Here is a 285,007-nt window from a genome sequence, read left to right on the forward strand (position 1 = left end):
AAGGAGGAAAGCACTTCAGCAAATTATTTCAACTTATATATCATAATAATGATGGAAAAACAACTTTGATTCTATAATTAAAAAAAATATGATAATTTAGTAGATTTAATTTTCCTTTTTCTTTTTTTGCTAATCTTTCCTCCAGGCCCCGTTGGCGCTCCTCGGTGTCCCGCGCTTTGAAAACCACCGCTACCAGAAAACCAACGTTTCAGTCCAAACTCCAGGGTTCTGGTCGGGTTGGACGGATCAGTAACTTCAACAGAATCTAATGATAATCTCCCTGGACCCTAACGGCTAGTCGCTGCTCTCTCTCTCTCTCTCCAACTCTTTTTTCTGGATGTTAGCGGTTAGCCTACAAGAACCAAGCGCTCCGTTTCCACTGTTGGACGGGGTTCTGCTGACTGGAGAATGAGAGGTCGCGACCTCGTTCACAAAACACCAGAAGATCACACAACAGCAGAAAACAGAAAAGAATACAGCCACATTTATACTACCTAAACATGTAATGGACGGGATAAGTCGACAGTTTTGGTGCGTTGATCATAAAGTTTGGTTTTTACCGAGTGGATAAAGGCTGGTGTTGAAGTTATTGCAGTTGGCTTTCGTGTCTTTTGCCAACGGTTCCAATCATCGGCTGCAGCATCAGGAAATGAGGATCGATCTAATGAAGAACAAACTTTGCATGTTCATCCCATGCATGTGTGGGTTCTCTCTGGGTATTGCTGCTTCCTCCCACAGAATATGCATGTTAGCTTCATCAGTCACTCTTTATAGTGACAACGTGTGTGTGTGTGTGTGTGTGTGTTTCTATGTTCTCCTGTAAGACTGGCATCCTGTCCAGGATGTACTCTGCCTCTTGTCCATTGAAAAGATGGATTTGGATCGAAAAAACAGAGTTGGAATTAAAGGTACTTAAAGGGAAATGAGGATGAACGTTCAGATTAAAGGTCCAGTCAAGAGTTCGATCAATGTCTCTCTCCAGCGTTTCTCAGTCTGGACAGATTCTTCCCTGACTTCTCCTAGCAAGTGCAACTTTGTGACATCATCAGACACCCACCTGAATATAAATTAAGGATTGCATTTCCACTCGACATAAAAAAAATACAAGAAAATAACTTCCTTTTTCACCTTTTTGTTAAGGTTTATAGGAGGAGACAGTTTCAAAACCAGACTAGATGAGATACATTTCTGGCTGCAAGCTGTCTTTGCGATCAAGCTTACCGATATGTAATAGTCTAAGGAGAGTTCATTTCAAGTATGTGATCCATGTTATGAAGGAAAAGCCACTCATAAATTAGCTGAGTTGTTTAGAAAGCTAACCGAGTTCTGAACAAGGAGAATCAAATCATTCAACTTAAGAAGCAAATAAAAGGTTTTATATATATATATATATATATATATATATATATATATATATATATATATATATATATATATATATATAAATCTTCTGCAAAAGGATTGCTGGGGGAAAAGTCTGACTTCCACAGTTTACAGCCGGTGCAAGTATAGAAATTTAATACTAAGTGCTGACTAAGAGATTACACATTAATGAATTCCATTCATCTCAAGATTAAAGTATACATTTTTAGATCTGAAAAAAAAAAAAAAGATAAAATAAATAAATAAAATCCTTCTCGATTTCAAACTTCCCTACGTGACAAACGTGGTTTATTCCTCTCCAAGTAAAGCGTCCCGTTTGTTTTTCCCCTAAATCGCGTCGCAGCAGCGCGTTTCTACATGCGACACACGAAGAAGCTGTGTTGATTTTAAAAGAAAGAAAGAAAAAAAAACCCATGCTGCTTCAGGGAGACAGCTCTGTGTGTCCCTTGGACAGACGCAGCATCAAGCTGTGCCTACAGTTTACGAGTAAACACACACACACACACACACACACATATATATAAACAGAAACAAGTGAAACAGAGCAGAAACGGCACTGAAAGGCTGTGGTTGAAACTATTACCCTGACCTGAATGAATTTTTACAGAGATGATTTTCGTATTCTGCACACAGGTATCACAAAAACTCCAAGATGAGACCGCTGGAGAAAACTGCTGCCCGATAACCAACATTTTTATATGTAGGTTCCAGAGACGCTTTAGCTCCTTTTAAGAAAAAAACAAAACACAATACATTTTGTGCTGCTTGATGGGCTTTTTAATCCAGTTTGAATGCCTCAACGTGTCCAGAATCTGATGAAATGAGTCAAACCCACGTCAGACGCTGTTTGTAAAAAGGACGTAAACGCTACATTTTGTCGTGTCACATTTAAAACTATATTTTTTGTGGGTCAAATAAGAGGCGTGGTGTGCATCTGTATTCAGGACCTCGAGTCGATGCTCTGCAGAACCACTTTCTGCTGCAATTACAGCTGCAAGTCTTATGGGTTTTATTTTTCCTTTTTCACCAGCCTTGCACGTCCAGAGACTGAAATGTTTGTACATTTTTCTCTTTCCAGTGATCAGTATCAACCTTGTGCTGATGTTGCTGTATGAGGGAGGGAAATGCAACGGCTCTGATAAGGACAAACACTTGGAGGAACTGCGACTAAGGAACTTTAATACCAAACGTTTTAGCTTGTCCAATTTGTGTAAAATTCAGCGACAGCTGTTTATTTGCTCACCTGGACGATGCCGCCACGTCTATAACAGTTTGTTTGTGGGAGTTTCATCTAACAGTTTGTATCTCCAAACTTTTCCTGCAAAGAACGATGCAGGTCGTCCAGTAGGTGGTTTTGCTCCTGCAGAACTTCCCTTTCAGTGGAGCTAATCCAACTACTGTGACTGTACTAAATGTAAAAAAAACAATAATAATTGTTTTTTTTCTCAACTTTTCAGAAAAGTTTGCAACAGTGTTGAACAAAACACATTTCCAATCTTCAGACGGCGAAGGAACTCAAAGGCACACAGACGGAGCGACTGGCCAGGAGTCAACCGGAGCTGTCAAAGAAGCTGGAAAGACACGAAAAGGAATAAAAAGAACGATACTGTTACAAATAACATGCTTTTTTTTTTTTTTTTTGGAAATCAATTTAGCATGAAGCTGTAAGCACGTTGCATTATGCAGGCCCACTTCCACAGAGGAGTTCCTGAGCATCTAGTTAAAGCTGGCAGCTACAACGCCGCTCTGTTTGCATGAGCGAACATCAGTACAAGTGTTCATTGCTCCTGAGGTTTCCTGGCAGAGTTATCTCCCTTACCTCACAATCTGACAGGAGGGGTACAGGCCATTAAAAATCCTGATTAGCCAGACCCAAGCCCCAACACACACACACACACAGAGAAACACACTCAAACACACACACACACAGAGAGAGAGAAACACACACAAACACACGCACACACAAACACGCGCACATCCTCCATAAACATCTCATAAGCCCCTCCCCCAGTCGATAACAAACCCCGTGTGAATCACCGTGAGCTACAGCGGCATCATTTACCTTCATCTGACCCGTGGTATTTGAGAAGCATAAATCACCTGGGTTTTTGTTGGATGTGTTGAAACCGAATGTGTAATTTGTCACGCTATCAGCATCCAAACCACTATCGGAGGACCCACAGAGAATAACCTGTGATTACACAACTGCACTTAAGCAACGGAGAGAAAACACTTTTCAAACAAAAGGAGACATGCTAAGCTTGTTTTATTTATTTTTTAAAATCTTTATTTTATTTCAGTCAACATCTTGTTCATTATAAAAATATCACTATATGTCTGTAGAATTACTGTTTATAAACATTTCTGCCTTTTAAAGAAATCTGCACTATACAATGACATTAATCCCTTGTAAAACATCGGTCTAAAAATAGAAAAATAATAGCAATGACATAATTATCAGTTCAATTTGATCTGTATCAAAACAGCATGCTCTCACAGATTCAGCACCCCGGAGGCACATCATTTGCTTTGCTTATTTAAAAATAATAATAACAATAATAAAAAAAAGATTTACAGTGTTCGGTAAAATGACTTTGCTTCCAACATAATGTAAACACCCGCTGTGCAAATCTCTGAGAAGATTTTTTTTTATCTTTTTTTTTTTTTTTTTATGAACAGAAACAACACCTGAATTTTCAAGCTAAAGTGACCTCCAGAGACGTTTTGCATTTATGGCTCCGTTAAAGTCCCAGCCAAAGCACATTTGGAAACTTTGCTCATTTACTTTCCTGACAAGAAACTTTTACGCCCCTGCAATAAATATTTACCGGGAGCCTGAAGCAGACATGCTCAGCACGGCGACAGAGGACCCAAACCCTCATAAACGTGCTCATTAACAAGATCTAATTTGGGTTTTATATCATTTTTTAAGGCCGCGCTTCTCAAGCTGTGCCATCTTGGTTGTTAGGAAAGTTTGGTATCAATTACTGTATTTGCACTGGGCTTGTGAACACACCAAGCAATGTAGAGGTAAGAGGCGATGAGAGGAGATGAGAGACTTAAGAAGTTCATTTTTGTTCTACATAAAAAGGAGCGGAGAAGAGTACCAGAGCTCCCTGAAGCAGATTACATTGAAGCAGGAAGTAGCTCTGGTAGCTAGCATGTTATTTACCTCTTGCGTTGTACTTTGGCTTTAACCCAACTGCTCTCCTTTGCTGAGTTGGAACACCAGTAAGAGTTGCAGTAAAGTTAAGAAGAAAAATTAAACAATAAAGGAATTGCTAACCATGTTAGCAAGGGATGCTAACAGCAAAGCATTTCATTTGGACTTTCAAATACTTAAGCAGTATGTTCATCACATAATGTTCGTGCAAACAGTTTAACAAGATACAAACTATCAATCATGTATGCGAAGCGGCCATATTTTATTCTAGAACCTCTGATTTTTTCTCCCCACTCAGAATTTCAGCATCTGGAAATCTACTATGGGACTATATTCCTGCTTCTGAGGAGAAAATTAAATGATTCATTAATATCCATCAAATAAATCAGAACTAAGAAGGTTTTAAAAATACATTTTCTTATTTTGAGGGTCACACGGGCTGCGATAAAATGAGAGAGAGCAAGACTTTCTGAAGATAACAAGAGGGTTTAACAGAAAACACCAAAGCTTCTATGCTTGATTCTTTAAAGCAATCAACCTGTCCGTCAAGGGAAAGGGTGGATTTGAAAATTTCGGCAGCTTTTTTGAAATTAGAGACCTACATAATCTAAGTGCAGATTTTTTGATGCTAACCATGCTAACTGCTCTAACTGCAAATAGAAGTAGCAAAGTCGATTTAAAATGTTAAATTGTAATCATTGTGTCTGTTTGAAAATCCTAAAAAGAATGAGAATGATGCTTTCGCTTCAAATGTAAATAATGATTGCTAACTTGGTCACTTTGCTCCTCTTTCTTGCGCCCACTTACCCACAAACAGACAATTTCAAAACGTTGCATGTGTTGCGTTATCCACTTGCCTACATTTTTTATATATGCCATGTTTTGCACATGGACAAATAAATATTTTTCTATTTATTTGGGTTGGCCAGAGTGGTGAGTTATTGGGATAAAGATTAATCAGAATAAAAAAAATTAAAGTACAAACTTGGAAACCACCTTTGTGTACTTTTCCTGAATAAACAAGGTCCATATATAGATGACATTGAGTTAAAATGACCAAGACCCAGAAAGGCTAGAAATGTATATATATTTTTTGTTTGGTACAATGCAGCATTGTTTAAGAGAAATCAAAAATAGCTAAAATCTGAATAGAAAAAAAAATGGACCCAGAAAACTTTCTTTTTCCACAATAAACGGAAAAGAAAATCCAAATCCTGTTAAGAGACCATCAACATGTTTGTCAAGATGACGGTCTGAGGCAGCCAGGGATTTAGCAAGATGGTGGATGTTATAAAAAGTTAAGGGAAAAATTGTTTAAAGGCGAATTCAGGGAGCTTCAACACAAACCTTGGAAAAAAGTCCGTCAGGTTCTCAACTTCAGGTTCTGCACAAAGCAGACTAACAGCATTAGACGCGAACGAACTGCGTTTCGTTTCGTTTGCGTTTTGGCTCCGGCTCTACGTCTAAGCAGGTTCGACAGTGGTATCAAACGTTTCTTTTTTTCTTTCTTTTTTCGGTTAACACTTCCCAATGAGCACCACCACCTTACCGCAGCGTAGTGTATCAACAGGTACGGCGTTTGGGTTCGTCGTAAGCAACAAGCGCAGAATCTGCTGCACATTCAATAATGCCATCCAGTGTCTCGGAAACCTTGGCGGGTCGGAACGAAAGGCTGTGCTTCCACAAATAAAACAGGGACACAATCCAAAGACGCAGACTAACGCCGTTCCAGACCAACAGTTGCCTTCTGTACATGGTAATCCCTGCCTATTAGTCAAGTTTGACATTTATCTAATGCAGCTCTTTGTATAGGGAATGCTGTTAAACAGCTAGAGGGAGAGTGAGTCATCCAGTGTCGCTCCATACACAAACATAAAAATAAAAACATGACGCTGTACCATTATTCATTCCATTTGTTGCCACTGATTAAACAGAAAATGCACCGCTGTGACCCATCTTGAGGGAATGAGTCTTTCATTACCTTAATAAGCCCACAGAGCCTAAGACGGTACCTTAAATCACAACCCAAATCATTGCATCCGGTTCTGCTGTCTTGACGACGGATCCTTCCCATCAGCTCGACGCTACGATAGTTACTCAAAATTTAAGAGCGGAGGACAGCTTGGAAATGAAAGTGAACTGAAAAGAAGCAAATTACTCAAAACCAAACCAAACAAAAAAGAAAGCAAGCCAGCCCTGCTTCTCCCCTCAATGTTCCGGTTCTCTCCTGTACCCCCACTGTGGCGCCTCCATGACGTCTAAAACGAGACTGCGCTTTCATCGCAGCCAAATCAGGGAATTAATGAAACTCCCAAGGTCGGTGCGGTGGTGTTGCCTTACTGGGGTGTTGCTCTTACGAGGGGAACATTGACTTTCGAATCTTCGGAGGAGGCGGAGGAGGCTTGTTCTCAATTTTCACGGGCAGCGGAGGGACGAACTGCGGGGGAAAAAAAAAAAAAACAAACCAAAAAAAACACAGAAGAAGGTTCGTGTTAAGACTTTAAATATAAATAAAATACAATTTTAAAAGAAAAAAAACAATGGAGCATATTCACGTTTACTAGCCATTAAATATGCATTAGGGAGGGGCTGTTGTTTCCTCTAAGCAAATGTACCTCTGAAGAGATGGCGAGGTTGTCAATCTGGTGCGGAGGTTTCTTCGGAGGCATGGGTGGGGGAGTCCCTGGGGTGTCGATAGTATTGGCATCGTTGTCGTTGAGGAGTGATGAATAACCTAGCGAGGGGGAGGGGGGAATAAAAACTCTTCAGACCACATCCGTCTGTGAATGTGTGTGTGACCTGATTAGCTCCGCAGACCAGAATGTGCTTACACCCCAGAAAGAAAGGGGGAAAAAAAAATAAGTCTGTCAGGTTTCCCCTCTTTATCGTGCGGAAAAGCAGAACTTTAAGATGGGGAGAAGTGCAGTGTGGCGCTTCTCAGAAGAGGAAGGAGCTCTTTGCTACGTACTGGAGCTGCGCAGCGTGTTTGGAGTGTGCGGGGAGGCGGCGAGCGGGCTGAGTTGGTTAGACAGGCTGAGCTGGGATGAAACGCCCTGGAAAAGGGAGAGGGTGAGCCGTCTGTCACCGAGCTGCAAACTTTTGGGTCTCTGCTGCTTGTCTGGTGAAACCTGGGTGGTAATGGGGGGGAGGAGGGACAAAAAAGAAGAAAAAAAAAAGACATGGAAAAATAAAATCTCCAAGAAAAGCACAGAAAACCATAAAGAAGTGCTCTGTTTTTCACTATTACACTTAAAATAAGTTCAAATGAGCAAAAGAGCTCACACTTCTCCAACCGCGTTGGTATTTCATTGGGATTCTATGAGACAAATCAAGACCAAGTGCCACACGGTTGTGAGATGAAAAGAAAAGGGATTCATGGTTCTGAGAATGCACAGCACAAAAGTGCAGCGTTGATCTGTACTGAGCCCCGTTTCCTTCTGGACCCCTAAATAAAATCCACTGAGACCAGCTGCCATCAGAAGTTAGTTAAACTGTGAATACGGTCGTGTGCAGCTTCATCTCATATTAAAAGACCCAGATTCAGCTAGAGGGACTATTTGGGCGCTCCAGAACGAAATGGAGAGTTGAAGAGATATTTCTAGCAGGGCAAAGTTCGAACAGGGTTTCTGCAACTCAAATTTTACACTTTAAAGAACATTAAAGTCTTAAATTTCACTTTAATATAGGTATAAAATGCAAAAAGGCAATAAGAAGCTAGCTAGTTAGCTTTTTGAAATTTTTAGCAAGTGAGTCACCGCTAGCATAAACTGTCTCAAATCACAGAACACAATGAATAAGTCTGAGTGTGACTCAAACTTTTGCCTGAAACATATATATGTGTATATATAATGTGAAATATCAAAATATTTCAGACCTGTGATTAACTTCTTAAAGGCCAACTTACATTTTAACAGAATTCAAGACATTTTCAGGCCTTAAAAACTACGACTTTTTAAGGATGCATGGAAACCCTGGCTCTATAAACCCTCCACATAACCCTGAACACAACATTCCCTTGGTGAAACCTGATGGAGCGAGGCGTTACTACACCTAATGAGGGTTTTTTTGTTTGTTTTTTTTGTCAAAACTTACCATAAACTAAACACATAATTCCCATAAGCATTGTGGGACATTACGTATTACAATAAATAAAAATAAATAAAAAGAAAACGCATACTCAAGTGGATGTACAAATCACCATCTCAATCAGGTCAAAGAGTGTGAATACAGACGTTTGAACACATCACCGGTCTCAGTCTCTTCTCCGTCCTCATGGTTGTATTGTCTGAGTTGCTGAATTTTAAAGCCCAACTTTCTAATTAATCTCGTCGTGTTCTGCTCCTCAGTATAATATGATAGTTTACTGCCTGGCACCAGTTCAAATCCAAATAACATTAATGTGTTAGGAAGGCCCGCTCAGACTGCAGATCCAAATCCAGCTGGAAAGTCTGTGGCAAAAATCGAAGGTGGATCTGATGAGGCACTCCTCGTTTAATCTGACAGAGATTGAGCAGGCAGATTACAGGATGAGGAGACGGTATTTCAGTCTCTAGACATGCCAGCTGACAGACGCCCACACCAAAATGACTTACAGCTGTAATCTAGGCAAAATGTTGAAAGCCAAGTGACATCTCTTCTTTTCAGCTATCCACTACTTTCTGTTGGTCTGTCACATAACATGCAGTTATCACACAAAGTGAAGAATATCCAGATGGATAATTTTGTGGGGAACCAGAGCTTAACATACAGCAGCTATAAAAATGTATTCATCCCCTTGGATCTTTTGCCCTTTTATTGCTTTAACAAATCAATCATGATCAAAACAATTTGGCATTTTTGACAAGACAAAAAAAAACAAACAAAAAAAAAAAAACAATGTACCAAAAGCAAAAATGAAAACTGATTTCTACAAAGTAATGACAAGCAAAAATATTTCACATTAAATAAGTGACTGTGTAAATATTCACCCCTTCAAGTCAGGATTTAGTAAACCTGCTGTCCAAGCTCTGTCATGCTGCGTGGGGGTTGGTTGCGAAGTCCTGCCACAAATTCTCTTCATGATTGAAATCTGGGCTTTGACTAGACCAGAGCATCCGCCTTGCTGTCTTCAAGGCATTCCTGTGCTTTGGGTTTTTGTCTCACTGGAAAACAAACGTTCTCTGAAGCTGTGGTTCTCTTCTCCAGCATTTCCCTATTATTATTTTTTATTTTTTAATCTCTGCATTCATTTTACCTTCTACGTTTACGAACCTTCCAGGGATCGCTGCCGGGACGCATCCCCACAGCATGATGCTGACACCGCCGTGCTTCACAGAGGAGATGATGCGTTTGTGGTGATGTGCGTAGTGTTTAGCATCTGTCAGACATGGCGTCTTGTCTGATGGCCAAAAATGTTCAGAGCCTTGGAGAGTTTTTTTTGTTTGTGTCCAGCCCCTGACTTTTACGTTTCAGGAAGCTTTTCTCTGATTTGTGTTCCTTTGACTTCCTGCTGGGGATTCTGATTAACCAGTGAACGGACCTTCCAGACACAGTGGCTGCTCTCAGGTGATTTCCATCCACACATTGTGAGAATATTTTTACCAGTTGGCTCATCCTTTGGTCAATTAGGTGAGTCACTTTAAAAGGGGTTGAATATTTATGCACTTGCCTCATGTTAAATCTTTTCATTTAATTGCTACTTTGTAGATGTGTTTTGCCAGAGTTTTGCCAATCGCAGTAGATATGCAAAAGCAATACGAAGGGTAAAACATCCAAGAGGGCGAGGACTATTTATAGGCACCGTGTAACTGTATGTAGCACAGCTGCGCAGACATAAGGCCTCACCTCATCTGCAGCCGACTGCTTCTCCAGCAGCACTTGAGATTTGCTCATGCTCCACTCCTTTCTGTTCTTCCGAGCGATCCTGTTGTCTTCCTCGGAGCGGGACAGAACAGAGACCCTGCGATCACTGGGACAAGCAGACGAGGAGCGGTTAGCGAAACCACCCGAGGCACAGAAACAGACGCAGGGAAATGTAGAACAAAGGGGACAAATGACTCAGTTTTATGCGAGAATAGTAATTTTTTTTTTTTAAAAAAGGAAAAAGAACATGTCTGATTATCGGTCAGGGTGATGTGAGGATGTGGCGGCACTGACTCCTGGGAGGAGGGCCCGTCTGAAGAGCCGCTGGAGAGGCCCGAGGATGTGCTGGACAAGGTGGACGCAGTGGACATGCGGCGCAGGGTGGAAGACATGATGTAGGGCACGACGACCGAGCCCACGCGGCTCTTCTTCTTCTCAGTCAGAGAGCAGGGCTGGGACACACAAATGGGATTAAGCGTCACCGGGGTGAGGGTGGAGGGAGACGGAGAGGAGAGAAAGAGAGAGGGGGGGAGGATCTTGGCAGGAAGATTCAGAGTGACAGGCGAGGCACAGGTTGCAACAGCCTGGCTAAAGGAAGATTTATGGGCCTGTGCTAATATGATGTACACTATCCTTTGAATGAGAAGGGTTTGATAGGAAGGCAAGAGGGCCAATAGCGAAAGTTGGCACCCCGCTGCACGAAATCGAGTTTTCAGCTGGCAACGCACCAAGGTTATGACGCCGCACAGCTTCTCCACTTTCTCCCGGAGATCTCGGAAGCAAGTGACTAAACGACTGTGTAAGGGCTTCAGCTGCTCCGTCGCCTTCTCCCCGTGGAGGCGAATCCCATCCTCCAGGAGCGGGATCTGTCGGGAGCGAGGGAGGACATAAGTGGAGCACAGGGGTCTGGTGAAAAAGAGAGGGGGGGAAGAAAGGGTTCTTTATAAAGACGACGGGAAACGTTACCTGCAGGGCGATGAGCTGCTTGAGGACCCCGATGCGTTCGCGGTCTCCCGGGTGCTCTTGGATGTAGGTGTCAGTGAAGAACGCCTGGAGAAGATGGAAACTGGGTGACGACAGGACGGCATGTTGACCGCGCTCATTAGAAAATGTGGCTGCTAAGAGGCTCCTGCGTGAACAGGACTCCGTAACTCAGAACAGAACGGAAACCAGGAATCGCGTCGAACAGAAGTGGGCATCCATTGTTAAATGACAGCTGGACGACTTTATTAGTCCAGCCTGGTGATGTTTGACCACATCATCCTCAGCAATATCCCACCATTTCTATGGTCTAAAAATATACTGTTAAAACAAACCAGATATTTACATATAGAAAAAAATACCGTAGCACTTTATTTGACAGAGTTTTTAAAGTGTCAATATTTACAAAATAATGCAAAGTTGGCACCTTTAATGGACTTTCAATGCAACTTTGCATTAAAAGTGTCATTATTTATCAAATGACATTTCATACACGTTCATAAAAACTCCTTCAATGTCACGTTATACCACGTTCATGACAGTGTCATGTCAGCCTTATGCACACCCCGTCAAATAAAGTGTTACCAAAAATATAGATATTTTTTTATTTCCCTGTCTGAGATGGAAAACAAAACTTTTCCTGTTTTAGGTCAGTTGGAATTACCAGAATTATTTCCATTCGCTTAAAGTCCAAATAATGATGGAACAGGGCTGAGCAACTTGGCTTAAAAATTTAATCTCTGGGTTGTTGTTTTTTTACCCCATTCGAGATCTAATTTTAATAAATGTTTTTTCCTACAAAAAAAAAGAAAAGAAAAAAAAGAATGATATTACAGATGACAAGAAACATTCTCAAAATGTGGCTTTTATATTAATCCTCCCTTCTGCGAGTTGTACGACCGAGTATTAGAGCCAGGTTATTTAATTACAACACAGTCGTAATATCAGCAACGAAAGATGCGCCGTTACCAGGAGAAAGTCTTAAAACTATGAGGGGGAAAAAAAGCGAGAAATGAAGAAAGATCTTAGATAATTTGGTTTGTGTTAGTGTTGGAGTTCTCATAAAGTTATTGCGTCATCCTCCAAATATCCCAGCTGTACTCTTTTAATATTGTAACCGTATTCTCACAATTAAGAAAGAAAAAATTTATCGATCCTAAAAGTTTGTCGTAGAGTTGGCCTGAATTCAACTGAAACGGTTAAACAAGATGGCCGCCGTGGCCATCTGAACTATGGAAACCCCAGGAGAGAATCAGTAGGAAAAAAAAAATTTGATCTTTGAAAACCAAAAAATTCTTAATTAATAAAATATAATCAAAGCTGATAGAATTATTTTTGAAAGACATTTATTTAAATGTTCCTCTTTTAGCACGGTCCGGATATCCTTCCGTTTGCTGGAACACTGACCCATTCCTCCCGACCGAACCCGAGTCACACACACCTTCACACCTGCCACCACATTTTGCTGCACAGGATTGACAGCAGGATTTTGTGACGGCCACTACAAAACACCGACGGATTTTATGGCAAACATACGGTCGCTGTTCATTGGGAAGCTCCATTTATGCCGGATCTTTAACTTCCTGGCTGAAGTCTTCAATATTTCCACTTAATGTTTTTTTTTTCCTTCATGGCGCCATCGAGTTTCCTTGCCTCCAGCAGGAAAACATCCAGCGTCATCAGGGCGGGAAGGTTCCTCTTTTTCCCTCCAAACAAAATGCTAGTCGTTATGGACAAAGAGCTCAACTTCAGTTTCATCACAGCAGATATTAATGTCTTTGTCTCAGAGTTCATTTGCAAACTGCAGCTTGTCTTTCTATGTTGCTTTTTGAACTAATGACTTCTTCCTCTCTGATTGGCTCTCCAGGCACTTCTCTTATTTTTCTTCATCTTTAGAAGGTCTGCTGCTTCTGTTCTGGAGTTGATGCTCACTTGTCACGTCTTGATACTTTCACCTCTGGGGAACAAAACTCGTTTCCTTCCTAAACCGTGTGAAGGCTGGTTTTTCATATGTGGTCTAGAGCTGCATATTATTATTATTACTAGAGCCGTTTAAGCAGATGCAGCATCTTTGGGCAAGAGGAAGTGGTAGCCAAGGATGAGATAGAGCTGTACAGGTGCACCACTGTCGTCTCGATATCTTGGCTTACACTTCTTTAGATTTTCTTTCATGTCACTTAAAAAGTTTTTATATTTAAAGTGTTTTAAAGTACATAAATTGTTTCACGTTCGGGAACTTGCAGAGTCATCATATCGCTATTTGGGCTTCCGTAGAAAATTTCCAGTCATAAATAATAGTCTTACTGTACGCATACTTCAGGATTAAAAAGAAATCTCTGAAAATATGATCTTTACTCCAAGATTTAGCAAATAAAAATAAAACTGTGAATCCTAACAAACCTAAAACCAGAAAAGTTTGGGCTGATTTATTGTCAGATAGTGACAAAAAAAAAAAGTTATATCTTTTTATACATTAAAAATAAATACCTGGTTTCAACTGTACGCTTGGTCGAAAAAACACAAACAAAACCCACAAGAAATCTAGGTTTCAGTCTTCTTGTTCTTCATCCAGAAATCTCCTCCTTCACTTATTATTCAACAGAGTAAGAAGGAGAAAGTGTTCGCTGGAGTAAAAGCTTTTGGCATCGAGCGGTGGTTCGATATTGTTGTGGACATAAAAACATTTATTATAAAGGGAAGCGGAGGCTGTGAAGCTGGAGGAGTTGGAGGAGTTGGAGAGGACGTTACTGTAGCGGCAGAGCGGCGCGGCGTTCGCTATGAGATCAGTTAAGAGAAATAGTTTTGTCTCGGTCGGTAAAATTTCCAACAGGAAACAAAAGATAAAAATTTAATTCTGTTAAAGGAGATCTTAAGAGACTCAGTAAGCCTCTCCAGTTATTCATTACTGAGTACCTTTACTTTACTCTCTTAGCAGAAAAATATTCATCTGAAAGCACAAAAGGATTTTACAACAGAATCAGCTGAAGGGAAAGTTCAAATATTGGACAGTGGGAGAAAAGACTGAGACCAGATTAAACAGCCGAGTGATCAATTCGTGTGTTTGCTTATGTCTGAGCAAATGTGAAATAAAATTGGATCGAGTCTAGATTTAGAATGAGCAATTTACGTTTTTTTTAATGGTTTGTTTTCTTCACCAGGATAAAAAAATTAAAAGAGTAGAGGAGTTACCCAGAGTTTGTTTTTGTTTTTTTTCCCCACCAGGAGGTATTTTATGGGCTCTAGTGTCCCTTATATGACAGTAGGCTGACAGGAAGGGGGAAGGAGAGGAGGGAAGACATGCAGCAAACGTTGGCTGGGTCCGGGAATCGAACCCACGACCACCGCGTCGAGGACTGAAGGCCTCCATATGTGGGTTGCGCTATCCACTACGCCACCGCAGCACGCCTCAGAGTTAAAGTAAAAGCCCAAATTATCTAGAGGATACACACACAGCTGCTATTTGTAGGCAGTAATGCTAATCATGCTAACTGATAAAATAATAGGCAAAAGACGGTTTGAAGTGAACCGGTAATTGTTTTAAAAAGAAACGACATCTGGCAAAATGTTTTTTTTTATTATTACATAACTGAGTAGCAGCAGCTCTGCTAATATAAAGCATTGAGGATCCATCACTGCAGGCACACTCCTGTTTAGGTACGAATAAATGAATCCTTACACCGTGTTACGCATTTGAGTAAATTTTAGTCTCGTGAAAAATTAGTTCTAATTGTATTTACTTAGATAAAGCACCTGGAAGAGTTTCTTGTGTTTGCAAAACTGTTAACTGTTTTTGAGAAGAAAAAGTAAAAAAAAAAGATTTTTAATTTGCACATCGCAATGCAAAGAAAAGTATTTTTTTTTGATTGACATATAAATGGAGTCAGTTAAAATTTGAGCAGTTCACAAAGCCAGAGATCAGAAAATGGACACCACATCTCTAATCTAATCATATCCAATTTGGTAGAAAAATTGACAAAATTTGAAGAAATTGAGAATTAGTAGAATTTTATTTTGATCATCTTGCATTGGTTTAGTTCTTAAAAGTTGGTTGGTTATACAACAGCTGCAATATTTATTTTGTAAAATATTGAAAATCGTGCAACTTTTGTATTAAAATCTGAATATTTCATAGCTAATTTAAACTTGATCTGACCTGAGAACATTAAAATTGTATCGAGTTTTCAAATGTGAGGCCTATTTTGATTAACTTTGCTGTCATTAGTAGGTTCACGCGTCATAACGTACATCCAATTATTGTTCATTAATGACACAGAAAGGCTCTTAATAGAAACATACAATGGGAGCAGATTTCACAACTCGAAATGCTTAAGGCCTTTCTGCTTGTTGGGTAAACACTGAGAAATTACTCATTTTGTTACATGGCACTTATTATTTTTGTAAAAAAAAAAAAAAAAAAAAAAAAAAAGCAAACAAAGGTGATTAAAAAAAAAAATCTCTGTTTCTATGTGGTGAGTCTAAACCGGGTTACAGGATGACTCAAATTACGCATTTGACTCGATGCAGTCCAAATTAAAATTAGCACCTTGCGGCGGCATGCCTCTCCAGTTCACACTCGGTGCCACTCAGTCTGACCTTTTGATTGCTAAATGTCAGCGCATTATGATTCTACCCAAGCAGACGTCCGCGTGAGATCGTGTTATTACTACCTTACGACTATTTAAGACTCAACCGGAAAGAGGTTCGGAAAGGTCAAAGTGGCAGTGCCCTTTGACCCCCAAAGTCAAGTGTGTGGAGTCTGAAGACAAGGGAAAAAAAATTATTATTTAATAAAAAGTCACTTGTGTTTGTTCAGTAGATATTGAATAAAAGAAAGGATCTGTGCATAGATGACATGAAATATTTAAGAATCCAGTCACTGGAGGCAGAAAAAGTGCACTCTGCAGCAAATCTGTCAAACTAAATCACAAAGCCAGACCTTCTCGTAGTTGGAGAAGCCGCCCATGACGGCGGGATCGACGATGCCGCTGAGCATCATGGACAGCGGGTTGATGGACAGTGACCGGTCGCAGGCCTGCTGCTGCACCAGGTTGCTCAGCTTCTCGTTGGCCATCTCCATCGTTTCAATGGCGTTCATCAACGGACTGATCTCCTCCTGACACGCAGACGAGCGTTCGTCATTAATAAGTTAAGAAACGACAATACAACAAAACAACATGATTTAGGAATGAGGGCTGCTTCTCACCACCGAGACGGATTTGACTTCAAACCATTTGAGGATCCCAGGGAAGCGGTAGGCGGTGATGTAAGTGGTTCTCTCAATCCACATGGTCTGTGGGGCGGAATATTAATACAATGCTCAAGGGGTAAAACGTTCATTGCTTTATTCATTTAAGAACTTTTATTTCTTTGCTGCTCCACATTTGTGCTTTCCCATCGTCTTAGGGTGTTTTCACACTAAGACGATGAGTCCGGTTGACTCAGTTCGATTGGGCAGCAAAATTGCAACATTTGTTACATTTTCAGCTGCGCTGTGTCAAACGAGCCAAACGAATTGACAAAATTGCTCTCCTCCCCGCCTGTGGTGGCGCTGCACCAAAAACTAATGAAGGAAACGACATGAAAACCTCTGAAGACGACATGAATGCATCTTCACGAAATGTAAACAGAAATAGAGCAGCGTCAGATCATGTGGTGGCTCAGTTATATAGGGAAAGAAAAAGCATTTGATTTGGACTCATTGAGGGAATTTGAGGAAAGAAAAGGTAGAATAACCAAAAAGATGGCAGTAGTGAGACAGTGATGGACGCAAGCTGCCATTAAAAACTAAAAGAAGAAGAAGTAGAGTCAGATTTTAGCGGTGGTTGGATTTCTTTTTGTCTTTGGTAAAGACACAAGCACTTTCTCCCGCTAGCCTTAGACCCTCACGTTTTTTTAGGTTGTATTTACCCAGAATGCCCTGCAATTTAGTTCACTTCCTGCTTTTGGAGCGGTCTCCACTCCTGTGGCATCCACATATGCATACAAACCGGGACCGATGTTTTTAGGCAGACCACAGTTCGCTTTTTTTGGTCCGCGCGAGAGTTGAGTCTGATTGCGCGTTCATGCCAAGCAAAGTCTAGTAAAAACAAACTGCAGTCCAACTGAAGGGGACCAGCCAGGGCTGGTGTGAACAAGAATAAAAATAAATGTAAAAAGTGCTCACAGCAAACTCGTTGTCCGGGTCCTTTTCACCTTTCCTGAAGGGCCTTGAGTACTGGAACTGGTCCACTTCATTGTGTCTATAATAGCTGCAGGGGAACAAGAGAGGACAGCGATGAGTTAGCACTTTGTCCACAGATCTACACCCCCACCCTGGGATTGAATAGGAAATAAATCAGCCTTTAAACGTGTCACAGACTTTAATATCTGCTCTGGAACCCCCTTGTCTTTGAACCGTTGTGGCACGGTGAGAACAGGCTTCACGGTGAAGCACTGGATGTCTGTCCAGTTCAGTTAAGGATAAACACCAGAAACAACGAGCGAGACGAGACGAGACAAATTGCTCTGAATCATTCTGTGTTTTTTTTTTCCCCCCTTTCTTTTTCGTTGGAAGTTGCGAGGCTGCAATTAGATAGAGTGGTACTTGAAGCTGAATGCTTGCGAGGGAAACTTAACACACGTCGTACAGAGCTGGTCCCGTTTATTCTGAGCACAATACCTGGTCGGGATTCATCCCTGTTGAGCTTTTCCGTATTTCGTCACGTTAAAACCACAAACTGCAGCTAACTTTATTAGGATTTCATGGTTTTTGGGGGCGCCGGTTGTCTTTCAGTGTTTCGCTGGAACTGCTTTGTACATTTAGATGAGAATTTTTCTTCTTCGCGAAGCGGCTCAAACTCAGATCGGATCAAGAGAACTATGAGGTTTCACCACAAATTCTCATTCCCATTTGGGTCTGGGCTTTGACTGGGCCATTCTATCACATGAACATGTTTTGATCTAAGGAATTCCATAGTAGCTGTAGGTGTTTTTTATTGTGAAATCAGAGAATGTTGTGATTTTTAGGGAGAAAAAGACTGGATAACTTTTCAAAGTGCTTGGCTTCTGAAGGATACGCTGCCCAGGTGAGTTGCAGATGTCGTCCCCAGGGGGCGCTGTGCTCGTCATCCGGACTGCATTTGGGAACTGAGAGAGCATCTTTAAGCTGAAATCTTCCAGCCACTCATACTCTTTGCCTCGGTAGATGAACATTTTGTTCTGCAGGATATATGAAAAAAAAAAAAAAAAAAAAAGAAACATTGTGTAACCCTTCAAATCAAAGCCTATAAATAAAAAGAATTGTCATCAAGGTTAATTTACATACGTAATGAGGTTGTGTATGCGTGTGTGTGCGTGTGTGTGTGTGTGTGGAGGGGCGGGGGGAAATGATTAAACCTTCAACGAGACTGCATTCATTCTGACATTCTCTTGTGGCATCAAAAAGCCAATAACCTTTATTGGAATTATTGCACATTGCCCCAAGAAATATTTCAAAATGCCAACCCGTTGCATAAGCCCAGCAATATGAGGTTGTCTCTAAGTCTCCATTTATTGAAACAGGTAATCATTTTCTTACCCTGAGGAAAGAAGGGAATCCAAGGCCATAATATCCGACAGCAAAGTACTCCGGCTGCGGCCGCATGGCGTGCATTATTTGCTCGTAGAACTTGGCTTGTTTTTTCTGCGAAAACGAAAGGCGTTGAGGCAGCGTGCTGTAATTAAGCGTGTTGCAAATATGTCAGCGGTTACAAAGTGAAAAAGAAGAAGAAACAATTAAAATACAGCTGAAAAGAAGAACGCTCTTTGTCCTCTAAGGTGGTTTTAGGTATACGTCTTTAATGGTTCTTTGCAAAAGAATCACTTTTACATCAGAATTTAAATTCTTTTTCAACTTTAAATCTCAGACGCTTTAGCTGCCGAGCGCGCCCGCCCGCTCTTACCAGCAGCTCGCTCAGCTCCATGAAGTCAAACATGTGGATCTCGTGCATCTTGGCCAGCTGCTTGCCCAGCTCGATGGCCTTCTCCCACATCTGACAGGACAGGACAGGGGATGCGCTCAATTAACGGGGGAGAGGGGAACCATAAAACACCAGTTTAGAAAGCCGGAGCACGACCCAGACCGCCACCTGCCTCCAACTGCACGGTTAATAAATGGTCGGCCCGTTACGACACGGCGTCTTGCGGCGGGAGTCTGCGCTGACGCAAGCTTCCTGGTGGGTTTCGCCATGCGACCACAGACTAAGCTAAAGGTGAGGTTATTTTGTCATGCTAGGTCGTTACCTTCCCCTTGTCCAAGTAGCATATGATCTCCTGGAAGAGCCTCTCCTTGAGCTCCTGTTGGGTCCAAACCTGCTCCCCGTGCCGAGGGATCAGATGAGGGGCGCAAGGTTTGTCTGACCACTGCAGGAGCCAAAACAACAACAACAACAAAAAAGCACAGAAAAACTGGTTGAGCTTAGACGCTGACAGGAAAATAAATGTTAAAAAATAATCTCTAGGAGTCTGGAGAGTGACAGACCTCCAGTAGTTCAGCATGTAGCAGCAGCGTGTATGCGGCCTCCGTGTAGTTTTCGCAATCCAGATGCAAATCTCGCAGCTTGTACAGATAGCTGGTTGAGAGAACAGAGAAGTTAGAGGCAGACGGGGGGTAAAGACGAACGTCCTCACTGATTCCTTCCCACTCACCGGATGTAAATGTCCTCTCGCTTCTTTTCTTTGTAGAAATTCTACAGGCAAAAGAACAATTTCATCAGAAACACTCTCTTAACCTCTTGGAAATAATTACATGAGTAATGTCAAAAGGGATTGTGATGGAATATTGCACTGTGCATTATTTCACAACGGAAGCCATTGGCTATTAATATTAAATATGTTTTTTTAAGCATCAATAAAAAGAAAAGCGTTTAAGAAGTTTTAAATTTGCTTGTTTTATTTTTTAAGTCAGAAGAAAGGATTGGAATTTGCAGTAAAATTAAAATGTTTCCATTAACTTTTTTTAAAAACTTTAATGTTATATGACTTTAGGAAAAGATGCTACTGCTAATAAATTCCTTATTTATTAGTGCACTCCCAGTCTGGGTGTCTTTATTCAAGGCAGATCCAGATTAGTTGGTGGCCAAAGCTGAAGTTAAGAGCTGGTTCATTGAAAAATCAGATTTCCTCTGTTGTCGTCGTGCAACGAAATACAATGAAATAATAATTAAAAAAAAAATAGCAACTCTCAAAGAGCGACCAAGAACAAAAGTTAACTTTTGCGTCTTAGGAGAAACTAATTCTCAAAGCCGCCATAGCGGGTTTAGCGCATGCTACTTTATGATCCACTGAAAGCTCGTCACATTTCCACTGGGAGGTTATTTCTACACAAACGTATTATTAACTAACCTGGGAAATCAATCTCTTTCCAAACATGGTTACCCCGCTAATGTATACATTCAGTGTGAAACAGGAAAATGCCTAATATCTCCTTCCTTCCTCCAAACCAACGTTTATGACAATCTGTGGAAATGGCGTATAATACAAACATGGGGGACGGTTTAAAAATCCACTAAATTCTGTTTCCGCTTTTAGACAAGAGTTGTTTTTAAGCGGCAGCCTCCTCCTGAACCAGCCGTTAGCATCAGACAGCGGGTAAGACAGTTTCTAACAGAGCCTCACAGTAACCAGCCCTTCACCCCCTTCCAGTGGGAGCAGGCTGCAGGCTCACCAGCACGTTGACGGTGCAGCTCATGCGGTGCTCGGGACTCTCGTCGTGCGTGATGGTGCGGTACGCCAGCAGGTTCTCCAGCAGGCTGCTCAGCAGCAGAGCCAGCTCCTCTCCGGACTGGGACAGGTATCTGTGGCGTCTGCAGTGCTCCAGCAATCTTAACAAGCAAACAGCGGTCCACCGTGAAACTCAGGAAGCTGCGTGGCGACCGACTCAAAATCACATTTGCTGTGTGGTTCGCCGTAAATTTAATAAAGTTGCTTTAGCTCTGCATTGACACGGTGCACTTCAAAGACACCAGCGTCTAGCTGAGAGAGAAGCACTCTCTGTTTTGCTCTGATCCTGTGCCTTACATTTTCTCCAAGAGGACTTTGTACTGCTCATCTCCTCGACCTCCTTCGACTTCCTGATCCAATTTTGTTATGAGTTCATTCTCAAACTGCAAAGAAAAGAGGGGAATCAGAGGGAAGCGTTCGCACAAGTAAAATTATGCATTTTTTCCTTGCACTTGGATCCCCGGTAGTTGCAATTCCCTGCATCTCCTCCTCCTGCGGTTCAACATAAACTAGAAACGCATTAAAAAAAATTCTAAAAAAAACTACGAAAGTAAACAAATGCAGAAGTATAAATCTACCTTCGATCGCATGTCTAGTTTGATAATCATAAACATTAGAACTAAGGCTGGGCAATAAACCAATAACATATATTGTGTCTATAGACACATGATCAATATCAACAGGTAATATCGATATTGACCAATATCAATATTATTGATGGAATATTCAATATTCAAAATATAGAATATTCACTGAACTTTGACTCAGAACCGCACAGCATTCTGGGAGATGTAGGCAGAGGAAAGGATTTAGCAGCACAACCTCTCACAGTGAGCTAAGCTAGGTTAGTGGCATCGACTAACTCACTCTCTCTTTGGTTACCTAGCAACCATCCGCTGAGTAACTTGCGCAGCAGCAGTTTCAGGTTACGCCACTGTGCCTCGTAACTGTTTAAAAATGTTTTAAAAACCAATGACGTGGCAAAAAACTATGAACACAACAGTTTTCACTCCAAAACAACAACAAAACACCTAGTGAGCTGAAATGCTTGTATCGTGTTTTTCCGCCACATCATCCAACCCCAATTAGTACTAAAAAACGATTTAGAGTATATAATCTCTGGTTGTTTTGAACTTGTGTTTCTTCTAGGTTTATATTTTAAATATAAACCTGAATTCAACCCTGAACAAGGGCAATTTAATATGCATCATATGTGTTGCATTTACCTCCCCCCAACTCCCCCCCAAAAAAGTCAGATTCATGCACAGAGCTCCACTCCCGAGGCGGAGTTTTACCGTTTGAAAAGTGCGCGCCGAGCTGAAGTTGTGCTCGCACTGCATCATATCGAAGAAGATGGGAATGGTATCCTTCCTGAGCTCCGGCTCTGGCACCAGCGTGACCTCCAGGATGGGGCCGACCATGGAGGGGATAAACTTCATTTTGTGCGGGCCTGAGGGACGGCAAATATTATCGCGCAGAAATATTACAGCATGACTTGAGAAGGCAATATGCTGCCTCTTCACGTCTCGACAAACAGAGGAGGAATCTAATAACCACCACCACCGACAACAGCAGCGGCGGCACACTTTCTGAAACTGGACAATAAAAAATATTGTCTTGTTATTCCCCCAGCGTCGCAGGCGGCCCCCTGATAAACAGAGTCGATGGCAACGGCGACGTTTCCAGAAGGACAAAAAGGCTCACCGATGTTGTACCACATGTCTCTGATTCTGAATCCCATGGTCTTCCTCATGTCTCCATATCTGAAACACATCCAGATCAAGCAGTTCGATAAACCTCCTGTCTTCTAGGTACAAATTAAGACACATTTACTGGTAGTAAAGATAAATATGTACATAAAAAGCCTTAAAAATCTGTCTAATGAACCACTTCTGTGCAGATATGGCCATTGGTTTTGCAGCATCATCTTGTTGAAACGTCCAGCGATGCCCCATGTGGCATTTGCTTGTAGAGATAACCAGATTTTTATTTAACATTTTTCTATTTCTCCCAATAAAGAAAAGGGCCCACAGCATCACAGATCCTCCACCGTGCTTCAGAGCAGCATAGGGTGATCATTATCCACAATGTGGAAAAAAAAAAAAAGATTCAAACCACTGTCAGACACACACACACACACACGCACACACACACATCCATGACAGTATGCTAAAATCTCATGGGCAATGTTTTTTCTGAAGTATAATTTCCGAAGCATCAAGAGCAATTATTATTATTATTGAGTGAAAAATGAAATAGTGTACTTTTGTTCTGTACTCTTTATTCTTTTTATTTATTTTTTTGCTGCTCTTATCTTGTACTGTTTACTTCCTTCTATAAGAACGGAAATTTCCCACTTGGTATTAAGGATGTTTAGCCCAAAAAACAAATCAAAATAAAAATGGATGTTGAATTTAGTGCAAAGTTTTGAGACAACAATTAGCAATAAATTAAATTACACCAGAGATTTATCTCCATAATCCATTAGAAAAAAAAAAACAACACCACCTATGGATTATTAAAACACTGAGCTACAGTGAAAACCTTTCTCTTCTGCCACGGCTCGAGCGCAGAGCCTTGTTTACAGGTAGGAGGAGAAGTAAGAGGAGATCAAATGGAGAGACGCTATTATAAAATAGGGGGTACAAATTGGCGAAGAAGCAAACTAACCCGCAGCTGTTGGTAGCCTCTCACTGTTGCCATGGAGACTTGCAAGAAGCCACTTTTTGCTGCGGTCCCCAGAGAGTGAACTTTTCTCAGATTTTTCTATCATTCTGCACATGGTGGCAAGATAAATACGGGCCCTCATCCAGCTCTGTTTGCCACAGTTCCAGGTTTGTTTTATTTATAGTTCCGACTTTAGACAACTATAAGGTTTAAACTTTAAGCTTAAACTTGCTTAAATTTGCTTTAAGCTCAAACAAGCTTACAAACAAGTGGCTAAGAGAAAAGATCCTGTGGTTTTTACTCGGGGAATGAGGGACTAATGGATTACTGATTAACACTCTAATAAACTTAATGTAAAAATGCTTCAGCTACATTTACTTTGAAGGTGAAGTTAGTTAAAAAGAAATGTATTTTCCTGTTTAGTTTTATACCCAAATTAAAGGTCCGACTCGTCTGTATTTTTATACGCAACATTACATTTTAAAAAAAGTATTAATTTTTAAGGCTTTTTTTCATATTTTTATCAGCGGTACCAAGAATTATGATCAGCACTGAAGCCATTACGTGTAAAAAAATCTCACTTGTTCAGGATCTTGGTTCGTTTTTCCAGGGAGAAAGATTCCAGCTGTAGCGTCTTGTGAGTGAGGAAGGCCACGGTCAAATGAAAGTAATTATTCCAGAGCTACAATAAATAAAAAAAAAAAAAAAAAGAAGAAAAAGACACAAGCTTTTAAAAAATATTGATACTACCGAGCACCAAACCCTGACCTGTGTTTAATAAGCGATCCGCTCTGCTAACGGGAAACGGCGCGGACCTGTAGCTCAAAGTGCACCGGGTCCAGGAAAAGCCTGTTGAGCACGTCCGAGTACTGGTTGATGGCCCTCAGGAAGACCTGCATCTGCACCAGGTTCATCACCATCCAGTCGGCGGGGAACACGTTCCCCATGAGGTCCTTAAACATGATGAACGTCTCCATCAGGAAGTCCTGCAAAGAAACAAAACAAAACAAAAAAACACGAGAGCTCTGGGTGGGAGGGATAAAATCTGCAAACGCATCAGTTCTGTCTCTAAAAAGAAACACACTGAGTAACAGTGGAGAGATCAAAAACCAAACACACACGAGGTAAATCAGCTGCACCGCTCTTGAACGTCACTCACACACACTCCACCCCACCTCCACTTTTTAGTTTAATAGAGGTCCAGCAACATCCTGATTCTGTCAGTTTAATCAAGTGCATGAAATGTCTGTAATCAATATTCCCTTAAGGAGCAGTAAGTGGCCGGGTTGCTTTATTGCCCGTTATTGATGGGATGCTCCGGGACACGATGTAGCCAACGGCGGAGGAGCCGAGACACTTACAATGATATCCTGTCTCGTTTTGAAGGTGCTGATGTAGTGGGTGTAATGCATGTCATCCATTTGCTTCAGGATGGCCGTCATGCAGGCGAGATAGTGGCCCTGCCAAAACAAGTGACAGCTATTACTCATCGGATCTCTGCAGAAAATCCCCTCCTCAAAAGGCAGCGTTTGCACAACAAAAGGCCGGCGTCGCACTAGTTCGCCGCATTGCTCGTTTTTTTTTTGTTGCTTTTATTCGGAGGAGCGTGGCGCGCCTTACGATGAGCGGCGAGGCTCGGTCCATGCTGATGACGGTCCGGTTGACCCTGCGAAGGAGACGCTCCATTATCTGCTGGATGTGGACTCGGGTCGGACCCTGCACAGAGAGAGAGAGAGAGAGAGAGAGAGAGAGAGAAGAAACGGTTATCAGCTGAAACATATCGGTGTTAAAAGGGCCTCTGCAAACCAAACATCAGTGCATTTTATTGGGATTGTTGTGTGATAAGCCAATCTAAATTAGATCAGAACTGTGAGGCAAAGGGACAGCGGCGGCGTTTGTTACAAATTAAAATCTGCAAACCTCGGTGGGAGTTAAGAGTCCGGCCTCCCTGGTCAACATTTGCAGAGGCACAATTTGCTTAAATTACAGCTTTAAGACCTTTTGGGATTTGTCTCTGCCAGCGACACACAAGTAGAGACGGACATCTTTGCCCGGTCTTTGCTAAAAAGGTCAAGCTCAGTTCAACTCTACGGAGGAGGCCTGTGAACAGCATTTTTATACCTCACTTGGATTCACGTCTGAACTTTGACTCGTTTGTTCGAACATTAAAATATCAGCTCTCAATAATTTTGTTGCATTTTCTGCATTTTTCAATCAGGGCTGAAGCTAGCGATTATTTTAGCAATCGATTATTCTATCCATCATACTGATGATTGTCCATTTTTCATCGCTTAAGCCTTTCTTATGCAATATTAGAAATACATTAATAGATTCAAACAAATACCTAATTACATTTAGTTTAGTTTTATTGCCTAAACTGCAATGCTATATTCGTCTAGTGTATGCTTAATCATTTGTAGCAAAGGATGTAGCTGCAGCTAAAAAACACTTCTAGTGTCACTACAATGTGGAGTTAATCTGTTGACTCTGTTTGACTCCCCCCACCCCCACCCCTTTTTTTTTTCCTTTAAGCGCGTTTTCGCTTCTCATGCTCAGACAATATTTCAATCAGGTCTCAGTCTGGATTTTGACTGAGGTTATGGCGACACTGTGACTCGTTTTTTTTCCCCAGCCATTCTTTTGTAGATTCCCTGCTGTACTTTTGGGATCACTGTCCCGTCGCCTGACCCAGTTTCAGAAAAGCCTCCGCTGTCGCACAGATGGCCTCGCATTTCGCTCCAGAAAACTTTGTTCCACCGGACTGTGTCTTTGTCTGCAAGGTGCCCGGATCCTGCGGCGGGAAATTAGGTCCAAATCATTAGCTCTGCGTCACCTTCACAGCCGAGGCGCTTACTGCCGATACGCTGTTTGATTTTAGACAGACGCGGCCCTCGTTTCGGTCCTATTTATGTGCAGAAGGTTGTTTTTTTCCAGAAGTGTTGTCGACTGGTTCAGATTCAACTTCAGCAGCCACTATACACTCTCCATCTTCTTTTTTACACCTTTAATATGTCGAGTCTTGAAGGAGTTCCTTTGCAGCTCTTGGGTTTTTTTCCTGGGAGTTTTCACTGAGTATTGCACGATCTGACCATGGGGTAAAATTTGCCTGTATTAGTAGGATGGATCGTCGCACTGATTCAAAATGGATCAAGTATTTCTCAGATAGACCAGCGGCAGACAATTTTATTTTTTATTTTTCAACTGTCTTTCCTCGTTAACCTTGGGTTCTCACCAACGTAAATGTTGTGAGACGGGGAAGTACCAGTCTCATTAAAAGTGTGTTTGATCAGCATCCTCTGCTTTGAATGCAGAAATAAGCCAAATCCTCCAGGGCATTTTAAGTAGTATTTTATATTTTACTTTGCTTTAAAGGGCCGGTACTATGTATTTTTGTGGCCCATTGTGTCATTTTATAGCACAATCAAGTAACTACGTTACCTTCAGTAGTTATGAACATGCTGTATAAAACAAAACTTATCTTTAATTTTACTTTGCATCATAGCTGTCTCTGATGCCTTGAAATTGGCCTCTGTCTCTTTAAGAACCTCCTGCCCATTCTGACACTAGTCATCACAACAACGCTTCTCCATGTTGTCCACTGACGTCGCAAGCAAACGCTCTTTGGAGCTTAGCAGACGTGCAGTTCCACCAGGTTTTAGCTAACTGCTGCTGCCGCTAGTCTAGAGGAGCAGAGTGAGGAGGGCTGAGGGGAGGCTGTGAGGCTCTGTGAGGCTGGGGGCTCGGCTAGGAACCCAAGCTCCAAGGCGAAGCTTTGGGTAAACGGGTGACGGATTGGTTGCCACAGGAGATTCAAGGATTCTCCTGAATCAGTCCAGGCAAGTTCTTGATGAGGAAATGACATTTCCAATGAAAACCGGTAATTCCTCGATTTCATTTCTGATCTCATGATTTCATGTTTGAACTTGGTCAGGTTGCTTGTAATGACCCGTGTGTTGTCTTGTGCCCAATAGTATTATAATTATCTCTCTTTTTTTTTATCTTAACTGCTACTGTGAACCAGAATGGAACAGAACAGAATATATTATTTACACACAGAAACAATACAGAAACCATAAGACCGATAAAACAGCAGCATCTCCAATGTCGCATTATAAACTTAATGGCAAGCCAGTGTAAAAAAAAAAAGAGTCAAAAACAACACAAATTTCTAAGAACCAATCGAAATCACAAGTCATTTGAAATTAGAATTATTTTTAAGCGTTTTGTAAAAGAATGAATATTACTAGTGGGTTGAAGAGCAGGTTATTCCAAAGAGAGGACCCTCTATAATTAAGTGTCCTTTGCTTAATTACTGTTCAGATGCAACAGTGTATTTTTGAATAATCAGAATAATAAGAGGGGAAAAGGAATAATTAAGAAAAACATTTTGGTAAACTACTTAGAAATCAGTAGCTAAATGTACATACTTCTACACAGAGACATATTCAAAGGTCACAAAAGTATAGTCAAGACCTTATGTTTTATAAAAATAAGAGCAGATGAAGGCAGTTTATTTGAAAAGTTCATAAAAAAAATCATTTTGAATTATTTCAATCTTATAGAGATATGATTGAGATGTAGCTCCCCAAACACTACTGAAATACATTAGACTTGGATATATCAAGCTATGATATAATGTCAACATACACGACAGTCAATAAAATAAACTCTACACAAAATAGCTATCGATTTTACCGTTTTTATTTTTACAAATTCATTATGTTGTCTCCGAGTTAGTTCCTCGTCATCGACAATAACTCGTCAGAATTTGGTTGGAGGCTCTTGGCTGGTGAAGAGGATCGGCAGATGCTTCACTTCTCTAAACGTTTCAAAGTTGGACTTAGTTTTTCTCAAAAAAAAAAAAATAAAATCTACTTTTTTTCAAATAGATAACTACATATATTTTCAATTTAAATAAATAAAACGGCATAATATGTTGTGCTTTTATAAAAACGTGTTTATTTGATATTCTCTGAAGGCTTCCTGCTTTGATTGCTCACCCCCTTGTTCAAATATATCTCAAATCCCCTTGAAGACAAACCTCTCTTATGTGTAACGTTCAAATTGTTGCAAACCGCAGCCTAAATGAATAGTGGCTCTGCATCATCAGCTTTTCCCTTCAATAAAGCATGCTTCAACTCATGCTATGTACAGATAAGCAAGACCCAAATAAATGTTCCTTTGCATTTAGACGATTCGAGAGCCTCTTATCGCGTTTGTCTCTTTGATACTTCTGGTTCATTTCACTCTGCGGCAAAAAATTTTAAAATTACTATTCAGCTGCGACTCTGCATTCTTGCTGGGCAGCTGGGATATCTAATCCCTTCCAGCATGCCCGGGGTTTGCCTACAGGCCTCCTTCCCAGCGGAACTTTTCCTGGATAACCTCTGAAGAGAAGATGAATCAACTCCGCGGGATCCGCACAACAGCGGTTCTTCCTCTCGGGTCCCCGTGGATGTCTGAGTGCCTTGGCCGCGGCTCGCGCGGCGCAGGCGGTCGCCATGAGGATTAAACCCACTTTGGCCACTGATATCCAGCACAACAATCCCTCTGCGTGCCAGGCCGGGCAAATTTATCTGCACCCAGATGTGTAAGGAGCCTTAAAAATGAATTAGGTTTTTATTGCCGTAACATAAGCTGGTAGTTAATGAATGTTTAATCTGAGTCCAATTATTTTTGTATTTATTTTTAACTAAAATCACAGGTGGCATAATTATTAACACCATTTTATCTCTCTCTTTTTCTCTCTCTTCAGCTTAAAAAAAACAGGTGCTTTTATCTGAGGACTGAGACCTAAATCTGACAAGAATTTGTTGATTTGGCCTGACGTTTTGATGGGTAATTTTTTTTAAAGTTTTCTGTCAGATTTCTATTCAAAATGTTGGTGTTTGCGACGCCAAGCAGGTTTCCAAGTCTTTTCGAGCCCACAGCATCACAGATCCTCCACTGTACTGAACTCTGGACAGGAACTGTCCGAAGTTCATCCTTTGTTTCATTTGAGTTCATTTGTTCTGGTCTGCTTTGCATTCCCAGAAACAGAACCAGACATGGGAAGGGAAAAACAAAAGCAGCATTCAGCTTCTATGCACCACAAATCTGGAACAGATTTCCAGAAAACTGCAAAACAGCCGAAACACTGAGCTCCTTTAAATCAAGACTGAAAACCCTCCTGTTTAAAGTTGCTTCTCAACCATAATAAATGGCACATTGACAGAAATATCTGATGATGTATCGACGTTTTCAATAAAGGTGCATGACCTCATGAGGCTGCAGGTCATCCTACTCACCATGGTTGGTGAGGAGACAAGCAACAAGAAGCTAATAGAAAAGGCCTTGTCCCTCTCTGCTCTGCTGTGAAATAGGGCTGAATGACACAAATGCGGCTAGCAGTAGTAATCCCGCTGCTGCCAACTTTGCCATTATTATTAGTGACGTTTCAGAAAAACTTCTTTTTTTAAAATTAGCGATTGACCAGAACACTGCAATGTTCTTTTCAATTATCCACACCAGGGGAACTAAAAAAAAAGAAAAGGAAGAAAAAAAAAAGTAGCTTCTCTCCAATTCATACACTTAATTTATACTTCTGTACGTGGCTTTTTAAACTCCTTACCACATCTTTGCGGTCCAGGGTGTCCAGCACGGTGCTGAGCAGCTGGACGCAGGCCTCATAGTCGGGTTTACTCGAGTGGTCATCCAGCTGCCCGCTTAGCTGGTCGTTCACAAGCGGCAGTAGTATATCACGACAATCTGGAGCCAAAAACAAAAGACAACAACGGCATTTTTAAAATCAAACCATCAACTTATACTTGAGCTCTTCTTCCCCCCCATCCCTCTCATTCATTCTGTTTGAAATGCCCATATGTGTTTTTGAAAAAAAAAAAAAAACCTTACCTGGTTGCTTGAAAAGGTCGCTCTCGATGATTTTACACATGCAGCCCAGTTTCTGACGTACAAACTGCGAGTCGGGGATGCTCTCAATGAACTTTGAAAGGAGAACGCTGGAAAGAAGAAGAAAACGGAGGAACGAGGCTGCTGTGACAATCACAATGCAAATCCACTTCACAACTTGCGATTATAGCCGCTGAGAGCTAATGAGGAGCACACACAGGACTGATTTTATAGTGCCGAGAATTAGAGAAACACCTTTACTCTGAAGTAAGCATAATCAATTGCGCTGAGACAGGCAATTACCATTTCCTGTCGCGCAAAACCCTCTGGAGAGTTACCTGAGCTCCACGGGATCAAACACAGTCTGGATGTCATTAATGATGCTGGGGAGGTATTTCAATATTGCCCCCTGCAACAACAACAACAACAAAAAAAAGCATCAGACTGGAGCTTGGGGAGGTTTTTACTCTTTTTTTTTTTTTGTTCTCTAGTAAAACAAACAGCGCTTTCCCTCGATTTACTGAAAGCGCCAACAGGGAGTTCTCTTCATATTGCTGTCAGTTGCACAGCTTTTCAATAACAGCCATAACAGCACGAGGTGCTTTCAGCTGCATTACTGAATTCTTCATGCAGCAGTCAAAAACAGACAGAAAATAAGCATAAACTGCACACTTTACCTTTATCTTCACTCCCTCGTCCAGAGGTCTGTCCATAAGCGTGTTGAAAGACAAGAAAAGCAATCGTATGGAGTTGGAGAAAGCGCCCGGGTCTTCACTGTTCTCGGGAAATCTTTAAAAAAAAAAAATCCAGACTTTTCTTTCAGAAAGCCCTCCTTCATAAAATATTTCAATGCAAAGAGAATTCATGCCCCACATACCTGAAGGAGAGGACTCTGGACTGTACAATAAACCTGAACAGATACTTGAGGGCTTTGAGGGCCGTGTAGAGCCGCTCTGTCAGCGAAGGCTCCTCGGGATGGCCCACATAGTAGTTTAGCACTTTGGTTAGCTTCCTGATAAAATAAAAGGAGCCTGCTGTAAGGGGGAGGGTGGAGTTTCTGCTAGTTTGAAGGAGTGAAGCAAAAAAGAAAACCTTGTGCAGGTGAACTCACCTATAAGCCAAAGTGGCACTGAAGTGTTTGCTGATGTACGTTTCCAGGACGGGATTAAAATGCTGGAATTTGATGTCCCCAATAAGTGTGATTATGAATACCTGGTGATAAACAGAAGGACGATAAAAAAAAAATACATAAAAATCTGTCTTTTATGTACACCATCCTCCGCAGTCAAGGCCAACTTGTGTAAAAATGTCTGAAGGGTCTTAAATTTATCTTGAATCTCTTTTGCTCAACTTTACGCAGAAAATATACTCCAGTTTCTCTACCAGAGTTGGGGTTAACCACGAAAAGCTAAATTGATGACTCATTTTCAGTTTTCTGGGAAGATGCTCACTGTTTTTGTTTAACAGACCCGCAGCATCACAGATCCTCCACCACAAAAAAAAAAAAAAGTAGACCGCTTTGCACATTATTTCAGTTTTCTTGGTGAATATGTCCAAGTAGAATTATGCAAACTTTCAAGCGTTCAAATCCCAAGTAGCAACTAATAATGTAATAACAAGCAAAAATGGAATACCTGCCAATAATGTAAACTGAACCATTTTATGCAATAAAATCAATAACAGTGACTTTGGAAAATTTGCTATGTTTTTTGAGCCGATGACATAAAATTTTGTCATCTTGCAAATAACTGTATAATACATTTAGGTCACATTTATATATATACACATATATAAATAGTGTGTTTTCAAGGGGCACAGCTCTAGTTATCAAATATTACTATTGACTGAGGTTAATACATTTTTAAATAATTTTTTCGGTTAACATATCATAATATTGGCAAAATGTAATTGCCTGAAAAACATACATTTAACTAGGTTAAGGGATATTTATTAGTAGTACTTAAGTTACTGCCTATATTACATTTAAAATTACCAATGCTATTATAATGTTGGCATTACGGACTCATGTTATCGGTTGCTACCTCCCAAAAACTGTTAGCATAGCAACGATTGTTTCTTTTGCTGCCCAAACTGTTTGACCACTGCTGGTTCCAAGAGAAGATCAATAAAATCAGCATTCACCACCATTAACGACGTGTGGCTGTGTTTCAGAGGTTTGTTTTGAAGTAAGAAAGTAAGTAGGTGTTTAGTTGCTTAGTTCTTTAGTTGGCTAATGCAGACTGCTACTTGGGCTAGCTGAAAACACTTTGTTACAGAAGCAACAATGGGGCCTCCACAACCGTTACATTTTTTGGGTAGCTCCATTTTGAGAAAAATAATAAACAATGAGAGAGTGACAAGCAAGATAAAAATGATTTGTAAGAATTGTGAGAATACCGGAACTGGCTAACTGTTAGCCGCTACTGATGCTAAAGTTAGCATCCGCTTCGAAGCCTCAAATCAAGCACTAAACTAAAGGTGTGTCTCAAGATTTTCTATCAAACGCATTCTTAAAGAGGCATTTATCATCTCTGAGTCTAAAAGACCAAACACGACCTGAACAATTCTCTTCAAAAACAGATACAAGTTAGTGTTAGTAAGATTGATTTTGTTAAAATTTTAACAAAACAAATTTTAATAACTGTGTGTACTTTAAAGCTTGTGTTTTCAACCATTTCTAGTTTAAAATCATGCTACATTTATTAAAATATTATTCTTTTAAAGCCTAGGGGGGCCAATATCTCTGGAGATTGACTTTAGGTTCTACTGTTCACTCCTCTTCTGATATGAAAGAGGGGAATTAATTCAAAGAGGGTCTTACTTCTGTTCTACATTAAGGGTTACGGTTTGCTAGAGAAGTGGCGGGTAATGTGATGAAGCAAATGCGCTCTCTGCTTTTCTTTGAATTGCCAAATTTGCAGCTGCAGCCAAAAGGCAGAGGGGGGAGGACATGATATCATTTAAATATGGAGCTGACAACAACCATTTTCTGGCTTTTTCTTCTTGAAGGCATTCAGCTGTTTACATGAAAAATGCAGGAAAATTGCTATGCAAGATTTAGGGTGGAAAAAAGGCTGAAAGAGAAGTTTAAATCCACATCGCTTTGTAGAAACAAGACGGCTGCTTTCTGAGGTCATAGGAAGACTCTGTTTTTGATGGCTTACACTTCAGCCTTAAATCTTCGTAATGGGCAGAAGGAAAACATCTCAGAGCAAATCTGCACACATCATCTAACAGCTAGAACTTTTCCCTCCTCCTGACTTATCCTGCATCTTCAATAAGGACTAACCAGGGCATCAAACACCAAAGTGTCGTAGGTGTCTTTTTCTGAAGTCTCCATCATGATGTTGAACAGAGCGTCAAGAGTGTCCTGGAGAAACTGTGGACAAAACAGGAATATGTTTCACAAATGCCATTCGACAGGGCAGGAAACCGTTTTTATTTAAGCACATGAAAAGAAATTACTTTAACAATCTCCCCTCCTTCCACTTCCATGAGCCTTTGCAAGATTTGGACCAGATCCTGGGAATTAGACCTCCAGTTCAACAGACCCAGTAGATCCACTATAGAAAAAAAAAAAAAAACACACACAAAAAAAAGAACTAAATCAAAACACATCAACACTCAAGCAGAGGCATTGATAGGATCTTGAAATAGTTGAGTTTTTATAATACAGGAACATAATTTCAAACTAATTTAATATAAAACAAAACAAGAGATATGCTGCATGTTCTAAGGTTTTATGAACTAATGTGAACTAAATATAAAATGTGTTCAAGTTAAGTTTCCATTGATTGTAGTTGGAATGACATTCTAAGAAAAACTTTGGGGTAGGAATAATGAAAAAAAGTCACTGTTTAAATAGCAAATGCCTTAGGATGTACATGAATTATGAATTCATAAGGATCATGTATTATGGATCCTTACAATCCATAATTGTAAGGATTCAAAGTTGGGCTGTTGCTTGTAAACAAAAGCGCATGCCCATAAAATAATACCAAATAGACGCACTGTACAGTATAGCTAATTAAATGTTTGTTGTTGCTCATTTTGCATGATTTACAGCATCAATATTACCCTTTTCAAAGTCATGTTTTCCTTCCACTCAACCTTCCATTATTATGCCTAAATGTAAGACTCTTTAGTGGCTTACTTACCCTAATTATGAAAAGAGACACTGTCTGCTGAACAAGTGTTACGACTGCAGACTTTCATGAATGCACAGGCTTTAACATTTCTGTATTAATAATCACTTTCATTGATCTTATATTATACTGTTGTTGTTTTTTGGGGTGGAAAGTGTGTTTTCATTGGCTGTAAGCAAAATTAACAGAAATAATCACCAGAAAAAATTCACATAGTTTCACTTACTGAATTTGATTATAAAAAAATGATCTAATTTACTGAGATGCACCTGCATGCTCACACACCGTCACAGAAATGTTACCTCCTCCTCATTTTCACAAATGAACATTTCAGATCTGGAAGCGTTGGAACCTTCTGCCTCCATGTTTCTCTCTTCTTCATTTGAAAAAGGAGCTGCAGATACAAAGCTTTGGTTTTCGTGGATGTCGTTTGAATTACTGAATCGCAGAAACACACCATTTTCATTTTTCATTAATCTGTGCTGAGATTTTATATAAATCACTGCAACCGAACCTCTTGATGAGTTTCTTCACTGATAAATGCAGTTCTGATGTCTCAACTTCTGCTGCTGCACCTTGTGAAGTTCAGAATATAAACTGCCATGCAGGAGTTTTCCTGTAATGTTTATTTTACTAAGGAATCCTGCTTTATTGTGATCATTGAAGTAAAAGTTTGGTTGGATATAATATTCAATAATTTATCCAATTATTAATTTTTTATTCAGATATATATATATATATTTGTTTTGCTCCCTCAGCCACCTGGTACTAATTTATTTATTATTCAGGCACAAAGATTTTAAGTACGATGATTTTCTCACACCTTCTGTCAGGATTTTTGGAGGATATTTTTTCTCCCTTAGTTTTTTTTTTTTTTTTTTTTTAAGACTTGTCACTCCTTCTGTGCTCCAGTTGTCAGCTCTGCGAATTTTTAAAGCCTATAGCTACTGCACAATATGACCTGGTATAAAAGGTCATGACAGAACAAAATCTAAAGGAAAACTTTGAGAGATTATCATAATGAAGAACCGCAGCGGGAAAGTCTCCTTATTTACGTTTTTTCTCATCTGCTCTGATAGAAAAAAATGTATTTATTTTTCATAAGTTATTTCAAAAGCATGAAAAATATCTGCTATTACAGCAGCAGCAGGATTAAGCTTTCTCTCCTCACACTTCTCTGGAAACCTTCTAGGAATGGTGAGTTACCTTCTGCTAAATCTTGTAATACCTGATCTAAGTCACTTTGAGGAAACAAAATCCCCTGCTGTGCATGTTCACGGTGTGAAACTGGCAACGTGCGTCTTTAGCACAGAATCGTTAGTGGCGGCTTTTCTAAAGAATGACTATAAAATACAGGAGAAATGCAACAAATGTGTTTTTTAAACAAATTTCAAGACCTTTAATGGGATTTTCAGAGACCAAATGCAGGTTTTGAAAGATATGCTGAACATTTAGACTCTTTCCTTTAATAAATTAAATGATCCTTTGTCGACTGCTTTAATTAACTGCTTTTCTATAATTGTGACGAAACATCCAAAACAGAAGAAATCTGTAGGAGGGCACACACTATTTCCCAGTACCGTATATTTAAAATTTTTCTCTTCCTGAGATTCACGGCTGCTTGAAAATAAAAGCATTTTGAGCTTCAACCTTTTACGTCCAGGTCTAACTTCTCCTGTCCTCCTTCAATCCTGCGCAGCTGAAGGTCGCCTGTTACAAATTCAATTAAGCTAATTCTGTTAAACGTCGGAAATTTGAATACAAACTTAATTAAACCTGCGGCTGGTAACATCGTCGCGTCAGCATGTTATTAGCAACTCACATCGTTTTGCCGGCATTTTAAAGGGATCTGTATGGCGGTCGCAGCTTCTCTTGCTGTCCTTCACAGAATGTCTGAAGGTCATATGGGCTGGTTACTGGTTGCTGGTTACTGGTTTTGTGAAGTAAGATGAGGTTTAAAGAAGAAAAAAAAAAAAGAGTCTAAAGCGCTCGAGCTTTCCACTATACTGTTGCCATGGCTTTTAGTAAAATGCCTGAGAAAGTGCATTGGTGTTTTCTCTAACTACATAGAGCACAGAGTCATAAAAAAAGTGTCCCTCCTCCACCTGTTGCTGCACTAACCAGTCTAAAGAAAGGCTATGAAGATTTTCCTCTGCTTGCAAAATCAAAAAAGTTGTTTTTTTTAATGCATCTCCTACTTTGTCATAACTCCATAATTTTTCAGTGAGGACATGAAAAATTCAAGCAAAGTATTGCACAACTATCAAAAGTCAATGGAAAAATTAATAAACGCAAATCTAAGACCTTACTAAATATTGACACGATTGAAAGGTTAAGACCTTGCAGAAACCTTGTCCAAGTTATCCCACCACAAATAAATAATTTTAAAAAAATCCTAAGCCCACACTTATTTCTGACAGGACGCCTGTCAATCACCACCGAGCCATTTCAACACAGGTAAAATTAGACATAAGCCCGGCCCTACCATTCTGGGTGAGTTTAGTGGAGCAGGTGAGCGTTGCGATCTGGAAGCTGTCTTTAGTCACTGGAATAACCCCTGAATGGTGGAACGTCTTCCCGGTTTGCCTCTGAATCTGCTCCACTTCGGCCCAGGTGGCCGGCAGGCTGAGATAAACCTTTGCATCGTCTGCCTTTTTCACATCAACCTAAAAAAATAAATAAATTCCCGACAGAGGGGGGATGAATAATGAAGCATATTGATCGATGGAGATGTAATCTCATATTTATTGACTAATAGAGAGGCCCGCGCATAATCCACCTGCCAACGGGCAGCTATTCATGACACCCCGTTGCATAATTAGGATAACCATGCTTATCTTTTACGCTCTGTGAATTTATGATGCGAACACTCAAGCGCCATCCTGGAACACTACCTTGTAGACGAGAAGCTCATGCCTGCCATCTTTCAGCGTGGTCCCGTCTCTTCTCATTAGCTTGACGTACGCCATGCCAAAGGGCTTCTCTGATTTGTCCCTGGCTGAAGGATACACAGCAGCGTGAGACAGGAGGGAGCGGATTCACCTCCAGCTATGCTTAACATGGTGGCAGGATCTGCCGAAGGGAAAAAAAACAAAAAAAAAAAACAAAAACAAAACACAAGAGTAACTCACAGTCCTGGGAGGATCTGTGTCGGAACATCACCCTCAGGTGGCAGCGGCACACGTCTTCAATGGGAATTGTCACCTTGCAACAACGTGGGGAGAAAACAATAGACGGAAAGGTGTCAGATTGGTATGACGGGTACATTAAACACATGTTTTTCTCTCAAGAGTTATTTGGCTACACGGAGGTATCAAAAGAATTAATAAAAGCAAGCAAAAGCAAACGGGATAACGGAGCATGAAGTGCAGTACCAGCTGTAATTTTCATATAACATCTGTAATATTTGAGTTATTCGCAAGGCGAAAAGAAAATCCTGTCGAGGAATCACAATTTTTTGGCGCAATCATCAGTAGTCTGAAAAACTCCCATCAAATATCAAATTTAGATATATTCTTCAAATTCATACTTGAATTTACACTTTAACATGATCAGAGTTCCTGAGAAGTACCAAAGAGTAATCCATTTGTTTCTGTTCCCATTGCGTATAAATATCACATCACACTGAGGCCAATTTCTTTTGCCCCTGGCTACTCCGCTGACCCATATTTATGCTGCAACCATGGATCATAGCAAGGATGGCAAGAGAGATAGGAAAAATCTCCAAAGCTCACTAAAACCTACTGCTAAGCAGGAAGGAATGGCATCTGAATTTAATTTTTAATTATTTATTTTTTTCGCTTCATACATGTATAATAAGAATTTGTCTTGGTGGTTATTATTCCAATGCAATTGAAAATTATTTTATTCATCCCAAAAGGAAAATTAAATGTTTCCACAACTCCTATCATCAGAGAATCTTCAAAGAGACACCGAGGGCAGGAAGGATCTCAGGTAGCAGTCAGTGTTCCAACAAATCTGAAAAGGCCTCTGATTGCAGACACTGAGGCTGTATGAAGAGTCATCAGACTGTCGTGACAGGCCAGCAGCTCAATATCCACGAGACGGAGGCGATATTTAACATATCCTGGATGAAGCCATCAGTTTTTGACCAGCACTGCTAATTCACCTCGTTTGCTTTTGCCGCTCCCGTTCAGATCCAGGTTTGGCTGGACAAAGGGATACTGGAAACCACTTGGTTTCCCAGCAACACTGCAAGTGGGTTTGCTGTGACACGACGACGGGTTTGTGGAAAAAGCTCTTCAAGTGAGGATATGTGATTCTGGGTCTGTTTTTAGAGTGCAAAACATCAGGAACTCCTTGAAATATTAGGACATTTTTTAACAGAAATCTAGATAACTACCAGCAGTTATGATTCAATAATGACTCAAAACATATTTCAGCAAGAGAGAGGATCCATCATGCTAAAGAGGAAGGATCAGATCCCTCTCTCTGTTTGCTTCTGTCTCGTGTTTTTTCTTAATATTTGATAAAACATGCTTAAATTTAAGGTTTTGCCCCAAAGTTTTAAACGTGGGGCTCATACGATAAAAAATTAATTTGATTTCGAGGCTTATTAAATCTCTCTAATAAGAGTGCTGATAAATCTGATCTGCATTTATTAGCAGTTACCCTGTGTGACGGGTGCAGAGCCAGTCCTGACAGATGAGCTTACCTTCACCGTTTCATTCCAACATGGCTGCTTCACCTGGTAGTAAATGACAGACTTGTACTCCGTTATGCCGTCATAGCCGGCCCCGGGAAATATCGCTTTCTGCCAAAAATTGAAAAGAGGAGAGCAGTTTTTACATGACGGGAACACTATCAGAGCTTTCTCTGGTGCTGCGTTTCATATCCACCTGCTTTGACCAAAAAAATAAATAAAAAAATATATATTTATGACAGAAATATATGCACATAATAAATATAAAAAATCTGAATCATAGCCAGGGACATAAACCTGCTCGGTGGGGGGGATATTAGCACAGAAATGTGCATATACTAGCAGTTCATTCAGACTGAAATATTGGGTCATTCATTCCCCGTTTCCATCGTCTGGTGAAATACAAGCTTACCATCACTGAAGTAAGTAATGCTCAACACACTTTTCAGGCTTTGAAAAACTGTCTTGTATGTCCCTACTAATGGACTACTTCGGTCTACTAGAAAAACGCACACAGCGATTTCTTGTCACAGGAGCTGAACAAAGGCACACAGAAAAAGGCCTCACTTCAAATAAAAACGGAAGAGCACGCGCTGCGGCGACACCGACGTTTTACCTCCATGGGATTGCCTTCATCGTCATGCACGCTGAGAATGACCTCCACGTTTTTCGGGGTCTTCTTTTTGCCTCGGTCAAACTCTCCCTGAAGCAAGGTTACGTAAATATCATTCCTAACATTTCCTGGAGAAGGAACAAGAGGAGAGCATTAGGTGGACGGGCCAGGCATTCGCAGCACGCCCACACCTCTGCGAGAGACTCAAATGACTGCGATCAGAGCGAGCGTAGAGTAATGCCCAGCAACAAAGAGGCTTTAAATCCCACCTGGGAGGATGATCTCTGGGAAGCCCATTTTCCTGACGATCGCCGCGCTGCGGTCTACTAAGTGGGGGAAGTCCTTCCTGACTTGAGCGAGGTCTCCCAGGAGGAGCTTCAGGGTCACAAACAGCCCTGGCGGATGGCATGTAAGGAAATTCAATGAGGCAGACATCCAAAGGGTACGTTTCGCAGAACCCGCACACTGATTTCAACTTTACTCCAAAACAAAAGGGTTCATTTAGAGAGACCCTCGAGAAAGAAAAGGGAAAAAAAACAAAAAACACAGCGGAGTCTGTGATCATTCCGCCTCACCCTGGCCTTTATGATTGACCTCCCGCGTGGCAATGACTTTGTTGAAGACAGCCGTGAGCGGCTCATTCTCTCCTATGACTCTGGAAGGGATGAGCGGAGATATGATGATCTGCCTCTGGCGGATGTAGGTCTCCATGGCTATCCTGGGGGAGACATTTCGGAATGAGGAAAACAACTAAATCAGCCGCCGCCGACTCCGACAGGTGACAAAGAAATGGACGGCAGAGACTCGCAGACGACGAGAGGCTCTCTCTTTCTGCTGACAAGGTGTGCCGTTATGTTTCCAAACATGCCATTTACCGCGGCTGAATGCAAGAGAGAAATGCTAAACATCTCAAAGCCGCTGAAGAGATGTGAAATTGCTTATGACTAAAATAAACAATTTGAAAATGGCTGCATCTCATTAAAAATGATTCAATTGCATTCGTTTTAATTAGAAAAGCTGCAAAATTCATTATTTAAATGCTAAATGTATTCTCCATCGTCCAATCTTACTTATTTATTTGGATTTAACTATTTGTCTAATTAGCAAGGTACTTCAGTGAACTTTGAGTGAGAACCTTAGTTCAGGTTTCCAAAAGTGAGGTCAATGTTTAAAAACAATACCTTCTTTGCAAAAGATAATTCTGTTGAAATTTTTTCATTTTTCTTTAATTCGGATTAATCATCTGGGGAAACTGAAGCTAACGGCCAATCCACACTTCCTAAATCAATTCCAGTCAGAAAAACGTCCCAGCGGTTTATGCCAACGCTGTTTTATGAATTGTTTTTTTCTCACATTCGCAGTGACCAGGTATTTACAATACAGAAATAGGTAACTATTTACACAAGAAATTGAGTTTGCTGTCGGTGTCCCACCAAAAACCTTCCTGAGAGAAACACGCTCTGACAACCCATAATGTATCAATGTACCGAGTTCAGTCAGAGTGACTGCAAGATTGGAAGCAAAGGCTGTCTAAAAAACAGCATTTGCATAAGGTTACTATAGCATTTATGCTTTTTAAAATGCTTTATTTTTCTAACGTGTAGTTACTCCGAGCGAAAAATTGTCCCGTTCTCAATATATTCTTGGCTCAGGAAGATCATTGGTACGTACCACCTCCAGCCTCCATGTCCTCAATCGTTGTTCAAGAATTAGCGTTGGCAAAAACGACTTTGTTGTTTTTGAGATCGGCGTTATTAGAGTAATGATAATAACTCTAATAACTTTGCTTTTGGCACATTTATTCCTACAGCACAAACAAACATATATGCTAAATGAATAGAGAGGGAGATATGAATAATGACAAGTTATTAATTATGGCTGCTGTTAATCTAATTTTACTACCTAAAATCATCAGATGGTATTTATGTTTATTAAAACTGCAGTGATTCCCTATAAACTGTAGTCAAGCTCGAACTCTGAGCACAAACATCCTGTACCGTACCAGCTAATCTTGGTTTTCAGCTTGGATTTGGCCATTTGTCTAATTAGCTATGTACTCAATGTCATTTTGATCGAGCAGCTTAGGGGTAAGTCATCGAATGGTGGATATTTGGCTTGCTCCAATTATCAAAATGAAATGTTTTATGAACTGTGAAATGAAGAGGCCACACATTCGCTGGTCGTCATCACCGTCTGCGAACAAGATCAAAGAACCGTCCAACGATATACTCACTGCTCACTTTATCATGGTTCTCTGGTTAATGTGTCTGTTGTGTCAATTAATGTGTCCCTGTTACATTTTAGATTGGATGTAAAATAAATTAAGGTAATCCAACTAATGTTAAGCAATGCTTACTGTGTTCCTGTTTATGACTCAGACAAATAAAAGAAAGAAAAGAAAAAAAAACAAGCAATTATCCATGCGCAGGGGAAAAGGCGAAAAGCATTGTACTGAATTAACAAAATGAAAACAGGAAAGCAAAAACATGCAGGGCGGGCGTTTACACGCTAAGAGGTTTTTATGTACTGCAAGAACTGTCAGATTCGGGTTGGATAAAATCCTGTGTGTTTACAGATCTTTCCTCATTACTGTACAATCTCTCATTGTGTGTGTGGGGTTTTTTTTACACCGTGTGCATAAATATTTAGCAGGCGAGTAATTCAGCACTTTATTATGTCTGAGGATATTTTACAAGCTACACTGATTTTACAAGCTACACTGAATCCAATTCTCGTGGGATTCTTGTTCAGGTGATGTGTGTTTGTGCAATGAGCGACGCAGAATAATCAACACCTAAAAATCTTCCGGCAAGGAGAAACGGACCAAAATTTGGGATTCAACAAGCACAGAAAACTTAAAAAGAAAAACATATTTTTAGAAGGTTGAAGCATTCTTAAAATGACTAAGCTCTTAAGCCGTGATTATCAAAAAAACAACAAAAACAACAAAAAAAACAAAAGGTTTGGTTGTAAATCCTCAACAAGGTCGTACAAATATGTTTGGAGAAGAAAAAGAACTAAGAAGAAGTCGACATAAAACTACAATGAACACCTTATTCTAAGTAGTTGTTTAGAAATGCAATCGACTTGTATTGTCTAGAATAAAAAGTCGACTGCAGACGAGACGGACCAGACGGATGGACTCTTGTTTGGACAGAGTTAGACTGCATCAAGTTCGACGATTAACTAGTTGGACCAGGTTAGAAATCAAGGCTTCAAGCGCAGACTCACACAGAAGTCTGCAGCACGTCTTTTTAAAAAGCAAAAAGGCACAACACTGTTTCTACGAAGGTACTTGATCAATCAGCCAGCTGGGTAAAAGCCTCAAAAAACAAAAGAACTATCGATGGCGTTTGTGAACTTCTTCAGAAGCACCAGATTAAAAATAAAAACAAGGGAAAAGTTCACCTCTTGGAGCAGGACAGCTGAACAAAAATACGACTCCATGGAGGAAATCCAGTTAGTGGAGAAAAGAGAGAGCATTGGGTACTTAACATTTTTTAGAAGTCTAAAGTGTTCATTAGTTAACCCTGAGGAGTTCATTTGTTCGATTTTCTCTAATTAAATTAGTAAGAAGGAATTTCTTTAGTCTTGTATTTATTTGAGAGAAACGATGCATCCTGAAAGTTTCCAAAGAATTGTGCACTCACATATCCTCCCACTGAGAATGTTAATGCTCACATTTCCTTTGCTAAACATTTCATCTTCAAGCGTATTAACGCTTAGCACTGAAATAAAACTTCTCTAATGGTTGTGCACACGGCGTATTGGCTACGCTGCAGATATAACGCTTTGCTGGAATATTCATGCCCATCGAACCTCATAGTTTGTCACGTTGCAACCACAAATTTAACATTATTTTAAAGTGATTTTACGCTACAGACCAGGGGTAGGGAACTCCAGGCCTCAAGAGCCGGTCTGCAACTTTTAGATGTATCTCAGCTTCAACACACCTGAGTAAAATAATGAGGTCATTAGCAGGACTCTGGAGAACCTGGCTGCACTTAGGAGGTCATTCAGCTTTTGGATTCAGGTGTGTTGAAGCTGAGATACACCTAAAGGGCGTGTTGTGGTGGTGTTTTAAGTCAATAATTCCTTAATTTTTTTTATTTTATTTTTTTTTAAAGTACTTGTTTCATTTGCAGATTATTGCAGACTATCTGCTACACAAAAGTGTAGCAGATAGGGAGACCCAGATTTGAAGGCCTTCAGTCCTCGACGCGGCCGTCGCGGGTTCGATTCCCAGACCCGGCCGACATTTACCACATGTCTTCCCCTCTTTCCTTCCCGCTTTCCTGTCAGCCTACTGTCATATAAGGGACACTAGAGCCCACAAAAAAGACCTCCTGGTGGGAAACTAAAAAACACGCTCTTTAATCTTGCTAAAAGGTCTCTTGCAGGTTAGCTTCGTCTTACTTCAAGTGTACTGTGACATTTGCATTAGAAACTAGACCAAAAACACTTGGTAAGATTTTGTGGTTTTGCAGAGTACTGTTCTCAACCTAACCTCTGAGGTTTCTGCAGTACATCTAAATTTATACTTTGATTAAATGAGACGCAGGTGGACTCTAAGACCGATTAGGTAAATACTGAAGACAGTTGGTTGCACTGGATTTTCTTTAAGGGATGCAGAGCAGAACACAATGTATTTCCTCAGATTTTAATTTCTAAATTTATTTCTGTTGTCTTTTCAGTTTATTAATGTGTATAAAGAAGGTCAAAATTGTATGTGCTGAGCAGGTGTAGGATAATAATCCAAACTCTAAATAATAATTTTTAAAAAGTTCCTTCTACAATACGATAATGCACCACTGTGTACTGGTCTCATTTGTTGTTTAATGTTAGAAAAGTTATCAAATGTGAAACTAGGTTTAATTTTAAAGCTTATCTTCTGTGGGACAAGTCATGATGACGACACACGATAACCAGACGGAGCTTCATGCGGTTAAAATCAGGAAGTGAGTGCGCACATGAAACATACAGGAGGTGGCATAAACACAAAACAGAGCTCAGCATTGTAGCTCATTTGTGACACGTTTTCTCACAAAAACTGGCAGCACAGCTGAACCGGCGGACGATGACGACTTCGATGGTTTTGCCAATGATTTCAGAAGCACGGCAGCGTTTCAGAACCACCCAACCAAGCAGATATTCTCCCCGTTATCGCACTCTTTAGCTTTTCTAAAATTTCATTTAGCGTGACCTTTTGGTGGAATCATTTTCGAACCATCCAATTTGCTGTTAGGACAGCAAACTAAGTCGCCGGGTGTTAATGAAAGAGAAATTCATTTGTCACGGCAGGAGAAGACCAACAAAGGATCCGGCGGGTTTAATTCATCCTCTGCGCAAGAGATAAAATATACCAAACGGTCTTTGTTTGCACACAACCCTCTGAGGACCGCTTCAGTTCGGCGGCGGAGAAAAATTACGCACATGTAATATTTAAAACAATTACCCAAGCATTTGATAGATCCTGAGTTATATTCTAGGCTAATAAGACACGTTTGTTTATCTGCAGGTTCTCGAGGGGGGAAAGCAGCCCGTTGACGAAGCAGTGAAGAGAAACAAACCGCGGTTCAATGCAGTCGAAATTTGGTTTACATAACAAGAATCAACCAGGCTGTGTTTATGACTCTTCCATCTAAGATCTCTGTGAAAACACCATCCTGATCCCTCCTGCTGTGCACGAGCCATGAAAGCCCGGTCGGCCTATGATGAGCCGCAACACTCAGGAAGTTCTTCTTTTTCTTTAAAAACAGCATGATTGGAAAAGAAAGAGATGGACACAAAGGGAGAACACTAGTCTAACTACTATGTACAAGTTCCTCTCACTGAGGTGGCATCACATAAATGAAGCATGACAACATGAGAAGACTCACTGCTGAAACGGGACGAAATGCTGCTTGTCCTCATCGTCTATTTTGCCGCGGGCGACGTCTGTTATGTCCATCACTGCAACGATAAACACGTCGGAAGGATAACAGCAGGGTTTGGACACTTTAAGTAGAAACACACACCAAAAAACAAAAAAAAAAACAAACAAACTCTAGAAACACTTTTCTGCATTTTTAGCATTTTTACAAGAGCCAGCTGCATTTATTGGCATCTATTATTCCGATGTGTACAAAGCCTTAAAAATAATTTGTCTTTAATTGCGCTGGTGGAAACTCACAATGAAAATAGTTAGAAGTAATCCACTTTTATTTTACCATAATTAATTTTTTTTTAAATCCTGTGTTAAAAAAAAGAAGAAATTTTCAAACAAAATCAGCAGTGATACAACATCCATCTAACAACTCATTTGAACTAAATGAATAATTAATAACTAATGCATGACTTTTATAAGATTATAAGTGTATTGTTTGTATTTCCCTGGAATATAAATATAATGTGCCTTGGTAACTGAAAACAAACATGTCATTGAAGTAAAGCAGATCTTCATATATTAAAAAATGTCAAAAAAAAAAAAAAAAAGAAAAGTTCACCCCATGTTTCCAGAGTTATTAAGTTAAAATGTTGTATAATGCTAACTTTGATTAAGCTAATAATTTTGCTTTAAGTTGCCAAGTTTAACAAATTAAAAGAGGATTTAGGTGCATCAAAGCCACATTTTTCAGTAGAAATCAGTAAATTGACATGGTCCCATTTAATATTAAAGCTTGGTTATAAAATAGGTTCATATTTTGTGTTGGACTTAACATTTTTCATTATGAGAAGACTTTAATTAGTTGTTAATAATTTTGCTCTCATAAAAAAATTAAAAGTTTCCATGCACATGAATCACCTAAACTGAGAGGTAAAATTACATCCTTCTTGGATTAAAGAAAAATAAATACATTTTTTAAAAATAACTTTGGGGGCCACAAATAGCCACCAGATTGAACTTTGGACACCTCTGTTTACAGAAGTCATTTAAAGAAGAATGGCTGAAGATGCCTCTCTCTAAATGCCCCAGTTTTGTGAAATGCTGCATAAGAAGACTAAGTTCTTCTCCCCTTCCAGCAAAAACAGAGGCTGGAGAACCTGTTGACAGCAGGAGGGAGTCTACTGCATCACTGGCGACTTTGCTAAGAACATGAAGCACTCATTTCTCCAAATTAAAGATGAGACTTTTCAGCATGAGATTTTGCTGCTGTAGGAGAAAAAAGGTGAACGTTGCTGAGTTACTTGGCACATGCAGCTAACAGATTGAGGAGTTCTCGATCTCCTGAGCTGATAAATTCCTCTAAATTCCTCCCGGTTCTGCTGCCAGTGTGGCTGCGTTTTAATTCTCCCCCCCCCTTTTTTTCTGGCTACGATTAACACTCAGATTTTTATTCCATTTGCTTAAGAGCTGGAGGAAACCATTTCTCATTTAACTCACTAACCATCTGGCCGGAGCCTAAAAGCCAGTTTCCACCAACTCTCTCGCCAGGGCAGAGCAAAAGCATTTTCTGGGTCAAGAAACAGGTGTTCCCCTTTCTTTTTGGTTTCATCTTTCACTCCTGCATCTTAAAAGAACAACCCTCTGCAGCTGGGACTTTTATTACCGGTTATTATGAAGAAATATTAGCAGCTCACCGGCGACGCCGAACGGCCTCCGTAAGCCACCTGTTTGCTTTTTGCCCTCTTTGAGCTCCATGCTGCCCACTCTGATGATCTGGCACACCAGGAAGAGCCGCTGCCTCATCAGATCGCTGCTGCTCAGGTCCTGGACGCGAGGAAGGCAAACAAAGCTGATTGGCGGTGACACACGAGATACACTAGATACAAAGGCAGTGACCTTCTCCTGTCGTCGATAGTTTATTATGAACGATCACACGGTCAGAGATGCAGACATGACAGTAAAGGTTACAGGACAAAAGCGCGGTGTAAACGTTGGGAGAAAGTATGCTGATACAAGTATGTCTGTATCTCAGCCTTTGTTTTTATGGATGCATATAATTAATATATATTAGAAATCTATACTTTAGTAATTTGGTCCAAAAAGTAAAACATACACTGCATCCAGAAAGCATTCACAGCGCTACACTTTTTCCACATTTTATGTTATATCCTTGTGCCAAATTGAATTAAATTAATCTCTTTCCTCAAAGTTCTACACACAATTTGATAATATGGAAAATATTTCTTGAATATATGCGATTTATTGAATTTATTTTATTTTTATTATTAATAAATGTGTAAAAACACATCGTTTAAAAAAAAAAATGTTTTCAACATTAGAGTACTTGTACAGATTTCACACTGTTCAGTCAACAATTGTCCGGTTCAGGTTTGGCGGATGCTAACTTTAGCATCATTAGCGGCTAACAGTTAGCTAGTTGTGATGGCCAGCTACTCCAGAAATAGTGCTTATTCACCGACTGTCACATAAGCTAACAAATCCAGAACTATTTCCTTTCTTACTGTAAATGAAGACCTGAGGGAAGACATTCATTTAATTCAGTTTGGCAAAAGGCTGCAATATCACAAAATGTGGAAAAAGTGAAGCGCAGAGAATACTTTCTGGATCAGATTTATTACATACAGGATGACATATCTTAAGCATTTGTTTCTAATTTAGACATTTACAGCTAACCGCTAATTGAAATTTGAAATTTTGTCTCAGAGAAAGGAGACTAGAGTCCTCAGGTTTGTCAGTTTGGTGGTGAAATCTCCACGTGTTAGCAGAAAGTGACACAGGCCAACAGCAGACGCCATCTTGGAAAATAAACTTTGTCCATTCAACAGACATTCTCCACAAGAAAGGCAAATCGCTGATGAGGAATGATAAAACACTGGCTGTTCACAAAGTATTGAATCTGACGGAAAGTCGAATGGAATAAAAAATTATGGCTGAAAACAATGGTACACATGCAAGTCTTGAGAAGATAGTCCATTCAACTGTTAGGGAGAAATCCACTATGGACTGAACCTGGAATCAGGGCTTCAACAGGAACTGTACACACAGATGCATCAGGAAATGAGCTGCAGCCGCTGAGTTTCTTGTGTTCATAAAAAAAGACGGTTAGAAGTGTCTCAACTGGACCAAGGAGAAAAATGACAACTTTTTCTCTGTGCTTCAAAGCCCTCTTTTTAGATTAAACTGCATTTCTTTTGGAAATCATGGTCCCAGCATCTGGAGGAAGAGTGGAGATTAATCTAAGCTGCTTGATGTCCAACGTGACGTTTTCTACAAACAGTGATGCTTTGAGAAGCCGTGTCATCTGTGGATGTTGGTCCACTGGGCTTTATGGAGTCCAACATCTCAGCAGTCGTGCACAAAGAAATTTGACAGCCCCTCTTCATGCTTCCTCGTGCTGACAAGCCGTAAGGAGGTGCTGGTTTCATTCTAGATTGGGAACTAGCTCTAAAATGACTGCCACACTGAATTTGTTTCACTGTCGAGAGGAAGATGACGGCAATAAACCTCAGCAGAACCCCTGGTTGATCACCTCCATGCCACTCCGCACTGATGCTTAATTCTTGCAAAAGGAACCCCAACCAAGTATTGAGTGTAAATCCTGTGGAGTGAATCGACATACTTTTCAGTAGGCAGACATTTCATCGCTAATCTTTATTTTATTGTCCTCGTGCAATATCCAAATTATTTCAGAAACTGAATGTTGCGGTTTTCATTGGCTGCAAGTTGAAGTAAATACTGAAAACATTCCACTTTCCATCTGAAGAATCTGTAAGTGGCTCACTTTTTAATTCGAAGGACACAAATAATTAACTTTCATATGCCTTTGATGGTAAGGGTTTGATTCTGCTCCAAAACTCCACTTCCTGGTAGCTCCGCTGCTTGTTTTCCCGGAACTGCCGACTCTCTGAGTACAACAAACGGCAGCAGCACAACTCATTGACCCAGCCACCCGTGAAAGTGAGTAATTTACAAAAACTGTCATTACATTTCGAGCGGTCCAGAAACAAATAGTCTTTCAGGTAAGGTTAAGACTATTTACATCTTCAAAATCAAGTGAATACAGTCAGCAGATTGAGACTCAGTTACCGTGAATAAGGCCGGCAGGTTGTTGAGTTTTTCAATTTCCTTAGGCATTCCCATACTGTCCCAGCGCACCAGGAAGTTCTCGCTGCATGAATTCAAACAGGAATCACAGTTAGACAGCGCATTATCTGAGCCATCGGAGGAGGTGGAAAAATGGAAGCAAGGCCATGCAGCAATTCTTCATAATTTCCTTCCCGTCACCTGATAAACAGAAAATATGCATCACATAAATCTTAAACTACTTGCACTGTTTGATTAGTAACCATGTCATCTCGTAGATCCCAACAGAGCTTTCCGAAAATCTTGACTCTTAAAAATGAATGAGTCGAGCTTATTGTCTTAATTGCCGCCTAATGCTCCCGCAGTCGAGCCATGTTCAGACTCTTGCTTTTATTTTTAGTTTTACGATATTAAAATTCATAAAAATCCATGCTGTTTATAATCAGTGCTGTCACTTCCCAAGAGCAGACACGGCAGCGGCTTAGCTGCAAAACAAAGCTGCACTCCATTTTTTTAAAAAAGCACACCATATCTTGCTGGGGGTCCCAGTGGCATATCTGTGACATGCAGGGCCGCAATTACCAGAATGTGGGCCCCTGGGCTGGAGCCAGTTTTGGTGCCCAAATTACCATATTTTAATAGCTACATACATAAAGTTAAAAACAGATTTTTGCATACTCTGTATATAAAGTAAAAATTATTTTTCATCATTTTAATCTGATTAAATGCTTCCTGTCAAATGTTTCCCAACTAGGCGCTACATCACCTCTAAAAGTTGGCCGCTTTGCTTTACACCTTTGTTGTGCATTTACATCAACGGAGGAAAATCTGATTAAAAATATTCCTCTTAAAGAGACACTTTCGCTCTGTTAGCTGAAACAAAAACCCATTTCACCCTGCAAGTCTGAACTGCTCCCTGAATAATACATCTTCAAATTCAAGGCCCCCCCAAAAAAAGAGACAATGGTGGTTTTTTTTTGTTCTTTTTCCTTTTTCTCCAAGAATTTATGTTGCAACTTCAGAAAGTCCAAAACATGCTTTTAAGCTCCTAAACAATGCATTTTATTATATTATTCCACCCTCCGCATATTTATTTAATGTACTGCTGGAGCTACAACATCAAGCACAGAGTTACAGGACAGTAATGAACAACCTTTATAGGTTTTTATTATTCATAGCTGAAAGAAATTCTTCATTTATCGTGTTGTAACTTTTGCCGAGAAGCGACAGACCAGGGGAAGTGGTCACATAGTGTGGCTTTAAAATCAAAAGACCATTTTATAGAGGCTTTACAACAAATTAGAGGTAAATTATTGACTCTGGGTAACACAAATTAATATCACACAAGCGACATTTACGCCTACTGACCTGATAAATTCTGACTGGTCGGGATCGTAGAGAGACATGAGCAGCTCGGCGTCCTCCCCGATGTTGCACACAAAGTTCTTCAGGTTCATGAGGAGGCTGTAGGTGTGCACGGAGCTGAACAGCGTCTGCCGCCTCATCTCCAGGTTTTGCAGTCTCGTCTGCGTGAAAACGAGTCGGCGTGAGCGAGTGCGAGAGCTTAACCGGAGCCGGCAGCCGCGGCAGGACTGAGGCGACGGCGAGCGTCGAGAGCAGACGGGAGTCGTGCCTTCTCTTCCTGTATTCTGTCGTCCACGCTGCGGGACGCCGTCTCGTGGGCCTGAAACAGGCTGAGGGTGCTGGTCCGGTCGGGATCCAGCATGTTGCCCGCCTCGTCTCGGACCACCAGGTCCAACCCGAGGATCCTGCGCGGCAGAGGGTCAGTCAGGTGTGGCTCAGGCACACACGGTGTTGAAAACATTTATTTAAACAGCTGGTACAGATGTGCAAAACAAAACAAAAAAACAACTTAAATTCATCTTTTATTGCAGCATCATAATCTCACCATGAAAAAAAAACCCTGAGGATAATCTGAATTAACACAAAGTTAGAGTAAACAAGTGAGAGGGACTTTAGACTATTCTTTTAGGTACGATGCTTAGAAAATTCCTCCTCTGTGTTCAGCATCAAGGTCATTATCCTGTTGGAAGACCCAGTGGCAAATACATCTCAACTTTGACTAGGCCGTTCAAACATATAAATCACAGTGTTTGATGCAAGTCATTTCATTGTTTTCTTCCGGGGATGCCGTGTTCAAAGCTCCATCAACTCTGACCAGCTTCCACTTCACTGCATCCCCCACAGCATTATGCTGCCACTACTTTGTCCTGTAATGGATTTTTTTTTTTAGGTTAACATAGTGGCATTTTCACACCTTCTTTTGAGATCATTTTGAAAAAAACGTTGCACACATTTGTAATGAAAATGCGTGCAACGAACACACATGATTAGGTTGAGATTAGAATAGTCTGTATTCAGTAATTACTAAAGGAATTAGTGGCACTGAATTGTGTTTAGGGGCGTCAGAGTAAAGAAGTGTAGATAGAAATGCATGCCACACTTTTCAGATTCCTATTTGGAAAAAAAAAATGTTATTAAATGTTAAATATTATTTTTCTTCCATTTTATTTACTACTACTCTTACTAAATTATGTACTGATTTGTGTCCGTCTGTCACATAAAATACCATTTCAATACATTAAAGTCTGTGGCTATTATGATGAAACTGTAAATGTACTCAACTCAGATTTGTAAGACTTTTCAGGGCAGGATCATGTTGCAGCATAAAAAGATGCGTTTATTTTAAGATTTTTTTACACAACTTTACCAAGAGCACCCAAAAAAAAAAAACAAACAAAAAAAAAACTGTGTCCAGTTCTGTAAACTTTGCAATTCTTCCAGCAGGATATGTTTCTTTTAGGTCCGTTGAAAAGAGCGGGAGCCGTACCGGTTTCCATAATCAATCTTTGCTGTGACTTTCTTCTTGAGCTCCACAAGGTCATCCTTGGGCAGCGTTCCTGACACAATCTGAGATCGATACTCGATGAGGCTGTAGGCCATCTGCTGCACACTCCTGAACAGGATTATCTTGTTCGCCTGTCAGAAAAACATGTGCACGCTTTGTTATATACACGCCGCAGTTCACAGGAAGAAACAGCAGTGAACTTTTCTTTTTTTCTCAGCAAAAAAAAGAAATGAAATAAAATATTTGAAAGATGAAAATGTATCCCAGCAGTGAGAGAACTGTGTGTACTGGAAACGGAGTGATCCACACGTACCACGAAGAGCTTTTGCCATATCTGCACCCATTCCCTGAGGGTAGCCCCTATCTCTTGCACCAAGGGTAAATCTGCAGGAATAATTATTTCCTGTTGGCTATAAGCCACAAGGAAAGAAAAAAAAAATTTAGATATCAGAAGAGCAGCTCATTGCTCACAGATCATGTCTTATAATCTGGAATAACTCGAGTGCATTATTGTTATTTACATCGAAAACAGTCGGGACGGCTGGTCTGCACGGCCAAGAGAAGCATTACTTAATTCTTACTTATGATAATTACAAGTCTAGTGCTTATGCTACGGGCAAACAGAAACGCAACACGGCAAACTCAGAGCAAAGTGGATTATCGTCAAAATGAAGTGCTTGCTGATTTGAGATCTCACCCTGTTCCCTCGACTGTGGCCTCTTTTAAGTGGATGTAGGAAGCCGGGAAAATGCCCTGAGGAAACAATCAGGAAGTAATAGTGAATACATCCGCATCACAGAATGAGCTACAGCGCAGTGCAGCTCTTGTGATGTCCATACCTTCTGTGCCTTCTTTCTGAGTTTGTAACCTCTATACCAGCCTGGGGATCAGAAATGGACAAAAACAAATTGGACAAAACAGAAGTGACACGGTGTAGAGTCACATACACATGGCTCTAAGATCCTGTTTTTAGAGCGGTGAACAGGGAGACGTCATGGCTGCCACTCACCTTCCAGCTTCTCAAGAATGTGCACCGTGTCCCCCACCTGTAGACGCAGCTCCTGTTCGCCACGGGGGTCATAATTGTAGATTGCTAAGGGGGGGAAAAAACAACTGTTTCATTATTGTGGCAAAAAGAAAAAAGGAAGTGCTGCTTACAAAAAAAAAAAAGAAAAAAAAAAGTGGTTTCAGCTGACTTTTTTTTCTGGGATTAAAGAAAAATCCTTGCCCTCAATCAATTACGACACAGTGAGTGAAGCAAAGAGAAAAAATAAAAATAAAGTTCTGCCTGAGTGGCCTGGAGTTTCTCACCAACAAATCAAGCCGGTTCACCCTCTACAGAGGATCTAAAGCTAAGATTTATTCCTAATCGGGCTGCCATTAGAAACGGCAGCCTGAGTTTTAGAGCAGCAAGCAAGCTTGAGTGACTCAGGCGTCCGAGGCCTTTTGACTATTTTCAATTGAATCTCACGCCTCGAGGCGGGTTTTGGCGTTTCATTGGGCTGCTACACTGTGAGGCTGCAAACAGGTATAAGACTGGTAAGTGACTTTGAATAAAACTGTCAGCTTTATGCCATTTAGACATTGTGTAGCTACCTACTTGTTTGTTTTTTCAAAGAAAAGAAAATCAACATAAATAGCAACCACTGCTAAAACAATGTAACATATCGAGAATTGCAGTTAGAGCTTTATAATATTTGTTTCTACTGTCAGACACAGGCCAAAGCAAAACTTAGAAATTATTGCAAAATACAAAGAGGACACCAGATTTTATGTCAGGTTGAAGCTTTCTTTGTAAGCGCACAGCGCATCCGGAAAGTATTCACAGTGATTCACTTTTTCCACATTTTGTTGCGTTACGGCCTTTTTTCCAAACTGTTAAATAAAGCTCTTTCCTCAAGACCTAGTTTTGAAGTAAGAAAGGAAATAGTTCTCCAGTTGTTTGCTTGCACGACGGAGTCAACACACACCACTTCTGGAGTGGCTTACCATAGTAAACGGCTACCTGTTAGCCGCTAATGACGCTAAAGTTAGCGCCAAACCTTAGCTGGATTGTTGCAGTGAACAGAGTGAGACCAGTAAAAGTATTGTAATATTAAAAACATTTATAAAGAAACCTTTTAATTTTTTAGGTGGAAAAATATTGGGACCACCTTACAATGAGAAAAACGTAAAACAAAACAAAAAAACAAAAAAAACACAAATAATAGGCAAGTCAAACTTGGATACAAATTATAGAAATGATAGAAAAAAGTCTTCTCATCTCTAAACCCTGTAACTTCTTTGTGAAAAAAAACAAAAAAAAAACAAAACTTATTTTTACATTGTCACAACATACATACATACCAATTATTTTAAAGTGTACTTTTGTTCTAATGAGCCCAATATCATGTATCTGGTCTCCTAACCTGAGTGTATTGTTACACCACTATTAAATAGTACATGTGCAAACTTACTTATTTTAAAACCATTATAGGCTTTAGACCTCAGCAAAAATGATAACTAGAAGATAATTAGTCAGAATCTATAAATCCTTTGTTTGGGCAGAATTAGGTTTGAATTGTGGTTTTACTATCAGAGTTCCTAATTTCACTCTAGCTCTTTATTTTGTTTGTTTGTTTTTTTCAAAGCAGCTTTTTAAACCACCTTCAAGTTTGTCAACTATCGTTAAAAACTTCACCATCATGAAAGTCATTGGTGGCCCATCTTTAGTTTTCAAAATATATCTACTTTTTCCCAGCAAAAGTGGAAATATTACCAGAGTAATATTTCCAAATCTGTTTTTTTTTTCTGTCAGAGGACAAGGGTAGAAGCCAACTTTCAGCCAGCAGGTCAGCAGTGTGCAGCCACAAGTGGATAAGATTTGAGCAGTTCTACTCTAAAATCCAGAAAAAATACTCTAATTACTCTCTGATGTCCTTTAGGAACAGTATGAGGGAAAAGTTTGCACACTTTGAAAATGTAACTTTTGTTACCAATAACTGGTCTACTGGTGGTGCACAGCAACAGGTGGGGGCACTACTTCCATATCCCTCCTAGATCTGGGGAGGGTTTCAGGCGGTGTGTCAATTTCTCTGGCCTTCACAAGAGCAGAAGTTTAAACAGTAAGACAAACAAAATTACGTCAGTTTTAAAACTGCACGCCGTTTTAACCTCGGTGTTCTCTGACGCAGCCAATGAGCTGATAAGAGTTTGATCACCGGTTTAGTTTGCGCCAAATGGCACCACCTGCAGACGCCGTCCTCCCTGCACGTTCCCGCGTCCACCTACCGGTGCTGCTGAAGGCAACACCTTTCCTTCTCGCCTCCAGCCTGCACATTTATGGCAGGGATCGCTCACCCAGACGTGTGCTTGCAAACCAACCAAAGTGGCATTGCGAAAGAGAAGCCCTTTTAAAACATTGCTGCAGTTTGAGGTCTTTGTCTTAACTTGAGGGAGTCGCGGCCGCGCGCACAGCTGCTTAATCTCGCAAGGAGGCGCAGGAACTATGAGCAGAGCCGTGCCCCGACTTGCACGGCGATAATGCTCGTTACTGGAGGCCAGATTTCTCGGCACGCTTCGACTGGCTCAGCTCATCGCACCTCACCCTGAATGCGAACATTTGACAGATCAGGGAATGTGTGTATACAGGTCCTCACTCTGACTTCCTTCACAGAGAAAGATTTTCCACCGGCTTGTCTTGAAACGGACATTCATCCCAAACCGTCCCAATTACACAAAGTCAGCTTTCAGACTCGTTTTTAAGCATAAGTTTGGATCACTTTCCCCCCCATAAACTATAACATCTTAGGTTTTGGCCTGTTCCCATTTATGCTGTTTTGATGGATATTGTATTGCTCTGACCTAATTACATTAATCCACGATGCCGGCAGTCTTCTGCATGCATGTCCGCAAGTGAGAATAATCAGGCTGTAATTGTGAGATGCCTTTTTGAGTCATCAAGAAATGGAGTGAAGAAAAAAAAACCAACAACCACCAAAATCATGCAAATCAAATTAAACTAATAACCTTTTTTTCTTCCCCCATTTATAATTTAAAGAGATAACTGTCAGAAGTGATTCCTTCACAATGCAGACAATCGCATGAATCACCGGGAAATTACAGTGAAGAAATGACATCTGCCTCCAACCATGCCAGGAGAGACAATGGTCCATTCACCGACTTGACACGGCGTCTGGGACCTGGCAACGGCGTGGCAGCGCGCCCAGGGTGGGAGTCCAAGCAGAGCAAGATGGGACGCCACGCTGTTTAAAGCGGAAGCATCTCTGCTCGTCTGTGCAGCTCTGGCCCGCTCAGACTTCAAATGCGGAGCCCCACCGCCCCTCCTGTGCGCTCTAATAAAGCCTCGCTGGCACAAGTTCAGCTTTATGTGCATACTGATGTTGCATCAAAGTCAGCCTGATTCGCTCTAAATCATTTAGCATTGAAGTAGATTAGACAACAATTAAGGAGCACGGCGCGGCTGAAACAGTCTGAGCAGCAGCTGGCAGCCAATCAGCGTTAACGCAACATGACCAGAATCCGTTGTTCTCGTTGCCAACTCGGGGAGAAAGAGAAATATATAAATCGGCGTTCCATGATAGGGACTTTATCAAATTTGATGTGAAATGCTGCGCGCTGACGCAGACTTGCATGTAATCCTTGAAAATACAAGTCGGAATACAAGTACAGCTTTCGGCACACAACTTGGAGGCGAATACTAAAGGCACTAATGAGGAAGGCACGCACTGCTGTAACAAAAATAACAACCACCCGTTTCCTCTCGACGGAGGCAAATTAAGTTTCTTAATTAAGACAAATTTTTAAGATTTATCTAGAAAACAGCTACATTTATCCCGGGGTTTTGAAAATAGGCAGTATACTGCTTCAAACTAAGAGAAGTATCAGCTAAAAGAAAATGATCCAGTAAAGTACCAAGCACAGAACACAATATGTGTAAATATGCAAGGGTCCGAAGCGATTCAGTTCTATTTCTAAAGGATATATATTGGTGCCTTAACTTTTGCAAAAGGCCGCCAACATTTCAAAATTATTCTTTTAAATACGACTCAGAATGAAATTGGCAAACTTTGCTTGTTTTTCCTGGAAGGCCATCAAAAATTGTCAAATGGCAACCAAGCTAAATAATAAAAAAAAAAAAATCACCTGAATCCAGTCAACAGTGAGAGTTTCAATAAACTCAAAATGCATGAAAAGCATCTTTGTTGGTATACTTCCAAAACAGAAGCAACTGTCTGCCACAAAAAAAATAAATAAAAATACATACGGACTTTTCAGCATTCAGCCTGCCAATCGCCTTCCAGAGCCAATCATGGGGAAAATGGCTGATATAGATCAATTCCAACAAATTGTTGCAATCAAACACTTACACTTTCAACGGACCTCTTCTCTACGGCACTATTTGATGACTCCTTGCTAGAGCACTTTTCATACAGGAAACTATTCAGCCAAGGAAGAGACAGTTTACGGTAACAGATGGTGGTGGGAGAAAAAGAAAATATGATTATAATATAACTAGATTGGCCCAATCACATTTATGGCCAGTCTAAACTTTTCATTACACGGCAGGGGATCTAAACAATCCAGATTTAAGCTTCACCGGAAGTTGAAGAACCAAGCAGAAAAGAAAATGATAATGTGCCAAAGCAACGGTGCTAATCTGAACTGCATGTATTCACAGTTTCACCTGAGGTAGCAAGCCTCGGTTTTAGCTTTTTAAAAACGATGTTATGATCCACAAGAGGCTTACCATCCTACTTTAGGAGATACAAAAACATTCCTACAAAGATATGCCTTCTGCTCATGATACTGCACAGTAACATTTATGCTTTACCACTTAAACGAGCAATATAACAGCGGCTTACTTTAGATGAAATACACCAAGAGCTTATTCATCCCATTCCAGTGCTTTAAAGTCTTTCTCTCCGGTTGTAAATAATTTGCTGTCCCTCCCACTAACTTCTGCTATCCACTGTTGGTTAGCTAGCTAAAAGAAGGATGCTAACTGCACCTCTCTCTTGCAAAATGCAACTTTATGCAAGTGTTTCTGGATCGTCTGGGTACGAAAACATTTGAAAAAGATACTATTTGCACAAATGCTTCATTCCAGTGACATAAAATTATGTAGTTTTAGATTTTTCTCAAATGAGAAAGAGGAAAAACTTGTAAACAATGCTATTTAGAATTTCTTTTTTTTTTTTTAAAGCATTTTTGTAAAATACAAGCATCCAAATATCACAATTTTGCAAAGATAACAAAATATGCTCAGCCAGGGAAGGTTAAAACGTGATTATTATCCAAGCTTTTAAGGGTACAGTGTCTCCATATTTGACTATTTTTACAGGTATTCTGTTATTGCATCCTCCAGAAAAAGAGTAGTGATATTAGCAGCCACTAAAGCATTCAGAGGTACAATTTCCCTCCAGGTAAACACCAGTTTGTACTCGAGCCAATTCTGCTCAGGCAGGATGTCTCTTGGAAAAAAAAAAGTAAAGGCCTCAAATGAAAAGCCTTGTGCCTCACACTTACTGTCTAGACAGCCAAAGATGATCTGTGGCTCCTAAAACTGTTCTCTAGCTAATCAGACTGTATTGGGCTACCCATAAATCAGAGAGTTAAGTCTAAAGTTCAGAGCTAATAGTGCAAAAAGGAACAAAATTAGATCACTGTGAAGCTTCATCTCTTAATTCAGCTTTTTTAAAAAATCCTGCCTCAACATTTAGCCCAGAGTAGATTATGTAAGGCTTATCTAAATTAGGGGGAGGAAGAGGAAAGAGAGTATAGTGCAGTTTGCTGAATATTAAAATACTTCACAATTTTATTTTAGGCTTTAAACATCACAACTGGCTCTCCATCTTTGTTAGCCTTTTAAAGCTGGGAACAAGGTCAGCAGTTATCTCCGAATCGCAACCTGCAATCAGATCTGACACTGCAAGGTGAGCCTTCAGATTTAATCACCGTGATTCATGGGCGAGTTGGAAATCCGGATCGCTAAAGAGAAAGAAAATAATTCGTTGTCTTATGCTGAAGAAGGAGGGAACGTCTGAAAGAAAACACATATTACGTACTTGACACGGTTTCAATACGTTCAAGTCAAAGTGCTGCTTAAAATATTTCTCAGCGGACCAAAGCGAGTGTCCCCGTGATTCAGCCGCTTTGTGACATTAATGGCTGCTCCCTGCAGAAATCTCAGCATAGTAACAGACCACAGTGGACCTGCAAATATGGAGGTGTGAGGCATCATTATCACGGTATGTTCACCAAACAGAAATATAATGCACACGCCGCAGGAGTCGCCGATATAAGTTTTGATCACAACTTGCCTACCAATTATTTTTACTTGAAGAGGCCATTTGCCTGGGGGGGGTCTAGTAATACATCCAGGGAGCATTATTGCTCAGGTGGGTACAAACACTACCTGTTAACCTGAACGGCGTAAAGACGGCTGCTGTGAAGAAATTCACTGAAAGAAACGTTTGACACTTTCCTGCTACCTGCATTTTGTAGGACAATGACATTCTCAAGAGTTATTTAGTGCAAACCTTGGACTTGAGTTTGAGCATAATTTTTTATTTTTTTTACCTTGAAAAACCATACTGGATTTTTCAAGAATTCAATTCATAAGTACTTTATTAATCCCAAAGAGCAATTAAATTCAATTCAATTAAGATTTCTTCTCAGAAATCATTGTTTACCCCTGACTGCCATGCAGACATGAAAATGTTTTGAGGGTGACAATTAAGGGATTAAAGTAAAACTCTTGCAAGTCGCACATAATTCTATTTAAAAAATAAAAACAATAAATCTCTAACAGTCCTTAAGAAAATCTTTGCTTAACCATTGTTGATAGTTACAGATCTACCAGCTGATACTCAACACCAGGAGAATTTGCTCATCCAAAAGGAAGTGGGGCTGGTGGATCCCTGACTCAAACGGTCAAGCTTCGTAGTAAAAAGTTTGTTTATTCATGCAATGATATCTTGGCACAGTTTAAACCTCGTATTGACACACCAAAGACACAGATTAACTGCTTTACCTGTTTTTGGCTGGTTAGGAATAACAAATTCAATTTCCTGACTTCAGTAATAGAGAAAGAAAAAGTATTTTTCCACTTTTGATTTCTTGAGTCAGAAGAATCTTACATGCGCTAAGCTTACGATGTATTTAAACAATAGAGAAAAGCCCACATGATGAATGAGTTTGGGCTCTTCCAAACAGACAACGACCCCAAACTTAACACCACATTAGTTACAAAGTGGCTGAAGGACAACAAAGCTAATGTTTTAAAAATACAATCCAAATGCTCTGATCTCAGTCCAATAAGACAATTCTACCAGATACTAAGAAACTTTTGAAATTCAAAGAAGCTTTTAAAAATTGTAAAAGCAGGAAAAGGTCGGGATGGATTTAATGTCAGACAGTGTTATTCTCATCTCGTTTTTGCACGGTGTGCGTAAACTTATGGTTTCAACCGTATGTATGCGCTTATCAAAGACAGGCAGAGCTACTTTATATTGGGAGCGGCGATCGCTTTTTTTGACCGGTGACCAGAATCATTCAATTTTCAGCTTGACCTGCTTTTACGGATGACCAGCAGATCATTAGGCTAAAAGAAATCTAATTTAGTGATCAGCACAGAAGACACGTCCTCACAGTGACACAATAAACCACACTTGCATGTAAGCATGTTTATGGCGAGTAAGATTTCTGCAGAATCAGGAAGGAATTGAACAAACCCCGTCAAACAGGCCAAAAAAATAAAAAGGTGCAAAGTGAGAAGGGAAACTGCAACTTCATATTTATTGCTAATAATATCCATTATTAATCTGTAGTACCTTTACTATTTTAGCACTATACAATAGTGGGACATTTGAAGTACTGGCCTTAAATTCTTCAGTTTTTTTTCCAAAGGAAATATAAAATACAGAGAAGTTTGAACGTGAACATTTTCAGTTCTAAATTTATATGTCCTTATTTCACGCCACACTTGGAACCAGTTGCAAGCTTGCGGAAAAGCTGCACCAAGAGTCACGGTTTCCAGTTTTTTCACTCTTGAGCTGGACAGTAATTTTACCCACATCCGGTCACCTGGAGACAGCTCCATTTTTCGATTCCAAGATAGGAGAGCCGTGTAAGTCGGCGAGTTTGAAGCAAATCTAGAAAAGCTACAGTGAAAATTATTCTGATCAAACTTTGGAAAAGTAAAGGATAATTCTCACATAAAAAAAAAAAAAAAGAATTGTAGTTTTGGCCAAATTTGTACACCTTGGCATTTCCAACCATCTGGAACAAACAGTTCTCAAACTGTGGAACAAGTATCAATTGTGGTACTCAGGCTGAGCTTTACTGGTGCCCAGAAGACATTTTGACACATTATCTGCATGGTAAACACAGAGAAACTAGCTCGGATGTCAAACTAATGAGCGCAGCCAAAAAGAGGAGTTGCTGAAGCACATGAAAAACTTCTCAAAAGATTAAGAGCAGTGGAAAAAATGTTAATAACTCCCAGTATAAACTAAAGTAGATCATGATGAACCAGGAACAAGTGATACTTATTTCTGAGAACGGTATCATACACAATGGGATAGTTTAAGTTTTTCTACTTTTTTTTTTTTTTAAGTGAAGTTTTGTGGAGTCATTATCACTACTTGCCCCCAGCCTGTAGCAAATAAATGTCATTTCACACCAAGTCAAGAAATCATCAAAGAAGTTGATTTCACTTCGGTTCATTTTGTCAAATTCAAACGACACAAACTGAAAATTCTTACATCCCTGGAATAGAAAGTCATATTATTGTCACACAGCAGGGAAATTCATGTGTCACAACAGGAAGATAAGGTAATTGAGAGCATGCAGAGTTGCAGACTATACGTTAAGGGCAAAGTTACAAAACAAGAGAAAATAATACAGTACAGTTCTTAAAAATAGCACACTCAGATTAAAAAAATGTGCAGCTGGAATGTAAAGAAAGAAATGTATACATGTGCAAAAAAAAAAAGCAAAAAACAAAAACTGGCTATTTACAAAAAGTGTGCAAATAAAAGGAATCTTATATGAAATGAGGAAACTGCAAATGACAGCAGAATTGTAAAGACTGATGGGAAGAAGGATCTGTAGTAATAGTACTTTGTGCATCAAGGATGCAGAAATCTGTCTTAAAGTCAGCTAAAAAAAAAAAAAAAGTCAAGCTGTTGATCTTCTTCCGCTCTGAAGATTTCTTCACTTTTCTAAAACACTCAGTGATATAACATCCGGCTTCTGCAGGTAGGAGAACTATAATAATCTCACACAGCTTCTCTTCATGAAACTTTAATTATCCCCTCAACTGTGTTCTAGTTCCAAGTTTGAAAACCAGTCTGATTGCTGTTCAGTGACCAGGCTGATCTACTATTAGCAACTCAATGTATTTCTCTGCAAATAGAAAGAGCGTTTTATACAAGTAGTGTTTCACTTTAGCTCTACATTGGTAATGACATTGGTGTCGGCTGATGATGGTGATTTATTTAACATATTGGTGCAATAAGTAAAACCGGGCTGGTGATAAGAACCAAAGTTTATTTCCATCTTGTTTCTGTAGGACAAAGAAGCATAAAAGCAGCGTCAGTGGTGTGGCCATTTTATTTTTATTTTTATTAATAGTATTAAAGCTTGGTGTTGGCTTTTACATGCAACCACATTGGATTTTGCGGCAGGTTTGGTATGAAACGTCTGACTTTCACCTTGTGAATTCACACATCAGAGATGGGGAGGGTTCTCTTAGTTGATTGCTTTAAGACTTTAAGACTCAAATTCTGAGTAAAAGTACAACATATAAATGAAATACATCTTTCAGAAACATCGTGTAGCGTGAATGAGACTTTTTTTTTCTTTTAAGTTCAAGTTCTTCATCATTACTGCTTGAAAATGTTAACCACCAGTAGAGTGATCCTTGGAAAAGCTTTAATGAAGTAGACTTCAAAATGCAAAACTGTGTCACATAACAGGGTGTGCTGTAATTATGAAGTCTGGAAAACATTTGCAACGTGTTTCACAGGGATGTATGCAACTGGCTATACAGTTACGAGATGTGTGGATAACTGGGTGTGCCGTGCTTGTGATAGTTAAAGCAGTCACAAACGCCAACAGCAATAATAGAGGCCTGCTAAAATCACATCATCCCCCTCCATCGTCAACTATATCGTCAACAGATTTATTTGTTTTTCAGGCAAAGTCAACTGAAGTGGCATCAACTGAGGTGATTCATCCAAAGCCCCTTCTGGAGGCATCATCTCGTTCCAAGACCTGCCGGTTTCAGCACTTCATCTGAGCCTCAATAGGGTTTTGCTCCTCCTCCGGATGTAAAATTAGGAGGCTCTCCCATTGTGACTTTGTCACAGATTCACCATAAAAGATAAGCCGTCTATTATCAACATTTTCCTGTTAGCAATCATGATCTAACTGATAGTGTTGAAAAACTTTTATTTATTTATTTTTTTGTTTTTTAAAAAGCCTCTTCTTCTCTTCTTCCACCCAAAGATGCTGCCGTCTGTGTTCGAGCGCAGTCGAGGTTCACTAATAGGATTAAAAATGTAAGCCTTTGTACAGGGTCCGATGGCATTTTGAAGATTAAGAACAATGTCAGTGACTTCTGCCCCGCTTCTGGGGAGAATGGCTGCACACTCAGGCACGCCGCCCGTTTCAGAACACCTACGGTTGATCGTAAAAGATTTTCCTGAACATCACCTGCTTACACAAGGTCATATATAACCAGGAGGTAGGACTGTTATGGGTTGAAATATTTTCAGTGACAACAGCAGCGGCGGCTCAAGCTCAAAAGACTTTGCTCAGGCCTTTTATATCGTCAAGAGGAGAGATTAGTCAGGTCAGAGTACACATTTATACCTGCTGCAAAGACTATCTGAACTGGATGTTTTCACTGCTGTCACATTCTGGCTTTTTTCTTTCCCCTCCAGGAGAAGGTCACCTGCTTCTAGATCAGGAAATGCTGATAAAGTTCTGTGTAACTTCAAGCTAAGATTTATTGATTCACAACCTAACAAAACCAACAGCCAGCCTACCTGTGCTGGTCATAAAACAATAACAGTTAACCTGATAGAGAGAGAGCACTACTGCAGCTTCTCCCTCTACATACCGACAGGTTTCATGCGGGGTCAGTTTCTGAAGCAATAGCCAAAGCTTTAGAGATCCAATACTGTTCAATCTGTCATACTGATATGTAAATAGTATGGCACAACTGCAAACGAGGGATGCACCAATCCACTTTTTTCACTTCTGATACCGATACAAGTATCTGAGGTTTACTATCGGCCGTTACAGGAAAAAAAAGTGCTGAATTTACTAAAAATTACAAATGTATCTGATAACTCTGCCCCAGTACAGCACACTTAAATACACCAATAGATTCACAAGCTTGGGGAAACACGTAACAACAACACAGATTTAATTTGTTCAATCAGTGCAATTAAGAGTATAGAACAGCCAAAGTAAAATAAATAATAAATAAACTGACAAGAACAATAGGTTGACTACTTTGGTCAAACGTGCAAAATTAAACTGTAACAAAACTTCCTTCAAATGGTTCAAAAATGGAAATTAGCAATTCTAAACATAACGTAAAACAAGTAATGAACCGTGACGTCCCTCAGAGCACAAAAATTTGATTTACACTGAATAGATTGGGCACATTGTCACCGATGCCCGAGTTAAACCAATACAGATATTAATATCGGATCGGTGCAAACCCAACAAGAAATGGTCTACCATCTAAATTGGTCTATATGTAAGAGTGGCAAGAAGTGCCCCCTGTAGACAGACCCATAACGCATCCTTCCAGTGAAACATAGTGCTGGCAGCACCATGCTGTGGGAATGTTATTCATTAAAAAGGGAAGCTGGTCAAAGCTGATGGTAAAAACTAATGGAGTGAAATACATGGTGACCTTGGAAGAAAACCTGTTGGAGGCAGAAGACCTACACAAAACATAATGAAGGCTAATTTCAAATGGTTTATATCACAGCTTATTCATTTACAAGAATGGCCCAGTCAAAGTCCAGATCTAAACCCAGTTATGAATCTGTGCTGAGGCTTACAATAATGTTGCTTTCAGTTGTTCTCCATCCAATCTAAATAAGCTCAAGCATTTCTGTCTAAAGACTCCAGGTCTGAATGTGCAAAACCAGCGACGGCAGCAATATGTGGGTTCACAAAGTATTGATTCAGGAGCGTTCGATGCAAATCCCCATCACAATGTTCTGATTTTCATTCACACAGCATGTATGCTTGTCCTGCAACTTTGAATTCATGAGCCACTTTGTGTTTGTTTTTCATATAAAAGCCCAATAAACTCCAATGAAGTATGTGATTAAATGAGGGAAAGTTCTAAGTGTCCGTACAAACACATAAAGACACCAACACGCAGCATTTATGTGGAGACAGCTGTACACGCAATTACATTCACACAAGGAACAAGACATTTTGAATCACATTTAGAGACAGAAGCTAGCTCAGGACTGTTGGGGTTTTTTTTCTCTTATTTTCTCAGAAAATAGTGGGAGTTTTTAATTAATGAAGCACTGAAATCAAATTGTAACAAGACAAAAATCTTGTTTTTCCCTCTTTTTGTGAAGTGACTGAACCGACACTCAAAGGCAACCAGACCCACATTACTAAATGTTTAATCTGCCAGTTCAGGACACACACACGCACGCACGCACGCACGCACACACACACACGCACACACACACACACACACACACACACACCAAAAAACAGGTTGAGATTACTCATAAAGTGAACTGTGCAGATTATTACCTAGTGGGCATGAATAGCTTCCTGATATCTTGCACATTCATGCAGACTGTAGATACAATTGTAGGTGAAAGAGCCACACCTTGTTGCAAAACCTTGTGGAAACTACCTTTTCTTGAAGTAACACAAACCTGTGGTGCATTGTAAAGTTGACTATGCTGTTGCAAGTAAAGCCAAGCTAAATAAGATTTATGTACTCTGAATCTACATACAATACAGTACAGACCGCCTCAGGCGCTTCCATGGAGAGTCCCTAAAGGAGATCTTGAGGGGTGGGCAATAAAATACCTTAAGGCAAAGCGAGGACTCATTTATGTTCATTGGTACTTCAAGCGGTTCTCTTCAGTGAGATTAGGCTCAGGAATGCCTGGTATGCTCTCTGAACTCCTGGCCCTTTTCCATGTTTCCATAACACCTATTGCGGATCACTGTTCAGCTTTGGTATTTTCTTCTCTCTGTTTTACCCCGAAAACTAAGTTACAAACAACCAGGAAGGTGAGCTTCCTTGTATTTGGAAGAAGAAAAAAAAAGAGAGAAAGAAAAAAAAACTAGACCTTTGTTTTAATTCCTAATACGCGGACAGAAAACATAATGTGAAAACATAGAGTTCCCTAACTTTTCCCCGAGTCCTGTTTGTTTTGAAGTTGGAGAAGTTGCTGCTGGGAGTTAGAGTCGGCTGAGAGCAAAACACGCCAAGTTAAATACGAGCACTTACCGACGCCGTACTTCTCTTTCTTAGTGGGAATCCAGCGGGTCATAGCGGGAGGGATGGGAGGGGATGTAAAAAATTGGCCGAATAAATAAATTACTATGTACACTTGCTCAACGAGGACGGGTGGTGCGCTCCAGCTCGTCCCGAAGCCTTACAGTTCCGCCATCATGACTCGTAAACGGGGAGGGGAGAGGAGGGCGCAGCCCGGCGGGGAGAGGGGGGGATACAGGCGGGAGTCACTCACACAGACACCCGCTCTACCAGCTCGGGTTTTGTGTCTCATTCAACTCCTGACATCATTCCTCCTATTTCTCGAACTGTTGCTCATAAATCCCCAAACGAGCTCAAATTGAATTAGTCATATTAGATTTAGACAACGGTGCCTTGCTTTTGCTTCAAGGACTGTTTCTCTCAGTGTCAGTTGTTTTGTTTTAAGCTCAATCCAATTTGCTAGAGTTATCTCAGTCATTTTATCCCTTGTCGCTTAATTAAGGTAGTGGTTAAAATGTCCCACTGAGAAAAGCAACTGTTCTGAAAGGGACAGGCACAAACCACTCTTCTCTGATTCCTACTAGTATGGGTTGGATATGCCTCACTGCCTAGGGCATCACAGCCTTGAATTCACCCTGATTTTCTGGTGTTAATTTGCATATCCTGCTGATGTCAAGTGGACAGTCCTCAAAGTTGTGGAGGGTAAGTGTGCATAATTGTGTATACTGCTGCTGACTACGGACAAATCAGCATTCCGACTGATTTAAAATGTAAAAAGCTGCATTGGTCTGCCTGACCAATTGATTTAATGGAATACAGTTTGATATTTATGGCACCTTTGCTCTGTTCCAGCCTGCTTATTCCAAATTAGTCTGAGTCTGTTTTTGTTTTAATTTCATTTTAAGGACTACGAAACATAAAACAAAGTATGATATTCTGCATATTCTTTGATTGAGATCACAGTTTTAAATCCCATATTAAACAAATCTCTGTAGTGGCCATCCCGTGTTCGACTTATATCCTCTGCTCCTTTGCCACCTTCTCTCTCTGCCTCCTTCCTGTCAGACTGCTGTCAAATAAAAGCCAGTAGGGCCAAAAAAAAAAAAAAAGCATACCTGCAGAAGCCATCTATTTGGTTGTGCGTTGACATATTTGCAAATAACAGACTTTGAAAAAGGTTTGTACCCTTTAAATGCTGTATTTCATCTAGTAAACCGGGCAACAAGTTATTGTATGAATTTTAAAAGATCTTGTTTTGATGCAATATTAGATCACGCATGTTTTTTTAGTCATACGGATATAATTTCTCTTACTTCTGAATTCACAAATCACCATTCTGTTAAATGGTGACCTTAGCCCATTGTTTACTTATGTCCCTTATGTCATGTAGCTCTGCTTTCGACGGTCTAAATGTTAAAGCTAGCTTACTTATCTCGTCCTACTTTACCGCCCCTGAATTCACCCTGACAGCTCCTCATTAGTTCCCAAATGAGCTTCATATGTCAAGTTAGATTGAAGCCACTGTCGCTTGCTCTGCTTGAAGGAATCTCTCTTTTAGTGTGAATAGTTCATTTTTAGCAGGAAACTGCGCACAACCTGACGTTCAGAGGGGACTTGTGGTAATTAATTGAAACTGAGATGTAAATCACTGATGCGTCATAAATAAATGATCACCCGGTTATTGTTTTTAATTAAAGCTTGATGAATTGCATTGCAGGAAGCCACTCTGGCCGTTTCCAACAAGCACCTTCTGTGTACTCCGGGTGAGCGTGAACGGACCAGATATTCTCACAGGCTTGATTTGCTTTGACTGCACGTAATACTTCATACAAGCCCCACAATTAATTGATGCATCTGCTGGTTTGTCCGTCAATGAGATGAGACTTCCCAGCCCAGGGAAGCAATTTACAGCTGTTGGCTCAGAGATTTTGGTAGTCTGCTCAGCCTTTTGTTTGCCCATCATGTGTGTTTCTGTTTATGCAGCCCCACCGGTCAACCAAATGGCGCTGTGTGTAGTGCTTAACCGTCAGCGGCCTTTTGTCACTCAGGGAGGCTGCCAATCATTCATCCTTCGCCATCTATCGCGGAAATGGCCGCTTTAAAAACAGCTCCTGATGATTTACGGCTGACACGATTTGATTGGGAGATTTCATTGAAGGCTTTTGGTTTTGCAAATTCAGAGCAGAGCCATTGAAAAATGTACCGTATATAGCAGCAGCAGGAGCAGCAGCAGCTTTGCTATATAGGCTGTCTATGGGTGAAAAGACAATCAGCTTACTCAGAGCCGACCCCCTGCTGGCGTAGGGGGCCCTTGAGAACACATAAAATAACACAGAACAGATTAACAAATGTGCTAGGTTTAAAGATGCAAAGGAAAATGTTCAAAGCGTACACATACGGCTCGAGAAGAGTGTTAAGGAGATAGTTGTTAATCTGTGCAGTGGCGGTTCTTGCATGACGCCCTGAGGGGAGCCCTCAACACCTCAAGCCCCATAGATGGATCGATAGGTCTGTCTATGTGAACAGACATGTTACATTTATCACAGATCTCGTAATCTAAATTAGTCCTAATATTTAAAACAGTCTTGAAAATTACTTTTCTTGTGCTTTTACCAATAAAACTAACATTTTGTGTATCGCAAGGTGGGCTTAGAAGTCCAGATGATCAATTGCAGACCCGATTCTATTAGAACAACAGTGAAGAGCAGCTCCTTTAATATTGCACTTCAAATATGATGGCAGCTTCAAGTTTGTTTACCAGTGCCTCCGCTGTCCTCAACGCTGTACCCCTTTCTTCTTTTATTGACCGGACGTTAAGTAAGTCTTAAGTGAGCTCTGTGCTCACTGGACATTGTTTTGTTGAACCGGTGCCCCTTTTTTCCCACAGAATGATGTCAAGTTACACAGAGATGTTGCCAGGGGGATCACTTGTACTTACTTGTATGATTTTCTCTATCTTCTCTGTGGTTTTATCCATTGGGCCTGTAGTAAGTAATAGGGGGGCTATACATGTACTTTATGTTGTATCTTCCTCGGTTATGACTTGAGCTTTTCACAAGATTACTGTGACCTATTTCTGGCTGAGCTGTAGGTGCTTGCGGAGAATTCAGATTTATTACATGGTGGGGGGGGGGTCTAGTCTTCTTATCTCCTCATGCCAATTTCACCTTTGATTTTTTTAAATAAGTTTAGCAAAACCAGCTGAATCAAAGAGAAAGAACAGCTTTTAGGCTTTCAACATGTTTTGGTTTTTTTGTTTTTTAAAAATGAAGAAAGATTTTTTTTTCAAAAACAATTGCAACATTGCCATCACCTGTCTGCCCTGCGTTATTGCATCTTGTGAAATGTTCATTCCTGATCAAATCTACACACATGCAGAGCTCTGCGTTTCACTTGGAGATGAATGCACCACAACCAGCAAATAAAAAGAGAGAGAGAGAGAAGCCGAGCCTTTACAGGACATCCTGTCTGCTCTCATCTTCAACATTAGATCACCATGTGAAACGTCTCAGATGTGCTGGAGAAGCCTCAAACTCATGCAGTGCCATGTTTAAGTAATAAGGTTGTTTTTTTTAAAAAGCAGTGGGGGGTCTGTATATATCTAAATTTAAAATCGAGCCATGAGCAGATGTGTGTGGTAAATGGAAACAGGTGTACATGTCAACAGAGATCCCGAGCAGCTGGAACATAAAAAGGGCTGCGTGCCTCGTTTTCAGCATGAAAGGCTGGAGGAAGTCTTGGTGAGCACCGGCATTGTAGATTAAAACGCAGCCATGGAAGTACCGTGGTTGTCCTCATATGGGGATATACTGCCTGTTTACTCTGCCTACAGGCTTCTCAGTGTGTTGCCAAACAGATGATTGAACATCGAGAATGACAGACAGACTAATAAATATGCTCCCCACCTAACACTCTTTCTCTCTCCTACCTTGCACAGCTTTTTTGTTTTCTGCTTGTGTGTGTCCACGCTTTAGTGCCTGTGCATGCACGACTGTTTTATTCATTCATGATGAAGCACATCCAGCATCCATATGCATGAAATTCTATCTATATATAGGTATATATATATATATACATAAAGCTTGACCTGAATTGTAGTCATCTGTAGCTGGCATAACTAAACAAAATGAAGTGTAATTCTTTTTATGGAGTGCAAAACTGCAATGCCTCAGAGGAAGGAAGGGGATGTGATCAGAGTGATCTGAACATACAGGCGGACGGCCTGAGGGAGGGGTCTTATTCCTCGCATACAGGCAGACCAAACACAGGCCTAATGGATTTATGGGTCCACAGCCAGAACCGCATGACGCCAGAAGCAAATAGGGGTCGAGCATCCACCTGCTTGTCTGCCTACGGGTCCCGGTAATTGGTGGGTCTAGCAGCTCTTTGAGGATAGGTCAGCACACTGCCTGTGAACAAGTACTCAACGTCCCGCAGCTGAGTTTACGTCTGAGGCTGGCTTTTGTGGAAGGATGCCGTGTTCACACTTAACAACTTTCATGGCTGGGAATGATTTCATTTTTTGTTTTTTTTTGAGGTACAGTTCCTTTTATAGCTCCTTAAACTTGAATTTTGGGATCTTATGTGATAGACCAGCACCACATAGTGCATAATTTTCACCTACTTTCTACAACAAGAATGTCTTTCTGCAACAATAATGTGTTGCTGCCTTTATTCTGATAACCCAAAATATAATCCAGTGATATTTATACTACTGAGAGATTAATTAATAAATAAAATGCACCAGTGTGTAATTTATGCTCACCATTAATCCAGTGGTTCTGTGAAGGTCTCATGCATTTTGTGAAACAAGCTTCATCATAAGGACCAAGAAACACACCAGTAGCAGAAAAATCTTTAGCAGTGTTAGACTGTAAAGAATTCAGTTCAATAAAACTTTATTTGTCCCCAAGGGGAAATTTAAAGACAAGGTGGAGCAGCACTAGCAACATCTACACTTTAAAAGCATCAAAACAAAGGGTTGTCATGTAAAAAGGAAACTCTTGAAACTAAAAGCTGCACGCATTTGTTTGTGAGGGTGAAAGGGTTGAAAAGAAGCTCAGGTTTAGGACCTAATGCAGCAATCTCTAGTTTTGACAGTCTGAGCACAGATCAGAAAAAAATGATTCTAAACATTTGAAAAGGGACAAAGTAGGAACAGCATACCTGCAACTTAACCTGACATGTCCGGCAAGGTCAGCATCAATACGAGAAGCATGAAAGACATCCACGGCAATGCTTGAGGATCTGCACAGAACCACATTCTAGCAATCTTTCATGGTCATGGCAGCATCATGCTGTGAGGAGTCTTCCTTTTAGCTGGGATTTGGAAACTGGTTTGGGTTATTTGTTAAAAAAAAAAAAGAGTGGCGTTAAATACAGGGCAATTCTGGAAGAAACCCCGTTACAGGCTGTAAGCGACCAGAGAGCGGGGCAGAGCTTCACCTTTGAGCTGCTGCTATTTTAGCCTCACCATTTTTTTCTCTTTGTGTAAACAGTCTGTTGTTGGGGGAGTTTATGGTACAAATATACGTGCGTATTTTAAAGAGTAAATAGTTTAGTTTTCTTTTTTTTTTTCATTGTACTAGGCAATGAGTGAGCCAGTTTTCTGCAAGCAGCGACTTAGGGTTAGCGTCTCCTACAAGGAACTTGCTTTTCTGCTCCCTGACTGCGGCTGATGAGCGCCAGCTGGAGGCTTCACCTGCCGGTCACACCCTACGGAGCAGGAAGGTCGGACAAATACAAACACACACACACACACCCACAATCCAGCGCGCAACCTTCGACATTCAGTCAGAGCTACAGTGGAATCATAGCCATGAATTATAGGCAATATTTAAACATGTAAGTTTGCAGGTGCTCTCCCTCCATTCTCACCGAGCAGCTTGAGTCATTTTGTGAAAGAAAATTCACTCCCTAAAAGTGCAAAGCTGCTGAGACATACCACCCAAAAGATTTAGTGGTGTCACTGCAGTGAAAAGTGGCTCTACAAACACACATTTCAGATTTTCTTTACAAAAACGTTTCAAAAATAATACACACATTTTAAGTGTGTATTATTTTCCTTCTGCTTTGTGATCATGCACAAAGGTTGTACTGGTAACCATGAGATACACTATAGATTAAGTATGTGGCCAAGTTAAAGAAGTGTGAATACTTTCTCAATAGACTGCAGCTGCATAAGGTCAGATTTGTGATTTAAATTGCTATAACTTTATGCCTTCCAGGAAAATTGTGTAATTTTTGCACAGCCATTTTCAGTTGTTTTTTTTTGTCACCTGCTTTAAAGTAAAACTAACCTGACTGCTGGAAGCGCACAGTTAAATGCAGGCAATCTCAGAATTTGATTCTGTACAGGGGGAAAAAAAAAAAGACCTATTGCACAGCTTTATTCACGTCTTATTTCCAGCTTGCTTCACAAGACAAGATTGTATCCGGAGGCCATACTTCTCAGCGCGGTGAGCACATGAAACCATCTGACATTTGAAGCTGTAATCCCTATGTACATCAAGAAAGAAATATCTGGTTTTCAAATTGAAGTGAGATGCCTTTGCATGAAACGTCTCTTGCGTGGTGTCCTCCAGGAGATCGGAAAGTCTCTCTCTCTGGGACGCTTTTTAATTAGGTGATTGCCTTAGATCAGCAGAGGGAGCTCCAGCTCTTATCTAGATTTCCTTTTTGTGTGGGTAGCCTCAGCGTAGCTGTGTGATATCTGAAACGACAGACCGCAGTATGACAGCCTGTGAAGGCTGCGTGTGGCCACCAGGAATTTGAAACCCATTATCCTGATGAAAAATGGGGGGGTTTTTTCAAGAGGAGGAATATCATCTATCTTAGAATGGGAGGAGAAAAAAACACTAATTAGAATTTTTAGTAACATATCTACTTAAGAGCTCTGTTCATTTAATTTCATATTTTGCTGATGTTTCAACAGTCAGTGTTGCTGGTTGCCTATGTTGATACAAGCAGTAACTTCGGTGTATTGTAGTGGGATTTTGTGTAACAAGAAAAAAAAAAAAGAGATGTGGAAATGCAAAGTAAAAGAAAGATTATTGATAATTAAAAAAAAAAAAAAATTTGCTAAGTGTTGCATGCATTTGTATGAAGACTTCAACTACATTTTACTACCATCACAGCTGCATGAATGTTTAAAACAGCTTTGTACTTCTAGGGAACAAGGTTTGTTTTTACCCTCTCTTTGCAAAATAAAAAATTACGGTAAGTTCAAATTCAAAAGTACTTTATTGAGCCCAGCTGGTCTACTTTAAATCCATTTTAAACTAATATGAAGGATTCATATGTCTAAACCCAAGCTCAATCAGAGGATAGAAATCATCTGTAAATTGTCAAGTTAGGTCTGGATTTAAACTGAAATATTGTAATTAATTAATGCTTTTTTTTATTTTTTTATTTTAAACCATTCCATTGTTGCTCTGACTGTGTTTAGTTTGATTATCCTCCTGGAAAGATGAACCTCAATCTGGTGTTTTGCAATTATACGAGTTTTCTGTCAGGATTTTCCCGTATGCAGCTTTAAACATCTCCTGTACAGCTTCTCAGTTCCTGCTGATGAAACCCTTTCTCACAGCATGATGCTGCCACCACCATGGTTTATAGTGATGTGCTGTTTTAGCTTTCCTCCACAAGACATGTTTTGCATGTGGACCAAAAAGGTTCCGGTTAGTCTAATTTTACCAGAGCATCTTTTCCCACACCAACTCATGCTGTACAAAGTGCTTTACAAAGAAGAAGAAGAAGAAAAATGTTCACCCCTGAAACTTTCACATTCAGAATAGTTCTTCTTCTTTTTTTTTTTTCTTTTTTGTGTGTGTGTGTGTGTGTGTGTGTGTGTGCGTGTGTGTGTGTGTGTGTGTGTTAGCAAGCTGTACAATCATTTCATCTCCTCTTTCCACCAGAAGCCGGAGTTGTTGTTGACGCCTCCTTCTGCTCCTTTAAACTATTCTAAGTCTCCCCTCCCTCTGACATAGTGTGCCCCCGGAGGAAGCAAAGAGTCATAGCATTTGTGTAGCAGTCAGTTCACAGCCCAAATGTGGAAGATGAAACGCGGATGGAGACTCGATGTGTGAAAGATGAAGTGTGATAAAAAAAATAATACAGCAATGCTCTAATAGGCTACATTTACAGGGGATCTGTGCCCCACTGTGCCCTCCGATGCACTGAGACACACTAACGGAGCTGAGAAGGCGAGGCAAGTGGGAGAAGGGTTTACCGTGTCTGTTGGAAGAGGCATTATCACTATCACTGCAGCTTTTTTCTAATCCAGTGAGGAAGCATTTGCAGTATTGCTGTCTCTTGTAGTGATGAAATGAGAACTCAAAGGAAAGCATCTTTTTTTACAAAGCATGATGTCAAACAATTAATTTAAGTGCTTCTTTGGGCGGGATGGAGTCTGTAGCAAAGGAAGACGACAGATGCTGGTAGACTGTGGCTTGTTTTATTTACAAACACAATGTTTAATGTTGTCTTGTTTGTGTTAAAAAGAGATGAGTTGGTATCAAGGGTATTTCAAATGGATCTAACATAAACCAATCTTCATGGTCACAATCAGTGCCTTGAAGAAGTTTTTATACTCCTTGAAGTTCTTGGCAGTTTGTCAAATTGCAGCCACGAGGTTCAGTGTCTTCGACTCAAAGTGCATAATTGTGAAGTGGAATAAAAAGGATCCATCCATTCATTCATCCATTATGTTCTACTTGCTTGAGACATACCAGACATACCGATCATGGTTGTCCTTTGGAGCCCCTATACCAGGGGTGGGCACTCCTGGTCCTGGAGGGCCGGTGTCCTGCAACTCTTAGATGTCTCCCTGGTCCAACACACCTGAATCCAACAGCTGAATCACCTCCCAAGTGCAGTCAGGTTCTCCAGAGTCCTGCTAATGACCTCATTATTTGACTCAGGTGTGTTGAAGTAGAGACACATCTAAGAGCTGCAGGACAGCGGCTCTCGAGGACCAGGGTTGGCCACCCCTGCACTATACATTTCTTTGCCAGAAGGGATTTACCAGTGAGTTTTGTGTGTGTCAGGGTCTTCTCGTACGTGTACCTGGTACCATATATCCTTGTCCTCCCAATTCTCAGCTACGTTCTACTTTGTTTTGGTCTGTCCAGACAACATACATCGAAGATTTTATTATACGTTTTGGGGAGCTTAAGTGCTTTTAGAAGACTCTGCATGTGGTTATGTTAGAGAGATAAAGCGATATGCAGGACAACTTCCGACACATCAATCAGAAGCTCAAACCCATGCTTGGGATATGTGTATTTATCTAAATCAGAGAGAAGAGGAAGTAAAATAGTCCAAATGTGAATTTACGTCTTGGGTTTACTTGGGAAATATCAAGTGATCTTTATGTTTGACAAGTGGGATGTGAAAATCTCTGGAAATGCCTTAGAGATGCCCTCACCTCGCTGCCAAAGAATAAACAGTCTGTCCTCTGTCAAGGTTTTAGTGCAGGGAGATATGTCTCTCTTCCTCTCTTCATCCTCCTCTACCGCTCTCTGTCTCTCTCTTCCTAATGAAATAATGGCACTCCTCTCTTCCCCCCAAGCCTCCCCTACTCTTCTTGCCACTCTGCTTAAATCGACATTTGGCCAGATTCTCCAGTGCAGCAGAAGCTGAGTCATAAAGGTTTCAGTGGCCTGATTTATGGACAGTGATGTGGATGAGGGGCTGGGGTGTTGCAGGTTTGGGGGAGGAAACGGGGTGGAGCGGTGGGTGAAGCAGTGGAAGAAAACACTGGCGTCAGCTCGCTGATCACAAAGATATATGTCAGCACAGAAACCATCTGCTGATTTCAGACGAAGACGGAAGGAGTGCAACTGCAGACTGAAACATGATAAAATGTTGATTGTGCAAGTTACCAGAAATCTGTTGCTTTGCTTTGTCCAGATATTTGCTATTTCCAGATATTTAAATCTGGAAATTAATGTCTGATCAACCTGTATTTAGTTTTAGTTTTTTACTGCACCAATTGACTTGCTGACTCTGCTGGTCTCCTCCAACACACTCCCCCACACCTCTTTCAGCCGTGGGCCAATATATCACTGCGGATACAAGTTATGGACTTCTGCCCATCATTTATGTTCCTTTATTCCCTTACATTAACCTCCATTAACATTCTGCTGAAAATGAGGTGTGTTGTTTTAAGCTCTAAATAAACAGGCAGCTCCAGGCTAAAAAAAAAAATAATTAAATGAATGCAAAATCCTTTTTTCTTGTTTGTGAGTCACACAGCTTGGGTATTGAGTCTAATTTTGTGAATATGCGTTTTCTGTGTGTGGCGAAGATGATTTGAATTGACTCCTCACTGCACCCGCCTGTTTATGTAAGTGTAAAATGAAAGGCGTGGAGGCAGCTTCAGGTTGACAAGGCTTCAAGGCTTTATTGGGGTTCAATGCAGCACATTTTGAGACTCAAAGCACTCAGTGGGGAGTTGAGGTAAGGCATTTTTAAACCGCGCGTTGCACCCAAAGACAGTTGGATAAGCGCATTTTTGGTGACAGTTAAAGCACCTGCGAATAGATCCACACACAGCAGAGTCTATTCCTGACATCTCCCGTCTTTATTATTTTCCTTTGTTGTTGCCATGTAAACATGTGCATACATGCTGTTAGTGTTTCAAGTAAAACATACAGAGGCCTCAGTGACCAAATATTCCGAGTTCATGAGGTTTGCTTTTTTATTTTTATTTTTTCGATGAGGCATCTCTGCTTATTGAGCACCAGAAAACTGATTCGTCAGTCTAAACTTTCTTATCAGTTGTTTTTGCGGATTTCTCTTTGGTTTCCACCTCTTCTTCTGCTTCTTTTTCACCTTCTTCCTCCTCCACCTCCTTTACACCCTCTTCATCGCCTTCTTTTTGCTCACTGTCATCTTCATCTTGGGGTTGGCTTTCTTCTCCCCCTTCTTCCTCCTCTTTTTTGTCTTTACCCTCCTCCTCCTCGTGATCCTCTTCATCTGTAAGGAAACATTTGAGCACAATGGAATGTTCTATTCATTGTCAGAAAGGTAAAATGGCAACACTAACCTTCTCCTTTTCCTTCCTCTTCTCCCTCTTCTTTCTCTACTGCTTCCTCTCCCTCTTCTCCTGCTTCCTCTTCCTCCTCAGCCTTTTCTTCATCCTCTTTCTCATCTGCTGCTTCTTCCGCTTCTCCCTCCTTCTCCTCCTCTTCCACCTGCTCTCCCTCCTCCTCTTCTTCCTCTTCCTCTTGAGGAGGGCTGGACTCCGCCTGCTGGGCTTGGCTTGCGGTTATCACGTCTTCAGTGAAAAGTGACGGAGAGTACAAGCGGGAGCTCAGCAGGTATGGAGCCGCAGAGCTCAACAGAGACTGGGTGGAGACCTGCGCTCTTCCGTAGGCTGGAGTAGGACCCATGGCCTGAGAATAAATGTTGAAGGATCCTTGTTTTGGCACGTTCAAGCGATTCTCCTCCCCTTCAAGAAGCTTCCTAGTGGGACGAGGCAGCAAGCAAAGGTCTCACGGTTACAATGCAGTGCATAAAACTCTGCAGTGAGTGTGAATTGAGCACTTACCTATATGCTGCAATCTCAATATCCAATGCCATCTTTACGTTCAAGAGGTCTTGATAGTCTTTTAGGTAACGAGCCATGTCATTCTTATTTGCCCTCAATTCCTCCTCCAGTTGACCTATTGTGTCCTGCAAAAAGAGAAGGCACGGTAAAGTTCAAGTTGATCTGACATCTAAAATGAATTTCCCCATTGCTCTTCTCCACTACTTTCCAAAGTTGTGTTTGTTTACCTGCATTGCAGAGATCTCAGAACTCTGTTTCTCTTCCACCTCCTGCAGTTGGTTTTCCAGAGCCTGGATCATCTCCCGGCAGGCGTCAATCTCCAGGGTTCTGTCTTTGAGCAGTCGGCGGTACTCTCCGGCCTCATCCTTGGCGCTGCGTGCGCTCTCTGTACTGCGCGTGGAGCCTACCGTCATCATGCTCATCTTGCTGCAGAACCAATCCTCTGCTGCTTGCAGGTTGCGTTGTGCCATTGTCTCGTACTGGCCCCGAATGTCACGGAGAGCGGCGGAGAGGTCCGGCTTGGAGACCTCCATCTCCACAGCCACCTCGACGCTGTATTGAATTTGGGCCTGCAGCTCAGCAATCTCACTCTCACAGAGGCGCTTCAGGAAGGCCAGCTCATCCAGAAGGGTGCCGACACTTTTCTCAAGCTCGGCCTGGCCCAGGGCGGCTTCGTCCGCTCCCTTCCTGGCATCCATGAGCCGTCCTTCTGCCTCCTCTCTGCCAAGGACTTCGTCTTCGTAGCGCTTCTGGAGGTTCTTCAGCACATCCTCCATCTCATCTCTGTGATCCTGGGCCGCTTGCTTCTCGTGGCGGGCCTCTTCCACGGCGGTACGGAGCTGGCGGATCTCTTGTTCGTACAGGGCCCGAAGATTGGAGGGCTCTGCCTGCCTCTGCCTGAGCAGCAGCAGCTCCGTCTCCAGCAGCTTGTTCTGCTGCTCCAGCTCATGGACTCTGTCAATAAAGCTCGCAAAGCGATCATTGAGGTCCTGGAGCTGAGCCTTCTCCTGGGTCCTCAGCTGTTTGAACTCGGAGCTAACTTGGACCGCTTGCTCAAGGCGGAGCTCGGTGGCAGCTGCAGCAGGAAGGACGGGGGAGTGTCTCGGAGGAGCTCTGGTGGATGTTGTATAACTTCTGCGTGAAGATGCATAAGATGGCATTGGGGCTGAATGCGTGGAGTAAGCAGACCTGGATCCAATTCCTCCTCCAGCTCCATATCCTGCATTGCGCACAACTACTCTCCGCTTGTAAGTAGAAGGGAGATAAGGGTCGAAGCCAGTTGAAGTCATGATTTCGTAGATCTGCCGCTTCGTCCCAGGGTATGTGGCCGTGATGTCTGCACAGTGAATCTGCATTACTCTGGCTTTTATAGAGACTGTAATGACTGTGACGTAAGCTTTTTTTTTTTCTTCCACAGTGCTGACGGAAAGAATTGATTATGGTCCTTGCCAGCCAGCAGAGATGGGGAGGAGTGTGTGTGTGGGTAGATGAGGCGGGGATAAGTAACGATGGAGCAAAATGGGCTGCAACACACAGGGTCACCGAGGACATTAACAGTCTACTGTTACTCCTGAAAACTGCAGAGGAAGCTACAGTTTTACCGCATAAATCCTCAGGAAGATATCAACCTATTGATATCAATCTATCAAGCAGTTTTAGAGTTTTGCATCATTATTTTATGTCATGTGAAAGGAACGCTAAGGGATCAAACATTTGGGTCGTCCTGTGAAAGAAAGGAAAAAAGAAAGAAATACAGGAAGCAGGACAGGACAGAAAAAGGACAGAAGGAAGGAAAGAAGAAAAAAGAAAAAGGGAAAAAGAAAGAAAAAAGAAAGTTAATTGAAGGACTTCATGAACACGATTGCCCTCTAGCGGCCATGTGTTTAGTATGCAGCTCGAACATTACTGAAACATTTGATTTTAAAAATATGTTTAAAAACGAATGATACAAATTCATGTTTGTATGTTACTTGCAGTTTTTACATTATACATTTCATACGAAAGAAAAAAAAAATCATCATAAAAAAAAATCTTACAGTGTCCTAAATGCATTTATTGTAATGGTCAGAAATTCTGGAAGACCTCCTGTTTCAGAATTGAGTTCAACAACACCTTATTCACTCCAGACAGACATTATGTTACATTGTTGTAAATTCTCTAACATAAAGGTCATAGAGTTCAATTTTCATAAACGTTTCTTATAATTGGTGACGCATTGCTTTTGTTAAACGTTGTCAAAATACATCGAATGTGCTAAAGTGGAAATACTGATCATTTGTGACATGTCTAAATAAGCTAACGCTTTATTTCTTCATTTCACTTTATCACAAAACAGTTGTTAATAAATAAATTTACTGTTTTCTTATATGCCGGCCTAAAAATGGGTTTTAAAAGTTTCTAAATGGTAAATAACATAAAAGCACGTTCTATGGTCATGATTTGGCTGGGTACGCTTTTTAACGCTCAGCCGAGGGAGGACCTGGGGAGGACTGCTGACAAAGTGGAGTGGGAGGAGTTCTCATTTTAAACGGAAACAAAGCATTTTTCGGACAAGAGAAGGTCAGAGACATCTTGCCCATATCAAAAATCACAACGGGCAATAAGAGTGAAATGGTCAAGACGATTCTCCGGTTTTAACTTTAAAGAACACCTGCTGAAAATATGGACTAACCAATCCGGCGTAACGATTTGCTTTCCGGGATGACAAATAGTGCGTACCCGATTTCCACATTTCTCTGTTGTTTACGAAATTCTACTTGTATCAAAGCATTTCATTGGTTACATCTATACACTCACAGAGTTTTGACCAATGACCGAGAATTTTACTAATTGGCGGGTAGCAAACGTCTTCTGCTGCAAACGTCCCCGGGTCCATGACTTTCAGCAACAAAGGATGATGAATAAAGTTGATTTTCTCATTTATCACTGAAATATAACCACTTCCGCATCTGTTTAATATCCCGCTAATGTGCCAGAAAAGTAAAGCAGGTACTGCGACGATGGATGGTAAGTTACAAAGGTTAGGAAACGATGATTTGCTCTGTGAGACACAAGCTAATGTTAGCTCCCTGAATTAGCTTTTGCACAATTAGCAAAGCAATACATGCCTATAATTTCTCTTAATGTAAAGCATTGCCCCATATTAGGTGAATTATAGTTATAGTACAAACTAAACAGCAACCATTGTGTTCGGGGATGTAGTTATGTTATTCAAATACTGAAATAAGTGTGCTGTCATTATGCTAGTCAGGCTAGTTGAAGGGACAATTCGGTAAAGTTAGCTTAGTTTATTAGCTGATACGGCTTGCCCTTTTATTTTAATTCTCTGTTTGGTGTGTCTTCTGGGGCTATTATCATCAAGTAAATGGAATAACTCACTAGTCAGCTGGCATTGGATTGTGGCTTTTATATTGAATGTTACAAATCTATTAGGTCTACTACAATGAATGTACTTATCCATAACTACAGTTCCCGGTTGGTGTTAGAATAAACAGACATGATAATATTTCTTTTTTTTTTTTTTAAATAAAATCGACCTGACTGGGATTATTGTGCTGTTACAACAGCTAGCAGGTGTCCAGAAGTTGCAGAACTTGGAGATTGTCCCAAATTAATATTCCAATAAGTTTGTATGGCACTCTAAACCATAGCATTATGCTCCCACTGCCATGCTTGAGAGTTGGAACAGTGTTGTTGAATCTGAAAACCTTGCCGTTTCTAAGAGGTGTTTTTTTTTGTCAGTTTTTATGGCAGAATAGTTTAATCTTTGTCTTTATGCAAGTTCATATTCATTTGAAGATGACAGCTCATCTTCAAATGAACAAGATTGGTAAGATGGTGGAAACTTCCCAAACAAACATGAGAACGGGTTTTGAAAATTTCACATTCGAATTCTCCTAAGCCCCGACTTTAATGCTATTGAAAGTTTAGAAATTACATGACTAAAAGCAGGGGAAACCAAACAATTTAAATTGGGTAAGAAGAAAGTTTAAATATCCAGTAAGAAAAATGATAGAAAACTGAAAGTTTGTGGTTTCTTCGCATCAATTAAACCAAATATTAGTTGAGGTGCATATATATGTATCAGCATTTTCTATACCCCATTCAATATCATATTGAATGGGGTATAGAAAATTGATTTTAAATTTAAAGATGTATTTTTTGTTATATGTTTTATCATCATTTCAGCCTTAATGAGTGTATGCAAATTTCTGACTCGGGTCGTATCATTTTCTCAAACCTTCAGAACCGGTCAAACATTCGCCGTAACAGTTGAGAGGCTGCTTTAAAAATATTAAAATGGTAAGCTGCGCTCAATATTCTGTTTTGCCCCGTCCACCTTATCATGTGATTTGTTGTTGTTAGTGAGTTTGTTGCCGTTGACCTTTACAGATTCGAATTGCGGCTCTAAATGCTGCTTCGACAGCCGCCGATGAGTGTCAGGACCCTCTGAGGAACAGCAAGATTCAGACGAAAGAGGCTCAGGTACAGACTGAATGACGCCGAGCAGCATTTACGCCGATCTTTGCATAGAAATTAATGACCTCTTCTGACCTTGAATTGACCTCCGCAGGAAGCCGAAGCTTTTGCTTTATATCACAAAGCTTTAGATCTCCAGAAACATGACAAGTTTGAGGAGTCCGCCAAGGCCTACCATGAGCTGCTTAAAACGCCACTGCTCAAAGAGGTAAACTCACCTGGGTGTATTAAACAAAGCATGATGATTCTGTTAAGAGTCACACTGTTGCTAACCTACAGAATTAGCTGTCGATGTTCATTTCGGGCTTTTGAAATTGAATGTTCTTTATGTTTTTGTTTTTTTTTACTAATAAAATGTACTATTCTTTTTGACAGTTTTTAAGTGGACCTATTAACTCAAATGTTTTTCACTACACAGTTTTACATAAACAGTATATTTTAGCTGTTGTAAGAGTCTGAGGGAAAAACAATGCACCCCACAGCTCTGTGCATAAAGATCACTCCTTCTTTTAAGGTCTTGCAACTAAAATCTGCATAATTTTTTGGTGGGACTAAAACCTACTTATACTAGATATGTTATTTAAATGCCCTGGAAAAATGTCTGTCATATTCTCCAAAATAAGAGAATAAATACGTCTAACGTCTTGAGGAATTTTTAAATCGATGATCAAAACTTCACAGATGTCGAACTTTACCCAACTGTAAATTTACAAAATCACCAATTAAGTTAGTGCTTTAGAATTTATCCTGAAAAGTTAATGAAGGGAAAGTCAGTATGCTAAACATTTCCAAAGTCAGCAAAAATGCTAAAGAGCTAAATGAAAAATTAGTGGATGAGTGGAAGTATGTCTACTACTGAGTTACAGTCAGATTTGGTTCCACAACGTTGGACTTTATGTAGAAATTAGAGTTAACTTTACTTCGGGGCATCGGACTAAAAGCGGTTGACTATAAATACATATAAACACATGCCGCATTTAGATACGTACTCATAAAAAAAGAAGCAAAAAAGAAAAACCTTTAAATCACAGTTTTTCTTTCACTTCACAAGTTTGCACTCCTGGCATACCGTGTAAAGTACCAAGATAATTTATTCTGCTGTTTGTAGTCTGAGAAAATATGAAAAAGTTTAACCCTATGGGTACTTTACTAAGGTGCTGTATATAGTTGTAACCCGACACTTCTAAACTGGTGCTTTAACGCTGTGATACGACTGCTGAATTGCCGTTTCTGTGCTTTGCCCTTGTTGTTAAATCTTATGTACTACGTAATATTTCAGGCCATGCCCTCAGAGGATCAAAGAGTGGGTCTCAAGCATCCTGGACTGATGCTGAAATATTCCACCTTTAAAAACCTTGCCACTATGGCTGCATCCCAGGACGACTTGGAGAAAGCAATGGAGTTTTATTTGGAGGTAAACACTCCATTCTTACGGTTAATTCTAAATATTTTTGTTCATGTCGCCGCTTTGCTTAATATTTTAATTGATGTGAATAGTAGTGATAAATATATGTTATTACTTTTTCCTTTCAGGCTGTCATGTTGGACTCAACTGATGTGAACATGTGGTATAAAATCGGTCAGGTGGCTGTGCGACTTGTCCGCATACCTCTGGCGCGTCACGCGTTTGAGGAGGGCCTGCACTGCAACCCGGACCACTGGCCATGCCTGGACAACCTCATCACTATTCTGTACACCCTTAGTGACTATACCTGTAAGTAATGCACATCATCACCAGCTCAATTCTTGGGATGTCCCAAAGTGGATGTTTGATCCCTGACACCGACTTTTAAGGTCCGGCATTTGAAACCAAGTCACAAGTCCTATTGTCCTCCGATCACTTCCTGTCATCTTCTTTTCCGCCAGTAGCAATATCCGGTTGTTAATGACACAACTTGTGAGACATGAAAAGAGAGTTTTGGAAATTACACTAATTTCAATGCAGCTGAAAACCCACCTCATCCTACCACAAAAAGCTTTGAGTGTGTTTTTTTTTTTTTTTTTTTTTTCAAGATTGACGTGTTTCCGTTAAGCAAATTTGTTTTCATAATTTCAATTTGCGCAAATATATGGTCAATGGAAACACAACTACAGTTTAGATACATTAACTTGATGTTTTTAACAATTATTCAATTGCCAATTTAGTTGACAATTATTTCAATTATTGATTAACCACGATTAAGTTCATTAATCATTCCAACCCTAATTAACTTGATGTTAATGTATCTAAAGGTCTGTAAAGTGAAATTGTGTCTCAAATTTTGAGTAACCTGTTAAAAGCCTCTGTAATGTTCATGAACTGAAACCATCACAGATTCTACTTTGTGTCTAAAGACGCCTGTCTGTCTGTCTTGACCCATTCAGCTGCAGTCTTAAACTCTTGACCCGCTTCTGCTGCTGATCTTTTAAAGTGGTTTGTACGTGGTTTGAGTGGTTTGCTTTAGTGCTGGGCTAATGTTAGAGGCTGTTTCTCAGCTGGTGACATGAACACATGTTCTCTCTTTTACGCTGAATGTCAGTGTGAAGGATTGAAAACACTTTAATTCTGAGAGAATAGCCCAGATTTGATTAGCTTTAATCCAGTTTGGCTGGCCGTGCGAGGAGGAAAGGAGGCTGTTGCTTCGCTATTGGATGTACAAATCATGTTCTTAGTTTTGTCGAGGACTCCAGAAACCGTTTGTTAAAAATTTACGTGCTCTCTCTGAAGGGAACGAAGCAAGACGTTTTTCCCTTCGTAGCGTAAAAAATTAAATATGGCCAGAAAGGTAACTTTTAACTGCATTTTTGCAGATTGTTTATACTTCATTGCCAAAGCCCTGGAGAAGGACTACTGCTACACTAAAGGCCTTGTGTTGAAGGAAAAAATCTTTAAGGAGCAGCCCTGCTTGAAGAGGGATACGATGCAGATGTTTACAAAATGGTAAAAATCTTTCTTATTTACAACATACCGTTAGTCTAAATCTGTGCAGCACTGAGAGTTTTTCTGCATTTTGCTGTGAATTGTTGCAGCGATATGTCCATTCACTATGTGGAAGTGGAAGAGGAAGAGCGCAGATCCATCATTGAAGAGGCTATGGAGATAAGGAGGCGCAGACAGACTCTCACTCACCATGAACCGAAACCAGACCTCGTCTTGGTTCAGCCCATGCACTGCCTCTCGTTAGTTCCTGTTTTGAATTACTCGAATTAGAAAAAGTAGTCCCAGTGGAATTAAGAATTTAAAATAGCAATCTTCTTAGATTGAACCATGAGCAGAATTATTTGTTTCTCCAATGTGTGTATTTTTAAATAAAATTTTTTTTTTATGTTTAAATTTGAAGTCTCTTCTGTTTAACCTCAGATGGAAGCAGGTCGGCGAAAGCTTTCTCGCGATGTACAAACACCAGACGACCTGCGAACCTCCACGGCCGAGTTTGGGCTGCAGAATCGACCTGTCGGCGTACTGCGACCCCAACTTCCCCCAGAACCTTCCCCAGCCGAGTAGCCCTGTGAGCATGGGCTTGGCCACGGTGCTCAGCAGCCCCAGCTCGTCCTTGCCGCCGGTGGCCTTCAGTGAGCCTGCCGTCCTGCCGGGTTCTCAGCCTCAAATCACCATTGGTCAGACGACTGTGGAGATCACAACTACAGCTCCCCCTGCTGGTTAGCGCTGCTGGTTTTCATAATCTCTCTTTTGGAAAAAAACACAATGCTGATTCACGCTGACATTGTGTAATTCTTCATTTTCGCACTTCTTGATCCTTTTTTGTTTATATTTTGTCATGCTACAATTACAAACTGCTGTGTCTTTGTTGGAGTTTGTAGGTAGGCCAACACAAGGTAGTTCATTAAAAGTGGAAGGAAAATGATCTGTTATTATGAGTTCAAATCTTTTTCAAATGAATTTCTGAGACGTACACGGTGCCGTTGGATTAGTTTGCTGTTGATGCAGGTTTTGCTGCAATTACAGCAGCATGTCTGCAGAGGCCATGTCACTGCCAATTTTAGACATTTGGGACATTTTTTTCCCCCATTTAGTTTTTTTGCAATATATCTCCAGGTCAGTCAGATTTAATGACCAAACACACATTTATAAATAGGGTTGCAACTATTAATTACCTTAGCAGTCGATTATTCTGACATTTGATAGATAAATCAATTAGTCGGATCAAAAAGTTGGCACATTCTACAAATTTTTAATTTAATCTCTTATGCTTTTTTCATACAATGTAAATTAAAAGATGCAAATAAAAATCCAATTTCTTCTTTTAAATAACAAGCATTTAAATGCCAAAATACAATAACGTATTATTTCTTTAGTCAATTTAAACTGGATAAAGCTAAAACTTGAAGTAGTTATCTGCAAAGTAGATATTTATTTTTTACAGTTTTTGTTTTATCACAGCTCTAACAGTGGGGTTGTTTCAGAAAATGACCTTTATTTTGTGTGTTTGAATACTCCTTTTAACAATTATTCAATTACTAATTTCATTGACAATTATTGATTAATCACAATTAAGCTCATTAATCATTCCAACTGTAATTTAAAGATACCTAAATACGAGTGCCGGCCACACTTCTCACTCATATGTTTCCTTGTAAAAATTATTTGACACTCATGCATTCTTTTTATTTACTTCACTAATTTGTGCTACTTTGTGTCGGTTAATTACATAAAAATCCAACAAAATGCATACAAAATTGTTTGTAATGTGCCAAAATCTGGGAATGTTGAAGTACTATGACGATTCTAGCAAGTCGTGTCGTTGTTTTCTAATATTCTGTTATGTGTACAGCTGCAGGCATGGACATTTCCCTGGCAGATAAAGTGAAGAAAGCTCCAAAGAGAAGACGTGTGGTGGAGGACAGCGGCGAGACGGCCAAGCGTCGCTCGGCACGTGTTCGAAACACAAAGTGCAAGAAGGAAGAGAAGGTTGATTTCCAGGAGCTGCTTTTTAAATACCTACCTTCCAGGTAGGTTCAGCTAAAACATCAAAACCCACCCATCCATCCATCCATCCATCCATCCTTCCTTCCTTTCTTTCTTTCTTTCTCACTCTCTCTCTCTTTCTCTGTTCACCCTTGTTCCTAATGGGGTCAGGAGGGTTGCTGGTTCCTCTCCAGCTACGTTCCGGGCGAGAGGCGGGGTTCACCCTGGACAGGTCGCCAGTCTGTCGCAGTGCAACACAGAGACATACAAACAACCATTCACACACACACTCACACCTAGGGAGAATTTAGAGAGACCAATTAACCTGACAGTCATGTTTTTGGACTGTGGGAGGAAGCCGGAGAACCCGGAGAGAACCCACCATGCACAGGGAGAACATGCAAACTCCATGCAGAAAGACCTCGGGCCAGGAATCGAACCCATGACCTTCTTGCTGCAAGGCAACAGCTCTACCAACTGCGCCACTGTGCAGCCCTAAAATGTCAAAACCAAAATATTTTAAAAAAATTAATTATTTCGTGACGTTATTTTCTGATCTGTTTCAGGCTCAAGAAGTTTGATCCCGACAATGACGACGAGAGCCTGGGGAATCTCGAGACGCAGTGTGACGGGAAGGATGACGTTCAGCCTGTTCACGGAAGCTGCTTACCAGCCGACTCCGTTGAACTCATGGAGTCTGGTACATTATCCATGTACATCTTTAAAGTGGAGGCAGGCTCTGCATCGAAACACATCGATAAGTGAAACAGCTTTTTGTTTCTCTTTGTCAGAGCAACAAGATGTTCACAACTTCTTGCTCAATAATTTGAGCAACGGTGGCATCCTGGATCTGATGATACGCTACCTGAAAGCGGTTGGTCAGAAGTTCATGGAGGAGTGGCCGCGGGGGCTGACCGCTGTGGTGCTGGAGGTTTATCAGACCTGGAGGAAACACAGCATGGGGCTCCCCAACCCTCTTCTTCGGGACTGCACCAACCAGCACATCCAGGTAAACAAAATAAATAAACAAAGCAACCAAAAAAAAACTTGTTAAATTTCTATTTAGACCAAAACTATCAAGGTGGCACAAACTTCATGTATCAGTTACTGAGAGCTTTTCCATGCGATCTTGCAACAAGATGGTTAATGTTTAGCAAAATTTGCGATGGGCCAAATCATCATATAAGGAGTATATACAGCAAGATTACAGTTATGATTACTTCTGTCAAAACAGCCCTAAAGAATCTGAAATGGAGATTTTGAACTGATTTTTATATATTTGTGAAATGTGTCAAGTACATCTAGTATGTGTTATTTAAGCCAGGAGCTCTGCTGGGAAGTGAACTGGTGACCCAAATTCAATCATTTCCAGATCTACTGACTCAAACTCAAAATGTTTTTTCTTTTAGCGGTCAATAAATGCATCGTACATAGGCAATATCAGGTTGTGCTGATGATACTCTTCAGTGTGGATGTTGTTACAATGGGAAAACAACTCTGAGTACCTATTTTCAGTATCGGTGAGGTCAGAGAAAGAGCAATAGCTGTTCAGAGCTAAAAGGAGCCATTTTCTATGGAGCAGTTTGGTTGGTAATTCAGTGGTCTGGTTACCCTTTCACACCTTTCTTTTGTTCTTTCAATAGATATTCTATTTTGTTCTGTACAGGAAATGCTGACGATGAGCTTGGCCTGTATGGAGTTGCAGCTGGAGCAATGGTTGCACAACAAAGGGAAGATTGGTAAGTTGGTGATTTCACAAAACAAAACAGTGTCGTTGTAGAAAGAAATGAGGCCTAAACCAAAGATTTGTCAGCATTATTTAACAAATAACTTAATTATTCACCAGAAGGAACTCCAACCCCAAATATAAGTAACGCTGGTACTGGAGGAAAGCTTAGCTAAGATCTAAATCCTGCTGTCTAGCAGCATTTAACCAGCCTTAAGTGCTGCACCGCAGCAGACATGTTGGCTAGATTTTCTGACAGCCAAACTTTTACGGTGCATTTAGGGACTTCTGTACACTGGATTGTCTACATATTGAAACGACTCCAAAGTGATGGGAACATGTTTTATTCTGAATTTTCAGCACAATCTTATTTAGAAATTCCCAAGCAACAACCTTCATAATTTTCAGGAGGTTTTATTGTGATGTAATTTATCCAGGCCTTGGATTTACCTGATTATCCTTTATTAATTGAAAGCAATCAAACCTTCAAATTTCTAAAACATCATAGGCTCAGTCTATTTTTAAGTAGTTGAGTAAAATTTGTTTCTCACAATCGAAGTGTAACAGAAAATATTCTGAACTGTTCCTTTAAAACTTACTGAAACAAGTGAACCTTTACCCCTCCTCCCCCCACTAGCTATTCTTTCTGGATGGTTTTCAGTCATGTCGTTCTGTCTCGGCCAGTTATTCCCAGAAGAAATTGCGGCGGTCCCAGCGGTGAGACGGCTGACTCCGAGTTTCCCGGGCAACACTTCCAGGGCGACTTGTTAATCCTGGCCCTCGGCTCGTCCCAAAGAGATCTGTTTGGGAGCATCTGGTTGGATGTCATGGTGCGGGTCTACTGGCTGAAAGCACGATTCTTGGCCCTGCAGGTTAACTCCAAGTTTCCTGGTTTTGTCTTTTTCCCCAGAGTCTCGCCAGAGCTGATATGTAATGCTGAATTTCTTTTCGTCTTCTTGACAGGGAGATATGGATTTGGCCCTCGAGAGCTATGATGTTTGTATAGGGCTGTTGCAGAGCAAACCAAAAACCACTGATGGGAAACATTACACAATCAACCTGCCAAACCTACATGTAGATGCAGCCATATCTGTGGAGGAGGTGGGTAAATACTGGAAACAAAGGGTTTCAAGTCATCAATATGCCATTTCACAAAGTCTTAATAGATTCAATAGATACAATGTTGCAAAGTTCAGATGAGGACTTCCTGCTCTGAATGTTTTTTTTTTTTCTGATCCCATGTACAGATCGACAAGAGGCTGAAGTCGCTGGAGCGGTGTCAGTCTTTAGAGGAGATCCAGCGTCTCTTTGAGTCGGCAGACTTTGAGTCTGTTGTGCGCCTGCTGCAGCCCACTCTTAATTATGAGAACAGGAGCAAATCTCTGGAGTTTGTGAGCTCGACGCCAGAGCGTCCCGCCCAGCTGATGCTACTGCAGGTTGGAAGTGCTACAAAGCTCTTTACTCATCGCAGGAACTGTGGGTTTAGTTACCACATAACATCGCAGCAGATAATTTGTTAGTGGACCACAAATGTATGGAGAAATATATATATATATCCTAGACTTTATTCTAGGAGTGCAGAGATAAATTGGTCCCACTTTTCTTAATTTTCTGGAGATTGGTCGATACTTGCATGAGAAACCAATCTTTTCACCTGATCTTGTCTACTTCCGCAAAGGTCTGGATATCAGCCAGTCTCCCTTCTCTCTGTTGTGAGAGAGGGCTGACTGACCGACCTGCCCACAAGGGCATGTCGACAAACAATAGTCACTCCTCTGTTGCCAACTTAGTAACTTTGTTGCTATATTTACCTCCTTTTCATACAAAAATCTCAGCAGATCAGGCTTTTTAAAGATTGCTATATGGCAGAAAACTGCTATCAGTTCATTCCTACTGGATCCTTTCCCCCCTTTGTCCGAAGAGTGTATTGGTCCGTCCGTCCATCCATCCATTTATGCAGTCAGTTTATTTATCCACCTATCAATCTATCCATCTTGCAGTCAATTTATCCTCCCTTCCCTTCTATCCAGCCTATGATTCTATCTGGCTCCACATTGAATCCTTCAAAGTCATAAGACAGACCGCCATAAATTAACAGTGAAGTTTTACATTTAATTTTGACTATTTTTAGCCAAATCTTTAAGATTAGCTCTAGAAATAGCTAATCTCTAGAAATATAAACAAGAAAAAAATGCAGCTGAACTTGCATCTGAACTGCCTGTAGCTGTTACTTTGTTGTCCTTACTCCTGTAATCCAGCATGTCTGTCTAGATTAACTTTTGAGGTATTAGAAAAGCCGGTATTTCATATCTTATTGTGCTTAAGTTTTTGCCGCTTCTCCACCAGAACTCCCTGCTGAAGCTGCAGGACTACCGGCAGTGCTTGGAGTGCAGCGAGCTGGCTTTGAACGAAGCCCTGCAGCAGCTCAACTCTGCTGCGGGCGGTTCTGCTCCGAGCAAGGAAGAGTGGGTCAGCACCATCAGAAAGTTGCTGGATGGCGTCGAAATTTGCTTCACAAAAGAACCGGAGCTTCTGAGCAAAATCCCTCACTTCTCAAGCATGGCCCGACTGGCAAACAATCTGATTCAGGTTTGAATGCCGTGAAAGGAATAGTGCATTAAAACTGGGTAACCTCAATAACTAAGTTTTTATTGCTTTATTCTGTTGCGTGTGTTTCTTTGTGTCTTCCTCCAGCTGATTGATCTTAGCATGAGTACTTCAGATGATCCGAAGGAGCCTTATTTCTTCTCAGTTCTCCCTTGGATTATCTTGTGTCGGATTATCAAACATGAGGAGACTGCTTTTGACTGCATGCTTCGGCAGCATATGTCTTTAGATGACGACGAAGGTGTGTTAAAGTCATTGATTTCCCTCACTGTCTTTGCTTTTTTTCTTTCTTTTTTTTTATTGTTAACGCTGCGACGCCTGATTTTCAGATGAACCAGAAACTCCCCTGCTTCCCTCGTCTCTGATGCTTTTGAGTACAGCTCATGAGTATCTGGGTCGTCGGTCCTTATGCTGCAGCTCAGACGGAGCCCTCCTGAAGTTCTTTGTAAGGTTCTACAAAGCCCTTACTTGGCAAGCATTCGCAGAGAATTGAGAAAGTATTGATACTCGATGAACATTTGAATGTTTTCAATCCACAATCACAAATTAGCATGTATTTTAAAAAGTTCTTTAATTACATTTGAAACTTGGAGAAACCTTGTTTTTAGTCCTTTCTTGTTTGCAAAGTAGTTCAAGCTCATTCAGATTGGAGCTCCAGTTTTTCGGTCCTAAGGCAGATTAATTGGATTTCGTTTCATAACCCATCTGTGGATTGAATTTCAGGATTTAATTCAGAGGTGTTCCAGCAAAGGGAGCTGAAAAATAAATAAAAAAATCCAAAAACTGAGACATTTATTTGTGAACATTTTACAAACAATGTTTGCTCCTCCCACTTCACATTGTGAGCTGTTTCATATTTATGTTAGTCTATCCCATGGAACCCCAATAAGATTCAAGGAAGTTTGTGGTTTGCGACACAATCTGGAGGAGTCCAAGAGGTTGAAATACTTTCTTCAATGTCTAATTTAAGAATGCTGTAAGCAGTTTTAATGGTTGTTGGTTTTATTTTGCAACTTATTTGTTGCAGATTAGGGTACTGGAGAAAGAATTTGCTGCGTCCAGCACCAATGACTCCCATCCCTATAAGGAAGAGCTGGAAATGGCCTTGGAGCAATGCTTTTTCTGCTTATACGCATATCCCAGTAAGAAGAGCAAGGCGCGCTACCTGGAGGACCACTCATCCCCACAGGTCAGGCCTGTAGTTTCTACCTATTACGATTGTCTTTGCAGAATCACAAATAAACTAGTGTCTTATTTCAATATTCATGTGTAAGTTTGCTCGTCATAGTTCCACACACAAAAAGTCTGCAGCAGCAGCAGCAACAACAAATGTAGCTGAGCCGTTAGGAAGATAATGGGCAAATGGTGATGAAGAGGCGGTGCAATAGTGAAGAGGTGGCTCAAGGCTTTTGACTAATTGCTATTTCTCAGTTGTATTGCCAAACTTATGTAAGCGCAGGGCATGAAAAGGAACAGACTGCCGATGACGCAAACAAGCGCCCTCAATGACCCTCTTGATGCTGAAACGGTCAGATATATCCATTAACATTGTTTGCTGCTGAGCCGCACAAAACAGGTGTCACTGAAGTAAATTGAGGCCCTGAAGCGGCATTGTTTGACTATTTTTCTCTGCTGAATGAGACATGACAAAATATTTACAAAATTCTGTTTGTGTGTTTGCTTCTTTTTTTTTTTGTCACTTGATGAGTAGGCAGTTTAGGCTTCATTGTGCCTAGTAGTTTATTTGCAATGAATTTATCTTATTTTTAATCTGTAACTGCTAACTAAAGAAATTATGACACCATCAGGCTTTCGTGTTTGTGTGTAGCCCCTGAATAAACAATGGATCATTAGGAATACGGTTTATCCGATTACATACCGCACCTTTGATTTTGGGAGATCTGCGATTGGCAGACATTTACATGTGATCTTATCTGCTTTTATCTACCTTCACAAATGTCCTCTCACCCCTTTTGCTCTGTCTTGAGAGAGGGCTGACTAACAGACCTGCCCACCAGGTTTATGTCTGCACATGCTCAGTCAACAACAGTCACCCCACTGTTGTCAACTCAGCAACTTCGCTGCTATGTTTAGCAACTTTTTGGACAAAAGGATCGACCAAAATCGGAACGGGCAGGTCAGACTTTTTAGAGATTGGTGATTGGCCAGAAAATATGAAAATGAAATAATATAGATGTTACCCTGTTCCGTTGCTAACATCCATCCATACGTTTTTATCTGTCTGTCAATTCACCTGTTTGTGTGCTGCATGCGTTTGTCCACCTTTTTATCTAACAGATTTTGTATTTAATTCCCCACCATCAGATAGAAGACTCCAGATCTACAGTATATTGTGTATTTTAAAAATAATTGCATATCTAATAAACAGTATAAAATGAACAGACAGAAAACGGATGCGGAAAAGTATGAATTTATGACAGAATCAAGGTGGAAGAACCCAGGTATTTGCAATTCTCGCATCCAGCCACAAGTGGGAGTCGGTGCATTTAATTTGTAAGCCCTCCTAGTGTAACTATGTGCCATACCACAGTTGTAGAGAAGATTTGCCCACTGATCTGTTGCTAATCGCTTGACCCTGGAGCCGGTTTTGTGTTTTTTTTGGGGGGGGTTTTGTTTCCACAGGTTGAGCTTCAGTGGAGCGACGCTCTCTTCATGTTCCAGTATTTCAAACCAAAGTCGCTGCCCGAGTTCGACAGCTATAAGACCAGCACAGTGTCTGCAGAGCTGGCCAATCTGCTGAGGAGATTTGCAAGCATCGCTCCCCCAAGCGAAACCCCCACCTTCACCATGGAGGAAGTGGCAGCCTACATCGAGGACATGACAGAAAAGGTCATTTTGGGTGGGTTACACCGAACGTAAGGGGAAGGTGCGAGTCATTTAAGTCTTCATTTGCTCTTTCAGGTCCCATCCCTTCCAGCAGGCAGCCCTCCTGCTCCCCCAATCATCAATGAGATCTACTACCTGATGGCTGACTATCACTTCAAGAACAAAGAGCAGTCCAAAGCGATCAAGTTCTATATGCATGACATTTGCGTTTGTCCCAACAGGTACAGCATTTCTTCACATCTTCAGTAATTAGATCCATCTTCAAAATATCTTTCTCTGCTGTGCCAGCTCAACATAATCTTCTCGGTTACATCTGGCACAGTGGAGCCCAAAGTGGGTCCTGGAGGGCCGGCCTCCTGCATGTTTTAGTTCTCTCCCTGGTTTAAAGCCCCTGGATCAAATGATGGTTCGTTAGAAGGCCTAAGAAGAACACTGACATGCTGAAAAGGTTGTTACTACCACCAGGGAGAGATCTAAAACATGCAGGATGCCGGCCCTCCAGGACCGACTTTGGACACCTTCAAAGAAATGTGTTTAGAAGTGGCTTTAACAACAAAACCGTCTTCACCTTGTAGATTTGATTCCTGGGCTGGCATGGCCTTAGCCCGAGCCAGCCGGATCCAAGAGAAGCTCAATTCAAACGAGCTGAAAAGCGACGTTCCCATATGGAAGCACTCCCAGGCGGTGCTGAACTGCTTCAAGCGGGCCCTGGAGATAGACAGCTCCAACCTGTCCCTGTGGATCGAGTACGGCACCATCTCCTACGCGCTGCACTCTTTTGCGTCTCGGCAGCTCAAACAGTGGCGAAACGAGCTCCCTCCAGACGTTGTTAAACAGGTGAGGGCTGGACGGTTTATAATGCTGTCCCTACAGGATTTTTTGGCTGCTGAGAGAAAACCCTAAGTGTTTGTTTATGTTTGTCTTTATTTCAGATGGAGGAAAGAAGAGACTCTATGCTGGAGACGGCTTTTCAGTGTTTCCAGGGGGCCTCCCGCTGTGACGGCGACAGCGATGAAGAGGAGTGGCTCATCCACTACATGCTGGGGAAGATAGCCGAGAAGCGCAGGAAGCCCCCCGATGAGTACCTGCAGCTTTACAAGAAGGTAAACCTGCTCATCATTCTTCCGGCGCTGATAATTCTGTAGAAATAAAAGTTTTAAGCATCGACTTTGTGATCAACTGGAAATCAAATCTGTATTCTATGTTTTTCTTTTTTTTTTTTTACCCACTTTTCTGGTTACTGGGATGAGCTGGTTACGCTGTTGTTTTCTGGGTTTGCAGGCGGCTCAGTATCTACATGAAGAAGCTGCTCGGTACCCGAGAAAAATTCATTACCACAATCCTCCTGACCTGGCTATGGAGGCCCTGGAAGTAAGCGGAGTTCGGCTTGTTGCTCAGAATGTGTCCAGAGACGTTCCTTCTGTGCATTTTTATTATGTATAATAACAGATTTTGGAAGACTTTGTGTTTGGAGCTATTGCCTGTATTTTTACAACATTAAATTTCTGTTTTCTTTCTTTCTTTTTTTTCTAGTTGCATTTTCGCTTGAGTGCATCCATACTTAAATTGCTACAAGCCACTGAGTCAGAGCTGGATCACGAGTTTTTATTTAACTTACTGGTGGAAGCAGCGACCGGGCCGTTTGCAAAGGGGGAAGAGAAGAGCATGCCAAGCTTGCCGAGGTCCAATGAAAAGTAAGCTTCGCTATTTATCCATCAAAACAACAGCTGATCTCACAGTGTGTGACTTTATTTTTTGCTTTTTTTTTTTCCCATTTATCTTCAGAGAGAAACCCCCTACGATGCTGGAAGAAGAATTTAACTGTTCCTCTGTTTGCATGGGGAACGTGCTCAGCTCCTCCCTCCCCTCTGCCGTCACCCCAGGTGTGACATCCCCTCCTTACGTGGCCACGCCATTTGACCACGATTACGCCAAACGCAAAACACTCCGAAGGCAGCAGTGGCAGCAGCAACGGCATGAGGAGCAGCAGGCTGATGGTACAGTCCCAGTCCTAGACAGTGCTTCTGGGGTTGGGCTCTTTGCCGTTTCCGCACTGGGACAGAGAAAGGCCCACTGGGGAGCAGCGCTCAGATTGCTAATCACCATTCTCAATGGCTTTGTTTTCAGTCACTATGGTCCCCATGCACTGGGTGATTGGGATGTGGTGAAATGGGCAATATGGCTACTGATTATTTGGCTAATATGCTTTGCATGGAAACAATAAAACAAAAGACTGACATCTTGGTTGGTATGTGCTGAGAGCATTTGGGCTTAAGTGTTTGCATATTTGTGAGCATGTGGGGATGTAACATGAGTCTCTTGTTGCTTCTTATTCTCCATACAATCACCTTGCCTCTCACTGAGAATTTAAACGTGTTTCTCTCAAAGCATCTTCGGCTTTTTGTGTCACATTTTCACATGTTTGGTGTTGTTTCGGCATCCATCGGCTGCTGTTGTTTGGCAACACTCAAGAAAAAGCTGCAGACTTGCTGTGACTCTGATCATAGATCATGTTTAACTCATTTGCCTAAATTTTCCACTCTGTCAGGCTAAATATATAGCTGACTTTGAACACAATTTTAATCAGCCTTCTTTAGAGAAAAGAGATTCTTAAATAATCTCCTTTATTTAGTTTTGTGCTTAATGTTGTAAAATCTTTGTAGAAATCGACTACAGAACTATTCAATAAATTATATTATTATTGGAAAGTTTATTTTATTTCAGGAACTTTATCACTAAGTGAAACACAGATTAATTACACACTTGATGGATGTTGGAAAGCCTTATTTGTCTTATGATGATTTTCTGTTTACAGTTAATATATAACATTTAATATGAAAATAATACCACTAAAAACCGTATTTTTAGAGAAATGTAGCCTTTATGAATTGTATGCTTAAAGGTTGTCAACTTTTGTCTGAAAAATTAACCCCAATTTTTCCTGTTCTTATGAAATATATTGTAAAAACAAATATAGGAGTAGCCTTATAAATATTTTCTCTTAGCCTTGCTGCTATCACTCATAATTGATAGTAGCAAGGGATTTAAGGAATATCACAATGCATGGAAGAGATACCAGACATTTCATAAGTGTTTTTTATTAATCCAAAACTATTACAATTTCTGCCTTTGAAACTATGCTCAGACTTGCATAGTAGCAATTGGTAGTGTCTGCATTGCTAAAAAGCTTTCTGTTTACATGTTTGAAAATTTAGATCCTTACCTCAACTCTGACCCTTCCAAAAGGCTTCCAACATATTTTGATATACATATACATATTTCATCACAGACAGGAGTCGAAAGCTGTTGTCTTGTCAGCCTTCCTGTTATTTGCTGAAAACTCCAAACTCTCTTTCTTCCTCTTTGGCTGCCTGGATCAATTCCAGGAATGTCACAAGAGTAGAAAACGTGGTTTCGTTTAAAATGGCTCCCTATATTTTTGTTCTTTCTTTAACTTTACTTGAAGCACTAAACATATCCACCTCTGAGTTAATTTCACTCAGTAATTACATCCACACCAAAGATTGTTGCTGTGAAAAAAAAATGTGTAAAATTACCTTTACTAGTTCATTAGACGAAAATGTGCTCCAAGTAAAACAATACTATTAGTACGGTTTATTTTATTTGAGTACATTTTGTATGTCTATTTATGCTTGGAACTGTTGTAAAGTTCATTTGGGCTTCATAAATGCATTCAAGAAGAAAAAAATCTTTTTCAGAATAATAATTTTTTTTAAATGTAAGCATTTACTTTTAAATTAAATATACACAAAAGTTATTTTCAGGATAGTAAACTGCACACAGTATTGAAATATTAAAGCTCACATTTGGAAAAAAAGCAGCAGCCATTCTCAATTTGATTTAAAAAAACAAAAAAGTGCATCTACTCACTCAACCCATTCATGTAAGTTCAACTTAAACGCTCAAATAATGGAGCCATATTGCCCACGTTGCCAGTTTTGTCACCCTTTCCAGACTCCTTCCTACCTACCTACCTACCTATCCACCTACCTACCTGCCTGCTACCTCTTTGCCTGCTTGCTTTTACCACCTGCTTTGCCATTTATGTGCATGTAGTTCTAATGGGGCGATTGTTTTTAGCAGCCGGAGGAGTTCAGTCCCTGAATCACAGTCCACCAAACTGTCTGGTGTCGTATAATCACATTTCATCGGGAGTGCGGTGTGTGGGTTAATTACACAGAAAACAAAAAATAGGAGATATTCCAACATCTTACATGGCTCATGTTTGCTCTCTTACTAATTGGGTACAGTTTCTAATTATGGCCAATTAGTGTGAAAATGTCAAGTTGGAAAGAACGTGGCTTCCATCTATTGGCTGGAATTAGAAAATACCTCTCCCTGCACATTGCTACGGGTAGGTGTCCAACCTTTGACTTGATTCCTGCTGAAAGTGCACTGAGGTGAATGTAGAACCCGATTCAGACATGCTATTTTCGAGTCAGAACCAACAAAAAAAAAAAAATAATAATAATAATCTGTAGCCTCTGATTTATTTTTCTCCTTTTAGAGATATGCATAAAGCAGCAACCTTTCAACGTTTAGCTACATGCATGCAGTGCCTTGTGGACATATTCATAGTAGTTTATCGTATCGTTTTATCAATTATCGTGAAAAATTTCTTATGATAAAATTTTTTATGTATTGTCTCGATAAATTCCAATTAATGTTTAAAATCCCCAAAATTGACCATATTATTATTATTATTATTATTATTATTATTGGTAATAATAATAATAGTTTTACTATTTTCTCCAGTGTTTGTATGATGAATGGGACAATGAATATCAATATATTTGGAAATATATTTAAATGCAGTTATTGTGTGCAGCTTTGTGATTCAAATCACACTTGAGCGTTGGCGGAATTAAAGTTTAAGATTTTAAGCTCAACTGACTTTTGAGCTATCGGTGCCCAGTGCCACTCCTGCTGAAAATAATTTACTCACATATTTACTATTTAGGTGACGCCTTAAAACAATTGGTTGCACTGAATTTAATTTAAGGTTATCTGAGTAAAAGAGGGGGAATAAAAATGCACAACTTAATTTTCATGTGTCGTATAACACTCCCCCATAAAATTAAGGTTTGTGCCTGACAAGTTGGGGGTAAAAGGTTTTAAGTGGCATGAATACAAATATTACTATAATACATGCATTTTTGTCTCATTTCAATTGAGGAAATGCTTGTCTGAATCAGGTTCTGCATGCTTGAGGGGATTTTTTTTTTCCAATCATTTAAGGCTATTACTGATTTTTTTTTTTTTTTTAAAGTCAATTTAGAGCTGCAAAAGTGCTTTCTCACTATTATTTTTTTTCAAACCAGCTTCCTCATATCTTCAACAGCCTCACCAGGGTTTGACCATGAATACTGCCTGCCCAGGTCTGCAATATGGCTGGCTTCCTTCAATGGTACTCTCCTTCCAAACACCAAAATAAAAGTGCTTTCTAGTAGCAAGCATTGATTACACAACTCTTCAGTCAACACAAACCTTCACAGTACCACAGTAACTTTGCTATTGACTCATGACTGTAAATATTTTTAAAAAGTCCCCTGTGTGCATTTATTTATTTATTTTGAGTAGCAAAGGTCTCTTGTTTCCTAATTAACAGTTTCCTGTCAAGGATTTTTTTTGTTGAGGCTGCAGAACATGGTAATTAAGAGGAATGCTGGCATTTTGTTTTTGAACCTTTACAAAAACAAACCATCTCTCTTAACAATATGTTATTAGTTATGCACTAATAAAGATCAGTGACTCAGAAGTTATTTCAGTTGTATGATTATATAATTTTCTCTCCTCTTTGTAGAGCAGGTAGTGTTTGGTATTTAGAGATAGCAGCTGCCATGAAAAAGGTGGTACACACGTCATTCATGAAAGTTTAAACAGCATAATCATTTTGTTCACATTTTTTTCATTTGTGACGGCAATCCCAGATTTTTTTAATCCGAGGCCATGCAGCCGGCAGAGTAACCCGTGTTTTTGTTTGTTCACTCAGAGCGAAGCCAGGACAGCGAGGTGGTGTTGCTTTCTGATTCCAACTCCACTCAGGATGCCTTCACAGATCCCGCCAGTTCCCAGGACACCAGTCACCGACCCGCCTCGGTCAAAGCCAGTCCGTCGTCGTCGGAGAGCACGACCCCCGTGAAGGATGGCCAGCCCGCCTCCGAGGACACAGGTAGTCGAGACTAATCTTGGAAAAGTGATCAGATTTGTGTCTTGTTAACGCTACCCATAACTTTAGCTCTTCTTACTTCATTTAAGAAGGGTAAAGTAACCAATCCTATATTCCTTCACAAAGATTTGAAATTCAGCCACTGTTCTCCTTTGCTCTCAGAGCCGACTGACAGACTTGTCCTCCACGTCACATCTGCAGTTAAAAACCTTGTCGCTATATTTAGCAACTTTTCAGACTTAAAAAATGAGTATCGGCCAAAATCAGAATTGGTATGGTCAGGCTTTTCAAAGATTGGTGATCGGCCAGAAAACTGCAATCGGCGCACCCATACTTTGTATTTTTGGCCATAAGATACAATTTTTACACTTGTTAAACAGTTTACAGCTTAGAGTCACAAAGGGACAGCAGGCAACCCTGTAACCAAAGAGCCAAGACTAGTAGTGTCCCGATAAAACCTTTTCACTTCCAATACACTGATATTGCAGCTTGGAGTATTGACCTATACCTTTATTGACCCGATTAGCGGGAATCATACTTATTCTTATTGCTTATTTTGTAGTGTGGAATGTTAGAAAACGGTTGATCATGTTATCTTACTCCCACAGAGAACAATAGTGAACAACAACCAGCATGAGATCAACTGACCCATTTATTATTAACCAAAGGGTCTGTGTGTGGGATACAAGCGCTGCTGGATAGAAATGCTGTCGCGTACTAAATTCTTTAGCCGAGTGCTTCCATTGGAGATTTTAGTTCCAGCCTGATATCTGGTATAATCAGATACTCGTTTTTTTGGGGGGTTTTTTTTGTCTGATATTGAACCAATTTCTGATTAGATCAGATATCTGTATCGGATATCAGACATCCCTTACCTAAGACTGGAACACATGTGTTAAAAGAGGTTTTATGACAAAGTATTAACAAGATGAAACAAGGCAAATAAAAATTTGAACGGGCTTAATTATGAAACGGTTAAATTGCATAATTAAGCTTAAATATTTGAAGCTGAAGTACCTCCTCAGAAATGTCTCCAGTGAATCGAAGCCTAATTAATGTATGAATATTGATGTTCAGTAGTTCACTTGGCAGAATGGCGATGCAAAAGAAAACATCAGCAAGCCCGTCAATCTCCTGTTGGTTGCAGGACATTTTTGTAAATTATCTTTTCCCTGCCCATACAGTAGACAACTCAAGCCAATTTGGGGAAAAAAACAAAAAAAAGCTTTCAAATGCATATGAAATTTAATATATGTCTTTATTTTACTTCTGTCTTTAGGTTTACATAGAGACCAAACCAGCATCCAGACAGAAGAGAAAGTTATTCAGGAGAAAATTGTCGGCATGGTGGTGGAAATCCCAGAGGGACCGGTCCCTAAGCTCCCTGCAGACCCCTGTCCTCTCATCACCGTGGCCACGCCGCCGAAGTCAGCAGCCCCCCAGCAGGGCGCCGGCCAGACCCCGGCCAGCGAGGGCAAGAAGAAGCCCGAGCCCCCTGCTGAGGTGATCGAAGTGCCCAAAGCTCTGCCAGCAGAACGAGTCGAGCAGAGACGAACGCTGGTGGAGATGTGTGTCCGCGTTCTGGTTCTCTGCCTCAGCCGCTTCCCTCAGCACTACAAGTCTCTCTACCGCCTGGCCTACTTCTACACCAACAGCAAGACTCATCAGGTCGGTTTACTGTCACACTGTCACTCTGCTGCATCACTGCCACTACTAAGGGTAAATATTTGGGGACAAACATGCTAAGATGTGTTGCGAATTTATCGTTACACTGAGCAGGACTGGTCATTTTATTTATTTCTTTATTTTATTGGCCCTGCGAGCACTGCAGTGATGCACCGACGTTGTTGGCTGTAAGCCTCTGTGGGCAGAGGTGTGGGTGGTTGCGCAGTCCTCCATCAGCCAATTTGGCATAGGAAGACTGCATTGAGCTTTACTGTGATAGCAACCTTCTGTCAGCACCGTGTTCAGTATATTGCAGCTCCAGCAAGTAGCAATAAATCAATTAATCGAGATAAATTAAAACGATGGCTCGATAATTTCAATTTGTGTGTTTCTCTCGTGTCTCTCTCACGCAGACAGGATGACAAAAGGTGTCAGTCTGGCGGACTGGTTTCAACTAGCCCTCTCTTTTTGAAGGACAGTTGTGTTTATAGATACTTCTGTAACCATTTTATTTGCTTATGTTGCTTGTTTTGTTTATTTGGATATTTAAAATGTCCTCCAGTTCCAACGTGAAATGTTTGCTAGAAATTACAGTTTATTGATCTTTGAGAAGGTGAACTTGCATTATTATGCCATGACATTACTTGAAAAGCATCATCATTAATCACAATAACTTACCATCCAGTGAAATGTAGTGTGACAGGCGTCGCTCCGGCTCATAAGAACAAGGTTGAGCATGTTTCACAGTCGGCTCGCTTGACCTTTCTGCTTCTGTGGCCTCTGGTATTGCTCTTCAATAATTACAATTATCCTCATTTTTTGCTGCAAAAAGAAGTTTGATAAATTTGTGTTTTCCAAGCTGAAAGGGAAAGGTTTGTAGCTTATGTAATTCGTTGTAACACTTCCTTTTGGTTTTTCTTTTTTACAGTCAGTGGAGTTGTCAGCAGTTTGGATGAAAGCGAATGTTCCCTGGCAGGGACTCGATGACAGTCATTTGATGTGTGGCTGTTTACACAGGTTGCCTTAGACGCCCTCACAGCGCCGACACGTCCAGCGTTAAAAGCCTCTTTGCCATTTGCGCTCTCAGAAACTCTTCTGCTTGCATTGACTGGCCGTCTTTAATCCTCATGCGGAAAAACGGCGGCGAGGGGAGTCTTTGGATTTCTGTGCCGTAGCGTTCGGGGGGTGTGGGGAAAGATAGCACCAAGTGGCTTTGGGTCGCTATCTTTTCAACCACGTCTTTTGTATCCACACTGATTTGTGAGTCACAGTGCTGCGAAGAGGTCTGCGTTTTCCTGATTGCAAATGAGCAGTCCTCTCCTCTTCTCATTTAGATTTATTGGGTATTCATTTTTTGTGTTTGTGTCTTTTGGTGTGTGTGTGTGCGTGTCGGTGTGAGTGTGTGTTTATTCAAAGTATACATGCAAATAGATGTCTCTTTTTTTTCTTTCATTTATTTTCCATCACAGAACCTACAGTGGGCCAGAGATGTGTTGCTAGGAAGCAGTGTCCCATGGCAACAGCTGAAGCACATGCCAGCACAAGGACTTTTCTGTGAAAGAAACAAGACAAACCTGTTCAACGTAAGTCTCGTGTATGGCTTATTGGAAGTCGTTTCAGGTCACTACACTTTGTTTTTACGTTTGAACAATTCAACACTTCAAGAGTTGAAAATTCTAATTTCCAAGTATGAAAAGCTGATATTAAAGCTGGAGTAGGGAGTTCTGAAAAAACATGGACTTAGCCTGAAAATTTGAACAAACAAACCTCTTCTCCCTCCACAGCGAAGCCTGGCGGGAACGCCATAAATTAATTTTCCTTTAAAGTTGTTTCTCCTCCGTTAGCACAGCTGTAGCACAACAACAAACTTGAACAGCACTGCTTGCTGTACAGGAGAGAGGTGTGAACATTGCGTTCAAGAGCGTGATTGACGGTGCTAAGACATTTCTCTTGGCTCTGATTAGTTATTTCTAAACAATGAAGGTGTATTTCTGCAAATGGCAGTAGGACAACTGGGAGCATTCAGAGGAACTTCATTTTTATAACAACATTCGGTTGTTATAAAAAGCTGTATATGTAAAACATGCCTTAAAAGAAATTTGACTGCATAATTTAACGCCTTGAAATTGGGCCTCTGTCTCTTTAAGAACCTTCTGCTCCTTCTGACACTTCCCCTTCAGCACGTCAGCATTACATCGCCTCTCTTTCAAGTCTTAATTATGGTTCTTACCAGCGTTGCATTGAGAAGTAGCTCGTATAATGAGCCCAGCGGATGTGCAGTTCCACCAGGTCTTTTTCTAATTGCTGCTGGCTAGTCTGAAGGAGCTGAGTGGGGGAGGACTGCTCTGTAATTCTGAAGCTCGATTAGCAGAGCTTGGCAACAGCTGACGATGTCATCTTGGACATTTTATTGTGACATATTGTCTCCGCTCTATAAATTTGTTGTTGGCATGCCATGGCTTTTATATAAGATCAACAGTCTTTAGTCAGAGGCTTCTTTTTCAGATTTGCTGCATAACTGACTGCCTCTGGAGAGCCTTCCTGCCCACGTCATCATCCACGACGCCTCTCTGATACGAGTTGTGACATTTAATTTCCCTTTCAAATAAATAAATGTTGAGTTTAATTGAATGATGGAAAATGTGTTGCTTGAAAGTCTGCAGAACTGTAATATACCTTCAAACCGGCACCTGACCTCTTCTTTTTCTTGTTAGAGTTGAATTCAGCCATGCGACCTGTTAGAGTTGTATTTTCCCCTCACATATGATCCCCTGAAGTAATCCCCTCCCTCCCCAAGGATTAGTGGAAACAGACACTTCTTTATTTGCTGTAACACAATAGGAGATTGTTGAAATATCTGCCTCTCAGAATAACAAAACCAATGTCGAGTCACTAGAGCTGCAGTTTAAATTATTCAATCATTGTTCTGCATGTCAGTTTATGTACGTTTTTCACTTGACATGGAGACTTGACATGCATTTTTCATCTGTTCCCTGTGTTAACCGTCAGAGCCTAAAGACCTCATTCAGTCACTCTCTTCGGTGGCGAACATTCGGTTTGACGTAGTTGAATCTTTGGGCTGTTGAGTGAAATGCTGATTTCGTGGAAAGCTCCCGGTAACAGACTGTGGATTTGATGTGGGCCGGGTCTGAGCTGGAGAAGAACTCTGCCATGCTCTGGCTCCCACTGGGTTCTCACGGAGCCCCTTCTGGATGCAAACCTGCCACCGTGGCTCACCAACTGTTTGAGCTTTACCGTCCTCTTTGAACCAAACCCGCTGTCCCAGCCATATTAACATTTAACTGGGATCCAACACACACATTTTCCTTTGTTCTAATATCTAGTAGATATTACAGAATTAGAGTTTCTGTAAAATTTATTTCCTGTTGTTTCTACACATGGAAACAGGACTAAAACTAATCAAAGTAAATTATAATGGCAAATACCTATTGAAAATAATATTTCTGTTGACAAATAAAATTAACTAATGATTTTACTGGTCAGATCAATCAATTAGATGGGACTACAATAACTGTAGTAGTGTGAGGTGGCACTAGAAGTTTTAAGTTGCAGGAAATGAAGTCTACTGGAAGTGACAACTAAAGTAAAAGTAAAAATACATTTTAAAAGTTAGAAGATTGACTGAAATTAAATCGAAGTGTGTGGACGAAAACCCAAATCAGATTTTTTTTCTTATTCTTGCTTTCCTTTTTTTTAATGCAACTTATGTCCAACTATTTTAGGGCATTTTGAACAGTCTAATTCTGATCTCTTCACCCAAAGAAAAAAAAAATCTGATTTGCGCCGCTTCCTTATGTAGTAGTAAGTTGGACATGTATTGGATAGTCTGCAAAGCGCCTGCAGTCTGATCAGTCATGTTGCGTTTTATGTCGTTGATGTGAGACATGCATCATAATTCTGTGCCAGACGCAACAAGTTAAGACGTAAACAAAGGCTGACGATTTTAACTATAAACTTCTGAAAAAATTCTGTCAGCAAAGTGCATCACGTCACCTCACAATCCCACCGCCTCCAAACTTACTTCTCTACAGGAGTTTCAGTCAATTCTCCAACAAAGGACTTTGCTATTATTTGTATTTCTTTATTAGCTTCTTTCTTTTTATGATCTTGAGACAATACTGTCGGCTCCCGTTGCCAAATAACTTTAAAATCGATCCATAGATGGCTCCGTCCATTATTACTCCGGTAAACAGTGCGCTTCTATGCGACATCTACATTCTTCTTCTACGCATTTGGGTCGCCTTGTGGTCATAATCCATTCACATGGATCTGATTGCGGTCAGATCATTCAGTAGCATGAACGACTACCCAAAAAAGAAAAGAAACACCCGTTCGGAAATAAGAAATCCAAACTAGACGACCAATAAAAGGTGATTCTACAAAGTGTCGAATCACTTTTTGTATTCGTATTTCTTTAAAAAAAATAAAAATAGGAAAACCATAATATAGATCATTTTGATGAGCAGGATCTTGTCGGAGCTCCTCACAAGAGGATGAAAGCTGCGTCTTGTGGGATACCATCACTCATTGTGTCATCAAACTCAAAATACTGTGGCTGAAAAAATGCAAAAGACTCTCTTTGATGTGGTTTGTTTGTCCCCTTTGGGCTACGGTACTGACATGGTGTTACAGTGAGAAGGAAGCCTCAATCCACCAACAGGTCACTTTTGAACATCAGAAACTCTTGAACGGTAACAAAAACAATCTATTTCTTATTTCCACTGTATTTACTCTGCCTACAGATTACTCTAAAAATTCCTCACTGTAGCTTTACTTCTACATGCCCAAATGTAGGTTACGGTGCCCCACATTGGCCTCATGGTTTGGCTGAGTTACACATACTGGGGCCTCCATGAAATAACCTACATACTGCTGTAATAAAATGAGCCAAACGTGGCTGTGTTGCACTATTTATAAGGAATTTCTAGAACTAGCCCAGGTTTATCTAGCCAATAAACATGTGGGTGATTTATGCTTGACCAAAAAATAATGTAATGCTGCCTCATATAAATGTGTGGTAATGTCAATATTGTGATATCTGGAGCCTTTGGTTTCTGTTTCTGTACATTTACACGAGCAGGTTTTTTTGTTTTGTTTTTTGTGTGCCTTTCACCCTTAACAGATGTTTGTTTCTTTGGAGTTGAATTGTGCAGAGTAAATGACCCATAAAATGTGCAACAGGTTTTGAAATAATATTACTTTCTTTTATTTTCTTAACAAAAGAAAATGGGGAATTTTGACATGATTGTATAGAGGGTTTCTATAACCTTAAAAGTCTTAAATTCATCATTCAGAAATTAAGACCTGTAAATGTCTTAAATTCTTTTTTCTTCTTCTTTCAGGTAATCAATTAGGTATTCAATTTTGTTGTGGCAGAAATATTTAGCCTCATATGTTTTTTTTTGTTCGTTTACTTTTTGGCGAGACTTTCTGTCAGGCAAAAGTTATCTTGACATTTTGATTACATTCTGTGACTTGAGCCGATTGAGGTTACCGCTAACAAGCTGCTAATATACCCTTGCTAGCTAGCTGTTTTTGCTTCTGTTCTGAGTAATTAGAAATTTTCCACTGCCTTCAGCCACAAACAAACCCCAAAAATTTCTGCTTTTGCCAATCTTGATTGTAATACAGCAAAATCTCCAAACCATCCTTTGTACTTTATTTTTTTCTGTCTTAAATTTCATTCAAGGTGGCATTACAAAGGTCTTTAAAAGTCTTAGATTTGACTTGCTAAAACCTGCAGTTACTCTGTTCACTTGTAGTGCTGAGTTTACTTGCAGAGATTAAAAAAAAAGCATCAAAGATATTATTTTTAGTATATAATCCTGAGACTCTGTTTGCATTATAGTTATTCCCAGAAAGGGATGAGCCTTACTGAACATGATGCGTGACTCTGAAGCCGTTTACGACTATATTGGAGTCGTCCGTGTTCTTTCACTTTTACCTCGTGCTTCCTTTCCACACACTTGCATCTTGCAGCTTACATATTCTTCCTCCCACCGGTGTTCATGCTGAGAAAATGGATGTCTGTCTTCTTCTCTTTTTTTATCAGAATGAGCCTTCTTAGACAATTTACCTGCATCTACCAAGCCCCCCCCCCCCCCGAGTCTTGTTACATTTGCTGAACCCACTCCTCAGGAGGGGGAACAGTTACTCTTGCATTACTCGCTGCGGTTTGACGTGTGACTCAAACATTTGTGTGTGTTCAGCTGTGCAATGTTCTGTAGGAGGAGCCTTACTAAGGAGAACATTGTTTTGGTTTGATTTTTTTTTTTTTTTTTCTATGAGGAAGAGTAATGGTTCAGTGAGTCTGTGTTGTGGAAGTTGACATTTGGATTTGCATGTTAGAGGGTTTTTCCTGGCTGCCGGCATGCATTCCTTTGCCGCCGTTTTACTCCGTTTAGCTGGTGGAGACTTGTTCTTTCACTGACACAACAGGAAGCAGGAAAAACAAGGTGTGTTTACCCCGCATGTGGGTGTGCGTGTGTTTGTGTGTGTTTGCTGGCCAGCTGGAGAGGCACGAACACAGTTAAGAGGAAAAGGTGAGGCCTGCTGTCCTGCGCAGCTACTGCCGCTAAATGGAGGATTTAATTTTCAGAACATTTTGATTGTGATGTTTGTTTTTTCCTCTTGTTGTACTGATTAAGCAGCTCAGAATATATTTTCCTTTTGGTCTGTTCGTGTTCTTTTCCTGTTGCTCAGTCTACAGGTTGATCACGCTCTCAACCCCACCCCTAGTTTGTTTTTTTCCCCTCCACTCCTCTCTGTTTCGTTCTTTTTCCTCATTACTCTCTCTTTCTGTCACTCCCCTGTTGGTGTGTGTGTGTGCATATGATGTGGGTGTACACTAATGGGAGGGCTTTTCTCCTCCGGGCTCCGATTGGCTGTCAAAGCCCACAGTGATTGGCCCTTCTGCTCTATATAGTGGGAGAGAAAGAAATGGAAGAGGAGGGGGAGGAGGAGGAGAGAACTCCAGCAAGCTGGGGTCAGGGTAGAGCGCAGCTAAAGTGCGTGGGCGTTTTTGTTTTGAGATGGCAGGGTTTGAAACCAGGAGAGGATCGAGTCAGCTCGTCTGTCAGCGGCATCCCGAGCTCATTGCCCCTGACTCCGCTGCTGCTTCTCGTCTTGCCAAGGCAGCTGCCATTCTCCTTTTTCTGTTTCTCTTCTGCCATGTGCAGCTGTGCTTCCCTCCTCCTCTTCTTCTCCTCCTCCTCAGCGGCTCCCGCCACCCCAGCACCCGAACGCAACCCTCCACTTGCTCTTAGAGCGTGAGCCTCTTGGGTTTTTTTTTTGTGGTTTTTTTCTCTCAGGGTGGAGGCGCTGCCAGGGCTGCTGGTGCTAGTAAGAAACTCTCCAAAAGAGTACTAGCACAAGCGCTGTGGAGTAGCTTCCTTTGGTGATGGTGAGTTGTTTTTTCTTGTGACTTGCACAATATAATTCCTGTTTCTAAGCATGTAGAGCTGCTGAAGAACAGGTTTGTTTGTGTTTTTTTTCTATCTGGAGGAACCAGGAATCTTGCTGTGCTTTAAAGTTGCAACTCTAAACAGCTTTTGTGAAATTCTCGTGACTGACTGAGCTGCAGTTGTTGGCTGCCGTGTAGGTGACTGTTCTGTACGTACTGAACAGTTTGTGCAACTTTCTCTCTGTTTGTCTTTGGGCTTCTCCTGTCATCAGCGGCGTGTTAAAACGCGATCAGAACAAGTAGATTGGGTCAGTTGGGTTTTGGACGTGGCTCCAGATGTTTGGTTATTAAAGTCTAACTTTTATGTTGTTCATCTTCAAGCAAAAAAAAAAAATATATATATATATATATATATATATACATATATATATATATATATATATATATATATATATATATATATATATATATATATATATGTAATGGTTGCATTTAGTTGAAATGTTTGTGATGAATTATTTGTGTCAGAGTTTTGCTGCCAGTTTTTCATTTCTCAGTTTTTGTAGAGGTTTGACCTGCTGATACAGATTGGAGTCAAAACAGTTTTCTTTATAAGAACATCTAAAAACAGTGTTGTTGTTGTTGTTGTTTTTGTCATTCCCTTTCTTCCACAAATAATCATTAATTTATTTATTCAAATTACATCACACCCCATGAGTGAGAAAGCATTTGCTTTAAAAACTATCTCTAGCATCTTAGCTGTTAGCACAGTTAGCGCTGACAGAGTGGCGTGCATTAGTAAAACATCAGCCTCTGTGGCTATTGACTAGAGAGTAGAGATGCGTGATATCAGAATGATGTTAATAAAATTGCCGTGGTTATACTAATTATAATTAATGGTCTTCAGCTGAACTTCATTGAACCACCCATTATATTATTGCTATGAAGTGTAAACTTGTGATAACTTCAGAGATACTGTAGTGCCAAAAATCTCTTTGGGTTTGTTTGCACACACTGTCATTGCAATAACAATTGAGATTTATTATCTTACGCAGCTCTAGTACGGGTGTAGATTCTTATCAGATTTCTAAATTCAACATGACTCTTGATCGAAAGACTAAAATTGAGCAATTGGCTGCATTGGCCTACTTGCTATCCACTTAGTCTTGCTCTCGATTAACATGGAATCAGCGTGTCTCGACATGTTGTGGAAAATACTTTTCTTTTTTTACTAGCTCCTTACATCTTACTGCCAGTGAAAGTGAAAAATGAGTTCATTCATCAGTAACAACTTCCACACCGAAGTGTGCAGCTCTTACAAATGGACAATTCCCTAATTGAAAATCGATTTGATGTTTTCTCGTTGGCTACCATCGCAGCACGTTCACGTTCAAGTGTTTGACTTTATGATCTTGAAATGATTCTGACAGTGTTTCCTCTTGTTCGCTTTGCGTCTTGATCCCAGTCTGATGGATTGGTGATGTGTTGTTATATCCGTGCCAGAGCTGTCACCGTTTTTCAAGCAGTCGAGATTTCCCCCCACCCCCCATCCCTGACTGAAAACAAGTGGAGGGAGGGGAAAAAAAAAAAAAAAAGAGATGCTTAAAATTATTGCAGTAAAAGTCTGACAAATCTGCTTTAGCTGGTGGGTTGCAGAATAATCTGGGTAAAGCCATGGCTCTGCTTTCCCTAAAGAGATTTGTTGTCATTGGATGGTTCTCTGATGAAGAGCAACTCTTCCGCATTAGACATGTCTTTTTAAGTGCACGCTCCCCAAGCCCCCCTCCCCCACCACCCACCGAGCTTGTTCCTCTCTTGTTAGAGGCTTTTCATAATCTGTACATTGAAAGGGTAAACCCTTCCTAAAGCTCTGCTTGATTCCATCATGCAACAATGACAAATCTTCTAATCAGACAGGCATTAGTCCCATATTCTCCTTAGGAGTGTTTATGGAGACATCTGTCAAATAAAGGAGCTCAGACCATATCATAACATGGCCTTTTAAGAAAGAGCAACAGTTTATCACTGAGAATTCACTTTAAATTTTTCAAAGCGCAAATGAAAAATTAAAGTTTAGTTACTTTTTTTTTTTTTTTCTTCTCTCTCAGATAACTTTCTGTGTTTTGTTGAGATAACCCAATCTGACGCTTTCTTGCTTCGCAGGCTGTGAGTCCGTCCCAAGGATTTGTCTTTGTTGTGTTCCTCTCCACTGGCTTTGAAAATGTCATCTGACAATCTGGAGTTGTCTGTTCGGGGCGCCCAGCTCCCTCTTGCCTCCAGCAGGAGTGGATGGCGCCATCTCATTTGTTTAGCTCCATCCTCATACTGTCATCTCTCTCTTTTTTTCATTTTTCTTTTTTTTTTTGGTTTCACACACATTTCTCTGAGTATGCGGCCCGAGCTTTTGGGACACGTGTTTTTTTTTCCCTGACTGTAGCTCGTTCCTCCGCCCAAGCACCATCTGCACTGGAGTCAGTAACTTCAGAGGACCTCGGCCCGCCTCGGGTTTACCTGCTGAGAGGACATGTGCTCTCTGCTAAAGGACGCTTCCATCAAAAAAAAAAAAAAAATCCCTCATCAGTTCTTGGCAGCTTGTCTGCTGGTTTCTTACAAGTGTTGGACAGAACCGGACACTAATGAGGCTACCGATCATGTGTAGCTAGAGATAAACTTTCCCCCAATTCCTCTCTTTCCACCTGGTGCAGGGACCAGATCGTCCACAGTGTCTCTCCGGAGGCCTTTCTGTCTCCTCATTAGGGCTCCTTTGAATGGCGTGAACTTCACTTCCACTAGTTCTCCCTCCTTTCAGCACTACTGTTTTTTTTTTTCCTGTCTTGTTGCTAATTGTTTCCACGTGTCAGAAACTCCATTTGTCTTTAAAGGCAAAGAGGGGACATGCAAAACCAGCCTCAGGTTAACAACTGTTTATTAAGTATTTACATAACTGGTTTATTTTATAATTAGCATTGGCTTGATACAACCATTAACACCCACATTCATGGTGAGAAGGAATGAGAATGTCCCAATCTGGGTATTTTGTCCCTGATATCAATCAAAGATGTTTAGCAGTGGGGAACACAAAGCAAGATACTAGACACTGCGTATTCAGTAAAACGTCACATTGCAAACTATCTGGTATTACATGGTCTACATTGTGATTCTTAAAGCTCTCATGACATTTTAGATAACTGTCACTCTTTGTTTTCTTGATAGTAGCAAAGTTTCTGTAGGTCAGCCTCAACTTTTCCTAATTTTAAAAACAGATGTTTTTTTCCTGGATCGCCAAAGACATTCCTTGCTTTAAGCAACATGTCATATCTGGTTTATTATATTTTAGATGCAGTTTGTTGAATGTGCTGCTTGCCAATAGTATAATTTAGCCAGTTTGATCGACTTGCACTGCCTATGATGCCCACAACACGTATTGATCGATAACCAAGACACTAAGATTCAAGAAAAGGGAGAGGACATTATGTTACACCCAACGTCGAAGAGCAAATGTGTTTCGATTGAAGGAGTTTTAGTTTGGGTATCACAATGTATCGTGAATCTATCATCATCGCATCAGTATGTGGAATATTTATATTGCAAAAGCCTGTTTGGAGTGCAGGTATTGTCGACTATATTCAAAGAGCTACGAACTTGTACTTTACATATTAGTCAAAGTCTGACGGCAGGCGCTCATGTCAAACAGAAATAGCTTTGGCCAACATGCTAATGATTAGAGAGAGAGAGAGAGAGAGGATCACGCTTGTTACTGTTATCATACTTAAAGCTATAGCTGCCGTCGCAAGATTGTCTAATATCATACAGTCTTCCATAAAGACAAGGATGTTTTCACCTATTGGCCCTTCGCAACTACGTCTTCTTCTACTTGCTCAAGTTGGGCTAATTTGTCTGTGAAAGTATCATACCTAGTTGGGGTTCATAGACGGCAGTATTTGCAAACGTTGGAAGTTGCTGGCTTAGAAACCAACTCATACCTTCTCCCTCCTAACGTGTTTGTTAATTAAATCTCAAATTTTGCCTGAATTTACTCCACATGATAAATACTGCTGTCATTAACAGCGATTCCCATTACACTGGAGCAGATTTGAGTGTACAAAACTTTAGACGTTTACCATTTTTTCTTTTTCATACGCAGTAGGCTACATGATGGTGGGGATCAGAGGTGTACCTGCTCCATAATGCAATATTTGATTGTATTCCAGACAATCAAATATTACTCAAAGTATATGAACATTAATCTTCCTACCTTGTAAAAAGTGTTTGATGCAAATTTGCAAATACACTAAGGATTATAGCACACTGTCACCACTTTTGCAGGGAAATAAACTAATTAAAAGTAATATTATTAGGAGTTAAATTTTACAGGAGTTGAGGTGCGCATTAGTTTTTTTTTTTTTTTTTGCTTTCAGAAGACCATAACGTTGCAGTAGTCTGGAATGCTATGCTAATATTAGCATGTATCCATTCTTTTTTTATATCACTTGTTGATAATTAGGCTTTTTAAACTGCTGGTAGGATTTAAGAAAAAGTGTTTTTTTTTTCTCCTTGCTTGGTAAACTTATTTCTTTGTTTTCTTACAAAACATCAGGTGGCAAAGTCATAAAATGTAGTGACTGCTGTTTCAATTGTCCTAAAGATGTTAGTATACCTGAACCATGTAATCAGAGCAAAGCATAAAGGCCAGGTCACATGACAGGTTTTGCCAATCCTCCTGATTATAAAAAAAAAAAATCCTTTTCCAGGGCATTGAGCCCGTACCTGGGATTGGATCAGGACATCCATAGTAAGAAATTTTAAGTGGAAATGTTTGCGGCAACAATGATGATGATGATGTAACAGTAAAACCTAACATCCTGCTTTGCATTGTGTCTCCCCTTTCTCCCTCCTCAGGGCATCTGGCGTATTCCGGTGGATGAGATTGATCGCCCAGGAAGTTTTGCGTCTCATATGAACCGCTCTGTCGTCCTCTTGTTGGAGGTGCTGTCTCAGCTCAAGGATCACAACACACTGCTGAAAGTCTCTTTCATGCTACACAAAAACCCCGACCAGGGAAAGTAAGGACACCTCTTGTGCGATTACACCAGTTTTATGCGATGTTTAGTTTTTTGGCTTCACGACATCTCTTCCCGTTTTCCCACGAAGGAAATATTTACGGGATGTCGATCGCCAGGTTTTGGCCAAGCGTGCATTTTTCCTAACTGTAAAAGTCCTGGAGGACAACCTGAGCAGTCTCACGGGGGTAAGAAGGAAGGAACGAGTTGCAAAACGCACCAACAGCCACGGCTGGTTTGTGGTTGCAGACGTCCGGCATGCTCCTACTTCATGTTTTGACAGCTTCTGCTTTCTTTCAGGTGTCTGAGCAGCTGCACAAAGCGCCCGCGCCCTCCCTGGGGGAGATGACCACAACGGACGCATCCAGCAGGCCCGGCTCCGACGACAGCAAGCATGTGCTGCCTAAGAAGCCCGGGCTTACAGAGGGAGCCTGCGTCTCTGATACTGGACCCAGGGAAGCCTCGCAGGCTCAGCTGACCTCGCTGCCAGCGGCAGCAGATAAAGGGAGTAAAACTCAAGAGGGCTTTCCTGGGAAACCGGAGACCACCGGGAACGATGGGAGCAAAGCGGGGCCTGACGAGCCGATGGAGATGGAAACCTGCCTCTGGAGGAAGCCCTCTACCACCACGGACTCTCAGGGCAACCAAGCAGAGACCGAGGCCTCCCTGAGCGGCTCGGAAGCACAGCAGAAAGTGACTGAAACCAGCCGGGCGCCGCCGGAGCTGTCTCTGGAGGAGCTGAGCATCAGCTCGAGGCAGCAGCAGCAGCCGCCGTCGACGCTGGCAACCGCACCAAAAGTCACGGTGGCTGCAGGTGCGACCGATCAGGGCTTACTACGAAAGCCAAACAGGAAAAGGAAACTTATAGAGGATGTGGAGTCCGGAAAAACCCTGCTGCTTGATGCCTACAGAGTTTGGCAGCAAGGGCAGAAAATCATGACCTATGACCTGGGGCGCATTGAGAAGATCATGTCCGAGACGTATATGCTCATAAAACAGGTAAACCTCTCAAAAACGTCTCCTGTGTATGCATGAACACACTCTCCTCTGTTATTTTCTTGTTTGTGCGAAGTCATTCGCTCTGAACATGAACCCTCTTTACTCGACTTCAGTTGGTCGGGAAACCCCTCTACTAACAGAATTAGTGACAAAAGTAGAGGGACTTTCCCTGAGCTGCGTTTTCAGGGACTGCTACAAAGCGCCACGTGCGTTTTTTCTTTTCCTCTCTATAACCTAAATTCAGCCTTTGTAGTTTCTGTTACTTTGCTCTCACTCCTTCAGCAGGAAACGGAGTCTAAGCATAGCCTTTTATGTATTCATATCATGAAGTGGCATTTTTAAGCAGAAATAACCAGGTCACATCTGTGCCAGACATGGGCGGGTTTCTGACATCAAGGTAAAGTGAGGTTTTAGCCAGAGCTGCAAATATTTAGTCATCACAACAACATGCATATCATGAAGACTGCGGTAAGTATTCACTAATTATGCCACAAGTGCAAAATCCCTGCTTGTGAAATATTTGGCGACACTTGTTGTTTGTGCATCGTTATAAACTTTGATAAGATAAAGACGCGGTATGGTGGGAACGTCCTTGACCTGTGGCAAAAGAAGCAGCTTGTTCAATAAAATGCTGCTGGTGACATGTAAATAATTCTCCATTTTCTGAACAGACCACTCATCTGTGGTGTTTTTGTTTGCTACAATTTCAAAGGAGAAAGGTTGTAAATGGCAACACTTTTTAATTATTTCTTATTTATTGCAAGTAATGCCAAAAAAAAGATGGAGTTCTAAAATACTGTAAGTCGTGTTTCTGTCAAATCTGGAACGTTCTTCTATAATTATGTTCAATTAAAACCAGATGTTTTCTGTTATACATGCACTCTATAACAAACTGCAACTATAACATTTCCTTCAACAAACTCTGCCTTAACTTATCCAAATCATGTCTCCGAAAAGCACCTCCTTCATTATAGCCAGCCTTACAAACGGTGAATACGTTGTAGTCTGCTGCCTTTAATTCCTACCATGCTGCAGGGTTGTTGTTGTTTTTTTATTCTACACATCTGTACTACTATTTTGTTTTGAGGTGACGATATAAACCCCCCCCCCCCCAAAAAAAAAACATGGTTTCACGTGTTTCAGACAAGGCAGCGCTTCCTGCCATCAAACTGTCTCAGCTCGACAGGTGACTAATGTCAGCGAGTCACTTTTTTGCCAATAAAGGGGTTTAGGAAGACGTCATCCATCCACGCAGCTCTGTCTCGTAAAGAGCTGGGGCTGGAAGCCCCTGGGTGTAATCAAACTCTCTCTCTTCACGACATTGTGCTGATTCTTCATCCATCAAAAGCCACGCTGCTTCTCCAAACTCCCCTTAGTCTGACTGAGTCTTATAAGAGGTTCACTCACTCCATAAGTCCCCTGAATGCCTGTGATTTAGAAATTTCCCTTCGCTACAGCAATTTAAAGAATTTCAAACATTGACTGTCTGGCGTGGAACTCGTTTCTCCCTCGATAAATATAACTGTGATTGGGGGAATAAATCAAAATGACCCACTTAATGGCTCTCGTTGCTGCCAGAACATTCTGCTGTCTGGGTCTTGTTACGTGAGGCGAACTCCCCCGAAGCTCCCCTCCCCTGGAAGGAAGATGGATTCCTTAATTTTTTTTATTTTTTTTTTTTTTGAGAACCGTCCAGCTGATGTAAGATTTGAACAGAAGCGGAACATGGAGCCTACGCTGGCGGTGTGTGGTTTTAACAGCGAGAGTCGGAAAGGAGGCAGATGTGAAATCGAGAAGCTGCCGCATGCTCAAACCTGACTTAGCTAATGAAGTGGTTTGAAAAAAAAAACAACCCAAAAAACAAGAGAGAAAATGCTCGTGAAGGGAACCTGTGCAAACAGCCTGTTACAGGGAACATGGCTGCTGTCGATGCGTATAGCTGTTGGGTCTGCAGCATTGTGCCGTAGCTGAGGCCGCAGACTCCCACAGACCCTGGTTCTTGTTTCTCTTTTCTAATCGTCAGGAGCTTTGTTGAAATCTTTCGGGTTCTGGTGCACAACGCGATCCTGCTGCTCTGTGCTAATGCCCTTACTCTGCCTGTTTGCCCCAGGTCGATGAGGATGTAGCGCTGGACCAAGCAGTGAAGTTCTGCCAGATACAGTTGGCCGCCTCGGCACAAAGACAGGTAAGGCTGAGTTTTTCCACCAGCTCTTCAGTTCCTTTTTCCACTGAGTCAGATCTCCAACAGTAAGGTTTAATTCCCGCCTTAAAACCTGATTTTAATATGATACTGATCAGTACTTTGGAGGGTTTTTTTATCCAGTGTCTGATTGTACATGGATGAAAAGCCAAACAAAGAATTAAAACTGCTGGGGGTTTTTTTGGTTTTTGACAAATGTAGCTTATGTTGCTTTCCTTTATATAATCTACATTTATTGTAGGATGATATAGTCCTTGTTTAGCGGTCCTTATAAGTCCAAAAGTTTTTGTTCTAAACCAAAGTTTGAAACTTTGCTTTCATGGAACATTTTGTTCCATGATTTGTGGAACTAAACGAAATTAAGACCTGATAACCATTCAACCAATTAAAAGTAAGAATTTTGTACTCTATGTTCAAAAAGTTCTAAAAACTCAAGAAAAATAGTCGAGGCATTTGTGTCTGGAAAAGAATGTGATTTTGAAAAATAAGATAAATACCTGTAGGAACCATGTAAATCTGCCAGGGTTAGGGATATTTTTGACCGCAACTGTTGGCTTGGATTATTAAAATATCAGTTTCCATGGAGAATATTTGCAAATCCAGTATGTTTCATAAAAGAGAATAAAAAGGCAACTTTGCGGTAGTACGTTGAGCCTTGCTGTTATCTGCTGAAAGTCTTGCTCTCTCTCGCTGTCCGACAGCCTGAATGTACCGGAGAGATGTCTCGATTACTCAGTTTCATTTAGTAAGCTTCTTCACATCTTTCTCTTGATTTTTGTTTTCTGATCGGGGCAAAACTCAGCTGATTCTGGTCATCAGCTGATTTCCTGGTTCGTCTCAGTCGAACGGAAAACTTGTATTTGTATTTCTTCTCCTTGTGTGATTGCAGCAAGTTTAAATATAGATGTTCCGTTTTTCTTATTGGAGATAAGAATGCGGCATCTGAAATCTGAAATGTGCTAAACTGATTAATAATGCGGCGAGTCCAACACTTGAGGTCTGTCCCTTCACAGTCTTGCCAGAGCTAAATATAGCCCCAAGCTTTGCTTTATGCTTCATCTTCAGTCTCTCAGTTTTGGCCGAACATTTCATTGTTTCCAGCTAAACGCTGATCACTTACACAACCAGTAAGCCTGTAAAGTTACAGGAACATGATGCAGCTAAGAGCAATTTAAAAAAAGCTCATCCAGCTGTAAATTAGCTGGTTTTAGCTAGAACTGCACTTGTGTGTGTTTTTTCTCCAGCATGCTTCTCATCGAATCCTTACTTGCTCTGCTTCATTCTGTCGGAGTCTCCCCCATTCCTCTCTCGTCCCTCCTCCTCCTGCCCACACAGTTATCAAGGGTCTCTCTGCCCACATCCTGTTGTCACGGTGATGTTCCCTGAACCTCCGGTTCATGAGGAGTAGATGTTGACAAAATAAATCAGGTTTTCCCAGTTCTGGGATCCTAATTTCTCGAAGCGTCACGTCTGCAATCGTAACTTGACACAGAGAGAACAACAAATTTTGTGTTTGTGTGTGGGGAGGGGTAAGGTTTAAATCTTACTGAAACAGCTGTGTGGGCACTTCTTTAAGGAGCTTCCTGTGGAAAAACTGTAATATTTTGCTAGACGTCTTGCAAAAATATTCTCACCTTTTTTTTTTGTCATATTTCATCACATTATCATACGCAAACTACGACGTTTGTGACCAACAATAATTATTTAATCAAAGTGAAACTGCATTTTTTCTTTCATATATTTCTGCCATTTGTGTCCAGCCCCTCCTACTCTGAAACCCTTAGATAAAATCCAGTGGAACTTATTTTCTCGGGAGATGTCGGTTTTTAAAGATTAGAAGCACATTTGTTCAGATTTAGCTTTTTAAGAAAAACGTAAAACCTACATATCCTTTATTTTGGCAGCAAAAATAATAAAAATAAACAGCAAAAGACCCACCCACCTGCACGTATGCACATCCGTCGCATGTGCATACGTTAGCTCTCTGCCTGTGATGCCATATTGGGAGGAAAGAGTCTTTTCCTCTTCCACTGGGTTTTTTTTATTTATTTTTTTGTAAATCTGTTTGTGCTTCTCACATTCTCCTGAAGAAATGAAATGCTTGAGCTCGTCGGAGAGCCAGCGCAGGCTGCAGCTTTTCCACTCCTGAGTGTGATGAAATGTGAAATTTTACTTAATGATGAGGTGATGAATATTTAAAAGTGAAGTCGGGGGGTGGAACTGATTTGTGGTTTTCAAACTTTCAAGTAGCAATCTGAAAAGTGTGGCATGGATTTGTATGCAGCCCCTCAGAGTGGGCGGGGATTTGTCGCTCATTATGTCTTGTGATAAATTCTGATTTATTGTTGTCGCAATAAATTCCAATTAATCATTTTTAAATCCCACAAAACTGCCAGGATTGTTAGTTTCACTATTGCCTCTGCAGTCTTTCAGTCATTTTGAAAGTGCAATTAAATGCAGAGTGTGTGTGTGTGTGTGTGTGTGTGTTCACTAATTAATCAGACTTCTTTATGTGACCGGTGTCCTAAAGAGGCGTATTACAAATCAAATCGGGTTTTCAAGAGCACCGTTTGTGTTTTTGAGGCTACAATTTCTCTGCCATGCTGTCAGAGCCACACAGTTACTCTAAAAACAAAGTAATCACTAATTCTTACTGTCACCTTTATCGTTATTACAACAGTGGTGCATAATAGTGTGACAAAACCTGTCCGTATTGCACACCCCAACCTGTACAGCCTCCTTTCACAGCAGTTACAGCTGCAAGTCTTTGCAGAATGAGACGGTGGCTGATTTTCAGACCTTTGCAGAGGTGGATAAGATCTGTGAATAAGATCAGTTTCACATGTAAGTATCGGCCGATCGCCTCTAATAATAAACGAAGGTATTCCTACAGCATGATGCTGCCGCCATGTGAGTGTGATCCCAGTATCAAGGCCTTTGCATCAAGTAGTCAAGAGTTCTTACCTCCGTCTTCCTACTAGCTCTGATTAGGCGTCCCACTCCCTGCCAGCCCCCCACAGCATCATGCTGCCACCATTGTGTGGTAGGGTTTGAGTTTGAGCTCCGTCCAATGAAATCCCAATAAGATGCGCAGAGGTTTGTGGATGTAAATGCGAGAAAATGTGAACTACATTCGTTCCCCTTGCGCTACACACTTTCTCATTTCTGAGCAGACCGGAGCAGCGCTTGAGGAACCTCCGTGTACTTTCTCGCGTACGCTGCTCCTCTAAATGCACCGAGCCCGACTGACTCTGTGGTTTCTGAGCTGCTGCTGATTAATTCATGAGCTGTGAATCATCGAAGCTGCTGCTGCTGCTGCTGAGGCCTGAACGAGCCGCTCGTCTCTCAGTGAATGTTGCTGCGTGAATCCTGTGGGAAATTTTGCCACACTCAGCTGTGACTCAGAGCGCTGTTTGACTTCAACTCCCAGAAAGCCGCTGGGATAAATGGCAGATGAGCCAAATTACCGTGTGCAGAGCGCTTTTGTGATGGCTTCTGTGACGTGTTTGTTAAGAGTTCGGTCCAGTGTTGTTGTTTTCTCTCTCTCTTTCAACCGCATCCTTTTAATCATCGAATTAATCTTTACCACTGAGACCCTCTGAAGTCACACTGCGTTTACTTTCTGTGAGGCTCTCCAATAAATACAGCTGCAACTTATGCAGCAGGCGCCGTTTGCCCCCGCGCCTCCTTTCTTTTGTTCGAAACCAAAAAATCGAGAAGGTTTATTCATTTCTTCCTCAACTGTGCTGCTCTGCGTTACCATGACAGCGGCTGGCCGTCGTCGCAGGTTGTTTGTGCAGCTCTTGTGTTTCTAAGTGGTCCTCTGAAGAGCGGCCAGGAAAAGTGGCTCAGAAGAGCTGAGCCATTCAGCAGCATGCAGGTACCGCAGCCTCCGGTCCCCTCGAGGAGCGCCGCGCCGCATCACTCCGCTCAGGATACCATTAGCTGGACTAATATCACTGATGTATGTTGTCTGAAAAGTGATGCTCCGTTCAGTGTGGAGCACCCCCTTTTTTTTTATTTGTTTCCTTTTTCCTGCCTCCAGCCTCAAGGTGAAGACAATGTGCTGCTCTTTGAGGTCCAGCTGCTTTAACAACAACAACTCTCCTTGTTTCCGTCTCCAGCAGTCGACAGGCGACGCCCCGACCACGCCCAAGTACACCAAGGAGCACAGGGACCTCTTCTTCCCCGCCGCCCTGCCAGCGCCCGTCCTGCTCACCCACCCCGTCTGCCACCCGCCGCCCGCCCACGACGGCCAGGCCAGGGGAGCCTGCGAGCCCCTCAGCAAGGTGGCCCGACCCCAGAGCTCAGGCTTCCACCACGATCAGCCGCAGCAGAGGAGAGTTGTTGGCCAAGCCGCCGCCGCCACGGCCTTCCTCCCACCTGCAGGTACGGCGCCTTAATCCTGACTCCTCTAAAAAGCAACTTTATGTTGTCTTTTAAATTTATTTTTTTTTACACCATGTTCTTTTATGTTTACTTTTTTTTCCCCATGGAGAGAACATCTTTGTTTACAAATGCAAAGACAGAAACATGGAAATAAAATGTGAAATAAAGCAGGAAGCGGACATTACAGGATGTCCGGTCAGGCTTAAAAAGTCTAATCTGTATATATCTAAAATTAAGGCCTTAATGTCTTAAATTAATTTTTGAAAACTGGCCTCTTGACAGGACTTTTAAATTTGGTAAATTCAGTTGGGGGTTTTTCTCACTGGACTTTTCTGATGGGAAAAAGTTTGAGTCCTTCTCAAACATATTTGTTGCGTTCTCTAACTCACTGCTAGTGCTAATACATGTGCTAACTAGCTAGGTAGCTAGCTTTTTTTGTGCCTATCATGGATAAATGCAAATTCATCATCGGTCATCTGGACAAAATTGATACATTTCTGAGTTTTTGATTCTGTGCAAAATGGTTTTAAAAAGTCTCAATTTTGAGTCGGTGAAACCTGCAGAAACCCTGATTTATGATCAATTCACCTTTGGAGCTTTTTCTGTTTGTACTCTTGTGCAATAGTAGATAAAGTTAAAATTCCTTAAACAAAACTTTAAAAAAAAGGAAATTTACATTTGTGAATATGAAATTTGCCAAATGGGGGATAATGTTTGGTTGGTTTGGTTTGATTTCATTTTTTCTTCCACGAGGCCAGCAGGGGGCGCCTGAAGCCCTCCTCAGCAGCATTACGTAACAGAAGTCTGTGTGCAGTTTGTGTTTTGCCTTTTGGGCTTCCTGTCCCCCAACAGGAACTTCTGTCAGCAAAGTCCTCCAGACTGCGAGTCTCTTCTGTCTGAATGGGCTTCTGGGAGGATTTGCTTTAATCTCGTCATGAATATTCAGTTTGGGCCATGTTCAATATCTGCAGGAGTAAATCCATCAACCTCCGGTTTAAAACTAACAGCTAAATTCATAAGCTTGGGTCTTTAACGTCAACATGTTTTGCGTCCAGTTTTTCCTTGTGAGTTAGCATTTAAAGGTTTAATAATGGTCATAGAGCATCTTGAGACTGTTTTGTTGTATGCATAACGTGGAGGTTTTACACCGGTTTCTTACTTTAACCCTAAATAAACCACAAATCCTTTAACATATTAACTTTTTTTTATTATTATTATTTTTTTTTCTTTATTATTATTTTTTTTTTTGCAAAAGCTTTTAAACATTCTTTATTTTCCTTGTACCTTCCAGGACTTGATGCTGTCTTTCATTCCTCTGAGTTCGGTGACCTTTCAACATGTGCAAATCCACACAAAAAGTGTGTTTGCATCAGCAGGGATTTTACATGCAAACAGTTGCATCCCGCAGCATCTCACCGATGTAAATTATGTAACGGTTTCCCAGGCAACAATCACAGAGTTGCAGTTCAGTTGTTTGTGTGTATCCGTTTGCCACGACTGCTGCGGGGGGAGTTTTCTTTTCATTTTTTCTTTTTTTGCGCTTGCAGGGAATCTTAAAAAAAATAATAAAAAGATACGCTAAGTTTTTGTGATGCAACAAAGTTGAACACCTTTACACTAACAATGAAACGGATGAACTCAAAATTAAGTCTGACTTTTGTAGCAGATTTTGATTTCTCTGCAGAGTGACAAACTATTTTGTTCCCTGTCACAAAATCCTAACATTAGAAAATACCCATTGAAACAGTTTTTTGTTTTAGCAGATTTTCTAATTATTGCTGGTATATGAAGTAATAAATAATAGATGGAATTAAACTGCTGAGTTACTAATTCATCAAAACTTCACATGCAATCGAGTTTTAGCTATTTAATCTGTCCTTTAAATGTTTTAAATAAAATTAATATGTTTTATTACATTTTTATTTGGTTATTAAATATGTTTTCAACAAACAATGTGGCATATAATAATTTAACTTGAATTTGTTACTTGCTAAAATAATAATAATATTTTTAATTATAAAATTATTAAAATAATACAGTCGTATTTATTGTTATAATTATTGTTAATGTTTATTGTTTTGCTTCCTATTTGAATTGTCTCTGAGTCGTCAAATGGATCTAGCATCTTATTGGTTCACCTGCACAGCAACTCGGCTGCAGACCAATGAGATTTATTAAAATCAGTGTTGGCCCCGCCCTCTGATTGAAAACTAACAGCTAAATTCATCTGTGCTGCAACACAAGTCTGAGAAATGACTAAATACATTTTCTATGATTTCACTTCATAACGAAAACGAGTTTGAGCACATCTCCCCATATTTAATGCATCGCTGACATTCTGACTGTCGTCTCTGAAGCGCTGCGTTGTCGTATATCTGTGAGTGAATGTGCGCCATGTTGTTTGATCCCTCAGAGGGGCGGGAGGAGCCCACAGAGGGGCTGCTGTACCGCCAGCAGGAGTCCCACCTCTGTCAGCAGATGAAAATGGCCACCGTCTCCCAGGGCCAGGAACCCTCGGCGGCCTGGTTTCAGGAGGAAGCGGCGACATGTAGCACCACGCAACCTTGTTCAGGTCAGAGCCTTTAAACCACACGGATGCATTCATCTCAGTTCGTTAGGACATCAGCAAAAAGTTGATGTATTTCAGCAATTCAACTTAAAAAGTGAAAGTCGCGTTGACTCGGTACACACAGAGAAACACGTCGACCTTCTTATGTCTGTTGATTTTAATAATCATGGCGTATGGCAAGTGAGAGTCTAATAATAGTAGAAGATCAAGAAAAGCTGAAGTTTAACAATAAGTCATTTCAAGGCATCACTCAAGTAGCTGGTTGTTCACAGTGCTGCGTCTAATAACGGTAATGGAAGGTTAAGTGGAAGGACAAAGTACGCGGTGAGATAACTGCACCCATCTTAAGAGCTTGGGTGAAACTAAAACCAGCTGTGTTTTCATCACAAATGTGTGCAAAAGTGTGTCAACATTCAACTAATGTCCAAAATAAGAAGAATAGGATTAATTAAGAATTGCAATTAAAAAGCTCGTTTACACGATAAGTCATCAAAACACGTCTCGCCATGATCCTCCGACTACTTCCTGTGTCTTCTTCTTTGTGGTTTCCGTCAGCGGTAACATCCGGTTGTTGATCATGTGACTGGTGTGACATGCACTAAAAACCAGCTCATCCCAACACCATAATGTTTTACTAAAAAACTTTTTTTTTTCTCAAAATTGATGCTTTTCCATTAAACAAATATCCTTTTGAAATGTCAAATTGCACCATCATATGGCCAATGGAAATGCAGGTAATGTGTGTAGCCATCTTTCCAGATGTGCAGCGATTAGCTTAGCGACAACATTTTCATATGTTGCGATGCCTTTTTGAACGTCACATGAGAAAAGTCATCTTTATCCGAAGTAAACAAGAAGTGTGCATTTCTGTAGAAATGAAAAATGGCTCCCTCCCACTGCCTCTCTCCCAGACCAGCCGCAGTACGCCAGCAGCGAGCAGTCCAAGCTTCCAGACCCCAGCCGGATCCGCGCCCGCGCCCCGGCGAACATGCCAAAGCTCTTCATCCCTTCCACCGTCACCAAGTTCCCCCCGGAGATCACGGTAACACCCCCCACCCCCACGCTGCTCTCCCCTAAAGGCAGCATCTCAGAGGAAACCAAGCAGCGACTGAAGGTAAGCTGCTTCGCCTCCCGGTGCCAGTCTCCCTGTCCGTCTGCATGTAGCTCTGCTGAACAGCGCCCTCTGCTGTCTGCTTTCTCCCTCCCTTGTACAGAACGTCATCCTGTCATCCCAGTCCGCTGCTACGGTGAAAAAGGACACGCTGACCCAGCCGGTGCTGGAGGTGCAGGAGACGTCCAGCCAGGAGTCGTCTCTGGAGAGCGAGTCGGACGAGGAGGACGACTACATGGACATCTGAGCCTAAAACTCAGATTAGAGTTCAACTTTTCAAAAAAAAAAATTATAAATGATTCCTGAGCAGCTGTCTGTGTTGATGCTTTGGTTCCCTCACGTGCCATACAGGAAAAAAAAAAATAAAAAAAAATCTCCACTCCAAACGGATGAAATGCAGTATTCTGAGCCGCTGCGTGGTTGCTACTGTTGCAAGGAGTGTGTCGGCGCATGACGGACTTTGAAGGCTTTCGTCCCGCAGCATGCCTGAAACGGGCCACTAATGCATATCACACATGAAGCTTCTTCAGCTCTCTTGCTTTACATCCGACCCGGCAAAAAAACAAGAAAAAGAGAGAAAGGAAAAACAGTTTGCCTTTAACGGCCACCAGCGACATTTTTATGCATCTTTAACCACGTCGTGTGCAGATTTTTTATGTTTTCCCCTCTCCGAACTGCAGCTAATCGCTCGTCTTTGAGCACTTTCCTGCCACCGTTTACTGCGCCGGGACATTCTGGTCTCGACGCGTCGCGACACGTTGCATTTGGGTGAAACCGGGAGGGAGGACGGGGCGGGCCGGCGGCCGGCGGGTCAGGCTCCGGCTCCGTCCATGGAGCCAACGATCCGCGAAGCCTCATAACCTGTAGCAGACTGAAAATGTTTACACTGAACACTTGGGATGCTTCTCAGTTGGCGCTTAAATTTGTGTTTTTTGTGTTGTTATTCTGTCTCTTTTGTGTGCGTTTGTAGCTACGAAAACACTTCTTGCCAGGATGACGTCCTGCCACCAGCACTGATCGGAATAACGAGAGGAATTAGCTTTTGTTTGTACAAGACAAGAAAAAAAAAGTAATCTTATGAATGTTTGTTGGATTGAGCTGGAGAGTTTATCGTCAGAGGAACCGATGCGCACGACGACGAGGACTCTCCAATCGTGATGCCTTTCCACTGAACTCCCTTAAGGACAGTTTGTCACATTTCTTTGCCTAAACTCAGAGGAAGACGCACCGAATGTTTTTTACAGATAGTTTTCTATAAAAAAAAAAGAGAAAGACTTCTTATGTTTCTTGAAAGCCGCGTGTGGTCATTTTTAAACTAAAAGGGCACAAATAGATTAACTGTTCCCACCGTAATAAAGAAAAACAAAATCCCAGCTTTGTTACATTTGTTTGTTTTCGGGGTTGTTGTGTCGGGCTTTGGGGGAATGTATGTGAAGCGGGTTAAAGCTCCGACAGAACATGTTCTCTACGTCTGGACTGGATGCATTATTGATGTCAAACCAAATATATACATATATATTTGAAAAAAACACGTTTGTTGTTTGAGTCTTTAAACCAAATCAAGCCACTTTGTCGTAGCAGGGATATTTCTTCAGTTCATAAAGTGAAGCTTGTAGATTCATTCATGCACTGAAAAAACACAAAATCTTATAACCAATCTTTTTGGTGTTTCTAGTGCAGAATATTTTAGCACACTTGAAATAAGGCAAAACTAATTTACGAGTAACTTTTCAGCAAAATATAGATCCTTGCTTAAAGTCAATAATTATTTAAAATTGATGAAAAAATTACTAGTTATAAGTGAAATAATCTGCCAGTGGAGCAATAACTCGTTATCTTTAGAGACCTGACCCTCTACCAGATTAGTTTGATTTATTATGCTAAAGTCTAGAGAAGACTCCCTGTATCCTCAGTCCTAATTAAAAACTCTCAGCTCGGCTTTTGGAAAGCTTTGCAGCCAGCGGCGGTTCTACCATGTTTGCCACCCTGGGCTATCTTCCACTTGGGCACCCAAACCCCACCCCAGACATCTCTTCTTATCACGTTTTGGAAAACGCTATGAAAACAAAATCAACCAATTCTTCTGAATGCTGTGTGTATTCATGGATTTTATTTTATTTATTTTTTTTAGATATTTAAAACGACACAAAAAATTCATGTAAGTGTATGAAAACTATGTAACACTTTTGATACCATGATGAAAGTAAAATTCCTTTCAAAACACAGAGCGACATGACAATAAGTAATAGGAAACTCGTTCAGGTGCCAATTTGTTTCGTCCCCCCCCACCCCCATCACCCCTGGTTGAGATGCCACCCTGGACAGTGAGCCGTATTAACGAGCTCCGCTAGTTGCCGCTCCACATCTCAAAAGACATTTATTTCTTTAATAAATAAAAGCAGAGTTCTGATAATTTAAAATACTTATCAAACATTAAATGCGATGTTCTTTGGGGGAGCCTCCCTGTCGAGCAGCTGGCAGACCTGGAGCTGCTGCTCAAAGGGCCCGTACACCGTGGTGTGAACTGTCTGACGCGAGGGAAGTCATTAGTCTTCATTAGCAACTTCCAGGAGTTTCTTATGAAGTGCTGTGAAGTTGTCATTTGCTCCCTTTACCAGGAAAACTAGATGTGAGGTTTGTTTTCTTATGCGGAGGGCCAAATGTGAGCCTGCCTGCCCCCGGTGCGAACTTTTGAGATCGCGGTTCCCCCGGATAAGGAGTTGAAAACGCAGATTTTTTTATTCTTAGTGTTGAAACGGGTGCGGGAGTTCTTGTCTCTGTTGGGAACGTGCTCCTCTCGGTGTGCTGCTCCTAATTGTGTCAGCATATAAAAAGCTTACAGAGTTATTCTCTTTGTCGCACTTAAATGTTTCAGATCACTACAAAAATTTGTTTTTAAATTCAACAAAAATAAGCTGAGGAAATACAGAAATTATTTCAGATGATGACTTAATTCATCAAGAAAACAAATTATCCAAATCAACCTGAATATATAATTTATTTATTTTTTGGTTTAAAAGTTCCCTAGCTGCTTCAGAATTGCATAAATAGAACCCAGATGACAACATGAAGGTTAAAAGATCTGAAGAAGCATCACGCTCTGATTAAAATGAAAGAATAGACGAGAAATAAAGTCATTAACATCTATCAGCTGTTTCCATGTTTGTAGCATTTTGATCCAGGGCTGTTGGATTATGCTAAAAAGCCAGTAGTTGTGCTTCCATTGACCTTAAAATTGTTCAAATTACTAAAATACATTTGCTCAACAGAAACGTGCCAAATTTGAGAAAAACTAAAATGTTTCTACAAGATGACGCCCTGGGCAATTGTCCATTTTGCCCATATCAGAAACCGCCACTGAATTGAGGCACCATAATTTTATTGTTTTTTTGTTTTTTTTCCCAACATAAGTCAAATATTCACAGCTACTGATCCAAAGAACATCAGCAAGTCCACTTCTGAAATGCTGGAGTGTCTTAGTCCAAGTCCACACCTCCAATCAAGAGGTCGTGGCGTCATCGCCTTAAACTGCCCGTTCCAAATGTGACTCAGTTGTTCCTCCTCACTTATGTAAGAGATTAACGCCAATTATCGCAGGCTGGACACTTTTGTTTCGAAGCATTAAAGGTGTGACAAAATAAATAAATAAAGCAGAAACAAAGAAAAAAAATCTGCAGGGGGCGGAGGGCATGCATTTATTTTTTCTGTTAAAGTACTGCATGTGATCAATGCAGTACTTCAGTAACTGAGTGCATAAAAATAAAGTAAAAAGTGTAACGTTCCCATCCGTGGCTCCACTTTCTCTACAGTGAGAAAGGAAAGCGTCTGGTTTTGCATCAAAAGGCCGTCGCTTCGTGGCTGATGTGAGCGAAAGGTGTGAGATTTCTCGTCAGTCCACTCCAGGGGCTCTTTATGGGCCCGCTGCAGAGCCGTCTGATCCCCGGGCCCTGGCTGTATATTGGCAGCTGTTAACTGGAAGAGCGCACAGAGAGCTCCGTGCAGCCAGGGCAAATGGCCGAAGGCTGACTGCTACAACAAAAATAAGAGGAGAACTGGAATTTACCCAGGGAAGGATTCAGATATGAGTGGCAACGGAGGAAGAGACTAGCTGTGTTTCTGTGGGGAACTGGAGCTTAACATGCAGCAACTACAAAATGTATTCACCCTCTTAGATCATTTACTCTTCTATTGGTTTTACAAATCAATAGAATAGATTTTGGTCAACAAAATCTGGCATTTTTGACCAAAAAACTTTTAATGTCAGCAGGAAATGGTAGCAAAAGTTCTGTGGAGTAACTCGTTTTAGGTCAATAATTCCTTGATACTGATGAAAAAGCTCTAGTTCCACTTACAACAAAACGTTTTTCCCATAAGTGAAATAATCTGCATGTACATTTTAATCAATATTAAGGAATTATTTACCTTAAACATGTGCCTTTATCTTGCTAAAAAAAAAAGAAAGTTACTTGTAAGTTAGTTCTGTCTTATTTCAAGTGTACCAAGATATTTGCGCTAGAAACCAGGAATACCTGGTAAGATGTGTTTTTGCAGAGCGCTGGCCTTCTGCAGACAGACACACTGATTTGTCGCTCCGTCCAAACGTCCCTGCAGGCTGGATGTTGCGTAAACCTTCCCCCTCTGCCGTTGCTCTTCGGTCCTCTGGCCTTGCAGCGGTCACACCTGTCACCTGTAGACACCTGTGTGTAACAAGGCTGACTCTGCTGCCGCTGAAACGTACGCCTCTGGGCCCCGACACCGTGAAACCGAAGAGACCCGATCTCTCTCTAATCCCTAAAACGCACCGTCCTTTCCTTCCTCCTTCGCCCCGCACGTACGAGCCGCTCTGATCCCCCTCGCGACCTCTCCGACCCCTGAGGCAGTGAGAGGAGAGCGACACTCGACCTGAGATTGATAACTCCTCGACAACCACTGGTTCTCACACACATGCTGCTCTCAAAATCGGAAACGCATCCTCAAGGCCGACGCTGTGTGAACGGAGGAGCGCTGGGAGACATCAGCGCGGTTAAATGACTCCATTGCATCTTTAAGTGCATCTTTACAACCTGAATGCTCGCCATTTTATTTCACATTGATCTCTGCTCGGAGCCCGTCAATATGTTCACAGTGGGCGGAGGTGGCCGAGGTGAAGGATGGAGCGTCTAGCATTTCCTGTGGACACTTCCAGTTGCACTGCAGATGGACTCAACTCCCACTTTTTTTCTTACACAACAACAAAAAACACAAAACAACTTTTTATGGGATTTTATGTGAGAGGCAAAGATGGTGGATAACTATGAAGTGGATGTGGTTGTCAAAAGTAAAAATAAATAAATAATCTGAAAAGTGCGGTGGGCTTTTGTAATCAGCTCCTCTCATCATCAACAACTTTGTTAAGGACACAAATAGGTCCATATGTAAAAAATAATAATAATGAAATACAAACAACTAATATGGAGTTCTCAGTGAACACCATGTACGTTTCGCTTAAATTACAGATTCATTTGGGTTTACCCATGTAGGCTTTCTGCATTCACACCAGCCCTGTTTGGTCCACTTTACTCTAACTGCAGTTTGCTTCGAAAGCCCGGTTCATTTTGGGGAGGTGGGAATAATCAAACTCTCGTCCGCCTGAAAACTTCGGCCTCGATTCAGTTGAAGAGAACTCTGTTGTGGTTTGAATGCAAATGTGGATGCCGAGCAGACCGGCAAAGGAAGGAAACTGTAGCGCAAGGCTTTCTGGGTAAATACAAGCAAAACAATCATGTGAATCTAGCGCTAGTGGGGGGAAATGGCTTGTGGTTATATTTTATGAAGAAGGCAGATGTTTGGTGTCTTCTTCTGAGTTTTTTGTCGTTTCCTTCAGTAGTTCTTGATGCAGCGCCAACGCAGGCAAGGAGGGAAAAAACGTTTTTCAAAGGTTTTCGGTGTGTTTGATACAGTGCAGTGTGAACGCGAGTTGCACCAGCTGAAAATGCAACGAATGTTGCAACTCTGATCCCCTGCCAGAACCAAGTCTACCGGACTATCAGGTGTGGAAACACCCCTCCGTCTCAAGTCTGTCGCAGCCTTCAACAGTTTTTCTTCCAGGATTTGCCCTACATTTAATTTCATTAAATATATTCTGCCCTTGTAGCCTGATCAGCTTCCCTCTCCCTGCTAATGAAAAGCGTCCCCACAGAATGATGCTCCCACCGCCATGTTTCACTGTGGTAACGCCACGTTCCTCATATGTAGCAAAATGCATGTGACTGCAAAATTTATTGGAGTTGGAATTTATATTGAAATCAAGTGTTGCTAAACTGATTTAACTTCTCTAGGGCATTAATTGAAAGCTTGATTCAGGGGAATTAGAAAAAAGAGGGTTGAATACCACAATTTTACTTGTTGAACATTTTGAAAGAGGTGTTTTCTAACACTTGATAATTAAGCACTACACAGTGTTAAACTATAACATAAAATCCTAATAAAATACAAAACAGTTTATTGTGATTAGCACGACAAACTGCTCAAACGTTCCAGTATTTTTGCAAGCCATCTCTGTAACTGCATGTCTGCATATTGGTTTCAAGCATTTACTTAGTTATTCTTACAGTAACGGGGCCATAGGATGCAGGGCCGTAAAAAGCTGTGCTTACAAAGACCATTGTATGCAACGCAGACACGAGAACCCGAAGAGGAAACCTATACGGTTTGTGTTTCTTAGCCTGAGAGGAGATGAATTCAATCCACGCGCCACAGGAAACAAGAAAGGAGATTGTCATTTTTTTTGTTCTTCACCCCCTTCTATGCTAACGCCTGTAATGTGTTGCAGTCGATTCGCCTGCAGTGAAGCGGTACGAAGAACTGCGACACCTGTGGATTTTACCTGGAAGTGGATATCAAGTAGGAGAGCCGGGGTTTACTCTCCTAACCCTGCAGGACCCCATCATTCATGCCTGACTTTGAGCTTGTGGTGCTAACTGGCTGCTAATTTCCCACCAATACACCAGGCTTTCTCCTCATGCAGAAACTGGCTTCTTCAGGGGGAAACCATCTTAATGAGATTATCTGTCAGAGGCATGGGCCTGTCTAGACCATACAATACACAACCGCCAGCGTCGTACCCCAACTACTTCCCCGCGGTCGTATCTGAGGATGCCCTCAGGTACGACTTACCTGCAGGAACACTGCATGGTGTCACCACACCATTATGGGTTCGCACACAGTTTCCCCACCCACTCGGTAATTTGGTAGAGAAAAGAGAGAGAAAAGAAGCGTTAAAGGGGATTGTTATGTAATGTGACGTTTTAGCCACTTTCACATCAGCACGTTCCCCATCTCACTACGTGCATTACTTTTGTGCTCCAGTAGGAAAAGATCTTTGTCTTTTTGAGAAAACAGCAACACATTCCACTTGACAATCCTTTCCACTCCATTTCTCCTAATTGCGTCAAATGACTCGCGCCGAGTCTTTACCATGTTACACAAGCACACTAAGTGGCATTTCTGCGATCGGTTATGTACGTGTCAATGATATTTAGGCCGGTTTCTGGAGCTGCCGCCAGAGCCCGATCTGCAGCAGGAAAGTCAGTCCATATTTGTTTTAAAGTCCCTTAGCAGTTAATAAAGGCGCATTTCCTCCTTCCCCCTTCCTGTGGGGACGGCGTCAGGGCTCTGTTAAGTCTCTTTGATTTCCAGCACCCCTCCAATCACAGCGGGACCCTGACTCATCATTGTGTCACTTCAAAGCCTGGGAATGGCTCTCCTGGCTCCACCTACCAAAGGGTCCCCCTTAAAAGTCATGGTCACTCTCTCTGGCAGCATCCATCTGATGCAACAGGACAGAACTGTTTGGACTGACCTTAAGCTGCTGGATTTGTCTTCAACACATGAGACGAGGGGGTGGGGGGTGGACGGCGGGGGGGCAACATTTTTGGATTTATCCAACATTTGGATTGCTCGTCATCCTTTCATGCATAGAAATCCCAAACTTCTCCTGTCTGGCCACTGAAACCGGAAAATGCAGTCCATCAGGGGTGAGTTCCCGACGCCTTTCTGTGATCCTAACCCTGCGATCCTGCAGGGTTAGGATCGGTTAGGATATTTACAATTCAATAAAAATGCAACTTTTATCGAATTGTAAAGCAGAATTGAACCTGTTCTCCTCAGTTCATCCCTGATCAAAAACTCAACCCCTTTTGGGGTCAAATGTCTATAGTAAATCTTACTTTGCTGCAGAGCTGAAGTCCAACTTCAGCGGTCCACCTCCTGCCTCCATGGGCACTGGCCCTGAAGCCTATCTTCAGGGCAGCATCAGGATGACTCTGGAAGACCTTGAACTATGGAAGACATTCCATGAAATTGGAACGGAGATGATAATCACCAAACCGGGCAGGTCAGACGGGGCTTTTCACACAAATATATTCAGAAAGATGTCACTGTTCTTCATTTGTGTATCCGTTTGTGTTTTCAGGAGAATGTTCCCACACTGTAAAGTGAATTTATCTGGTCTTATTCAGTGTGCCAATTACATCTTACTGGTTGACATGGTTCCAGAGGATGGCTTCAGGTATAAGGTAAAGACTATAAATTATAACTGTGTTGTCTTGACTTGTAAAGATCCCTCTGTGGTTAGCAGATACCCCCTGTTTATCACACTCCCCCTCCCCTGACGTTGCACATCAAAGACCCCTATCTCTTCCTGTTTTTCTATCCCCTGCTGGGAGCCCACTGTACTACCCCCTGCCTCCATGGGTGGTTTCCTCCAGTCGTCACTCTCGGAGCAATCGTGGGAAGTTAGGGAAGATGAAGTTGCTTCTGTAAATCACCTTTTCTCCGAGGCTGATTGACTTACGATCCGTCTCCTCCCCTGCAGTGGAATAAAGAGAAATGGGAGGTGGCAGGAAAAGCGGAGCCTCAGCCTCCCTGCAGGACCTACCTCCACCCAGACTCTCCGGCCCTGGGGAGCCACTGGATGAAGCAAAGCGTCTCATTCCTCAAGCTCAAGCTCACCAACAACACTCTCGACCAGCATGGGCATGTGAGTATTAAATGATCAAGGGATTTTCCAATTGATGTTGAGTTTAAAAAGATCTTTGGGGTAATCTTACCCTGATTTGTCTGCAGATCATCTTGCACTCAATGCATCGATACCACCCTCGTTTCCACGTTGTCCAAGCAGACGACCTGTTCAGCGTCCGCTGGAGTGTGTTCCAGACTTTCACCTTCCCAGAGACGTCCTTCACTGCAGTCACTGCCTACCAGAACACCAGGGTGAGTCCGTTTGGCTCCACAAAACCTTGATCGTCTTCTACTGAGGTCAGCAGTTGTCGATTTTAATTCAATTCTGCTCTGGGCAGATCACGAAGCTGAAGATCAATCACAACCCATTTGCAAAGGGTTTCAGAGATGAGGGCACTAATAAAAAAAGGTGGGTCTCAATTTCTGCCGAACATAGCTTGAGAAATCTTGCTTGTGAAATTGATCTAAAAAAGCTGATGCTTCTCTTAAGGCGTGCAAACAAAAATCCTGCATGCATAGAAAAACGGGCCAAGTTACCAGGTGTGTTGACGGAGGACTCCAAGGACAGCAGTTCACCAGGTACAGCTTCAGTCTTCCTTGAGTTCATGAATTTCCTTCCAGTCTTGTAATTTTGTTTAAAGGTTTTATTGGCTCCAGTGGCCTTTATTTGATAGTGAATTGACAGGAGAGTGGGTAATGAGAGAAGGGGGAAGATATGCGGCAAAGGTCGCCAGGCCAGGAATCTAACCTGCGACAGGACTAAGGCCTCCATATGTGGGTTGTGCTTAATCCCTGCGCCACCACAGCACCCCATTCATTTTTTTAAGTCATCCATTGCTTTGTGCCATTTCAGGTTTCTGCCAGTCATCGTATGATGGTTACGATGGAGAAGAGGGGCGCCTGGCCAAAAGGAAAGACGAGGATGCTGTAAAGGAAGAGCAATACTCCCCCTGGGGCGCTGAGAGACAGCAGGGTGTGAGGACCGACTCTCCCGCTGGGGCGGACACAAGCGATATCTACAACACGGAGCAGCTCGTTCCCGCTGCTGCATCTTACCAGCCGTACAGGTGAATACCACTGACTTAACACGTCAAATAGTAAAACTCTGTCCCACTCAACCGGACATTCACTGCCATTATGCTCCCCAGGGCCCATGAGTACGGAAAGTCTCCGTCCCCCTCCTCCAGCGTCGGCAGCAGCGTCACCGGATCTGGACGGAGCAGCTACGAGTCCAGAGTTCCCGACATTGCCACTGTCGCCGATCACAACTCCTCTAAGCCTGGCCCTTCCCACTGCGGACCCCAGCCCCTGCCGGGCCCCCAGGACTACAGCGGAGTTCTGAACATGACCATGGCCCAGGCCGGCAAGCCAGGGGTCATCGGCCACCACATTTACAGCCCCTACAGCACGGAACAGCCGCTGGGCCAGTGGAGCGGGCCAGGACCTGCACAGTATCCCCCTCCTCATCCTCTGACCGCCGACTACACCGCGCAAGCGGTGCATCATGGCTATCACCATGGCAACGTGGGCGAATGGAGCCAATATCCGCTGTTCTCTTACTCCTGCTGGTGAGCAGGCTCTTCAGTGTCAAATGATTGAGAGCTTATTAAATCTGACGGCTGATGTGAGGTGCACAGACCTGACAATGCATGCCCCAAACAACGCTGAAGGCCTGACACTCACGGCAAGAGGAAGGTTCTGAAAGGAGAAGAAATGTGGCCCAGCGGGCCTCAACTTTCAGGAGACACTGAATCTCTCCAAACCTTGGAGCCCTGCAGGATGACCGTCCCCGTCTATTTATTTCGTATTTTGTCTCATCTACAGCATAAATATTATTTTTGTACAGGAAAAGAAGAATTAAACCTAAGTGTGCAAATTATGTGTGTCTATGTCTTGTAATGTTAAGTGAAAATAAAAAATCTTATGCAATATTATTTGTTTGTTGCCTTGCGTTCTGATTTTCATAGGTTCCCAGCACAGACACCACTGACCGGCGCTGCCTTGCAGGGATGGAACGTTTGTACTTCACATCAACTCAAGATTGAGCTCATTCCGACGTACCAAATTGTTCAGCTTCACATCAAAGGTTTAGATATATTTGCAGTGATTTTAGTTTTGAGGCAGACATGGCCGGAAGAGACAGTGGGAGCTCAGATTCTCTAATTTGTGCACAGGCTTCAGTGAATTATAGATCAAAGTTTTGGATATTCTGTCTGTGGATGCCAGGCTTTGATCCAGTAAAGTTCTGCCTGCAGAAAGTTTGCTGAGAACACCTAGCGCCTTGCGCGCAGTCAGAGCCGCTGGTGCCGCTTGTTTGTGTTTCCGCTAATGGGGGGCTGCTCCGTCTTTTCGGACGAGCCCAGCATGCATTAAAGTGACTCCCGCTCACCTGCTGAGGTTTACCCACTGCCACATAAAGCACTGCACGACCCTCGTTCTCCATGTCAATGGGCCTTAAAAAGCATGAAAATGGGAGCTGTTGGCTCCTTTTCACTGTTAAAAAACACAAGCAAGGCCTCTCACCTTTAGCCTGAGTGGATACGAGTTGCTAATGACTGCTGTAAAATACAGCAGGGGAGAGTGGGGGTGGGGAGCAATTTAGTATAATGTGGGTTTTACGCAGCGCTACTCATTACTGTAGGTCCGAGCTTCCTCATCTACTCCTTTCAGGCGGGATAACCCAAAGACTTTTAACAATGAAGTTTGAATTTCCACGCATCAGTGAAGATCCTTCTACGTTGAAAATGTGAGATATTAGTAATAATCCCAGTATGCCCTTGCTATTATTTAATAACTTAACAGACTTTGTTTATGCAAATAATCTCTATTTAAAGGAGCAGAATTATGTTAAATCAGCTTTTTTATAGCTCTGCATCATGTTGTAATGTTATGTAATAAAAATAGGTATTTTGTTCCACATAACACAGTAGGAGTGTAACAGATAAACCTTTTATGGATGCAAACTCGACTAAAAACCCACCTGTTCAGGATTGTATTTGAAACGTAATCAATTACAAATTTAATGACAGAACTTGACTTGATGTCGTGTTTTGTTTGTTGATTCCATGTTGCATTGTGTTTCTGTGTTTGATTTGATGTAAAGCACTTTGAAATGCCTTGCTGCTGAAATGTGCTACACAAATAAAATTTGATTGATTGATTGATTGATTGATTGATTATGCCCTCATCAAAAACATACCTGGAAAGTTGCCTTGATGCTTTCATGCATGTTTGAGAAATCCTTTAATCTCCCGGGGCAACCACTCACTGCTCCAGTTTGTGAACGTTTAAACATGTTGATGTGAAGCTTTAAGGAGCAGGAACTCCTTAAAGTGACAGATGCCCAATTTCAAGACTTTTCAAATTGAAAAGTAAGACATCTCTTAAGTCATATTTGATATAAATACAGCATTTTATAACCAACGGTGACAAGGGAATAATTACTTGATTGTGATATAAAATGACACTATGTGACTAGAAGACAAAAAAAACAACAACAAAAAAACCCAATATATGTCCAACTATTTCACATTCCAGAGTGAAGAGCAGAAAAACATAAACAGAATGAAGTCAGGAAACAGTGGAGCTCAATGTAAATGCTATTTAAAGCAGGACAACCACTAACCAGACCTATTTTATTGGGAGTTATGTGATAAGCAAAATAATGCTTAAATGTGAAATGGAAAGGAAATGATATGGTATTTAAGAGTTTTTACTAATAAATATCTGAAAAGTGTAGCATGCATTTGTATTCCACCTATACGAATCATTACTTTGTAGAACTAAATTTTGTCTTTTGGGTCAAGCCTCTATCAGGTTTGCAGATATATAAACCGAGGTTTTTGCCTGTTTTATCTTGCTACAGACACTCAACTGAATTTAGGTCCGGACTTTAACTAGGCCACTCTAACAAATGTAATCTAAACTAAACCCTATAGTTCTGGGATTAGAGCCCAACTGAACTGGGAACCCTTGGCTCAGTCTGAAATGTGTCGCACTGTCCCTGCTGCCGAAATGCATTCCCTGAGCATGATGCTGCCACTACTGCATGGCTTGTATATATATCCAACATAGGTTTTAAGTGCACAACAAATAATTGGCACAATGACATTTCATCCCATCTGAGCTTGGAATCCGTGCAGAAAAATGCGGAAAAGTTTCAGGGATCTTGGTACGTTTTTTGTAATATTATGATTTTATTATTGAACTTAAGGCACATGGGTTGAAAATCTAGTGAAATTCATTCATAAAGCTGCAGACAACCCTGAGTAGGATTGCAAATTACAAATGTAAAAGCAAAATACAAAACTTTTCAGCATCAAATTATTATTTTTTTCCTCCTGGATTTAAATAGGATCTAGAATCAGCAGTTCTACATCCTATCGTTGTGTTGTGTGGATCGTGCACAGCTGCCGCGATGCTTAAAGCAAGTCACTGCGACTGTCGCCAGTGAAGTTTTTCATTTTCAAAGAAAGACGTTTTATGGCTCCTGTTCACGCAGGGAAGCTACCATGTCGATCGGCGGATTCCCTGGAGGAAAATGAACGTTCCTTTGTTCCCCAATCGATTTCCATTGACCTTCTCCACTCCGCAGCAGCAGGGCGGGAAGCAAGAGTAAATTCCCTTCACTCGCAAACACCCTCCTCAACTCCACTGGGCTCAATCTGCATAGCTCTACATCAATGCCTAATGTGGCCCTTTTAATTGCTCTGCAAAGAGCACCGGATCGACCCGCACTAAGATGTTCGTAAAGACTGCTGACGTGGCTAAGTGCTGGACATGCGTCTTAAGTATCCCCCAGGTGGTGCTGCAACTTTGTACGAAAACAAAAACAAAACGGACAAGAGCATAAACACAGCGGACCGTTGATCCTGGATGTCCAGTGCTGGTGTCAGCAGATCCTAGCAGACAACTTGCTGGAGGCTGGCACAAAAGTGTGAAAACAGAGGGAGGGACAGAGGTAAGAGGCAGGGGGCAGGAAGGGGGGAGGGGGGGGGCAACAGATGTAGATGAAACAGCCCCGAAAAGGAAAGCGGCAGTCAGTCGCCCTTCATAAAGCCAAATGGAAAGGAACTGGTGGAGACTGGGTGGTACCAAAAAACTCCAGCTAAGAGGAGGGGAAGTTCAGACGAGGACAACCAGATCCTGGTGTGGAGATCTGGCAGGAGAGGAAAACGAGGCGCAGCCGTCGTAACAGACATCCAACGCAAGCATTAAACCTGAAAAACGGTCAAATTTGGGCCTATCACAATCAATCAGTAAATAAAACGAGATCAATAACCTCCATTTGCATGATTTATTGTCGTTCTCTCCCTCCCCTCCCCCACACTTTTTTACCATCAAAATCTGGATGTAAAACGTCTTCAGTCTGGTGCTTTGGTCTCAACTAGCCACTTCTTTGGAAGGACAATTTAGTTTACAGAGATTTCATAATTCATCTATTTGTTTCTTTTGTTTTCTTTTATTTATTTATTTATTTTCTATTTTTAAAATGACTCCCAGTTCCAGAGTTAAATGTTCATTAGCACTGAAAGTTTATTGATCCTTGAGATTGTGTTTTTGCCATTACAGTTATATTACTGGAAAATGGGCTCAAAACGACGATATTATCGTTAATTGCAATAACTTCTGGGACAAAACTTTGTAGCGTGACAGGCTTTGTCAAATTTATTGAAAAGGTTAGGCTTGTTCATAGAAATACCTTTAAAAGTGATCAACTGCTTATGCTCAATCGGTGCTGCAGCTAATGTAAAAAGAAAGAATATGAGTTCCAGTGAGGCTTCTTTAGCTTTTGAAAAAAGCCATTATGCAGATTAACTTTTTATTAAAGCCTCATTTCTGTATTAAACATGTTTTTTATTGGTCTAGTGTAACATTCCAATCAGAAATGTTATGTTTTTATAAGCTGCAATTAGAGTATCATCATAATTAGCAGAAACTAAATGCTGAAAACACCAGTCTGTGTTTAATTAGTCCTATACATACATAGAAAACAAAAACAGAAGAAATAAAGATAAAACAAAAACAGGAGCCACAACCAGTTGGGATGAAGGATTCAGGTGGTAAGGATATCTGGGTATAGTGTGGTACCATGAGTTTCAAAAAGTAACAAATGTGTGCAAAGGTGCTTAACCAGAGGCACAAAAAGTCACCAGTGCACCGTCCTGCTTCCTGTTCTGAGTCAGAAAAACGCAGGACGGCAGGTGACTTTGGTTCAGTCCTCGCTGGATTCTTCCGAGTTGTCTATGTCCGCGTCATCCGACGAAGCCTTGGTGTACTGGTCCCAGCTGCGGGCCTGAGCGATCACGGCGGGGGGCATGAGCGCGACGCACGCGGCGAGGCCGGAGACGCGCTTGCTAAATTCAGTCTCGTTCTCCCACTCCCCTGTGTCTGTGTTGTAGACGTGAACGTACTTCATCCTGTTGCCTTTGTCGTGGGAGCGCCCGCCCAGGACGTAGATGCGGCCGTCCAGCACGGCCATGCCGGGTTCTCCGTGTCCGGATGGGAGGGGGGTTAATGAAGACCAAGAGTTTGGTGTTGGGTCAAAGCAAGCCAGCTAGAAAAAAAGAAATAAAAATCAAAGAGGAAGCGACTGATGAGTTCTTACTCATAGAAGTGCTTAAAAGTGTAAGAATCGGTGATTTGAACCCGACGCTTCATCAGTTTAATGGTCAAATAGAATTTTTCTCAAGGAAACCATCTCTGATGACTCATGACGTACCTGCAGGACGTCACGCCGATATCCACGCTGATCATTACTGCCGCCGATCACATACACGCGCCCGTTCGCGGCAGCCATGCCGTGCCACGCCCGCTCCACCGGGCCCTCAGCGCATGCCGTCCAGTCGTCGGTTGAAGGGTCGTAGCAGTAAGTCTCTCTGAGGTACGCCATCCCTCTACGGCCACATGCTACATAAATCCTGCCATCCAGCACCGCTCCAGCATGAGCGTACACCTGGAGGGAGGGATTAAGGGGGGAAAAAAGTCAGGAAAGGGGAAGAGAGCATTTATAGCCTGTAGGCATATAGCACCACCATGTGGGGTATAGCAGTAGTGCATGCTTTCGTCCAGATACAAAGGAAGTGTGCAAGAATATTCACACTCATTGGGAGGTTTGAACAATTTCTAAAGCTCAAAAAAAATTTCTTACTGGGACCTTATGAAAGACAGATTATTAGGGTCAGACTAAGAAAAAAAAATTATTATGAGAGAAAAGTTATAATATTCATGAAAAGTCATAATATTGCAAAATAAAAATAAAAAAAAATAGGCTTATGAGAATAATGTCAATGTTACGAGAGCAAAGTCCTAATATTTTGAGAATAAATTTGTAATAATATGAAAAAATTGGTAGTAATACAAGAATTCAGTCAAAATGTTACCAGAATAAAGTCATAATAATACCAAAGTAAAGTTGTACAGCTAAGTCATAATATGAGTATAAAGTTGTGATAGTATGAGAAAAAAAGTTGTAATGATGAAAGAATAAAGTCATAAAATCACCAAAATAAAGTCGCAATATTAGTAGAATGAAATAGAATTTCTATAACTCCTACACAAAAATAATAAAAAATAAAACTGATACCGTAGAAGCTGTGCTCTCACTGAAGCAACTTTTTTCTAGTAATTTTCCAACTTTCTTCTGGTATTTTAGTGTCTTTATTCTGCTAATATTATGACTTGTGCCGTGCTGTAAACTCTTACTTCTTTCTTCAGTGGAGAGACAAACTCCCACTTGTTGGTGACCGGGTCGTAGCGCTCCACCCAGTCCAGCTCACTCTTGTAGTCCCGCCCGCCGATTGCGTAAATATGGCCGCCCACCACACAAACGCAGTGGTCGGCATGCTGCATCTGCAGAGGCTGGATGGAGCACCAGCTGTTGTAACGAGGGTCATATCTGAAAGAAGAAAAGTTTCACAGTGGGGAATAAAGCAGGTTTGACCTGCAGGACAATAAAGACCAACCCGGGTTCAAATCACCTAAGCCAGGCTTTCTGCACATTTCTCAAACTCAAATTTAAGATCTTTTAATACTTAATCTAAAATGTAATTATTTTAGATTAAAAATAAGACCATTATGAATTGTGTTTCAGACCTGTATCGCCACAGAAATGTACCAACTTGGTCCAGCTAACTAGCGATAAGTTTGCATTATACCCATAGCAGATGCAAAAAAGCTACCTAGCGAGCTGTCAAGGGTATATCAGCAGCTAGTTACCGCTAGCCTCAAGTGTTTTGAGTCACAGAACGCAATAAAGACGTCAGAGTGAAACTCACACTTTTGCCTGACAGAAACGTCCCACAAGAAAAAAAATACATAGAATATACAAGATTTAATAACCCTGTCAAGACAAAATGTTAAACCTGTTTACTTAAGGCCTTATGTATGGAAACATGAATTTATAACTTTTTAAGGACACGCAAACACCTTGTAACCTTCATCAGCAGGTGATGAAGGTTTGCTGGGCTGCAAAGATTGTTGTCTGCTAATAAAGAACATGCATTTGTGATTCAACAAGTCCTCTCTCACCTCCAGCAGCGACTGTCTGCACGAAAGCCACTGTTGTTCCGATCTCCTCCAATAAGATAAACAAAGTTGTTGAGCACAGCGATGCCCTGGTTGGACATTCGGGGAGCGTGAGCCGCTTTGAGAGTTCTCCACTCACTCCAGCTCGGGTGGAACACCTGGAACACGTGATCCATGTCCGCAGAGACGCTGGAGCTGAACATCCCGCCGAAGCCGAGGATGCAGTGGAAGGTGGAGCGCGGCTGAGTGAGGGGGCTCTGCAGGGCGGGCTGCAACAACTCCTGCTCGTGGTATCTTAGCGCCGCCGCAACGGAGTCCTTCAGCGGACACGGGTTCAGTCTGCCGTGGAGTCTCTGCAACACTTGCTTCTCGATTAGGCTGAAACGGACAGCGTCAAGCATCCTGAGGTTGCCCTTTGAGTTTAAAAAAAAGGGGCAAAAGATGTTAACTTCGACGCAGACGAAGAAGTGAAGGTGACAAAAGGTGTGTGTAGAATCAAACCGCACACATCTTTCGACTGACCTGCAAGTACACCTGGTCAGTTTCCACTTCCTCAGGGCTGTAGTGATAGTGAAGCGCGGCCTCGTACACCTCGTTCTCGCTGGCCACCTGAAGTGCGTCGCTGCTCAGCACCCTGAAGACGTCCTCCTCGGGGAGCTGCCGGTACATGTCCGTCCGAGACAAAGTCTGAATGTTCCTGAGGACGTAGGAGTGGACCTTGGCTTTGAGATGCTCCAGTCCGTAGACGTCGGCCAAGTGGAGAACCTCCAAAATGTTGCTGTCGTCCAGCCAGGAGAACAGGAAGTCACAGCAGAAGCTGATAACATTTTCCAGCTGTGAAAAAAAACAAAAACAACAAAAAACAACAAAAAAAAACAGACAAACATTTTAGTGAAACAGAACAAAAGGAAACAATTACTAACCAATTGGACCCGACATACCTGAAAAAGCGACGCGGCCATCAGGATTTCCTGAACGTTCTGTAGGTCTAACTCGATCTCCGAAGTGTAGATGTAGTCAAGAATTTTTTCCATGGCCGTGTAGGATATTCCGTGAATTTTTTTAGGAAAGTACCTGAAATGTTTTCGCGTGAGACTCATGACAAAACTCAAAATAAAACCAAAAGTAAGGCTGCAGCCAAAGCTGTGGTTTGTACCTGAAATAATCACAAGCGGCAGCCAGCAGAACACGGTGGGCTTGAATGGGACGACCCTCTACCAGAAGTACAACATCGAACAGGGTTCCGCTCTGTCTGAGGGTGTCCAGACCGCCCATCAAGCTGTGGAAGTGGGTCCAACACTTGAACGACTGTCGGTCCGAAAAGCGAGCTTGTTTCACCGAACCGACCAGCTCCCGTCCGTTCTCTGCCATGACAGACCGCTGACCTTCGGGTTTCATTCCTTTCACCTGCCTGGCAGCACCATCATCCGGTGTTTTCTCCAGCGAGACGCTGCCTGCTAACAAACAGGAAGAAGAGATGCAGTTAGCGACAAACCAGCTGATTTAAAAAAAAAAAATGTCATTTCACATTTACAGCAAGTCGCACACGGTTATCCCCCATTTCAGACGCAGAGTTGTAAAAACACGAAAGTATAATACATACATAGCTTCTTCCGTTAAAATGTTAGCTGTTTCCCCGCTGCTAAGCTAGTAGTTAAGTGTTAGACAAGCTAAAAACAGGTTAGCCTGCTGCCTGCTATAACGCACTGTTTTAAAGAAGCCTTCAGAACCTTAACGGGGTTAATACGGAGAAATATTGCCATGTCCTTAAACACAAAACCACTCTGAAATGACTTCTAGGACAGAAAATACCTGCTTACAACGCAAGACGCAGAGTTCCTCAATTTCTTTTTAACAGGTCAAAACAAGTGTGTTTACTTTTAGTATTAAGGCGAAAGCTCAAACACTATTGGTCCGTAGTCTTTCTTCATCCCGCCCAGTTTCTATGGACCAGCCAATCACGTCGCAATGACTTCTGACTTCTTATCCCATTTCCCCAAAGCAGTGTTTACTACCAAATGTTGCTGCACTACTTTTAGCCACCTAAGTAGTTTTTAAAAAAGAAAATTTATAAATTGAACGCATAGCGCCAAAATGATTACAAAGAAAATAAAACGGAAGAGGTGTTTATCAAGATTTTGCACTACATTTTTCTATCACAGTGATCGAAAGAGTTGCTGCTGAAAGTGTCTAGTCTTTATTGAAAATTGACCAAGAAGCTGTCTTTGTTACTAAGATTTTGCGGATCTATTAATAGGATTTTGGCACTCTTATAGTTTGTCTTTAACATTTGCGCGACTAAACGCAGGCGTGTATTTGATCAATTCTAGCTGCTGAACACAAGAGGGAGCTGTCAGATGCAAAACTGTTTTTATGGCACCCTAAGGCTGAGCATGAAGTCTGGTTGACTTCCCATGTTCTTCTTCCTCCAGTTAATGTTTTATATATATATATATATATATATATATATATATATATATATATATATATATATATATATATATATATATATATATATATATATATATATATATTATATACTAGTACATATATATATATATATATATATATATATATATATATATATATATATATATATATATATATATATATATATATATATATATATATATATATATATATATATATATATATATATATATATATATATATATATATATATATATATATAAAACTCAGGTCAGAGAATCTGTTGGCAAGTTAATTATCTAGCATCTACCATTTATACCCAAGTGACCATTGTACAAAGAAAACCAATTGAAATCTGGCATGTGATTGAAACTGGACTTTTTTAGACGAATATGCAGAACACTGTGGTGAGTTTAAAAAAAAATGAAAATAAAACAGTAAGTGGGAATGTGGTGGTAGCAGCTTCATGCTATGAGAATGGCAACTATTTCAGAGTCTACTGTAAATCTGGTGGAGACATTTTCTACAAAGTGTCCTCGGTTGTAATTGCAGTGAAGCGTGATTCTACAATTTATTGTCTCAGTGGGAAGAAAATAGATGCACACCACACTTTTAATATTCATAAAACATAGGTATGGTGTGGTTTAGTGGGCAGTATGCACACACAATGTCCACAGGCTGTAGTCCTCGATGGCCTGGGTTCGATTCCCGGTCTCAGGTCATTTCCTCCCTTCCCTCTCTTGCCACTAGAGAATTAAATATTTATCCTTTTCCTTCTAATTTATAATTACACATTACTTGTGTTGGTCTATCACATAAAAACTCAAGAAACTACACTGAAGTTTTTGGTTCTAAAGTGACAATGTGTGAACGTTCAAAAAGTGTGAATGCTTCTGCAAATTCACTATAATTGTTTTCCTCATCTGCTGTTTTCCACATCAATAACAGCAGCTTGGTAGATTTTCTGAGGCAGCTTTGATCATTATGGCTTTTTACACACACACACACACACACACACACGCACGCGCACACGCACACGCACACACACACACACATATTTATATATAAATAACTCTGGCTTCCGCCTTGCTTAGGCTTCACAGCTCCATTCATCTTATGCTGTGACTTCGATTTGTGTTCATCATTTCCTGACAAGCAGAGCTTTTTCTTTCCTCTCTGGTTGCATAAACACAGTTGGAATGATCCATCACTTGATCCATTTTCCCGTCCGATGTAAACTGCAGATTAGCACGCCAGGAAAAACAGAAAGGGAGGCAAGGGGCGGACTTTTTGTCTTGGACAAACATAGATGTTTTTGACAGGAGTCACCAAACATATTGACGGCAAACCAAAACACTTTTTCTTCTTCCTGCATTGACTAACCAAAAAAATTGCCTGCTGCACTGCTGGTATAGGATGGAAAGCAACAAATGTGACATCATGCAAATCTGTCATGACTAGTTACGAACACTCCAGTTCGTTTTCACGCATGTGTGGCCGATTAGGGTTACCTGATCACAGGATGTTGTGTAAGGTGACCACAGCAGTGGAGGTTCTGTTGGACCCTGATTTCACAAAAAAAAAAAAAAAAAAAAAAAAAGCCCCACTGGTTGGGCCATTAGGGAGAGTGCAGCATTCCAGTGCATTAGCAGCGCATCACCTTTCATCAGCAGAGGGCTGTGCAGAGAGCGCACCAGAGTCCACGGGACAGCAATGACAAATGAAAACAAAGTAGGTAGCATTTACGGAATGAGCTGTCAGCTTCCACCAAGCAAAACACTAGAAAATGGAGGATGGGAATAGAGGCTGCAGAGAAACAGAACACTGCCTCTGCCACGATCTTCAACAAACACAAAACCTAATCAACTCTTTCAGCTTCTTCTTTTTTCTTTCTTTTTTTTTTATTTAGAAAAAAACAAAACAACAAACTTCAAAGCCTAAGTCATTATTACGGGAGAGTATTCCAAGGTGCCATTTTTGAGCATCTTTAGAAAGGACAGGTACAGCATATGCCGAGAGCACAATGAGCCCTAACAAGCCATGCAGCGGGCTTTTATGAGAAAGTGAATGTGCCAGCCATGTGCAACAAAATAGCCTCTGTTCGCTGCATCTGATAAGAAAAGAAGCTGGCAGACCAAAGGACAATACAGCTGATTAGTTTGGGACAGCGCAGCTCCACTGGTGACGGTTAGTTGGCCTGCATCTCTCTATTTTCTGGCACTGCAACTTTTTAATGCTGAAATGTACAAAGCAAAGCAAAATCAGCTATAATGTGTGATACTGCTTACCAGAAATCTTAATGGGTGTGATATCTGTAGTATGTATAGTTTCAGTGAAAAGTTCTTTCACCAGGGTAGAACAATCATAGAGAAATAAAATCAATGAAACCTCAGAGAAAAACTTTGAATCGGTGTGCACAGGCATTTTCTTAAGTAGAAACAAAAGATCCCCATAGTAGTGATAATTCCTGTTTTTTGTTTTTTTACAGGCACAGCTTGAACATCATGTATATATAACTATTTCAAATGAATAACCATATAGCTGTTTTGGGCCACACACAGTACACGGTAAGGATTAGAAAACAAAGATTTCATAAGGGCACTCTTTTGTCCAGAGGGCAAAGGGCAGGCGCTCTAGCTAGCACCTCCTAGTGCCTAAGTGTGCAAGTCCAGGATTTTTTCTCATCCAAACATGGTGAACAAAAACCAAGCTCCTTGTGTTTCTCCTTATGGATTTGCTGTCAGCTACATGAAATACACTGGTCCATCAAAAACAATCAATCAGAGCCAGGAGGAGGGTCTTATGCTGTCAATCATCCTCTTATACGTCCTGCTCATTCCTCTCTCCTATAGGCTAGGCTAGTTCCTCAAGCCTTAGCCTCTCATGAATGCTAAGGCTAGTTAGCATGATGACTTCGGATAAACAGTTTTCCTGGAATGGTAATTTCTCTGCCATTAGCACATTAAGCAATCAGGATGATTGACAGCATAAGACTCTCCTCCTGGCTCTGATTGGTTGTTTTTGATGGACCAGTGTATTTCATGTAGCTGACAGCAAATCCATAAGGAGAAGGACAAGGAGCTTGATTTTTTTTTTCACCATGTTTGGACGAGAGAAAATCCTGGACTTGCACACTTAGGCACTAGGAGGTGCTAGAGCGCCTGAGTGGTGCATTGTTTCTTCAGACTGCTCAGTGTGCGTTAGAGAAAACTCAGCATGAATTCATACTTGTGAACTCAGTTATTGTTTATTGTGCTTCTTTGGCGATTGGTCGCTCCACGTTGAGCAAAGAACGGTCCAGTCAATTATTAAAAGCCCAAAATTAATAAGCCTGCATGGCCATGAAGAGTGTGTATTAATTTTACACAGTCTCTCCGCAGAGTAGCATGTTTTGTTTGAATGAGCAAGAGAAAAGGTAAATGAACTGACAATGTGAACATGTCAACTCCTGAATGTATGGCTCATAAAAGAGCAGGAGCGAACCGTGCGCACTCCATCACACGTACTGGCCCTCTCTATGATTCACAAGCTGAAGGCATCGTTTTAAGTGACTTAGATGCAGCTGCAGTGCACAATATTTTCCCTGTGCAGCCTGGTGATTGTGAGGGAAGGCAATCAATTTTCCACCCAGACCAAAGTCTTATAAGCACAACAACTTCCAGCACCGCCGACCGCTTTAAGGCAGCAGCCGCCAGGTGAGTCAGAGCTTAAAACCAAAATGGGAATTCAAGCAGATTCCCCTCTTTGTATTTATTCAAATTGATTCTGTCGTCTTGGACGGCCCGGAAGCCGAGGAGAAATAAATTGAATAATATGTTGTCTGTATTCAGCAAGAAAAGATGTTGCTTTGAATTAAATAGAAACGGGCTGACTTTTGTTGCACGACCGTAACGTCAGCTCCTAAGTCAGCCGAAAAAGAGGGGTCTTTTTCTTCCCTTGGTTTCGTCTCTCGAGGTCAGAGTCTTCGTGCAAAATAACACTGAGAAATGTTCCTCCTAACAGGGGGAGGCAGAAAAAGCAAACCAAATGCTGCTAAAATATTTAATACTACCTACAGTGTTTGCTGTTCTACAGCGTCAATGATTGTTGATATAGGGAGAACCCTGTTCATTTAAATATTTCACCAATCTCAGTTGGAATATATATATATATATATATTTTTTTTTGCATGTTTGTGTGAAGAAACAGAATGAGGAATGATCACTTTTTCACACATGGCCCGTCACACATGCACCAGGAGACTTGGCATCTCCCAGGGGAACATATTACACAAGACAGCAAGCGAGGACATGATAGCACCAGATTGCTGGGTTGAACTCAGCCTTGACAGCAGCTCACCAAAGAGAGGACAGGTCTGTGTCACGAACCTTTTCCCTTCGCCACCACTGCAAGACGAGGGACATTGTGTTTGGCACAGGCATTAACATTCAGCATTGATCAGTGCGGATTTACTGTGAGAATTTGAAAACATGATTTAGACTCATTTTAATTGGAATTACCTAAAAGAGTAAAGGGATGGTATCTGTCTGGGCGTGTGCTCCTCTGCCACTTTTCAGCTCTTGATGCACACAGGGGCTACTGTTGGGGGTGCGACATCCACCATCCCGGCTCGCGGTGACGACGCAGTGGTAAATTCTGAATCATACGAGGGGAAACCGCTGAGCCAGACGCGAGGCGGGGCAGAAGAGCGACTGCGGCGCACGCGGATGTGTTCAGAGCCCAGACGAACGCTCATGTGGTCCAAGGAAACAGTGAGGGCATGGTGGGCATTTATTTGTATTAGAAAGGGAAGGGTCAGAGACACTAATCCAATTCTCTTTTATTAGACCTCAGTCATATCTTGTTTACTTATTTACTTATTTTAATGCACATTGAGCATTAAAGTACTTAATGTGCATTTTCTTCAGGTGTCTCTGCTCTGTTGTCAGAGGGATTTCAACTCGGTTGCCAGCAGGAAACAAGAAGAAACTGCAGTGATGAGTCTAAAGAAGCTCAGTCAGAAGAAATGCAGTCAGATGGAAATCTCAAATTCAATTGGGCGCATTCTGTCCAATTTAATTTTTGTCTGGACTTTGACTGATCCCATTGAAACATGTGGATGTGATCAAAAACCATTCGCTAGGTTTCATCCTTTTTAGCTCCAGCCATCTTCCAACCTAACCTGACCAGCTTCTATGTCCGTTATGAAGAAATGCATCTTCACAGCATAATGCTGCCACCACCATGACTCTTTGTGGTAAAAACAGAGGTTACTCTGAGGCCAAAAAGTCCAATTTTGATGGCATTTTAACAAAAATATGTACCCGAGTTGTGGCCTGATTGTGAATTGTGGCAACCTCTTGGTTGCTTCTCTGGTTGACGCTCTCCTTGCTCATCCTGACTGCTCAGGTCAAGGGTCAGCAACCTTTGTGACCCTAAGAGCCATTTTTGCCTTCAGTCTAGCTGAGCAAAGTTAGTTACAGCCACAAAAGTTACATGACCCTTCAAAACAAAACAAAACCAAAAAATAAAAAGAAAGGTCTTTATTTATTTATTATCTACTTTTTGAAAATTATCAAACTTCTCCATAAAAGGAATGAGTACATTTACTTTTTACATTGAAACCTCCAAGTTTTATATATATATATATTTTTACTATATTTTAGATACAGTAAAATATTTACTATATATATATATATATATATATATATATATATATATATATATATATATATATATATATATATATATATATATATATATATATATAAATTCTACAATTTAAAATCGTATAGTTAGAAACACTAATAGGTAGTAATTTATTTATTATCGGCATAATTTTAAACATTGCTCGATGCTTTATATATTTTGGCCAAAGTTACTAAGAAACACAGTAGAGGGTCTAAGCAGCTGCTTGTTGCTCTGGAGCTGAGTTTAGTGCTTCATGATTCGATGGATGGACAGGACAGTTCTCTGTGAGCTTTCAGAGCTTAAGACATTGTTCTGTGACCTAACCCTTCTTTGAACTTCTCCACAAAGGAATCCATAAAGTTAATAAAGTTGAAGTAGCTCACTCCCGCTTCCAATTTTAAAGGCATTAATAATTAGCTGTAAGCTCACTAGAGAACTGCTTTTGAACTCCAATATGGGAACAGTCAATTTCCCAGCATGCAAAATCCACTGGAATGCACGCGAAGATGAATTTTTGACTTTCAAAGTCGCAGAAACCTCAAGAGTCCTGACCTTAAAATCCGACATGGTTTGTCCCGTGAACACAAAGTGGTGAAACTTTGGTGAGTAACTCAGAGTCACAGTATTTGCAGATAAGACTGCAGTCAGCTTATAAGAGACTTTTTCCATCCCTCTTTTCCCCTTAGAAAAAAATGAGCAACGTACAGAATGAGCAATGTCCAAAAACAACCCACTCCAAGGCTCAATCTTTCAACAAAATAGAAAAAGAACACCCACCGATCTCCCAAGACTATTAGCAATGGGCTAGAAAAAAATAAAGTGTTCTCAGCAACCAATGCCCACAATCTGATTTTAGACTCATTTCCTCCTGTCTCAAGGAAAGTCAGAAACTCAGTCAAGTGCTGTCGGCACACAGCTGAGAGTTTTCTGGCGCGTTTTCGCCTCGCAACGATCGAGTTCTTGCCGCTGAAAAGCTCACAAGAATGAGATTCTGGTGCGAAGTGATGGGCAGTTAAATCAGAGACACAGAGTTCATACAAAAAAAAGCTACATATAAGTACAGTGAAACCAGAAGTTTATGTATGTCAAATAAAAAGACACACACTTCTTTTTCTCACTGCCTAAGATTAAATCAGATGAAACTTGTTTTGTAGGTCAGTTGGAAGCAGCAAATAAATTTTTATTTGCTAAATACCACAATAGTGAGAATATGTCAGATTTATTTATTAATCTCTTCCAAATGAGAAGTTTTAATGCAGAATAATTACTACACCTTTAAATGACCAGGGAAAGTCCAGATGATGGTTTTGGAAACCTCTGATTGGTTACCTGACACATTTGAGTTAATTGGAGGCCAACAGTGAGTGTAAAAGGTGCATGTGTCTTTAATTATGTAATGTGTGCAAACCTCTGGTTTCAATTGATTTTGTTAAATAACAAAAACACTGAGTCCTTCATAAAAAACTGAGAATACGTGACAAAGACGTGAACTATTTCAAAACCATGGTGACTCCTGCAGGAGATTGGCTGCACTGGATTCCAGTTCAGGGTATTGGACTGAAGCTGGATGGATACTTATGGATGCTACACCTTTCATTTATATGGAAAAAAAATATCATATTCAAATATGCATATTTATTAATATGCATATTAATAATGCATATTATATGTAATGTCCTACTATCCTACATTTACAGTAGGACAGTAGTGTCCTACTGTAAATGTAAGACATTACATTTACAGTAATGTCCTAGTTTAAGTGAAAAATCCTATTTACATCTAAAGTGTTATCAATAGGACAAGAGGTGCAAATTGGTCAACAAAGTATTTCTTTTGTTGACCAAAGGAAAAATTTAGTCAACAAAAAAGATTTCCTTTGGTCAACAAAAGTGTGTTGTGGACAGTCTGTTCCAGTTGCTCTTTTGTAAACCAGTTACATGAGACACTGCACTCCAGCAAGGCATCTAGTTTTTGACATTCGCTGACCCAGCTGTCAAGCAGTCACAGCTCAGATCCTTCCTCTCAACATTTTTTTTATTTTTTATTTTTTTACCACATCAACTCCTAGAACCGATTGTTTCCCCGCGGCTTAACAGATTCCCCTGACAAATTTTGCTGCAGCGTGATAATAACAAATGCAGTTCAGGTCAGTTAGTGCCCCTGATCTTGTTCTGTTGTATTGTCACTAAAAACTGCATTTTCTAGTGTTCCTAGAACAGTTCCTAGTACTTATCGACTCAATCTGCAGACCTCTGAACAGGTTTACTGCAACAAACGAGACGGCTATACCGCACAAGCAGAGATTCGATCCATTGTTTCTATGAAGACATTGATTCTCTCCTGAGGGAACAGGACAGTCAACCGTGATTAACAGGGGTTTCCCTTGCGTAGGGAAGCAGGACACGCTGCAACCAGAAGCCACATTTTACGAGAAGAGCATCAGGGTGAGCTCTGCGTCACATTTGATCTGTGCCACCAAAGGTTGTTTGTCATCCCGCTCTACCTGAGGCACTGTGGCATTTGTTCTTGGCTCGGGTTATTTAAAGCCCCAAGGGACATAAAGAGCTGTGTTGCTGTGATGATGGCAAGGATCACTTCAACTTTGGTTCATGCAGGAAGATGCAATACTGCAGGGAAGACTGTGTCACAGTTTAAGGCATGACACCAAAAACAAGTAGATGAGCCGTAGATTCTGAGATGTCGCTGGATTCAAAGGGATCCAACAATGAGAAGAGAACAGCGAACCAGCCTTCAGGCTTCTCTCTTTTCTAAACATTGTTAAAGGGTTAATAGAGGAGTGATGTTGTGAATTTCAGAAAGAGCAGAAGGTTTTAAAGAGACAGAGGCCCAATTCCAAGGTGTTAAGTGACAAGGTCACATTTCTTTTGAGTTATACTTGATATATGTGACATTTTTCTAACAACTGAAGGTAAGAGAATTACTTGACTGTCCTATAAAATGGTACTACATGCCCAAAAAATACATGACATTGCACCTTTAAATCTAAAGTAAAATATGTCTCTCTATGAAAACCTCATGTTTTTATTTGTTTATGAGGAGAACTGTTTCATTCAGGTTCCGGATGGATCTATCTAGACCTAATTTCAACTCTTATTCAACCCTCTTTCCAACCCTAATTCCAATGTTTCACCCACCAGCTGTTTTATTATTCAAAGAGCCTTTGCAATGTCCTGGTAAGCCATTTATTTCTTCTGATGAGCATATTATTATTTTTTTTCTTACATTGACAAATAGAATGCCTCTGAACTAAAACTATAATTATCTAATACCTATGGGCAACATTTCCAACCTGAATGTGCCTCAAAAAGGCCCTCTGTCTGCATCGTGCCTGTTTTAATACCTCACTAATTGACGATAATATAATAACATTTATTTTCTTTCCATCAGTTGCTCTTTCTTCCTTCCTTTCTGGAAAATTATTGCGGAGCTCCGTCTGAACCACAGAAATGAATCACACACATAAAGCAGGCTGCGGAATTAAAAAAACACAAACATGCGCCTTGGAGGACTCCCCAGTCACTATAAAACACACATTCGAGGAGCTGGAGCGGAAGGAAAAATTCATTGTTAATGGGGCGAAGCACTTTATTGATGCACACTGCCACTCCCGCAAAAAAAGTTGTTAGCAAATTTCCCACAAGAACCGCTCGCGCAAGTGCCTTACGTAACAGGGGCCTCTCTTTGACTCCAAATATGGTCACAGCAGATTCCGTACTAAACGGAAATTAAAGAACTCAGAGTGTGTTTAGCTGTCAAATTCTCCACTTGACGAATGTGGAAGAAAAAAATTGCTTTGGTAGAAGTTGTCCAAAAACTCCTCTGGCCACAATTTCTTGGGTTGACCCGAGATGTCACGTTTCAGTTATGTGGAAGTGCTGGACACGCCGTCAAACACGCAATTTCATGACCAAGGGATGTCAATCTTTCAAAGGAATTGCTTCACACCATTCTTTCCGTGGCCAAAACAACGGCCTTTCAAGGAAAAAAAATAAAAAATAAATCACAAAGTGAGTGACAGTAGCACTGATTGCACCAGGGAAGACGCGCAGCTGCGTCCCAGCATGTCCCGACGGTTTTTCATTAAACTCCAGCCCATCCAATAATTTCCACCCGTCATGTATTTGCATCCCTGCCTTAATCTAAAAACTCGCAGAAGCGTCGTCTCGAGCGACTCGATGCCCGTGCCTCTGCTTCGAGCAAACACCCACGGAGCTGTTATTGTTGGTGGCAAGTCATTTCGCCGCTCTGCCTCTCAGACAAACGGCTATTACTGTTCTCTCCAACAGCCTCCACTTAAAACAGGAGTGTGTGGGGACAGTGTGAAGAAGCAGTTAACACTCTGTCGCACATTCACAGGAGGTGCAAGAAATGGGCTTTAAAATAGTACAAGGTGTTGGCGGCAGAGGGATGTGAACGAGGGGCTTGCATCGCGAAGATGTTTCATTTGGTCTTTATTATGGAAAAATGATGGCAAAGGGGTCCGGTAAAGATGCAGTCGGTGCTGCGTGTTGTTTGTTTTTATTTCCTCAAGTGCAGCGTGTTCGATGCAGTCTGCGTGGAAATAATCTTTGCAAATATTACAGTGCTGTGGAAGATGAAGCAAGTGACAAAAATCATGACATTAAGTAGCCATTTTAGGCATGAAAGAGAAACAATGGACGGAAGGAAAGCCTCTGAAATTCCTTGACATGCAACGTCACCAATTTCCAAAAATTATAGTGCATTTTGAAATGTACTGTATGTATCAAATTCTATGTAATTCATATGTAATCAATGGTGCACACTCTGCCTGTAATAGAAATGGCTCTAAGTTGTTACTACTTTAAAGGACAAAACTTGCAACCCTTATTGAAACTTGAGTGGATTGTCCTGAACTGGGAACACATGCTGGATTAGCAACTTTTTACAAAGTGCCTCTCCAGATGACCAAATATACAAAGGGATCTGAATATTTATTCAATTTACTCTATTTCAAACTGGGTTTTTAGGTGTTATGGGAGTGAGGAAGTGTGTGGTGTAGTTCTGATCATCGAATAACTAGGTCTGTGATTTCTTTCACTAGCAGCTGTTCAGCAATTAGGAAAAACCCCACATCTGAGTAATGAAGTATGAAAAGATCACTCAAACATACCCGGCTAGTTCTGCTTTGTGCGTACTCATGCTGGGAGCTAAGAATCAACATTAGACAGCAGGGATCAGAAGGAAGGAATGAGAAGTAGGCAGAATTGTTTTTGGCTCTGACATCTTTCCTGCATGTCTTAGAAACGTCTAAAATGCACGTCAATGAATCCTGGTGTCCAAAGTTGTATAGAAAACCCATGAAAGAACAGGGAGAACATACAAACGCTACATAATTTAAACCAACAATCCTCTTACCAAATCCACCAGTGATGAAAACTGATCTTCCATGCAGCCAACGATAGAAACAAATTTGTCACGTCTGATTGCATTGACAAAAATCATACTAATTTAATACACTCATATTAAATATAACCCATTAGTATTGGGTTTATGACCAAAAGTGCAATTTTTTAACACTCATCTGTGCCAATTACATACCAAAAGCAAATCTAATGTCATGTAACTTCCAACCTGTAGGGTCCGACACCCAAACGGTGGTGCTACAGGGGTCAGGGCCATGCAAGGCTCATGTGCTAAAGAACCTGTTAATATGTCTCGCTTACAGATAAAATAACTCAATAAGTCAGGATCAAAAGTCAACGTGAACCTTGAAATGTATCAAATACTAAATCTGTATGTACTTTATCCCAGTAGCGTTTGTAGAATTAGGATGCTTTAAAACAATAAATACGACATTTAGTAGCTGCAGCAGTTTATTAATATGGCTTCATTCTCTATAGACATAGTAGTGTATTATTTACACTGAGTCCCCTATCCAGCTGGAGCGTTCTTCATCAAACATCATGCACTGTGGATAGAAAGGCATATATAAATAGTTAGATAGAAACATATAGTTAGAAAAGCTTCATGTGCTGGAGTGAAGGGTTGCTTAACGATTTTATAAGGTATTTTAATTAAAATGCATGTGGGTGGGCATTTAAAATGTCTGGGATGTACAGGAGGTTTTTCTCACTGCCGCAGCTTCCCTACAGTCCTATATAAATATTACATTAGCTGTATCATAGCGAGCCTGCCCACTCGGGTTCATCGTTGACCTCGGTCCCTTTTCTCTATTGTCACCACTAATGCCTTTCCGAGCTTCAGGTGGGTGAAACCCACCATGCTCAGTCTGCAAATTTCACACAACTCAATTTCTTCACTGGCCCCATGCGGTGTGTGCGCGTGCGCGCGCAAGCTGTGGAGACTGCGACCCGGGTGTTCACGCGTTGGCGCGCGCGTGCGAGCCTCGCAGAAGTTATTATGTAAGATGTTCCCAGTCAGTCAGCTACATCCCCGCCAGAGTCTGAGGCACGATGAGGGCGCTTTAAGAGAAACCTCAGCTCCTGTCCGGGATCCTGGCAGGACGTACAACCACCTTCTGCTCCACCGACACAACTCACCTGGAGCACGGCAGAGTCCCACAGGACAAGACGACTGCGGTAAGAATAACATTATTCCGTATACGAATGATAACTGAGCATTTTAATACCGGTTTAGAAGCGCTTTTAATCTGTTTCTAATATACCACCGCAAAGCTTTAGGACTCCTTTTTTTCCGGGTCCATACATATTTACCTAGAAGTACATTTAATTATGGGAGTTGTTCCTTTCTTTGTTTTCCCTTCTGGTCACATTGTTCTCCACAAAGCTCGCTAAAAGTGCAAGTGGCTCCCATTCAGTGACCATTCATCAGGTCCCCTAAGTGTTGCGTCTCCTCCCCGACTCAGGAGTGTCTCCTACCTGCCCCCGGAGCTTTAAAAGGTCCGCCTCGGAGCGAGCAGACGCCACACTGTTGCAGACGAACCGCGGATCCAGGACAGCGGGTAGGTCACACATGCAACACTTTCCTCTCTGTCCAGCTTTTCATTTATCTATCTATTTATTTATTTATTGATTGATTCTATTTATTTATGTATTCTTAAAAATCTGTTAAAAATACATCAAACTAAATGTATCTATGTATTAATGTTTTTTTTCTCCCCCCTATCAGGTTTCATTCCTTTGTTAAAATTGCAAATCCTTTGTGTCGTTAAGGGTGCAATCTCTTTTAAGCTTCACAGTGATTGCTTTTGTAAATTCCTTTGCTTGTCTCTGGCAGCAGACACAACACACATCACTGCATCACTTTAAATGAACAAATTCTGCTATAAATAATCAGCATCAAGGCTGCACTGTCCAAGTACCAGCAGCACAAGCAAGCAGAAATCTGGCCGGGTTAAGCTTCAGATTTTTTAAATTTATTATTGTTTTTGGGCTTCTTGAGGAAAGGATTTTAAATGGTACTTGAACTTGTTTTGCGGTTGTGCTTCCTTGATGAGGAACACTCAGGCTAATCACCACAAATGAAACAGCACATCCTAATAGGTCATTACAGCTCATAACAGAGACGGCCACAAGCCATTAATGTCCCACCTGTCAACATTTATCATTGTTAAGGAGTCATCTGTTAAATATGATAAATCCCGCAGATATAATTCTGTTTGCATAGCTGTGTTGCAAAACTAATATTCTGGGGGAATGGAACCATGGGCAGATCGTATCAGCTAATCAGTAATGATTTTAGGGCTGTGCATCCACTCTTAGAAATGTGCACTCAAATAAGAATATCTGTGCACAATAATCAGATGCTCTTAGTCCTGGTTTAATGAAACTGGACTGTATTTCTGCGATGTGTTCCACTACATTAATTTATACAGTGGGTGCCTGTAAAGGCCATATGTGCTGTCACTGGGAACATTGTTCTTTATGGGGGAGATAGAAAATAGATTCAAAAGGAAAGAACACAGCAATAGGAAATGATTGTCAATGAAAGTGCAATGATTATCCCCTTCATTGTGATGGAAATCGAAATCAGCGAGCTATTATAGCAGTGCCGCAAAATATTTTTTTATTTTTTTTGCTTTCTTTTTCTTTCTTGATAATCTTTCATGAGTGCATCAGTTATTCTTACAGTCTGCACTCAAGAGGAGAGAGAAAATCTGTGTTTCCCCTCAGAGTCTCATATCTGCATACATACATTGTTAATGCCCATCACAGATTTCCCATTATTCTAATAGTGAATCCACTGCCGATGAGCACAAAGGGAAATTTGTCCCTGAAATGCATGGTAGCAGCTGAGTCAGTATGAGATAGTCACTCTTTGCTAACCTTGAGTAAAAATATCAGGACACCTTGGTATCTAGACAAAATGAATCACAAAATGAATCCTCCTGCTGCCAAAATATTATATCACATTGATCAGTGCAGTTATTACAAAGTTATGTATTCATCAATTGTTGCTACAACAAGCAGTAAATTTATGTGTATTTTGATTTGCTAACAAAACTTCAGAAGAAACACCTGTTAAATTAAAAGTAGTTTTCAGGTGTTTATAGCACTGAATGCTGTCTATTTTACCCACAATGCTCCATGCACAATAAAATAATTGTTGTATTTAGAGATGCACTAATGCACTGGCTAAAAGGACAGATTTTCCTGTGTTTTGCTGAATGGTGACTAGCAAGTCAGTTGCTGAAAAATATGATAAAAAAAAAAAAAAATCTATTAAATCAAAGCATCAAAATTAAGAATTTACAATTTCCAGTCCATAAAAACACATGTTTGTTCTGCACTTTTTTGACACTTTGTGAAATTCAGATAGAGGTTAGGAATGTATGTTTTGATGCGTATTAAAAATACAACATCTTGAATCTCATCTCAAAAATATTGGCAGTATTGGTTCTACATAACAGATCAGATTTTGATCTGATAACTGCTTGTTGGTAATGTATTTGGGCAGTAGTACTGACTTTTCTTGTTACTGTGTCTACAACAACTTTGGTGACCAAGATGCTAAAGCTCAATGGTTGTAGTGAGAATTTTTTGATGTAGGAGAAAAGGCAGAGTAAGAAAAGTGTTAATCACAATTAAGACAATCAATGCAATTTTAGGTCCTCCAATTATTGTGCAGGTCTAATGAACTATTACAGTGGACTCCGGGTATTTACAGAGTTAGGGAGCACAGCTGCATGTGAATAGTTAAAATTCACTAATAAAATTTTGGCCAAATTTGAAGCCAATGCCTCAAAATCCCTAGAAGGAGTTTGTCAAAGTTTGACGTGTGTAAAATCACCAAAACCCTTGAGAAGGACCTTTCAAACCAAAATGTACGACTTCACTTTGTTGTAGGAAGCGGTTTCAGGAGACTTTTTGCTTGTCTTATCTGTGCACTAATATTTCAAGTGTGTAGATTAAACAGAACAACATGTCTGAGTCTAAGGGGCGCCGTTGAACCATTTGGCCACACCCACTTTGATTCCATTGAAATGTAATAATTTGCATAGGGGGTGAATTTTATGCAAAGTTTGGTGAGTTTTCGGGGTATGTTTAGGGCCCCAAAAAGGCTATTGATTTTATCGATTTCGCTGCTTAGACCTAAGATGACAAACTCTGATAAACGGACTCCCTTTCAAATGCAATTTGTTTCAAAACAATTTTTTTTTTCTTTCTTTAGGCCATGAAAAAGAAGACAAACATGAACCTGGAACTACGGACCACAAAACACTGAAATGTGACAATAAAATTCATGACGTCAAAACAGCAGGTGTGACAAAGTGAATTCATCTAGTCTTCTTTTTTTGACGGGAACCAAGAAACATCATGGAGCTGCAGCACAACAGCAATCACAACCAGGCCTCGTGGAGAGAGATACCATGGGAGTCCACAGAGGACTGCTCACTCTCAGTGAGCGGGACAACTTTCCTCATCATCGCTTACAGCATAGTGATGGCCGTGGGCCTCATCGGGAACTCCTGCTTGGTTTTTGTCATCATGCGGCACAAGGAGATGCAAAACGTTACCAACATCTTCATTGTCAACCTGTCTTGTTCTGATATTCTTATGTGCATTATATGCCTCCCAGTCACCATCATTTACACACTGATGGACCAGTGGATCCTCGGCGACACAATGTGCAAGCTCACGCCCTTTATCCAGTGCATTTCAGTTACTGTTTCCATCTTCTCCCTCGTCCTCATTGCCTTGGAGCGCTACCAGCTCATCGTCCACCCGACTGGATGGAAACCACTGGTGAGCCAGTCCCACGTGGCAGTGGCCGTCACCTGGATCGTGGCCTGCCTAATATCTGTGCCTTTCCTAAAGTACAGTGTACTTACCTTGCCTTTCCAGAACCTGAGCCTCCCCATCCCTGTCAGCGACCACCTCATTTGCATGGAACTGTGGCCGTCCATTCCAAAGCGCCGCGCATACACCACCTCCCTGCTTGTCTTCCAGTACCTGCTTCCTCTCACCCTCATCTTGGTCTGCTACCTGCACATCTACCTGCGTCTGAGAAGGAGGAAGGACATGGTGGAGCGCGGCAGGAATGCGACTCAGAAGAAGACCAAGGGCTCCACAAGGATCAACGCCATGCTGATCTCCATTGTGGTGGCCTTCGCCCTTTCTTGGCTTCCCCTCAACATCTTCAACACGGTGTTTGACTGGAACCACGAGGCCATCCCATCTTGCAGCCATGACGTCATCTTTTCTTTCTGCCACCTCACAGCGATGGTCTCCACTTGCGTCAACCCGATCATCTATGGGTTCCTCAATAGCAACTTCCAGAAGCAGCTCAAGTCCACTGTATTGCGCTGTCGATGTTGGGGGCCGGTGGATAGGTACGAAATCGTCCCACTGTCTACTGTTAGCACAGAGGTCACCAAAGGGTCAGTCTTCAGCAATGGATCAATCACTATCAACTCATAAAACATTCCCCAAGGAAATGAAAGAGATCTAGTAGAAGAAGACTACCTATCCAACAGTGTCCCATCACTTGGACTTTTTTTGGGGGGTTTCCCTTAGTTGATTTTGAAGAAAGTTCAATCTTTTGTAAAGTGAAAATATATGAAAAACAAAGTGTTGACATGTCATTGGCCTGGCACAGTTGTCTTGATTTAAAGAGGGTTCCCACTGAAGAGGAAGTAGATAACAAACGGTTCAAAGGTTGGACCAGTTGAACTATTGCTGGACAACAAATGCTGTAAGGACCTACGAGTGAATAGATGGCCTTTAAACTCTTGAACATGTCTTTTCTGTAATGTTCTAACCTCTATTCTGAAGTCTGGAGTTTTCAGAGGACTTCCTCCTATCTTTATCCTGCTGTAAATGTGCTCAACAACCAGTGAGTGCTGGAGAAAACAAAGCAAATGTTCCCTTCGATTCAGTTGCTTTATGTTAATAGCGCTGATGAAAAAATTAAGGGGATTGTGAACTGTTAATGATTATCAACCGAGAAACTTATCACGCAGTTGAAGGAGACAATATTAATGCTTTAGATGTGGCTTTAGGCGCTCATTCAATCGATTTACTGGCACCGTCTTACTGCTTTTGTCATTATCTAAAATAACCACCAGTGCTGTAACAGTGGTTCTCAGATAACCTCGGCCAGAGCAGCATACGTCTCGTGCTGTCAGCCGGGGCTCTGCACTCCGGTCTTTATATACGTGTGGGATAGTGTATGCCATGAAGTGTGCCGTACAAACGCATATCAGCTGCAATAAAACAAAATAAAAGTGACAGTAAAGGACTCTGTCAGAACAGGTCTCTTCTGCTGTATATATATCACATGACAGAGTTATAGTTTATGGTGTGGTCTAAAGTAAAGAGCACTTTGTAGCCTAGCAAATATCTCTTGGTGGATCTGTTGTTAGACACTTTGTGCATTTTTAATCACATTAAATCGTATACGTTATCTTTAATGATTAAACCTGTGTTGTAATATTTGGCTTAGAGCTATGTTACATTGAAACAATAAACTTCAATACATCACGTTTTAACCTGACATTTTCAATTATTGCACCCATGCTTGAGACTCAAAAGTTATTTTTAAAATATCTGGGCCTAAAATCTAAATTGTGGTTTTAAATGTACAAAAAGTGTTCCCAATCTCTTTTGCTCCCCACCCCCAGACTTCAATGTATTTTATTTGGATTTTACATGTTAGACCAAGACAAAATAGTGCATAATTGTGAAAGGAGAAACAGCAAACGTGAAGTCAAATTGGATGAATAATACCTGCAAACAGGAATTGTAAGTTTTGCTACAAATTCTCAGTCAAATTTAGGTTTGCACTTTGATTGGGCCGTTCTAACACATGAATATGTTTAAATCTTGGCTGTACTACAGTAGCTATGTTTAAGATAAACCTCTGTCCCAGCCTCAAATGTTGTTCAACCTTAAACAGATTTCCTTTCAGGACTGTCCTGTGTTTAGCTCCTTTTATATTCCCATCAACCCTGACCGACTTCCCTGTCCCTTCCTTACCCAGCCACCATTATGTTTTCCTGTGGAAATTTTAGTTTTCTGAGACTTAGTATTTTGCATATCGTCAAAGAAATACAGTTTTGACTCATCTGACCAGCACACATTCTGCCATGTTTGCTGTGTTTTCTACAAGGCTTGTGTCACCATGCAACTTTACATGGCCTCATTCTCAGCCATGCTTTGGTAGCGCTGCAGTTGTGTCATCCTCTTCTCATTTTTGGATGATGGAGTAAAGCTCAGTCCAAAGTTTGAAATATTGTTTTATAACGCAGCCTGACCATAAACTTCTTCACAGCCTTATCCCTGACCTGTCTGCTGTGTTCCTTCATAATCTTCATGATGCTGTTTGTTCACAAATGTTCTCCAACTAATGTCTGAGGGCTTCGCAAAACAGCCAGATTTACACTAGCAGTTGTGCTTACTAAAGTAAGCAGGTCTCTCCTGAAGGCAATTGGGTTTTAGAGGCTCTGTCAAAGTAAAAGCGACGAATGCAAATGCTTGGCACACTTTCAGATCTCCATTTATAAGTCTTTTCAAAAAAAATAAAAACAATGTCTCCTTTTCCTGCCACAATTCTGGTCTACTTTATGTTGGTCTACAACAGGAAATTGCAAAAATATCTATTTTATTATCTAAGAGAATGTTTTTAATAGATTTATACATTTTATTTAACACTTTCAACAGCTGATGCATTTGTATAGCTAACGTTGCAGTTCGTACATTTGTACAAAAGCCGATTATTTCTATAAAATAGGAAATTAAAAAGTGCAGTTAACATGTTATTTTAAGAAACTGACTGAAAATTTAAAAAGAGGAATTTGACCGTTCGAATGCTGCGTAAACATCATCATTTTATATCTTTTAAATGCTGTTGGGAGTTTTACCATCTTGACGCATGACTCAGACAAACCACTAAATGCTGTCACCTGAATGAAGGGGGTGCAGCTGTTTTTGATCAAATTAAAGTTTGATAGCAGGATTTAGTCTTACGTAAACAAAGGAAGAAACATATGCATGTGGGGTAAGGTTTGAATCGTTACTGATTAACTGAACGAGAACATGAAGCTGGTGTATTTATCTACTATCCTGTTAGCATCTGATTAATATTGCAGTGTCGCAGCCTAATGCAGACCCATGTGCGCAAAAGATTTAAATCATCTTTTCACAAAATGAATATTTCAAGATGTGTCTGAGGTCAAGCTAAGTGTGCCGTTTGAGTTTGCATTATTCAGGGGGACATCTGTGGTGACGAACCTTTCAGACACGAATGCAGAGTTGGGAACACCAGTCGTCCCTTTCGGTGCTTTAGATGTTTGGGGTTTGGAATGGAGATTAACTGGAAATGATGATTAAATATTGGTACAAGGAAGTCTCGCGGGGACCATATTTTTGGTTCACGTGAGATTGGCGCCACAGCAGAGAAAAACAACTGAGATGGAACAAAAAGGGAAATGTTTCAGCTTACCGCACAGGGCTTCATTTTTATGATTTGTGGAGTGTGCGTAATAAAAGGCACAACCTCAGGTTGTTTTCCAAAGGCAGTTCAGCCTGTAGGAGAGCTCTCATAGGTCCTTGTCAGCACAATTAACTGTACTCTTCCGCTGCCTTGGCCTGGACTGACCTTCTGCAGTCAGACTCCAGCCTCCTCTGTTCAGGCCTCTCACCTGTCTCTGTTCTTCTTTAATGATGAACGAAGCACTCAAGATACCGGAGGTGCCGTCACGCTTCAATGGCACTCGTCAATGAGTGGAGCTTGAGTTTTGTCGTCTTGTGCTTTTTTTCTTCTTCTTCTTTTTTTTTTTTTTACCACTTTAACCCGGCCCGAAGCATTTTACTGTGCTGTGAAATGAAACTCAGCTGGAGACGGGCGCCTAACGAGTCCACCGGGCCAGACTCTCCTCGTCGGTGGAGCAGATCCAGAAAGATTAGCATCTTGGCTCCCTTTTAATTTAGTGAGAGATTCTCATATAAGCAATCTCACCAGATCGCAGGAACAACATGAACTAGTTGGCTGGGGATGTCTGCAAGCTGTTGTTTTAAGCATTTTAATTCGCCTGCTTTTCTAATGAAGAAAAAAAAAAAAGAAAGTATTTTTCATGTTCCATCTTATTAGCAAAGGGACATTAAATTTTAAAAACGGAATGTTCCTAATCATTTTTGGTTCTAGCAAGCAAAACATTCAGGATTTAAATTTTTGTTTGTTTATTTATGTATCTTTGCTCATTTATGAGTCAGTTAAACAAGTTAATAAAATCTTTCTCCTGAACAGCGATCCGCCTTATGTCAGGTGCTTCCCCTTTTCTGAAGATCAGACACAGACAGTTCACTTCAGTTTGTTGCTTTTATTGTTTTATTACTTTAAGTGTCATATCACAACAACCAGGCCAGGGGCAATACAGTCCCTTTTGTATATTTTGATTTTAAACAAAATTTACAAATCTGCAGAGAAATTTTTTATTTTTATTTTTTGGGGGGGCGGGTGTTGTAATGTCAGACAATGCAGATTCATTTACACAAATGTACATCATGAAATCTTTATGCATATTTTCTATATCAGTTGTAAATAACTTAATCATGCAAACATTACTTGCAAAGCAAATCCTCATATGTTGGTTGAGTCAACATTGTTCTTATTCGCCGTGTTCTGCAGAGAAAGGTGAAGCTGATATGTGCTACATTATGAGTAAATATAACAATTTATTACAAATTAAGAACTGTCATAATGCATGGGAAAAGTAAAGAAAGAATAATCATTAACACATCTTTGGAAGTTTGCAGGCTTTGTTGTTTTTTTTTTTTCATTTGCAAATAAAATGTTAAAATTTTAATCAAACAAATGATATTGTAAATCTCTGTAAAAGTTAATGATAGTTAAATTCTCGCAAAATCCTACGCAAACATTTTTATTACAGATAACTGATTGTGTTGCTTCTTTGAAACGTTTGATCTGATTTGTTCCACATTATGTTCAAAAGATAACGGTAGCTATTTCACTATTTTAATTATGACTAAAACTCATAGATATCACTTCCTGCTAGGCTTTTACTTGATCTTTCTTGGCAGAAATGTTGTTCCGCATGTATGGGTTGTATTAGGAAACTTAAAGAACTGACCTAGATTAGTGATTGACCAAGTTTCTGATTTGTAGCAAAAATTAGAGCTTCTGTCCAGGGTTAGCTTGTTCTTCAACATGTTTGCTAAAGTCAACTCTTTAGCTAACTTAGCTTCTTAACCCTGAGGGAGGTTTTAGCTCTCGTTGTCAGGGAAAAGGCTTACATTCAACCTGGTTAGGTATAAAAACTCAGCTTATATTTTAATAATGTTTTTTCCCATAATCAAAGTGTAATGGTCTCTTGTTTTTTCACTGTTTTGACTTAATACAAAGAAGATGCTCATAGCACTGATCACATTTTAAAACTGCTTGTAATTAACCGTGTAAATTGCTCCACTGACTTTTACGGTTAGTCTTTAACTCGTTGAATTATTGTAAAAGTCTGCCATGTTGAAAAGAAACAAGCATGTCTATGTACTGAAACTCTGGTCAGTGTTTTCTCTGATTATTTAAGTGTGTCTGACTGGTCTGAGTGAGACAAATTAGAAGTAATTATTGGACTTCGCAGCAGTGGGAGCCTGTGCTCAGCAGTGTGTGTGTGTGAGTGGGCGTGTGTGCGTGCATGTGTGTGTGTGTCCTCATCCCTGATCGTTGCACATTACTTTCCTCTGAACGATTTAATATTTCAGATTAACCGCAGGGCGACGATTGCTGTATGCCTCTGATTAAAAACAGAAAAGTGGATTGGCACAGAACCATTGTCCCTGACGGTATTGATCTTATGTAAATCGTTTACATCCTGCTGCTGCTTCTCACATACTGAACGCTAATAAAGCATAACCACCACATTAATTTGGTGTTGAGTCTGAGGTAAGTGAAAGTTGGTTTAGTCTCGTCTGCAATATGAGACCAACTGAAATATTTTTTTTTGCCATGTGTGTTTGCTAAGTAATGCCTGAGTGGCAGATGGATTGAACTAGTTTGAAAAAAAAAAACAACAACACACGCACACACACACTTTGCGTTAAAGATAAGGCTGTGCTCAGCCCATTTGCTTGTCAGCAGGATATTACAGGCTGTTATTCCACAGTGAAAGCGCCATGATGAATAAACTTCGATCTCTGGCTTGGTTTGTTTAAATTTCATACCCTGTTGGCAAACACACATGTCGCCTGCCTCAGATAATTGCCGTGTTGATAATCCAGTCTTAATAAAGCAGCTTAATATTCTACAAGGGACACCATGTGATTTAACAAAAGCAAGCAGCATGCTAATAAATTGGCATTCAGTCCATTTTATCTTTAGCAATAAACACAATAAATACATGAAAAACAAACAAACAAAAAAAAAACAGGCACGCCACTGGCGTAATATGATGCAGTCTCAAATCTGGAGCAGAGGTAACAAAGATCAACACGATTCGATAGAAAGCTGCTGCGTACTGAATGAAACAAGGCCCCGTTGTCACAATGAAGGATTATACAATTCAAAAAAAGTTTTTTGTTTATTTCTAGTGCCCCCTAGTGGCAGCATTACAGGCAGTTATTTCTTTGGATGGGCCGAATTCCAGAATAAAGGATCATTTCACAAATGTTCACAATTCTTCTTGATGACCTCCTGTGCATTGTGCACTGCATCATACACACTTTGGATATCTTTTTATTTACTTATATATTTTGCCAAGATTGCACTAAAAGACAACAACAACAAAAAAGTACTACTGTTCTAAATGATCCAGGAGGATGAAGGACCTTAACGAATCAAACAGGACTAATTACAGTATTTTGCAAAAGTTTTCACATCCCTTGAATTTCCTGATGTTTTCTCATGTAGTAAACTTAGAACATGTCCAACACAAATTATTGATGCATCATTTGCAAATAAAATTCCCAAATTATTTTCTATTTGGACCTCGTTACCCTTAAATAAAAAAAAAACAATTCCAGCTTTCTGAAGTTACCAAATTGGTAACTGGAGTTTAAATGTGGGCACTTTTATCCCAGTGTAAGAGCAGATGTCGTGTGAAGGGCTGAGAGATTTATTAGAGAACATTAGAGGAACAAGCAGCTTCATGAAGGCCAAGGAACACAGCAGATGGGTCAGGTGTACAACTGACAGGCTTAGCAAGAAGAGCGTTAATCAGAAAAGCAGCCAGTAACCCTGGAGAAACTGAAGAGATCTACAACTCAGGAGGAACGATCTACCAACTGGACATCTAATAGTGATGCATCGCTCAATGTTGGCAGTGGTTATAGCCGTGTAGGGGGCTATGAATGTAATTTCAAACAGGGATATGTACGCTTGAAAACAAACACCGGACATCACCCTAAACATGTCACCCACATGGTGAAACATCTACATGGTGTCCCCTGACGCTTCTGTTCAGCAGGGACAGGGTGGGAATATGTATGGAGCTAAACACAGGGCAAAACTAGAAGGAAACCTGTCAACAGGTTGCAAAAGATTTGAGGAAGCAGTTCACCTAAACATGCAGCCATGGCTATGATAAAGTCGTTTTGTGTTGAGTAGTCAAATAAAATTCTAGTCAAAAACATTGAAGTTTGTGGTCGTCACATCTTGGATATGTTCAAGGAGTGTAAATACAGGGTGGGCCATAAGTTTCTATACATGGGAGAATGTAAAATTAATATTTCTTTTGTATTTCAGATATTGGAGAAGATGCGTTTGACAAACGAGCAAATAATTGTAATTATACTGATGGCTGAATAGGGAAGGAGTCGCATGGTTGCACAAAACTTTGTAGAATGAGCATCACACAAGACACTGTGGCAAAACTTTAGGCAAATTTCAAAAAACTGGAAATGTTGCAGATCAACCCCGATCTACAACACCGAGTTGGTCTCACCCTGGGGAAAAACAAGCCCTGATATTTTGGTTTAAAGTTTGAATGGTTACTTCTCTGCATCTCAGTTTAATAACAAAGCTTACTTTTCAGGAGGATGAACTTCTCGGAAATTTCTTTTTTCTTTTTCAAATCCAAATCTCACGACGAGAAAGCCCAGGTGAATTTGGATCCCTATTCATTTCAAAACGTATGTCTGTCATCTGCTGTGCTATGAGCTTTTGCAGCCTGAATGATGAAGAATCTTGTTTTTCCATTACTGAGGACCACGCTTCAAAGAGTTTAAGCAACGGTAAAAGGAAAAGAAAGAAGAAAAGTGTTTTGCTTTTTTTTGTTGTTGTTGTTGTTGTTGTTGTTGTTGTTGTTGTTGTTGTTGTTGTTGTTGCAAAAACCAAAACCCCCAAGACAGTAACAAAGTGAAGCAAAAAGATTGAGCAATTTTTATTCAGAAGTTGTGAACCTGATGCCAAGCTATGCAGCAACTAATGTCGTCTGAATTAAACACATAAAAACACACCAGACATCATTTTTCGAATGGCTGGTGTCCGTGTTCCCTCTCAGACACGCTCCCCTGAAAGAAGAGAAAAATATTACTAACAGAGCTCAGATCTGAAAAATTTGTGAAAAACACAAGGACACAGGAGTCCACATCTCACGAGAAGTCCTTTCATTCTGTAGATTTTGGCAGGCAGTGACTCCTCTGCACAGCCCAGAACGTTGCAAGGCGCAGCCATGTGTGCAAAACCTTCATAAATCTGTTACAGGAGAGAAAATGCAAGGAGAACATCAACAAAAATGACTAGGAGTCAAAGTTTAGGAGAAGTGCTCAGGTGCTTACGCTGTCCAGCGTGTTTGGGAAGCCATCCAGTTCCCTCTTTCCGCCTGGGCTCAGCCCGAATGACCAGTGCTGACCGCTGCCCAGCGACAGCACCGTCCCCACCAGGAGGAGCCACAGAGTCAGCGTTTCGACAGCCATTCTGACACAGAGAGAAATAATAACACTTTTGTACTCTATGCAATCTTTTCTTTTAACTTTTCCCTATTTGGTCGCACCTCTCGCCGCTGTAAGGACGCTACCTTTTGTCCAGAAATCGAGGAGCTCCTCCAACACGCCCTGTTGAAAGAAAGCTGCACACTGGGCTTTATATAAGGATCTTCTGCTTTATTGCTGCCATCACTTCACTACAGGGAGGCTGCAAAGTGGGATTAAGCAACACCAGGTACCACTGGCAGCCCGCAGAGCCGTTCAACAGATTACACAAAGTGTTTCATTTATTTATTTATTGATTTTTTGCAATAAAAATAGCGAGTTGCAAAGTGTTCCACAAACGGGAAGCACTTTCCTTGGTCCAAGGATTCGCTAAAGTATTACGTCTTTCTTCAACCATTTTTCATTTTGTTGTTGTAGCAGCAAACTCTATTGAATTTTTATTAAATATTTTTTCTTTTTTCTAAATTCCAATTTGATAAAACTGCCTACAGTAAATATCCAAGAAGATGAGTTGTGCATTTGAGCCCCTCTGGGTCAGTACGTCAGGCTTAACTTGACCTTCTTCCTCATGTTCCTCATCTTCCTCATGTTCCCGCCTGCATGACTTGTGCAACACGATAATAATCCATTCGTTTTCTTTTGGACACTTCTCCATAGTGACCAGATTTGCGGTGTGTACATTCAGTAGTCACCCTACTAACAGATTTTGCCATCAGAGATGCGAACTTAGCTGCTTCTTTGCTGATAAATGATAATTGTGTGCTGGTCTCTAAGACAGAATGGGAAAGACTTCGGGGAATGCAAATACTTTATACTGTAAAGTAGAAATCTTTCAGAATGTTTTATTAGTTCAGTCACAATATTCAAACCACTTATAAACTCTGTGCTGATATTTGCTAACAGTGTTAGACTTTATTTAGAGGTATCAGAATAAGGGATGCGTTAGCTGTTTTATTTTTACTTGTAGAAGTTGAAATGGAAAAAAAAGAAAAGAGTGAAGTTTATAATGTGAAAAATAAAATTCGAAGGGTATGAATACTTCAGTCAAATTCAGAGGCTTATTCAGGGCTGCTGTAATGCAGACTGCTACAGGAGATCCTTCCTGCTCACAGCTATCAGAATCTACCCACAATTCTTGGACAAGTTACAGCAAAATTTAATTTCCCTTTGGGATTAATAAGGTATTGTTTTAAAATTGATTTAAGGGTACCTAGATCCTTCTTACAATTACTTATGAATTAGTCAATGACTAAAACCACATGACCCAATAACAGAAAACAAGCACAATTTCTTCTTTATAGCAGTTTATTTCCAACAATCGTTCATGGAAATATTCCCATGGCTGAGTGCAATGAAAGGAGATAACTACAATCCAACACCCAAATCTGGCCTACGTTGCATTCGATGAGATGTATTAAAAATAAATAACCGCTGACTTGACCTCTCAAGTATAAATACACAACATGATTGCCTTCATTATTCATTCTGAGAGGCTGGGGTACCTACGGTCTGGCCGTGTGAACGCTTGTAGTATTGCATCAGAGCAGCTCGGCGCTGCAGCCGGAGAAACTCCACCAGTCTTCCAACAAACGCAGGAGGTGAAGGTGGGGGTCTTCGTATGTGCATAACGGACACCGGACCACCTGGAAGCGAGGCGAGGAGTCTCACGAAACAAAGAGCACGACATCCCGGCTGCCCCCCGCGAAGCTTTGGAAGCACTGGATTTGTTCTACGTTTACGTCATTGTTATACGACGAGACGTTTGGCGAGAAGGTAACAAGGTAACATGTGCAAAACAGGTTCAAAGCGTGATTAGGCAGTAGGATTAAATGGAGGATACGGAGCACTAGAATCCAAACACACGTCGACGATTCGACAAACCATGCAACACTCACGAGCATGCAAAGCTGTGGGAGGCTTACACACAGAAATGGTAGAGGAGGTAGATTCACAGAGCACTAAAACAAACAAACACCAACAACGAGAAACGTTACAGCTCTACACGGCGCATTGCATATTCAAGCTGTAGCATAGTTTTGCGGCGCACTAACAGCGGTTTCAGCCTCTTAGGCTAAAGCCTGCTGCACCGTATGGCTTTGGCTTGATAATCCAGCAACGTAAAGTTTAGTATTTCAAGGAGACATCCTTTGCGCACGGACACAGTAATTGGCGTAGCAGCCCCTTCTGTTGTTGCTACAGCAGCATTCGGTGAAGCTCAGCTTTTTTTTCTGCTCGCATGCAATCTGACTTGAACTCCTAGTAACACGCCAAGTGGAACGGGATAAATAAAAATCACACACGTAACAGCAAGCAGAATCACTGGACTGTGTCCGCACACGACGCGAGGAAGACTACTTAAGTTTTGGTGATAGATGCAGCAGGATGTTGAGGAAACACACGCCGTCAACCCTGGGAACTTCTCATAGTGCAAGGTATTTAAAGCTAGTCTAATATTGTCGGAACGCCAGGGAGCCGCGGGTGCCGTTTACCCGCGGCGGAGGACAGGCAAAGCCAGATTCGGCCAGGAGGAATGTGCTGTATGACACACGGGGAGAGAAACGACATGGAGAGGGAGAGAGAGAGAACTTGGTTCTGCGGGCGAGTTATCTGACGCTCTGCGACATGTGCAGAGGGGTCAGCATCTCCTCAAAAATGGCCCCCTTCACGTTGGAGCCCCTCAGGTTGGCTTCCTGCAGATCGCAGCCGGACAAGTCGCAGTTCTGCGTCGAGAAAGAGTGAAACACAAAGGAGAGGCGAGGGGTTAAAATACCGAGCAGATCAGAACACAATCTAACAGGTGTTACTTCCTTCTCCGTGTTACCTCTTAGGCTGGGAAACAAACTCACACGCCTGAAGAAGCTCAATCAAAACATTATTCAACCATGAAATCAAGACTAGAAAAATTGTGTTATTTTAGATTGGCTAAATGTAAAACAACAACAACAACCAAAAAAAAAAAACACAGCCCCAATTTATATAATAACAGAGCATCAGCAGATAATTAAAAAGTCAAATATCACACACACCAACTGCCATAAACTAATTAAACTAATATTAACCTGCATAGCTACAGATGTAAACCACGTGTCTATGGAAAGAGCAATTAATCTCCAATGTTACCGTGTGAAGGTGTATTTGGGAGATTTTTAATGCTCGTAATAAAGCTGTATTAGTTATTTTTTATGGCTTTTTAACCTTCCTACTTTTCAGAAGTCTCTCCCAGTCTATTATTAACCCAAAACAGATAAAATATTGTGGAAACTGATGCGCTTGTGTCGGCTGATAAAGTCAGGAATGCATCAAGTTGTGATGACGATGCTTTAGGATTTTCTTTCAAGATTGATCTCAAGCTTTTGACACAGTGGTTCACAGTATTTTACCTCATAAACTTGTTTGTCTTTTCTGAAAGAACTTACAAATTACTTTATAATTATGTTATCAATTAACAAGAATTTGTCAAGACACATTTGCGACTATGTGAGGTCCCACAGGGATCTATTCTGGGGTCACATTTATTTCTGCTGCTGTTTGCTATAATTTGTTGCTCATGATACCCATTTGTTTTCTTCTTATGAAAAAATGTCTGTGCTGACAGGTAAAACTAGGGATGATCTTAAAAACATTTCCAGATACTTTCTTCTAAGTACATTATCTCTCGACGCACATCTGATTTGATGAAGGCAAATCTGAGCTGGATTTTTATTTTTTTTTATGTTTCTGTACCTTATATACTGTTATCCTGACAACTTTAAATAAAAAATTAATATTTAACTTGTGTTTCTACTTCTAAAATCTATAGTGAAACCATAACACCAGACAGATAAATCAACTGCATCCTTCACAATTTCATACTACATGTTCTAATTTTTGCCCATGTAAATATACTTGGGGCTGCACAGTGGCGCAGTTGGTAGAGCTATTGCCTTGCAGCAAGAAGGTCCTGGGTTCGATTCACCAGTTTCTGCATGGAGTCTCTGCTGGCTCCTGTGCATGGTGGGTTCTCTCCGGTTCTCCGGCTTTATAAAAACATGTCTGTCAGGTTAATTGGTTTCTCTAAATTCTCCCAGAACTCTGAGGTCTGTGTGTGAGTGTGTTGTTTGTCCTGTCTGTCTCTGTGTTGAACCAAACAGACTGGCAGCATTTAGCATCTATGAATCTGGAACAAACTTCAGAAAACTGTAGCTGGAACACTGACACCAGCAACCCTCCCGACCCCATTAGGGACAAGGGTGAACAGAAAATGGATGGATGGACATTTATATTTGGTCTGGATGAATTAATTTTATGGAGGAAACTTTCATTATTTGTATTCAATACTGTGCAAACCTAAACACGCATAAACTTTTTCTTTAAAATTGTTTCACTGTATTATTTGTATAGTATTTCAATATTTTAACTTGTATTTTGTAGTTGTTTTTTCATTTTCAATGATAAAGCCTTCTTCCCCCCCATACTGTGCGTAACGTGTTAAAGGTGGCCTGTAGATGAGTTATATTTTAATCTGACTTGATTATTTTCGACCTTTTGGAAAGAAAAAAAGGTAATCTCAAAGCTTGCCCTCTGACTCAGCTCCTGTGGCTGGTTTTAACAGATAATCCTTTACTCTACCTCCAGATCCGTCCCTGCTAAAGTGGCCCCCCGCAGGTTGCAGTTCTTGAGCTTTGCGTTTTTCAGGGTGGCCACACGCAGGTTGACGCCGGTCATTTGGCTTCCTTCCATGTCGACTCCTTTCAGATTCGCACCTGGACGTGAAATCAGAAGGAGTCGACATGAGATGACAGACGTGGACAAATGTATTTGAGTCTTTCGGTGAACACCTGCGGAGAGCTTGCCTTCAAGATTGGCCTTCAATCCAGACGGGTCTTCAAAGTTGCACCCTTTTAGAGAAGCTCCTTCGGCGTTGCAGCAGAGCATTTTGACTCCTTGCAGATTAGCGCCCTTTAAAAAAACAACAACAAAGTTAAAAGCACATATTTTGTCAAAATCAACTGTAAAAAGTTATGGAAGAACAAAAAAGAAAAAAACCCACTTACATCCATGTTGGCTCCAGAGAGGTCGGCCCGCTCCAGATTGGAGCAGCACAGATTAGCGTGCGTCAGATTGCAGCGGCTGAGGTTAGCCATCTTGAAGTTGATGTAGCGAAGATCAAGTCGGGACAGATCGGCACCACTGAAGTTAAGGCCCTACAAAACACAAGAGCGACGTTGGCTGAATGCTCTTTTTGGATAGCGAGCGAGAGACGAAACCTCTTCAGTTAGCGCCACCTGACAGCGGAGCTCCGACTTGGTGGAGGTCGCCAGGAGAAAACGAACAAACTCCTTTCGGGAAATGGGAGAGTGATCCTCGGGTGGCTGTGAGTTCTGTTTAAATGGTAAAAACTGGTAAGTGGAGGGGAAAAAAATAAAATAAAATCAAAGGGAGGTGATTACGTTATTCAAATGTGCATTTCACAATACCTTGATTACAACTTCCAGCTGTTCAGCCAGTTGCTCAATTCCAAAGAACCGAGCCTCCTCCAAGACTCCTGGAAAACAACGTATGACTCGTCATGGCACTGGACTGTGTGCTGTAGGCAACAAAATGACTAGGTGGTGGAGGAAAATCGAGAAAGCTCACCTCGTATATTTATTCCTTCATTGACAATGAGCTGACCGTGTCTCAAATAGTTCAGAATCGGTTCAAAGTATTCAGGGCTGCGGTCGATCAGGTACGCCCCATACTTGTCCTGTTTGTTTCCCCACACATCTGCAGAGAATAATACCCCTTACTTACAAGAGACTCACCTCAGAATTACAGTTTCTGGTGGGGATATCAAGCGGTACCTTTTTCACGGAACATGTGAGCGAGCATGCTCTCTGGCTCTTTGCTGACCAAAGTACTCCTGAACACAAGTCAGAGAGAGTTAAAACGAAAGCAAAACTGGCATACAGTGCAGTGCTTGACAAAAATGATTCATATCCAATAATCTTTTGATACTTTTGTAGCAAAATATTACAGTTTCACCCGCCTCTCTACATATTTACAATGTTGAAACAAACTGCAAACATGACTTCTGATGGTTTCAGCCTTTTTTTATACAACATTACATTAAATGATTCAATTTGTTTTTTTGCCTAGTAAAATGCAACAAAAATAGCATTTTAGTGAACTTGAACAGGGCAAAGCTAAAACTATGCCACATATTCACAGACATAAGCATTTCATCTTCCATCTTCATCTTCGTTAAACATTTCACATTAAATACAAAATGTATACATATTTTGTACAGTTTTGGCTTAATTACTGATCTGAATATGTTGGGCTTTTTTCAGCAAATGGCTTTTTTTGGAGTCTGTTCGACTCGTCAAGATTAATCGTCTCAGCCCTACTTTCTTTCAACAAATTTACTGCACAAATACTTTTAAGAGGCACTGCATATTGTGACATCAACTAATTGCTGATTTAAACCACAGGCACCTTGTGGTGGTAAAGAGGCGACCACCGATATTCAGGGTCAGCCAGTCCGTGTGTGCTCCGTGCTGGTCAGATGTGACCCTGACTTCACTCTGTGGGTCTACCAATGACAAAACAGATGTTTTACACAAGTCCACACAGACTGGCAGCATATACGGGAAGAGTCTGCGCTCACCAATAAATGGATCTCCCTCTGACACATACAGTACGTCATCATCCCTGATGACAGACACACATATAAAAACACGTTTAGGACACAATCTGAGAATGAATCCACCATGGCACAATTGCTGCGGAATGAATGGGTTTACCGTATTAGGGCAATGTCATCTATGAGACCACCCTTCCCATTGTATAAACAGGAAGCTTTGATTCCCAGCTTATTGCTCGCTACTGACAGTAGATCAGACAAGGTCCCGTAAACTGCTACAACCTGTAAAGAAAGGAGTTGACGTCGAAAATAAAAGTGTGGTTTGTTATAAAGCCAGAAAATGGGCCACATTAAGCGAACCAACAGCTAACATCGGTTTTTACTCTATGTAACTGCGTAATATCCCAAAATAGTGACAGTTTTCCCATTATGATACACCTTCTGTAGCTCGGTGTGGGGAGAAAGCAGTCATTTTGCGGCCCAGGCTCCCACACAGACTCAGTCTGACTTTTTACCCACCTTGCCATTTTTAGACGTCCCGTTAACAAACAGAGTAACTCTTCTCATTCTCTGTGCGCTTTGGTCCTAAGTGACTTCATATAAGTCCGAATAACAAACAGGGCTTTGTTTTTCAGCCAGCTACCTACCAGTTATCTAGATAAAGCTGGACAACTAGCTACATTAGACAATAATGCAAGAAAAAAGATGCTTTCAAAAACTCCGGGAAAAATCTGCTTCGATGTATTTCTATTCATCATCATTAGTAGTAAAGGCACCTTAGAGACTTGTAAAGCAATTGTGAGATACTCTCAGTTGTACTTTTGGTAAAACTGGTACAGTGTTAATATAAAAAAACTTGTTTGTCTGAAGCTACATTGTTAAAACACGTCGTTAAAGTACCAGCACGATGGTTAACATAGGCTGTTTTTTAAAGAGTAGAATTATTATTAGCATTTACTTTAAACCCTATTTGGTAACTTTATTACTAAGAGCTAATTTATTTTTCTCTGGGTATTAGTTTTGTAGACCTATAGTTAGACAATACTAAAAAGTAGACTGCACCTGAAGTATACTTTTCATACGACACTCTGCTATTGGCCGAGGGCCCTCTACGTAAGGACGTTATGTGCGTCAGACAGGGCCTATGCCTTAACAGTCAGCCGGTGGGGAATCAGCGCAGATTGATGACGAGTTGGCGTTGACGGAGTTTGAGATAGATGGATGGATGGATGGATGGATGGATGGATGGATGGATGGATGGATGGATGGATGGATGGATGGATGGATAGATAGATAGATAGATAGATAGATAGATAGATAGATAGATAGATAGATAGATAGATAGATAGATAGATAGATAGATAGATAGATAGATAGATAGATAGATAGACACGAGTTGAAATATGCTTTTTCTTACTACACATTACATTTTAAAACACATTCCAATATAAATGTTTATACATTTAAGATGTCATTTTTACCTTTCAGGATCATGCTGAAAATGTATTCCTGATATTTACGGATATCTTTCAGCACGAAGTTTGCATGTTCGCGCTTTTCCTGCTGGGTTCTTTCTGGGTATTCTACGTCTCTCCAAGGGTCCAAAAAATGCATGTCAGTTCGTTTGAAAGGTGCCTACCCAGTGCACCGGTTCCCTCCCCGGCTTACAAATGGAGCGCACCTTTCAGTTTAGCGTTAGCATCTATCCATCCTGAACTCATACATTTCGTTTATTTGAAAACAGCTGCAGGTTACGCTGATAGTACAGTTTTCTGCATACTATTGTTTTTGGAAATGACATCTTAATATCACAAAACTTCTCCTGTCAGTGGTGAATGTGTTGTTATGCGGTAAGACATGAAGTTTTGGACTACAAGCATGTCTGTTTTCATAAGTGTTGTGCCTTTCTGCGGTTCCAAAATTGGGGTTTAAACTCCGCTGTTTGTCAGCTGTCCTTCCAGTTACAGCCATGTCTGACAAGCACCACTGTTCATGTTGCTCCCATCCCGTCTCCTCCCCCAGTGTTCATCAGACTCTGGATGAAATGGATTTTGAAAGAGGTTTGCATTCATTTGTCAAACCAGTGGTGTTAGATTATTGGACAGTTTTAGTTTTTCAAACAAAACTATCTTTCGCGTGTTATTTTCCGGCCTGTGTTAGTCGTTGCCACCAGGGTACAGTGTTGTGTGCCACTTCTTTCTGCAGGTATCTGGTCAGCTGCCCTGGATGGAGACCTGCAGAGAGTCAGGCTCCTTGTTCAGAAGGGGACTGACCCGAACATGAAAGATTCAGCTGGGTACACAGCTCTGGTGAGTCCATTTGGAAGATGTTTACCTCTCATTTGCTTTTGCCTCTCCTCTTCAAGTCGCTATCTGGCCGTATTAGTTTAGGATATGATCCTTGCCCATCTGGGACTTGGGGTCGTGGTTAGGGTATTATTTTTAAAACGACATTTAAAAGGCCTTCATTCAGGAAAATAACATATTTCTGCTATATTTGTCCAGCCTTTCTGTAATGTTACTCATCTTCTAATTATGTTTGTAAAAATCGGTTAGTCCTAATATGTGGTAGTCTTGACAAACAAATCTAGATTTGATCAATTCAGTTCTGTCTGGAGTACTGGGGAAGGTTATCTGGGAACAATTTTTATATTATTCAGAGGCACTACTTGCATTCCTTATGGGCTGGTTTTTAGCAGAACCTCTTTAGAGAATCTGCTACTTTCATGGGCATCATCTGTTGGTGTAGCAGCATCAGAGCCAGCGACTTGTTGAAGAAGGTTCTTTCTATTGGGGACTACTTTATAAGCTCTGGGGAAGATTATTTTTTAGATCATAAGCAATTTGATACAGGTGATCACATCACATCATCAACAGACCTCTCATGAATTCATTGTTCTAGTTTGATTTAGAGATGCGGCCCAGTCGACATCTACAGCTTTTTTAGATTACAGAGCAACGCTACGATCTGAAGCCCGTTTTCATCCACCCAGCTCAGCAGTGTGAATACGTATCCCCTCAGCTGACAGTAATATGAAAATGGGATCTTTAATTATATTGCCTTATTCGTCAGGAAGATTAAAACACTAAATGTTTAAGTAAAATATTTCGGAGCCTGAATTTCCTGGGTCAGGATGTCCTTTTTGAATCAGGTGTGAAACCTGTGTTGTAACTGGTAACTTTATGTCTTTCTCTCAAGAAATTGACAGAGTACTTCTAAAAGGAACCATTTTAGGCCCCATCCTTTGTTAGGGATGTACTTAGAAAGCTCTGAGATGCATGACGTGTTAGAAATCTATTGTGAATTGTAATGTGTTTTAGTAATCGTCTTAAAACTTGGCATAGTATTAACCAAACATGAAGTTATCTCTAGTTTTGTGTTTTTCTTTTGTGTGTGTGTGTGTGTGTGTGTGTGTGTGTGTGTTTTGTTTTGTTTTTTACATAATGGCCCTAATCCAGTTTTTAAATGGGTTTTCTTTAACCTTTGACTATTAGATGCCTGTATAAGCTTTACAGGCTTCTTTTATCTCAACTGTGTGCTGTGCCTGATCAAACATGCACAATCAAATCCTAATTTCTGCTCTTTGCCTCAGCACTACGGGAGCCGTAGCGGACATCTTGCCGTGTGCACGTTTCTCCTCGAGAGCGGCGCATGTCCGTCCCCTCAGACTCCGGGCGGGGCCACCCCTCTCCACCGAGCAGCGTACTGCGGTCATCCGGACGTGGTTCGGCTCCTTCTGCAAAGCGGTGCAGATCCCGCCGTCTGTGATGACGATGGTGCGAATCCTTTGCACAAGGTACACAACAATTACCGGCGCTACCATTCCACAGAAAACATCTTTTTGATGTTTTGTCAATGTTTGTGCTTATTTCTCTGCTTGATGCTCGAGTAGGCTGCAGAACAGGGCCACGCTAAAGTGTGCCAGCTGCTTCTCGAGCGTTGCCCTGCACTCTGCAGCCAGGGGAACAAGAAGCTCCAGCTGCCCTACCAGCTGACACAGCAGGGAGATCTGCAGGAGATCCTCAAACCACCCCGGTCATAATGGATGGAGATGCTAACGTCTCACACACACACACACACACACCCACACACACACACACACACGCACACACGCACACACGCAACACACGTCACAAGATGAAAACCATACATGATGATGAAGACCGAGTGTGGGAACTCTGGCAGAGTCGGTAAACGTGGAATAACAATTTTAACCTCTGGCATTGTTCCAGTCTTTGATCTTTATTTCATCGCTTTTGTATCGTCTGTACTTCTCAAACTTCAACAAAACGTGAAAACATTTCGAAACCTCATTTTGAATTCAGTCAATGAGTTAATTTTCTGGATAAGCTTGGTTCCGCTTCTGTGAAGTTTGCTCGAACTAGAGGGTCAAAAACCCTCTGAAAGTTAAAGTTTTAGAATGTTAAAAGTGGATCAAATCTAATTTATTTACGTAGCACATTCAAGAGCAACCGCCTTTGTTCAAAGTGCTGCACACAAAAACAACAATAATGACAGTTATTCCAACATGGATAATAAGAAAAATAGAAACATTAAAGGCCCAACATGTGAAACTCTATCAGCACCGATAAACCCGATTACAGTAAAGACTGCTCCATATTGGTTTGGCTGTTCAGGATGTGGGTGATTGGTTCTAATCTCAGACAGCAGGGGGAGCTGTTGCCTAATGGAAGATCACAGTGTTTGGCTTTGGTGTGTAAATTTCATGGCAGCTAACAAGAGCGAGCTTACTCAGTTTTTCCTTCACACCACTGGAAAACTTAATAGCGAAAACAACATGAGCGCAACAGCTATGACGGTAAGACGGACACCATCGCTCAGGCATACTGCTTCTACAAAATACAATCTAGCTCTCAAAAGGATCGATTGGTTCCTAAATCATCCAACTATTTAATTTTAGTAGAGTTTTCAGAGTTATAAACAACATGAATAATGTATTTTTCCTAGATCTGAATAAAACTCAGTTAAAAAACAAAAAAAAAAGAAAATCCTGCTCAGCTAAAACAGATGGAAATACTTTTAGCTGTTGTCTGGCATGTCTAACATGTCAAACCATGTTAAATATGTAACACATGCATCTACAGGAGGCAGATTAACCCCCCTCCACCGCTCTGCCCTCCCTCCTCCCTCTGCGAATGTGCAGAACTTTAAAAGCTCTCCTCCCGTTTCCCTGGAGCCCACGCGGATCGGGAACCAACGGCAGAAAAACTTCTCGCTGCAGCCTGGCGCACTTTCATTGGGTCCGCCGGTGGGTGGTGTTTCCAACCACATCCATGCCGTGACTGGAGGGGTGCCAGGCCACATCTGGAGCTCATTGCTGCTGACGCCACACAGCACACGGAGATGGGGTGTCAGGAGGGGGTAGGTTGGGGTTGGGGTAGGGGGGGGCTGTATTTCAGCTCGGTGGATCTTTGCCAGGAGAGCTGTTTATGCTCGGTGACAAGTTCCTTCCCCCACCTACCCCCAACACAGCGGAGGAGCTGGAGCCGGTCGTATCCCCACTGAATGTCAAGTGACAGTGAAGGCAAGCGGGTTTCTGGGGCCTTTATTCATCTCAGTGACACAAAAAAAAAACCCAAGAAAAAGTACTTTCAGAGTTGAGAGGCTGCTTTACATGACACCCTGACTAATAGACCAGCCCCACAGCATCCTCTAAAAGTGTCCCACTGCAACATTCTGTGAAACACGATCAAAGTTGATGCTTTAGATTTGTGAGCAGTGAGGTAATGAAAACCCACTGCAGGAATGTCGAAGGCCTCAGTCGTTACTGATCATTTTTCCTGACCTGGTTTGAATTTGTTTCATGTCGAAACAGATTGATTTTTTTTTTTCGTCCCTCCTTTTGAAATAGGTCTACCTATATGGGCTGGGAGTTTTCACTTAAAGTGAAGACTTGGACAGGCTTCCAGAAGTTTCAGGAGTTAAGATCGCTGCTCTATTTAGCAAGCTTTATTTGGAAAGCAATGAAACTTCCTGGGCCTGGAACCCACTTCCACCATAATGAGTCCAACTTAAACCGGTACTGGATGTTATTTTCCCCTGAAATAGAAGGTGGTCTGTGTGCCATGCTTGCACAACGGGATTTTTAGTCTCGTTTTATACAGTACGCTTGTCTGCGAGTAGATAATGAGAACGACTTGTCATCAGACCTCTGGAGGCTGACAAATATCTCTATGCAGAAGAGGTGGCTTTGGAACGGAACACACAAAGAAATATATATGAACCAACACATAAATATATAATATGGTTTTCTTTTATTTATATATATATATATATATATTTTTTAATGGGAATCTGTCTATCTTCTCAAGATGTAAACTTATATCATTTGCTATCATTTTTAGCACAATTGAATTAAAAATAAAACAAATTCTTTGTGAATTTCTGGGAGATATGTAGTATTTAGGCTTTAAATCTAGAAACCGAAACAGTGGACTGAATGAAGGATTGATGAAAAGAACAAAAGGATGGATGGATGGATTAATGAATCCGTCCATCCTAAAATTTTCCATCCACAAAGGATGGAAAATTTTATAGAGAGAGGGTTGGAAAGATAGATGGTAGATTGGATGGATGGATGGATGGAATAACGGATATATGGAGGAACTGATGGCTGGCTGGATTGATGGATCGATAGATTGATGGAAGGAATAACGGATGGATGGATGGATGGACAGCTGGAAGAATAGATGATGGATGGAGGAACTGATGGATGGACGGATGGATGGAACTTTTATACAAAAGAATCAACAATAAATGTTCTATAGATGTCCAGCGCTGGAAATGGTTAAACTAAATCCAGCTCCATCCTGTCCCAGAACCAGGTATTTTGTTTGCATTTAAATGTTGGTTTTCACAGATGAGAGCATCACCTGGTTCTTATCTCCCCTGTCTCCACCTAGACAAAAGCTTCCTAGCAGCCCTGGCAGAGCCGGGGCCCATCAGACCCAAAGTAATCAAGTAAATGGCTGGCAGATGGAGCGCGCCATACTCGGGGGTTAGAGAACAGCTTCACGTTCTGCATCCTGCTCCGGCGAGGCTCTGGGCGATGGGGGCGTGTGTAATCAAATATATGGGAGCTGATCTTCAGAGTTGCCTTATAATCCAATTTGGCCCCGCTCCCACTTCAAAAGAAGCGTGTTGTCTGCTGGTTGATGGGATGTTGCAGATCTTACACGCCCGCTTTCCAGGTCAGTGGGTGATGGGATCCATGAGTCCAGAGGCCGTAGATCAGCTCGTCCAGGCAGACAGCTCTGCGGTTATGGGAAATGTCAGAGTTATCAGGTGATCCAGCCAAACACAAACAGAATTAACTGATGCGTGTGTGTGCGTGCGTGTGTGTGTTACTGTCATATATTATTCTCCAAAGCAAAAATGTTTTAAAATGCATGCGATGGAAGCCAAGTCTTCAACTATTCTGAAATCCACACATCTGGTTGATATCAAAACATGGCAGACATCATGCATGATTGAGAAAAAGTTCCTGGGTGTAATTATGTACAGTCAACATGCTGCACCTCTTGTGTGAGCGTGGGTACATCTTGGGAGGGGAAAGTTTATTTCCCCAGATGTGTTTTTTTTTTTCTGTCTTTCTTTGTGCCCTGGAATGGATGGCTACGTTTCATTTTTTTATTGATTATGGAGATGTAATCTTCTCGAAAGCTTTGCCAGAGAAACAACATAAGCTGTTCCATATGACTGAAAGGGCAATTAATGGAGGATTTGGAGTCAGATATCTGGGGCCGTTCATGGCAGACTGTTGTTAGAAATCACGCAGTAATTTATCACCCCTGAATCTCCACAGGAGCTTTCCAAATCAACCGTGCTCCCCTTGTTGTGTTGCTCAAAAGTTTTCCAGTCTGTTATTTATTTGCGTCCGCTGTTTGCTTAAGACAATTTGAAACCTAATGTCTGCTTTTACCTTTCTGTCCTATAAACAAAAAAGATCTTTTCTGCATTCAGATACAATAAAATTAGGTAATTACCCACACTGTAAACAATTAGGAATGTTTACAAGAAAGTCCTGATGATGATAGCTTTGCTTTGTGAGCTTCTGATAAGTTAATTGACCACATCTGAGTTAAATGGAGGAAGTATTTTAACGCAACACCTCAACTGTACAGCTTCCTTTGGGTGACATGAAGGGAGAATCAAAAGACATCAGGAAAGAAAGAGTTCTGTCAAGTATCAAACGCTTCACGCTGCACTCAGTCAATCACCCGTTCACACGCTAATGGTGGAAAGTTACAGTTCAGTAGCTTGCCACCATCAGATCACCACCAGCAGGCAAGTTGGGTGAAATGTCTTGGACAAGGACACAATGACACGTGGCGGGGATTAAACTGGCAATCCACCTATTGCGTAGCAAACTCCTCCTAACTCATGTTCATCATTAAATAAATATTTGGAAGCATACAACAACTCCTCAAATGCCCAGCCTTCTTACCCTTCAGGAAGAAGATGTGTTCAGTATACCAGAGATGAACATGTTTGAACAGCAAGAGAATGCCGTTATTCAGAGTGTAACGAGTCTTGTACCAACATGGACTGAAAGGCCACTCAGTGGATGAAAGGCCAAGTAAAAATTTGTTTGTTTTCTCAGGTATTGTATGCACTGGGCCTTAGAGGAGTGGATGCCCCTGAGGAACTGCACAATGTAGTTCCATTTCTATAATTAGGCTTCTTCTTGGTTTGCTCTTTGATTGCTACGGCCTCATTTACCTTTCTTGCTGTCCAGTCCTCAGTAAGTTCCCTCAGCGTTCTGCCCCCTGGCTCTCCGAGTCAGTTGGAGAATTCACCTCAAGGTTTTCTGCAGGTCTCCTCACCGTTCCCCTGGCTGCTCCCCTGTTTTGCACTGTGTGGACTCACCACCGTCAACCCACCATACTTACCTGCCTGTCCATCCTTCAACCATCCTTTGTTTGCTCCACCTTCGTAAGGAAGAAGAAAACAAAAGGGGAAACACCACCAACAAACGCCACTCCCCACCATCAGTCAACCTCAGCCTCTGTGGGTAAATTCGCCTCCTCCTTGGAAACCCCAGTAAAGCTTTCTTTCTTCCTCCTCATCCCGTCATCATATTTTTACCTTTCATCACCCCCTACCTCTGCTCCTCAGTGCCTCTGCGGTAGACCTTCACAGAGTTAAAAAAAGAGCCATCATAGGCCTGTCGGAATAAGGAGGATACCTGAAAGACGGTGGCTTATTTGTGTGTGGAAACGTTAACTTTACCTTTAATGCAACAGTGAGGTCATCCATCGCTGTAAATGCGGTTTTGTGCACCGACTGAAGTCACCGCTTCAGGTCGTTCCCGGACATCCTGAAGCTCTTCCGGCATGATGCAAGCAGTACTGACCTTTGTAGATTGTCATGTTTACATTATGCCATTGGGAGTCTTATCACTTCTCAGCACCATAAAAGACAACATAAGAGCAAAGAAAGGAAATTTTGGTGACTTATTCATTGTGTTTGTGCAGTGGTGCTCCAAAATAAAACTCATTGAGCGTTTGAAATTCAACGATCTTCCACGCTGAAGCCTTCAGATACATTTTCAGTTGCTCACAGACCCTAGTGAGCCAAGCTGAGGAGCAAAGGTGACAATCAGTCACACCTAAAGCAGAGGAGCTGGCAGGTAGTCCCCAACAATAGCAAACAGCAAAATGGTCGCAATGGTGGTGACAATCCTTCCTTTCAGCCCGGCTCGCTGCAGGGAATGCAACACCGGGCTGCACGTGTAATTGAACAAGATGGGTACGCTGATGAACTACGACTCATAGAGACATGCCGCAGCTCTGTCAGCAGGTGCCCAGCACACACTGGTCCATTCATATGCGCATTCCTGTCTCTCTGCTCGCCGCCCAGCAGGTTCCTCCCAGGCCACTCAGGACAGGGGCTGACACACACAAAGGGTCTTCAATCTGCCTCTGACAACAGCCAGCATAAAGGCCTGGAAAGCCACAACAGCATTATGTCAAAGAGCCGGCTGGGGGTAGAGAGCAACGCTTGTGGATGGGAGGGGGGCACAGTGTAGGACGTGGGGTGCAGGGCACTGCCGATGGATGGATGAGGGCTGGACACAGCCAGCACGGTGGAAGGCCTGGCTGAGTTTTTTTTTTTTTTTTTTTTGTCTATAAAGGAGGATATTTGTTCTCATTTGGTAACAATGGAATGCAAGCGCACACACACACACACACACAAAAAAATAGGGGCGAGGGCAATGAAACACCACACACATTGGGTCGACGAAGACGCTGCAAGGGAAATCATCATGCAAAGTGACGACATTGTTCCCTCCAAGGATTGCGTGGCTGTGTTTGTTCTTATGCTGATGTGTGGCTTCGCCTGCCTTCGGTTTCCCCTTTTGCATAAGGTGTTTCTGGCTCTAACAGTGTCCGGCACATTTCCTTACGCTGAAAAGGCGAGCAGGGGAGATCAGAATATGTCCAACTCACTGTGGAGCTTTTGTAAACTGCTTCTAAGCAAAAAGATTTAACCGACTTAACAACCGTCATTGTTCGTTCTTTTAGCTGATAAGGACTAATTTACATTATCTCTACCTTTGTCGATGTCCTGTGAATGTTTTAGCACTTCCTCACGGAGGAGGTGGAAAAACTGTGTTGTGTAATTATTAATAAAAAATAAACTTCAAGCCGTCATTTTACAGCCTTTTCGTCTGGTCCTGTTGGGAGGCTCTATAAATGCTACGGGTTTCTTGAGATACCATGGCATGTGCACGTCACAGACATGAGTTAATGATTAATCTGGCTTTTTCAAATTAGCTCCATTCATTGAAGCGCTGCTTTCATTTTGTAATGTGGCTTATGAGTCACCATAGAAATAAAGCCTTGCAAAAAGATAGCTCCATAGCCACAGACCTCAGTGTATTTGTATTCCTCCTCCCCTCCTGGCCCATTTAACAAGACGCCTTTGAATCTAATTCAGTGTAGCCTTTTGCATCTTATGCTGTCTGTGTTCACAATGGGCCATTTTTGTGTTGTTAGAGCTCACTGGTGAACAAACAGCATCTGGAAGACTAAGGAACACACACGAGAGGTCAGGGAGAAAGTTGAGCAGAAGGTCAAAACGGCTTCAAATAGGCCTGTTGCGATAAACGATAAGTCAATTAATTGCATAATAAATGAAAATCATCAACCTCATTTTAATTTATCGGCTTTATCTTTTCTTCCTGCCTTTTCCTCTTTCGGTTGATGACACTGGATGAAAAAAGGCTCAGCTCTGGTGCTCTGCACTGACTCCCCCTTCCTCATTTCCTAGAGGGCTCTAAATAAAGGCATATCATCAAGTAGTAAAAGTAAAAAAAAATTAGTATGCTCTGGACTTAAGATGGAGTACATGAACACATATTCATGACCTGCTTTGATTAAACTAATTTATCTTCGGTGTAATTCCAGTAAAATTAACTTTATACCAAGTGAGTCTCTCACCTGAGAATGTGAAACTGTACTGGGCTGATTCTGTGGCTTCAAATAATTTTAACAATGCTCCTGTAACTTATAAGTCTGAAACAGGAACAGGTCTGAAAACACAGCCTGAGATTCATTTATGCATCAAAGAGTAATGTCATCACTGCTGATGTCACTGTTACCAATGGAACTGAATGCACCATTATATGTCCAGTGTCATATTATGTTCCACCATATTAGGATCAGATTCTGGTCCTAATATGATGGACTCATGGACAAGTTCTAATATGGGTCGAAATAGTTTTGACAAACGTGTACAGCATTTTGTTTTCTAAATCATTCTATAAATAAATAATGATGACATAATGTTAGGTTGTATTTCTGCCAATTGCGTAGCTGCAGTACACTAGTAGTCTAATGTGTTGAATGGGCTGAGACACATTCAACACATTAGAAACCAATCAGAACCAAAAGTTTGTCTTTTGGTTCTGATTGGTTGTTTCTGGACAGTAGCAGAGCCAGAGGACTTTTCACAGACTCTCTGTTTCATATTCTACTGTCAGACACTTTTAACAAACATTCATCCATCCATCATCTAACACACTTATCCTTGCGCACACACATTCACACCTTAGGACAATTTGGAGAGATCAATTAATCAATTAATATTTGAGAAATTTTACCTGATCAGCTTTTGTAAAGGGAAGTTTTAATAATATTTGTTATGCTGTTTTGAACTCTGAAACTGATCTTGTGTTTTCTCCATTGACTTTGGAGTCAGGAATTTTATTTTCCTGTATCTGTTTTGATTTTCTAATTTCCACAATGCCCAGTGTCAGCACAACCTGGGTTTGTATATTGACCTGGGTTACTGTCACCTGGGTGTGGGTCGATGTAACGGCCGAGCCGGGCATAGATTGGCCTTCGCACCAATGCCAACATGAAGGCCCTCCTTGCAACCAGTGGAGGTTGGTCGCATGGTCGTCTGTCTTTCCTCAGACCTCCATGTTTGTGTGGAAGTCCGGCTTTGCGTTGACTCCTCTGTTTGCATCCTGGGAGTTGGTCGGTGCAAAGGCTGAGTGAGACTATGTATGGAGACCCCTAGTTGATTCAAGGTCTTTCTTTGCTCTGTCTGCAGGGAGGCCTCTGGTTGGATGGAGACTCTAGGATGGTTGTTTTCCAGAGCAAGTTTTAATTTCACCTTGAGGTCTGCAACCTGACCCTGCAGAGAATTCACCGTTTCCTCCTGTGCTTTGAATTTGGTAGCTTGCTCAGTCAGACTTTTAAGCTGCTCCTCATATTTAAGTCTCACTCTGTATTCCTCAACCATTACGTCTATCAGTCCTTTGTTGCGGGAGGCGTATTTTTCAGCCTCCCTCTTGAAATAATCCAGCTGTTGCAGAATAGTCTTGTCGGCTGTAACTTTGGACGAGCAAGAAACCTTTGATAGATCTTTAACCTCTGCCACGTTTCTTTCATGTTCACATTTGACTCTCAGGTGTCGTTCTTTCTCCAACATTCTTTGTAGTTTCTGAATCTCCTCCTGCTGTGATTTGACTTCAGCCTCATATTCAAACCTTCGGTCTCTTTCCACATAGAGATCAATAATCGTTCTCTGCAATTCTTTTTTAAGATTTTTTACCTGTGTTGTGAGTTCGATGACGTGTTGGCTTGACTCTCCCACAACTTCCACTGAGGGGGTAACCTTGAAGCCAGCAGAGGGAGTTGTTTTCTGCTCGACTTCCAATGATGTTTGACTCTCAGAGTCGCCGGAAGGACTTGATTCCCCCTGGATCTCTCCTGACTCATCTTCTGGTTCAATGGGGCTGTCTATGTCTTCTTCAAAAGAAATGACAGCGTCGTAGTCGACTTGGATGTTGAGGTCCATAATGTCGACCCATGAAAGCTCAGCTGGAAAAGCTTCATGTTCACATGCAATCTGTTGATGCTTCATGTCGATGTTCTAGTAATTTCTTGCTTCTCTGAAATGCGTGCAATATCTGGAATCGATATCCCGCTTCTTTCAAGTAATTTCAAATGTGCTCTGAAGAGTGATCTGCCGCAATAGAACTGAGGAACAGGTCTGAGAAAACGTTGTCTGTGAACTACATTCAAGAGAGAGATTCCTTTGTCATATCAAAGAGTGATGTCATCACTGCGGATGTCACTGTTACCAATGGAACTGAACATTCTAATGATGCGCTAATGATGCGTTCACGTCAAACAGGTTTTGAGCGTCAGGTGAGTCTTGTTTACATTCAAAGTCTATGTGGAATGTTGGACTCGCTCGAGGCGTCAAACGGTTCAAATGGCGCCACGCTAGACACTCCAAACGCGCCTCAACGCGACTCCACATAGACTTTGAATGTAAATCAGATGCTCCTGACGGTCCAATCATGTTTGGTGTGAACGCACCATTATATGTCCAGTGTCATATTAGTTCCATCATATCAGGACCAAAGCCCAGTCCTAATATGATGGACTCATTGCTTTGATTCTGGGGTAATGTTTAGAGGTAAGATGTGAATTAAGTTTTGGTTAAGGTTAGGGTTTATGGTGCGTGTTTGTGTCTGTTAATTCTAAGATGGAACGGGCACGCATTCCTCCTACCCCCTGCCCCATCATAAGAAACAATGGCAATTGTCTCTCGATCCTTACAACGTGCCCCTCAGTCTGCAGGAAATTTACGAAGGGTTGACCGGTAAAAAGGTTGGGGACCACTGCTTTAAACCATTCAGTCAACGAACCCAACAGAGACACAATCAAAACTGTCAGATGACTTATTACCCTGCGATAATAACTCAGAAATAATCCAAATTAGGATGTATTATTATTTCTTTCCTACTTACAGAAAGTTTCTGTTAATATTACAGGTTTGTGGTGCCTTCCTATCCTAAAGAAAAACATGTAAAACATCAGATATTTCACAAGGAGATATTAACATACATGGAAAAACCTTACATAACCTTGTATTAAGGCAGAAAGTACAGCGGTCACTGTAAGAAGGGCTTACAGTATTCAATTATGCCACATAACTTATCAGTAGATTATTGCGAGGGAACGCAAAAGAAAATTTTTACCCAATTCCCCTAGTGTAAAGGAGGAGTGAACTATTGCATCAGGTAGTCAACGTGCCCGTCTTCTCTATTTAAATCTAATGATTATTGAAGGCCAATATAGCATACAGACTTCATAATCTGCACTCTTTTGGTTGAATGTAGTTTTTATTTCCACCTTGGTTTTATGTTGTGTTTAGTTTTTATTCAAGTGCGTTTTTTGTTAACGGAGACTGAGAGTCAGTTTTATTTTTGGTTGTTTTGTTCATTTTGTTTACAAGTTCCAGTGTTAACTGTTCTTTTGAAAATGAAGTGTATTTATTTTTGGCATGATATCGCTTGCATTATGTCATTACCATTACATCATTTTAAAAATCTTCAAACAATATTATCGTTTTTCGCAATAATTTTTGAGACAATTAATCGCTCAGCAATATTTATTGTCGTGACAGGCCTAGCTTTAAACCTGTCTAACTAGTGGTGCGGATAAAGAGCTGGAAGGAAGTTTTTTTGCTCTTGCTTTTTTTCTTTTTAAACTTTTGGACAGTTGTTATGATGAATAACCAGGACAACAATGAATTGTTTTTAGAACTTGGAGCAGCTGATAAGCATGTCAAGAGCTCAAATATTACCTGAACTACCGCTACAAATCCAAGAGGAGTTGAAAAGGAGGAGGAAGATATAGAGAGCATGACCAAACAGCGGAGGAGGAAGTTCAGATCATCTTGGTCACTGATCGTAATGGGTAAGGATCATAAGTTCCACCTAGTCCTGCTGGTTGTTTGATTCAGGTGTGGGGAAGTAGAGAGACGTCAAAAAGCTGCAAGACACAGTGCCGTAAGAACTGGGGGTTTGAGAATGGGTTTTGGCAAAGCTCCACCTTCCAGCAGGACAAAGCCTCTAAACCTTAATTCAGAAATACAATGGAATGGTTTAAATCAGCTTACAAAAATAACCCCTCTTCTAAGCTGGCGAATAATTACTCCATTTGGCTGGTTTGCAGTTGCCTATTTTAAATGTCTTGCTCATCTGTTCTGGACTGATTTCGCCCTGACCTGTTTTTGATACTTTGCTCGTCTCCTGCCATCAGTGGAAAAGAATAAGCAACCAAATGCATAAACAATCACCATATGCCGAAAGTTCTGCCAGAGCTTTGATGTGCTGCCTAAACCTCCTTTCATTGTTAACAGATTGGAGCACATCTCAGTGGAATTTTTTATCTGTGACACAAACACACACACAGACACGCAGACACACATGCACATACTCAGACATACTAAAAGCAATTGTCAATAAAACATCGAAGCCCCAAACTGCTGCTGCATCAAAGATCCCCTCAGTCTCGTTTTGTTGCTGAAGCTGTAAGATGTGGCCGATGGCAGCACATGCATGTGGAACTCTCACTGTTAGTTGCTCTAATAAACACGCTTGGTGTTCTTCTGGTATGTATGCGGTTGTCAGATTCTCGCTCCATCTGCTAATATAGTTAGCAGCTCCCTTTGAAGCTTAAAGCGCTGGGTGCAACATAAAGGCACTGTGACTTTTGGAACCAGTCATTCACTATCAGTGGAATCATAAACTAAAAATATGTTGGGTTGAAAGTGAAGATGAAAGACTCTCTTTTATGTACTGTACAAAACTATTTGGCCTCTTGCAGATTAGGTTTTTCCATCTTTTTTTATACTTTTTGTTACACTTGCACGTTTCAGATTATGAAACAAATTTTACTTTCAGACAGAAATAGCCGAAGTAGATACAAAAAGGCAGTATTTAAATATTTAAATGATTGCCAAAAGCTGGCTGTGCTAGGAGGAATTTGGTCCACTCTTCTGTGAATTATCGTTTTAATTCAGCCATTTTGGAGGACTTCAGCCTTAAAAAGTCAGTTCAGTGTCATTCCAATGCATCTCATTCAGATTAATGTTTGGACGTGGTTTAGGAAACTCTTAAAAACAAGGAATTTTGCCCCACTGCATTATCAATCCTCTACCATGCCAGTTTGCTTTACCACACATCCATCCTGCAGTTTTATCACTGAAAAACTGAATCTTAGGTCAAAGCATATAAAAAGACCCACACACTCCCTAATGAACATTTGACACTCGGATACGATTCCGCAGTTGTTTTTGACACAAAAGAGATTCCAAGAAACGACTCTTTTATATACCTGGAAGCTTTTAGGGTGGTGTTTTCCCACGAGGGAGAACATCACCCTAAAAGCTTCTGACAATATGGTATTTTGGTACCACATAGCATATCTTGCTATGTGGTACCAAAATAATTGTTGGTCTTTTTAAATCCTTACAGTTCCTCTTGTAAACTTTTAATTATTGTGCTGACTCTAAACATGGAGAGGTTTACGCAAATGATCTGGTCTAACTCATGAGGATGACCACATCGACCACATTTCTGTAGGAATTTAGTGAGTGAAATTTTTCAACTACAAAAAAAATCTATTTATTTGAAAGACTTTGAAATACATTCTCTTCAGGAGTGCCAAACACCCTGAAATGTGTTTTTAATAAAATTCTTCCAAGCCTGGCCTGTTTTTAGTTGTTAGTTTTTTGGCTTATTTCACAATTTAGAGAGCAGGAGTGAATAAAGATGTGAAACCCTGAGAGTGGAAAGACCTCTATTTTCTGACCTTTTTTTTTCCTCTTTTCTTTTTTTTTCTCCCACTGGTTCTGATTACTCGCCTTTTGTGCTGCCCTTTACTTCATACAGCCCTGTCTGGAGCCTCCAAAGGACTAAAACAACTGCTACACATATGGACTGGTACTCCCCAACTCCCATAAACAGACTTTGATGAGAGAAACTACTGGAGTCTCCCCTTCTTATAAGTTGCGGAACACTTTAAACTAACCATAATGCGAAAATATATAACGGCTCCAAGGAGCCAGACTTTCTTGTAATCATTTAGAGTGTTTTTGATTATCAGTTCTCAAGCATTTCAAAGGTTTGCTTTGGACATTGCATGCTTATTCACTCCACTTTTTGATCAAGTTCAGTGTTTTCAGAACACTGGATTATTTGTTTGCTCTGGCCTGTGAATCATTCAGACATAAAACACCATAAGAAACTGATGTTGTTCCTACATGCAGTAAAGGCCAAAGTCACTCACTCGGCTCCCTGGCAGATTTGGTTTTGGAACCATGTTATTTCTCCAAATAAATTTGTTTTCAGGTTGGGAAAACGTTATTGGGAAAAAGAAGATATGTTCTCCACTTTAATTTACGTTGGCTTTTTCAGCAATTCTGGCAACTGCTCACATTTGTTGACCAGCTTTTTGCATGTCTCCATTGCTATCTTTGACCATTAATCTGCCGTACTCTGGTGAGTGTTTGAGATCAGAAAACCTCTTTGCCATTACCAAACGAAAAAACTAAAACATTGGTTCAAAAGCAATAAATTGTCACTAAATTTTTAAAAAATCAAATAAAAAAAAATCATGGTATTTGGAAACTGCAATAAATACGTAAGCAATGCAGTCAAAAATAATTATCAACAGTGTTGATTTAGAACGAGTTCATGAGAGTCCAGTTTGACTGGGTGTCATATTGGATTATAGGTTTTGCCGGAAACCACAGATCTGTCAACGAAAAGCAAAATTACCCAAAGGTGTTGCTTTTTTGAGAAGAATAAGATCTGTTCTGGTCCAGAGGTTTTTGCTTATATTATATAATATATTGTCATTGACCAACATTTGAGTTATTGTGTGAACGTTTGGGGCAATACATACAGAACAAACTTACAGTCACTGTACACAATACAAAAAAAAAGAATCAGAAAATCAGTGCTACTGTGGAATGAAATAAATGATGAGCCTCAAACAAAATACAAATTTAAACCATCTTAGAAAAAAAACTTTACAAAATGGAGCTTATTTGAAAACATGTTGTGTAGGATAGCTGTCTCAAAGACCAAAAATGCTGTTGTTGATATTTCTTCACCGTATTTGCTGTGTAGTTTGAGTTATTGTCATGCTGAAATGCTCAATTTTGCCCTAAACTCCCTGATGTTGTTGATGAGGATCTGGACATAGTCATCAGTTTTCATGATGTCATTGAAAAACACTCCCAAAGCATAATGCTTCCACCACCCTGCTTGACCACGTGGCTTGCGCTTTTCGGTTTGTATGCGTCTAACGTTTGATTGCTACAGCTGTGTTTTTGTCTCATCCAAACACAAAACAGAGGACATATTTTCATGTGCCCAGATGAAAACTCGCAAAGGCTGAGTGGGCTTTCATGTGTTTGAGAAATGGCTTCCTTCTTGGTCTGCATCCATGGAGTCCATCAGCATCTGTGCAGCGTTATCTTTAGGCCTGCCTCTTATTTGTATTGCCCTCCACTTCTCCAGATTTGCTTCTAAGACTCGCTGCACTTTACAGTGAAATTTGCCAAATGAAAGAAGACAAGACTCAACTGAAAATAAGGAGAGAACACAACTAATCAGACGTAAAATAAAGGCAGGCTTTTAAAACACCCAGTGAACCAGTGCTGCTCAGAACCACTTTATGAAATTACTGGACAGTCTGGCTTCAAGGAAGCAAAATATAAAGAAATGAAGGCTGACCCGAGCGTTTTGCAGTGTACTGTTCACTGATGCTCAATAAACTGTTGCTCAGACATTTACACACACTGACCATTGACATTAACATCATTCTGATTTGGACTTCAAGAATAAGAATTTGCCTTGAATTATTAAATTTAATTCACAGGTTCAAAAGTGTATATGCAGGCCCAAAAATGATAATATTTGGATAAATGTCACTTAGAAGGCTGCAGAAAAATCTCATGTTTCTTGAAACCGCCAATAAGCAACATCTGACCACTTTTCTTGTCAGTATTGGTAGTGGTCTACAGCAGAAATACAACACTGTCAACAACCAATCAGAGCCAAGAGGAGAGCCTCGGCACTGTCAGTCATGCCTGTCCACGCTCTTCTGCTCACACCCTCTGTTTTGATCTCTGCTATGCTACAGCTAGTTTCCCACAACAAAGAATGCTATCAACGCTCAGACTAGTTGTAGCTGCTGCTGATGGTAGATAAAAAGTTTTCCTGTAACCGTTAAGTTGTTTCTCAGCCATTAGCACGTTCATCAGAGAATACAGGAGCTTGATTGACAGCGCTAAGAACTTCCTCCGGACTCTGATTGGTTGTTTCTGACCGGGAGCGATGATGGCAATAGGAGCACTGAGAAAAAGCAGAGGAGTTGGATTTTTTTCACAGATTATTTGTCTCATACTGCTGCCACAACAGTATAGTATGTTTATACATTTAAAAAACATGTTTTTAATTTTTAAAAAAGTATAAACCATTGTTTTTAAATTAAAATTACATGCTGCATTTTTAACAAACTTATATGGGTGAGAGAAAATCCACAATAAATTCAATCCTGTGGATCCAAAGTCTAAAATGAATGACATATTGATTGTTTATTTTAACTTTTAACTGGCCCTGTAGTTATTGTTGACGATTAAAAAAAGGTGTTGCTCTGGCTATCTCTTGCTGGAATTTCCAGTCATTACCCAACATTTATTTTGCAGGCATGACAGTGTAGTAAAAGGTAGTTCCATAACGTCACCGCCCTGACTGATAGGAGCCTAAGCCGAGGCTTTAATTCGAACCAATATACCGGCAATAAAACAATGTTTGCTTTTAACAGAAGTCGGAAGGTGGAATCGAGTGGCTTCTTGAAACTCTACGGACGAGCAACTAATAAAGTACGTTCAACTTTGTCGGCCTCCACTTTGTCTGAGCAAGATAACCGCCGCATGGAGGATGAGAGGTTAACACATGTTGAGGCACAAAGCAGTGCGTTATGCCATTCTTTAATCACACTACAAAGCCGGGTCTCAGCTGTCAGTCATTTGTCAAACCCTGACAGGAAATCAAAGCCCACATGAGGTCCTCAGGAACGAACGACATGTTTGATCGGTCAGAGCGAAGTCTGCGTTTGTGCTGAGCTGGCGACACTTTTGAAATTCTGGCGCTCTTTGAAAATCTGCCAAATTTTTTATGTCTGAACATTAAAGCAGTTTTGCTGTTGTTGTTCTTCAGCATCCTTTGGACAGGACGCTGATGAGTATGCTTATGTTTCTGGGAGAGAATTAATATCCATGTTTGTTTGCTAAAGCCCTACATAGAAAAACGCAATCAGATTATTATTACATAACCTCTTACAAACCTTTGTTCAATTTGGCTTTGGCATTTTAGGCTTTTGTAAGAAAGCTTAAATTTTACCTTTTAAAGTTTGCTTTCTGAAAAGACTTGCATGGATAACTTACTGACATTTGTCATTATATAATCAACCAATGTTGACTGTATTGTTTTCTAATCAAATTTTGTTTGAATGTATGTATTTCACAGCAAATATTGAGATATTTTCACAAGAAAATATCTCAATACACTTGAAATAAGACAAGACTAACGTGGATGTTTGTTCCCATGTTACAAGTGAAATAATCTGCCAGTGTAAGTAATACTTTTTCATCATTGAAGAATTATTGACTTATAACAAGCTTGCATAGCTTGCTTAATAGTTTTGTCTCAAGATTTTTGAGCTAGAAACTAGACCAAAAATACTTAGTAAGATTTTGTGTTTTTGCAGTTTTGAATAAGAATTTGGCATGTAAAATTAGACAAATGGAATGTCATTTGTGTTTTCAAAATAGATAGATTTTTGCTCTCTTGTCTCAGATATGCTATAAACACTAGTGCAAACCCCCTAGTGCAACACTAGTGCAAACAACTAAATTTCTTTACCTAATTCGCTCTGGCAAAAGGTATTCATACAGATTTCCATTTCCACAAAACAGCTAGAAACTTTAAAGTAAGAAGTTGAAATATTTCTTTTAAAGAAATAGACATTTAAAGTGTGCTTCCCTTTTGTACTCATTTCATACCCCTTCACTATAAAATTTCTTTAAAAATTGCTTTCAGAAGTCATCTATTTTGTAAACAGTATCCACCTGAGTAATCAGAGGTTTGTTAGAGGACATTAGTGAAAACACAACAAAGAGGTCAGGGAGAAAGATGTGGAGAAGCTTGATATGTCACAGAACAGCAACTAAAAGTGTAAAGAGTTATGACACAAATTCAAACTGACCAAAAGACAATGGTCAACCTAAACTGGAATTCTTTACAAGGGGGATTATTGCTGCAGAAATACACAGCTCCGGTGGGAGAATGTGTTACTCTACAAATCTCATTTTTATAGATTAGTGGCAAAACAAACAAACAAACAAAACACCATTCAAATGCCAAAAGATAGTCATAGTAAGTCCTGTTTGCAGTTTCTCACAAGCCACATAGCAGAATCAGAAGAAGGAGGTTGGGTCAGATGAAGCAAAAAATATGAATGTTGGCCTTCATGCAAAACACTTAATTGTAGTGGAAAACTAGCAATACATGTCAGCCTAAATACAACATGGTGAGGCGTGCTGCTGGTTAAATTATGTTGTGGGCTCTCTTTTCTCTAATAGGGACAGGGAAACTGGTCAAGGAGCTAAATTAAGGTCAATCTCCTTGGAAGTCCCAAAACACATGAGACATGGGGTTGACTTTTACCTAGCATGACAAGAACCCCCAAACATACAGCAAGAGATAGAGCTGGAAATACTGGATCACACCGTATTCATCATATGTCAGAATGGGCCGAGAATCTGAGAATCTGTGACAAGACTTCAAATGTGGTGTTCATCCGATCTGTCTGAGGTTTCGCTATTTTGCAAACAATAATGGGCCAAATTTTCAGTTTGATTGCACAGCTGGTAGACACATCCCAAAACACTTCTAATCTGAAATTATAACCACATGTGATGTGCTTCTACAAAACATGGAGTCAAGGTGGTTACATACATGTGCATGCCATACTTTTCAGATTTTTCTTTTCTTTTTTTTTGTAAACATATATCCTTTTCTTTACACTTAACTACAATATACTACTTTATGTTGATCTATCAGATATAATTTCAATTAAAAAAAACAAAACAACATAAAGTTTTGTGGTGGAAATTTGATAAACGCTTCAAAAGTTAAAGGGATGCAAGTTACTTTTGCGGGACGTTTTGATGAGAATGTATCACACTGGCTGTTCTTTTATGCTCAGATTATTGTAACCAGGACTGTGTTTCACTGTTGCTCTTATGCTATTTTATTATGTATCTGTTTTATCCAGACCGTAGTACAAGCCAAAGAGCGCGGTGTGGAGTTTGTTTGAGCTCTGCAGGAGAGGCGCCGTGCCGGATGGCAGTGGGAGCCAGGTCTCTGCGAAACTCCTCCATCAAGGTAGAAAGTTTTAGCACGAAACATCCCGGAAATGGCAAATAAATAAATAAATAAATAAATAAATAAATAAATAAATAAATAAATAAATAAATAAATAAATAAATAATAAAAAAAAAATCCAGGACGCTTTGGTGATTTAAAACCAAAAGCGTAGCAACTAGCAGAAAATTAAAGTAATCAAAGATCACAAAAAAGCAACAAACTAAAAAGCTAAATGAAAGTTTGAGAGGCTTAAGTTTTATGAGGCTAATGAAAGAAAATCTAATAAATTAAGGAGAATAATAACAGCTTTGGCTGATCCGGATTGATCAGTGCCATGCGCCTTTAAATAAGCCTGTTTGTGTGTGATAATTAGATTTTTGGAATGAATATGTTAATTTATCTATCCAGATTTATTTAAATTTTTAAAAGATGCACATGACTCATTAATAAGTTATTTAATGCTGAAATCTAAATTCAACATTTTATATATTTATTTTTTGCCATTTAAAATTGTTTTGTTATAAATGTTAATTTATAAAAGAGTGTATTTCATAACTTTATTAACAAATAAAGTTTCTCACTATGATCTTTCAAAAACTTTTTTTAAACCGTCAGCATCATTGAGACTGATTCTGATGGGTTCATCTTGTTACATAATCATGAAATAATTAAATAAATACTAAAATAATTATGTTTTTGTTTTACAAACAATAACAAATGAGAGGGATATTATTAGTTATCTAATCAGTTTTTAATCATTGAAACATAAATACAGACACAGAATGTTTGTTGATTGTTTATTGTTTGTTTTATGTTTTTATTCACAATTTTATTGTTTATTTTGATGTTTATTTAAGGATTTATTTACTCACGGAACGGTGCCTTTGGCCTTCCACAAGTCCTTGCCGTAGACTTTTACTTTGAAAGCAGAAAAGCGGAAGTAGTATGTGTAATGTCAATGCGCTGCCTCTGTAGTGTGGAGAATATGCATACTCAGATTTAAGAGGGGGAGGTTTGCAGCTGCCCGGGACTCTCTCTTTGTGGAATAGCATTTATCTGCCAGGAATGGTCAAATAATATTTCTCAGGAATAATTTTAGAGCTACTTTGCCTTCTGAACAGCTCAACACGGAGTGGATTTTTCTTCCCGGTTTTCTCGTTGGCGTCAGTTGGAGAAGTTTAGGACTCAGTCTCTACAAGTGAGGAGCGTAGATTTCATCGCGTGCGAGACGTGTTGGGATAAAGGGACTACAAAAAAAACTGCTCTCGCTTAGTTTCTGATTAGCTTAGGTAAGACACAGCAAAAATGTTCTAAACGGAATAACAAGCCGAACTTAAATTACAACAACAACAACAACAAAAGAAAAATGTTTTTTTAACCAGTTTTTTTTTTCGCCCTGAGTTGGGGCCACATTCCTTTCGTCCATCGCAGAAGTTTGCCTGAGATATGCGCAAACTTGTTAGCTAAAGCTCGACGCGGCAGAGCTTCGTTAACGGACCCAACTTTAAAGGCTGGATACTCAGTTTTTTTTGTAGTTTTTTTTTCGCCCTGGAAGTTTTCCTGCATCTCAGCTCAGGACTCTTCTCTGTTCCTCTGACCAATTCTGGCTGTTTCACAGCTCCCCGCCACCAAGGTGAGCTGCTAGTTTTATTCTCGCTCTCTTTGATTCCGCTTCATCTTACGGTTTGTTTACCTGCTAAAGGGGATAGTCATTGTTTGCCGCGGGCCTAAGTTAATGCTATTAAAGAGACTTATTTGCTAAAAAAACAGAGGGTTGGAGAAAGAGCGACTGTCCTTGAGATAACACGCTTTTGTTTGCAAAGTATGTCTTGCTTTAAGACACTTATTTTGCCTTATAAGATACACTTTATCAGAGGATTTGATTGCAGCCACACTAGATCCTCTCTCCCATGCTTGTAAATCAAATTGTAACTTTTTTTGAAAGAAAAGTTTTGCATCAGTCCTACTGAATCTAAAGACGGAGGCACTTTTTTTTAAAAACTACAGTAAACGATTTTGATTCTCGTATCCTCAAACAGTAATGGTACTTTTCTGCCTGAGAATGTATCAGATGAGGCTGCCTGGTTAAAATGTCAGTGGATGGATCTTTTTGGTCAGTGTAACATCTGTAATGAAGGCTGGGCTTGATGTTATGTGGAGCTCTAAATGTGGTGTTGTAAAAGGAGAGGGAGAGAAGATGTGTGGTCTGGAGAAGAATCAGCATGTATGCTGGGAGTTCATCAATAGAAGGGGGGTGGTGTTGTTTTAGCGTATAAAAAGAATTAAGGAATAGTTTTAACATTTATAAATAGTGTTCAACATAAACCTTGTTTGAGTGTACTTCTCTTTCCGATAGGCGTATTTGTCATAAATGTGTTCCAGCCCTTTTAAGACTTGATTTGTTTACCCTTTCTTTATTTTAAGCAAATGGTGTCTGTCTTGTATGGCGGGGGGAAAAAAGAAAGAGGTTTGAGTGGCAAACCAAATGGCAAAGTGTCGGATGCCTTGTAAGCTATTGTCTTTACATTTCAGTCTAATCACATGACACCTGATATGGTGCTGGTGTTGGACCCCTGTTACAGATTGTGTGGCTGCAAGGTAAAAAAAACAAAAAAAACAACAAAAAAATAAATAAAAATGAAGCAGCAGCAGGAAGGTGTCTTGTTTTTGTAAAAACAGTAGCCTGGGGTGGAATGGTCTGATGCTCTTGGGTCCACTGGGCTGCAGCCCCGAGCAGGCCAGCCTGTTGCTGCTAGCTGCAAGCCCAGGCTGAAGTGGAGAAGGGTTGGGAGGCAGGGGGTACAGAATCGGGGAGCTGAGGAATTTTATGCATGGGTGGCTGTGAATGGTAATTATGGTGCGGGCTGTGTGATGGGTTAGGCCTGTAACCTTTGTCTTTGTATAATGAGAGCAGCTAAATGTGTCATGCATGTCCTAATCAGTTTAGTCTAACCCCTTTTTATTTCTGGCCGACGTCCAGGGAAATACTTTGATCGCTTCAGGCGGTGGGCGACAAAGCGGGATCTTACCAAAACGATTGGTGATCCACTAAAAGGATTCTCAGTCAAATGTGAGTTTTGTACGTTTGCAAACTTTGTGTTGAAGCCCCGTGTCTTGTTTGTAGCACTTCTGCACGTTGAAGGCACCGAACAGCAGACCTCTTTGAGTTTTCGCAGATTTAAACTTGTATCTAGAAAAAGTGGAATTTGTTTATTAAAAAAATGTCAAAGTTTAACGTTTTTAAAAAAAAAAAAATAGTTTCCAGGAAATGTTGGCATTGCTGCTAAAGAGAAAGGAGAGGATGCTGCTGAAATAGCCCAGGCTACTAGATGTCTCATTCCTGTCTCAGGCTCCTTTTAACAGTGCTTATCAGCAATAAATGGCTGTATGGCTTCTACAAATAACAAATTGCATGAAATCCAACTTGTTGAGACCAAGATATTTCCTTTTCAAATTAGAAATGATCACATAGTTGATACAAGGTTCCATATAGGCAATTCTTGGCTCATATTTGTTAAAAGCTCAAGAGTCCTCATCATGTCAAATTTCAAATATGAGTATTTATATGAATTCCTGTCCATTACAATACATTTAAATTGTTTACTGAGTTAATGTAAATCTGATGTGCTGAAGCGTTTATGATGTTGAAATAAATGCACATTTTTATGCTGCAATATTCACCACTAATTCCCATTTGAAGATTCATGATCAGATAATCATCAGAGAGGGACCTACATGAACTTCTACAGGAAAGGTATTCTGTACTTTCAGTGTTAAGGTCCAAAACCACACAGGCCTCTCGGTTCAAGATGAGTATTTTCCAGGAAACGGTAGCAGGTGTCCACGTTTAGCTCGTGCTCCCACTGGAGGGGAACATGACTAAGTATTCTGTCACCCCCTAAAGATCCCACTTTAAATATGGAGAGTCGGTAAATGCCGGTGAAGCTGCTCTGCTGCGGTTTCCTCCTGTGTGGCAGTAAGAGACGCTTTTCTTGGAGCGTTACCAAACATTGACTCACAGCTTACAGAGCAGCGATGACCAAGCTTCTTTATCCCCATTCGGACCCCCCTCCTTGACCCAAGCTCAGCTGCTCCAACACTAGGCCATTCTTGGAAAGTGAAATTGAATTGGTTTTGAGGGGGAACACAATGAGTGTTTCAGAGGGGAACATTCATAAAAGCGATTATCTCCAAAAGGAAACCACAGCTGCCTCTGGGCTGGGATTTTATGTGCAAACGTCAATCAAGATGGGTGTTTTTGTTGTTGTCTGTCTGTAACCCTGATTTTGTGAAGAAGTTATTACATTTTCTGGATGATCTCAGGCTTGAGTTTCTTCGAAATGTTAGGGGAACAAATTGTTATTGTGGAAATGATGGCCCGACAGCTTTTGTTTTCTGTTTACTCTACAGGCTGGATGTCTCTCTTTTTGTTTAAAAAAAAAAAAATGATTATTAGTATTTGTTGTAAGCGGTTTTAAGGGGCGGGGGAACGAGTGGTTTATGCGTGTCGGTTTGGGCGAAGTGTTAAGCTGTGTGGACAGATGCTGCTGAAGTAATGATCCAAGCAGATGTGGCATGATGGGGTCACCCATGCGAGCGTGTTCCTGAGGGGACCAGGAGTTCCTGTAACCCGATTAGCTGAAAACAAAATGGGAAACGCGGTAGAATCACCGCCTTTAAGTTCAAAACTTAACCATGTCTTTATCTTTCCAAAGCTATCTGACCCTGCTGCAGTTTCTTATCTGTGTTTTGTACTTTCATTAAAAAGTGCAGACAAGCAGAATGTTATCTTTTTTTGGGGGGGCAAAGAAAGCCTTTAATGACAAGAATATTTGCTGTTTTGACAATAATAGTGTGGATGGGCCGCAATGACAACCATGAGAGAAAAGTATTCATTACCGCCGTAATTACTCCCAAATTAATAAGAAATGATTACCATCGTTTATTTAAAATGGATGGACAACAGTTCCCACTTCTGTTAAAGTTATCTAATATATTTATTAGCAGAATTCAAATTCTGTCATTAAAAAAAAATAAATTTCCCCAGGTATTGTTATTTTTCCTTCTTTCGTACACAAACATGCTACAGTTGGCTGCTTAACGCAGACGAACAGAAGGTGGAAAATAGATGTTCATGCAGTTTTGTTTTAGTTAGAAATCTGATTGGATGCTGTCTTCACTTTACAAAAGTCAAGTTCTGCTTTAAAAGATAAAAACTTTATGAAATGGTGACCTCAATACAGCAGCTACATTTAGTAGTGAAACTGTACTGGTAGTTGGTACACAGGAATACAATCAATTCAATTTTTAAATCTAAAAAACAAAAAAAAGATTGATGGCTTTAAAGAGGCCAAACTTGGAAGATTTGTTTAGTTACACCATAGTGTTGGTTCTTTGGAGTTTTCTATAGAACAGATTGGTACAGATTGCACCAATTACTGGTCTGACCTACCGATTCTGATTTTGGCTGATATAATTATTATTTTTTTTGTCTGAAATATCGCTAAATATAGCAAGAAAGTTGCTGAGTTGGTAACAGTGGGGTAACTATTGTCAACTGCGAATGTGCAGACATGACCTGGTGGGCCAGTCACAGTCAAACCTCTCCCAAGGGAGAGCAGAAGAGCACAGTGGCTGATTTGTGTACATTTGCTGAAATGGATAAGATCGGCTTCACATGTATCGGCCGATCACCGATCTCCCAAAAATTCAGGAATAAATTGGCCAATAAATCGTTGCACCGCTAGTTTCCAAGCATCATCACATGTACTTTTTCACGGTAACAATAAACAAGATATCCACAGTTGCTCATAGTTTTAACCATGTTTGTAAAATGGCACTAACTATTAAGAGTGATGGCTGGAGTTTTTGGTGACGGGAAATATTTTGAAAGGTTGAATTTTTCCTTTGCTAGCTTGGATTTGGTTGCTTTGTTTTTTGTTTTGTTTTTTTCTTTGGTTTTTAGGCCATCTGAATAGCAGTGTGCAGCAGTAGGTAGACCACGGGCTGTATGGCATCACAGTAAGCTCAGTGCAGCCAAAGAAAATTGGACATTCCTTCACTTTCATTGGCACCTCATAAAAAGGACTTTCTCTCTCTTATTTTTTTTTCTTTTTTTTTTTGAAGAGATATAATGGCAGTATTGTAACCATAACTTTTTACATCCTTGGTCTGGATCCCAGTAACTGGTTTATGTCTAACATGGAGTTCATATTACTGGGATATTTCAGCTGTGGGCCTGGAAAGAGTTGCGTTTCAAGACTCCTGCAGCATGATTCAAATAAATGTCTTTTTGCTTTGACAGTCCTCCATCCTTGTTTTACCGTTTTCCAGATATTGGTTTGAACTCATTTTCTTTCTTTTTTAAAATTTTTTATAGTGTTGTGCTGTGAATGACGTGCAGCTGATGTCCCAGGCATCTGAATGGAGTTCCAGTCGTGTAAAAGCCGCCGGTTGTAGCTCCGTCAGCAGGATGCTGATGAGACCAAGTGTAATTCTGCTTCTGACTTTCTTCACCCAAGTCTTAAGGACCCATTGCCGGCCTGCTAACACAGATGGAGGTACGTTTGCTTCTTTTATTTATTTTGTTTTGTACAGTGCTTCCTTTCCGTGTCCCAGTTTCACTGAGACCGACTAATCTTTACTGTGGCCTTAAGGAGGCCGTCCATTGATAAGCGGAGCTTTGTTGTTGGGATAGGAATGTAATCCCAACACGCCTCGCCCTTTGCAGAAGTCCGGTCTTTGTCGTGTTTCTGTTCGCTGACCACCCCAGTTGTTTTTTTGTTTTTTTTTTGTTTATTTGTTGTGTTTTTTCTTCTTCGTGTGACTTTGCATTAGAGAAAACAGCGCTGTTTTCTCTGAGCTTATTTGCACATTACTTCACAACAAAACTAGCTAGCAGAGTTTTGTCTTATCTTCCTTCCTTTTTTTTTTTTTTTTTTTTAACTTAAAGAATTTTGCCTCATCGGTTCCACGAGTTCAACTTTGAAAAGAGGAAAGAGGCGGTGTAATCAAATCCTTAAAAATGTTTTTCTTGGCCACGGTCCAGCAGTGTAATAGCTGCCTGGACTCGTGGGTAGATGGGCTGTTTATGCTCTGCACTCGGAAGTGGAAACCAACAAAAGAATATGATAAAGTTCACCATTATAATTGAAGTCGTTAGGCAAGAGGGTCTCTCTCTCCTTAAAATAAACTCGGTGTGGCTGCGTTGAAGGCAGCAGTGGGACAGGGAGGAGTAAATGACTCCCATGTGTAGCCTGAGGGCAGCTCCACTGCCTAGCAGCCGCTGCTTCTCTCCTCCTTTTGTAATGAAAAGGTATTTGTTGTCACTAAGAGGAGTTTACTGCTCTGGAACTATAAATTAGTGTTTTTAAAGAAAGGGGGCTACTTTAAACCTTCCCTTATCCTCAAGGTTAGGCTTTCTGAGAGGAGCGTTTGTCTTCTGAGGTGAGCCATAAATTTTCACTCAAGTTTGGGAGGGGAAAGGAAAGGAGTCTGATGCTTTAAGACTCCACCCAGCTCTCGCTCGCCAAATGGCCAGGTACTATCTCTGTGCATGCTTTTTTTTTTTTTTTTTTTCTCCTCCCACTTCCCGCTCTGACATTTTGCTTGGGAATCCTTCACTCCCTCCTGGTCCCCTCTGCCTCCCTGCTGGGTGACGGATGGCTTCAGCTGTCGACGAACAATCGCAGCCGAGGCTTTTGGTTGCGTTACTTTTGTCTGTCAGAGAGACTAGATGTTTATATGGAAACGCTCTTGTTTTATGCAAGTTGCATTGTTTTGCTTTTTTGTGTGATGTTCCCATAAGAAAAGAGCAAATTCAAATTTAGTTAAACAAATTCAGTTCATTCATGTTCTTGTGGGAGGGGGAGTTACAGCCACTCACACAGGTCCAGCCTTCCTAAACTTTTCTGCTGGGTGTTTCTGAAATCCTCATCTCAACTCTCTACATGATAAGTTATGTTTTTGTCTGGATGTATTCTGTATTGCGTTTAATCTTTCCAGTTGTAGCCTAGAGACCACCATCCAGTGGAAAAAAAACAAAAAAAAAACGTGTATAAGATAACAATAAACGAGAACAATTTATTGACAACCATTTATGTAGCTCCTAGCTGACATCGGCTGTTTGGGAACTGGAATGATGCTGCAAGAAACAACCAGTGTGACAAAGATATACTCCAGGCATACAGAAACTGAATGCTTGGTACTTAAATAATTAGCTAAGATTCATTGGCGTCCAGACAGTTTTTGTGATACACATACTGTGAAAAATTTGACTTGTCGCAATAAGCAACGAACCAATTAATCGCATGATAAATTTAAACTAGCCCTCTTTTTTTTTAAGGACAGTTTTGTTTGCAGAGACTTTATAATTAATTACATTTATTGTTTTTTTGTTTTGTTTGTTTATTTGGGATATTTAAAATATCTTCCTTTTCCAGTGTTAAATGTTCATTAGAATTTAAAGTTCATTGATCTTTGAGAATGTGTTCTTGCATTAATATGCCATTACCTTTTTATCACCTCAAAATGGTCTCAAAACAACAATATAATTATTTATCACAATAACTTCTGGGACAATTTATTATCCAGCAAAATGTGCCAGGCTAACGTATAATTTTATTGTGATGTATTGTATATCCTTAATTAAATGAAACCTAGTTTTAAAACGATTATATCACACGAGCTCCCTATTATATAAAGGGGGATTGGAAATCTGCCACAAAAAATCTTTTGTACTAAAATGTACTTTTTCTATCAATTAAAGTATTGTTGCCTAACTTCTTTAAAAACTAAACTCTCACTATGACTTCATTCAAAATAAAATAAGCATAAAGCTTTTGAAATTGTCATCTCATGTGCCACACTTATTCCATAGCTATTTTCCAGTTTTTGAAAAGACAAAATATCTTGATGCTCACTGATGGCTCTGCTTTTTTTTTTTTTTTTTCTTCCCCCCAACGTTGAACGTTACAGTGATTATATCTGGATGTAGAAATCTGTGGTTTTGGTTTTGCTACTTCTGAAGACATCATGTCGAAGCTAAATGTAGTCGAGCTCATTTGAATGACACAGTAACCCTTGTAGCTGTCCCAAATGCTAATCCACGCTGATTGTCTGTGGCTCATTTAAGAGTGAAAAGGTCCTCCATTGGAGTGCTTTCATCAAGAGCCCTCTCTCTCTCCCTCTCTCTGAATTTTCTGCTGATTGCTATCGTGCATTGTTTCAGTTTTTTGCTTCCTGTTGGCGCTGGCTTTTGTCGAATCAGTTCTCCCCTGCACATCACTCACTGTCTTCACCCTAAGGTAGTCATATGAGCAAAAATAATAATAATAGCAAAGCAACAATGTTGCTTTTCTATGTACAATAACAGTGTGTCAACTAGCTTAAATCTGCCATCACTCCGATGAGGACAGGAAATCCCAGAGGTCATTCAACCAGCATATTGCTTCCTATGTTGCAGCCAGAGAAAGTTCAGCTGAGTTAGTTGATCCTTCAGCCCCTCTGCCCAATCGCTACACTCTCTGCGCTCAAAAATCCCTTTCACGGTTTTTGTGATTACTTTGATTACAAGCGATGTCCGTCACTTTTAATAGATGGTTGACTGCCTCCATGTTGGCGCATTCCAGGTGGATTGTTTCTGAAACCGGTCTTTAATCCGTTTTTAATCCAATCAGAGTTGCAGCCAGATTAACTGAGAACATCTGCAGTTCACATGAAGTTTGAAAACTTCGCTCTTATGATGTGATTTTTAACATCAACGTTTTGCTTGAAGTTGAATGTGTCGTCACGGTTTGCTCTTGTTTGAAGATGACAGTCTCTTAACGCCGAATGATCCTCCTCTAATGAAGGAAGAAGCCAATTTCACGGGTTTATGGGTGTTTTATGACACCTGGAGTCAAGATTTAACAGCTGGGAAATTGATGCTGTCTTATCAGTGGTGTCTCCATCAAATACAGACAAAATATATCTGACAGCTGTCATAGTCTTTGGGTTTATGGTTATGCCCAGGTCACTTATGTTATTTCAAACCATTTAAAATTGTGCAAGCAACCCTGGGATCCTTCTGGGAAGCATAAAATGGTCCATAAAAACTTTTTATCTTGCCCTCCACTCAAATAATATGAAATGAAATGCGTTTGAGACTTGAACCGCTTTTATTTTATTTTTTTATCACGAGTTTTGGCATCAAATTAAATATTTACAAAAAGAAGCGCACAAAGAATGTTCTACATAGATTGGAAGCGAGTGTATAGTGGAGAATGTTCTAGACTGGTAAAATATGAAAACACGTTTCCTTTTTCTTCTACCCACAAGTCCCTTTCTTACGGTTTATGTAAATCAGAATAGTTTAATATGTGACTTGAAACTCATTGTTTTTGTGTTTTTTAAATCAGCATTTAAAACACAATATTTTTTTTATTTCTTAAAGAAACAATTTTAGTGCAGATATTTCTTCCTTTTGGACAACATTTTCACCAGCACTGTTTACAAGGATTCAGATTTAAGTGCTGTGAGGGTTGGTTTTCATTGCCATTGCCTTTTCTTTCAGGCATTACCTTTTCCAGCTTTCATTTGAAGCTTCATGGAAACAGACCAAACGAGACAGATGTGGAAAAACTTATTAAAAACAGCTCCACTTGTTGTTTACTAGCACAGAAAGCAATGTTGCTCTCTCTCAGACTGAGCCTCTCCATCAAATTCTTTTTTTTTTTTTTTCTTAGTGATCCCAATTTTTATTTATTTTCCAATCTGCTTGGATGCACAAAAAACAACTCCTCCTCTTTAAGAAAACCTTCTTAAAAGTCTGTTTGATTCTTGACTAAAAGTGCAAATAAATCTAGAAAATCAGTTTCTTTGTTGGTGTTGATGGGACTGATAGGAAAATTCTTAAATTCGCTCACATTCTTTATCTGGAAAGCCTCTTTGCCATCATCCTAATCCAAAACATTATTATTCCTCCCAACCAGAGGAAAAATGTTGGTCAAATCAAAAGATTAAGTTGCACCTAAATCTGATAATTGTGTGGTTAATATTAGACTTGACTATAAATATTATAATGTAGGCCAGTTATTCAAACAAGAATATGTCTGCTTAGCTGAGATTGTGATGTTTTTTTCCCCCTCAGCAGATCTCTTATCAGTGCCTGAATACGTTTCATTCAGACCTGTCCAGCTTGTAGTTACTTTGGTTATTCTTGAGAAGATGGTGGCTTTAAACTTAAAAATGTGTGATCTAATTTGTGATCTTTCTCCCTTTAACTGCCTAACAGAGAGCGGCCTAAAGTCTGCCTCTTCCTCCTTCCCTGCGCCGGTTCTGGTTTTGAGGAGAAAGTTGATCCTACCCCCTGGCCCCCTTTTCCTGCTGGGATTAAGGGCCTGTCAGACATATGTGATCCAGGAAATACCTTTACTAGGCCCAAGTGGGGTCACCATAGCAACTGGCACTAGAACCTGCCACTGCAGGTCCCGCTCTTACTCGCTCCTGTGCACATGCTCACTGGCCTGCTCTCCCCGTTCCCTCTTCCTCTGTATTGTTTGAAGTCCTTTGTTGTCATGGTGGGAGGGATTAGTCTGGCTTGCGGATGTTTTCCTCATGTTTTTTTTTCTTTCTTTCTTTCTCTGTATACATGTGCTCTCTGGTTTTGATCAGGGGGAAACGTGTTCAAGAAGAATCACACAATGTACTTTGGAAACGGTTCAGAGTAATCTCATGCTGGGGGATTGTTTAAGACTATGGTATCTGATTATCTAATTCAATTTTTGGGATGATGGTAAAGGGGCCGCGTGGGTAACGGGCAAAAAGAAAGGCTGCGCTTTTGTGCCGCCTTCGGGGGGACAGAGCTGAGTGAAATGCGAGGGAAGTGAGATTCAACCCACAAATAGTTGCTAGTTGATTTTTTTGTTTTTCTTTTGTTTTACTTATTTTGTCAAATTGTTCAATATGCTAAATAATGTCTAGAAGTGGTTTTATCCAGAGCATTTAAGTAAAGAAGTGCAATCCTAAAAGCAAGAATCATCAGCAAGTTGGTCAGTGATGCTCTTTTTACCTTTTGTTACAAGACAAACAACACCGCCATGATGGACAATGTGTCAGTATAATTGGTTTATCCCTCCTTCTAGCGGTCTGCTTACTCATTTAGAACAACTGGGGCTCAGGTGTCTCTCTTTGTGACATCTCTCCTCCTTTCATTCCCATAATTGAATTTCTCCTCTCTTTCCCAAGGAGCTCCTTTTTTTTTTTTTGTCTGATATGGAGCCTTGACGAACTTGAGATGCAATTTAATTATGTGGACAGGTTATAAAGAAGTGGTAAATAGACACAAAGAAAGTATTTTGTTTGAAACCCATCTTAGTTTACAGTGGAGATAAAATGTTGTTTTTCTGCAACACAGGTTTCTCCATCACACACAGTTAATGGGCCTTATTGTGTGTATGCACAGAGGCATGGTTGGGAGTCCATATTAGTTTAAAGTTGAGCACACAGCGTGTTTTGGACTTCTTCTGCAGGTGATTAAAGTGATCCTGATCAGTGTAGCCGGTAACCATGTTGTGCTTCCTGTGCAGTCCCTGTGGAGGCAGAGCCGTTCACCCTGTATCCCGGGAAGCGCCTGGATCTGAGCTGCTCTCCCAAGGACTCGCCCCACACCGTCAACTGGACAAAGGATAATGTCGTCGTCGTGGACGGAGAACACATGCGCATTCGCAACGGCCAGCTGGAGATCGAGGCGGTGGAGCCCACCGACTCCGGCTTGTACGCGTGCACCACCTTTGGCAATCACAGCGTCTACTTTAATGTCACAGGTAAAAGATGCGAAAACGGAGGTTTTTGGTGTTCACGTAGGGGGAAAATGTGCTGCAAGTTGTTTGACAGATCTTTTTATTTTCGCAGAAAATGTGGGAAATGTTCTCTATTTAGGCACCTTGAAAACTTGAAAACCTCAATGACTGTAGATGCTGTTGTAGACTGAAAGGGTTTTAATTTGTTGATTTGATTTTATAGTGCTCCTCTTCCTTTGAACCTCAATATAAACTGGGATTAAATAAAATTTTAGACGTTATCTTTGATTTTATTTTTTGCATCTGGCAAAGCTGCGTTATGCATTCTGTATGAAACTTTCCCTTAATTAATTCCCGCTCTTCTCTAGTTGATGCTTCGGCCTCATCTGAAGATGATGATGAGGAGGAAGAGTCTTCATCGGAGGAGAATAAACTGTTGACCAGTGAGAAGCTGATGCGTAAGTTGCTGTATATATTTACCAAATCCACTGGTGGATTACTGACTCACCCAAAACAAGCTTCTGAGTAACGGCTACAGTCAAGTTACAGGCATGTCACTTGAGCGGAGCATAATTTGGGTGAATGATTTCACTCTGAATCAGAAGATCTTTGCTGCCTCAGTGACAGCTTTTACGTTATTAATATGCCTGTGGTGATTAATCGTGGTTAACCTCAGATGTCCCTCAATTTGTCACTAGTGCAATAAAGACAGTGTGGCCTCCTCATCCTTTGCTACCGTCCACTCAGATCACTAGGAATCTGGCAGCTGCCAAGTATGGGAAGAATGCTGACCCTGAGTCGGTTCTCTCTCTCTCTCTTTCATATCCCACTCAAATTTAAACATCACAGTTTTATTCTATTGGCTGCTTCCCTTCAGTTTTATTTTTTTTCCGTTTTTTTATTTTTGCCGGGTTGGTATGAGGGGCGGAGTCGTCAGAAACATTCTGACGACATTCCTTGTCAGAATAAAGCACGATGGCGCTGAGATATCAGTCAGGTGTCGATAGAACATTTTTGATGGAGAAAATTTCATTTCATCCAGTGGCAGTTTGAATATGAACGTTTTGATTGTATAGAATCACATTTATTCCTTCAAGTTAAAAGGTGCGTGCATCTAAAGCATGCGGCTCTTGAGAGCTGAGAGTGCCATCACTGATGTAGACATATTGGGGAAAATAAAATCCACAGAATACCCCACCAGTCAGAAATACCCAGTGCTTCTTGAGACTCAAACTACTACCTCTCTGCCAGTTTTATTGTAGAGTGTAAAATATCTCATCTGGAAAGAATCCTGAGTCTTAGTTACAGGCCTGTTTTTGTGTGCATTCACATTGATTTTTCCCAATTTGAACATTTTCTTTTTCTTTTTTACTACTGTGCAAATTGAAAAAAAAAAATTCTTTTTGTGTTAATTAGCAATGGCACCACAATGGGCTCATCCAGAGAAAATGGAGAAAAAGCTTCACGCCGTTCCAGCCAGTAAGACGGTGAAGTTTCGATGCCAGGCCAGCGGCAACCCATCTCCCACTCTGAAATGGTACAAGAACGGGAAGGAGTTCAAAAGGGACCATCGCATCGGAGGCTTCAAGGTTAATAATTTTTCTAAATCTTCTCAAGTACTTTCTGCGGACTCTCGAGCATTGTTCCGTTGAACCAGCGTCACCAAAAGTGCGGCTGTGTCTGTAATGTTATCTCCACATTTGATCACAACTCCCTTCTCTGGAGTAAGAAACGCTTTCCGAGAGTGAACAGCAGTGGCAAGTTTCACCGCTGACCTGAGAAACAATGCAAGCTGAAACCCAATGCCCCAAAAAAGGAATGCTGTGGCAAAGTTATACCTCCAGGTGGGCAATTCTAGCCATCTGTCTGGGTGAAGAATAGCGCTGGCTGTCCTCATTCCAGGTGTCAGTGATCGTCCTCTCTGTAATTACATCCATGCAGTTGTAAATTCACCACCGCACCTTCTGTATTTATACTCTGTGATTAGAGTTTCTGCTGCTCTTCGTTTATAGCCTGCCTGTATTCAAATACAGCAGTAACTTGTGACAAACTTAACATTGTTAGGCTTTATAAAACAATTCATGCCGGGCCCTGGATTTACTTAGCAGGTGCAGCAGGTTTGATTTGTGGTCTGTACCTCACTGCTTTACTACTTACTGCAAACGACATCATCATCATCACCTTTTTATAGACATTCCTGTTACTTTTTCAACATTTCTTTTCCTTTATTTGCATATATTTAGTTTTATTTAAGCAGTGTTTTTTGTTGCTTTTGAGCTTGTTGTTTTGAAATTTGTGTTAATTTTCGTGTTTCTGCATAAGGACGAAAACATCTACAAATGGAGTTGTCTTTTCCGCGTCTTTCTTGGACGTTACCGAAGGCGATATACAATTTATGACAAAAATTTTCTTTTGAAGATTAACGTCATTACTCTGATGCCCACTGGCACATTTCTATGAATAAATGTCACTTCGAAGAAACTTCTTTTTAAGAGAGTCATACACTGAGTCGCGTTTTGTATCACATATGTAGCACGTTTCATTTATGAAGGTAAAATGTCCTAAACAATTCAGTTGTCAAAATATTTTTCAGAGGACAATTTCTGTTACCCCAATCAAACTCTAAAAGTCTGCCTACAGTTCTTTTTTTAACTTTTCACATTGTTTAACATGTTCAAGCTTGTGCTAATGCTGCACATGTGATGGGTAAAAAAGGAAGTTAAGATGCTGCTACATAAACTGTAGTTCATTTAGCTCAGACACAAAGGAAAAAAAAAATAAGCCACCATTTATTTTGAGCAAAAATAAACATGCGCTGATTTTATTTTTAAATCTATTCATGACCACAATCTGCTGACATCAGTGGTGGTTTTGTGTTAAGAGATGACACATAAAAAGTGAAAACAGCTATAAAAGAAGACATTTGCTCGCCTATCTAACATTGTGATAATGGGGAAAAAAAAACACTTTGTTGTTATATCATTTAGGAAAGAGCTATATAAAGAAGTTGTTCATGCACAGGTATAGAATTTGTAAGAAGTAATCATCACCATCTCCTGTCATGGTGAGGGCTAATCCAGTCTGGGGCCGCGCTTCCCCGCTTCCCTCCTTCCCCAGAAATCTCCATTTCCAGCTGGGACATATTTAGGAGTTTCCTCTTAGATTGCTCCCCCTAAACTCTTGAACGAGCCGGCCAGCGGACTGAACCACCTGGCTGCTTCACCTTCTTTTTTTTGTTGGTGGTGGTTTTTTTACACTTTGGGTTATGGTGCATAAGCAGCCAAAGGACGTCTGCCATCCGTCCCACTCTCTCACTTTTATGGCATTGCTCCTATTGTTCCTATCGTCTGCATGGAGACGTGCAGGAGTGATGGAATAATTTAGACCACATGTATATGAAGCCAAGCACAACGCATCTGGCAGCAGGCAGCTGGACTCCTTCATCACATTTCTTAGCTAAATGAGGGAGACTGTATGGCTCAGTCTGTGTATATGGATGTTTGATGTCACCATTGCCTTAGAGGTTTGCTGGCTAATCACACACTACCGGTCTTGGCAGATTTATGGAAGAAAAATTATAACATGTCCTGGAAAAAGGAGCCAGACATCAGTTGGTGCTAATAAGACAGGTTGGGGCACACGCATATAAAAACGTGCACCTTTTCCTGTTTTTCTTTTTCTGGGGGTTGGGGGGATTTGGTTGTTTCTTTTTTGTTTGGTAGAACATGAATTTAAATATTTTTAAACATTTGGTACTGTCTTTAGTAAAGCATCTTGTGTGTTATTTTAGAGTATTTTTAAATAGTCATCAGTTGAATACTTCTTTTCCCTTTCTTTCAGCTACGGGACCATGTGTGGACCATCATCATGGAGTCGGTCGTACCCTCTGATAAAGGAAACTATACCTGTGTGGTGGAAAACCAGTATGGCAGCATCAATCATACCTATCAGCTGGATGTAGTCGGTAATATCTCAATCTTTGATTTACCACTCCTGTTGCTCCGGTTCTATAAATCGATTAGCCAATCAAGCGTGCTCCCAACAGCACAGGGACGCAGTCGCCGTTTTGATAAACTGCAGTCGTGTTTACGTGTTGAGTGATGGATGCGGGTAGAGCAGAGAAGTGATTACTCCTTATGGGCCTGCTCTCTGACTCGCTCTTACACCACTCGCCTTATAAATCAGTCCCACTTCCTCCGTTGTTGCTGTCCCCTGGGCCGCCCCCCCTCCCAAATCTCCCCTTCCAGCTTAAGTAGAAGCTTAGAGCCTGATGAGTTCTTGGATTGGTTCGGTATGGAGAAAGTACAGTCACAAGAGGTTACTAAGTACCAGAGTACGTCTCTGTCACAGAGGCCTGCACAGCTGACATCCGTCCGGTTTCTTTACTTGTGTGTTTACCTTAGTCAGTTTTTTATTGAAGTGGAGGCACAAGAGAGCTTTATTTTACAGTGGTGTCCTTAGATGCAATCTTTGTAAATGTTCTGGGAATTATTATTAATAATTAAAAAAAAAAAAAAACTGTATTCGAACTACTTGATGTTTTTGTTTCTGTTTTGTCACATTAAAAATCTCTAATTCAGTTTTTATGTGATAGAGTAACACTTAGTAAAATATAACTATGTGGTATACATTTGCTAAAATTTGTTGGTACATTTGTAAATTTGTTAGTAAAAGTGGTTACAGAACCACTTTTAACTAAAGCCACAGCTTGAATTATTTCACGTTAGGTTTGTAAATAAATAACTCAAACTCAGTCAGATTGTGTAGGAAACATCTTTGAATGTTTTCAAGTCTTGTTAGAGATTCCTCATTGAAGGTAGGTCTAGACTTTGACACATAAATATTAGGTTGCACTGATTGTAGTTTTTTGGCCAATTAGAAATCTTTTTTTTTTTCTTCTTCTGAAACCTTGCTAAAGTCACTGGGTAGGCAACAATGGAGTGACTATTATTAACTGCGCAAGTACAGATGTGATCTGGTGGGCAGGCTACAGTTGAAACCAGATTTTTACATACACCGAATAAAAAGAAAAAAAGTTATTTTTTTCTCACTGTTTGAAGATGAATCCGACCAAACTTTTCTTGTTTTAGCTTAATTAGAATTGCCAAAATTATTTCTATTTGAAGAAAACTTGGCAAGAACATTTTTTAGAGGTTTCCTCAAATTCAAAAGTTTACGTACGTTTGGTCAGTATCTTTTATGATGTATGTTGTGCGTCAGATGTTGAGGATATCCTTCCACACGTTTCTCACAATAGCTTGCTGGAGTACAAATGCATGCCACACTTTTCTGGTTTTTATTTGTAAAATATTTTTAAAAACCAGCATTAGGTTATTTTTCTTCCACTGTAATATGGTCAATCACATGTACCAGTAAACTTAAGAAATTTATAGTGAATCATTACCTCTGTAAAATGAGATTATGTATATCTGTGAACTTTGTTTTCAGTTAGATTTTTGCCTTTTCCAGTTATCTATCCAGTCGGTGTGATTTTTATTTATCTCGTATTTGGTAATCAGTCAGCCATGTGTATTTTACATAAACATTTATTTTCCTTTAAGGTTGCCTGTCTGTGCCTCAAAAGTCAAAACTAAGATTTCTTTGCCCCTCTGCCGTGTCGCAGAACGCTCTCCCCACAGGCCGATTCTGCAGGCCGGCTTACCAGCCAATCGCACCGCAGTGGTGGGCAGCAATGTGGAGTTCGAGTGCAAAGTGTTCAGCGACCCCCAGCCTCATATTCAGTGGCTGAAACACATCGAGGTCAATGGAAGCCGCGTTGGACCTGATGGTTTGCCCTATGTTCGTATCCTGAAGGTAGGAGCCAAGTAGGCTTTTCTTCCATAAAAATATTTTGTAGTTTTGTATGATGGACACAGGGTTCCTACGCCATTTCTGAAAGTATGGAATCGGACTATTTTTAAAGTATAGACGATCTTGGCGAAAGAGAAAACAAATTATCAAAAAATATTAGCATTTCCAGACTTCATTTGCTCCCCCATTATCTAACATTAACCCATTATTTTTTTTCATCTATCTGTTGATCTATTTTTCCATCTGTTTGTGGAGCTAGCCATTCATTTGCTCAAAATGTATTATTCTGCCCATTCTTTTGTCCGTCCATCCATCTGCGTCGGTCCATTTTTCTAGTTGTCTGTCCATCTTTCCCTCCACCTAAGTCCTCACGATGTAGAGATATCGACTATGACTTTGTTGTGGAAGAGTCCTGTAGTAAAGTTTGTTTTTCTGAAGTGTCACAATAGGCTTGAAGGGAATGAACTGTCTGGAAGCTGCAAAAATACAAAATCTTACTAAGAATTTTTGATCTAGTTTCTTATTCAAATATCTTAGTAACCTTGAAATGAAGTACTAGGTTATTTGCACTAGGATGTAGACCAAAAATACTTGGTAAGATTGTGTTTTTGCGGTGAAAGTATTGAACTTTGACTTTGAACAATGTGTAGGAACCTCGTGGACAATTCTTCATCAGTATTTAACAATACTGTTAAAGGGTGAGCCCAGAATTGCCTATGAAATTAGTATTTGTATGATTAGCTTGTGTCTGAAATGATTCTTGTTACGCTATCCATTGGTCAGTATTGTTTACAGTTTTTGTTTTCTTGTGCTGCACCTGACATGTTTTTGTTTCTAGCATTCGGGGGTCAATAGCTCGGATGCTCAGATGCTCACCCTCTACAATGTGACTGAGGAGGAGGGCGGAGAGTATATATGTAAAGTGTCCAATTATATAGGAGAGGCCAATCAGTCGGCATGGCTGACTGTCATCAAATATGACCCCTCAGGTAACCACCACGCAGCAGCGCAGGGACAACACACGGGAGGCGTCTCTAGGACCACCTGGAAAAACTTAGAACCTGAGACAAGCTCAGCTGTTTCTCTCCTCCCTCCATCCGTTCTGCCCGCCCTCCCTCTCTCCTCAGTGATCCTGACTGTAAATGACGCTATGGAAAATTCCCAGCAGAACAGTTGAAAGTGTTTAGTCTCAGGTTGATGTTGGACCCACTCTCATTTCTGCCTCATGCCTGTGTGGTGCCCTCCTAATAAGGGCCTCTCCTGCCTTCTTCTATTACTCCTGCTCCCTTGCCCTTCAAAGTCCTTTTTACACGGCTCACAAACTTTCTCTCTCTCTCTCTCCCCCTCTCTGTCTGCGTACGTTTTTTTTCCTCCTCTAATTGTGACCCTTTGCTTATCTGTTACCCTACCTCCCAATTGTCTGTTTTGAGTCTTAAGTGCTCCCTGTTCTGCTGCGGAGTCTTCCATGCCCATCTCTTGCATGCAGAAATGAGACAAAGGTATTTTAAGTGGTGATGGTGTGGCCCAAAGCGAGGTTCAGCAGTGCAGACTCGGCCTAACAACCTTTTTCCACTAACAGATACTGGAGGGCTCTTCCTGACAGAGCCCCCTGTTGGGTCTCTGGGTGTGTCACCTTTCTGGTAGATGGTCTTGTGTTGAGGAGGAGTACACTCCTCTCCTATTATTATTTTTTCCTTCAGAATGCTAAACTCATGGTCCCATTTTTCCCTCTTGGGCCTTGCTGGGTCTACTTCCTTTATTTTCTAGACTGCTGGCGTTAACACCACGGACAAGGAAATGGAAGTCCTTCAACTGAGAAATGTCTCTTTTGATGACGCTGGGGAGTATACGTGCTTGGCGGGCAATTCTATCGGGTTCTCTCATAACTCCGCATGGTTGACAGTCTTGGAAGGTATCAGTGGTTCTGTCTCTCTCTTTCTTACACTTTTTTTTATCATTTAAAAATGTTTCCATCTGAAGCCTGGCTGTCCTTCTTCACATTTGCCTGAATCGAGTCTTGTCTGACGACGATTCCAGTGGCAAATGTGATTGGAAGCCGGAGCCTCCGTTTGAGCTCAGCATGACTCCAGCTCCATCTTAACTCTTAAGATGGGGCAGAGCACGAGAGGCATGCTCTGCTGTCCCTTCTGTTTGGGGGAAATCGGCAAATGCCAAACAGCCCAAGGGCTCTTGAGAAAGTAGCAATACTGCTAAAGGGTGAGATGTCACCTAGAATTACATTTAATAGTTTACAGTAGGGGTTGTTTGGCAGCTGTGGTCAGATTTCACTTTGAACTCTCTCTTTCTTTCTGCTACTTAACGGGTGTTTGCATTTAAATTTGTATCAGGCTGATTTTCCTTGACAAGCGCTTCAAATGACATGTATTGCTGATGTCATTTCCTTCTGTGAGCACAGTGGCTGGCTTTGATAATTGGCTCGCTGCAAAGGATGCGTCTCATTCCTCAGGATGTTGGAATGAGCCCTCCTCCAATTATCAAGCTGCTTGTCAGTCAGCCTTCTCACAGGTGTAACTCATTTGTGTTGCTGGTGTTGGTTGGGGGTGTAATGGTTGCACGTCAGTCAGTATATTTTGTTTGAGTTGCACATCTCAACATGGGGTCATTACACTGCAAAAGTAGCAGTAATCTGCCCTTTACATAAGACAACAACAAAAAAAAAGACAACACCTCTGTTAGAACTAAGATGAAAGGATTAAAGAACAGCGTTCAAGCTGTTTTTCTGTCCTTCCTGCTCTTAGCATGTGAGAGCAGTTGTAAATAAAGGTTTTTTTCCGATTCAAATGAAAACAAAATTATTGCAGATTTAATAGTTTAAACAATTTTCAGAAATTTGTATTCGCAATTAGCATAGTCCACAAACCCGTCACTACCAAGATAGTCTGTGTTTCCTTACATCTTGGATAAAACGGAAGACTTCCAACATTTCCAAAACTAAACATCTTCCATTACAGATGATGAAAACTAGGACCACAACTAATAAATATTTTTGTAATTGATTATTCTATTGATTTACTGAATTAAAAAAATAAATGCACCTGTGGAGACCTGCCTTAGCGACCTCTCCATTCCTCGATAAGAAGGATACTTTCCTCGCCTTTCCAACCTAAAGTACTAGAGATTCTGCTAAGAACTTGCAGCTGGGACACCAGTTTTATGCCTAATGCTTGAAGAGAACAAGCTTTTTTCCTTTTTCAATTTTGGGATTTTTGGACATTGCGGTTGACTTGACTGACTTCAACGCAAAGTAAGACCATTCTGTTTTGTAGGCTGCATTAGGCGTTTAAATTAAAGGCTGTTGTAAATTGTCTTTCTATTGCATGCTTGTTTCATGGCTTGCTGATTTTATGCTGCGATATTCTTATTTTGTTACTTTCCCGTTTTGAGTCTGCCACATGTTGGACAGTGTGGATCCAGAATAATTGAATTCAGCGCTTCTGGCGCTCATTGGCTTCTTTGCCCTTCAACCTATTCTTTCCGCCTCTTGTTTCCTCATCCGCTCATTAATCTGATTTCTATTCCCATTTTATTATTCAGTATATTCATTTCGTCAGTAATAAGACTGTAAAGTTGAGCTATTTTGTTACTCATTTCTAATCAAGTCTGAGAATTTGTCAGTGGTTGATGGTTGTGTGAAAAGTGTCATTTGCCGGTGGTTTGAATTCATTCCTTCAAGAGAAACTGAATTTGGCTTATGATTCCAGAGATGCAAGAGTGAGTTGATGCTGTTCACATAATTAGGAACACACACACAGTTTTAATTGCAAGAGTTTTACAAACAGGATTCTGATAACCTTCATAGGATAGTTTCAGTTGCTGATGCATAGATATTACACACCATAAAGCATGTGTAGTTTATGGTTTGAGATTTAATTCAACTTAAGTGATTTATGTTACTTATTGGATCAAACTTTTGTTTCCAGATGCTGCAATATAAGAAAAAAAAAAACACACACCCTGTTTAACCTACTTTTATTAACGCAACCTACAATTCAGTTGTCTTTAAAACTGACCAACTATAACTAGACGGTTAACTTACAGCAGGGTCATTGTGAAAACCACAGGCCACACCCTGGTTTAACCTTCAGTTTTTAATTGCTTATTGTCAGAGCTTTGGATCTTCCTTTTGCAACTTGTGTGTCAGTCAGAATTAACTTGCACTTAATCATTCAGCAACCCTTTGAGTGAATGTCTTGAAGACTTTTTCTTGTATACTGAAGGCTTATATACAAAAGTTGGGGGGGAAACACCAGTCAGTTGTTTGTTCAGCAATAACTGGATACCTTTTTGTGTCTTATGTTGAGTATTCGTTACCAAATTGATCTATACATAATCACAATACAATAACTAAGTATGACAAAACTAAAAGTACTACCACTAACAAAATCTAAACTAGTAACTAATAAAAATAAGCAGACACGCTCTAAAAACCAATTAAAACTGACTTAGATAAACGGAAAGCTTCTACAAAATATAAATAAACTATTATAGCCATGTGTCATACATCAGCACTAAATAATCATTTACAGATTTTCAGAAATCCCTTCTTCAGAAAGAGTGAATGGGAAGATATTTGTCCTTCAATAATTTCTTGAGTTATTTGACAAAAAAAAACTTGAAAAGGCGGCTGATCACAACATCAATACGACTTTTTTACGGTTCCTCTTGGTGTCTTTTCACAAGTGGTTTTGAATATATGACTCAGGGTTACTTTATTTATGTAAATCCTGCCTCCCAATGCTTTAGGTTTGGCTTTTTACTGCGGCTACAATGTCATCCAAATCTGGACCTGGTAGTAAAAGCAAGTCCCAAAAAAAGCAACAACCAAAAAATAGGCCTAAGTTTTTAACCCCTTCCATTCCTAATGACTGTGACCTCAAAAGAATTGAGCTTTACAACAGACTGAATTAACAGTAACTGAAATGTATTATTCTACTAAATCTTATTTCATTTTTAAGAGTTTATGAGCGCAGTTCATCGGTGGAACAAAACGTAAAGAAAAGTTGTTTTTACAACCGCTCCAAATTTGTGACTGCTTCTCAAACTAAATTATTACTGTCGTTTGTTTGTTTGTTTTTGTTTGGTGAAAAGTGCAACCTATTACACCCTTTCTACTGGTATGAATAAATGTTGGTACTTTCATCAAGTGGGAGGACAAAAACAAGATCTGAATTTGATGGGTTTATTTTGTAATCTAAATCCAATTTTTCTGTAATTTAATTTAATCGTATTGTGTGATGAGCATTGAGTTACCAGAACCAACACACAACTCATTTAAGATTGAAGCATGAGAATCAATTGGATGTCATTTAATTGAAGCTAAGCACAAACCTCACATTGCTTGTTGCATTATATGTAAAATGAGACGTGGACTATGAAGTAAACATAATTGTTTATAATGTAATGAACGTGTTTAAAAGTCAGATCCTTGGAACTGTAAGCTTTCGTGGACGAATGGCCTCAGTAAATCAAGAAGCAATTGAACTTTCTGTGGAGTTCACCTTGTTACTTTGTGTGATTAAACCAATACAAAGTACAGTGTGGTTGGGAGGTGGAAGGAAATTATGCATTTGTTGTTTCTTCTTCTTCTTCTTCTTTTTTTTTTTTTTACATTATAAGGTGTGTTGTGGATTTGTACTCGACTCCTTTTTATTTTGATGCTCCTAAATTAATTAGTTAATCCAGCCCTTGTGTATGTAATTAATTCCCAATATACATCCAGTTTATACATCACCATCAAGGTTAATTTATAAAACTATTTTCCAACCGTTTTTAGCTTAACACTTCACGTCAGATCTTTATCATTTTTTGTTGTTGTTTCAAAGATCATTTCTGCAGTTTGTCACAAGCCATGTAAAAATATGGAGAAGTTTTGCTTTGGTCAGATGAGAGCCAACTTTGGCTTGATTTGTTTTGGAAAACAAACTAAATCTTCATCCTGATGTTTTTTTTGTATTCTCCAACTACTTCTTTTGTTTATATCAACTTATGACATGTTCATTTTAAACTGCAACTGAATGAAATAACCAAAAGATTTATAAAAAAAAAAAAAAAAACAGAACAAAACGTCATTACAATGATGGATATTGGAAATGGTCGCGTCATGCTAAGGATACACATTTACCGTGCCACACTTTATAGATTTGTATCTGTAAAATATTTCTGAGGGCCTTGCATCCTTTTCCTTCCACTTCTCAAATATGTTCCATTTTGTGTTGAAGTTTATTGCTTGAGAAAATGTGTGTAAACGAGGCATGAATGTTTTTGCAAGATCAAAACGATTGCTTTTGATTGGAAAGAGTAAAATGTGCTGAATTTCTGTCCCATGCAGTTCAAAGAGTCTAACTTTTAAGCGTCGTATGACATTGCTGATTTATTGTTATTTTTGTATATACGTGTGTAACAGCATTGGTTGTTCCTTGCTGTGAGCTCATTCTGTCCTGATTTGTACCTTTAGCTGATTCATGACAGCTTACCCTGCTTCTCCCCGCTCCTCTGTCATGCCGCTGCACGTCTAGCTGTCACACCATACCCCCCGTCCAGCAACACCTACTTGGAGGTGGTGATCTACTGTGTGGGCTTCTTTCTAATCGCCATCATGATCACCATCGTGATCATCCTCAAGATTCGGGCCTCCTCAAAGAAGAGCGACTTCAACAGTCAGCTGGCTGTCCACAAGCTGGCCAAAAGCATTCCTCTGCGCAGACAGGTAACAGAAAGTAGATAGGGGGTTTGCCATATTTATACTCCTTCATCTTTCCTTCTGGCGGTGGCTCATTCTGTCTTATAAACTCAAAGCGTTTCATTATGTTTAGCTAAATCACACGTTTCCAAATGCATTGACTCTTTATATGCGTTATAGGTCTTACACCAGGTACGTATAGGAAGACTGCTGAGACTTTTCTATTTATTTATTTGTCTTTTTTGTTACAGTAATTGCTCATATCTGTGTGTGTTCCACTTTGAGAGAAGTAATGTCCCCCCTCTTTCCCTTAGGTGTCTGTGGACTCGAGCTCCTCTATCCACTCTGGAGTGATGTTGGTTCGTCCCTCCCGCCTCTCCTCCAGTGGCACTCCGATGCTGACAGGAGTATCTGAATACGAGCTACCACAGGATCCACGCTGGGAGATCCCCAGAGACAAGTAGGTCTTCGTTCCGCTTTGAATTTGTGGTGGCTCCCATCTGTCTGGTTGGTGCTCAGCGTAATCCTTGACGCTACCTGCTGCACATGTTCTAACTATTGTTGAATCCGTTCGTCTCGCCAACTGAGCTGGAGATTGTCGTCCGCGCTTTGATGCCTGGGGAGCTCAGACAGGATTTTTCCAAGTTTGAATAAGGAGATTTACTGTCAGGTTAAAACAACTCTCAGCAAACAGAAGACAGAAAAATTTTACATCACTCATAGCCTCTTATATTTTGTCATATTCTCATGTTGTCTGAGATCATCTGGTCAGAGCCAAATACTCTTGTTTAGACCAGAGGAAACAAGTCTATCCCGATTCTGTTATCCTTTCTCCACTCTTGTATTGTCTTGGAACTTTTGGACTTTTTCTATTAAACAGCATCTAAAACCAATTTCTAGAAATTTGCAGTTCTGGAATTGCGTCTCTCAAGGTGGCAGCATGTTGGATTAGCTCTTTGATCTTATTTTTGAGACATTGCATGTTTGTAAAATTATTCCCTGCATAGCTGGGAATGATTTTTGCTCTCAGTTTTTTCTTCCTTTTTTCTCTCTTAGTTTCTTACAGTTATGATATGTAGCTGTGGCAACAAGGTATTCATTTTCCAGCTGGGAGCAGCTGATTAGCATCTCAAAAGCTCAAATAATACCTGAACCACAACCCAAAATCCCAGGAGAGTCGGAAAAGAGACTTTGTTGCAGAGCAGGACTAAATGGCAGAGAGAAGGAGGAAGTTCAAACCATCTCTTCTATCAATAGTAACAAAGATCTTATCCACAACTTCATCATCTTTTTGTCCTGTTTCCTAGCCAGACAGGGATTTAAAGAATCGCGGCAAGAGCAAACAAGGCGGATTAGCAGTGCTGATGGCGTCATCCAGGGGAAGTTACTGTGTAATATCATCTCTGCTGTTAGCATGTCCTGAGACTGAAATGCAGCAGCGGTGTCTTCAGTCAGAGGCTTTTACAGATTCTCTGAAAGACCTACTGCTACCAGAGATAACAGATACTTTGATATGAGTTACCACAACATTTAATTTCCATTTGGGATAAATATAGTATTGTTAAATTGACTAGAATTTGTTTTCATAGGCTTTCAGTTGCAAACATCTTATTTGCTTTACCTTGTTTCATGTGTGGTTTGTTTTTAGCGCCTCTTTCATGTTTATTTCTTGTGGCAATTTATTTTCAGAAGTGCTTGTTAACTTTTTATTTTTGTAGCTTCTGTGAAGCACTTTGTGGTTTTTACCTGTAAAAGTGCTATATAAACAATCTTTACTCACTTAGCAGCTGAATGCTGTTGTTTCATTTGAAATTCCTCGACGACCGTCTCTCCTCTTCGCAGACTTGTTCTCGGGAAGCCGCTGGGTGAAGGCTGCTTCGGTCTGGTGATGATGGGGGAGGTTCTGGGTCTGGACAAGGAGAAGCCGAACCGTGTGACCAAGGTTGCGGTGAAAATGTTGAAATGTAAGTAATTTAGCTAAAGAGTTAATCTGCTCTATGCTTTCTGAGCTCTCTGGTCATTTTTGTGATTTACAAAAATGAGTTGGGTAATGTATATCTTGCAGAAAGGGAAGTTTTTAGGGTGTAAAAAAAAAAAAATGGGCACAAAGGGGCGATCTCCGGACTTCGGGGACATAAAAAAAAAAATTTGGATGAGAAGGATCTACAACTGGATCCCTGCCATGGAGCAAATGGGAGAGCAGAGTAAAGATTTATGAGAACCCTCGCCATCTTGTATAAAATGGTGTTCATTAAACACCACAGAGAAGTGAAGATGGAAGGAAAGTAGTATTTATTGTCTTGTGCTTTAAGTGCTTCTCCCCAAGGAGCGTTCTACAAACAACAAACAGTACTCTGTTATTAAACAGCTGCAGTGATGGTGTTTATATCTAGCAAGGTCATAACCGGGAAGCCTTTCTTTTGCCTCTTCACCAGCAGAATGAATACTAATTTCTCTAACATGACTTCTTTTATATTTTACTTCACCCCGTGCAGCTGATGCTACAGAAAAAGACCTGTCAGACCTGATTTCAGAGATGGAGATGATGAAGATCATTGGGAAGCACAAGAACATCATTAATCTGCTGGGAGCCTGCACACAGGATGGTAGGAGATGAGACGAGCAGGGAGCTGATACTGACCTGACCCGCTCGGTGCCCACACACACACACACACACACACACACACATGGTTGTCCCCCAGACAAGGGTGCTGCTGTAAGTCTCTCGTTGGGGAGGGTGTAGAAAAGCATGTATAAATGATTCTGACACCAGCTTCCGAGCTCGCAGCTTGATTCAACTATCAAGCTATGGCTTCTGTCATTTCTCTACAATTACTTGTGCTTAAAGAAAAAAGAAAAAACCCTGAACTCCAATGACCCTAAAACTGACATTGCTCACATTTCAAATTAAAAGCCTTCAGTAAATTGCAGTTTGCTAATCCATACTGACGCAATTTTATTCATGACTTTTGGCAACAGCTGCAAGTTATGTTCTACTCGCATTTGGCTCCGATATATTAAAGTAATTGATTGAACATGTTTGTGCTTCCACATTCTGCAGTCAGGAGTTAGCGCTTTTTATTTTTTATTTTTTAAGTTGTAGTCTTGGCTGGAGTTTTAAACTTGAGAATTTTCAAGTGCTTGTTGAGCAGAATATTATCCTTTTTCAGCTGACAAAAGGCTGATTTTGTAGCTATTTTATGTGTCTTTGAAGGTCCAGGTCTGAGTTCATCACTGTAGCCAGATTTTGGGACTAATCCACAATTTCTTGCTGGATTTATCAAAGCACCTAGTCACATTTTTGCAAGCTAACGGTTATTGTTCAGCAACAGGTGGGATGTGCTGAACATACCACCTGTTGGATTACTCTGAACTCGAAACAGCCACTCAGAAAAACTCCGGTCTCTTTGGCATGTTTTGCTGTCTCATTAGAAGGATTTCAAACTGCAGAAATGCTATGATGAAGTATTTTATCAGACTACGATAAAATAAAAAGTTTTAAAACCTTGTTGTTGACCGATACCAGTAACTGGCTAATTCCTATTTTTACATTTTTTTAAATATGTATATATATAAAACAAATATTAACAAGCATTGTTTCTATTTTCAGGTCCCTTATATGTTATAGTTGAATATGCATCCAAGGGCAACCTTAGGGAGTACTTACGAGCACGGCGCCCCCCAGGGATGGAGTACTGTTACAATCCAGACCAGGTTCCAGTGGAGACCATGTCCATCAAAGACCTGGTGTCCTGTGCATACCAAGTGGCTCGAGGCATGGAGTATTTGGCCTCCAAAAAGGTAGCCAGTAACAGTTTGCGGCTTGCTTTAGATGTTGATGTTCTAACCGTTAAATCTTTCTACATCCAGCATTTATCCTGACACTTGAGTGTTGATAAGATCCGTTTTTATGCTTTTAGTGCATCCACAGAGATCTGGCAGCTCGCAATGTGTTGGTGACTGAGGACAATGTGATGAAAATCGCCGACTTCGGCCTCGCAAGAGACATCCACCACATTGATTACTATAAGAAGACCACCAATGTGAGTTTTGCCGAAGTTTTAATAAAAAAGAAAGTACCGTAATCATTTTTAATTTCATTCTGAGATAGCATAGCAACCTCCGCGCCTTTTCCACAGGGTCGTTTACCGGTGAAGTGGATGGCTCCCGAGGCTCTGTTTGACCGGATATACACACACCAAAGTGATGTGTGAGTATCACTTCCCTGATTCCGCCTTGTATGAATAAAACCTCTATACAGTCGGAATAAAGCCCTCCTCTCTCTGGTTCTTCTCTTCAGCTGGTCGTTTGGGGTTCTGCTGTGGGAGATCTTCACCCTGGGAGGCTCTCCGTACCCTGGTGTACCAGTGGAGGAGTTGTTCAAGCTGCTGAAGGAAGGTCACCGAATGGACAAGCCTTCGACATGCACTCATGAGCTGTAAGGAAGCAACGCTGCACTGTTTTGTTGGCTTTACAGTATAAGCAGTAATCTTTCCTTTCTATACTCTCTGAAAGCAACACATCGGGACGACGCAACCAGACGCTTTCGAATGCAGCCTAAAATGTGAAAAACTATTAAAGTTTTTCACATTTCCAACCACAATCTTCAGTACACTATATTAGGATTCTGATGAACCAAGAAAAACAAGTGGTGCATAACTTAGAGGTGGAAGCAAAAGTGATGCATGCTTCTTGACATGTTTCAACCAGACGTTTTCAGGTCCTTCCACAGGTTCTCAGTGGTCTTGCTGTCTGGACTTCAAGCCCAGGCTAACACATCAATATGTTTTAACAAACTTCACTCCATCTTAGCTCTGGCCTGCATGCTTAGGTGTGTCTTCACCTTCATCTTAATTCATTTGCTGCTTCTAAAGATCTTGCTTCCACAATTTGGTATTTAGCTTCATTCATCTTATCGACTCTGACCAGCTTCTTCTGTCCCTGCTGATTAAAAGATGAAAACAATAAATGATAAAATTCTCAAAACCTTGTTCTGCCACCATCATGTTTCACCATAGGGCTGGTTGGTTAAAAATTATGATTTTTTTTTTTCCTCCAAATGAGTCTAATTTGTAATGTAATCTGACCTGAGGACCTTTTTTTCCCCCAAGCGTTTGTTGTGCCCCCATATTGGAAGCTTTTTGATTACTGTTATCTTTGCCTGGTTTCTTAGTTATAATATTAGTAAACGTGTTATACATGTCATTCTGTCTGGATGGTCTTCATAGTGCAGTTTGTTCACTACAAGCAAACCTTTGAGGTCCTGGATTTATGCTGAGATTAAATATACACCATTTACCAATTTAAAGGCGTTTGCTTCCAGCTGATTCTATCAAAGGGCATCAGAGTAAAAGGGTTAAAAAAAAATAAATAAATGCATGCCACTCTTTTAAGACCTATATTTGTCAAACTCCCAGCTAAAATACAGGGAAGATTTTGGTTGTAACATGACTAAAACTTAAAGTATTTACACCTTTCAAGTTCTGTAAGGTATCATGTATGTAGCAGTGTTTATGCTTCAAAATGACTGGTCATTCCAAAAATAAAATATTATTATTATTATTATTATTAAAAGCTGCCAACAGGCTAGTAAACAAGCGCCGACAGTAGGACTCTTAGCTTAGTCTCACACCTTGTTCTCTGTCCAAACAGTTGGCATTAATATTTATATAACCCATGTTGGTTTATAGCAGAAAAACATTCCAGGTGCTTGGCAACATTATAATGTTCCCACTTAATGTTGGTGTGATGGCCGATGAAATAAAATGCTTAGCACGGTGCGAGCTCCAGCTGGAACATACCGTGCAGTTTTGTTGTTATATCATGTACCTTCGGAGACCGAATGTCTGCTTTATGAGCTCCAACCTGGCCAGTTTAACATTCCTTCGACGTGAGATTTGATCTCGGAGAATAAAGCTGAGGTTGATGTTCGGGGAGCTTGATTGTTGGATCTCGTGATCTGTGCAGGTACATGATGATGAGGGACTGCTGGCATGCAGTGCCTTCTCAGAGACCCACATTCAAACAGCTGGTGGAGGATCTAGATCGAAGTCTGGCCATGACGTCCGACCAGGTGAGTCTGGATCTGCCCTGTAAGCAGCAAATTCTAGAAAAAAAAATTCGATTTAGTGTTGAATAAGAGTTTATTGGATTAAAATTGGTTCCAATTGATTAACAAAATTTGGTTAGATATTCTTTTAGTATTAGTTTAACCACTAACCAGCAGAGGGCGCCCGCTGGTCATCCTTAAGCAGAGCCAGTTAATACACAAACAAAGATGGTGGGGCCATACCAGAACGGGAAAGAGAAACGGCCCAATCAGAGTCTGGTGTGTGGGATGGAAAATGCACTTTGAGGTTCTGAACTGAAATATAAACACAAGCTCGTTAAAGTTATCATCGTCATAGCGCTCATTCAGCCGAGCTGCATGATGGAGCAGCGTCAGCTTCTCAATAAAAAAATTACTGATGTGCTATGAAGACGAGGACATGATGACTATGGAGTCAATTAGGGAAGTGGAGGCAATTTTTTTTCTTTTGCATTCCCTCGCAATGTTTTAATTCATGTGGCATTTTGAGTCCTGAAAGTCTTTCTCCTACAATTTAATGTTTTTGTGAGGTTTTTCCAAGGTGGATTTTTTTTATTAATATGTGGTTTGTGAGGTGTCTAAATGTTTTAGATCTTTTTCTTTTGATGGATAAGACGTGGGTGCAAAATGGCAGAGCAAAACAGGCCAAACATGAGCTTTCCATACCTACTCTAAAACATGAACACGACAAAAACCTTTTGCAAGAAGGAAATAAACAAAGTATAAAAATACATCCAAACTATTTGGACTGTTTGAGTTACTTTCACGGGATAACAGCTGACACAATTTAGTCTGAATGGTTAATAAAGGTTCGTTTTCATGTGCAGTCCAATTTCCACTGAAAGTCATTACACAAACACACAGTTAATAGATCGAATTTTAACCAGTCTTCTGCACCAAAGAGTTAAGAATGCACAATCACGTTTTCCCTGAGGATCTTTAAAGGTGTACTTAAGTATAATTTTTAATTGACATTTGTTACCAGTGTGACTGTATACAGGTATTTACAGCCAACCTAACTTTAGCTCAACGCAGTTATCAGTCAATAACTTGCATTCTTAGTTGGAAGAGAAGTTGCTCAATGTTTCACCGTCTTGTTGCTCCTCCTAGGTTTACCTGGAGCTCTCCGTGCCTCTGGACCAATATTCGCCCAGCTACCCGGAGACGCGGAGCTCCACCTGCTCCTCTGGCGAGGACTCTGTTTTCTCTCACGACGCCGGAGCGGAGGAGCCCTGCCTACCCAAATTCCCTCCCCACTCCAACGGGGCAGCCATTAAGAAACGTTGACACCTCACATTCGCTCACAGACACTGACAGGTCCTCAGCTCCCTGCCTCTTGGGGTTGGACTTCGACGTCCACCCCGCATACATTCCCAGAGATGAAGCTAAAAATATTAAAAGTAATAATAAAGTGACTTTAAATCCTCCGTGAGAGAGGAGCTTGGAGACTCTGTATCGGACCAATGGGACTGCAGGTTGCAGCTGGCGATGTCGAATGGTGATTTCTCGCAGAAAACAAATAGACCCAATTTTTCTCTTCACTTTGGGCATTCCACTGTTCAGTCAGGAGAATGGGATGGACTGATCAAGAGTTGGGTTTTATCTGCTTTTTGTTTTCTTTCTTTTAAAGGTCATAATTCTGCTTTTTGGACCAAATCCAGAAAAATGGCAACACCCCTCATTCACTCTCTTCTTGTAAATACAGTTAGAAAATTTAAAATATGAATATATATTTACAATATACTCTTATTTTTATTACCATAATTGATTTATTGTCTTTTTGTACAAGGATGGTATTGTTTGATCTGTTTTCTAATATAGTCCGGGGGAGGAGTGAGCTTATTTAAAATAATTTCTGAAGATTATATGACCAGTTTTTTGCTTCTTTTTTTTTTTTTTTGCTTAACAATTGATTCCCCTGAATAAAAATGGAAATCATATCAATGTAAAATAAAAATGTGTGTCATAGCTCAACCTTGCAATACAAACTAACCCGATGCTTGTGAAGAATCTGCAAATCTTTTTCTTTTTGTTTTTTTTTCTTTTTCTTGCTCGCAATTATGTTTATCCTCGACGGTCGCAACTGTAAATATTCCCGGTTGGTAAAAATCCAGAGCAATCTGCCTTTGCCAACGCCATGCCCTTCCACTGTGCCTGACTTTCATGTGATGAACTGTATTACTGTAATGTAAACGCTTTAACAGCGGGTTACATCCGCTGCCGTCGGACGAAAGAGGGGGGGAGTCGCGAAACACGTGTGTGTCACCGTTAAAAAGGATTACATTAAATAAAATATTATTGTTAAACAAGCCGAGCTTTCAGAGTATGAACTCCACTCTATAAACTGGCCTATAAATATCCACATTTTCTTTTACGCTTTGGATGTCAATTATGTTTATGGATGAGAATGTTTGCCACTTCAATCTCCACGGTCTCTTCTTTTATTTTTTTTATTAATTTATTTTAACGTGAGTTGTTGGGGTCTGATTGGATATGATAACGTGCTGCTGACATCAGAAGAAACGCTGCAGAGCGCAGCGACACATAGCTTGGCATTAAGCGTGTGATTTACGACCGCGTTCGGCGGCTTGGCGAGCGCTGGCGCTTTTCTCCCAATCCATCAGCTGCGCCAACCTTGATGCCATCTCTGGCTTCCTGCCATTGGCTGATGCATCAGCGGGATTGTCGTCTCCATGCAACAGGCGAACATCCAACCCCCTTCCCACTTTTTTTTTTAAAAGCGAGCTCTTACTCGTTGGGTCATTGCATTTACCCTTCAGTACATTTAGTATTGCTCCAATACGCCTGGTTTTATTTTATTTTTTAAAGGCTAACACATTGAACAAGCATTAAAGCTTTTGAGATGTGTGAATAAAGCTAGAATACTGTGTGCTCAAATCAGGTCACTGCTCACTGGCAAAAGTAGTCATCAAATCAGAATTGCAAAGTTGGATGCATTTTGTTAGGATATTAAGGGATAGACGCACATAATTGTAAAGTGAAAAAGAAAAAGGTGCAAATGAACAGAATTAAGTATTTCTGTGGTGCATCGCTAGATTCTCACATCGGGAGTTTTGACTTTTTCGCTTGTTCTTTGCCAAGTAATCTGAAAATAAATTCTGAAGACCTTCCATGGATTTTTAAATTGGATTTAGGAATTTTGACTTTGATTAGGCCATTCTGGCACACAAACCCAATTTTTAATCTAAACCGTTCCTTTATAGTTCTAGAGATTTAAGGGGTTTCATCCTGCTCATCTACATGATTTGCTTCTGTGTTTAGAGAATAGCTTGCAATGGATTTTATTTAGGTGCTGCAAGTTTAAAAAAAAATAAAACTTTTCACATTTTTATTTGCAATAAAATAATAAAAATAAAAAAACATTAAATCTCCCAAAAATACGCTGATATTTGTAGTTGTAACTTGATCAAAATTAGGGTACGATTTCTTTTGTGCATATAGATGAATTTTCATATGCAGCCCCAAGATTCAAGTATAGAAATGATCTCATTGTTTATAGGGTAAATAACATCATCTCCTGGAGACGGGCGGTAATAAAGGACGATCTGTGTGCTGTAGTTGAGGTGATGACGGAGAGTCCTGCTTAAGAATAGAAGACCTCGCTTTACAGCCCGCTAATGGTGCCGAGGTGCCATTAGGTGAAGGGTGTTATCACTTTTGACAGATGGCACAGGAAGAGTTTGGTTGTCTGAGTTTTCGTTGTCTGTTGCTCCAGAGTGGCAACAGTTAAATTGGTTAAGCCGGCCCGAGAGTTGGTGATTTATGAAGTCGGTCTGAGGATTGGCGCCTAATTGAGAAGCTCCTAATGGCGGCGTCGGGGGGGAGGGGAATCTCCAGGCTGAGATTAGGAGATCAGATTGATATGCTCTTTGTAAATGTGGAATCCAAATTAATTTGGGAATACTGGCATTTCGGCTATCCAAATATTAGCTAAACTCTTGCTGACATATATCAGCTCATCTTGTATCACGGTTTTCCTTTCAGACGGTAAAACAGACGTTTATATTGACATCGTTTTTAGGATTACTCCTTAGGATTACCCCCCCCCCCCCCCCCCCCACAGATGTCTTGTGTTTATGGCTAATCAGTGCAGGAATTCAAAACACACTTAACTCACAGGGACTCCAGTAAACATCCCTGTGTTACGACCATTTGATTGCTGTTCTGTTGTACATATTTGCTGCATTAGAGCTGCTTCTCAGCTTCTGGCCAGTTTGACCCGCAGAAGACAACAGACCTTTTGTCTTGCCTTATTAAATATTTAGCAGGAGGCGAGATTATCACTTCTATCCGCTAGTTTGATTAAAAAAAGAAATGGTTTTATGCTAGCCTAGGCGAAGGGAGCCTGTTGTTTCCAGAAACCAAAAATTGCTGCGGAAACCTAATTTCTGCTTTCAAATATAGGTAAACAGTGCTATGCTAAGGTATTCTTACACTTGGACTTTTGCTTATTTTACTTTACCACCAAATTAATTTAATTGGTTGATTGACCCCCACAAAGTTGTGGATAATTGTTGAGTTTAAGAAAATGGATACATAGATTGTCTTTTTTTTTTTTTTTACAATAAGAATATCAAAAATGTGACTAGTTTTTGAATACAGCTTCCTCTAGCCAATGACTCAACCTCTGTCACTTGGGAGAAGTCAATTGAACATCAATTTTTAATTCTTCCCCAGGATTATTGATTGGGTTAGAGCTTGGACTTTGACTACACCAAGGATCCTTAACCTACGTCTCCATCATTATATTTGTTTTGTTTTTTTTGTTTTTGTTTTTTACCTTTGTAAAGGTTTGGCGATTTATTCTCTTGTAAAATCTCTGAAAATAGAAATATCTTATCTCTCTTTGAACTGAAAGGGATGCTGATCCCTGGACTAGACCATTCTCATGCCTGAATTGATCTAGACCTTTAAACCGTGCCTGCCTGTCTCTCTGCCTGGTAGTTACCATAGATGGATGAGTCTCGGTTTGGCAGCTGCCAGTACTTAACGGTACTTTTGTAATTGCCCTGTCAAGTGTAAAGTCTGGTTCATTTGGGCTGAACTGTAGCAGCCAGGCTTTCTAGCCTACATCAAAAAACATCATGTAAGCCCTCCTAAACTTAGTGGAAAGCCTTCTCCAAAAAGATGCTGCAACAAGTGAGCTCTACTGATCGAGGATTTCACTCAAGTTCACAAGTGCGTGAACTTATGAACATATTTGCAAACAACCAAATATGTTTGGTAATATAGTTATTTCTAATACTTATGTCAGTATTCCTCGCAATTACATGCAACTGAATATTTTACGAAGCTTATATATCTTTCAGAATTTGCCACTGACTTTCTGTCTCTCCACATTGAAGAGAGTTTGTTTCTGTTTGTAAGTGAGCAAGCTTAGAGAATCAGGAAGGGTTCAAATATTTTCTCCTCCCACTGTATCCGCTTTTTTTCTAGTTCACATCGAACTGCTTTGTTGCTAAAATGTGCTGTACGGATAATCTTGATTGATTGAGAAAGAGGAAAAAATTTAAAGGAAAATTAAAAGTTTTTTAAGCAAACTTTAAAGATTCAGTGGATCTTTAGGGGTAGTTGGGTGATTTCTTTTTTCTTTTTTTTTTGTCTTGTTTACAAAAATCAGAGGTGGGTAGAGAACCCCAAAATTGTACTCGAGTAAGAGTAGCACTACTTCAACACATCTTTACTAAAGTAAAAGTAAAAAAGTAGCCATGCAAGAAATTAGTTAAGAGTAAAGTATTTGGTACAAAGTCTACTCAAGTATTGAGAAATGATTTAATATTTAGAAATTACATCATCAGATGGACCAAAACATGTCTAAGCTAAGTGGAAATTTTGGTATTTTAAGGACAAAAGTGAGAATAATTCACATAAGTACCAAAAAATAACAAAACCAGGCAGAAGAAAATCAGTTTCCTTCACTATGTAACTTATAAAACTAACAAAAATTATAGGTCTGTGTCTTTGTCAGGTGACTATTTGGTTACAACATGTTTGTGAAATTGTACTCAAGTAAGAGTAGCTATACTTCATAGTAAAATTACTCAAGTACAGCATAATAAAAATACTTCTAAAAGTACATAATAAAACAGAAGTTTACTCAAGCAAATGTAATTTAGTAAACGTAATTAGTCACTAGCCAACTCGGACAAAGGTGTTCATTAACAGGTGAACAGAGAAACCTGATTAATGTCCACCTCATGTTCTCTAGTAGCAGCAGCAGATGACATGCTCTTCATTTCCGTCTCCTCTCTAAGAGGCGACGTGTCATCAATAATGGATCTCTTCTCGGCTTCATGCTCACAGGAAAGAGGCTCCTGAGAGGATGATGCTCGTAGATGCGATTGCACAGTTTTTTTCTTCTGCTTTCTTAAGCCCACAGGAAGTTAAGGCCAGCAAATGGTGTGCAACGCCACACTCTCAACTGAAGTGATCATTTGACATATGCAGGAGAAAGGGAGAAAGACCTTGCAGTGGAGCAGTTCTTAAATTCATGGATATCATTCTGGCCAGCCTCCATCTTCAAGGTGAAGGATAGCCCTCCACGGAGGGGCGCCCCCCTGTGCCAAGCACAGGGAAGAAAAAAAAAAAGAAAAGAGCTCAGGCTGTTTAGACATCAAGTGTGTGGCTAACCGCAGCAGACAGTCTTAGCTCCAGCGCGCCACAGATTGGCAATTTCAGATCAGAGACGGAATTTTAATTTTCTGTTTGCTCTCTCCACCCTAGTTAACTATAGTTGGGAGGAAGCACAGCTGTTCTGGCTCTGAGCGTGGCTGATGTGGCAGCAACTTTATCTAATACTCTCAAAGATTTTGAAAGTGTTCTTCCCATAAATGCCAAAGTGCTGGCTCCGGACCTCCTCTCGGCCTCTCCAAGCAGCTTTGACAGGCCTGTGGAGACGGTTGGCGTCCCGGTGTCAGCTGCATGCTCTTTGGTTGTTGATGAGTTTTAGTTGGGTTCTTTTTTTGTCTCCACAGAGGCCCTTTGGACCCTGTTTGTGGGACGGCTGTCGGTATGACAGGTCCCTGGTGCCCGAGTTGCTCCATGGGACAAACATGACAGAAGGGGTGAGCCACAGGGCATGCCTTGTCACTCACTGCTGCCTTTGCTTCCCACCACTAAAAACATAAACAAGCACGCTCTTCCAGAAGTAGCTGATTCCCCAAACAGCAGTCTGTTGAAGCTACACCCTGCATTAATCGCAGTGTAACATTATGCTTTAATCGTGGTATCCATGAAGACAATTGACAAAGATCGCTCCAGGAGAAAATTAGTGTGGCCTGTTTCAGGGAGCATTAAGGCAACCTGAGGCAGCCTCAATGCAAATAAACTGGCAATTTACATCTGGGTTAATGTTTTTGAATTTGTAATCAGAAGAACTGTGAACCAGCATTTAAAGCACTGTAGGGCAGGGGTGTCAAAGTCAAATGGACGGAGGGCCAAATAAAAAATTTAGCTACAAGCCGAGGGCCGGACTGATCGAATGTTCATTGAGGAAATTTTTTAAAAGGGTTGCTAGCCTCCCCAGGAGAGGATGACCAACAAAGATCGCTCCAGGAGAAAAAGTGTGGCCTGTGAGGTCATAAGGCAACCTGAGGCAGCCTCAATGCAAATAAAGGCCTCTCATATCTGGGTTAATGTTTTTGAATTTGTAATCAGAAGAACTGTGAACCAGCATTTAAAGCACTGTAGGGGAACAACGCCATCAACACTTTACTTAAGAATACAAGTTAAAGAATTAATGAATGGAGACAATACTACATAAAACGACACAACACTATGCTATACTACTGTACTACTCTATGCCACGCTATACCTTACTGCGCTATACAGTACTACACTATGCTATGCTATGCTATCCTATACTATACTATACTATACTATACTACACTATACTATACTATACTATACTATACTATACTATACTATACTATACTACACTATACTATACTATACTATACTATACTATACTATACTACACTATACTATACTATACTATACTATACTATACTATACTACACTATACTATACTATTCCATACCTTACTGCACTGTACTGTACTATACTATACTATACTATACTATACTATACTATACTATACTATACTATACTATACTATACTATACTATACTATACTATACTATACTATACTACACTATACTATACTATACTATACTATACTATACTATACTATACTATACTATACTATACTATACTATTCCATACCTTACTGCACTATACTATACTGCACTATACTATACTATACTATACTATACTATACTATACTATACTATACTATACTATACTATACTATACTATACTATACTATACTATACTATACTATACTATACTATACTATACTATACTATACTATACTATACTATACTATACTATACCATTCCATGCTATGCCATGCCATACTACACTATATCATACTGCGCTATACTATACCATGCTATGTTATTCTATGCTGTACTGTAATTTACTTTATTATATTTACCATAAAGTTGAGAAATTGTCTAGCTTCCTCTGTATGTGGCTTCAGGTGTGCAAGTCTCTGCAATATTTCGTAGAAGTGTCTTGATTTTCCTAAAGATTATTTACAGTGTCTGAAAGGGCGGGCGTGGTTGGCTAAATGAGACGGAAGAGCGTGTTTGTTTGCTGGGGAGCCAGCAGAGGAGTGGTGAGGGGTTAGCCGCGGCAGTGCTGTCTGCCTAGTGAGGTGTGTGTTGGCATTCACACAAAAACTGACGCCTGTGGGCATGGCCCCGCCCCTTTCCCACCAGATCGACTTTCTTCAGCAGAGGAATGAGACACGGACACCTCCTCCAGGCTGAGACATGTAATCTGGTCCTGTCAGGGTCTTTATCATGGAGGATCAACTGGTGTGCTGGGCCTTTCTCCACAGTCCCTTCAGGCAGTAGGATACCTGCGCACGCATTCCTTCAACTCATCCTCGTCCCAGGAGGCGTATCGCTTGTCTTTTTATAGCAACTCACCTTGTTGGTGGGGGCTGGGGGAGTGTAGCTGGAGTACAGTTGCTCCTCAGCGTTGTGCAGACTGAAAACCATAAGACAGCGACAACATGACTGTTACCTTGGAGGACTTTCCATCATCGCCTTTGCTTATAAATGTCAGATTCTTTATCAACAGCGTCCGCCTGGCAACTTTCCTTCTCAGGTTGTCTTTGCAAAGACAGTGACAGTATGATATGCTGATTGTGAGCAATTGCTCAGTAAGCTGTTCATAGCCCCCAGAGAGCCCTGCAGCCCAGCTCAGGGAGCCCTTTCCTGGGTTGGCTGTTTCAGCTTTCAGCCCCGGTGCTGTGAGTGCCCATCCGAGAGAGGGCATGAATCTAAAACAGCAATGTCATTGTGCTCAGGACTCTAATCATATCATTTGTCCCTGAGCCATATGTCTTTGTACTCTCTGTAATTGAATTGAGCCGTGGGATGGGGTTGGCTGGCATGCCTTCTTCTGACTGAGCCGCATGTAAAGAGCGTGGCAAGGAACTAGAGTTTCCTTAAGCATAAAAAACTGAGTTACCCTGCTGCCTGACCTTACCTTGCAGATTCTACCCATATCCAGATCAAAGTGACTGCTAAGCTTACTTGGCACACGGTCGTACGCTAACATTAGACTTATCAGAGATGATAGATGTGTTGAGACAAACACTTACCTTTATTGAATTCACCGTCACATGTGAGTGCATTCGATGCTCTTGACTCAACAGGTCTGACGTCAACGTGTGCTCAGATTTGGCCAGCTGGTTTGTGAGGTTCTTTCTCGATTTGTGCTCCCAGAGATGCATAAAAGTTACGTTTTGGATTTACAGCCTCAGGATCACCTGAGAATCTGAGCTTTATTTTCTTATTTATTTTACCTCTGTTCAATACTGTAGTGAGGCTACAGATGTAAGACATTACTGTTTTCAGCTGAGCTGCGTCTAGAGTACAGATGTGCCATAATTTGTATGTACACGTCCTTAAAATCAATGCCAAGAATCTTCAGGGAATTTCCCTGAGAAGACCAGAGGTAAAACTTTTTTTTCCCTTCCGATTCTATTTTCCTCAGTCCTGTGCTGCCCGAGGGCTAAACCATGAAAACCAAACACAAATGAAAACAGACTGACAAAGAAGACTTTTGAGGCCTCTTGGCTTCTAATCCGAATGGGATGTGGGTTTGAAACTGAAGGGAGTTGCAGTTATATAAAGTTAAAAGGCATCCAAACAGAAACGACTCCCAATTAGGGCGGAGTGGTCTACGAGGAGGTAGGAATCTGTAGGATGAATGGCGTCTTTTTCAAACTGCAGAGGATATGAGCACGACGAGAAGCAGACAGGAAATCGTGCAATATTTGGTGGTTAATTTTGGCCAAGATTTACACAGTCGTATGTTCCTGCTGTTTTCGAGCTTTGTACAGTAACTTGGCTGAACCTTCCACTTTATTTTTTTTAACATTTTTTTCAAGGAATGCTACGGAAAAAAGTACATTTAATGAAACAGTATTATGTGTTTTTCAGGAACATGGTGCCATTTTATAGCACAATCAAGAAACTATGTTACCTTCAGTTGTTATGAAAATGCTATTTATTTCAAATATTATTTTAAAAATATTTACTTTGTAATTTAACACCTTGAAATTAGGTCTCAGGAAGTCATTGCATTGCTCCTCTATTAACCTGTTACCAGCAATGCACTGAAAAGTAGCTTGTATAATGAGCTCGGCATGTGCAGTTCCACCAGGTGTTTGCTAATTGCTTCCGGCTAGTCTGAAGGAGCTGATTAGTGGAGTCGCAGGGAAGGACTTCTCTGTGAGGCGAAAGCTTGGAAATATGGACGCTGCAGCTCTCGAAGGCGGTGCTAGGTTCACCGAGGCATAATGCACAGCTGAATGGTTGCCTTGGGAGACAAAAACATTTCTCAAACATGCTTAAAATAATCAAGACAACATTCCAGGTATGTTTTTGACAAGGGAATAACATTACAACATGATGTAAAGCTAAAAATGTAGATCTGTCATATGATACTTTCCCTTTAGAAGGTACAAATCAATCCTGACTTCTTAAATGTTGATTCTTCCTGATCTATTTTAAATTAGTGATAATTTAAGAAAACCTGTAGCTTTAGACTAGTTGATGAAGACCTTTTGAACCATTTCTAAACAACTACAGATGCCAAGATCATCAGTCCATGCAAATGTAAATACATACATATTACCAGATGTGTTTGTCAAGGTCTGGAAGAAAACCCAAATATACCCTCAAAACTGACGCCTTCGTCTTGTAAGCTATTTTCACTGTCAGTGAAAATAGCTTACAAGACGTTATTGTAAGCTTTGGAGGAGATAGCCTCCAAATTCTTCCAACTAGATGGCTGAAACTTTGAAATAGGATTGATAATGGAAGTGGATAGAGATCAGGATCAAGATCTTCATAAACGTTTCTAGACTTTGCTTAAAAGTTGGATTCTATGCAAAGAAATCAACCAGTTCAAATAAACCACTCAGCCTGCCAAGAAGACAATTATTCATCAGAAGCTTGCTGGTGGGTTTGAAAAGCATACGGTGAAAGGGAAACTTGCAAAGGGGTTCTTCAGCAAAATGTTAATGTGGATTTATGTTAACATTTGTGTCTGCGCTGATTGCAAAAAGTTCAAAGTGGAGTAAATCTGGTGAACAGATGATTAAAGTTGAGTTTTCCATAATCCCCTTTTCCACCACAGACAAATAACTTTTTAAGTATGACATCAATAGCCTACCATTAACACTACACTAAAGTGCATACTGAATATGTAAAAAAAGGACAAATCTGTTACTATTTTGTTCTTTTCCCCTGCTCATCTACAGTGCTAAGCATAAATGAGTAACTAAACAAAGACAAGAACAATTTTTCTATTTTACAAAAAAAAAAAATAGATTCTGTTTTACTCAAATAAGTTAGAGGACAAATGGATGCACCCCACAACAAAAACGACCACATTTAGTATTTTATGACTACTGTGATCTTTAAGGACACCACCAACTCTTCTAGGCATGGATTGAACAACTTGTCGACTTATTGCACCATCTTTTTACATTCCATGAGAACAACCTCTTCCAGTATCCAGGCATTAAAAAACCTGGATATTGGTTGATAATTTCACTCACCTGTGCTGGAATTCTTGTTAAGTGGAACTGTTTAGTCTTAAGTTGGGCTTTTCTCCTAAGATTTTAACTCTGTTGTCATCATTTCTGCAACATGGGCTTGGATTAATTTATTAGGAAAATGCCTTTTTTGTGTCTGGAGATGAATAAATCTTGTTTGCAATCGATGGCCAACATTTGTGGATGTGTTTTACAGTTTAATGCTCTTTAGAAAATATTGATTCTGAAAGGAAACTAAAGGTTTTCTGCCAAATCAGGTGGCGTGTACTCATTTATGCACACTGTACATTTACTAAATCACATCAATCACTGCTTCAAAAAAAAAAGAAGCTCCAAGACCTTCTGCAAAGATACAGGCCTCCAAACAGACAGCAGCAAAAAGGTCATGAGTTACTGATGGAGCTGCTGCAGAAGTAAAGGTGGACATAAATATGAGTCTAAATACGCTTTTATGTTCCTTGATAACAGCTTCACATAAATAATAATGTGAAGCTGCCATAAAACATTGGCAAAATGTCAAAGTCAGGTCGGAACACGCCTCTGATTCATTCTGACGGGTTAATGTTACAGAGGACCCAACGACGGGCAGACATGATGCAAAAAAATGTTTAACGTCCAAAATCAGAGACAGAAATTCAAGCAGTGGTGGCGGTCCAACAGAAACAAGAGAGCGGGAACACAGAGGGATGACAACAGGATGAAACCAGAGTGAAACAAGAGAAAATGTACCAAGGAAAGGAGATCAGCGGTTTTAGCGGAGTGTAACAGAGAGCAGATCTAAGGGTCCATGAATATTGAAATATGTTCTGCACTTTGGCTCTTGTGAAGTCTGAAACGTCCCTGCCTGACAGAACGTCTTGCAGAGTGTGTGTTGACTTTAATGGAGTGAAATGCAGAAGAGAAAGTAAACACAGAGAGACCAGAAGCAGAACAAAGCAGAACGCAACTCATCATGAGAATGACTGAAGTACAAAGACAAAAAGGAGGCAAAGACACAGATAACAGGAAGTAGCAGACTTACCAAAAACAGGAAACCTCAAATGAGAAAACGCTGAAACTAAAACCTACAACTTAATATGAACCTCACATAAATACAAAGTCCACTATAATGTGACAAGATTTTACAATCTTAATTGTAAAATTAAGATTAAATGAAAAAATTTAAAATTTCATTTTAAAATAAATGAAAATCTGTAAGGTGTATCTGTAGTCAGTCATCTTAACTTTACACTCTGTTGTTTTAATCACAGTTTGTCTCTTGGTATGTCTTCACCAGTGATGGCACAATTACTTTGAAAAAGTAACTTTTATCGGATTACTGATTACTCCTTGAAAAAGTAACTTAATTAGATTACTGATTACTTGTTCTGGAAAGTAACTAAGTGACATTAAAAGTAACTTATTTAGTTACTGTCAGCAGTTGCTGACAAGAACCCTCTGCCGTCTTACATTGATCTTTGCCAATACGTAATTGCAAGTTATTTCATAATGGTAACATTAACAAGATGTCTCCACTTATTCGTGTATAAGTGGAGACATCTGAAATCTGGTGAAGACAACATCCATCACTGGTCTTCACCAGATTTCACCAAACTATATAATTTGACCATTCTTGTTTTCGCAAAAAAAGTTCTAACTCAGTAAGATTGGCTTGAGAGGATTCGTGAACAGAAATGTCTGACCACAGAGTCTCAGTTTGATTTAGGTCTCAACCTTTGACCATGAGGTGGTCTTTGAAACCTCTTACATGTTTTCTCATAGGATTACACTGTGTTAATCTCTCATTGACTCGGACCAGTTTCCTTGTGTTCTGATGAAAAAAGGTATGATGCTGCCATCACCATGTTTGGATCTGTGCAGCTCCTCCAGAGATACCATAGGCTGCATGGCTGACTCTCTGATTAATACTCTGCTTGTCCAGCCCACTATAATATTGTGAATGTTGGAGTAGTTGTGTTGTTTTTCCTAAACCAACATGATCTTACTATTAGAACTATGCTTTGTTTCATTAATGTGAAGAGTTATCCGCTATGTTTAACATAATGTCTACTTGTAACCTCTCATCAGAACCCCACTTAATAATTCGAACAGATTCCAAATCAAGGATTTGGGGGAAAAAAACAACAAAAAATCTGCACACAAAGGAGCTTTCCGAGAGAATGAAATCATTCATATCTTAAAGCCGTAAACTATTTATTTCACAACGCAAAGTCAACCCAAAACTGTATTTAACGCTAAAGACTGTTATTTAGGAAACATGCCTGCACAGTGAAGATTTCGTGGTCTTATCTCAGCAGCATTTCAGATTCCTTCTGCTTCACACAGGGCAACGCTGTGCTTTCCAGCTGCTGCTTCATGCTCCTCACTCTGTGCCATGCAATTATACTGGTTCCCACCGGAGGTTTGCTTGGGTGGAGCTTTGCAACGAGTAATCTCAGGCATTAACTGCTTCTCACTGAGCACAAGTCACAGAAATCCACCGATACAGTGAGCACAAAAGAAGCTGGGTACGTGTAGGAGGACGCCGCACGGGAGCACAAAGAGAAAATGAACCATTAAAAGACAATGAAAACAGGAAACTGATGCATGAATGAGACACACAGGGATACCACCCACAACACAATAAGCACATTCTCATTTAAATATGTAAAGGTGTTGATGTGAGAGGAAAAGCTTGTTTGAGGAAGGACAAAACTGTCTAGCAAGTTGGCTTGAATGATAGCGAGCATTCTGTCTCTGTTGGTGTTTAGTAAACAAAGCCCAGTTGCTTTGGATCAGATGTTTCAGGACACATGTTGTTCCTATGAGAGCAGCAGAGACAGCACGTTGCAGGGTTCCTCTGCTGCTCACAACAGAGTCGTTGTGCAGGAACACTGGTAATGCCTGGCACCGCTCACTTGCTCTTTGTACAATTGAGTCGAGTTCCTCGCCGACTTTATTTTAGAGGCAACAGCGCCCTCTGGTGTCGGCATTCAGAACGCTTTATGCACCTGTCTTCTGTCGCCAGGACTTTTCGTGCTTGACACTCGGATGCTGCGGCAAATGCTGCGTTCCGGTTGTTCTCGGAACTGGGAAATTCGGACTTCTCGGCCGTGAAAATCACCCGGAGCGCCCTTCAAAGTCGGATTTCTCGCTGGGAAACTACGAGCAACTCTAACCCAGACACAAGGCGGACTTCGGGTTTCAATATGGCCGCTACTCGCATCAACAGTAGTGACATGTGACAGTGGAAACATTTATTCTACATTCATCATCCACTTTATTAGGTACACCTGATCAAATGCTTGTTCACACAAACCGAGAATTATCCAGTCACATGGCAGCAATTCAATGCCAGGTGGAGATGAACTGCTGATCAAACTGAGGCTCAAAATGGGAAAGAGAGGGGCCTAATCAAGTATTTCAGAAACTGCTGAAGAACTCTCTTTGTTTGAAAAAAAAGAGAGAAAATATCCAGTTTACAGCAGCTGTGTGGATAAAAAAAATGCTCTGTCTATGTCAGAGGTCAGATGAGAACGGGTAGACTGGATCAACAAAATACAAAAGCTCAAACAACTGGCTGTTACATGACAACCAACGAGTGAAGAAAATTGTGTCAACAATGGATATGCTGCTGACAAGGTGGACGTTATGAAATGGCTGCTGAGTCTGTTGGACACTTGAGGTCAGGTTAATCAAAAACTTAAAAATTACTTGTAATTTTTGAAAAGAAACTTTGATTGAAATCCCTTTTTTTCATATTACCATATTTAAAAGAATAGGAAATGTTGTTCCAATTATTATAGAAAGTAAAATATTCAGTATTTGATTGTCATAGATAATAATCCAGAGCAAATTCTGCCTAGGGTCCCAAACAATTTTGGATTTTTTTTTTTCATTCAGTTTTAATAATAATTGAAACCATGCTATGAAAAAGTACTGAGTCCTCTATGAATAATTAATTTCTGTATTTTTTTTCATTAAGCAGGCAAACTTCCTTGAAGTCATATTTAACCACAAGTATGTGTACAAAGAGGAGACTGTGGTTCAGTGGAATGGCTCAGATCTAAACAAATTCATGTATGATAAAACTGTAGATCTAAGAAACTGACAACCTTCAGTACGATTTTGAAACTGAAACCTACGGAAGTACATTGCTATCATGGAGAAGGAAAAAAAAGTTTCTTGCGCTTTCACGTTATGACATAATAGTTATCTTGTTTAAACATGATAATATGTTGTATAAACATGATAGTTATCTTGTACATGGTAATTTCATGCCCAGGAGGTGGCGGTAGTGTGCTTTTCGTGCAGACGTAAAGAAGGCTCGTACAATGGCTAACAGGAGTTGGTCAAGTTTTCCCTCATGCTTGGTCTAAAACATGGAGAGGTACTGATGGTGCTTTGCGTTGTGGTGGAAACCATTAATAGTATATCCACCATGAGGAGGATCCTAAACAGAACGAGACTGCACGGAAGGAAATGTCTTTCGTGGAGTGATAGCAATGTGCTTTTGTAGAAACCCACCTGATATTAGTGTTCAGAGATGCTCAGTGCAGAAAAAGGAAGGAGAGAGCAATTAACATTAAAGATCAACTATGTTGGCTGAGCTCTGTGGTAGTGAACAAGAAGAAAGAAAACTTGGATCTTGTATTCTAGGGGAGGAACAGGGAAACTGAGGAAAAATTACACAATGCAGTGCATGCTTTGGCTAGGAAAGAAAGCTTGAAAAGGAAGAAACAGCACTTTAGGGAATGCAGCTGCTCTTTTATAAGGATAAAGACAGTCCTTTGAGGAAATATTTTCTTTTACAGCATTTTTAAATCTTTTTATGTCTTCTGGTTTTACTAACAGAAGATTGTGTTGAACCTACAAATGCTAGCTCTTGGCTGCATGTTCAGCCCTTCATCATCATGACATTTTAACATCTACATTAATATAGTGTAGTTAAAACCTCAGAACTGATGAAGCAGTTAAAAACAAAATACAATACAACCACTGCATGGCTCACTAATATGAAGTAATGTATCCTAATAAGTTGTTAAAGGAACATGCTGATGTAAGAATTCTGGTCAGAACTGGAGTAGTTGTATAACGAGGGCTACTCTTCTGAATCAGTTGGAAAAGGTAATGATAGGACAACAAAATCAAGAAAAAAAGAGTGAAGAAATTTATTGCAATAAAATATATGTAAAAAAAAAAAAGTCCACTGTTTTTAAGTCAAAACAGTACAGCAGCAGAGATGAAGAAACTTCCAGGTCTCCTGAAATTTGGCTGCTCTGAAGTAAAATATCATCACCATCCTAAAATAATGACCAGTGACTTTTTTTTTTTTTTTTTTTTTTTGGACAAAAAGATGATTTACGGAAAAAAATAAAATGCAATATAATAAAATCACTTTTGGCAAAAATGACTTAGGCCATTATTTTCGAAAAAAAAGAGTGGTCTGACTCTTTTAATTTGTTTCCAAATTTGACCACAGATTTACAGCATGAATGTACACATTAATCATGGACAGTAAAATAAAAATACTGTACAATTTCATTATTTAAAAAAAATAAAATAATTTACCCAGCTTCCTGTTAAAGGCACCTTAATTGATCATCAAGGTAAGAGCCTGGATCATTTCAAATGGATCACAGTCAACATTTGAGAAAGTGCCAACACTCCCACGCATTGAGCACCTGTCATGCCGCACATTTATTTCCTCTGCAACCTCAGGTCTCAATCAAGATGTGCACAGAGGTGCAGAATCTCTGAGGCTTGCATCCTCTTTCTGCATCTGTAAAAGTGAATAATTGATTACGTTCAGGTCCGGGTGAGGAGAGAGAGGGCAGCCTGACTCGTCACCCTGTCAGAGTACGCTGTGGCAGTGATGCAGAAGCAGAACCAGGGGAAGCTGCAGAGCACCCACACCCACCGAGGAGATACAGAAGCACCCTTCCTCCTCCCCGCCTCCTCCTCCTCTCCCTCTCACACCGTCTTTCTGCGCTCAGTTTTCACAGAACTGCGCGCAGACAGGCAGGCAGACAGACAGTTAGGCAGGCGCTGGGTGTGTGTGTGCGTGTGTGTGTCGCCTCTCCACCGACTTCAAGAAGCTCACGCACCCAGCCTCCTTTTCCCAGCGCCGGGATGCTGCCGGAGCTCGGCTCGAGATGGCTGAGGCTGATGTTCATGTCGGTGGTGTGTCTGTGCCTCTGCTTGCCGGGGGAATCGTACACCAAGAAAGCCCCGAAGGTGCCTCGCTGCCCTGCGACCTGCTCCTGCACCAAAGACAGCGCCTTCTGCGTGGACACCAAGGCCATCCCCAAGAGCTTCCCCCCTGGAATCATCTCTCTGTGAGTCCACAATCCTACCAGAAAAGCATCCCTTTAACGACCAGCCTCGGCAGCATGTAGGCTGGTACAGAGGGCTACACCACTGATGTCACCCACGGTTATGTAATGATGCGTGGACACCTCGGTTGGGTTTTAATGACATATAAAGTGCACAAAGCTGAGTTTCAAGCTGTAGAGTGTTTGCCAGCAAAACTGTCATAATAACAATTGTCAGAAAAATAATTAAAAACATTTTTTCTTTAAATGATAATTTTGTTCCTTTAATGTTCCAAATATAGATGAGGGAGAACGATCCAGAGAGGAATACTAACAATAGATTCCCACGCTCAACTGCAGGAGGCTTATTTCCTCTGAGAGATCCAGTCTCAGAGAGCGCGCTGAGACGCTTTCAATTAAAGTGCAAAATGATGAAGACACGCGGTTTTGCTGATGGGGATGTGGGGCATCTTATCCTCAAACACCTGTGGATTGGACAGAATAGCGCAGGCTGAGGATGTCCTGATTTAATAACAGGGGAGAAAGTGGCGATGGGAAACTGCGTCCTAGTTTGGAAAACTTGCTTTGAAATTTACACTGTCAGGTTTTCAAAGTTTAGGCTGTAGGTCAGAGGTCTGTAACCTGCGGCTCTGGAGACCTATGAGTGGCTCTTTGGACCCTCCACAATGGCTCCTAATAACTTAAAAAAAAAATTTAACTAACACTTTTAAATATAGATATACTAACAAGTGTTTTGCAATTTATTTTCCATTAAGGAACTGAATTAGAATTCCACAAAACACTGACATCAAAAGTACCAGCAGCACATTTTTAGAACTATTTTTCTCGTCATCTGGTTGGAAACTGTTTTTCTTTCTTCATAATTTTCCACGACTACCAACAACCTACAAATGCATCCTTTTGTGGAATAATGACAACTAATTTCCTATATTAAATATTTGCCAAATGTCATAAGTTGGTTTATTTTTTTTAAGATCAGGTAACATTAGAGGCTCTAAATCAGTTTTATTTATTTTTTATTTTTCAAGTTGACTCATACAGCACATTCCAGCAACAATGCAGTTTAAAGTGCTTTACATCATAAAAACATAAAAACAGTCACCAATTGTGTAGCCAGAAACAAACGTTGCATTTTGTTGAGTTATTTATGGGAACTGGGGGCAAAAATGTAGACCCCTGCCTTACATGGAATGAAAATGACTGGGCTGCCAGTGAGAGGAAGATGTTTCCCCCCTGTTATATACCTGCTGTGATGTTTTATCATTGCTCACCTAAAACCCATCTGGGTGCGATCTGATGACGGTTCCCTGTCTGAACAGGACGATGGTGAACGCGGCCTTCACGACGATCCCAGAGGGAGCTTTCTCGCACCTTCACCTGCTGCAGTTCCTGTGAGCCGCAGAACACGACACTGTTACACAGACAGACACCACACAGTCAGTTTAACGAGGCCTGTTGTTCAAAAGCGCCTCCGTGTCACAGGTATGCAAAGGGACAGACACGATGTTGTTGAGCAGCAACAATGAGGCGACTTGAGCCACTCTACTCCAGATGAATGCTCATTGAAAGCAGTGGTGACATAGCAGTAATAAGGATAAAGTGGCTCAGTATCAGTGTCTTTGCCAATGACTGACTCCCTTCAGTGCAGCTTCGCCACACAAAGGCGTGCTTGTCTCCTCAGATGCAATCAGGAGTCTGTGTTTATGTGCGGCGGCATGCAGATCTCTGTGTTTATGGGAGATCCTGCATGTATCAAAAATTATTCCACTTTGTGTCATTTTACAAGTCTCAAATTGGACTCTATTAGGATTTTAAATAGTGGACCAGCATGATTTAAAGTTAAGAAGAGTTTTAAGAATGATACATGATTTCCAGCTTTTTTCCAAAAGTTTTCTTTCTTTATTTATTTTCTACAAATAAACTTGGAAAAATATTATTATTATTATTTTTACAAATACTTGTAGTGCAATAGAGATTCAGTTTGGTTTGCAGTCACTCACCGTCTAATTTGATTAACCTTAATCTGTTTTCCACTTCACATTTTTTACATATTTATACATTCAGACATTACTTTGTGTTGGTCTGTTACATGAGATAAAATGTTTTGTAGTCAGATTGTGACAATGTTAAAAAGCTCAACGGTTACGAAGACTTTTAAAAAGTGCAGCAAATTTTAGTGGGTGTTCTACTTTCAACAGGCTCTTGAACTCCAACACCTTCACCATGATTGCTGACGATGCTTTTGCCGGTCTGTCCCACCTGCAGTACTTGTGAGTGTCACTAAATCCACAGAGTTTTTAATCTTTAGCAAATGTCTCTTTTTATGGAACCACACTATATTCCTTCCAGCTCCAAAACTCATTTACTGTATTGTAATTACTTGGGTGCTTGCCCAGAGTGCCATTTATGTGCAAACAACCAAGGATGTATTCAGTGAATTTTTCTGGTTGACCTCGGCAGCTTTCAGTATCTTGATCAAGTGTTATTACTGGCCGAAGTGGCCAAGCAAAGGCTGGGCATTGCTGAGCTAAAATGCAGAGTAATTTCAGTGTACGCCATTCTTGTGTTGTGTTTTAGTTAACAACTCTGCTCTATATTTAGACCATCTCTATACTGTGAAAGTTAGATAAGGTTGCACAGACCGATCTTGTGTTACTGCCGTGGAGTCCTGCAGTGCTTTTATTTTCTGCAGAGTTCATCGCTGTCTCTTTGCCACGGACGGTAAATTTAACTCCCACGGTCAGATCTGAGCGGAGAAGCTCTGCAGTGCTGAAAAACAGAGCCAGAAGTGAAATTAAAAATAAATCCTTCTCTGACAGCTAGCACTTAGCCTCTGCAGTGTGGAGAAAAAAAAAAGCTGAATATGCCATCCTGTGAATTGATGTGCTTTAGAAAGTCATTAGTTGATGGCTTGGAGTGGGCAGGCTGCTGGCTGAGTGGGCTTGACTGCAGCCCAGCTTGCAGACCTCATCCTCACCGCGGCCTGCCTGCTAAGGATGCTAATAAAGTCATAGAGTTATTTCCAGACACCTCCAGAGAGTTTGGCCCTTAACTATGTATCGACAAAGCAAAGACAGGACGGGATCGAGTGATGCTGACAATCCATTTGCAGAACTTGAATGACTTTGTGTGTCATTTTAGACTTGAAGTGAGATTCTCATCTTTCAAAAGTAGACTCCGTATTAATATTTCACTCTAAATCGGATTTTTAAGCAGAAGCAAACGTAGCTGAAATCCTTTACTTGTTTCTGACTGATTCTGACAAGGGTGACTTTCTGCAATGCAGACAAGATAACAGAAGGTTATCTTAATGTGACTGATTTGTTCCCATCACAGATTCATTGAGAATAATGACATCCAGGACCTGTCCAAGTATACCTTCAGAGGACTCAAGTCTCTCACTCATCTGTGAGTATTTTAGGGTGTGGAGACGAATCTTTTACTTTGAAATGTCTAAATCTAAGCTGCTTGCTTTAGAGATGCACTGATCAAATATTTATGACTGATTTCTGATCATTGCTTCTTTGAAAGCTTTGAATGTTGCAAAGTTTTGTAATTGAGCTCTATTTAAGTAAGCTTCGCCTTGAACACAGCGGTACATGTGGTACAGTTTATGCTTTATGGATACGTTTAAAAGACTGATAGCACCACCAAGGTTGATGCCAGAAATTTAAGACAACATGACAAAACATTTTGACCTCAATCTCAAGTTAAAGAACTTAAAACGTTCCATGTGCAAAACAGCCATCAAGCGAAAATCATTACAAGAAATTACTTAGCTAAGGTAATGTGCATAGTATGTACAATATAGGTTTATTTCTTATAGGTGAGGAAAGCTGCACACCAAAAGAGAAACTGTGACTGAGTTTAAATGACTATTCAGAAGAAGGGCAGTGAAAAACAATGCTCCTGTGTCATACAACCACTTTCCACGTTAGGAGAGATATTTGTCTGGGCAGAGTGAGAGTGAAACTCTCTCCAGAAAGCATGACGGTCAGCAACTAGAAAGGAGATTTTCCTCATCTAATTTAAAGACATAAGTGATTTAGAGTTTATATTTGAACCATCTTCAGCATCTTTTGTTAGCATTTAGCAGAAATAGGAAGAAACAGTATATTTTCCCAAGAGAAAATGTAGAACATCCCCTTAATACTAAGATTTTCAAAAGACTGCGAACATATTGAAATCCAGACTGAAAAGTTCTTAGAGATAAAAAGAGGTAATTTCTATAATATTCTCAGCCTTCTTGTTTCTTGAAAGTCTTGCTCTGTCTTGCATTTAGAGTAAACCACAGATGTACCTTGTCTCTATGTAAAAAATACCGTGTTCTTAAATCTCATAGTGAAAATATCCAATTCAGCGCCTTCCTCCTTCAGTAACAGCATCCACACCTAAGACTGTTGTCGTTTGTGCAACATGTTAGCACTTAGCTGAGTATCTTTTCAGATTCCTGTCGCCAGTAGATTATAATTTTTTTTTTTTTGCATCTCTGATGTACATCTATGCATTTCCAACTGGAACAGATGATCAGTATGGATCCATATTACGGAGAACTCTCATTTTGCAGATCCCTCTCGAACAACAACCTGCAGCAGCTGCCCAGAGATCTCTTCAAACATCTAGACATCCTCACAGATTTGTAAGTTTGCAATATTATCCTGAACTCTTTAAGCAGGACAGTCAGTAGCTCAGTTTCTCTGAAGTTTAACATTTTATAGCTAGAGTGTATGAGAAACTGTTGAAGGTAAGGATGATCACTGAAAAAAGGGTGTTTAGATGATTTGTGTCTGAGATCTAAAAAGATACATAGATATGTTTTTTTTTTCATCTTTATGATTCAGAGACCTGCGTGGGAACTCGTTCCGCTGCGACTGTAAGATCAAGTGGCTGGTCGACTGGATGGAGAAGACCAACACTTCAGTTCCGGCCATCTACTGCGCCAGCCCCTTTGAGTTTCAGGGTCGCAGAATCCGAGATCTCACTCCACGAGATTTCAACTGCATCACAGCAGGTTTTTTTTTCTGTTGTGTTTTTTTTTAGTCAATCTCTCTGCATCAGTTTGCTGAAGGTCATGGTGTAGTTTCATTGGTGTTCTCACTCTGATTTCTCATCCAACAGACTTCGCTGTGTATGAAACCTTCCCTTTCCACTCAGTCTCAGTGGAGTCCTATGAGTTCAGTGGAGATCAGTTTGTGGCCTTTGCTCAGCCCGATTCTGGATTCTGTACCCTGTACATATGGGATCATGTGGAGATGATCTTCAGAAGATTTCACAACATCACTTGTAAGTTTTTTGGTTGTGATAATAAAAACCGATACATTGTACTCTGTAAATAATGAAAACTTTATTCCTTCGGCTGCCCTCTTTCTCTTGAAGCTCGCTCGGCTGTGTACTGCAAACCTGTTGTGATAAACAACACTCTTTACATGGTTGTGGCTCAACTTTTTGGTGGATCTCACATATACAAGTAAGGCCTGCATTTCAGCTTCATATTTAGCTAGTGAGTGCAACTGAAAGGAACAGCTCAGTGGCAAACATTTAATGGTTTCCTCAATTGAAAATCACGTATACTTTTCTACTTTGCACTAGTTTATTCCATTCAATTCCAATAATATACATTGAAGTTTGTGGTTGTAACGTGATTAAATTTGTATAGAAACTCAAGTTCAATCCTAACTCTTTGCTAGAAGTCAACTAGTTAATTGCCCTTAGGTTTGTGAGTGTGTGTATTGTTGTTTCCCCCTTTTGTCTCTGTGTTAGTATGAGTTAGCTTGGCATACACACCTCTCACCCAATGACTGATGGAGATAGATCCCAGGCCAATGAACAGATAGGGATTTCGCAGCTAGAATAAATGGATGGGTTGAGTCGAATTTGAAGAAAGGTCCTTTTGTAAAAACTGTTAAGTTGAGCAGATATTAATTGTCTTTCCTTTAGAGCTAAAAGTGGCTCTGAACTTTGGGAAATCCCCTGATAGCCTTTGTGTGAACGCAGGTGGGAGGAGGGACCTCAGCGCTTTATAAAGATCCAAGACATCGACACCAACCGGGTGAGGAAACCAAACTTTGTGGACACCTTCCTGCTGGACGATGAGTGGTATTTTGTTGTGGCAGACAGCTCCAAGGCAGGCTCCACCAGTATCTATCGCTGGAACAGCAATGGGTTCTACTCCCATCAGTCCCTCCATCCCTGGCACCGGGACACTCACGTGGAGTTCATAGACGTTGGTGGGAAGCCTCACCTCATCCTGTCCAGCGCCTCCCAGCCGCCCGTGGTCTACCAGTGGAACCGGAACCAGAAGCAGTTCGCTTTCCATTCCATAATCACGGAGCTTGCGGACGTGCAGATGGTCAAGCACTTCTGGGTGAGGAAGGTCCTCTACATCTGCCTCACGCGCTTCATTGGCGACTCCAAGGTTCTGCGCTGGGAGGGGCAGCGCTTTGTAGAGATCCAGACTCTGCCCTCTCGGGGCTCGATGGCGGTGTATCCCTTCACGGTGGGGCCTCGCCAGTACCTCATCCTGGGCAGTGACTTCTCCTTCTCCAGAGTGTACCTGTGGGACGACCTCACCCAGCGCTTCCAGCTCTTCCAGGAGCTGAACATGAGGGCCCCGAGGGGCTTCAGCATGGTGTCCGTCGACGACAAGGACATTCTACTGGCCGCCAGCTTCAAAGGCAACACCCTGGCCTACCAGCACCTGGTGGTGGATCTCAGTGCCAAATGAGCAACAGGAGGCGTTCAGCTGCATTCAGTTTAAAATGTGCCAATAAGACTGCAAAAATGTCAAAGCCATGTAAATGAAAGTCTGCTGTTTCCTCTGAGGTTTTGAGTAAGTCAACTAATTACATGATTGTTTATGATCTTTTGCACTATTGTTTAAAATCTAATTGAGATTTGTCAACATTCGAGTTGTGGAGCTGTTGAATCACTGTTCTATTTAAAGAAATTATGGCTAGGCCATTGTTTTTATCCTTTGTGTTGTATTTAACTAATATCTAAATAACATGCATGTATATTTTCAGAATTGTTTGAAAGATCACACTGGAAGTTGATTAACTGAGAGGAAAACTGTTTTGTACGCTATAGGGTGAACTGAAAACCCTTTTGCACGACACTGTGTATAAAACAAGCTAACCCTAAAACACTTAAAACATTTTGTTTCATACCCATATGTATATATATCATCAACATAAATGTTTTTGACTAAATGCTTGTTCAAATCAAATCACCATTTTGTCACCATTCATTGTAATGCCAATGCAATGTCCACAATAAAATGAGATTGGTGTAAGAATTTTAGCAAAGTGTAAAATCTTAGCAGCCATTCAGCATTTTTAACAGTTTGTACTCCTGCTTTCGATGCTGCTGTTCCAAAATTTCATGTAGAGAGTGAGAGGAGCTGCGACAGACTGGCGACCTGTCCAGGGTGAACCCCGCCTCTCACCCGGAACGTTAGCTGGGGATAGGAACCAGCAACCCTCCTGACCCCATTAGGGACAAAGGGTGAATAGAAAATGGATGGATGGATGGAGTGAGAGGAGCCCATAATGTAGCAGCTCTGATAAAGACTTTGTGCAGAGGGTAAGGATATAGTCTGGACTGTAGCTGGACTTGTTCTGCCGTGATCAAAGATTAGTAAGATTCAATAATGGGGACGCAAATAATAAAAAAATAAAAATAATAATAAGCTAAATAAATTTAATGTTTCTTGGTATTATCATAACATAATGTAGGATTCAAAATATATTTTACATATTATGGTAGAAATTATTGTTTCTCCCTTTACAGTCAGAAGCTTCTTCAAATTCACTGTAATACAGACTGTTGCACGAAATCGTTCCTGCCATCATCCATCATCATCTATGCAACTCTTTGAATAATTTGAATTACTATGAGTTACAACAGCATTTCATTTCCCTTGGGGATATATTTCTGAATTTAAATTATTTTTGAACTTATGAATGGCCTGTTAGTAAGATTAAATATTATAATTTAAATAAATAAATAATCTTAGGTCTGTTGCTTAAAATGCAACTGAATTATATAAAAGAAAGGTCAAATAAATACATGACAGTGCCTTTAGTCCAGGGGTCTCAAACTCAATTTCCCTGGGGGCCGATGGAGGTAGAGTCTGGGTGAGGCTGGGCCGCATCGGGTTTTCCACAAGAAAAGCTCTTACAAAAACATTCCAATGTTATCAAATGTCTTTATTTTTATTTTTTAAACACAAAATAAGATGAAAAAATAAATAAATTAACAATTCATAAGAAAAAAAAATTTATCAGTAATAAATAAATAAAATATAATAATAACACAGCAGCTATAGAAGACTAGATAAATGTAATTATTATAATTCAGATTCAAATGGCTGTATTAACAGTTCTTTAACCTTTAACTTTCTGAACATGAATGGAACATTGAACATAAACTGTTATGAATATAACAGTTTATAAACTGTTTCTTCTGCCTACTTCATACAGCGAGAGGTCTGGCAGCGCTTCCTCTCGCATAGCCGAGCCACATTTGGCTTACGGGAGGAGGCAGTTGAGACCCTAAGTAGAGCTTGAAGATGCTCGTCAGTAAGTCTGGACCTGTACTTGGACTTATTGAAGTTCAAGGTAGAGAAGAGCTTTTCGCACAAGTATGTGCTCCCAAAAGACACATGGTCCGCTTGAACATTCGGGAAAGCTCAGGGAAGCTGGGTGGCAATTCTCTCAAAAATTGCCCAAGCTTGTCTGCTTTTCCACTCACCTCCCTGAACTTGGCTTTGAGTTCAGAGTTTCACTGCGGGTCAATGAGCTCCATTTGAAGCACTGTGATTGGTAAGTTAGTTCAGCTCCGCACACAACACTGAAAAGTGCCATTCATATCAAACTCGCGGGCAGTGTTGGCATAGTTACTTTGAAAAGTAACTTTAATCGAACTACTGATTACTCCTTGAAAAAGTAACTTAGTTAGATTACTGACTACTTGATTTGGAAAGTAACTAAGTTACACTAAAAGTAACTTTTAGTTACTTTCAGCTGCTAACAACAACGCTCCGCCTCCTGTGAAAATCACATTGAGCTTTGCCAATACTTTTTGTAAGCTATTTTATAATGGTAACATCAACAATGTGTCTCCACTGATAAGGTTGAACTGAAGAGGAGATTGTAGAAAAATAAAAACGTGAGTAGTGTGTGTGGTCCCCTGTTGACTGGAAAACTCTACGCCGGATTTCAAAGCCCCTCCCTTCCCTCCCCCCCACCCTCCAGGTTCTGCGTTACGGCCCTGCAATGGGTGTCACTGCGCACAGAGCTCCTCCTGCAGCTCACAGCTCAGATGGCTGCACAGATTTGCGACACTTATCTTAGTATTAATAATTAGAATTAAGTTGCCATTATAATTATTGGAAACTACGGACACGTTCATTCGTGGCTGTTTTCACGTTTATTGCGCTGTTTAAATTAGTCTCGATATTTGTAGTTTTCTGGAGCGCAACGCGAAGCTCGACGTCATTCAGAGGTAATACATTAACTTGACATTAACAAAGACACAGCGGGACGGATCATCTGAGAAATGATGGACAGGAGAGACTGACTAAAACTACCGTAATGACGGACAAATTCTGGGATTTATTATGAGTCTCTGCTTATTCCCAACCCCAAATGAGCAACTTCACGTTCAAAAACGAGCCCAAAAAGCGCAACCCGCCATTCATTAAATCGGCAAGCGACTTTAAAAAATGAAGCCCAAAGCCGCTTATAATAATCGGACTTGGCGGCAGAATCTCAAAATAGTTCCAGTTTTTCCACCAACAAAATGCGCATCTCCCTCCATTGTTTACATTTCTGTCGCATAGAGACGTCGGTCACTCGACAAGACGCGTAGAGGAAATACGATTAAATAACAAAAGAAGATAGTAACGCAAAAATGATTTTGATAAGTAGCCTAACTGTAGTCTGACTACTGGATTTGAAATAGCAACCCGTTAGATTACTCGTTACGGAAAAAAGTGGTCCGACGTCAGTAACGCATTACAAATTAACGCGTTACTGACATCACTGCTCGCGGGCCACACTAACATTAAACTTTCATATTAAGGTGGGGGCCACAAACTATCGTCCCGAGGGCCGCAGTTGGCCCGCGGGCCGCGAGTCTGAGACCCCTGCTTTAGTCAGAGGCTTCTTTCAGACTGCTATGATACAGACTGCTACAGGAGATCGGTCCTGTCCACGGCCATCAATATGTACAACTCATTGAAGAAAATTGTATGAGTTACAAGAACATTAAATTGCCTTCTGGTACTACTTTAATATTTCTTAGTCTAACTGTATTTAATTAGTGAATATTTTTATGGAATAGCAGCAAAAGAAAACAGTGTCATATTGTGGTAGAATACCCAGAAATTGTACCCAAGTTATAAGGTCCCTGATTCAGTATATTATTACTCAAGTAAAAGTAAAAAGTAGCAGTTCAAGAAACTAAGGTTATTTGAGTACTGAGTATTTGATCAGAACATGTATTTTGATATTAAAAAATTTCATCAGGTAGATGAAAAATATCATCTACTTGATGATATATGTCCAATTTCTGGTATTTTAAAGATTAATTTGCAAAATAAATATACATAAATAAGATAATTACCAGATAACAAACTCAGGCAGAAACACTTATTTTCTATTTCACTATAAAACATACGAAACCAATATCTCACAGATATTGATATCAATATCTTATCTTGGTTTCACCTACTACATATGAAACCAGTAGTAGTAGGTGATGTAGACCAGGGTAAAGTGCTTCCAATTGAAATTAATATGTTCATAATAATAGGTTCAAAAGATAGAAAACAATATTAGAACAATGAATCTTGGGTCCAAACAAGATGTTTCATTTAAACATAAACTGGTGTGTCTCTATGTCTGGTACATTTTTGGCTAAAACATGTTTGTTCTTCATCCAGTGAAGTTACTCAGTTGATAGAGTATCCAGAAATAAAGTAATAGTAGAGATTATTCATAATAACATTACGTAAGAAAAAAACAACATGTGGTGTAGAAAAACAACTCCGCAACATCTTCTCCAAAGTTTCTCAAGTGAATGTAACTAGTTACTACGCACCTCTTGTTCAAATGGTAAACTATCACAAAAACAATATTATTATGTAACATATCTCTATATTATTCTTTTGGTGGGGTGGTAGCTCTATGCTTCCACAGTTTTCAGGCCCTCATGCTTACAGTTACTATTTCCGAGAAAAATCATTGACCTCTTGCGTACAAACGTTTCAACTGTGAAGTTCCTGAGCAAAATGCTGGGTGCGTTTTCTTTACTCTACAGCGCATCTCTGGGTGGGCGGTAACCTCGTGTCAAGAGCAGAGGGAAAGCCGCCGCTTCCCCGTCTTGGTGTGAATAATAAACACACACAATAATTTTTTGTTGATATGTAAAAGCTAGCTCAGTGTTAGCATGAGTTTACAACACCGTGGCGAAGTGAAAGTCCCTGACAGTTGATTTTGAACAACTGAGCTGTAATTTTCTTTTGACAAAAGATGTGTGAACCTACATGTTGTCTAGCAGTAGCTGCTAATATTAGCCTTCTCTCTCGAGTTCACTGTTGCCAGTGTTAAACCTTGCTATCCTCGCAACCAAGTTACGTGACGAAGTGCTTTAAGTGGCGAACCAGAACCTTTTCAGTGCGGGCTTCATAAAATGTCTACCACTTCGGAAATGAACCTGCCACCTGAGTGGAACGACGACGAGCGGATGAACTTTATGTTCTCCGAGTTCAAGGAGAACCGGGATGTGAACACCACGGACTGGGACAGCAAGATGGACTTCTGGACAGCTCTCATCACGCGGAGCTGCAGACGGCGCGGCTCCGTGATTGTCAACCTACAGGACCTCAACAAAACCTTCCAAAGGAAAGAGAAAACACCGCTGGGCCTTTCGACTGTAATCCAGACTATGGCCAGGTAACTGTGGGCGTGTCGGTGCTTGTCAGTATTATTGTCAGTCATGTTAACTGTCTCTCTTTCTCTGTGTGTTCCTCTCGGTCAGGTGTGGGAAGATCCAAAGAGAGTCTGAGTTCGCCGCCAGCGTGGACTGTGGGTGGGTTTCCTGGAGTGTGGGGATGCTGCTGGTGAAGCCACTCAAGTGGACCTTCTCCACGCTTCTGGGCAGCAACAGAGTTCCTCTGGAGGAGTCTTTCGTTGTTATCGAGCTAGTAAAGGTTTGCCATGCTCTTGTTGTTTCCATAGGTTGAATTTCAGCTAGAAGATACAGTCCTTTGCGTAACGCTTTAACTTCTGCTTAATTTGACACATTCCAACCACAAACTAGAAAAAAGAACTCTGAAAAGTGTGGCATGCATGTGTAGTCGGTCCCTATCTCCCATTGGATTTTATTTGGGTTATCAGAGTAAATGTGCAGGGTACAAATGTATGACATTTTCGTCTTGTGTGTTGATCTCTTGCATAAATTCCTAATAAAATTGAGTTGTTTTTTTTTCCGTCTTGAAGAAAAGGGTTGGGAATACTTTCATAAGGACACTGCATCTACTGCACAGTCAGATTGGTTTTAAGATGCAGCTGTACTGGGTGGTTTCCTATTTCGGCGCAAGATGTGGCGATACAACTTCGTTCGTCTTCTTTTTCAGGAGAAAGCCGCGGAACTGCTAAAGGCCTACCGAAGCAGTGACTTTTCAAGCTGCTCCATCATCTCGTTTCAAGAGCTGTGCACTCTCTCCTCCAACATCTGCGCTGATGAAAGCACCCTGTGCATGGCTCTGCTGCAGCTGCAGAAGGACAAGCAGGTCACAGTTTCCTTGCACGAGGGAGAGAAGGTAAAACAGAATATAATCACTGTTGGGGCTGCACAATGTTAGGAAAACATGATTCAAGAATGTCACCACGGTGATGTGATGATTATCTTTCTGTTTTAGGTCGATAGCAGAACACAGATGGTCAATATTTCTGTTTCTTTTAATTATTTAAAATGAGCTATTTACTCTCAGGAACTCTTTGCAACAAGTGGCACCAGAACAGAAATAAACAGTCTGAATGAGTAGCAGTCAATAATTAGCCAACACTTACTGCAATCTAGGTAGTTCTTTGTAATTTGCGGTAACAGAACATTGTGTTTCATATGTTGTGCAGCTCTGATCAAAGGCAACTAAAAAGTTTTAAAATACAACACAAGTACGAGTCATGAAGACGTACCTGATTTCATCTGTTCTCCAGATTGTGAAGTTTTGCCAGCTGGGACAGGATCGTGTGTCTCTGGTTAGTGACATAGACATCGGGATCTACCAGCTGCAGCGCAGTGAGAAACTTCTGGAAGAGCGTGTGCAGAAACTGAGCCTGGAGGCTGACAGGTTGATCTTAGACATGAACATTCCTGTTTGACGTCTAGTTCTTGTATTAGAAGTGCGAATTACTTTAGTTCAAGAGAGCCAAATGCAGAGGGTTAGATTGGGATGCTTGTTTAACTTAATTTCACAATAAAAAATACTGAAAAAAAACAAACAGCCTTTAAATTGCCCTGAGAAAACAAATCACATGTTAGAAGACATGTTTTTGTAATCCAGTAATTAAATCAAATATATTTGTACTTTGCTGAGGCTTTTGCAAAGAAAAGTGTCCCACAGCATCGCAGGTCCACCATCAGACTTAACACTGAGCATAATTTGCTTTTCCACATGTTCATCCTTCATTTTACAACAGACTTATCAGAAGTGATTGTTGTGAAAAAGCTCAGTCTTTATTCCTGTATTTTTTAGTGCGGCAACTAGAGATAATTTCAACAGTTGATTATTTTATTAATGATTCTGATGATTAAGCAATTAATCTTCAGGAAAAAAAACAAAAGTTGCTTTTTGGGGGGAGGGGAGTTTTCAACATTTTCACTGCAGGATTATTCTACCGCAATGATAAATTCAAAGCTTTGAAGTATTCCTGTGCATCTTACAGGTACCAATATGTGTGCAAAGAGCCACAGGTTTGGTGCATTAGTAATTTATCTCTACATTTTTTTTTTTTTACTAAATTGCACTCTTAAAAATGATTTCCAGGTGCAAAGAGGAAGCAAAAATTCTGCTGCGAGACGGGAAGAAAACACAGGTCATTATAAACAGAAACTTTAAGACTCGACCTTCGAAATCACAGCAGCCGTTCAAGTTGAATTTCTGTCTCCAAGGCGCTGAGGTGTTTGAGGGGCCGGAAGAGAGTGGAGAAGAGAGCAGACAGCTTGTTCGCCAAGCTGGAGACCATCAGGGGAATCCTGGAACGAATAGCGCAGTCGCAAACCGATAAGATGGTATGAAGGCCCTTAAATCTTAGACATCCACATGTCTAAGTTTTCCTTCAGTGGTTAAAGAGTGTGTTCTGGTGTGTGTGCAGGTTATGCAGGCCTACCAGGCTGGAATGTCTGCTCTGAGGATGTCGCTTAAAGATGTGACTGTGGAGCGCGCCGAGAGCCTGGTGGATCAGATCCAGGAGGTACGCAGTCGTCGTTAAGACAGGAACTTGTATATTTTGATTATTTATTAGATTTTTATCATTTTTTTTTATGGGCTCCTGTTCCATATTAACAGTTATGCGACACGCAAGATGAGGTGAATCAAACCATTTCCAGTGGTGTAGCTGCTGCAGGTAAGTCGTTCTGTTCCTATTCGGTTTCATTTTCTTTTTTATTATTTATTTTATTCATTTTTAGCATAATAGGATCATGTCACATGTAAATGTAAACAAAGGTTTCTCTCAAAAGTACATTTACTATAACATATAATATTTTCTTAAAAGTAAAAATGTATAGTCTCTGTAGTTTCTTTAGATGGATTGTTCCTTTTGTTTAGTTCTGACTTTGTTTTATTTTTTACTTCTGATCCTCCCCAATTATAAATGCCATCTTTTTTTGTAATTTTTTTGTTGTTTATGTGTCGGTAGCATACAGTTTCATATTTTTAAGCATAACTTGCAGAATATAATAATCCTCCAGGTGGTGAAATTTCATGAATTTGGACCTTTGTAGCGTCTTGTGCTTTTTTTTGCAAAAAAAAATAAAAAATAGAACTTGCATATGCTTTGCAATCAATCCCCCATTACTTCTACACGATAAGAATAATACCGAGTGATCAGTTTGTTGACGTATTATGCGTTTTGTCAGTAGATGAAGACATGGATGAGTTGGAGAAGGAGCTGAAAGCGTTGCTGGATGAGTCAGAGCCAGATGTGAACACATCAGGTCTACCTGCAGTCCCGACGAACCGCCTGGGTCCCACCGCTGAGCAGATCCTCAGTTCTCTGCCTGACGAACCCCGCGGCCACTTGCATGTTACCGCTGACGCGCTAGAGGAAGAGCTGAATCGGTTAACCTTATCAGAAACAGGTGCGCACCTTCAGTTTCCTTCAGTTCTTCCCGTCTTTCAGCCGTTCCAGACGACATGTCGGTCAACTGTCTTTGTTTCCAGGATCTCCACAGAGGAAGGCAACGTCACCACATAGGAGAGCAGAGGCCGCTCAGTGATTTTCATCAACATCCAACTCAAAACAAAGCACTTTACTTCCTTTAATAAATACAAGTACAGAAGAGGCATGCCAATCTGGACTTTCCAACAAATCTGCAGATCTACGTTTTAACTCGCTTGCTGTCGTAATTTGAATAACCCTTTGGCTCCAGCGGGAATGCTTTTAAACCGGTTAAGAGAACCGTACAAATGGTTTGTCCTGTGTTTAACGATTATACGTGGATGCTCGTCATAGACCGTTGTGTAAAGTTTGTGACAGTGGCCTTCTGAGGTATAGAGACGAAGTTGTGTAACAGAAAGTCATGCCAAATGATTTATCATAACCAAGTTTATTGTTGAGATGTACCTGAAAGGATGGAAAAGAATGCCTAAAGTGAGTTTAACCAAATATGTTTGTCAAAAAATAAAATTTATTTTAATCACTTGTCTTAAGGCGTATTTGCGTTAGATCAATAAAAGATAAAAAACCCTGTTGGTCTACACTCATCCTAGCAACACTGACCTATTAGACAACATTGTGAATCCTCTTCTCATTTGATCGTTTCAAAATGTCTGACAATGTCCGACAAAATAGTTTTAAGGTGACTCCTCTGCGCCATGGCAACTTCTGTTCTTTTCAAGATAAAATCCACTGTCTTGGGTTTCTTCTTTTGATTAAGTTTGGTAATCTAATAGTCATCTAACTGTAATAGCGTGACAAGATGTCAGTTTAAATTCATGCTGAAGAACAAATGGCGATCCCGAGTTCAAAATGGCAACTCATCAGATGTGTCACTATTCATGATAAAAATTACAAAAAATAAATATTTTTGTGACATTTCCCCCTTACCTCATCTTAGGGGCACCGCTGTTGACAAACAAACCTGGCCCAGTAAAGTGACCTTTCCTCCAGCTTTTCTGACATTCATTCGAACCAAGTAACCGAACCAAAAACAAAAGCATGGCAGTAATATAATGATTTGATTTCTTTAATGATAAGTGATTTTATTGTGAAAAGCAGGCTATTAAGAGATTTAATTACCATTATTGTGGTGGTGTGAAAGGTACAGAGTGCATCAGGGTTGTTGATTTTCTTTTTTTTTCTTTCTTCTTTTTCCTGCTGGGTCATTAACAAACAATAAATTAAAAAAACAACTCATTACAAATCGACAGCCTTTTAAAAAGTACAGTTGGTAATATCACAATATCCAGCACTGTTTTAAAAATGCCCTTGTACGACAAAAAGCATTAATGAATATTGTTCAAACCTAAACAAAATCCTGTCATCTTTCCTCAGACATGCTCGCGCTCTCCTCGCTCACACACGCAGAAACACTCCCTACTTACATACATATATATAGATATATATATATAGATAGATATAAATATCCATATTGCATTAAAATATGTCCAGCGCTGCTCCATTCTGCGAAGCAAAGGAAAAGCTTCAACTCGATAACCGACACATTTGATTTCAGTTACACACATCGCAGCTTCTACCTACGGTCACGTGAGTACACAGATACCGAATAAAAAAAGATATTTACGGAGCAGCAGTGTTATTACGTCACCTCTATCCTACGAAGCTGCTGCTGACGTCTTGCTATATAGACTGCTGCTACCTCCTCTGTACTCCAGATATGTAAAGGTGACTTCTAGCCATGACTACGTTTCACAGCTTGAGCACGACTAGGCCGGTTAAGCAGGCACTGACGCAGATATTTGGCTGAGAGTTGGTTGTTTGCACCACATAAAACAGATCCGACAGGTCGAAGCAAAAAGGTCAAGATGTGAATAGTACAAAAAGAAAAAACACAAACAACTCATTGGGAGATTAATAAAACTCATTTGGCGTGCTTTACAGTAGTCCATTTCAACCGTAGAAGAAGAAAACTTAAAGGTCCTCATGGAGTACCACAAAATGACGCTTTTGTTGATACCGTTGTGTTGCGTACAAAGCAGGCTGCACAGTGGTTCAGGCTCTTCGCTGTTCTTGCAGTGTAAGCAAGTGTGTATATGCTAGGGTCAGATGCATAAATAGTGCAAAACTCAAACACAATGCATGTACCCTTCTCTACACATTGGATGTGTATGTATGTAAGAGCAATGTGCAGTGTGAGAGATATTCAACTAAAACCACAAAAACAGAATTTGAGGTAAAATAAAACAAGCAGGCTCATCTGGAGGAGTTGGAAGACCTTGGTAAGACTTTAATAGAACCATTATTTTTGCTGCTTTCGCTTCTTGCAGAGGATGATATGTAGGCTTGTGTGCTTTAAAGCCCCACATGTGCAATACTGTTTCTATTTTCCTTCCGTCGAGGTTCGTTGCTTTGAACTTAGAAAGTGGAGTTGCATATGTAACAAATTTTGATTCAGGCTTTGTTGTGTTCATGGGCTCACAGCCGAGACTAAACACATTTCCTCCATACTTTAAGCCAGAAATGGGGTTAAAGTATGAAGGAAGTGCATGAGTGTAAAATTTCAAAATGATTTGAATGTACTGACAGAAGCACATCCCGCAGTGCCTGATAAAGGTATTCATATGCCTTGAACTATTTCTTTTTTTTTTACATTTTACAGTAAAATCACAAACTTCGGTGTATTGTATTGAATTTTATGCAATAGGTCAACAAAAATTTCTGCCCCATTGCGCAGGGGAAGGAAAATGATAGTCGGTTTCTAAAAACAACAAAAACCGTTACATGCATATGTATTCGGCTCTCTATACTCGGACACCCCTAAATCAAATCCAGACCAAGCAGAGTTCCCCGTGTGCAAATTAATCTCTTTAAAAATATACAATATTCATTCATTTTGTTGCAGGAAGGCGACAAAACAGACAAAAACTGAACTTTCGACATGCAAAAACACTGATGTATTGCAGAAAAACAGCACAACCTGAACACACCACTTCAAGGGTTAAACATGGTGGTGGCAATATCATGCTGTGGTGGGTGATAAGGAATTGTCCCTATTAAAGGCTGCAATGAATGAAGCATAAGGTTGAGCAAAGTATGAGAGCATGTGAATAGTACAAAAAAAAACCCATTGGGAGTTTTTTTGGGAACAGTGTGGTTAATACTATTAACCACACTGTTCAGAATATTTAGAAAACACTTTTAAAAAGCCATGTATCATTTTCCTAAAGTTATGCACTGCTTTAGCGGCAGAAATCCAGCTAAAACACACTGAAGTTAGCGGTTATGACGTGATCAAATCTGAAAAAGTTCAAGCAGTATGAATACCTCTGCAAGGCACTCTTTATAAATATGGCAAACAGAATGCATAAACACATTTTTGCCTTTGTGGTCACGCTCCTTTTAGTCGTAAAACCAGAGTTTTATGCATCTGGCCCTAGATGTGCATCTGTGTTAATGCGCAGGTGCAGCATTGCAGTGTTAAACTGTCCTATCGGCTTCCGAGCGCTTCTGCAGAACCTTGTCCTCGTTGACCTGATCCACTGCCAGCGTCTCCAGCTCGGCCTGCGGCGGGGCGAGGGGAGGGGTGCCGTGCGGGATGCGGTGCGCCACGCCCACGTGGGCCCTGTGCTGGCGCTCCCGAGCCGGGCTGTGTCGGGGGCTGGCCGCGGCGCCCAGGCGAGGAATGGGGGAGCGGTCGGAGGCGATGGGAGGGATGACTGCGGGGCGCTCACGCACTACCTGCTGCGTGTCGGGAGACTCCCGGCCTGCCTGCAAGAACGGCGTCGGGTCGGGCATGGCGTCGACCGGCTCTCGCAGGACAACCCGCCTGCCGTCCGGGCCCAGGCGGTACACCTCCGTTAGCTCCGGGTGAAGAGGCTGGGAGAGGCTCTTCTTCATCCGGCGACGCGGGGTTTCAGGCTGCCTGTCCTTGGCGGGGGGAGGTGTCGGCTTGTAGGAGCTGATGGGACTGACGTTGGGACTCGCCTCGGAGGAACTTCCGGCCAAAAGCTTCTTCTTAGTGGCGTGAAGCTGCGAGGTGAGGTAAGCGATGGTGCTTGCCCTCTGCTCCAGCTCCCCAGACAACACGGCCAGCTTGTGGCTCTTCATCTTAAGCTCCTCCAGGTACTTCTTCTCCCGCTCTTTGATGGTGTTTTCCAGGACCGAAATCATGGCGTTCTTTTGCTCCAGGTCCCGGAGCAGCTCTGTGTTCTCCTCCTCCTTCTTTTTAAGTTGGGCCTCCAGCTCCTCACACCTCCTTTGCAGCTCCCTGCATCGTTCCTCGCTGCTGTCTGCACAAACAGTAATGAGCAACATCACAGCTGTTAAATGTGTGATATAAATAAGACATAGACAAGAAGAAGAAGAAAAAAACACATTAGACTAAACACTCAGGCATTAAGTTCAGACAGTCTGTCAGCACAGAGAGACACAGCAGGATCCTTTGGAGAGTCGTTTGCAGTGGTCAGAGAGCTCTGGTCTCACATTACAGCTTTTATTGGCTCTCATCTCCAACACTGCAGCTCCCACCTGACTCTGCAACACCTCACTGCAGCCGACCGACATGCTGTACTGTCAACTTCTAATGCAAATTACAATCATCATTAGCAAATTTTGTGCTTGGCTTATTCCAAGTCTATTTTGCGTAAACTTGGAATTTTTACAGATTATCATAACGTTTCCGTGAATTCTGACCAATCACCTTAAAGCTTTTTTTACTTAATTTTTTTTTTTCTGAAAAAAAAAAAAAAAAAAAAAAATTATTACTGCAACTCGGCTGAATTTTTACAAATCCCTTCCACCCCCTTCTAATTTAACCCCTTGATTCACAACTTGTAAGATAAAAGCTGTGAAAGGGTAATATTTGCCTTTTTTTTTTTTTTTTTTTTTTTTGCAGAAACCATTTTGTATAAGGTTTTCTTATACTAGGTATACAGTCATGGGAACGCGTGGGACATGTCAACCGCTTTTCTTGTATTGAGTTGAGTAATGATGCTGCATGCAGATACTGTTAGCTAAATGATGATTGATAAATGCCAGTGTGTCACATGAAGCTTGTTAACGAGAATACTGATGTCTTTGTTCCCTGTTTTACATCCTTGGTAGTTAGTTAATGCCAGGAATAAACCCAATCCTCTTTAATTTCTGTTCACAAGTTGTGCTCATCGGTTCCATATACTTAAAGGAAATCTTTATTGTCACAATAGAAAGAGCAAACAGCCAGAGAGGAGGCATTAGAGCAGCGGCCAGCAGCAGGTCGATGATGCAGGGTTTTCTCACGTAAGGAGAGATTACTTGATAAAAAAAAGAGAAAGAAATGGAAGGTATGCGCAAAGATTTCAGCTATGTTACAGCAAAAATGCAACTTATAAAAATTGCAACATTGCCCGTAACTTTTTGAAAAAGGTGCCAAAAATATTGTGATTTTTAGGGCAAAACAACCACAAAATAACCCATCATAACATCCTGGAGGGGCTGAAATCACTGTTGTTTTATATTCAAACATTTAGAAACTTTCACCTCACTTTTCATTTCCTGATCTGAGTCTTGCATTTAAAAAATTGAGTGGTTGGAAACAAGAGTATCAGATTCCCTTCATGGGGGGCTGGTGCTTGTCAAGCCCAGTTGGCGCAGCTGCAGTGAGCAGGTTGGACGCTGTGCATTAGTGCTGCAACGGATAATCTCATTTCCTGCACTCCAATCTAAGAGATGTCCCACACTAACATGATGGTGAGTCAGACTGGAGGCTTTAGCAATGTTGAGCCGACACAGCTCTGTCGAAAAGCCTACATCGTCACACCGTGATCTCACATGACACCCTTCATATTCAAGACACCTTCACCAGCAGAGCGTGAATCAGATGAGGATGTGACTTCATCGCATCATGGCTTAGAGGGACGAGGCAGCTGGGGGAGCAGTGAGTCAGACACACAGAGCAGTGCTTCCTGGGAAAGATTTTGTTACCAGGGAAGAGAGCTGGCAGAGAAAGCTATTTCAGCAGGTGACATTCATTTACAGCTCTCTGTGGTGCAGAGTTTGCTCTGTAGCTGCTGTTGGAAAGTGGAGCACTCCCTTAGATGCCATCATAATATTTTGAAATCGCACATCAATTTATCTGACGTTTTTTTCTTTTTTTTTACATTAAAGTGACTACAGAATTAATTGGAAATAGAATGTTGTAAATAGCAACGAACATTTTGCTTCAGATTTCACAATCTCCAGTTTTTCGAAAAGCTTTGATCCACTGATGACCATCTTAGCCAGTCACACAGGCAGGGATAAGAACAACATGCAAACTTTTTTTTCTGGTCTTCCTAATATGTATGATTATTAATTGTTCAGAGTTGGAGCAGAGGCAATTAAAATCTCTTTGACATCTTAAATTAGTCATTAGCACAGATGAATATAGCTAGCATGACTACACTATTCCTTATAAAATGCTAAGTCCTTAGCTAAATTTGACGCTTCCAATATGTGGAATGTCTGGTTTTGGATGCTGTGCACTTAGAAGGATTTTTGTTTTTACTTGTCTTGTTTTTTACTTTCAGACAGGTTGTGAATGTGTGTAACCGTGGCAATAGGATATTGTTTTTACAACGGGGAGTAGCAGATAAACATTTTAAATTAGCATCTCAAATAATGGCTGAACTACATTAAAGGTGCTTAAAGATGCAGAGCAGGACAAAAGAGCAGAGAATTTCAGACAGATTTAAAGAGGAGAGGCAAGAGCAAATGAAGTGGATTAGGATGAAATTCTCACTTGCTGGATGTTTATTGGCATGAGCTAAAATATAATCCATGATTAAGAATGATTTAATTTCAGCTAGTAAAGACATGCATGTTTTTCTTTAAAAAAATTAACTAGTGTAACTTTAAAAAAAAATCCTTCCTGTGTTCTAATTCCATTTTTTTTTTAGCAATACCTGCATAATGCAGGGCAATAGTGACTTACCTGATGGATCGGAGCTTCTCACAGTGAGCTCATATGTCAAATCTGTGAAAAAGAAAGATGAGGTTGAAACATGGAACAAAGTATCTGTCTAACACATTTCTCCCCACAAACTAAGCTTTGAGGCTTGAGAACGTTGTGCTTTGTTTTGGTCATTAAATGATTTTTTGCCGCCATGATAATTCAGCTTTTATGCGTTTGAAATTCTCTGAAGTACACTGACTTACCAGAGAACCAAGAAGCTGATTATGCATGCGCTCACCTGTGCATTGCTGCTGTAATCGGCGGATCTCTGCGTGTAGCCCCTTTAGTGTGTTAGCATGGTCCTGCTGCAGAAAAAGCAGGTTTTTCTGAGCACTGTGCAGCTGATTCTCCAGAGTTACGTTTGCCGAGGCCATGGCGATATCTGTTTGGATCCTCACCACCCCTGGAACCTTAAACCCACAAAAACAGAAAGTGTCAAGCCACACCCAACTTTGTCACAGTTCAGCCTACAAACCACGAGGGCGTCAAAAGCTCCACAGCATTTTTTTTCCCCCAGGAGTTACTTCTCCACTTTGTCATCCTTTTGTTTTATGCTAGTAAAACAGTGACATCATTCTACTACAATAAAAATCACATTTATTTTAGAATGTTCACGTAGATCTTTATAAAACTGGAAGAAACTAGGATCTGTGCGATATACTGCAAGTTTTATCCCAATATTTTGAGGCAATATCGTAATTATGATAAAATGACAATAACTTTCTAAGAAATGTATCATGATAAAGAGATTTTTTTAACAAACCTAGATTCATTAGATGAAATATACCCTCCAGTATCCATACCATGACTACCAAAGACACCAAGCTTCATACGATGCTCCCACTGGGTGCGGCAGGTCAGCCTGAAGGAAAAAAAACAACAAAAAACTCCTCTTCCTTCCTTGTCATGCCCCACCCTTCAGGCCACAAAGAGACATAATCACTCAATCTAACAATCTCCACCCTCTGAGAGACACCCACATCAGATAACAGCACATTGATCCCTGTATGCCCCCCCCACAATCTCTCTGCATACAGGAAAGAGCTTCGATTAAATATCCCAGAGCTTTTCACTCTTACATGACCATCTCATATGGTCATGAATATGAATAATTCATCCTAAGACACCTGACTGAGCGGGCTCCTTCGTTTCAGCGGGTTGCGCAAGCATTTTCACTTTCATGGGGAAAAGTAAGAGGCGGTGCCAGCACCAAAAAACCCAGACTGTTTAGAACAAACACAGCCAGCGGTGTGTCATGAAGGCTGAGGGGATAATCTATTATTGATGAGTAATGTGAAGTCCTTCCGGTAAACCCTGTGCTGCAAGCATATCTCTCATCCCAGCTCTTTCCTAGAATAGCTCAGAAAGCTTTCCGCTCGCAAAGACATGACCTCAGACAACTTCACTATCAACACAGCTCGTACAACATACTGCAGCATGGCGGATATGAAAAGAGGATTAAGATTAACTTAATCCTTTCAATAAAGTTAATCAAACGTCATGTTTGGGTCTCCTTTGATTTTTGTTGTTTCATGCACAAATACACCCATCTGTATTTTTTTCAAACTGAGATGAAGAATGATGAATTATACATGAGCTGCAGCAGCAAGAGACATTGGGAAGAAGATACTATCCTAAGCCAACACAAGTCTCCTACTGTAACATTCTCAAATCAAATGCACCGTCTGCACATAGATACAAAGCATGCCAAAATCTAAGTTATTTATTGTTAGTTTGGCTTTTACACAGATATTTGCAAAAATATTGAATAAACACTGGCTAAACTTTGAAGCAATACCAGTAAAGGGTGTTGCTTCTTTAGACTACACACCGTTACTTTGTCTATTTGTGATCATAAATAGTTCCAAACAGCTAATGGTTTTACTTGTGAACGAGGGTAATTGTTGTAGACTTCTTTCAGCCAGCTGACCAGCAGCACACAGTAACACATTCAAGTTGAAAAATACTTCACTGAGCCCAAAAGGGAAATTAAATGTTGTTGTTGTAACTCATAAATTATTCAAATTCACCTTTCTCAAAAACTGACTTCAAAAAGCACAAACAGTATGCAGGAAAATATTTGCGGTTTTGGAACAGTAACTTTGTAAGACCTTGTTTTAATTTGATACCTGCAGATGGTGCTGCCTCTGTTAATCAATATTTTCCCAAAAAGAGAATATAAATAATAAACAATACATGAATCACAGCAGCATGAAACATTAGATAGTAGCTAAGCCAATACAAATTCTTAGTAGCAACTTCCTGTAATCAAGCTCAAGTTTTTACACAACAATGTTCAAAATACATTCTAAGAGATTTCACTGGGAAATATACTGCCTCTCCTGTTCTGTTGTATCTGTATCGAGCTTTGTATTTTTGGAAAACCTACAAAGGTTTCTGCTCAAATCTGGTCTAAGGCATAAGCAAGCCATTGCCTTGTTCACGCTGCAAGATTTTTATGCCAATCAGAAAGCAAGGTGATAAAAACATGGCGGGGAACCGTCTTTTTTTTAATATTTTCTCTGTTTAAAAATATTTTAGAAACTATCACGTTGTCCTAGATGGCCATCTTTGTTAGCTCTGAACTCACGTTTGATCTCGAGGAGTTTTGTCAAAGTTCCAATTTGCCATCTGAATGTTCATGAGTGAAATGTGTTCCTGTGTGGTGAGTTGTTCCTGCCGTGTGACTGGACATCACACACTGTAGGACCAAACCTACTATACCACAGATTTTTTTTTTTTTTTTTTTATGGCCACGTGTGGGGTGTCTTCTGTTTTTAAAATCGGCCAACAATTTAAAATCTTGCAGTGTGAACCAGTAAGAAAAAGCTCATTACAACTTCCAGGCCAGCAGGGGAACCTCAAGAGTGTTTCACTTCTTACGTAGTACATAGATCTCAACACATCACATTTATAGATAAGTGTAAATGAATGTTTGATAATAATTCATACGAATTCATTTTAAATTTAAGCAATCATACACACAAATACATTTGCATTATTAAAGTTATGTTAACAATCCAATTTTTATTTGGTCAGTATGTGCATTGCTGCTAAATTTCATATAGAGTCAACCTGCAACCTAGTTCTATCTACATTCAACCAATCCTTACATCTGTCCATCTATCTTTCCTTCCTTCCTGGATTTGGGGTCACAAATCAAATTCTGATTTGGGGCCCATAAAAGTTAGCGCCGGCCCTGCTCATATTCCTAACACCAGACCATTACAACAGCAACAAAATCATTTTACAAGAGAGAGTGTGTCCCCTAACGATTACTGTTTGTATCTCTATGATGACACAAATATCTGGCAGAAGGTCGGCAGGCATCCCTGATACTTTACATTTCAGCACCTGCATTGCGGACAGCACCCTGAATACAATACCTCTGCTGCTCCTGACAGCAGCAGCCAGGGGATCGTTGCTTCCCTCAAGCAGTGTCGTAAACTTTCAATAAGCAACAGTCAGGCTATGACATTCACTCTTGTTATCAAAGAATGCATCAGAGCTCGACAAAAAACCTAGCCGTGCTGCTTCATAACAACACAAAGATGTCATCACCGCATTTGGTGGGGTCATCACAAAGGCTGTCCTTGCACCCAGTGTTGTGTTGTGTTGTGTTGTGTTGCGACTCAGGGAGGAGCTGTCCGGTTTAAGGAACCGCAAACAGGCTAGTTACAAGCCAGAAGCAACAAATCTTCCCTTGCAACAATTGCTGTACTCAAAAACGAAGGTGCCGATGAGGAAAAAACGCTTACTGGCTTTCTGGATGTTTCTGAAAATGCGACACCACCCACAAAATAGGGCATAACCCATGATATTTATTGCCTTGCACCATTGCGCACGAATGAACTGACTGAGACAAGAATATTTTAAATACTTCAAATACGGCATAAAACTAAGTCTGAAGCATAAAATGCGCAAAGCAAGCTCATACTGACAGTATTTTGCAGTTTAATCGTCACGTTTTAATTACTGCAATAATTTCTCTGCTGGAGCAGGTGAATTAAGCTACTACGCCTTTATTGATGTAGCCTAGCTAGAAAGCTAAAGACGCCGAAACCGGCAGCCCAACGTTACCTAAATAATTTTTATGTCGGCTTACCTTTCACCAAAAATTACGTGGCCGTCAAGAAGCTTCTAAAGCGCAATAAATAGTGGTTGAACGGGCTAGCCGCAGCGGCTAAGCGCACTCCACCTTGCAGGTCATGTTGGTGATGCTGCCAGCGGCTTGCCTCGGTCGGCTGTGTTCCTGTCAGATCTCCCTGAGCTACTAGACAAAATAAAGCGATGCACCATGGGAAGCCAGATGAAATACTGACAACATACTCAACATTTACACTCTATTTATCTCTTCCAGTTTGTAATATTCATTACAAATACATTTATGAATTTTCAAAGACGTATATTAGGAATGGGGAGGTGGGAAACAGCGATTACTAACCTTAAATAATATAAACTGCGCAAGTAGCGGATGCCCTTAGTACGCGACCGTTTTGCGTTGATAAGCGTCATCACCATGGCAACGGAATCCTTTCAATGTTCCTTACAGATGTATTTACGTCACCTAGCGATACTGTTGTAACGTTGCAATGCAGTGATAACGTTTTTATAGAGATATACATCCTGCCGGCGTCAGGTGAATACAGAATGGTAAATGTAAGAAGATCTTAAAGAAAGGCTGTAAGGCTGGGAAAGCTCTTAGACAGCTGGTGGACAGCAGAGGGCGGTATTACTCTTCAATGTTACTCTAAGGAAGAGTTTTTTATTTTCTTCACTCCTATTTATCTTTCTCCACATCCATGCTGCATACTCTTCTGAGAGGAATGAAAAGTAGGTGGTTCTAGAGTTCTGAAAATTGCACTATGATCAGCCTTGTTTAAAACCAATTTGAATGTTTAGAAAACAAAACAACAAATCCATCTTTTATTTGCCAAAGAGCAAGAAACTGAGATCACAATATTCATTCATTTTCAAAAACATATTCACGTATACTTTGTTTATGCTTATTTCGAATATGATTCCACTTGAAGCTGCAAAAAACTGCAAAAAAAATCCTTATGAATGATTCCACATCTACTCTTGGCTGGACTCCAATGGGTTACACAAGTACATAAAGTGAGTGGTAGATGGTTTAGTCAGGGTAAAAGAACGCTCACATCAAAATACTAGGGATTACATTACACTGCAATGCTTTCTATCCCTAAGAGTCAAAATTAGAGAAATGAATGAATGTGGAAAATGACACAGAGACATACCAAAACTCTGTCTTATCTTTTAAATCATCTCAGCATTTTTCACTCCAAGCTTCACACTGAGTTCCTGAGTCTTGGGTATGTAAAGGTGGAAAAACAGAGGCCCTTTCATCACTGCCCCAGAATATCACTATAAATTATTTCTGGCCATACAAAATCCATGGGAAGTGGCTACTGTGTAAAATGATACAAACGAAAAACAAAAAGATTACATTTCATGTCCAACCTCAGAGTGAACCTCAAATCTCCAAATATAAACAACCTAAGTAAGTGAAATTATTGTCCCCATCCAGAAATGTTGTTTTTTTAAACAGACTTTAATCTCTTTCTGTCTTTGTCCTGTTTGCAGTAGGGATTACATTCTCCTGATTACTCTACTTTTAGCATTTCTGGCACACTTCCCAGCTTCCCCTGAGTTAGGAAGTAAGAAAGTTACCCTGACACAAGAAGAAATCCCCAACAGAAAGTCTTTTCCTCCAAATGATTTTTTTTTTAATACAGCCAGTTCCCTCCATTTATCACAACATGCAGTGAAATAGCACATTGAGAGAAACTAAACAAATAAAAAATGAGCTCTCGTGAGTCTATGGTTTTATAGCCACTGTTGACCTGTGCCTAAAGGGGATCAGCTCAGGTTAAAATGAAGCTGAGGGATCTCCAGATTACATCCACCAACCAAAACTTCTCTTCCAGCAGAGGTTTGCTGTAAAATTGGCATTACCAATAAGAACGTCTCAATCGAGCCCAGAGCCTGTCTTAGTTTGAAATTCATCTTTTATGCAGAAACCAAAGAAATGATTTCTCACACAGGCATGAACTCAGAAATACGTGATGCCATGCAGATGGCGGCGAGGGCTTTGGACACGAGCCTAAAATTTCTCTCTGATGGAAAACCAATAAGAGCGAGCAGTTAGGGCTTCTTTTTATTTTTTATTTTTTGCAACTTCTTGGCAATCGCCACACTCACTGAGATCAAAAGTGAATTTATGTAATTTTTTAAAATGTGTCTCATCGGTATAGTTACTGGATTTCACACAGAACTTTTTACAGAGGCAGAAATGAAATGTGGGCACATCATAGCCTGTCCCATAGGGCGCTTTTTTTTTTCTTTCTTTTTTTTTTTTTTTAACACAGTCGATCTGCCAGCACAAACACTTCTCAGGTTGTAACAGTTTTACAGTTTTTATATTGAGATTGGCAAAGCCAGTGCCTCAACAACTCTGAATACCCAATTTAATTTTCCAACACCCTTAATTTTATTAGTGTCTGCCTATAGAAATACAGTCATCAATGTATCATTGACAGTGACATAGAGTGGCAGGGTTAAGGTTCCTGCTGCTGTGAAATGATTGAGGTTGTATGGTATAAACCTGAATATGTAACGTGGCCTTAGTGTGCATCAGTTGTGGATATTGAGATACGTTTAGAAGATTGTCCTGCTGTGAAGGCGAGCTTCTCTTTTAGCTTTTTCCATGAAATTTTCAAAATGCGTTTTAAAGTGCCCTTATTCTTTAAATGCTTGCCAGCTTCAGCATAGAAAAGCTCCCAGAGTCTCAGCATTGTAAATCCACCTCCTGGCAGAACAGCATCAGAGATGCTCCTATTGCCAAATTCTGGATACGTTTCTCACTTGACGCAGCTTAAAAATCTGCAACAATTTTTCACCAAGCCATTTAATGTACAAAATTATTAAGCAACAGAAGGTATCACATAAAATCCAGGCCAATCTTGGAAGAAAACCTGTTGGAGGCTGCAGGAGAGTAAATATCCATTCAGGGGTAAAATGTAATGGTTTAGATCAAAGCATATTCATTTAGCAAAATGGTCCAGTTAAACTGCGATACGTTTCAGTCTCCACACAGTCAAATCTGACGTAAACTTGCCGTTTAACACTTTTCAGCTTTAACTGCAGCGAAAGGTACTGTAGTTTCATAAAACATAAAGATAAATTCATGCCACAACATTCCGGTAAAGAAGTTTTTCTTTTACTTCATTTAATGCAACCAGTTGTGTTGACCGGTAATAAAAAGAAAAATCCCAATAAAATGTACATAACTATATGACTGTAGCAAGATAACATACGGAAACATTTACCTAATGCTTACAAACGCTTATTATCATGAATAGCTTTGCAAGATATTGACTGATGGCTCATTACATTTAAAATAATTAATTCTTACTTATAAGCTGCTTCTAGCAGGACTTCAAACCACATAAATCAGGTGAAAAATAAAATGATAAAATTAGTGGGGGTGGGGGGGAAAGGCACTTCGATTAAATAGCAATACATTTCTCCGACACAACTTCATGCCAACTATATAAACTATAGGAAATTTACAAGCTGAGAAAGCAAAGAGAGGAAATTAGAGCCAGCATGCTACATGTTGGGTTCCTGATGGACAGCCCTGCTGCGGTGTAATTGCATGCCTGCTGCCAAAATGTCTCTGCCTTTATTCTGCTAATGAGGCCAGACAGCAGGAACACGGGATTTTCTGCGCAGCTTTTTTGACAGCCCATGGAGAGCAATGGATTTATTACAGCTTAAAATTGACACATTAATTACAAAGTGCTAATGAAGCACTAACATCAGACTTTGATGTGGGTAGAACTCAAGGTGCCACCTTCTGCCAAGAACTTTTACCAGCGGGATCAGATGAAATCATGAGGCTTTGCAGCACAAAGTCAAAGCAGTTTAAGAAAGTTGAAGTCTGTCCCAGGTTTCATCATGGTGGAGACAGGATGCACACTACAGACAGTCCTTCAGAAACCAAGCCTGGAATTATCTGAGCAATTAATGCTTTTCTACTGTAGATAACGCTCTTCGTGTAATTTAGTAAAAACAGAATCTTCTGGTTAGTGAAAGCTGGGCCCTTACAAATTCAGTTTTTGTTTATTCATCTACTTGTGACACCAAATTGTGTCCATTTTATTTTTGATGTGTTTATGTTTTTCACATTTTTATTTTGCTTCTGTTCGAAATGTAAGAAAATGAGCAGAGACTTTCACAAAGATGTGGAGTAAAAAAAAAAAAAAAGACAACACACAGTCACGGCGTGACCTTGTGACACAAGGTCTGCGAGAGTAGCTGTAAATAAGTAGGATGTACAGATAGAGGCAAATTCTAAGGCAATTTTCCAGCTGTGCAAAAGGACCAGCAGTGGACGGCTTCCACGGAGGATTCTGAAGCACTTTCATCCAGATGGACTTTTTATCTCAGAAGATTACTTTCAATATGTGAATATAATGTTGTTCTTTTTACACCAAATTATTTCTGACAATATTAACAAGAAAAAAACTTCAAATAAAAAAAAATAATAAAAAAATAATAAAATAATAATAATAATAATAATAATAATAATAATAATAATAATAATAATAATAATAATAATAATAATAATAATAATAATAATAATAAAAAGGTCAACTGGAAAAGTACCGTGGATTTCCTAGAATTGTAATAAACTGGTTCAGATATTGTTTGACAGACAAGAATGAGTTTGTGCTTTTTAGTTACTGAATTGGTAGAAAATAAAGACAAAGATCACATCTGGTACGCCTCAATACTTTTTTTCTTGGGCCACATTTAGTCAACATGTATATAAACTATGTAGCTCAGATTATTGAATACTGCAACATATCATTCTATATCTGAACCTTTGACATACAACTGTTTAAAAACTGGCACTTAACCAGACCGGAATATTAAAAAAATATATAGATGTGATTATAGACATTTTAGCAAAGTCACATGAAAAATCAGGGGGCGGGGGGTTATCATTACTTAGCATTTCCTTCAATTTTGAATTGATCTCATCTTTTGTCTTTTTTTAATTTTGCTTAAATTAAAAAAAGATTAAATTGTATTTCTTATTTTTAATGTTCTGTTTATATGAAAAGTACAATAAAGCATAAATTTGTTTAAATCGATTCAGGAGGAGTTCCGCGGTTCCTATTGTGAAAATCAAAGAAAAGGGCAATTAGTGTGGATATCTGCATAATTAATTTAACGTTTCAGAGAGTGAAGCTCTAAGCACGAGGCTCCTGCTGCAGGGGTTAAACACTAGCTGCTGTTCATGCATCCTCCACATGGATTCCAGCGCCTGCGTGATCTCCTGTAGCCTTGGGCCCACTCCAGTCAAGCTGGCCTACTCATCCTTTAGAGGTGGACTCCAAATAAAACAGCGCAACTCGGCCAAGCAAAACCCACTACAGAGCTATTTTCCACTGTCTGTGTGGTCAGGCAAAACACGAGGAGACTGTTTCACCCCACTCCTTCCCCAGATCAAGAAACACTAGATCAGTGAGACTGATGAAAAGGTCTAATCAACACACTGTCAAGGGCCTTTCCTAAAGCCTCCCACTTCCTCAGTGGCTGTAGGTGAGGAGTTTTACCCAGTCCTGCTCCTCTCTGAGCGGGACCACCACTTCAGGGGCTCGGCGCAGACACGGTGTGTCGGAGCGAGCCGCTCGAACTGAAAACATTGGCTTTTCAGCACGTGTATTTCATTTTTTCCCACCGTCTCAGTCAGACACGTTTCCTCCATATTGACAACATCCTGTGTTCCCACATGGTGTCAAGACGTTCCGAGAGACTTGCCAGACGTTCTCCTTCGCTCTGGAGCTGCACTGACCTTTTGCCAATATCGCACAGGGGCCTCCGCTGCTCATCCAGGCTGACTTTTTAAACGAGGGCATCTCTCGGCAGAATGGCTGCAGTAGCGGGGTCCTCGGGGCCTCATGGAGGGCCTCAACTTGACTTTCTTCTTTCAGAGAGGACTGAAGGAGACGGCGGATGACCCTCGCCCAGCTGCTGGGACTGGAAACCCCACACCAGCTGGCTACTGTGAGAGCACAGGAAAGCCGTGGATTAAAACACCGGCAGTGCAGAGTTCTCTGTGACTTTCAGGCCACCTATCCTGAAAGAAAAACTCCTCTGCAAAAAAGTAGCATAATGATGAGCATTATTTAATATAAAGAACATACTGTGTTTAAAACCCTTCGGTCACCCATAAACAATACAACCAGAAACATAAATATATCCAGTATAACATAGTGGATTACTATGTGAAAAAAAAAAATATAACAGTTTATTTAAGCTTAAGTGGGGCATAACAAGTAGGAAAATTATTCAGATTTACCTCAAAATCACAATTAGATTTTTCATTGCACTTTCTATTAAAAGATCGGAGCAGCCTCAGTTCACTAAAAGAATTACTGCCTGAAAGCTGCAGTATGTAACTTTTATAAAACAAAATGTATTTTCTTACATATTTTTGAAACTATCACTATGTTGTGACGGTATGAGACAGATGGTCTGTGAAAAAAAATCTAGCTCCTTTCCCTGCGGTCCTGCTGTCATCTGGACAAACACACTGCTCTGTCAGAAACAACTAATTAGAGCCAGGAGGAGGATCTTATTGCTATCAATCATCCTTGTGTATGTGCTGCTCACACCCTCCCCTTTGCTCTTTGGTACCCTCCTGGCTGGTCCACTACAGTGGAACTTGTCATGAATGCTCAGGCGAGTTAGCATGGCCGCCGATAACGGTGGATGAATGCTAAGTTATTTCTCCACCATCAGCACATTGAGCAGTGGCTACATGAGATGATTGACAGCGCTAAGACCCTCCTCCTGGCTCTGGTTGGTTGTTTTTGATGGGGAGGGATGCATTTCTGCAAAAGTCACTCTGGTGACTTTTTGACAAATATGTAAAACAAACCAGCCACACAACCCCAAGACTGAGCAGAGGAGTCTTTTAGAGCATATTCTGCTGTTCAGTGGCAAATGTTCTTCAGAGTTTCATTCTGGAAATTCTTTCCATGCTATATTTTCATTCAGGCATGGCGGGTATGGCTCTGCCTTAAGAACTCATGCAGGCCCCGCTGCACTGCCCCAGTGTGTGCAATGAAAAGAGTCTTTATGTACTACTGACGCTGACTCATTCTCCAGAATGTCAGCAACACCCAAACAAACAAATTCAACTGTGTGTGCACACTATCCGCCACAAAAGA

General features: G+C 40.7%; 13 protein-coding genes across 39 annotated transcripts; 7 read left to right on the forward strand and 6 right to left on the reverse strand.

The window, feature by feature from the left end:
- Window positions 1–3,044: 3,044 nt before the first annotated feature.
- dock5 (dedicator of cytokinesis 5) lies at window positions 3,045–57,187 on the reverse strand. The gene is made up of 51 exons (XM_044112673.1): window positions 57,024–57,187; window positions 53,931–54,014; window positions 53,761–53,801; window positions 53,619–53,674; window positions 53,235–53,331; window positions 52,904–53,052; window positions 51,686–51,821; window positions 51,421–51,578; window positions 50,056–50,137; window positions 47,643–47,772; window positions 45,962–46,034; window positions 40,658–40,800; window positions 40,352–40,477; window positions 40,086–40,210; window positions 39,482–39,580; window positions 37,938–38,010; window positions 37,701–37,804; window positions 37,292–37,472; window positions 34,127–34,224; window positions 33,951–34,040; window positions 31,773–31,873; window positions 31,539–31,673; window positions 31,339–31,450; window positions 31,000–31,070; window positions 30,665–30,771; window positions 30,384–30,520; window positions 25,394–25,489; window positions 25,135–25,233; window positions 24,589–24,759; window positions 24,355–24,455; window positions 22,811–22,869; window positions 22,402–22,556; window positions 21,404–21,489; window positions 21,051–21,207; window positions 20,033–20,073; window positions 19,866–19,956; window positions 19,628–19,747; window positions 19,288–19,377; window positions 18,924–19,028; window positions 18,424–18,565; window positions 17,727–17,808; window positions 17,532–17,616; window positions 16,572–16,658; window positions 16,305–16,481; window positions 11,354–11,437; window positions 11,116–11,253; window positions 10,682–10,839; window positions 10,370–10,493; window positions 7,515–7,674; window positions 7,162–7,280; window positions 3,045–6,983 (listed from the first exon to the last, which is right to left on the reverse strand). The coding sequence occupies exons 1-51, from the start codon at window positions 57,073–57,075 to the stop codon at window positions 6,900–6,902; spliced, it is 5,571 nt and encodes a 1,856-aa protein (XP_043968608.1). The 5' UTR covers window positions 57,076–57,187; the 3' UTR covers window positions 3,045–6,899.
- Window positions 57,188–67,507: 10,320 nt separating this feature from the next.
- cabin1 (calcineurin binding protein 1) lies at window positions 67,508–128,528 on the forward strand. Of its 6 annotated transcripts, none has more exons than XM_044112669.1 (39): window positions 67,508–68,132; window positions 83,231–83,286; window positions 83,377–83,469; window positions 83,558–83,671; window positions 84,743–84,877; window positions 84,997–85,177; window positions 86,254–86,383; window positions 86,473–86,622; window positions 86,804–87,102; window positions 88,236–88,413; window positions 88,936–89,069; window positions 89,161–89,378; window positions 90,036–90,108; window positions 90,780–90,967; window positions 91,059–91,196; window positions 91,343–91,531; window positions 92,442–92,684; window positions 92,790–92,943; window positions 93,032–93,147; window positions 93,730–93,891; window positions 95,346–95,552; window positions 95,625–95,770; window positions 96,125–96,386; window positions 96,482–96,652; window positions 96,831–96,920; window positions 97,083–97,243; window positions 97,335–97,546; window positions 100,912–100,977; window positions 101,563–101,742; window positions 103,019–103,407; window positions 104,874–104,987; window positions 115,727–115,890; window positions 115,979–116,075; window positions 116,188–116,886; window positions 118,997–119,071; window positions 123,211–123,475; window positions 125,889–126,047; window positions 126,956–127,158; window positions 127,259–128,528. In XM_044112669.1, exons 2-39 carry the CDS (start codon window positions 83,284–83,286, stop codon window positions 127,400–127,402), a joined length of 6,702 nt encoding a protein of 2,233 aa, XP_043968604.1. In that variant the 5' UTR covers window positions 67,508–68,132; window positions 83,231–83,283; the 3' UTR covers window positions 127,403–128,528. The 6 variants fall into 6 exon arrangements, with proteins under 6 accessions (XP_043968604.1, XP_043968603.1, XP_043968602.1 ...); XM_044112668.1 differs by lacking the exon at window positions 67,508–68,132 and adding an exon at window positions 81,769–82,003; XM_044112667.1 differs by lacking the exon at window positions 67,508–68,132 and adding an exon at window positions 81,769–81,990.
- On the reverse strand, window positions 77,730–80,491 carry neflb (neurofilament light chain b). The gene is made up of 4 exons (XM_044112674.1): window positions 79,212–80,491; window positions 78,985–79,109; window positions 78,481–78,899; window positions 77,730–78,410 (listed from the first exon to the last, which is right to left on the reverse strand). Exons 1-4 carry the CDS (start codon window positions 80,337–80,339, stop codon window positions 78,196–78,198), a joined length of 1,887 nt encoding a protein of 628 aa, XP_043968609.1. The 5' UTR covers window positions 80,340–80,491; the 3' UTR covers window positions 77,730–78,195.
- Window positions 128,529–135,020: 6,492 nt separating the features above from the next.
- Window positions 135,021–137,996, forward strand: tbx16 (T-box transcription factor 16). 2 transcript variants are annotated; one of them, XM_044112676.1, is made up of 9 exons: window positions 135,021–135,170; window positions 135,373–135,529; window positions 135,608–135,710; window positions 136,010–136,174; window positions 136,261–136,407; window positions 136,494–136,564; window positions 136,646–136,734; window positions 137,009–137,222; window positions 137,304–137,996. In XM_044112676.1, the coding sequence occupies exons 1-9, from the start codon at window positions 135,155–135,157 to the stop codon at window positions 137,725–137,727; spliced, it is 1,386 nt and encodes a 461-aa protein (XP_043968611.1). In that variant the 5' UTR covers window positions 135,021–135,154; the 3' UTR covers window positions 137,728–137,996. The 2 variants fall into 2 exon arrangements, with proteins under 2 accessions (XP_043968611.1, XP_043968610.1); XM_044112675.1 differs by having other exon boundaries at window positions 136,494–136,734.
- Window positions 137,997–139,624: 1,628 nt separating this feature from the next.
- Window positions 139,625–146,592, reverse strand: klhl22 (kelch-like family member 22). 6 transcript variants are annotated; one of them, XM_044112678.1, is made up of 7 exons: window positions 146,502–146,592; window positions 145,623–146,138; window positions 145,204–145,515; window positions 144,685–145,094; window positions 143,860–144,052; window positions 142,877–143,110; window positions 139,625–142,711 (listed from the first exon to the last, which is right to left on the reverse strand). In XM_044112678.1, exons 2-7 carry the CDS (start codon window positions 145,779–145,781, stop codon window positions 142,370–142,372), a joined length of 1,650 nt encoding a protein of 549 aa, XP_043968613.1. In that variant the 5' UTR covers window positions 145,782–146,138; window positions 146,502–146,592; the 3' UTR covers window positions 139,625–142,369. The 6 variants fall into 6 exon arrangements, with proteins under 6 accessions (XP_043968613.1, XP_043968612.1, XP_043968614.1 ...); XM_044112677.1 differs by having other exon boundaries at window positions 146,494–146,592; XM_044112679.1 differs by having other exon boundaries at window positions 145,623–146,135; window positions 146,502–146,576.
- Window positions 146,593–159,228: 12,636 nt separating this feature from the next.
- Window positions 159,229–167,677, forward strand: npy8br (neuropeptide Y receptor Y8b). 2 transcript variants are annotated; one of them, XM_044112513.1, is made up of 3 exons: window positions 159,229–159,362; window positions 159,650–159,745; window positions 162,415–167,677. In XM_044112513.1, the coding sequence occupies exon 3, from the start codon at window positions 162,561–162,563 to the stop codon at window positions 163,662–163,664; it is 1,104 nt and encodes a 367-aa protein (XP_043968448.1). In that variant the 5' UTR covers window positions 159,229–159,362; window positions 159,650–159,745; window positions 162,415–162,560; the 3' UTR covers window positions 163,665–167,677. The 2 variants fall into 2 exon arrangements, with proteins under 2 accessions (XP_043968448.1, XP_043968447.1); XM_044112512.1 differs by having other exon boundaries at window positions 159,241–159,362; window positions 159,571–159,745.
- Window positions 167,678–171,575: 3,898 nt separating this feature from the next.
- LOC122828076 (progonadoliberin-1-like) lies at window positions 171,576–172,338 on the reverse strand. 3 transcript variants are annotated; one of them, XM_044111316.1, is made up of 4 exons: window positions 172,214–172,306; window positions 171,975–172,113; window positions 171,793–171,891; window positions 171,576–171,707 (listed from the first exon to the last, which is right to left on the reverse strand). In XM_044111316.1, the coding sequence occupies exons 2-4, from the start codon at window positions 172,110–172,112 to the stop codon at window positions 171,660–171,662; spliced, it is 285 nt and encodes a 94-aa protein (XP_043967251.1). In that variant the 5' UTR covers window position 172,113; window positions 172,214–172,306; the 3' UTR covers window positions 171,576–171,659. The 3 variants fall into 3 exon arrangements, with proteins under 3 accessions (XP_043967251.1, XP_043967253.1, XP_043967252.1); XM_044111318.1 differs by having other exon boundaries at window positions 171,603–171,707; window positions 172,190–172,338; XM_044111317.1 differs by having other exon boundaries at window positions 171,603–171,707; window positions 171,975–172,338.
- A 1,074-nt stretch (window positions 172,339–173,412) lies between these two features.
- On the reverse strand, window positions 173,413–179,733 carry kctd9a (potassium channel tetramerization domain containing 9a). Of its 2 annotated transcripts, none has more exons than XM_044111613.1 (12): window positions 179,251–179,733; window positions 178,892–179,013; window positions 178,756–178,799; window positions 178,584–178,680; window positions 177,950–178,008; window positions 177,744–177,872; window positions 177,584–177,651; window positions 177,392–177,505; window positions 177,161–177,310; window positions 176,960–177,065; window positions 176,736–176,869; window positions 173,413–174,847 (listed from the first exon to the last, which is right to left on the reverse strand). In XM_044111613.1, exons 1-12 carry the CDS (start codon window positions 179,296–179,298, stop codon window positions 174,731–174,733), a joined length of 1,188 nt encoding a protein of 395 aa, XP_043967548.1. In that variant the 5' UTR covers window positions 179,299–179,733; the 3' UTR covers window positions 173,413–174,730. The 2 variants fall into 2 exon arrangements, with proteins under 2 accessions (XP_043967548.1, XP_043967549.1); XM_044111614.1 differs by having other exon boundaries at window positions 177,392–177,487; window positions 179,251–179,729.
- A 189-nt stretch (window positions 179,734–179,922) lies between these two features.
- ankrd39 (ankyrin repeat domain 39) lies at window positions 179,923–188,942 on the forward strand. Of its 3 annotated transcripts, none has more exons than XM_044111617.1 (5): window positions 180,328–180,581; window positions 180,754–180,791; window positions 180,937–181,040; window positions 182,324–182,527; window positions 182,624–188,942. In XM_044111617.1, exons 1-5 carry the CDS (start codon window positions 180,577–180,579, stop codon window positions 182,771–182,773), a joined length of 501 nt encoding a protein of 166 aa, XP_043967552.1. In that variant the 5' UTR covers window positions 180,328–180,576; the 3' UTR covers window positions 182,774–188,942. The 3 variants fall into 3 exon arrangements, with proteins under 3 accessions (XP_043967550.1, XP_043967552.1, XP_043967551.1); XM_044111616.1 differs by having other exon boundaries at window positions 180,329–180,581; window positions 180,681–180,791; XM_044111615.1 differs by having other exon boundaries at window positions 179,923–180,791.
- Window positions 188,943–202,485: 13,543 nt separating this feature from the next.
- fgfr1a (fibroblast growth factor receptor 1a) lies at window positions 202,486–235,192 on the forward strand. 5 transcript variants are annotated; one of them, XM_044111320.1, is made up of 19 exons: window positions 202,486–203,138; window positions 204,486–204,575; window positions 207,885–208,065; window positions 214,072–214,308; window positions 214,653–214,742; window positions 215,701–215,873; window positions 218,125–218,248; window positions 219,908–220,098; window positions 220,934–221,084; window positions 226,632–226,828; window positions 227,110–227,255; window positions 228,638–228,759; window positions 229,291–229,401; window positions 230,406–230,596; window positions 230,716–230,838; window positions 230,935–231,005; window positions 231,096–231,233; window positions 232,763–232,868; window positions 233,994–235,192. In XM_044111320.1, exons 3-19 carry the CDS (start codon window positions 207,912–207,914, stop codon window positions 234,168–234,170), a joined length of 2,502 nt encoding a protein of 833 aa, XP_043967255.1. In that variant the 5' UTR covers window positions 202,486–203,138; window positions 204,486–204,575; window positions 207,885–207,911; the 3' UTR covers window positions 234,171–235,192. The 5 variants fall into 5 exon arrangements, with proteins under 5 accessions (XP_043967255.1, XP_043967254.1, XP_043967256.1 ...); XM_044111319.1 differs by lacking the exon at window positions 204,486–204,575; XM_044111321.1 differs by lacking the exon at window positions 204,486–204,575 and having other exon boundaries at window positions 226,632–226,822.
- Window positions 235,193–248,466: 13,274 nt separating this feature from the next.
- Window positions 248,467–258,659, forward strand: lgi3 (leucine-rich repeat LGI family, member 3). 3 transcript variants are annotated; one of them, XM_044111347.1, is made up of 10 exons: window positions 248,467–248,710; window positions 250,838–251,363; window positions 252,680–252,751; window positions 253,559–253,630; window positions 254,697–254,768; window positions 255,928–255,999; window positions 256,202–256,371; window positions 256,479–256,643; window positions 256,737–256,827; window positions 257,355–258,659. In XM_044111347.1, exons 2-10 carry the CDS (start codon window positions 251,158–251,160, stop codon window positions 258,082–258,084), a joined length of 1,650 nt encoding a protein of 549 aa, XP_043967282.1. In that variant the 5' UTR covers window positions 248,467–248,710; window positions 250,838–251,157; the 3' UTR covers window positions 258,085–258,659. The 3 variants fall into 3 exon arrangements, with proteins under 3 accessions (XP_043967282.1, XP_043967281.1, XP_043967283.1); XM_044111346.1 differs by having other exon boundaries at window positions 251,151–251,363; XM_044111348.1 differs by having other exon boundaries at window positions 248,467–248,667.
- A 4,111-nt stretch (window positions 258,660–262,770) lies between these two features.
- On the forward strand, window positions 262,771–267,290 carry chmp7 (charged multivesicular body protein 7). 2 transcript variants are annotated; one of them, XM_044111349.1, is made up of 10 exons: window positions 262,771–263,317; window positions 263,403–263,574; window positions 264,001–264,186; window positions 264,584–264,717; window positions 265,414–265,462; window positions 265,539–265,658; window positions 265,742–265,840; window positions 265,936–265,993; window positions 266,508–266,729; window positions 266,812–267,290. In XM_044111349.1, exons 1-10 carry the CDS (start codon window positions 263,055–263,057, stop codon window positions 266,865–266,867), a joined length of 1,359 nt encoding a protein of 452 aa, XP_043967284.1. In that variant the 5' UTR covers window positions 262,771–263,054; the 3' UTR covers window positions 266,868–267,290. The 2 variants fall into 2 exon arrangements, with proteins under 2 accessions (XP_043967284.1, XP_043967285.1); XM_044111350.1 differs by having other exon boundaries at window positions 266,511–266,729.
- Window positions 267,291–267,820: 530 nt separating this feature from the next.
- On the reverse strand, window positions 267,821–278,267 carry ccdc92 (coiled-coil domain containing 92). Of its 3 annotated transcripts, none has more exons than XM_044111351.1 (5): window positions 278,185–278,267; window positions 277,846–278,010; window positions 273,979–274,150; window positions 273,720–273,761; window positions 267,821–271,059 (listed from the first exon to the last, which is right to left on the reverse strand). In XM_044111351.1, exons 3-5 carry the CDS (start codon window positions 274,112–274,114, stop codon window positions 270,248–270,250), a joined length of 990 nt encoding a protein of 329 aa, XP_043967286.1. In that variant the 5' UTR covers window positions 274,115–274,150; window positions 277,846–278,010; window positions 278,185–278,267; the 3' UTR covers window positions 267,821–270,247. The 3 variants fall into 3 exon arrangements, with proteins under 3 accessions (XP_043967286.1, XP_043967287.1, XP_043967288.1); XM_044111352.1 differs by having other exon boundaries at window positions 277,846–278,013; window positions 278,185–278,265; XM_044111353.1 differs by lacking the exons at window positions 277,846–278,010; window positions 278,185–278,267 and adding an exon at window positions 274,504–274,609.
- Between the last annotated feature and the right edge of the window lie 6,740 nt (window positions 278,268–285,007).

Source organism: Gambusia affinis, linkage group LG03 (assembly GCF_019740435.1).
Source record: "Gambusia affinis linkage group LG03, SWU_Gaff_1.0, whole genome shotgun sequence".
In the NCBI taxonomy this organism is placed as follows: Eukaryota; Metazoa; Chordata; class Actinopteri; order Cyprinodontiformes; family Poeciliidae; genus Gambusia; species Gambusia affinis.

Excerpts from the sequence above, each read along its gene's own strand:
- dock5 (XM_044112673.1), bottom strand. The coding sequence starts at position 57,075 with ATGGACCATTGTCTCTCCTGGCATGGTTGGAGGCAGATGTCATTTCTT. Across the intron at positions 34,041-34,126 it reads AAGGAGGGGAGATTGTTAAA|TTTCTCCAGGACACTCTTGA; the intron begins GTAATTTCTTTT and ends TTTTGTCCACAG. Across the intron at positions 19,957-20,032 it reads CGAGAGGACATTTACATCCG|CTATCTGTACAAGCTGCGAG; the intron begins GTGAGTGGGAAG and ends TCTCTCAACCAG.
- neflb (XM_044112674.1), bottom strand. The coding sequence starts at position 80,339 with ATGCAGATTCACTGTGCAGACATCACGGCCACATACCCTGGGACGAAG. Across the intron at positions 79,110-79,211 it reads CTGAGATCTCTGCAATGCAG|GACACAATAGGTCAACTGGA; the intron begins GTAAACAAACAC and ends CTCTTTTTGCAG. Across the intron at positions 78,900-78,984 it reads ATTGAGATTGCAGCATATAG|GAAGCTTCTTGAAGGGGAGG; the intron begins GTAAGTGCTCAA and ends TCGTCCCACTAG.
- cabin1 (XM_044112669.1), top strand. Across the intron at positions 97,547-100,911 it reads TGAGGAGCAGCAGGCTGATG|CCTCACCAGGGTTTGACCAT; the intron begins GTACAGTCCCAG and ends TATCTTCAACAG. Across the intron at positions 123,476-125,888 it reads GGCCTTCCTCCCACCTGCAG|AGGGGCGGGAGGAGCCCACA; the intron begins GTACGGCGCCTT and ends TTGATCCCTCAG.
- tbx16 (XM_044112675.1), top strand. Across the intron at positions 136,735-137,008 it reads CAAGGACAGCAGTTCACCAG|GTTTCTGCCAGTCATCGTAT; the intron begins GTACAGCTTCAG and ends GTGCCATTTCAG. Across the intron at positions 137,223-137,303 it reads GCATCTTACCAGCCGTACAG|GGCCCATGAGTACGGAAAGT; the intron begins GTGAATACCACT and ends TATGCTCCCCAG.
- klhl22 (XM_044112678.1), bottom strand. The coding sequence starts at position 145,781 with ATGAGTCTCACGCGAAAACATTTCAGGTACTTTCCTAAAAAAATTCAC. Across the intron at positions 145,516-145,622 it reads TGGCCGCGTCGCTTTTTCAG|CTGGAAAATGTTATCAGCTT; the intron begins GTATGTCGGGTC and ends TTTTTTTCACAG. Across the intron at positions 145,095-145,203 it reads CTGACCAGGTGTACTTGCAG|GGCAACCTCAGGATGCTTGA; the intron begins GTCAGTCGAAAG and ends TTAAACTCAAAG.
- npy8br (XM_044112513.1), top strand. The coding sequence starts at position 162,561 with ATGGAGCTGCAGCACAACAGCAATCACAACCAGGCCTCGTGGAGAGAG.
- LOC122828076 (XM_044111316.1), bottom strand. The coding sequence starts at position 172,112 with ATGGCTGTCGAAACGCTGACTCTGTGGCTCCTCCTGGTGGGGACGGTG. Across the intron at positions 171,892-171,974 it reads TCCCAAACACGCTGGACAGC|ATTTATGAAGGTTTTGCACA; the intron begins GTAAGCACCTGA and ends CTCCTGTAACAG. Across the intron at positions 171,708-171,792 it reads ACAGAATGAAAGGACTTCTC|GGGAGCGTGTCTGAGAGGGA; the intron begins GTGAGATGTGGA and ends CTCTTCTTTCAG.
- kctd9a (XM_044111613.1), bottom strand. The coding sequence starts at position 179,298 with ATGAGAAGAGTTACTCTGTTTGTTAACGGGACGTCTAAAAATGGCAAG. Across the intron at positions 176,870-176,959 it reads ATTGAAGGCCAATCTTGAAG|GTGCGAATCTGAAAGGAGTC; the intron begins GCAAGCTCTCCG and ends TTTCACGTCCAG. Across the intron at positions 174,848-176,735 it reads TAGCAGGGACGGATCTGGAG|AACTGCGACTTGTCCGGCTG; the intron begins GTAGAGTAAAGG and ends TTCTCGACGCAG.
- ankrd39 (XM_044111615.1), top strand. The coding sequence starts at position 180,701 with ATGTCTGACAAGCACCACTGTTCATGTTGCTCCCATCCCGTCTCCTCC. Across the intron at positions 181,041-182,323 it reads CAGCTGGGTACACAGCTCTG|CACTACGGGAGCCGTAGCGG; the intron begins GTGAGTCCATTT and ends TCTTTGCCTCAG. Across the intron at positions 182,528-182,623 it reads GTGCGAATCCTTTGCACAAG|GCTGCAGAACAGGGCCACGC; the intron begins GTACACAACAAT and ends ATGCTCGAGTAG.
- fgfr1a (XM_044111320.1), top strand. The coding sequence starts at position 207,912 with ATGTCCCAGGCATCTGAATGGAGTTCCAGTCGTGTAAAAGCCGCCGGT. Across the intron at positions 226,829-227,109 it reads CTCTGCGCAGACAGGTAACA|GTGTCTGTGGACTCGAGCTC; the intron begins GAAAGTAGATAG and ends TCTTTCCCTTAG. Across the intron at positions 230,839-230,934 it reads ACTATAAGAAGACCACCAAT|GGTCGTTTACCGGTGAAGTG; the intron begins GTGAGTTTTGCC and ends CCTTTTCCACAG.
- lgi3 (XM_044111346.1), top strand. The coding sequence starts at position 248,682 with ATGGCTGCTGAGTCTGTTGGACACTTGAG. Across the intron at positions 253,631-254,696 it reads CTGTCCCACCTGCAGTACTT|ATTCATTGAGAATAATGACA; the intron begins GTGAGTGTCACT and ends TTCCCATCACAG. Across the intron at positions 256,828-257,354 it reads GGTGGATCTCACATATACAA|GTGGGAGGAGGGACCTCAGC; the intron begins GTAAGGCCTGCA and ends GTGTGAACGCAG.
- chmp7 (XM_044111349.1), top strand. The coding sequence starts at position 263,055 with ATGTCTACCACTTCGGAAATGAACCTGCCACCTGAGTGGAACGACGAC. Across the intron at positions 265,659-265,741 it reads AGTCGCAAACCGATAAGATG|GTTATGCAGGCCTACCAGGC; the intron begins GTATGAAGGCCC and ends GTGTGTGTGCAG. Across the intron at positions 266,730-266,811 it reads GTTAACCTTATCAGAAACAG|GATCTCCACAGAGGAAGGCA; the intron begins GTGCGCACCTTC and ends CTTTGTTTCCAG.
- ccdc92 (XM_044111351.1), bottom strand. The coding sequence starts at position 274,114 with ATGGCCTCGGCAAACGTAACTCTGGAGAATCAGCTGCACAGTGCTCAG. Across the intron at positions 273,762-273,978 it reads ATTACAGCAGCAATGCACAG|ATTTGACATATGAGCTCACT; the intron begins GTGAGCGCATGC and ends TCTTTTTCACAG. Across the intron at positions 271,060-273,719 it reads GAGAAGCTCCGATCCATCAG|ACAGCAGCGAGGAACGATGC; the intron begins GTAAGTCACTAT and ends CTGTTTGTGCAG.